The 288,358-nt window shown below is 40.2% G+C and overlaps 1 protein-coding gene across 1 annotated transcript; it reads right to left on the bottom strand.

Moving 5' to 3' along the window:
* Window positions 1-144,844: 144,844 nt before the first annotated feature.
* Window positions 144,845-283,678, bottom strand: Il1rap (interleukin 1 receptor accessory protein). Its single transcript, XM_051150798.1, has 12 exons — window positions 283,398-283,678; window positions 238,806-238,870; window positions 193,974-194,259; window positions 190,714-190,900; window positions 178,920-179,085; window positions 176,499-176,570; window positions 172,848-172,974; window positions 170,522-170,670; window positions 163,114-163,263; window positions 160,755-160,898; window positions 150,973-151,920; window positions 144,845-145,290 (listed from the first exon to the last, which is right to left on the bottom strand). The coding sequence occupies exons 2-11, from the start codon at window positions 238,867-238,869 to the stop codon at window positions 151,205-151,207; spliced, it is 2,061 nt and encodes a 686-aa protein (XP_051006755.1). The 5' UTR covers window position 238,870; window positions 283,398-283,678; the 3' UTR covers window positions 144,845-145,290; window positions 150,973-151,204.
* Window positions 283,679-288,358: the final 4,680 nt, after the last annotated feature.

Here is a 288,358-nt window from a genome sequence, read left to right as displayed (position 1 = left end):
CTTGTGTGAAGCTTTCCTTGTTGGCAAATCAGTAAATGTAGGAGGCACCGAGGCCCTTGTGCTAACAGATAAGTAGTGAAAACAGGAATCTTATACACTTACACACACATACACACACACACACACACACACACACACACACACACACACACACGGTGTCTTTTCAAAGAGAGAGATATATATACCTTGTTTTCTACCCAAAAAGCTAAGAGTTGAGGTGCTTAAAAGCCTGGTGACTTTTGTGTTATTTGAATAACTGAGACTATGCAAGATATTCCCCCCATACCCTTAAAATATCACATGTAGTTTATATATAGAACCCATCTTCATGGAAGATATTACATGTACTTTACAATGAGATTTGATGTAGTCAAGCTTAAGCTTTATTGTGCATGTAGGAATGAGTGATATATATATAATTTTGTTTTACAAGTTGTGCTGTGCCTAAAGCAAACTGCCCAGTGTCAGACTCTTGAAATTTGAACAAACACCAGCTAGTGATCCATGTGAAATCAGACTTCCTTTTTACCTCACATGTATTGAAACTATGCTGCCTTTTGTACTCATAAAGAGCCCACAAGGAAGCCCCAGAGACCATCCTGTATCTAATTCTCCAGGGATGGCATTACAACTTCCAAGCCAGGAAGTTTTCTTACACTGGCTTGGGACCTCAAATGCAGGCCTTAACCCATAGAAGATGAGAACTTCACTGACTGAACAATCACTCCAGGCCTGTACCTCCGCTTTACAAATAAAAAATAACTCCTCTTTTCCTTTCTACTGATATCTTTCCGAATTTACCCTTTCTTTTCTTTTTTTCATGGAGAGTAACGTAATGCGGTGTCCTTGGTGGAGACTGTAGAGTGGACATTACTCTAATTTGTTCTTTTTTCTCAGTTATTCCTACTGCCCAAACAATTACAAAGATGCATTGTTTTCCCCTGTACTATGATTTCAACTACCCGATAAGTTAATCTTTTGGCCATAAAGAGATCCCTCTGAGAAGGATAATTTGTTGGTATACTACTGAACACATGTTCTTCCTATGTTTGCTCAATAATTACTTTGAGAAGAGGAAGAATGAAAGGCACCTGGAAAGTGATGCTCTCTTCACCTTTGCGTGCTTAAACTCTTCACCTCTGCCTTCAAAATTACAAACATCAAACTTTTAATCATCAAGTGGCCTGCTGCTTTCAAATGGCCTGCTAGGGTAACTTGAGGATTCTCCAGTGTCACCCCAAGATGTCAATCAAATAGTCCCATTCAAAGCATACTTGTGAAGAAACTTTCCAAGCTGTGATTTCTCCATTTGCTTATATTCCTGGTAATTATTTCCCACAGTGGTGATATTTCCTTTAATCTCAGAGTCTGACATCTCCCACAAGCTGTTTGCTGGCCATCCTCAAGGCTTACGTCTCCACACTGCCCTAGTGGTGGCAGACACATCATTTCACACTTGAAATTGTTCAGCGGTTCCCTGGCTGGCTTCAGCTTTCAGTACTGCAGCGTGTTATCCACCGCTTGACCCCAAGATGAATGCAGTTTGCTTTTTACACATCTGCCAGAACAATCTTTGTTTTGATACGGGTGATTGAGTGTATAGAGAACTCGTACAATGTGATTCACTAATGAACTAGTCAATAAACCTGTATTGAGCACCAAGCCAAGTATGAGCAGTAATGACATAGAATAAGTGAATTCTTGGTCTGGAAAAGTCTTTCACTGTGTAGCCTGGGATGGCCTGGATCTCCATATACAAACCGAGATTCTCAGAGTTCTTTCTGTCTCTGACTCCTGGATGCTGGGATTAAAGACATGGCCCACCATGTCCGTTCCAAAAACTGGAGTCTTTTTTATTGTCCCATAGCTGTAAAAGAACAACAACAAAAAAAAAAACCCTTAAAACCTAAGGTAGATCGTCAGAATATATAAATTTCATCGATGTGTGGTTTTACAGAAGAACTTCCGAAGCCGAAAGAGCTGCGTGTGAGACTGGTGCTAAATTGGGACAGAGAAAGCAGTGCACAGGTCGGAAATAACTGGCTACTCGTGCAACATTTACCAAGCTAGATAGATGTAAGGAGAACGCAAACATTTTCCTGTGTGAACTCACTGTTCATCTAGCTGCATAGAATTTCGGTTAGATTTGTCTCACCGGAATTATTCTAATAGACATAAGTAAAAAATTTTTTTCCATATGAATGACACAGGTGCGCCGTTTTACTGCATCAACTATTCAATATTTCTCCTCTTGGATAAAGCCAGTTCATTTCTATTTCCCCAGGGATAGGCTCCCCAGAGACCTGCTACTATGAAGATGGGACATTTGCTAATGCATAGCGCCATCTACTGGTAGTAATTTGCAAGCAATAGTGAAAGTGCTCAAATATAATTATCAAAACAATTCTGGGAAAAGATACCCAAAAAAGTCAAGGGCTCCTTCTCTTCCTTTTTTTGACAGTTCCAAACCTTCACCAAGGTACGTGCTTTTACATCCACCTTGGTTTCTCGCTCAGAAATTACTAGAAGTTGGAAGAGTCCACAGGGTGATTAAGGAGCACCTGAGCTTCATAACGAACTTCTCTGCTCACCCCTCCTCAGGTGAAATCTTTATTCAGTATCATAACTGTGGAGCAAGAAAGGGATCTTTAGAGATAGATTTTTTTTGCTGACACAATAGTATTAAGAAACTCTGGGAAAGTCAATAAGAAATCATATCCCTCATAAGACATGTACTCGGGTGTTTTCTACTGGATGGATGAACCTTGTGACGTCATTATAGTCATGCTAAAATTTACACTAGGTGACCAATAAGCACTGGGCACTGGTAGCACTCTGACATCAAGACTAGAATAAATGTCCATATTTGAGATAAAGCATGCATCAAGAATAGGAGAAATTTGGGTCTGAGAGGTATGAACTTCATCTTTGTGAGTCTCCTGTACCTCATCAGTTTAAAAAAAAGACATATGTATATATGTAACCTCCCTCTTCTGACTTGGTGTGATATTCTGAGGGGAAAAAGTGAAGCATAGCATATGTCAATACCCATAGGCATGAGTAGATATTGAATTAGATACTATTTGCCAACATGTGCTTAAATTTGAGCTCTGATACTATCTCAGACAGGCCTTACAAAGATATGAGCTGTTGAGTCAAACAGCACACAAGAACTACACACAAATCTTATGATCTTGGGGGCAAAGCAGACAGCCTCACTGCAAGGACAGCTGTTATCATTAGCAAGAGAGGGCAGTGGCTCATGGGGACTTGTGCCTAGACATGGAGGGTCTGACACAAGGCGGTTAGAATTCTATATGAAGAGCCACAGGCGGTGTAACTTTGTCACCTGTCCTTATCTGATGTTCAGACAAACAGCACTAAAAAGACAGGCATGGAACACCTTCTCATCCCTGTGTCCAGGCTATGACTATTCAAGTTGCTTGCATGTCCATCTTAATAAAGGCAATGTGTTAATGCAGTGGATTCTTTAAAAGACTGGCATTAAGAGAAATTATGCTCACAAAAACAATGGAGAACAGTGAGTCAACAGACCCTTATGACACAGGAGAAAAATGATAATGCATAAGAATTCACACTTATAGTCATATTGAGCCAAGCCAGGTGCCAAAATATTGCAAAGGGCAACATGTCTTTGTTGGCTCTGTTTTGTTTTTTATTTGTTGGTTTTTGGATTTTTTTGTTCTGTTTTTCAAGGCAGGGTTTCTCTGTGTAGCCTTGGCTGTCCTGGACATGCATTGTAGACCAGGCTGGCCTCAAACTCAGAGTGATGCACCTGCCTCTGCCTCCCAAGTGCTGGGATTAAAGGTGTGTGCCACCACACCTGGTGCTCTGGCTCTGTTTTGTTTTCATCTTACCACATACTGTCATGGTTTTGCATTTTCTCCTAAATCCTGATCCTGCGTACTTAAAATCAACATCATCAAACAACTGCATCTAGCAAGAAAGGGGCAATTAGGCTGAAAATAAAGACTAGAGTCTGTGGACTGTCAGACCGAAGAAAGAGAAGATGTTCTAAGTGAGGGTCAGCATCGAGCTGAGGCAGAGGATGGGACTCTCCTTAGTGCCGTTCTACACAGGTAGAAACACCTTTCCAGAGCTGCACGGATTTCTCGTCCCTTGGAGGAGGGTGGGTATTTTGTTGAGTTTTGAAAGTAGATCCACCAGAGTTAAAGGATAGACTTTTTTCTCTGAATAGCTTCACTGTTGATTTTCCAACTAGAGAGTCATATCTGTTTCTAGGTCCAGGGGCTGTGCGAGGGCCATGAGGGACAAGTACAGTTGAGAAACAAGTTGTTGACTTATGTGCACACTCAGAATAAGGCATCCTGAGGCTCAGGGCAGGCAAACTCTGGAAGAGCTTCAGAAAAGCCTTCAGAGGGGTACCTGGATTTTAACTTTGGGGAAACAAGACACATCCATGGCTGTCACTAAAGTCCCTGCTGCAGAACATGTGCCTGAGAAGGATTTCATAGCCAGAGTCGCATCACTTCCTGTCATGCAAAACCCTGCACAGGTTGCTTGTGAGAGGCAGTCACTCTGCAGGGTTAGTTATTAACGCTGGCTGCTTGCTGGGGGCCCAATAAGCACATAGGATTTCTATTACTCTTAAACTGTAATTTGGGCCATGTGTCTGACAGGCAGCCCAAGAAGGTAAGTACATCTTACCGAATGCAAGAAAGTCTGAGATGTACAACATTCTTCTGCTTGGAATTTTTTGATGGAACCTTTAGTAGGAACAGGTGTAGTTAATTAGTCTCAGACCGCTCATTCGGGTAGGTTTTTAAATTAGCCACCGCACTTCCTCTTTGTGAACCCTGTGGGGTAAACGTTCCTGATCAGTGACCTGGAAGCAGTCTAGACTGTCTCAGAGGATGAACCTTCTACTTTAGAGGGTCACCAGGTGTCTTAGAGACTTTCATTCCTATCTAGAATTACATTAAAATGATGTTACCCTAACCCCCAGCAGATTTCTTAGGAACAAATCTCGAAGATAAATGAAGCTTTTAGACTGAGCCCTGCATCTGTTGACTCCGAATTATACACACTGTTTGTATGTACTGTTTGTATATACTGCTTGTTGCATACATTTATACAAACTGGCTCCTGAGATTGGCTATGATAATGCCTGACATGGCTCATTTGTGTGATAAGCCCAGCACAGTGCTGCCAACGTGGTGCCTAGTGTGTGCGCTAACGTGCAAGTCATCGAGAGGTTAGCAAATGTTTAAATGGAAAAATTCAAATAGCAAAGATGATAAAAATCGCCATCAATATCTGGCCTTGATGATGGTCCTAATTAACATGTCTAATGATTTTCCACCACTTACATGATTAGTAATATGATAGTGTCTGTGTGGATTGTATTCTGTAGTACTTTGTGTTAGGAATAAGACAACTGTTTCTGACAGATTCAGTGTATGCTACCAAAACATTACGAGATTAAATTCTTTATTTAGCCACAAATCAACTTTCTGGGTTTGAGTGATTTTTTTCCTTATTCCATGCTCTTCAATGTTCCCCTTTTTATGTGTAGAAATACTAAAGTAAAAATTAGAAAGCAAACCCTATTATCTCTCTCAATCTTTTTATGTTTTTACATTGTAGATACTGATAGGCTTAAATTTACCAGCACTGCTAAAATCAAGATTTCTCAATCAATCAAGTAGAATTCTTATATATATTTTAAGTGACTAGTCATTTACAGGTAACTCTGAGTACAGGCACACATGTGAGCACGCACACACACACACACACACACAGACACACACACACACACACACACACACACACACACACACACACACACACATTCTCAGAGGTTCTAGTGACCAGTAAGCTGACAATGATGCTCACATATAAGACCTGGCAGAGTCAAGGACTAGGAAAGCCAAATCCCTTTGATCTTTTAAGTTGTCAGTAAAAAATTGATGAGCTGCCTGCCCAAGCTCTGTGCTAGGGTCAGCGTACCCTTGAAGAGACAAAAAAAAAAAAGCAGAAGTGATTTACAACAGATAAGGCTGGCAGCCTTGGCACCAAGAGCTTTTGTTTTCTTAGCGGTAGGCCCTGGGAGAGAAGTGTGCCTCAGCAGGCACAAAGTGTTCCCCAGACAATGTCAGACACACGCCAAATGGGAGCCAAGCCAGGATCTAACTTCCACGAGAATTCTTGCCTGCTGCCCACAGGCACACACAAAAGGCAGACCCAGGTTGCTGCAGCCTCCCAGGTAAGTACCAAAACAGCTATTTATCATCATTAAGCGAATGGGCTAGTCTTCTTCCTCCTGGTCGCCAGTTCATAGCAGAGAAACTGGCCCAGAAAAGAAAAAACAAGGCAACAGACAACTTAAAGTTCTCAGCAAAATGAACATAAGTGCCTCAACTTCTCCTGTGTTCAGCAGCATCGTCCAGTCCTGCTATCGGTTCCCTGTGCCATCCTGAGTCTGTGTTCTCTGTGTATGAAAGTAACATTTATCGGCCAGATGATTTAGGAAGTCAGGTGAATCTAAGAAAAACATTAAGGGACCATCAAGATCCAAAGTCAAAAACTGCTTCCTTTTCAAATAATGATCTTTACCAATCATTGTTCTTTTTAAATATGTATTTTATTAATTATTCATATTACATCTTAATTGTTATCCTATCCCTTGTATCCTCCCATTCCTTCCTCCCTCCCGCTTTCCCCTTACTTCCCTCCCCTACGACTGTGACTGAGGGGGGACCTCCTCCCCTGTATATGCTCATAGGGTATCAAGTCTCTTCTTGGTAGCCTGCTATCCTTCCTCTGAGTGCCACCAGGCCTCCCCATCCAGGGGACGTGGTCAAATATGGGGCACCAGAGTTCGTGTGAAAGTCAGTCCCCACTCTCCACTCAACTGTGGAGAATGTCTTGTGTCTAAGTATATAAATGCAACCTGTTCAGTCTGTTTGGTGTTATTATTTTATGCTGTAATTGCAGGGTTGACTACTCTGTACTGGATAACCAATTAGGGGGCTCATCCAAACGGAAGACTATTCCTGTACTTTGTCATTGCTTTTACTTTTTGTCCCTGTTTGGAAATCCCATGATATTCACCCTTCCATGTCAGCAGGCCTATTGGTATTGTACCTGTTCAGGTCCTAGTTAGGCAGCCATTTTGGGGGTATTATGGTTGAAGCTGCCCTGTCATTTTTAGGAGATGCTATCTCACAGCAGATGTCTTGGCCCTCTGGTTTTTATAGTCTTTCTGGCTCCTCTGGATCGCCAATGTTTCCAAACCTTGTAAGAATCCCCACGCTATTTGTTGTCTGCATTTTGACAAGTTATGGTTTCTGTAGTGGTCTCTGTCTGTTGCAGTGAAGTTTCTTTGATGAGAGGTGAAGAGCTACACATATTTGTAGGAATAAGGACAAACATTTAGAAATCATGTGAGGAATTATACTGTCTCGATAAGGTGGCAGTTGTAGGTTTTCCTCTAAGATCTATGGCTTTACCCAACCCCTGGTATTTGAATGGGTTTCTTAGCATCAGACATGATTTTTCTCCTGTTGGGTGAGCCTTAATCACAGTTAAAGAGCTGTTGGTTACTCTGGAAGTGCCTTCTGTCCAAAGCCTGCAGGTTGTGGGAGAAATAAGAAAGTACTATGCCTGTATTAGATGTGGAACCTGGAATCGATCTGGGAATTGGGGCTGGTGTGTGTAGAGGGCTTTTGGAAAGATTCATCTGGCTAGGCCAGATGTCAAGATGTCAAAGTTGCATTTTTAAAGTGAGGATACACCTATGAACCATATTTTGCAAAACGTAGGTCACAGAATTTATCTTATGGTGCTGAAAGAGTGAAGAGACTATTTGAAAGCCCATGATTATAATGATATAGAAGATGACTAGAAGTAAGATTATCAGTCCCTACTCTTACCCACCAAAGGTCTGTGTGGAAAGTAAGGTTGCCCCTTTCCAGTCTCTTATTCTGTTATTATCATTGGCTTATAATTATTGAATGAGTCAACACTTTAGGCTAGAGATAGCCTTTCTTTCTTCCTTCGTCATTGCTTCTTCTTGTAATCTTTTTTCCTTCTAGCCTTCCCTTCTTTATTTTCTCTCTATGGCTCTGTCTTTCTCTGTTTCTCTCACACCCTCTCACTCTTGCCCATCCACACACTTTTCCTTATCTCTGCAAGAGAATTTCACAGTGTCATGCAAGATGACCTCACATTTACTACGTAGCCCAGGCTGGCCTCAAACTTGCAATCCTCCTACCCATTCTCCTGGGTGTTAGCATTATAAAGCATTTGACACCATCCTATGCTAGACTTTTAATGCACGCACACCAAAATTGACTTAAAGATTAATCTCATTAGCCCCCGTAGTAAGCACGCATTTCAGAGTGGATTAGGAAATATGAGAAAGTTGATTTCTCTTAGAATCTTTAAAAAAGAACTTTCTGTGTGCTGTGTTGTTCTTCTTGTTTTTATGACAACACATAAGAGAAGGACTTGCCTCGGGTGGGTGGTAACTAGGATGTATTGCTAAATGTAATGATCAGTATGTGTTTAGGGAATGTGTCTATGGTATTAATGCAAGGTATCATAACCAAAAGCTTTAAGAGCAACAGTTCCGAGTGAACAGAGATGAGGTTCATCCACATGTACAGGTTTTGTAGACATTTTCTTGCTTGGATGAGAAGCTACTGATTTTTCCAAAACCTTCTTAAAAGTCAGGAAACGCATACTGGAGTATCAAATGGGATTGCTTGTACTCTACCGGCCACATAAATCTATCCCTGCTATGTTATCAGTTGTAGCTGATAATCTTCTGAGGGTCTCCCAAATCCTAGGTATAACTTACCAGCTTAATTTAGTTCAGTTAACAATGCTAACCGAATGTCACAAATTGTGCCCTAAATCAGGATGGAAATGGTTTATAATGCCATTGAAAGATTCTCCAAGAGTCAGTGCTGGGTAAATACTTTAGTAGTCTGGCTTAGAACCCCAACACTCAAACCAGAAGAGATTGCCCAATAAGAAGCAAGGAAAAAGAAAAAGAAAAGAAAATAGCGAGAACACTGCGTAGCCATTGTTTGAGGTGAGACTTGCTTTGTGCCATTCTATGGTAATACAGGATAACATATAAACACACACAAAAACCAAGACGGGATATAAAAAGACAGCTCTCTATGAGAAGAAGGCTACTTGAGGAACTTTCAAGAGTTTGCTCTGTAGTCAATCTGAAAGGGGTTCTGGATGGCAGGTCTGATGAGGAAAATGGAAACCGTGGTGCTTCCTTAGTGATCTGTCTTTGTTTTCAGATGTGTTGTCTATAAAGGGAAGTGGAGAGCTTACAAGAGGACTGTTTATCTTTTTTTTTTTTTCCTTGTTTCAACGAGCCAAAGTAGGACTAAGCTGATGTCAGATATGAAGAGACAATAAGGCGACATTAAAATAGAAATTGAAAAAATATGGAAATGATGTGGTCAAAGCCATGTGTAGATACTTTTACACATGTAAGGTCTGACACATTTCAAGTTCCCTTTAGTAGTGTGTGCGTGCATGTATGTGTGTGCGTGTGTGCGTGCATGTATGTGTGTGTGTGCGTGCATGTATGTGTGTGTGCGTGTGCATGCATGTATGTGTGTGTGCGTGCATGTATGTGTGTGTGTGCATGCATGTGCATGCATGTATGTGTGTGTGTGCGTGCATGTGCGTGCATGTATGTGTGTGTGTATGTGCGTGCATGTATGTGTGTGTGTGTGCGTGCATGTATGTGTGTGTGATAGATATCTTCAACTATACAACATGTTAATTATCTGCTCTAAGTAAATATTTTCAAGTGATGATACACTATTCAGATACAGTGAGTAAATACACTGTCTCCAATTTTGGTTTTGGAATCATTAGATAATTTTTCCAATAAAATTTTTATTTTATTTTGAGGTATGTCTCTTAATATTTAATCTTTTAAAAATACTTTCTAAATGGCCCTTTAAAATGCTCTGTGGTTTATTTCGATCATCTTTGTCCCTGCCCCATACGCCCCATATCCAACCTCTCCTCCCAGACAACTTTGAGTACTTTTAAAAATTATTATTATTATTATTATTATTATTATTATTATTATTATTATTATTATTAATTATATTTAAATGTTGTGCTGCCCAACAAACTCCTCTTGAGTGTAGGGCCCTCCCTGGAGTATGGCCAATCTACTAAGATTATACCATCAAAGAAAACTGGCAGTCCCTCTCACAACAGCTATCACATGCCAATAGCTTCTCATCTAGACCACTTCCCACCCCGTACTGGAAGCCTGTCCAGCTTGAGCTTGTTCAGGTCCTGTGCGCACTGTCAGAGTCTCTGTGTACTCATACATGCAACTACTCTGTTGTCTTCGTAAAATACTATTTCCTTGAAGTCAACTACCAGCTTTGCCTCTTAGAATCTTTCAACCAATCTGTTGAAGGCATTTCTCCTCCCAAATAACTTTCTTGTGTCAAGTTGACAAAAAATAAAAAAATAAAAAATAAACACAGCTACAAAAAAACAACAGATACCTGGTAAGTGAAGGCTTTCGTGGGACATGAAACTGGGACAGAGGGGAGGACATCCTATTGGGACTCTAGATGAGAGAAGCATGAGAGAATAGCAAAGTAGAAGGATCCAGAGGGTCCTAGAAACCTACAAGTAGAACATTATGATAGGCAGATATGGGCCCAGGGGTCCCGCTCAAACTAAGGCACCAGCCAAGGACAATACAGACGGTAAACTTTAAACCCCTACCCAGATATAGCCAATGGACAGAACATTCTCCACAGTTGAGTGGAGAGTGGGATATGACTTTCTCACATACTCTGGTGCCTCACATTTGACCACGTCCCCTGGAGGGGGAGACCTGGTGGCACTCAGAGGAAGGACAGCAGGTTACCAAGAAGAGACTTGATACTCTATGAGCATATACAGGGGGAGGTAATCCCCCTCAGGAACAGTCATAGGGGAGAGGAATAAGGGGAAAGGGGGAGGGAGGGAAGAATGGGAGGATACAAGGGATGGGATAACCATTGAGATGTAACAAGAATAAATTAATAAAAAAAAATTTAAAAACAACAACAACAACAGATAAACAGTCTCTCTCTCTCCCTCCCTCTCTCTCCCCCCCCCCGTCTCTCTCTCTCTCTCTCGTGTGTGTGTGTGTGTGTGTGTGTGTGTGTGTGTGTGTGTGTGTGTGTTCAAGAGTCTTTTAAAAAATAGCTTTATCTCTGCCAGGTGGCTTACTCTCTAATCTCTGCTTTAATAACTTAATCTTAAGGCAGCGTATGCCTATGGCAGAAACAAATTTCATAAGCAGTTGAAGTAGGATTGAGTTTAGACCACATTTGTTTGTGCCAGATAGCTATGCATAGGAAGCATGTTTTCATAGTCTCTAAGTTTTAGCTACTTTTGGAAGGAATAAAACAAGCAGCTCTCTCTTGGTTTCCATTTGAAGCCTCAGTTGGCTACTTATGCAGCCTGCGTCCCAGAAAGAGATCTCATGCAATGCTACAACTTCTTAAACCACCTTACTGGAGAGACTTGAGTCCAGACAATATGAGCCTATGGTGAGTGGGTCCACACCTTGACCAGGACTGTATAGATGTGCATAATCCTGCATAGACACAGGCCAGTGGTCACTGGGTCTCTTTTTGCCCTTCCTAGTGTGGCCACACTAAATACGTTTCCTTTTTATTGCTTTTTAATATTACTTTTATAGTTTTGATTGATTTGTCAGTGACTGTGGCCGACCTGGGTTTTTGAAAATATAGAGTATGACCTCAAGTTTAGCAATAATGTGGTAACTATAATGTGACTGAAAAAACACATTTTGAGGTGTCTGCCACCTGAAGGAAGCTGGCTTTGATGGAGAGAAAAGAAAGATGTTTGTAGCAGCAACAAGAGTCATTTATTTCCAGGGTGTTTCTCTTCTTTACACTTTAGCTGCCATCAGCTGCTTCTTTCTTCTATTTGATGAAGAGTGAAAATGAATATTTGGACTTTGATTTGGATTCTCAAGAATGTCCAGTCATTGATAAGTATATCACCTATTTGTGTGGTTTTTTTTTGTTTTTGTTTTTTTGTTTTTTGTTTTTTTTTTTTTTGCTTCACTTTCCTGTTGTTTGAACTCTTTTGAACCATTTGGTGATGGAGCCTGTCTTCCTTGAACTACATGTAGGTCAGGCTTTGTCAATTTGAAAGCTCTTTTGAAATTTTGTAGAATCCACTGTATGACAGGAAAGGCTGGGGCTCTATTGAACCATTCGTTCTGTAGAGCAAGTCAGAGAAACGGGGGTGTCGCAATCTCTGCTGTGATTTGTGTTACCATGAAAGCATGTCACTGTAGGGAATTATAGCTGGCTAGTCTCTGAGGAGCTTAAGGCAGTAAGGGATAAAACCAACCTCTGCCCCTGGAATCTTAGAGATCTGGAGAAGAAGTGTCTAACCATTTTATTTTTGCATTTCTATCTTTGGAATTGTTCATTGAAAATTAAGATCATTAGCACGATTGTTTTTGAAGTATGTAGAAATCAATGTGTCGATGAACATGTGTGCTTTGTAAGTGGTGTTATTTTGTGTTTGTTCTTGTTTTCCTTTAAAACTAATGCTAACTAAAACACATGGAGTGCATGTGGAGAGAGAGAGAGAGAGAGAGAGAGAGAGAGAGCGCATCCATAGGCATCTCAAGGAGTCCAGAGATGAAAGAAAAAGGAAACAGACTGAACATGGGCAGGACTAAGGAAACCTAGAATAATAGATATATCAAGTGAGAATAATGGGGATAGTAAAAGAAGGAACAGCAGGGAATAGCAGGGTGGGGCGAGGTGAGGTGAGGTGAAGGTGGCATGGAGTGCAGCAGGGGTGGAGAAGAACCACCAACCTTTGCCTTTATATGTGATGAGGGGCACTGGATGGGAGAAGGACCAAGATGCTAGTAAGGGGGCTTTGAAATGTATAGTGGGTACTTGTGAATGGGAGCTGCAATAATCTGGAGGCCAGCATGGGCTTGTATATGAACCCACAGGTATTAGTCAATGGAGGCCGTATGTCCCCTCTGTCAGAGGTAAGGGAAATGATCCCTTCTGTGCTGTATGAACCCATTTCACAAGTTTCTGAGAAAGGCTGGCTTCTATCTATGACACAAAAGTCCTTCTATAGTCCAGCTTGAAGTGGGCCAAGACTGTCATGTCTGGACATATGCACTTCCTAACATGGAGAATCTGAGACTGAAAGAAAAACTAGAGTTTAGACAAGTTGGTTACTATAGTTGATTAAAAACAAACTCTCCTTCTAATTAGGAAATGAGAGAATTCTTCTTTCCCTTCTTAAAAGTATTCTAAGTCAAGTTGCATTATTGTACAGAAACACGTAGACAAACACAGAGAAAAACTCATGTGAAGGTGAGGACAGAGACTGAATAAACACCAAGGATTGTCGAAGCTCCCACAAGTTAGGCGGGAAACATATAGTAGACTCTCATTCTAAAGCTTTACAAAGAAGTAGCCCTGCAAACTTCTTAACCATGCACTTCTGGACTCCAAATCTACAGTCAGTGTTTATTAACAGTAGCTAAGCCATCAATTTTGTGATAACTTATATATAACATAGCTGTCCATACCCAATGTGCACTGTCTGAACATGGTCCAAGAATGGAATCAAGAATTCTGAGTGCTTGTGAGAAAAGTGCAAGAAAACAAGGCAAGAGTTTTGTGACCTCAGTGTCTTCAAAACATGGAATTGTTCTTGGAATATATTTTTGCTCTCCTCCCAGGTGTAGAGGATAGGGGTGAATTTACTTGATATTATTCATTACAACTGACTAGTGTTATTTGTTTATATGCCTCTATGAAAATCATGGGTTTGCCACATGTAGCTTGCCCTTGTGATTGTATACTGCTTGAAGTCATGAGACTTCACTCAGGTGGCCTTTCTTAACTCTCAGAGTATAAATTACTCAATACTCTGAGTAAAGTTGGCTGTTGCATGAAACTGTAGTCGGCCTGACTTATTGGCTCCATTCATCCAGGTCCCACTGCATCTAGGCAGGTTACAGTGCACCAGTTAAGGGCATTCATTTCATTGACCTAAAGAATATTTAAGGACAGTTGTCATGGTGTTATCAGCAAGGAAAAAAAAAAAAACAGGGCAAACTGTTGACTTCTAAAGTAGGATCATGAGAAACATTGAAAGTCAACTCTCGCATGCTTGCCTAGATATCAATGTTCATGATTCTCTCAGCGAACATCACTGAGTTCATCTTTGGGCTCCAGTAACATGATTTGTTCTGTAAATGTATGGAAAAAATGACAACACATTTTCATTAAGCTACCTCTACATTATATTGATACATACAGTAAGTAATGTGTGTTCTACAAAGTAGAAAAGTCATAAGGGAGATATTCTACAGATACCAAAGTTAAGCCTAAATATTGACTCTTGTCTTAAATGTTACTTAGCCTTTCAAAATCATAGCCATACTATTAACATGCATATGAGAATCAGTGTAGATAGGTGGCTTCATAATAACTGAGTGGCTAATATTTCATAAGGCTAGGAGTTAAGCTTGTGTTATTCCATTAAAGCTGTTACTTACAGGGCTACAGGAAATGGGTCTGGGTAAGAGTACTTCAATTGCAGGCATTAGACTCAGAGTTCAAATTTCTAGTGCCTGTGGAAGAACATGGCCTGGATGTAAGTGCTTATAACCCCAGCACTAGGGATAAGAGTCAGGGGGGGGGGTCCTACGGTGTCTCTGGCCAGGCAGCCCAGCAGAATGTGAGTTTTGGGTTCAGTGAGAGACCATGTCTCAAGAAGATTGGGGGTGTGAGAGGAGAGCATGTGCTACCCTGACCTATCTTCTGCGTGAGTACTGATGAGGGTATATGTACACACATCCTCACACGCATACAGCGCTCCCCATCCCACCCCGCCCCCGCCATTTACTTGACAATACCAGAGTGCCAGGAAATTCCATAAAATAAGTAATTTGTGTTTCTCATTTCTTCTCCATTTCACTGAAAGATTGTGTTTCTGCTCTGCATGCATGCATTAATCACGCAATGTAATGTCGATTTTTTTTTTTTTCCTGTGGTGGGATTACTCAAGATTACCTTACCTTTATTTACTGTTTCTGCTTCCCCAAATCTATTCTTCCTTGAATGACCTTAGCAGTTTTGAAGAATGTGAGGTATTTATTTTGTGAAATGGCTCTAAGCCCTCGACTTGAGCAATGCTTACTCAGATTATAGTCATGTCACGAGCTCAATAGACACACCGTAGGCATCTTTCTAAAAATGCCTGACAACGTCGCAGTTGTCATTACACAGAATTTGGATCCTAAGCCATGCTGTCCCATAAAAGGGACAGTAACTTGCAGAGAAGGCCTAGGCCTATGGCTGAGATGGTAAGTTTTCAGAATAAGTTTGGAAAAACTTACTATGCCTCAATTAAACAAATCCTTAAACAGAATGATTACATCAAAGACGACACACAACCAAAAGCTAATGAGTTCCCCTGAACACATCTGTCAATATTTGTTCATTAACAGAAGTGATAATGACAATGTTTAAATGAGGAATTGGTAAATCAATTAAACATACATAAATTAATGAGAGTATTATATTTGGATAATATGTTGAAGAAGCATTTTTTAAAGATAAACCTGGGACTGAGGACATGGCTCAGTGCTTAAGCACTAGTATAAGGGCTGAGTTGGGATCCTTAAAAACACAAATAAGTGCTGGGTCATCGGAGGAACTCATCAGTAATTCTGTTCTCAGAAGTGAATCTAACTTAGATCAGGGTAGCTAGCAAGACTAATAATATGAGCAAACTATGGGTTCAATTGGAACTCTGCCTCAATAAATCAAGGAGAATTCTTGACATCCACCTCAGGTTTCTGCATGCACATATACACACGTGCACATGTGCCCACACATGTGCACACCTACACACAAATAAACATTTATGTATACATGAGTACCATACACACCTGAAAACATGAAAAAGGAAATTAAATAAAAGTTATGAAGCTCAGCATTTTGTATTGCCTAGCAGCCACTTTATCCATACAAAATGGCACAGTCAATTGTTAATATTCATGATAAAATTTTCAAGCAAATAATAGAATATATGGATAGAAGAGTCTGTGATTTCATTTGTGAAAATAGTGAAGCTTGAAACAAAGCCTTTTACCTTTTCAGGTAACAATTGCTTATATGCAAAAACCTATCATCATGTACCATATGATGACGGCTACCTAAAATCAGAAGTCTAAGCCAAATATTTTCAATATATTCCTTGTGGTTTTCTGGGGCTAAATAATTCAGCTTTGGGTCCTTCTTGAATGTAGTTTGTGGTATGAAAGCCTGCTCCCTGGGCCTTTCTACCGTTCAGTGAGCTACTCAAAGCATAAATTAACGTTGAGCAATTTGTCACACAATGTTTATTTTGGTGTCAATGAAGTGCACCTGGTTCCATGGTTCCTTGTTACAATTTTCTGTTACACTGGAAATCTGCTGAGTATTTTATTTGCATATGTCACACTAGTTAACCTCTGAATTCATATAAGTCAGCCAACAGGATTCACATTTCATTATGTTCACTTTAAAAGGTAGGCTATAATTAAGGTCATTTGCAATTAAAGACAGGATTACAAGAGGCCGAGCAAAGGGTAACATTGAAAAGTTGCTGACACATCACTGCAAACCTTTAAAAACCTGTTTATTTTAAAGAAAAATCTTATCGTAAACAAGACAGTAGAAAATGAGTCGTTTAGGTTGCCACAAGAGGGAAGTACATGAATTAAAGTTTCCAAGGTAACAATGGAAATTGAAGCTGGAGAAGAGATCAAGATTAATAATGAGTAATTATGGCTATGAAGAGGCCCCGAAATACTCAATGTGATATAAAATGGAATCATTTTTTTGCAAAAATACATATTTTATGGAAATGAGAGAATAGAATATAAATGGTTATGTGATCTTAGGAGTTGAATTCAAGGAATCTGAGATTATAAGAAAAATGGTTTTCCAAACATGACTCCCACAGCCTTTAATCTCAACACTACGGAGACAGAGAGAGACCTCTGTGAGTTGAAGGCCAGTCTGGGCTACACAGAGAGTTTCAGGCCAGCCAGGCCTACATATAGTGATCTTGTCTCTAAGGAGACAATATACCTTGTGAACTCTCTTTCCTTTGTTTCTGGTAGTGAGAAGACATGGCTAAACCCAAGTTTAAAGTCCCATCATGGTCCCTAACTTAGCTCTGGTTCGAAGAACATAGAATTTGTATATATAATAGTTTATGGCCTGATTTTTATTAGCATGGAGAAGAGGAAGAGAACTTTCCAGAAAACTGTGCTCAGAACACTAGTAATTTCTGAGTGTTCATACTATCCCAGGCATTTATGTTCATCACGTCTGTGATCTTGCACCCACAGTGGCCAAATGAAGAGACAAGAGCTTAGAGGACATGAGTTACATTTAGTTCAGTATTGAAGACAGTTATTTTAGCTCACAACTTTATTTTATTCTAATATTTATTGATTTTTTAAAGCTAAATGGAAATAATCTTTACTTCCATATGTAGATAAATTAATAAAATGGCTCACCAATATTTAGAAAATCATAAAAGTTACAAAGGATACAAAAATTACACAGATGGCTCAGCTGTTAAAGGCTAGGCTCACAACCAAAAACAAATGATATTTTGGTGTGTGTGAGAGAGAGAGAGAATGTGAGGAAGAGGTACCACGGCAGTATGTGGTATTCTTCTGGAGACATATTTGAAGCCACAGAATTTGGATAGTGACTTGTGGGAATTTTTCAGATAATAAAAAAAAAGTAGTGTGTGTGTCTGTGTGTCTGTGTGTCTGTGTCTGGGTATGTGTGTGCACTTGTACAGAAAGAAGTTTATCTCAAGGACAGAACTTAACTACTACAAAGATCTTTGAGTCCAAAATCTGCAAGGTCACTCAGAAGCACGGTAACTCAGAACAGCCAAGGCTTCAGTGTAAGCTCAAAGGCAGTCAATATGAGCACCACACCAAAAGCTGGTGCTGAAGCTTTGGTGTCTGGGTCACCTCATCAGAGATCTCCCTTGCTATGGCGGCAAGTGGTGGTGGTGTAGGGAAGGGCAGTGATGTCACTCTGTTATTCAGTTCAGATATTTAACTGAATACATGAGACTTGCAAGTATTAGAGTGGAAAATCTGCCCTACTCAGAGTCCACTGATTTCAAATCTAATCTTGTTTGAAAATATGCCAAGTGCCATTTGGTCACTTACAGAGTACTATATCTCATCCAAATTACCATATAAAATTAGTCATAAGATACATGAATCCCCCTCCCCCAAAGAGCCAAGTTATTGACTTGAGAAGATAGGCAGATTCGACTCTGGAGGAATTACAAAAACGGTGTTGCCCTCTCTTTACCTCCTCCTAAAATATAGATGTATAGAGCTGATTTCTATGGATTTTAAATAAGACAAAAAGGAACACTGTGTTGATTTGAAGGAGAAAGGCCCTCCCTCATAGGCTCACATATTTGTTCTCCATTGGTGAACTGTTTGCCTTGGTCATGGTCTATCCTCATAACAATAGAAAAGGTAACTAAAACACGTATCTGAAAAAAAAAATCCAAAACATTTTTATACACCAGAGATGATTTAAAAATGCCTCACATTTCCACTATATAGAGTGAAGCATATAAATTGCTCACTTGGTGCTTTCAAAAAGTATTTACAAAGGAGAGGCTCTCACTATTATATTGGGTTAGTTTTCCATTACTGTGACAAAGTGCATGAGACAGTCCACTTAAAGAAGGAAGGATTTATTCTAGCAGTAATTTCAGAGGGTTCATTCTATGGTTGGGTGGACTGTTGTTTTGAGTCTGTGGCCACACAGTACATTAGAACAAGAGTACATGATATCAGAGAGGGTCTGTTCACCTAATTCAGGACAGGAAACAAAGAGATGCACCAAGAAGGACCGGGAGTCCCAAGATAGTTTTTTAAGCACAGCATCTTTAATATGAATTCCTCCCATGAGTTCTTACATCTAAAAGGAGATAGAAAAAGTGAAAGGTGAAATTATGTAAATATATTTTAATTGATATTTTACATTTAAAATACATAAAAACAAAAATTTAAAGGTGATAGCACCTACCAATAGGCCACATAGCAAGAAGCCTTTAACATACAATTCTCTCTGCGGAGACGTTTCAAAAGCAAAAAGCACTAGATACCAATTTACTAAAATATAACAAAGGCTTCTCAGGAAATGCCAATGACCAAATTTAAGAAAAAAGCCTAACAAGTATGAAATCTTGCCACATGCATTTTAGCTCACAAGCAGATCAAGCATAATCCATTTTAACAACAAAACATAGACAATCAAGAATATGAAAAAGGCAGTGCCTTTGATCTATTAAATATAAGTAAAAACTGAAAAAAAGCCAATGAGAAATGTGGTTTGTGATCAAGAAAGCTCAGTCAATTTAAACATTGAAAAGTATTTAAAATGATAGAAGCATCAGAGTAAAAAATTAACCTGTGGCCAAAATCACATTTAGATAATTTTTAAAAATTATGAGGACAGTAAATAAAAACATATTATGAGGAACAAGGAGAATTCTAGAAACAAATAACAAAAAGAGCAATAAAATCAAATCTCACTAGGTGACATTATCAGTATAGTAGACAGTATGCAATAAACTTCGCCAGCTTGAGGGGGATGAATGGAAACAACAGAAATAATAAAACGTGAAAAATGAACGGTTTCATGAAACAATAAAAGACATAAACTTGATTTCAAAGTCATTAAGTGCTGAGCTAGGATGTGAAAAATCAAGACCCAACTATCTCCTGCCTATTCAAACTTTAAATCTCAACTGTGGTGTTAAAAATGGACAAAATATGTTATTAACAAAACAAGAAGATAGGCTTTTATGGTGGTTTGAATTAGAATGGCTCCTACGGTTTACAAATTTGATATGCTCAATCCCAGTTAGTAGAACTCTTGGACAGGATTAAGATGTGCAGCCTTGTTGAAGGAGGTATATCAAAGGGGCAGGCTTTTATGATTCAAAAGCCAATGTGATTACCAGAGAGCTATCTCTTCCTTGTGCTTGGGTCTCAAAATATTAGCTTTCAGCTATCACTCTAGTGCCTTGCCTATCTGCTGGTTTCCATGTTTCCTGTTACGTTGGTCATGGACTCTAACTCTCAAAATTGAAAGCCTCAAATAATCTCTCTCTCTTTTTTTTAAAAAAATAAATTGCCTTTGTTTATAGTTTATTTTAAAAAAGAGATTTAGTTATTTATTAGTATGTGTACAGAGCTCTACCTGCATGTACACCTGCAGGCCAGAGGAGGGCATCAGATCACATTATAGATGGTTATGAGCCACCATGTGGTTTCTGGGAATTGAACCCATGACCTCTGGAAGAACAGTCAGTGCTCTTAACCCCTGACCCATGTCTCCAGTCCCTGTTTATAGTTTCTTATCACAATAGAAAATGAATTAAGACACCCACTAATGCAGTTTATCTGTTCTTGTATCTAAGATTCTGAATAGGATTATCATATGATCCAACAATTGTTGTCCTAGCTACATACACAAAATAAATAGACAGAGGCATTCACAGATACACTCATTCAATGGTGTTGATAACAGTACCAACAATTGTCCCAAACTGAAAAGATGCAAATGCCCATCAGTCAATGAGTAGATAACAACGCTGAGCATAAAGTTTGGGGCACTGGCCGATCACTAGACACAGTCCTTCACGTGCAGCTGTTGAACTCAGAGCTGGAAACCCAATGACTGGGATAATACATTTGCTAGATTACATAAAATGATTGAAGGAGTAACTAGAGACAGAGAGATTACCAGAAAACAGAAAGCCCTGAGTTTCTCCCACTGGAAAAAATTGTAAAGAGGAGGCCTATGCAATTGCAAGGCAGACAGGTGCCTGTGTGGGAAGAGGAATGCTGGGATATTTGAATAAAAGCAGCTCTAGAAAATGTACAGTTCATCTGCTCTTCAACAGCCATCTCATAGTTTTTCATTGTTGTTTTACCATTTTGTTAAGATTTTTGTCATTAGCAAAGGCTCTATGTTTTTTTTTTCTCAAGGAAGTAAATTAACTATGGGGGGGCAAGGATGTGGATAGTAATTTAAAATTATGGTCAGGTGAGGGCACAGGACCTTCTGGAACTGGAGTCATGGATGGGTGTGAGCCATCATGTGAGTGATGGAAATTAAATTGATCTTCAAAGTGCTCTGAACTGAGCCACAGCACAAGGTCTGTGTCGACATGCCTGCACCTTCCATTTCCATCTGCAAAACTGGAAAAATATTTTTAAAGTTGTCGAAGAGTACGCTCATTTTTATTTTTCACATGAAATATACACCTCTTCTCATTGTACTAGCAGCCATAAAAATTTCTAATAACTTCCTCATAGTTCAGTTTGTTTACCCTGTTAGAAAAAAAAAAAGTTGTATGGTATGTTCGATAGCTCTCAATACGTGTTTAACTTCCAATAGAATTTGTGCATTGTCATTTTTTTATCAAAAGGAAATACTTTAAGTTTGTAACTTAAATGCTTTCCTTTTACCTCCTACCTGTCTGTCCAATTGTAGCTTGTATAATTGGTAGTAAGCTGCTTCTTTTATTTCAAATGAAAGTCAACCTCTCAGAGTTCTAAATGCCCCAATGCCTAAACCTGTATTTTCAGTATATAATCAGTAACTTTGGATATCCTTTGTTCAGTGTTCTACCTGAAGGAAAAATGGATGTGCCAATGTATGCTACCTCCCTTTCCTGTCAATACTGTTCGATTTTTCCTTATTAACAAAATTAATCAACTCACAGTCCGGCTGTTGAAGCAGCACAGATTTCTTCCTCTCACTTTGGAGGTTGTGGAGATTGTGAATCCCAATAACAGGATATCATGTGATGATATCTGTTTTACAGAGAGCTGGCTGCTTGGAGTATCATCACCTGGTAGAAAGGGAGGGAGGGGAGAGAGAGGAAATGAGGGAGACAGGGAGAGAAGGAAGGAGGAAAGGAGTGAGTGAGGGAGGGAGTATCTTTTACTCCCTGTAAGGACAGCAAACCTATCAAGAATTGCCACTCTCCACCCTCATGGCCTCCTTTTTTTTTTTTTTTTTTTTTCTTGCAAACGCCTTTCCTCTTACAACCATTACATTGGAAATAGAATTTCAAACCATGAGTTAGCAGTAAAAGGAGCAAACAGGTAGTCCATAGACATATGCATTAGTGAAAACATAGTTCCTAAAAACTAGATGGTAAAAATCCAACTCCTATCCTCTAAGAAAAATCAGGATGTATCTATCTTTCAAATCTTATCAGTTTTCTTTTTGCCCATGCTTTAATGCACAATGGACTGTTAGGCTCTCTATATCAAGTTGCTCAACCTAATCAATTAGAAGTCTTATCTAATAAACAAATTTATTACCTACTTCATAGTAGAGAATATGTCCTAATCACACACCGACCACATGTCATTCAAGCTTAGTAGTTATTCAAGCAATGATGCCAAGATATAAAAGTGTTTTTAGGTTCCCATGGGACATTCACCAAGAAAGACGAAGCCATGTCATAAAACAGATTAAAAAATTTCAGAGTCAGAAACATCAACCAAGGACCATGCATGATGTGGACCTAGACCCACTGCTTGGATGTAGTAGCACAGTCTCCTTGTGGATCCCACGTCTTGAGAGTAGGGACTACTTCAGCCATGCACTCTGGCCACTGAACTTAGATTACTTCCTGCTGGCAAGATGCCCATGCCAGGCTACAGAGAAAGAGGTTACAACTAATACAGATGAGACTTGATAGGCTGAGGACAGATTTAGAGGAAGAGGGCTCCCCTGTCTGAGTACTAAGGGAGGAAGGAAGAGGGGGTAGGGGAGGGGGGAGACCGGGAGGGAATGAGGGAGAGGGCTACAATCAGGATGTGAAGAATTTAAACTGCAGAACAAGCAGGTAACATATTGCTAATCCCACCATATGAGACTAGCTCTGAGTCTGGCTGAAACGTGAATGTCTAGGCACAGACAATGATTCATGTTGACTAAAGAACCCCTATGAATTACTATTAGATGCCATTCTTCATATGGCATGAATGAAGATTTACAGATGTCTTTTTTTTACTGCTCATACAAAGAGCAGAAATCCAGCCCTAATTGTTCCATGTATCACACATACCTCTTATACACTTATAATTTCAGGACTGTATAATGCTTGTGAGAAATTATACACTTTCAGAACAAAAGAACCAGACACTGACATTGGACCAGACCTGACAGGATGCATTCCTTGCATCATACTGGACATTGACATCCTGTTTGGAGAAAGTGGTTGAAAAGAAAGAAAGGGGAACATAGAAATGTACAGGGAAGATAGAACAAAGAGTAGATTAGTGAATCTACTCCTCAACTTAATGCCTCAATTGTCACTCACAAGATAGTTTTAATTCACTGACATAGAATTTTGTATATAGATACAAAACAAGTCCTAGATACAATGGTATAGAATTCAAATGTAAGATTATTCTTCACATATATTATATATTATATATATATATATATATATATATATATATATATATATATATATATATTTCTACTCTAATATGAGTTATTGTACCCATATAACTCAATTATAATACAAGGTTTACTTCCAATGCTTTGAAAGAACTATCAAACTGATTAGAAGAAATAAGTTATACAAATTAAATATTAGTCGATTAAATCGTGGGCATGTCAATTGCTAGTCTACTTTTATAACAAGAATGTACATCTTAGGTACAGCAGGTAGATAGGACTAAATAGAAAGAATAGGTCTTCAAAAACCCCAGAGACATACGGAATATGGCATTTAAAAATGTTTTTATAACTTTAAAGATTCATTGACAAGGAGACAGGTTTGCTCCTGGCAACACCCCGCCTACCTCAAAGAAGATGAGGAGCATCAAAGAATCTCCTTTTGGAGATGGCTTTAAATGTGACAGATGAGCCACTGTGCAAAAGATCCTCATTTCTACCACAGATAGAATTCTGCCTAAAAAATTGGCAAGCTTGGATGCAGGCAGAGTCAATGGCCAAACTCTGCCAAGACAGGGTAAGAAAGTCCTCAATCGTTCCTGCCTCACAAATATGTCTGTCAGATATATTGGGCCAGAAGGTTGAAGAAGATGTTCCAATGTTATAAAGAGTTTTGGGTGACTACTCAGGTACAAAACTGTCTCTGTCATCTTTTTATTTCGAATGCTACTAACCTGCACTCCCAGCACACTCAAATAATCAAGTTTACTCCTTCTCAGGTCTCTGAGGAAGTTGAAGACCAGGTAGCTTAGTTTTACAATGAAGCTTAATTGTTTAGGGGTTAAGGTGTTTTTAGGTCTAGATATGTGTTCTAAGTCGATAACGGCAATATGTGATGGAGACTGATTTACATTCAGAAATTTAGATGCACCAAGATAGGAAAGATGTCTTCTTCAAGGCTGTCAAATACAAATAGCCAAAACACTAAGAACGTAACATGTATATAATACCTGGTTATGTCACGATTCTTCTTGCCATAGGTAATCTTTGTGTATATGTGTAATAATATAAATGTATATGTACAAAATAAAATAATTTTTTAAAATTTTAATAAGTTTCAAAATGTGTAAATGAATATTATTTGATAAACATACAGAATCAAACTAGAAGTTACTAAATCAAAAGATAATAGAAAATATGCATACTTGGGATTTTTAAAAATGTAATGTTTTTGCAAATTCTTTTTTTTTTTAATTTTTTTATTATTATTTTAAATTTTTTATTAATTTATTCTTGTTACATCTCAATGTTTATCCCATCCCTTGTATCCTCCCATTATTCCCTCCCTCCCATTTTCCCATTATTCCCCTCCCCTATGACTGTTCCTGAGGGGGATTACCTCCCCCTGTACATGCTCATAGGGTATCAAGTATCTTCTTGGTAACCTGCTGTCCTTCCTCTGAGTGCCACCAGGTCTCCCCCTCCAGGGGACATGGTCAAATGTGAGGCACCAGAGCATACTTGGGAGTTAATACTTGAAAATTACATGGCTCATAGAAGATCCTGAAAAGATAATAACAAATAAAACTGAATAAAATTTAAAATATAATATGTCTTTTACATTGATTGTAGTCAAAGCTTCAAATTTCATTTGTTATCAGAAGACAAGAAAGAAGAGAGCAAAGATGATGAAAGTATTAAGTGATATTTAATAGCCAGAACACAATACAGAAAATGAACTAAGGAAAATGATTATTCACTGGAAAAAATAAAATATATTTTGCAAAGGACCAGCTAGATGGACAAACAAAAAAATCAGTGAAGGCATAAATTGCTAATATTTAGAATGAAATAAGAGACTCCACTAGAAACACTGCAGCAGTCAAAATAAAAATAAAGAATATTATAATTTTTTTTAAATTGTGGTAGTTTCAATGACAGTGGTCCTCATAGAATCATGTGTTTAAATACTTTGTCACCAATTGATGGAACTGTTTGGGAAGGATTAGGATGTTAGTGGAAGTATGTCACTGGGATTGGGCTTTAGGTTTCAAAAGACTTGTCCCATCCCCATTATGTGTCTCTCTCTGCCTCCTATTTGTGAATGAAAATGTGAGCTTTCAGATACTTCTGCCACCATGGCTTTATTCTGCCATCACAGACTCTAACCCTCTGAAACCATAAACCAAATTAAATTCTTTATTCTGTAAGTTGTCTTGCTTATGGTGTTTTGTCACTGCATTAGAAAACCAAATAAGACAGTAACATAAATTCATTTTAGAATCATTGAAAATTTCCTTAAAAACACAAATTACCAAGAGTCCATAAAGATGAATTAATTAGCTTGAGTTCTGTAACTTAAAAAATTGGAACTGTCATTTCAAAGCTTCCCTAGGATAGAGGTGTATCTCAGTATTATGGATATTTACATAAAATATACAAGGTCCTAGTATCAATTCAATAGAGGTATACTTTTAAAAAACCTATTATGAAGTTCGGTATTCCCCAGAAAAACAAGCCCTAAAGGTTTCACTGAAGCATCCTACCTAATGCTTAGACAAATTATGCAAATTCCAGACAATCTGTTTGAGAACATAAAAGAGAGATGAGCATTTACCAACATGCCTTGTAAGGGTTTGTAAGTGATACCAAACCTAAAAACACAGTACAAAGTAAAAATAAAAGCAAAAAAGACTAATGCTTCTCACTTGTATATAAGAATCCTCAATATTTTTTTTCTAAGTTTGGAAGACCGTTTTGACATTTAAAGATCACTTTAATCTACCTTAAAAACAAGTTAAAATTAATGAGCATATGATTATATCAGTTAGCATGAAGTATAAATTGACACAATATAGCATTTATTCATCATACAAAAATAAAAGACTCTTATGACACAACTTTTATAACAAATGGAGTTTCCTCCATTTAACACAGAGGATCTAACAAAGCTTCCAACCATAGCATCTCTAATAAAAGGACGAATATTCTACCTTTAAAATTAGGGCAAGATAAAAGTGCCTTCTGATACCACACGGTTCATGTGGAAGTTCTAGTCAAGGCAGTAAGTTTAAAAGTTACAAATATTAAAACAAAGAAATAAAATTATCTCTACTTTCATCAGATGTTTACAACTAAAACTCCTAAGGAAAACGATCTAGGTGTTTCACAGCTGTCATTCCCTAACTCAAGGAGGCACAGGCATGTGAAAACAAAGGCAGCTTGTTCTATATAGTGAGAGTCAGGCTAGGTAGGATTACACAGTGAGACGCTTTCTGTCGAAAAGCCACAAACCAATGAAACAACAAACTAATAAACAAAAACTCAACTGACAAAAATCTTCTAAGAATTTTTTCTGTGTTTTCTGCTTTTTCAAAAGCAGTGGAGGAATCAGCTGGGCATATCACGTTTTCTTATTTTTTATATAAGCATTAATCATATTTATTGTTGAATTTTTTGTGATATTATAATACATGCATTGTACACACCAATAAAAATCTATCCTCCCTTTATACAGATTTATCCCTACCCTTCCCAATTTCTGTTCTGTTTTTAGAAATTTTAACAATGTTAAGTAAGTTGAACAAGGCTGAACGATTTGTGAGAAACATCAGAAAAATCAATGAATTAATTATATATATTTAAAAAACCTCAAAATCGAAATGTATACTGTAAAGCAGTTGGCAATTGTTTAAAATAAAGAGAAATGTTTAGCCATCAGATATAATAAAACAGAATTTTTATTTAAACCCTAAAAAATGTGAGAAATATATCTAAGACTGTCTGACAGATGAAGAGGTGCACCATGTTTATGAATTATAGACTTCAGCAGAATGAAGTTGTGACTTCTCTCAAAATTGTTCCAAAGGTACAATGGAATTCTTTAAACATTTAATGACTTCTATGCTGAGCTTGTGTTATAGAATTTAGAGGCATAAACTTCTGTGAGTTTGCCTTATTAGTGTCAAATCACTAAATTTCATTTTCAATTTCACACAAATAAATGGCATAACCATGTATCTTTCTTCTAGGTTAATGGGACCGAAGTGCAAATAAAATCAGTGTTAATTATTTCAGTTTAACTACTCTGTCAGTTTTGATTGATTTCTCAACTTATTTCTTTTGTAAAAATGTTACTTGTTAATAACTTTAGAGTATTAGAGATTATGTTAATCATTTCTTTTCTTTTTACTTAATAGTAGCATATTTAACATACTCCAGGAAACAGTTAACAATGAGGAGGTCTGTGGCTGGGAAATATGTCAGCAGCCTTGGTTTTGCTGCCAGCTTCTGATGTAGATCTTCTTCCTGTTCATGTGTTTATTTCACCCTCAGACGGAAAACATTTTATTTTAAATGTTTGCAAGTACATAGGTCATGTATGATCCTCAAAATGTGCAATATGTAAGGATCTGTATTTTTAAAAATAATTTATGTGTTCTAAAATGACAAAAGCATTAAGTAGATCCAGACTGGGTCTTTTTAGGACTGTATTTGTCTACTTATATGATGCTTTCTATTGCTAACATACCTTCCCAGGAGGAGACAGACTCTATGTCTACACCTTCTCCCGTGGCTCCAACCACAAACTAAACTTCTACCTAAGGAAACAATGAGTTCACTGAGCCTCCTTATAGAGCAGAGGCGAGCAGTTGCTTACATGGGTGTGTGTGCCCCTTCCCCCACAGTCTGTACCTGGACATAATTCTTTTCCCAGTAAAGATGAAGACATCTCCATAGCCTCCCCCAACACCAGCTTTCCCCAGCCTATATAGTGTAGCTCCTCCCCATGGCCACTTGCAATTGGGGCAGAGTTTATGCATCAGGTAGTAGAGAGTCACTGGAGAGTCAAGTGAGGATCTCACGGTCCTCTACACCCAACCGTGGCAGGAGTAAACAGAAACAAGGCCAAGTCTGGCTTCAAAAAAGTGCAGAGTATTATAAGAAAATACTTTAAAATCTTGAAACTCCATTAAGTCAGAAAATCTAAAAGAAATAGATGAACTTCTAAATTCACCGAAACCGATAAAATTGAACCAAGAGACAAAACCCTAAGCAGACCCACAACAAATTAGGATACTGAGTCAGTAGTAAAGCTCTCCAGCTGAAAATGCCCAGACACAAAAGGATTTGTAGCATAGTTCTACAAGGTTTTAAAAAGTTCTATATCATCATTCCTGAGGTAGTGGAATCTGGGAGAATAGAGCCAACAAAGTAGACAGACTAGTTCATGCAATGGCCAACTTTACTTAGAGCTTCAGACAATTTATTGTGTGAGGGTTAAGAAATTACTGATGGGTAAAATTCTCATGATTCCAAACTTAATACAATCACAAGGCTACGCCACGCGGGCAAAAACATGTTTCTACATCGAGGCATATAAACGATACCTTAAACGTGTAAATGAGTAACTGAATAATCACAGCAAGCAGGTAAAGTCATATTAAGAGAGGCAGGCAGCCTTTCACAGATTTAAAAATCCTTGGTGAAAAATTTACAAGCAGAATACAAACATACATTACCATCTTGGCTTTATCCCAAGGATGAGATATAGGCAAAACTCAACATACGCAAGTCAGTAAGTATACTAAATCATATAAATGGGCATAAAAACATGATAATCTCATGAAAAATTCTTCTGACAAAACACAACATGCCTTTGATATAAAATGTCCTAATGAGAGTAGTGGTAACGGGAATACACCTCAATGGAATAAAAACTATGTTTGAGAAATCCACAGTCTATATTAGCCTACCTGGAGAAAACTAAGTAATTACACTGAAATCAGGAGCCTGAACTCTCTACTATTTTCACTGGCTCCACTACTGTTCCGTATAGTGCTTGAAACACTAGCTGAGCAATAAGACACAAGAAGAAAATTAAAGGGATACAGACAAGAAAAGTAATTAAAATTATCATTACTTGCAGATTCTATGAGAAAACTTTAGGAAGAGATCAATAGTTTCAGCAGTGTGGCAGGATACAAAATCAAAATCAGTAACTTTTCTAAGTGCAAAAATCATAAGGAGGAAAAGTTTATCGGCACACTCCCATTCACAACAGCCTCAAAGAAAATATGTGTATCTACTAATAAACCTAACCATGAGTGAAAACAGAGAAAGACACTAGAAAATTGGGAGACATCTCATGCTTGTAGATTGGCAGAAATAATACTGTAAAAGACACCATCAGACAAAATCCACTTACAGACTAATATTCAATGCAATAACAAAGTGCCCATCTCACACTTCACAAAAATGGAAATAGTACTCCTAATGTACATATGGAAACACAGGTGACTCCAGATAGTCAAAGCAACCCTGAGCAAAATGAACAATTGTGAAGAGATCATGATTCCAGATTTCAAAATATAGTACAGAGGCATAGTAAGAAAAATAGCGTGGTACTGGCACAAAACCACAGATACAGACAAAGGCAACAAACTGAAGAACCAAACCTGAGTACAAGTAGTATCAATCATCTAATATTTTACAAGGTGCAAAACATATATAAAAGACAGTATCTTCAACAAATATTGCTAGCAAAACTGGTTGTCCAAATGTAGAAGAAAGGAATTAGACCCATATCTATCACCTTTCACAAGAACTCTATCCACATAGGTCAAAGACACTGAAACTGTCAGAAGAAAACATAGGGAGTACCCTACAAGAAAGGGCTTTCTGACTGCGATTCCACTTTCCCAGGAATTAAGGCCAACAGTTCCCAAATGGAACCCACAACACAAAGTATCTGCATAGCCAGAGGAACCAAGTGAAGAGAAAGCTCATAGACTGGGAAAGAATCTTGCTGGCTATTATTTCTTATAAAGTATTAATGTCCAGAATGCAAGCAAGCAAACAAATAAACAAACAAAACCTCAAAAGATAAATACACATTTTAAAAAATGGGCTACGGATTTGATCAGTAAGTTTCAATAAAACAACAACAACAACAACAACAACAACAACAATAATAATAATAATAATAATAATGTCTAACAAATTCCCCCAATAAATGTACAGTGTTCCTAGCATTTAGGGAAATAGAATTAAAAACAAATTTGAGATTTCATCTTATGCTAGCCAGAATGTCAAAATAAGACAAAACAAACAAACAAACAAAAACCCATAATAAATGCTGAAGAAATTGTGGGGAAAGGGGATTTCCATTCAGTGTTGGTGAAATTACAAACCAATGCTACTACTTTTGAAAGCAATATGGAAAGCCAATGACTACCTAAAATTCAACCTACCATATTACCCAGCTACATTACCTGGTTATTGCTAAGGTGTGCATGCCACTGTTGTACACCGAGGGATGTTGTGTCATTGTGCTCCTTCTCCTAGTTCATAGACATCATAACTGGGTAGCAGTATTGGTTGCTTCTCTCCTTTGGAAGCTTGTATATACCTTCTGGTACCATGAAAGCTAGTTCTCAGGAAGGAGGCTTTTAGCTCAGAACCAGAGGGATTGTGAGAGTCTTTAATTCAAAGCACATGGTGTCTTCAGCAGTAGAGACTCGCCTTCAACTTCTGAGAGGTAACTAAGGAAAATACTAATAGCTTGTGGTGCTTGGGAATTTGTTGGACAACCTTGAATAATAAGCCTTGTTTCTCTCGCTGGGGATTTGGTTGTACATATTTGTCTATGGAGCACTATCAGTCCAGATGGTACAATTTCATTTAATTATATGTGTATACACAGACTTATGTGTAATTATGTAGTTTTTCGTAAATACCCTATAATATGATTTCTTATGACCTCTCAGGCCTCCTTATTGTTATTTCACCTTCTTTTCTCTTTCCTATGCATTTATCTCCTTCCCCCATTCCTAATTTTAAACTCTGTTATCCAATTCCCCCTTTTAAATCACTAGTCCCTTGCTATTTTTCCTTCTATTGCTCCTCTGCCTCATGGTCCCTTTTCACTTCTGTTTTCTCTGCAGTTACTCCATGTCTTATCAGATTATTTGAAACTAAAACTGTAGATGAGAGAGGGCGTGTGATATGTCTCCTTTCTGGGTCTAGGTTATCTCATTTAGTTTGACCCATCCATTTGCCTGCAAATTTTATTATTTTGTTTTTCTGTGCAGCTGAATTTTATTCTATTATGGATATATATAACAGTTTTTATTGTTCTGTCATCATTTTTAAGACAATTCCATTGTTTTGAGCCCCTTGTGAGCTAATCTCTAATACTGGCTTTCTTGAGTGCTCTTAATGTTTCTTAAGTGTGTTTCCAAACTTTCAAAGCAAGGTTTATTGCAACAAAGGATGGCCAGAACACCTGTGCAAAGTCTAAAGCCCCAACCTCATCCTCGGTTTCGCTTTTGTCATACCCCGCTGACTAGGCCAAGTGTTACTAAGATTCCTTCCCAGGGAGAGGTGTGAGCAATATCAACCCCTTCTCCTAAGGTCACAATGACAAGATGAAGTACAAATGTCCAAGTTCACTATGGTGAACCAATTGTCTCATTGGAATTCTTCGTAGAGCAAAGATGAGGAGTTACTTCCAGCGGTGTGAGTGCTTCTTTCCTCCCACTCAACAGGCCACACCTGGAAAGTGTTTACTCAGAAAGGAGGAGGAAAGCTTCCTCATAGCCACACAGATGGGAGTTCTATCCTCTAATCTCTGCAAAACTATATAGTCTAGCCCATCTCTGAGGCCAAGTTCAATTAATGCAGCATTGCATCCAACAGGAGGTAGGAAGCTGCTGGAAACTCAGGTGGCAGTTTTGTGACCCTCCTCACTCCCTCTATGAGGTAAGTGTAAATACTCAACAAACCTATTTTTTAATTTCTTTTTTACTTAATTAATTTATTCAGATTACATCTCAATTGTTATCCCATCCCTTGTATCCTCCCGTTCTTCCCTCCCTCCTGCTTTTGCCCTATTGCCCTCCCCTACCTATGTCTATGACTGAAGGGGACCTCCTCCCCCATTATATGGTCAGAGGTTATCAAGTCTCATCTTGGTAGCCTGCTTATCCTTTCTCTGAGTACCACCAGGCCTCTCCACCAAGGGAACAAGCCTATTTTTAATAATGGCTTTGCAAGAAGCACAGCTGATTTCCCTAAGATGCTGGCTGTTTGCCCCAAGTGAGAATCACAATACTCTCCTTTAGTAAAATGATATTAACTTCTTGGCTTGCATGCAGATGTGGCTCACTGTTATTTAACCCTCCACTTCTATTAATGTTCTCAATCATGAGGTAATCGGTTAAGTGAAGCATTTATTTAAAGAAATATAATAAAGTTATTGTCATAAAATATACATATATGACTTTCCTAATCTGCGATATGGAGGATAGGACTTGTAATGTGAGCACCTTTCTATTTGCTGACCACAGTTCCCTTTTGTGTCTCAGCAAACCAGGGATGTTCTTATACTCAAACTGGTTTCAACGAAAAAGTAATCCATTGTTGCATATAACTGATAATTCTAGTGATTTATATGACTTCGGGAAAATTAAAGATACCACCAGCATTCCATCTCTATTCAGTCATTTGCTCTGATTCTGGTTTTATCCTCAAGGATAAAGAGAGCTACATTCTCATTTGCAGGTCAAAGGAGAGCTGACATGGGCTTCTGAAGCCTCAAAGCCACCCTGAGTGACAAATTTTCTCCAACAATGCCACACCTCCAAATTCTTCTATTCTTTTAAAAAATTTCTACTCCATGGTGATTAAGCATTCAAATATATAAGCCTATAAGGTCATTCTTATGCAAAACACTACAGACATTGTATCAAAAAAAGATGTTGAAATACAATAAGATATTCTACTTTGTTAGGACCAAGATAAGCTAATAAATGCAAATTCTTTGCAAAGTCATTAATCATTTATTTCATGTGTGCTCGCATTTGAGTGTTTTTGGTAATGCATGTAACCCACTTCCAATGAACTGTGGATTAATAGGTTAACGCATTCTTAAAATGTTTTAAATCCTTTTCTATTTGACAAGATGCAGTTGGCAGTTACTTGGTGAATGACAGACCATTCACCAAATCCTAAGTGCCAGGAAAATATGATAATAACAAAGTGAAAGAGGCAGATGGAAGAGGGAGGAGAATGTTCAGACAAGCATACCTTTCCAATGTTCCACACCAGGCTGAGCACACTGTCAACCTTCAATAAAAGTTAAACAACAGTAATAATGATGGGTGCCATCTGCATGCCAAATTTAGAGCGGTAGAAACCTACAGGACAGACTTCCTTGTCTGACTATGCCCAGCATTTTCATGGATTTTTTTTAAATCTCAATTAATAGTACAAATAGTTTTTAGTTACTCAGCATGTTCCTGTTATCTTGCACTCTCTCTATTATTACTCAAACACCTTTTTAGAAACCTGTTTCTCTCCATTCTTTTCCAAATGGTTTTTTTTTCCCCATTGGTGCAACATAGTTATAGCAGACAAACTATTTCCCCTGCTCCGAAGTGTTCTGATTATTGTCTAAGGATTTTTTTTTAATTTTTATTTTGTTTGGTATCTAACACTTTCTAAATGTTGCCAACATATCACATCATATCACAATATGAGAATCTTATCTTTTATTTATTCTTATTTGTCACATGTCTAAACAACAACAAAAAAAATAACAACATCTCTCATATCTTTGATTTTTTTTCCATCTAGAAACAGAGACTAAATAGGGCTTGGATTTTAAAATTTTCTCCAATGAGAAATAATCAGTAGCTATTTTACAGTTCATGGCTTTAAATTGAAGTTAGACCATTCACTCTGAAGGCATTGTTGATATGTACAGTGCTTTAGAAAACCTACAAGTCAAATTATCTGAAAGGAAGGCCTGCAAACTATACAAGAGGTTGTCCTGGGAACTGACAAGGCTTATTGTTCCTGGAAATTGTACAAACTATAGCCACATAGAAAGGTAGTAGTCAAAAGATGATTTTCCATAGATGCCTAATGCACACTCCACCACAAAAATACAGGACCTAAATAAAACAAAACAGCTACTCAACTAGAATATTTGAGGATAAGTGGTGTGTGGCAGAGAATTGTGGATCATAGACAACTCAATAATAATTTAAATAAGAAACTGAAACATATGGCATCTACTGTTTAATTTACCCATTTGAGATCACCTAAAGAATAAAGAATTTCATATGGTATTCATTAGGCCTGCCAACATAATGGACAACTGACGTGGTTGCTGGTAAAGAGGCCTGAAACTCTCATGAGTCCAGTTCAGGAGGCAGGTGGGAAATCTATGGCACTGGTTTTACTCAGACAAAGAACGCAGGACATGTTGTGTTGTCACCTTTTCCAAGCTCTTATTGCATGAAAACATGAGCACCCAATGACCTGAGGTTCTAAGAAGCAATCAAGCAGACCTGCCCATCAGTCCATGAACAGAGAAAGCACATTTTTAGTATCTCGGCCCACGGAGAAACAAGAAGTTGCCACACAGCTCAGCTCATGTTCCCATAGTTTTAGTAACAGCTTTTAGTGACCCAACCCAACAGAACTGAGCAAACTCAAAGGACCCTCTGCAAATTAATCAAACCAAAGTGATCTTTTGAAGCATAGTCTACTCACCCAAACTGTCTAAGCCCAAAATAATTCTTAAAAGAGCCAGTGGAAAGTATGAAGACATATATAAGGGAATCGTTATGAGACTAATAGCATATTTCTCAGCAGAAACCCTATAGAAAGGGAAAAAAGTTTGAAGTCATAAGTAAAAAATAATTTAGGTCCTAACTAGCATTTAAAAAAATTCTTAAGAGAGCACTACTTGTAGATCTGAAATATTTCTGAAAGTAAAACTAACGACCACAGCAACAACAAACCTGGAGTAGATCAGACTCACAAAAAATTAAAATAAAATATAATAAAAAGAATTGGGGTGGGAGAGATAGCTAAGTGGTTAGGAAAATTTGTTGCTCTTTCAGAGCAACCGGATTCCGTTCTCAGTATTCACAGGGCATCTCACAGGCATCCATAACTTCAGTATTGGAATATGACACCATCTTCTGTTCACTGCAGACACTAGGCACATATATGGTGCAGATATAAAAGCAGGAAGAACACCTATACATATGAAATAAAATGATCATTCATAAAAAAATAATAAAAAAGTTTCAAAAAAGATTCAGAAAGCTGCAAACCACAAAAATGAATGAGAAAGAAAAAGATACAAAAACAATAAGATTAAAAGTTAAACTGAAAGTAATATATGATTATCTATAAAAAACCATCGAACATGAATTTATTAAAGTTTCTAATTAAAACATTTTGTTTGGTTGTGAGCCAAGCCTTTAATGGTTGAGCCATCTCTCCAGCCCACATGGGAGAATAGCAAAATAAAAGGATACAGAGGGTCCTAGAAACCTACAAGCAGAACTATATGATAGGCAGATTTGGGCCCAGGGGTCCCGCTCAAACTAAGGCACCAGCCAAGGACAACTTTAAACCCCTTCCCAGATCTAGCCAATGGTCAGAATATTCTCCACAGTTGAGTGGAAAGTGTAATATGACTTTCTCACGTACTCTGGTGCCTCACATTTGACCATGTCCCCTGGAGGGGGAGACCTGGTGGCACTCAGAGGAAGGACAGCAAGTAGCCAAGAAGAGACTTGATACCCTATGAGCATATACAGGGGGAGGTAATCCCCCTCAGGAACAGTCATAGGGGAGGGGAATAAGGGGAAAATGGGGGGGGGGAGGAATGGGAGGATACAAGGGATGGGATAAACATTGAGATGTAACAAGAATAAATTAATAAAAAAAAAACATTTTCTTTGGTTTTTCCAGACAGAGTTTCTCTGTGTAGCCTTGACTATCCTGGACTCGCTTTGTAGACTAGGCTAGCCTCGAACCCGCAGTGATCCGCCTGCCTCTGCCTCCGAAGTGCTGGGATTATATATATATAAAACACATATTATTATATAATGTTTATAGACATATATGCATTATATATAATATTAATGTGTTATCTCTTTTAATATAATATGTAAAATCTTAATGTATGCATTAATATATGTATATATTATATTTCATGTACATATTTATATAGTAAAGAAATTTAACCATAGAAGTGAAATGTTATCTTAAATTTAAATTATAAGTTACTGAACAAAAGACATTTATAAGCTAGATGAATTAATGTTATTAAATATTTTATTGGCCAAATACATTTACAAAGTCAATGCAAACTATTAGCCTACATCATAAAATAGAAATAGTCCTAACATACAAAAGGCTACAAAGAGCCAAGACAATATTCAGAAAGAAAAAAGCTGGAGGCGTCAAAACATCTGACCTGCAAATACGATACAAACCTATACTAACCCTAGCAGCATGATTTGGGCATTAAAACAGATACACAGGCCAGCGTACAACTAACCAATTATTGGCAAGAAAGACCCAAGGTACACAATGAAGCCAAGTTGGTTATTTTAATAAATAATGCTTTAAAACCTAGATAGACTCCTGCAAAACTATGAAAGAGTACTGTCTTAGTCACCAGTCTATTGCTGTGAAGAGACACCATGGCCACAATAAGTCTTCAAAAAGAAAATATTTAATTGGCACTTGCTTACAGTCTTTAGAGCATTAGTCCATTCTCACCACAGCTAGGAGCATGGCACCATGAAGGCACCATGATGCTGGGGAAGGAACTGAGAGCTCTACACCCAGACCTGTAGATAGCACGAAAAGAGAGACATTGGGATTTGATTGGCCAACTCCCACCCCTTGTGACTCACTTCCTCCAGCACACCTCCTAATCCCTCTAAAGTAGCATCACACCCTGACGACCAAGCATTCAACTATATGAGCCTATGGTAGGAGGACATTTTTATTCAAACCACTACATGGACCTTTGTTTTTGCATTCACAATGCCACTTCAGAAGGTATCAAAACCCATATGTAAGACCCCAACACTATGGACCTAAGAAGGAAAACTAGAGATAGCATTTTACCACACTGACTCCAACACTGGCTGTTTGATAAGACCCTAAAAGTGTGGGCAAGAGAAAAGGGGAAGTAAGGTCACATCAAGCTAAGAAGACTGAAGCATAGAAATAAAAACATATAGCATGCAAAATGAGAAAAAGATGTTCAAGCTAATCATTGCAAAGCAAAGTCCCCAAGGTTCTGGTTGTTTGGATCAACAGAATTTTATTAAGGCCTGACAACATACATATTTACTAAATGATATTAGTTAATAAAGATTTGTGTATTATTAACTTTTCATAGTAAGGTTTATAGGTGATATAATCACATTCAGTGTCTCAATTTACAAAAATCTACCTTAGGTAAAATTATGTATATGTGCACTCTCTATATGTGCTTATGTTTTTAGGTAATTTATTTGGCAGCATATTGGCTCATGAGAAAGTGTTCATACAAACTATAGTTGTTAAACTGGCCCAGGTTCCTTTTGAATCATAGTTAAATTAAAATTTTAAGAGAACCTGCGATCCTTTCTCTGAGTGCCACCAGGTCTCCCCCTCCAGGGGACATGGTCAAATATGAGGCACCAGAGTTTGTGTGAAAGTCATACCCCACTCTCCACTCAACTGTGGAGAATGTTCTGTCCATTGGCTAGATCTGGGTAGGGGTTTAAAGTTGACCGCCTGTATTGTCCTTGGCTGTTGCCTTAGTTTGAGCGGGACCCCTGGGCCCAGATGTGCCTATCATAATGTTCTACTTGTAGGTTTCTAGGACAGCAGGTTACCAAGAAGAGACTTGATACCCTATGAGCATATACAGGGGGAGGAAATCCCCCCCCCAGGAACTGTCATAGGGGAAGGGAATAAGGGGAAATGGGAGGGAGGGAAGAATGGGAGGATACAAGAGATGGGATAACCATTGAGATGTAACAAGAATAAATTAATAAAAAAATTTTTTAAGAGAAAAATTCTCAACTCCAACTATTTCAGCAGGGTGAGGTTGGCCATGTGTGTAATATGTCAGTTAAAGCAACAGTCAATAGCAAAGGCCAAAGAAGGTATACTTAATCAATGTGACCACCCAGCTGACACAAATAGAGAAGACTTGTGATCCTAGATCATTATTGGGACAAATAACATGAGTTCTTAAATTTAAAATTTTAAATCATTTTTAAATGATTTAAAACAAACAACAAACAAACAGAGTTTTCAAGGTTTGTGTCTTGGCCATAAGATATAACTCTAAATGATTTTAAAAAAATAGCCATTATACAAACTGCATCAAGGCTTATTACAAAATATTATGTATTTTACAGATAATATGCTGCATCATAGTATTGCATTTGGTACAATAATTAACTCTTGTGTTTTCAGCTTTTATTTTTTTTAAAGATAAAATAGTCTTGGCAAAATATGAAAGTCCTTACTAAAAAGGTGAACAATTGTCTCAAAACAGGAAATGTCAAATGTGTCGAATTTATTCAGCGCTTGGCACCTCATAAAATATAATGAAAGGTGAAGGCTGTTCTAACAACTATAACCTCAAAGTACCCATTATGACGACATAAATCCTTACCAAATAATTTAAATGGTTAAAATAAAAACTATTAATGCCTTTTACCTGTGTTTGTAGCTGTTAGGTATTCAATATCAAACTTGTGTTTTCTGTGTTAGATTTTGCATATCAAACGGATTCATTAGAGTTTATGAGGCATCCAGGGCAAGTTAAAGTTTGAAAGCCTCAAAGCGGGTTTCTAAAATGACTACAACTCATTTTTATTTGTTTCACCTAGGTGGTCACATTGATTAAATAGACTCTCTTTGTCCTTTGCCATTATCTGTCCCTTTAATTAGCATATTGCACATGTGGTCAGTCTTACTCTGTGGAAGCAGTTGGAGTTGAGACTCTTTCTTTTAAAATTTTAGCTTAGCCAAAAGAAGATGAGCCACTTTAGTAACATGAGTTTATGTGATCACCTATAAGCTGATATTTTACCATATAAATTACGTAAGAACATCAGCACATGTAGAGAATGCACACACACACACACACACACACACAGCTACACACATCATACATGAGATAGACTTTTACAAACCAAGACATTGAATGTTACTGTTTGTTTTGATTATATATGCTATACAGTCCTCATTACAAAAGAAAACACAAAGATCTTTAGTAAATATGTGTGTGTTTCAGCTTTTGAAACAAATCCTTACATTTAACAGTATTAAGAATATTTTGAGAAAGAACACATGGCTTTTTTATGTTACTCCTAAATATTATGTAAACAACAGTGGTCTGGGAATATGGATCTCAGGGGTAACCTAAAGTGTCAATGATCACTCAAATTTTGTTCTAGAATAAATTATCTCTTTGAGGTGAGAACTGTGCTTTGTGTAGAAAACTGTCCTTGTCTTTAAATGAGCTGACATTGTATTTGTGTGATTCTGATTAAAAAGGAGAGAGAGACACACACACAAAAAATTATGAGTTTCTGATGTCTTTGGTGATGTTTGGAGTAAACATTATTTTGTTTATTACCTATTACTTTCACAATGTTGATTAGACAAGATATCTTTAAATGTATAAACAATGGCTAACCTTATTACTCAGTCTCTCCACGGTGAGGGGATGAGACCCAGCTCCATCCTGCCACCCCCAGCACCCTGAGGGATCCTAGAGTGTCTCAACAACCTTGGCTCAGGACAAATCAGAACCCCTGACCTCCACACCAAAAAGAATTTCAAGCTTCGTTAAGATAATGAGGAAGCAGAGATGGAGATTGCATTTATGGTCTCTTAATATAGGCTTAGGCATGTGGATTAGGAGAAGGAAAGTGCTCAGAAGTAAGATACACTAGGGAGCCTGCGTATGGGCTTCTCTAGAGCACGTAGAAGAAAGTAAAAGACCCAAGTGCAGTTAGGGGTAACTCAGAAGAGAGTCACAATTAATTATCTTACCATGAGCCACATATATCATTATAGTGGTTCTCAAGTTACACCTCAAAAGGTGGTTCTGAAGCCTTACACACACACATACACACACACACACACACACACACACACACACACACACACACACACACCTTCACACACCCCTTTTCTGTCCTTGGATAGGCAGGACAAGGGAGGAGGCTCTGGAGCTGCCATGGGTTGCATTATAATCTGGCAGGAGGCTTAGCACACAACTTTCCCTGTAAATTGGGCTCTAGAAAACTGCAGGAAAGGAAGAAAAGCAGTTGGTAACTGTAATGGAATTCTTCTTTCTCTACTGGCAGGAAACCATAACCAGATTCCAGGTGAGAGATTTTTTTTCTTATAGTCCAAAAATCCCCCTATTTTCCTGTTGCCCCAATGTCATTGACATTAAAAATTAGATATATTTGTAAAGATGCTATTTATTGGGCCCTTATTAATCATTATTATCCAACAGTTTTATATTCACTCTTTGTAGCCCTACAACACATCCACATACTGAGCATAAATGTTGGAGGATTAAAATGTATCAAAGGCCAAGTACGTAAAGGATGACTGGACCTAATCAACACTCTATTCCAAAGGCCGCACGCACACTTAGTAACCACTGCTCATCTGCTAAAGTGTCTTATGTAACTTCATGTTGTGTTCTTGATAACATTACATATTGAAAACAACCCTAAGTCTGGCTGTGTCCCAACACAGGGTCTCCCAGGAGACTGCTGGCCCGCTCTCAGAGGTGCAGATGGGAACCCGATACAGCCCGCCTTCATGTGCCTTCATTGGCACCTCCTATTCCCAGATGGAAACTGCAAGTGAACAAAGTCAAGCTGAGCAGCTTAAACTTGGTTACATTCAAGTTCCGTTATCTTCGGTTAAAAAATTTTTTAAATTAAAATGCCAAGTAGAGAGAATGCATTATCTTGTATTTGAATTTCTTTTGTGCGCACGTGTGTGTGTGTTCTTGTAATTTAAAAGTATGTGCCTCTATATTCTAATGCCTAATTCAAAAAAATAGTATCTCTGTATCTCTGTCCAAACTCCTTCTTAAGTTTCTTTTATGGTTTTACCCTTAGGCGATTGACTTTCTTCTAATGAGTTTTGGCCTAGTTTTATCTAATACATATTTGATAGCACAGATACCACCATCTGTTAAAAATGTATAATAGGTCTTCTCTGTCTTGGTGATGGAGTAACCCCCAGATGCCAATAGAAATAAGCTCAGGCATTTGTAGTTAAACCTTATCTGTAAACATTTGGTTCCCTTCAAACCCTTAGTGGAGACTATAACCATCTAGCAACCTTGCATTTCAATGGACACAAAAATAAAACAAAATAAAAGTCACCCTACTTCATATCTCCCAAAAACAGAGGCATCCTGCTTGCTGTGAATATATCCTAAGGTAAATCCTTCTTTTATTAATCACTAAGTATAAAAACTAGCAACGAATGCAGTCCCTCTTTCAGTATCAGGCAATTTTGACAGTAAAGGTGAGATGGACGTGACCTAATAAACCAGCATCTCAGATTTTATTCTGCAAAACAAAGCTTCAGTGGGAACCTTTACTTTTTCTCCATTGTTGGCTGTATGACTGCTCAAGTCTTTGCTTTACTACTATGAATGGTCTGGTCCAGGTCTTTGGTAATGGTTTACTTCTTTTGCAGATTTTGGAATGTCTCATTTTATATTTTAAATTTTATTAATAGCAACGGGTACCCCACCTGGTCCAAATTTTACAATATATTTATATCTGTTTGCTGTTCTTTCAATCAAAAATAGATCCATATAGATGTGTATGCACATGGGTGTGAATACACACAGACATATGCATACATGCATGTGCATGTTAAGAGATAACTCATGAATATACCCTGAGCAAGAAACAGAAGCCTTACCAAAGAGAAAATATAGGATATGGTCATTTATATTTCAAGGGAATCCATCAGTTTCTTTTAAGGAAATTTCTCAAAATAAATCATATAGTTGTTTGTCAAGTAACCCATCCTTTGTTGTACCTCATAGCGTAAAATAAAAGTAATGATCTTTTTTTTTAAGTTTTTTTTGAAATTTTATTAATATTACATCTCAATTCTTATCCCATCCCTTGTATCCTCCCATTCCTCCCTCCCTCCCATTTTCCCCTTACTCCCCTCCCCTATGACTGTGACTGAGGTGGACCTCCTCCCCCTTTATATGCTCATAGGGTATCAAGTCTCTTCTTGACAGCCTGCTATCCTTCCTCTGCGTGCCACCAGGCCTCCCCATCCAGGGGGCGTGGTCAAATAAATTAAAACAGCATGGTACTAGCACAACAGTTGATCAATGGAATCAAATCAAAGACCCAGATATGAATCCACACACATATGGTCACTTGATTTTTGACAAATAATCTTTATTGAATGATATATTACATAGTAAAACAAAGGAAAGTGACTGAGCAAGGGGACTGAGACAAGGGAAAGAAATAAAACAGAAATCCAAATTACTAAGACTGAGCATTGAATGTACCTTGAAGAATCTCTATGGGGAAGATACAGAATTGCTCTGCATCAGACTTCTAATTCATTTATGATGCCTGATTCTGGAGTAAATCACCAACCTTTTACAGTCTACATGAAGGGGTATCCTATTTAGCTTTTGGAAGAATAAATTAAGAAGTGTTGCTAAATAAGTAAGGAAGAAGGAGCAAGAAAGAACAGGTCACAAGAGATGCCCAGGACTCTCTTCTAGTATTTTCAGAGGTCTGACATCCTATGATAACAGGAACTTGAACACAACTTTCACAGAGAAAACTGACTAAGTAACTGGAGAGAGACAAGCATAGGCATATGGAGGCTGTCTCTAGCACCTTATATGTCTCAGTAATGCTAACTAATGCCTGGTCTTCAAGAACTAAGGGACAGAAGATTAGCATCCAACAGTGGCATCTTATAGGAGCAAAGATAACCATGGGACCATGACAGCAAGAGGACCACATATCTCTGTGTTACCCTAATTAACACCAAGGGAGCTGGGACACTGCATAATGAGCAATTATGGATACCCTGCTATTTTGGGTAATAAAGTCTCAGACCCCTCTTTAATCTATAGCTAGGAAAAGAAAATTACATACTGCTTCTCACACCTAGCTTGTACAGAATAAATTAACACAAATTTCATGAAGAATGAATTATATCATTGTATGGTTTTCCCATGGAAATGCCCACATGTGCAGTCTACCATGTAAATCTCGGCCATCTGCAGATCTGTATATGTATATTTGAAAACAAGCTGCTTTAAAAGATGTAGGAAGTAAAAGTTTAAGCAGAAATCTTGGTTCCAAAGATGAGGTTTTATCATTGTAGAATATTCAGCAGAAATATGCAATGGCTCACAGGGAGAAAATTGAACAAGGAGAATATAGACACTAATTTAACAGTCTCTCTCTCTCTCTCTCTCTCTCTCTCTCTCTCTCTCTCTCTCTCTCTCTCTCTCTCTCTCTCTCTCTTTCTCTCTCTCTCTGTCTCTCTCTCTCTCTGTCTCTCTCTCTCCCTCCCTCCCTCCCTCCTTCCCTACCCTCCCTCTCTCTCTCTCTCTGTCTCCCTCCCTCTCTCTCTCTCTCTCTCTCTCTCTCTCTCTCTCTCTCTCTCTCTCTCTCTCTCTCTCTCTCTCCCTCTCTCCCAGATAACAGTTGGAGCAGATAAATTGAAAATATGACCAAACTGGGCACTCAAAACATCCAACAGAAATCACCAAAATGATGCAATTGAGAGCAAACAAAAGAACATCATCGAATCAGAGGCTTACAAATGCCCACAAGAAATGAACTGTGGACCTACAAGAAGAACATTATCATGGGCGGATCTCAGCCCAGGGCTCCTGCTCAAACTATGGCACCAGCCAAGGACAATCCGTGCAATAAACTTCGAACCCCTACCCAGATCTAGCCAATGGACAGGACATTCTCCATATTGAGTGGAGAGTGGGGACTGACTTTCACAGGAACTCTGGTGCCCCATATTTAACCACATCCCCTGGATGGGGAGGCCTGGTGGCACTCAGAGGAAGGATAGCAAGCTACCAAGAAGAGACTTGATACCCTATGAGCATATACAGGGGGAGAAGGTCCCCCTCAGTCATAGTCATAGGGGAGGGGAGTAGGGGGAAAATGGGAGGGAGGGAAGAATGGGAGAATACAAGGGATGGGATAACAATTGAGATGTAATATGAATAAATTAATAATATATATTATATAAATATATTAATAAAATACTATATATATATGTGTGTGTGTATATATATATATATATATATGACACAAATAGTAGCAGATAGATGGCATCACTGAGTCAGGCAAAGAAGTTATACAGCAGAAACCAGCTACGAAAGGTGAGCTCTGAGTTCTCAAATGATCTTTCTATGGCTGAGCGTCCCATGGCTGAACATCTGGCCTCTCATTCTCATAGCAGGGATTTTTATATCATGAGATAAACATAGCAACCGCTATTGAAAATTATTTTTCTTCTAGCTGACATCAAGAACATGTTGCCTTTTTACACCCTTGGTGGCTTGCTGTGTTCCTTCTCCCTGGCACAAAAGTTGGGATCAGCCTGTTCCAGGCAAAGGCACTTTGGTGAATACTTGAGTTGAGTGTTCTGGAGCCTGGAGCAGAAAGACCCACTTTACTCCCAAGGTCCACTTTCAAAAAAATGAAATGGCATTTAACAATTTACCAGTGTAATTTTTCCATTGCACCCAGATTCTGTAGACTCTTGCCTTGTGCCAAGCACAACTTTTGTTCCCAAATCTGGGGCCTCCCTTGTTGGTTGAAAGGTTTGATAAACAATTGTGAAACAAAAGTCCAATGCACCAATTGGACTTTTGGTGAATATTGTTTACCCACTGCATTAGTTGGGATTCTTTAGAGAAAGAGAGCAAATATAGTGAATATATATGCATATATTTGCACATACATGGTATATGACAGCAATTAACAATATTGGTGAGTCTCAGTAGCATTTAATATAACTGTAATAATGTGATAATTTTCCATTGCTTAATATTTTATCCACTTTGATTTTACTTTTATATAACTAACATAATTATCTAAAGTCCAAGTGGATTAAAGACCTTAACACAAAGTGCTGTATTATAAAGTAAAAACTAGCCAATGTCCTTTAATGTATTCCCTACCAGCAAGTAGTTGTTATTGAAAGCATTGCTTTGCTCTGAAAGAGGATGATAACTTTGGTGGCTTCTTTGCAAAACTTTCTAAAGTTGCTTTACTTATAATGTAGTGTGAATATTAATTTCTTTTTTTTTTTGTTTTTTGTTTTTTGTTTTTTGAGACAGGGTTTCTCTGTGTAACCTTGGCCATCCTGGACTCACTTTGTAGACCAGGCTGGCCTTGAACTCACAGAGATCCACCTGCCTCTGCCTCCCGAGTGCTGGGATTAAAGGCGTGCACCACCACGCCTGGCTCGGATATTAATTTCTACCATTAGTGTCCCATATATGAAACTTCATGGATTGCACCACTGTTATCTTCTTTATAAGTCTATAAACCATTTCCATCCACTGGCTTGATACCTGGAATATATATATATATATATATATATATATATATATATATATATATATATATATATATACATATATATATATATATCCCAATTCTTCTAGGCATTTTATTTGTCATGTTTACATTTGTAAATATGTGTTAATCCACACACTCTGAAGTGTGTGAATAAGAAGTTTACCTCAAAGGTATAATTATATATAAGCTCTGTGCTAATAAAAATAAAAGTTTTTTCCCTTTTTTAACTTTATATACCTAATAAATAGACATTGGATAGATTGTTAAGTTAGAAGTTGAAAGGTAAGTCGAAAGACAGACTTTCTAGGCCATTATAAGCACCATGAAAAGGAGTTATATGTTTATGTACTGAAGGAACATTTCTTCACGGACTCTGAGAAACTCTAAAGTTGAAGAAATCCCACTTAGGTCCAGTGAAAAGTGAAGCAAAAATGTCCTCACTATATGAAGAAACAAGACAAAGCTCTGACAGTGTGAGGGATAACACACAACTTGACTGGTACACAGTGCAGAAGGCAATGTTCTTTCTTCTTAACCCTTCACAGTTGAAACAGTTATAAAGAGAACTAGAAGACCACTCCCTGTCTTGGAAATCAATGTTTGTGTGGATGGCTCCTTCTCTAGCATCAGCAGCAGTGAATGCTGTCTTTGTGATGCAAGTGTGCAAGGAATTCCCTATCCAGAGTGTGAGCCCAGTCTGCATGGCTCCCTACAGGCATGACTACCAACATTGCATTTCACGTGTGTGTTGATAGCCCTGGGTATATCTCACCACACCTTTTTATGAGTTACTTATGTCCTCTTCTTATATTTGTACCTGAGGGATCAAATAAAATTATCTCAGGAATCTAGATAAAATAAAATAAAAATCTAGAGAAAATAGAAAGAGCACTCTTTGGCGTTGAACTTGGTAATGATCCAAAGATGAGAGAACAAAGCACAAAACAAAACAAGACAAAAACAAACAAAAAAAGCAGGAAAATATCTGAAGAACAGAACAGGACCACACAACATAGACTACCGTTCTGAGAAAGACTTAAGAGGGAGAATCCAGGATCTCACAAGTCAATAGGAGAAAGACGATTAACCCAACTTTAAAATAAGAATAAATGATGTAATGAGACAACAGTTCTCCAGAGATATAAATCATCAGCAGAAAAGTTCTCCACACCAGAGAAGCATGAATCAAAGCGATGAGATACCACCTTACCTCCAACACAGGGTTACTTTGAAAAAGAAAATAAATAAAAATGTTGACATGGTTTTGGGGAAAATGGACCACTCGTACAGTGTTGATAGAACATGGATTGGAGCCAATACAAAAAAAAAAAAAAAAAAAAAACTTTCTAAAGAGATTAAAACTAGAACATTCACCAATTATTCCTTCTGAGTACATATCCAAATGATATGAAGACCCTCTCATGAATATATTTTCAAAACAATCATCACTGTAACATTGATCCCATATTCTCAGGTACAGAAGCAATAGAAATGCTTTCCAGAATAGACAAATAGATAAAGAAACAAAGAAGTGCACATATCAAAACATTGGTCTGATGTCCCCTGGAGGGGGAGACCTGGTGGCACTCAGAGGAAGGACAGCAGGTTACCAGAAGAGACTTGATACCCTATGAGCATATACAGGGGGAGGTAATCCCCCTCAGGAACAGTCACAGGGGAGGGGAATAAGGGGAAAATGGGGGGAGGGAAGAATGGGAGGATACAAGGGATGGTATAACCATTGAGATGTGACAAGAATAAATTAATAAAAAAAATTTTAAAAAAACATTGATCTGTCATAAAGAAGTTATCTTCTTATCTCGCCACAGTATGAATGGACCTAAACGACGTGACGCTAAGTGGGTTATCCAGGTGCCAACAAAAAATGTTACATGATTTCACCTGTGGTCTGTAAAAGGAGATCATGTATTTGTATGCGTGCGCACGCACGTGTGACTGATAAACAATCAAACAGAGGTTACTAGGAGGCTGAAGGGAAGGGAGAAATGAATAAGGAACTGAAATTCCAAAGATAAACCATGCTAGGTGTGCTGTAGGGATAAGTCTACAGAGACCTCATGTGCTGTCCGAGAGCCAGAGTTAGTAAAACTCAGTGTATCACGGGGTTGGTTAAATAAGCAGAGTTTAGCTGCATTTGGCACAAAAAGTGACTATCTGGGCTACTGGACAAGCTAATATGATTTTCTAGGTGTATATCCCACAGCATGAAATAGGCCTGGAAGACACAATGCTAAGTAGGCAAAATATTACATTGTAGTAAACCTTGAAGATGTATCATGAAATCGACTGAACAACAGTCTAAATTAGCCATTCTCAACCCATGGGTCATGACCCCTTTGGGGGCACCAAGCAACCCTTTCCGCTGGGGTCACCTATCAGATATCTTGCATGTCAGATATTTGTATTGTAATTCACAACAGTATTTCAGTTATGCATAAGGAACAAACATAATTTTATGGCTGGGGATCACCACAAAATGAGGAAGTGTGTTGAAGGGTCACAGTATTAGGAAGGTTGAGAAGCTCTGGTCTAAATGAATGTTTCTTTTCAACCTAGCTGAAGAATAGTGGCTGATCCCAGATGACACTTTAAAGAGTCCTTGCAGCTTCAGCACCTGTGGTAGATCAAAAGTTCTCGTCCACTCACCAAGATACTCCCGTTCTGATCTCTGGCTTCCATAACTGTTTCCTTATAAGGGAGGGAGACATTGCATATGTCATAACATCAAAGGGCCTGAGACAAGGAGATTGTCCTTATGTTACACTGATAACATGATTCCTTAAATGAGGCAGGCAGAGGGCGAGAGGGAGGGGGAGGAAGACTTGAAGGAACAACTGATGGAGAGAAGGTTGTATGCAGATATGAACAGATTACACAGTGTCCTTTGGTGGTAGAGGAAGAAGCTACAAGTCAAAGTCCAGAGGCTCTATAGGAATTAAGAAGCTAAAGGACTCAGATCCTCTTCTAGCGACCAGCGGGGACAGCTCCTACTAGTACCTTGATTTTGCATGTAATATGCTGATCTAGGACTTCAGGCTTAGAAATCTTAACAACAGCAACAACAACAACAACAACAACAAAGCTTTGTATTGCCTCAAGCCATCAAGTCCCTTGTGCAGTGGGGACGATGAGGAATATTGACAGTTGGTGTAGGAAGCGGCCACCACAAGTTGCTGAATATAACAGTAGGTAATGTGTAGTATGTTGAAGAATCATGAAATCACAGAGCAAGTCTGTACTCCCAGAGACAATCTGATCATCATAAAATGTTGATAGAAATATATTTCTATATACCTAAGAGTACTGCTCGAGAACACTTGGAAGGAAATGTGGGATGTGTTAACATAAACTGTAAGAAAAATGAGATTTTTCAGTGTAGAAAACACCCATTTCTCTGGCAGACACTGCTTGATCACATTCTATGTGGAAAGCTAACAGTACGAGCAAAGAAATTCAAGAGCACAGGTGACTCTTCCCTTGCGGATATTGTAAGTGAAACAGGAAGAGGGAATGTGAAGGAAACTCCGACTAACCAAGTGGAACCAGAAATTGGTGACAAAAGACTTCCCAATCTATCTCAAAAAGAAAACCAAGCCGTGCGTGGTGGCGCACGCCTTTAATCCCAGCACTTAGGAGGCAGAGGCAGGCGGATCGCTGTGAGTTCGAGGCCAGCCTGGTCTACAAAGTGAGTCCAGGACAGCCAAGGCTACACAGAGAAACCTTGTCTCGAAAAACCAAAAAAAAAAAGAAAACCAAGAGATAAGATTCTCCATGAGGAAAAGTGTCCCTCAGAGGGAAAGCCACAACTGTAAGACATGTAAACAGCTGATAAAGTGAAAGCTCAGTCATTGCCTGTGGAACTGAAAAGAGAAACAGGCAACGTAAACTACAATCTATAACTTCTTAATAAACTAAACCTATTCTTCACCTGATATCTCGCAATCCCACTGCATGCTGTTCATTTACATGAAACGAGCACATCCACACAGAAACTGGCGTACAGCTTCTGTAGCAGCTTCACTTGGGAGTGTCACTGTTTGGAAAAGCAACAGGATGGAAGGACAATAAATTGTACCATATTTTAAAATATCACACAGTGTTGAAGTAAGGGAAAGAAGCAATGCTCCCTCCTGCGCAACGTCCAGCCGTGACGCATGCCCAACGAGTCCTACCTGCATGCAAATGTGCATATGATGTCTTCAGACTCAGAGTTGCAGAGATTCAACTTGGACTCAAGTGTTCCAATGGTAAAAAGGAAGGAAGAAATGATTAGGGGATTAGAGGATCTTTATGTCAGTGAAGCCATATAACACTGTAACCATGTCATCTTATATTTGTCAAGGGCCAGAGCATTTACTACACCAGTGGTGAACTCTAATGTCGATTATAGATGCTGAGTGATGATGATGAGGTCCTAATATATGCTCAAGAACTGTCACTAATTCTTTACCTAATAAGGAAATTTGGTTGTACCTAGGCTTGGTATTTGTGGAGAAATGGCACAGAGAGCAAGTCTCTATGTACCACTGTATTTTGTTGTGAACTTAAGATTGCTCTTAAAACAAAGCTTATGTTAAGTAGAGTAATAACAAAAATGCATTGTTTCCTTGATATGTAAAGTCCTGGCATATTGAAATTGAAGTAGACAGTAAACAAAACGAACAATAGAGTTGTGAAGGGTGGGAAGTAGAGAAATTGAGAGAAGTTGGATCAAGAACATAGAAATACGGTTACCTACTTAATTCCAAGCCTTCAGAGCCCAACACAGTGGCTATTAATCTATAAGAATTTGTTATTTATTTTAGAACTCAAAGAGAGGGATTTTCAATATGTCCCAAAAGTTATGTTTTTTTAAAAAACTGAAATACTAATTCCTGTATTCGATCTTAAAAACATATATTGAATAATTACATTCTGTCCCATAAAAATGTGCAATTAAAGTTTTTTAATCAGCACTAGAAAACATCCTCTGGGGAAAAAATGCAATGGGATAACTTTAAAAGAAAAGATTGGGGGTGGGGGTCAGTCACAGTTTTAGAGGATGACCAAAGATCAAGAGTATCTAGAGCCTTCCCTGGCCTTTCCCATATTATGAGAACAGTTAAATGATTTTCTAGCTCTACAAGTCTATGGTACGAATTATGCCCAGAATCATCTTTTGGTTGAACATCTTTTGTATTTGGGGGATATTTGGTGAATCGTTGAGGACCATTATGATAGGGGCCTAAATAATGTGGATTGTGTTCACACCCTAATCCTCCAGTGCCTATGAATGTTAAGTGACACGGCAGCAGTGTTAAAGATATGCTGAGGTCAAGGAGTCTGACTTGAAGGAATCACCCAGTTTATCTAGGAAAACTGAAACAATAACAAAAATCATTGTAAGTAGAATGCCATGGGAGGGAGGGCCAGACAGGAAACCACGTGATGATGGAAGATGAAGGGTAGAGGCTGTGATGGTTTGTTTGCTATGTCACTAGCTAAGTTGTGGTCCTCAGATATTTGGCCAAACACAAGCATATGTATTATGACGACCTTTTTAGATATGGTTAACATTGAGTAGTTGGACTTTGTTAGACAGCTGCCTAGTAGTATGGAATCATCTAGGTCATTGCACAGCCTGAAAAAAATGATGAAACCCATTTTATATAATATGCAGTAACTTAGTAGAAAAGGCCGATTTCAACAGTACAGTGTTCCAGGTCTACACAATGATGGGAATTCCAATCCATCAGTCCTGTAGTATATTTAACATGTGTGTGTCCTTTTCCTGGAAACTTCAGTTCACAGATGGAATTAATCTCTCAAAAGCTGTCTTGAATTTCTTTATTTTTTAATACTTTTATCCAAGTACTTGAGTTTTCATTTTTAAACATTGTGATGGAATTGTATAATACCTTGCTATACGACTACTTGAACTTATCTGCATTTTCACTGACATTTTATAGGAAGTGACATTTGGTAAAATTATACCATAATATACAGTTGTATATAAGAGTCATATTATAACTCAATGTTAATCTGTTTGCAAGCAGTTATACTTACATCAACAAAGTCGCTTGTCATAGAACTGGTTCAATTTTTACTATGTTTTAAAAGATATAAAAATCTCATTGTTTTACTGATATACAACTCAACTAATGGACTAGCATTAAAGATAAATATATGTAAATTATATAGTATATCATACTCCTGGCAGTTCACAGCTTATTGTATATGACAGCTGATAACACTGTAACACGATAAATGCCACAATCCAACCTATAGAATTAGTTTTGAAGAAAATGAAGCTGAGCAACTCAGTCCTGCCAGGCATGAAGAGTCATCCACATGCATATGATCATTTTGCCAAAGCTTAAAAAAAAAATTAAGTAATGAGGGATTTCTAGGACATTTTGCAAGGCAACACCAGGGTGTTGAAGCAAGAAACGCATCAGGTGGAGAGCTTGGCTGCAATGTCAAGAAGTTTTAAGTTTAATCTGTGCGGAAAAATGTGTCAAAATTTAACATATGTCGGGCAGGGAAGACAACATATGTGATGTCAGGAAGTTGTGAAAGAACAGACACTTGTGGACATGAAGTTTCATAAGAATAGATGGTGAGTTATTTAAGGAATGGATTTTCTTGTATGTGAGGCTTGACAAGGGAGTAGAAGACAATTTAAAATGGTTTATGTATGATTTGCTGAGGAATGTGCTATGTGATTTGCATACATTGGGACCCAAACACTAGTTTTACAAAGTAAGATTGATCCAATCAACATTTTCACCTGATGCTTATGCCACATCAAGATGAGAAGTGTCTTCTCCATATGATTTCAGTGTGACTGTGATGGACTCCTTATGTGCCTAGTTCAGGTGTTTCAAAGGCTTCTTATTTGCTCTGGAAAATCAGAGAAAGATATTCTGGCATGTTCCCATGCAGCCTTTATGTATGAAGATTACTAGTGATGAAGGAAAGAACTCCCTTCTCAAAAAAAACAAAAAAAACAAAAAAAAACCAACAACAACAAAAAAACATAAGCAGGGTTTTCGTTGGCTTTATGCATAATTTTAAGATGTATTCAGTTGCTCCCTGGTGTATCCTAGGGAATAAAATCTCCATGGGAATATGGAGCTCATTCATTCCTTCTTCGCTTTGTTCCTTCCGCCTTGCTTTCCTTGCCTCTTCACTTTTACTTGGGATTGCAAGGTGCTTGCCTTAGGACTCACTTTAGAAAACAAATCAAACTGTGGAAGTTCACAGAGAAAATGGCTCAAGATTGGAAGCATAAGGTAGAATGTGTGATTAGGTCTACTGCTCTTCAATTAGATGGTCACCAGGACTGTGGACAGAGGTAAAGATATCGCTATTGCTATTGAAATGCTATATTCTTGTTTATTAGAATTACTAAACATGAATGAACTGCGCCACAAGCTATTAGATGCAAAGCAATGAGAGAAGTGGTGGTGTTCATGGAGTTGGATAACCTATTCATTTGCATGAAAACCTTTTAAGGAAGAGAAAGACATAGTTTAGTCAGGTTACAGTTGATGCAGGGAAAACTATGAAACCTGAAGGGCCTGGAATAGTATTTGAAGTTACTCTCATTCATAAAGTCAAAGGATGCAGTGATACTACAATCTTGCAGAGAATTCAGTTATAAAGATGGCAAAATTATGAAAGAAATAAAAATGAGTATCTTGTGTTAACTTTCAGGCTGAGGTAGAAAAGGAGTAATGTATAAAGACTTTGGGATGCAAATACTTTGGTATATGTGTTTAATAGCCAACAAACTCTAGATTGCTCCCACCCCCAGCAGGCATCCCTCTGTTCTTGCTAGGAAAGAAGTACCCTTTTCTTACCTAGAGACTATATGGATGTCATGTCTGGAGTGAAGAGCTTGCAATATAAAGCTTTTCTTCTCTTAAGTCTATTCCTGTCTCTAACTGTGTGTTACTCAATTACTTTCTGTTTAAAATAGGCTGAAAGAAAATGTATTTCTTGATCAGAGAGTTCTGAAATGCTTCAAGTTCAAAGTAATGTGTGAGAAAGCAATCATGAAAAAGCATCTGGCTAGGCTGAAGGACATAAACACAAGTTAGAAAATAGGGAAATAATTTATTCAATGGGAGAATGTGCCCTTGACTCTAGAGTTCACATAATGGTAGTGAGAATGCTCACAGATGGTCTTTCAGCATTATTAGAATGCTTTTTAGAACTTAAGTACAATGAACATTACAGAAAGTCAATGAGGTGTAAATATAAGAATTGGTTTGTAAGAATTGGAGAGAAGAGTCAGAAAGCATGTGGAGGTAGGTGACTTACAACTGGTTTACCTTGTGAGACAGTGGACCAGTCATTTGTCTTGTATCTCCCAAGCTGGTTTGGAGGGTACACTGTCCACTTAGGCAGTAGATATGCATGTGTGAAGAGATCATTGGATTTATTGAGAACATCAATAAACATTTGCCCACTCTCTTCTCTCAGCCACAGTTGATTGTTAAAGGTCCATAGAAATGGAAAAGCTCATGTCAAAAGGAGATCAAATATTAGTATAAGAAAATGCGGGAGTTAACGTTGAATCTTTGTAGCAAGCCTGAATTGAACAATAGATTTGGTGTGGCAGTAACAGCCTTTAGAATATTCAGAATTGGTGTCAATCACCAGTGGACCACAGTGGTCATAACTGTAAGGTAGATGAACTTATCAAGATTGTGACCAGAAAAATAAAACCCTGGAAAGTAGAAAGCACATGACAGTGGTTACCAAAAAGAAGTGATACTCCAGCCACTTCCCTCATGAAAGACAATTCTGATCGTAATCTCTAAGAACAATGATCAGCAATGCTATACATAGCAGATGACACAGACATTGTTATTGTATTGTTATGACTGTGGAATAAATAATTTTATGGTACCAAGGGCCAAGTGGAGCTCCTGAAACTCTCCCAAATTGCCAAGAGGTAAACCATCATCATTGCAATGCCCTCGCAGGACCTACAATGGTTTGAGCAATCACTGCAGATACACAGTAATCAGGGTTAGTGATGTCCCCATTCACTTCATGTTATATGTCTACCAAGTTGGATGCACCATTGCAGGATGAGGGTGATACAGTCAGCCTCACAAGGTGATGAAAATAACTGTGGCTGTAGCAGCTGTGGATCCATATTGCGACAAATCATGACAGTCTGATTCTTCATGTTCCATGACAGATGGCGAGAATTTGTTGTTCTCAATCTCCACAAATAAAGGAGGAAAATGTTGTGCACACTCATTTGACCTGCCACATGCTCATTTCCCTGTTATCACTCACATTAGAGACTTTATCAAAGATCCTCATCCTCTTACACGCTACATAACATTACGTTTATAGAGTAGTCCACTGTATTCACCCATTATGGCAATTGAGCATGAACAGGAGAAAGATGAAAATGCTTTGGGAACCTTTCCTTCATTTTCAAATCACACAATTTTATGACTTCACAAAATTAATGACACTTCTATTTGTGTATCTAGCCCATCATACATATTTAGTATGGATTGAAAAGTTGGGATTTCCCCCCTAATCTTTTAAACATTCATTTTTAGATTTACTGTTAAATAATCTCGAAGCTCCCTATTGAATTTACAAATGCCTTCTACATATGTTTATTCTACATTGTCTATATTCCATTTTGTATGTCTAGTTATCAGGTACTACAAGCATTAATTTGTAAAAGTATTTAACTATATTTCCATGTTTTCATTTTAATTCTCCTTTGATATCTTTATAGTCTATATGTCCAGATAACATATTTTCATTAAATAATTTCAAGAAAATTCATGGGAGTTTTGAAAATATATATAATATTGAAATTATAACTATAAGTAACTTTGAAAATTTAAAAACACTGCAATAATTAGTATTTCATCCACAAAAATATTAGTATTTATTTTACAAACTCACTTCTATTCAATATGAACTATGACTATTTTTATGAGGGAAATAATTAGAAATCCTATATTATTACCTCTACAAACACAAGCTGCATTAATGATAATATATTTATAAGGCAACATTAGCCATTATGGCACAGTAGATATAAATCATAGGAAAAAAATGTGTGGTACTTTTATACATGATCTGTCTAAACATGGGAAGGAAAATAAATAATAACATAAAGAAACAAATGTAATGGTTAGCTCAAAATGATGAGAAATGTATATATGTTCCTTGTGCATGGGGGAGGGGCACATTGTTTCTGCACACCAAGATCAGAACTCTAATACACTCTGCTTTATTCTCTTATTCTCTTCAAGTAAGATTGTTTTCTGAACCTGCAGGTAGGCCAGCAACTGACAACGACCAGAGATACTCCTGTATAACAACCCATCCTAACACATAAACACACACACACACACACACACACACACACACACACACACACACACACACACATACACACAGTGCTAAGGTTACAGGAATGCACAACCACATGTGGTTTTTCATGTGGGTTGTGGGGACTTGAACTCAGGTCTTGATAATTGTCCAGCAATCATTTTTAACCACTGAGCCATCTCTCCCGCCTATGAGCAATTTGCTTTGATACTGTAAAGTTTTGTGTGGACCGAACAGTATTTGAGGTCAAAGGAAATACATTTGCACCTCATCAGCTTGGCCCATCTGGGGACACAGACAGCAAACCAACAGAGGGCCACAAGCCACATTGTCCACCATAAAGATGGGGCCATTGCGGGGACCTGAGCAGTTTTCAGCTTGGATGTCTCTCATCATTCCCCACACCTGCCTGGCCAAACTAGGACACAGATAGTGAACCCAGCAGAGATGAGCTGGATGTGGGCTCTCACCCCCATTGTCTGCCATTCTGAAGAGGCCTCTGGGGAGCCCTATCAAGGAGCCTTTGGCTTAGAGCTCTCTTCACCTTTTTCTGAACTGCCTCACCCACTTGGAACACAGACAGTGGCCCCATTAGAGGGACCCCCTGGCCTGCTAATACCAGAGACAATCAGATACCTAGAGTCTAACACAAGAATACAACTAACAAAACTCAGAGCTATATGATACCACCGGAAACCAGCAGTCCTACCACAGCAATCTCTGGCGATATTAACACCCACAAAGGTCAGGAAGAAGATTTTAAATCTGAGGTGATGAAAATGATAGAAGCCTCGAGGGAGGAAAATGGATCTGTCAACGAAATACAGAAATATACATTCAAACAGATGAAGGAATTGAACGAATCCTACAACGAATTACAGGAATATACAATCAAATGGAATAAAGAAATGAATAAAACTGTTCAAGACCTAAAAATGGAATTAGAAGCAACAAAGAAAACACAACCTGAGGTAGTCCTGGAATTGTAAAACCTAGGAATGACAACAGGAACCGCAGACACAAGCAACATCAAGAGAATCCAAGAGATGGAAGAGAAAACCTTAAGTGTAGAAGATACACTTAAAGTAATCAATACATCAGTCAAAGAAAATGTTAAAACAAAAAAGTTTCTGACACAAAACATCCAAGAAATCTGGAACACTATAAAAAGACCAAACCTAAGAATAATAGGAATAGAAGGAGAAGACTCAAAGCTCAATGTCCCAGAAAATATTTTCAGCAAAATCATAGAAGAACACTTTCCCGACCTAAGAAAGGATGCCTATAAACATGCCGAAAGCCTAAAGAACTCCAAATAGATTGGACAAGAAAAAGAAAATCCTCCAACCACATAATAATAAAAACACTAAATGTACAGAGCAAATGAAAAATATTAAAAGCTGCAAGAGAAAAAGGCCAAGTCACATATAAAGGCAACCCTATCAGAATTACACATGACTTCTCAACAGAAGCTATGAAAGTCAGAAAAGCCTAGATGGATGTCATACAGATACTACAAGACCAGAGATGCCAACCCAGACTACTTTACTCAGGAAAGCTTTCAATCACCAAAGATGGAGAAAAAAAAGATATTCCATGACAAAACCAAGTTTAACCAGTACCTAGCAACAAATCCAGCTCTACAGAAGAGCTGATCTCAAGCCGTACTATAGAACAACAGTAATAAAAACTGCATGGTACTTACATAACAACACACAGGTAGATCAATGGAATCAAATCAAAGACCCAGAAATAAACCCATACATCTACGGAAATGATTTTTTACAAAGAAGCCAAAACCATATGTGTAAAAAAAGACAGCATCTTCAACAAATGGTGCAAGTTTAACTGAATGTCTACATGTAGAAAATACAAATAGAATCATATATCACCTTGCACAAGACTAATGTCCAAGTGGACTAAAGACCTCGATATTAAACCAGACACACTAAATCTATTAGAGGAAAAAGTAAATAAATGCCTTGAAATCATTGGCACAGGAGACAGCTTTCTGAAGAGAACACTAATAGCTCAGGCTCTAAGATCAACAATTAACAAGTGGGTCCTCAAGAAACTAAAAAGCTTCTGAGGGCAAAGGACACTGTTAACAGAACAATGTGGCAGTCTGCAAACTGGGAAAAAATCTTCACTAATCCTACATTCGATGAAGGGCTAATATCCAAAATATATAAAGAACTCCAGGAATTAAACACCACCAAACCACATAATCCAATTTTAAAAATGGGGTACAGAACTAAACAGAGAATTCTCAACAGAGGAATATTGAATGGCCAAGAAACACTTAAAGAAATGTTCAACATCCCTATTTATCAGAGAAATGCAACTCGAAATGACTATGAGATACCATCTTACATCTATCTGAATGCCTAAAATCGAAAACTCATGTGACAGCACATAATGGTGAGGATGTGGAGAAAGGAGAACACTCCTCCATTGCTGGTGGGAGTGCAAACTTGTACAACCACTTTGGAAATTAATCTGACTCTTTCTCAGAAAATTGGAAATAGTGGTACCTCAAGACCCAGCTATACCACATCTGGGCATATACCCAAAAGATGTTCCATCATACAAAAAGGGCATTTGCTTAATTATGTTCAAAGCAGCTCTGTTCATAATAGCTAGAATCTAGAAACAATCTAGATGTCCCTCAACTGAAGACTAGATAAAGAAACTGTGGCACATTTACACAATAGAATACTACTGAGCTATTAAAACAACGAAATCTTGAAATTTGCAGGCAAATGGATGAAACTAGAAAGGATCATCCTGAGTGAGATAAACCAGACCCAGGAAGACATATATGTTATATAATCACTTATGAGTAGACATTAGCCACATAATATAGGATAACCGCACAATAATACAGAGACCTCAGGAAGCTAAATAACAAGGAGGACCCTAGAGAGGATGCTAATTTTCCATTCGGAAGGACAAATAGAATAGACATTGGAAGCAGTTGAAGAAAACGAACAGGATGGGAGCTTGCCATAGAGGTCCTCTGAAAGACTCCACACAGAATGGAATGGAAGCAGATGCTCAGACTCACAGCCCGACTTTGGGGTAGAGAGCACAGGGAGTCTTATGCAAGAGTTGGGAGATAGAAGGACCTGGAGTGGACAGGAGATACACAAGGAGACCAATGGACCCAACAAACTTGGGCCTGTAATGGGGGTGGTGCTTAGAGACTGATGCACCAAGCCAGGACCATGCATGGTGAGGACCTAGACCCCTTGTTCAGATGTAGTCGATAGGTACCACAGTATTCTTGTGGGTCCCATACTATGGGGTGTAGGGCCTACCTCTGACATGGGCTCTGGTGCCCACTTGTGGATCACTTTCCCTTGGTGGGGCGGCCTTGCCAGGCCACAGAGGAAGGGAATACAGACGATCCAGATGAGACTTGATAGGCTAGGCTCAGATGGTAGGACAGGAGGGCTCCCATTTCTGAGGATTTGGGGAAGGGGAATGAGAGAGGGAAGGGGCCTGAGAGGAGACAAGGGAGGGGCTACAATCGGGATATAAAGTGAATAAATTAGAAAGTATTTTTAACTAAAATTAAATACATTTGAAATAAAAATTTCAAAAAAAATCATTTTAAAATATCAGAAGTAACTCTGAGTGATAATATTTTATATACAGCTATGCAGGGAAGACTGTGGTCAATAGAAGGAAATTTGTGAGTCAAAGGAGATGTTGCCAATATTGTTTTAGACATTGCCATGCAGTAGTTTTTAGTAGTATAGAACTTACCTCAAGGCTCATTTATTCCTCACTTTAATGTTCTCCTAATCTACCACACAAGCTTTATAATCTTAACAGTTCTGAAGGACACGCATTCCCGTGCCGCATGTTTCATCCCGCAGTGCAGAGACATTTTGCTGGTAAGTGTGAAACTGCACCTGTTACTCAGGAGAAACTTTGAGGACACAGCCTTTATTTGAATTTCCATCAGAGTTTAATCTTAAAGCGAATGGTTGCAGCAGATGTTTTAGGGACTTGATTCACATTATTAGCTGCATTAATACAAATTGGAAAAGCCAACTTCACGTTCCTCTGCACGTGAGCAAAATAAATCCCCGAAGACAAAACCTAAGAAGGATGGCTGACCTAACAACTTTTGTTCTTCTATTTGTTGAGGAAGTGGAAAGGGCCACAAGATTGATTAAACCAAATAAATAGGTTGGGGTTGACACTTTGGCCAATGTGTTCATCTATCTTTGTTTACCACCCTTCTAAGTACTGCCAAGGCTGTTGCCATGCAAGCAAACATGGTTTCTGGTAAATTATCGCTTTTTGGAAAGGGAGTTAGTGCTGGTTCCTCATTTAAGGAGATGAGTGCTAAGACGATTGTAAACAGCCAGCAACCCACTGCTGTTTGTGTTTCGGTTGAGTGGCTTAAATGGTTTATGATTTTCTTTCCTCTAGGGAGTCACCTGAGTCTCGGTTTTGATCTCCTGCTGGAAAGGAATCCTTTCCATTCCTTTGAGTGCAGCTAGTGCAAGCTGAAGCTCTTAGCCCAGATTTTTAAGAAAACATTCATTTTATAATTACTATCATTCTATTTTCATTTCTATGCCTTTCTGCAGGCAGCATGGTGAATACAACAAAATTCACAATTGCCTTTTCTCAGGTAAGCCTGGATATCTGTTGAAGCTCATTTTAATGATAGGTCTTATACTGGCTTCTAGGGCTAAAGTTTCAACTTAGTTTCCTTTTTCTTTTATTAAAGAGTTTATTTTTATATCCACAACATTATTCAAACAAATATGAAAAAACAAATACAAAAAAAGGCCAAGCACAAACATTCTTTATGAATTGAAATACAAAAATCCTGAATAAAACTCTAGCAACTGAAATAGCATGAAGATCATCCACCGTGCTCAAGTCGGCTTTATTCATAAACTGCAGGTTTGAACCCAACACATGTAAGACAGAAAGTATAGTGAACCATAGAAGTAAACTTAAAGACAAAAATCATATCGTCATCACAATCAATACAGAAAGGGCCTTAAACAAAATCCAGTGTGGTCTCACGGTAAAAGTTCTAGAGAAAGTAGTATTAGAGGAAAATATACCTCAATATGCTATAACATCAATATGATGTTGGCCCACAGCCAACATCACTCTTAAGCAACCCCATTAAAGTCAGATATAGGGTGGGACGCCCATTATCTCCATTTCTTTTAAATATGGGCTGAAGCACAAGCTGGAACAATAAAGAAGGAGGTGAAAACTACACAGATACCACTTGGAAAGAAGAGGTCAGATCACCCTTATTTGCAGATGATGAGGTTATTGTACATGAGATCCTCCCCCCCCCCCCGCCAAAAAAAAATTACACAGAAAGATTCTAGAAAAAAAAAATCAACAACTGCAGAAAAGTACCAAGGTACAAAACCAACCTACAGGCATCAGTAGGCTTTCTATACACCACGAACAAATACATTGAGGAAGAGATCATGGTCACTCCCATTTACAGTAGCATTAAAAACAATAAAACATTGTGGGATAAAGTAACAAAGGAAGTGATAGACCTGCACAAAGAAAGCCTCAAATCTGAAGAAAAAGACTGAGAAAAACATTAGAAAATGGAAAGGCATCCTATGCTCATTGAGTAGAATTAGTATCTTGAAAATGAACACCATACCAAAAGCAATTTACAAACTTAATACAATCGCAGTCAAATTGCCCATGAGTTTTTCACAGAAGTAGAAAAATCATCCTGAAATGCATATGGAACCAGAAAAGATCCCAGATATCTAAAGCAATCCTAAGTAATAATGATGATGATGATGATGATGATGATGATGATGATGATGATGGAGGGATTTCAATCCAGACTTTAGGATATAGTATAGACCTAAAATAATAAAATAAATATAACACATCCCCAAAAATAGACATGGAAACCAATGGAATAAAGTAGACTCAAACATGACTGTTCATAATTAAAGCCATCTGAAATTTGACAAAGAAGCATAAAATAGATGGTTAAAAAAGAAGGAAGGAAGCAAGCAAGCAAGCAAGCAAGGAAGCAAGCAAATAACCATCTTTAACAAATAAATAATGCTGTGGAATGTCCACATACAAGAGAATGAAATTAAACCCATATCTATCAGCCTGTACAAAAGGTATATCTGAGTGAATTAAAGACTTCAATTTGAAACCTGAAACATTAAAACCGATAGAAGAACATATGGGAATTTCTTTACAAAATATAGGTGTAGAAAAGAACTTTCTGAACCTGACTCCATTATTTGCACAAGAATTAAGGCTGAATACTGGGACCTTCTAAAACCAAAAATCTGTACAACTAAGAAAACAATCTACACAGCAAAGAATAAATAGAATGGGAGAAATTATTTGCCCGATAGACATCTGGACAGAAGATTAACATCCAGAATATTCAAGGAACTAAAAAATCTGGGTCATGAAAACAATGAGCCAATTTTTAAAAATGTGACAGGAATCTAAGTAGAAAGTTCTCAACACAAGAAAAAAAAAAGACCAAGAAATACCTCAAAGGGTGTTCAGCATCCTTAGCAACTTTGTGATTTTTATCCCACCATAGTCAGAATGGATTAGAAGCTCTGGGGAAAGGGAAAGCCTCATTTACTGTTGGTGGGAGTGCATATTGGTACAGTTACTCTGGACATCAGTGTAGAGAATCCTAAAAACAAAACAAAAGACAAAAGCACAACCACCACAACAACAAAACCAAAAAATAAATGCACCATGTGACCCAGCTCTACTACTCCTTGGTAGATGTCCAGAGGACTCAATCTCCTACTTTGCAGATAATTGATCAACAATGCTCATAGCCACTCTGTTTACAATAGGCAGGAAATGTGAGCCACCTAAATGCCCAGCTATTTTAGAGTTTTTTTGAAACTACATCTCACAGAGAAATATAAGCTACTCTGCAGTTCACTATGTGACCCAGGCTCTCCTCTAACTTACAGTAATACTCCTGCCTTGGCCTCAAGGAGGAGAATCCTAGGCAGGAACCATTCCTAGTAGACCAGAGCTTGTGACCTTAGAGACTGTTGAAGCAAGAAAACTAGAAAGAGAAAATAAGGCGGCCCCAATAACAGGGAATTCAGCCACTTTCTAAGTGGATCAACTAAACTCATGAATCGAAAGAGCTTCTGCTTTAGTCTAAGGCAAGGTGAATACTGCCCTTTACAGCAATTATTTTTATAACTAAATTAGGTCATCTGTAAAGGTTTGATTTTCAGGGACACTGAAATCATACATCACTATAAAATCTCCAGAGAGCTCTGACCTGATACTGCATATAATTGAGACATCCCCACTTACTTCAGGGACTAAATCAGTTGATTTTCAACTCTTTTATTCACCTCTAATTTATACGTCCTCTTTCTAAATGATAATTTGACCCAGACCATCTTTGAAATGTCTGAGACATTTAGCAATTCCTCAAGGGGCTTTTAAGCCTATGAGTCCATGATGAATTCAAAGGCTCTACAAGTTAATGACTTTTAGGGGGGGAAAATGTATTTGCTATGGTAGGACTCCCATCCAGGAAATCACTCAGCATGAAATCTAAAGGTCAGGAGGGCGGGAAGGGGAAACAGGATTGCTTAACGCTAGTCTTTATGGTTCAAGCCAGGCTCACTCTGAGTACTCGTCAGAAAAGAGCCTTTTATAAATCGGAGTCATTGAAGCTGTATGACACTGATGAAAAGAGGACTGAGTCGGGGACCTGGAAGCCACTTCTGGCTTTTCCACAAATTTTCTCATTACTCTAATCAAATTACTTCCACTGTGGCCAGAGTTTCCGCGGGCTCTCATCCAGTCAAGGGATTGAGCGGAAATGGCTGAAAGCTATAGTTATGTGTGGGACACTTCCCGTCTGCTGCCAGACACTTGTTTCACCTATTTAGGAATTGATGAAGGCTGGAGGCTGAATTGTAGTTCACGTGGATGAGAAGTCTGGAAATTACTCTAGTGAGAATTAGGAAAAAAAAAACAAATCACACTAGAAATGAGGTTAAGAATATAGGAAATAGATCATTAGCTCACAAACCTGGTTCTAAAATACCAGTGTTCAAAGAAACTGAATTTATCAATAAATACCAGAGCTTGAGAGCTTTAAAGGCATCCTTTTAAAAAACTTTGCACAGCTGTTTTATTATATGCTGCATGTATTCCTCCATTGGCCTACCACTTGGTTAGCCAAAATCTCTAGCTCTCTTTCACAGGAGTCACAATATTCAAAATATCAATATTTACAATATGATTCATAATTAGAGCAAAATTATAGTCATGAAGTAGCAACAAACATAATTTTATTGTCGTCGGTCTGCACAACATGCGGAGCTATATCACAGGGTAACAGCATTTGGATGGCTGAGAACCATTGCCGTAGAGACAGTCTGGCTATCTGCACACATGAGTGCTAAATGTGCCCACCACCACCACCACCACCATGAATAAACATGGCTGCATCTAAGACCAGACCACGCCTCTCTTGCCACCTTCTGTTCTCTACAACTGCTTTCAGGTAATCTAACAAGGTGCTGAAGACCCAGGCTGGGAAACGGCTCAAACTACTACTCGAAACTCAAGCCAACCCACGCAGAGACAAACCTCCCTGGCTCTGAGGTCCCAGCAGCACTGTTTGTTCAGGCAACCTTTTCTTTTGCTCTGTCTTCTCCCTTTTTCTCTCACCTTACTATCTCACCCTGACATCTCACCTTCTAGGTGTGAGGCCAGAGGGGATCTGTTGGACCTAACTCAGAGGAGCTCTGGTTAGGTCTGGCAGCACATTTGGAGCTTTCTTCTGTTTTAAAATCTGCTGGGACAAAGGCACTGGAGAATTTCCACTGGCTATGATGAGAAAGGGTGCCTGAGGATTCCAAATCTGGGAATTCCCTGCTAGCATAGCACTCGAGTAGCTGTAAGCTCTGAGAACCTTCCACTGGGTCTGCAGTTTCTTAACCCTTGAATTATAACGGTTCGAGATGATCTCGTTCTTTCCAGGCCTGTTTGGTCATTTGAGACTTAGAGCGTACTCTAAGTGACTTTGTATTGACCTCTGCTTTTACCTTGATGCTAGGCCCCATCAAGGGTTCTAAATTTCTCCATGCCAAAGTACACACCTTGAGCCTGCCACAAGCTAATCTAAAGAGCTCCATTTGGGAGACCTCATAGCGAGTTCACTTGTTCACATCTTGGTCCAACTCTGGCTTCAACATCCAATGGACAAATGGCCACTGCTGGCCCAAATTTTAAATATTTACTTACTTACTTACAAGTTTATTACTTATTTATTCTCACGTATATTACATCCTAACCTCAGCTGCCCCTCCCTCCACTTCTCCCAGTCCCTTTCTTCGACCTCCCCTCTTCTCCAGACTTCTAACACTGAAACTAATTTAGAAAAGTCTCTACGACCTCATGAGGCTGAGAAGCTTCTGTAAGGCAGGAGACACTGTCAAGAGAACAAAGCGACAGCATACAGAATGGGAAAAGATCTTCACCAAGCCTTCATCTGACAAAAGTTTAATATCCAAAATATATAAAGAACTCAAGAAATTAAACACCACAAAACCAAACAACCCAATTGCGAAATGGGGCTTGGAACTTAACAGAGAATTCTCAACAGAGGAATATCAAATGGCCGAGAAACACTTAAAGAAATGCTCGTCCTCGTTAGTCATCAGAGAAATGCAAATCAAAACGACACTGAGATTCCATCTTACACCCATCAGAATGGCTAAGATCAAAAACTCAAATGACACCACATGTTGGCGAGGATGTGGAGAGGAACACTCCTTCATTGCTGGTGGGAATGCAAACTAGTACAACCACTTTGGAAAGCTATCTGGCGCTTTCTCAGAAAAATGGGAATAGGGCTTCCTCAAGACCCAGCCATCCCACTCCTTGGAATATACCCAGAAAATGCCCTACCACATAACAGGGACATATGCTCAACCATGTTCATAGCTGCTCTATACATAATAGCCAGAACATGGAAACAACCTAAGTGTCCCTCAGTAGAAGAATGGACTAAGAAACTGTGGTATATTTACACGATGGAATACTACTCAGCTATTAAAAACGAGGAATTCCCGAAATTTGTGGACAAACGGATTGATCTAGAAATTATCATAATGAGTGAGTTCACCCAGAAGCAAAAAGAGACAAACAGTATATACTCACTTATATCAAAACACTAGCCCAAGGGATATGTACCATGAAAATCTTTACTTATCAAGAAAGTGGGTCAGAGGAGAGGATATCCGATTGAGACTTTAGGCAAGAGTAGCATGGAAGAAAGAGGAAATAATAGGACCCACAGGGTCCTGGAAACCTACAAGAAGAACTTTATGCAGGCAGATCTGGATCCTGGGGTCCTCCTCAAACTAAGGCACCAGCCAAGGAGAATATAGGCAGTAAGCTTCGAACCCCTACCAAGACCTAGCCGATGAACATGACACTCTCCACCGTTGAGTGGAGAGTGAGATCTGACTCTCACATGAACTCTGGTGCCCCTTTTCTGACCATGTCCCCCGGATGGGGAGACCTGGTGGCACTCAGAGGAAGGATAGCTAGTTACCAAGAAGAGACTTGATAGTCTGAGAGCATATATAGGGGGAGGAGGTCTCCCTCAGTCACAGACATAGGGGAGGGGAGAAGGGGAGAAATGGGAGGGAGGGAACAATGGGAGGAAACAGGGGAAGGGCTAACAATCGAGATGTAATATGAATAAATTAATTTTAAAAAAAGAAAAAAAAATAAGAAAAGTCCCTACGAGGGAATAATATAATGGTCCAAGGCCCCTCCCCCATATCACTCACATTTCCTTTTAATCCTTCTCTTGGCTCAGGCTTGTCACCCTACTCAGAGTCAGAATACCCACCGTTGTTTCTTCTGGGCTTCCAGACTTGTATCTGTTCCTACATGAGATAGCATAGAAAGCTTTTACCTTGCACCTTTGGTCTACTTGTGTGCCTGCCTTTCCAAGACTAGGAAATCTGCCTTGTGTCTTTAACAGCCAAGAGGCAAAAGCATTTCATATGATCTGGTCCATTAACAGACACACACAAACAGGTTACAGATTTGCAGATCACTGAGTGCAGTCTTAGAAGATTCAGATGTCTTTTGGGTATGCATGATATTGAAAACTTGTTTCATGATGAAAAAGAAAAAGTTTCCACTCCGTTGAAAAACACAGGCTCTGGAGTTGGAATTTGGCTGGCGTGCCCCAGACCCAAGCATGTTTGTTTAAAAGTTTCCTCCAAAGTCTCTATCATGGGTCAAAGTAGCCGCTTGTCCCTCTTACAGAGAAAGGAGGGAAAAAAGAGGACAGCACAGGGAGAAAAACTACTTCAAAGCATCTAAAAAGTAAACTATTCCCAGTGGAAATTACTGCTGCATATCTCAGCCTCATTTTCTCGGCTTTGTTTTCCCCCTTTTCCCTGGTTTTGTTCACTATCTTCAAAAATGACAAAGTGAAATCATGGGTGTTTTACTCTCTAAATACTTCCCCATTTATGTCTCCAAGACGTTTGCTAAAACATAAACTTTGTCTCAGAATCTGTGTGGTTAAAAAGGGCTGTATTGGGGCGTGAGTCTGCACAGCGGGCGCGGGTCTGCCATGGATCTGCCGCGGGTCCGCCGGGTTCGAAAGATGAGGTCCTCAATGCGTTTTGAGGAGGATGGTTGTATTCTAGACCTGCAGAGAAATAATCACCCCTGAGAGCAGCCTGGTTAGGAGGAAACACTTAGCGCAACGTATTAGAAATACGCAAGCCGAGATCATCCAAGATGGCGTCGATCACGCACTGTGTCTGATCCACAGAACAGCAGTGACTGCACAGCCACCAGAGGGCCATACTGAGAGCTCCAAAACACAGTGCTTCAAGCACAATGTAAATTGACTGAAGCCTGATGACCTCCAAACACATTTCAAGTGTCAGAAACTCTGTCCCAAACTACAAATACTTAAAACCTGATACTCCTCAAATATCTCTGTACATACCCATCATCCTATATATTGTCACTTGTCTCTTTTCAGGATTTAATAAATAATGCTATCTATAAACAAAACAAAACAAAACAAACACCAAAAACCAAAACAAACAAACAAACAAACAAAACACAGTGCTGGTGTTTCCCAGAAAGAAGGAAATCCTGTCATGTGGATCATCCATGCCCTCCCACCTCAGGACCATGCAACCACGCTTTGGTGAGCTCCCAGGGACCCTTGCCCCAGCTTCTACAGCAGTAGCTGCTTTTTGGGTTGCGGCTGGCATAGTGTGGGGCAAGGAGATGGCGTTCGAGTCGAGCCTGGGTGAGGACTGCATTGCCCACACCACAGGCCTCACGGACCTCCTCTCACAAGCCAGGGCCATGCTCAGTACTGAGAGCTGGATCATGCAGAAGTGGATACTAGGGGCAGCACTGAGGCAGGGGCCCATGGCGGAGGAAGTGTGTAATGGAACCAGAGACTCAGGAGGCACAAAACGACATAGCCACAAGTTCCCTGGGACAAGAAGCTGAGCTAGGCCAAAATCAATGGTTTCTGTGAGCTGCTCAACGAAGACTTTGAGGGGCCTCCACTTGCCACCTGCTTGATGGCCCACAAGATCCAGTACCCAGAAGAGTAGGAGGCCATCCAGGCCTTGATGGCCAGCAACAATCTGGCGCATTGAACAGGAGCAGTAGAGCTGACCCTGAGGACATGGAAACAGGTGAGGCAGCCCAGGGGACATGGGAGACTGAGAGCTGGCCCTGCCATGAGGACACAGGAGCTGGAGAGCCAGCCCTGCCCTGAGGACAAGGGAGCAAGCCCTGATCCAGGACTCTGAGTTTACCTCACCTCAACATCTACCCCATGACCTGCTGGAACGCATGTAGAGGCCAGACCTGCAGATTCAAAGATTAAGACTCTCCTTGACACATGGCAACAACAGGATATCTGACAGCAGTCCCATTGAGGATCCAGTAACAATAGTGTAGACCTCAAACCAGACCCATGACTCGCAGCAATGAACATTTGAAAGTAAGCATACGTGGACAAAAGGCTATATTGCTTTATACACTACAACTTCTTTGACAAGATTTTTTGTTTGTCTGTTTGTTTTATTTTACTGGGGTGAGGAGAGGGATTTTGGTGCATGATATGTACATATAGACATTCAACAAAAGTTATTATTTCCATATATATGGAAAAATGGCTGTACCAACATGAATGAGTTTTTAAAAGGTCACAAAATTCCAAACAGTTTGTTTAAAATCTATATCAAAAAGTTTTAATAGTTAAAAATCTATATGTAGGTGATCTTAATTTTCTAAAGCATACCATGTATACAACATAGATTGAACTTTGGTTAGAGACAGAGTGTGTGTCAGATGGGCTCACCTTGGAGTAAATAACAACCATGTGGCTGCCATATGAATCCTCGGCCACCATCTTTACTAAGTTAAGGCATGCCATGCTGAGGTGATCATGTGATATAAGATGGTTTGTTTTGTTTTGTTTTCCCTACATTAAGGCAACAGTAGGTGTCCAAGATATTTTGAATTATAATGATTTTTAAAAATTTTTTATTAATGTATTCTTATTACATCTCAATGGTTATCCCATCCCTTGTATCCTCCCATTCCTCCCTCCCTCCCATTTTCCCCTTACTCCCCTCCCCTATGACTGTGACTGAGGGGGATTACCTCCCCCTGTATATGCTTATAAGGTATCAAGTCTCTTCTTGGCTACCTGCTGTCCTTCCTCTGAGTGCCACCAGGTCTCCCCCTCCAGAGAACATGGTCAAATATGAGGCACCATAATGAATTTTTGTGTGAATACTTTTATCCTGAGAATGAAAGATAACAGATGAAGACACAACCATGAATAAGGTTTATGAAAAATATGACTTAGAAACAACATATGTTTGACTAAGGTTTATAAATACCTAAAGTTATAATGACCTATTCAGGCTGTTTTGAAAACTTCATTAACCTTCAGCTATTTGGAACACTGAGTCATATCAAAACTTTGATATTGTTTCTATCTTTGTTAAACTTTAGGTAGTTGAGGAAGCTCAGTCATTGAAGAGCTGCTGCTGTGAACAGAACATCCTGGTTCCCAAGCCTGCCACCCTACTGATAGAGAAACTGCATGCTAGTTCAATTGACCATACCCCATAACTTGGCAATCAATTATCCCTCTTAGTAAAAGCTAATGTCTGTGTCTATACCCTAACCACATGCATTCTCTCATTAAAGCAGGATGCCAGATATGCTGTGATCAAACTCACAGCTTTAGAAGGTTATTTAGAATTTTCAGCAGAGTCTTTGACAGTTGTCCTTAACATCTGTAGAGCCAACATATGATTCTATTAAGTGGTATCTCAGGCCTTTAGATTCTTCAGGAGGAAATGACTTAAGTGGAAGAGATGCCTTCCAACATAGACTCACCTGGGGTACTTTGAGACTATAATCTAGTCTCTACCCAGAGAGAGCTTGAGGGCCAGTGTCTGCGCTCTTACCTTAAAGCTTATAAGGACTATATAGGCTTTGGCAGTGTGGTGGATTTTATGAGAATTGCCCCAATAGGCTTATATATTTGAATGCTTAGTCACTAAAGAGTGGTATTATTTGGACACCCTTTGCTTACTCAGGTGTAGGCTTTGACATCCAGAACAGGTAAGAGTCCTATCTGCCATTTAAATCTTCCCACTGCCTTCATTCTGAGCCCAAAGACCCAAGCCACTAATGCCCTGGACCTACCCATAACAGTCATAAAAGTTAAGAGCCCCAATTGCACTCAGAACCTTCCCATTCTCTTGATTCAGATTCCAAAGATTTACCCTGAAGACACCCATTTCTATACCCCAGCCTGCCATGCCCCTACACCCACCTAAGGCAGATATCTGCTACTCAAGTAAAGACCACACCAGCTAGAACAGGTAAGAGCTCACATGCCTTGTGAACCCTCCCCTCCCTCAGTTTGGAGGCAAAAGACTCAAGCTGCTGACATCCCCACCGCCATCTGCCCTCACTGTCATGAACCCCTAGCTACCACATGGGCAGGTACCTAGTGTTCAATTACAGGCCACTCCACTCAAAAGAACAGAGATTCCCCTGCTGGACCGAAAGCTAATTTACAAAATAAAGTACTCAAGAAACTAGAGTTCAACAAACTAAATATTCCAATTTAAAAATGGGGTTCATATCTAAACAGATAATTCTCAACAGGGAATCTCAAATGGCTGAGAAGCACTTAATGATATGTTCAACATCCTTGGCTATTATGGGCATGCAAATCAAAATGACTCTGACTCTGCAATTCCACCTTACACCTGTCAGAATAGCTAAGATTAAAACCACAAGTGACAGCTCATGCTGGCGAGGATGAGAAGCAAGGGAAACACTCCTCTATTGCTAGTGGAAGTGAAAACTTGTACAGACGCTATGGAAATCAATATGGTGGACTCTTGAGAAATCGGTAATAGGTCCACATCAAACCCAGTTATACCAATCCTGGGCATACAACCCAAAGATGTTCTACCCTATCACAAGAACATGTGCTCATATCATCTTTACTCTTAATAGCCAGAAACTAGAAGCAACCTAAATGTCCCTCAACTGAAGAGTGGTTAAAGAAAATGTTGACATTTACACAATGGAATATTACTCCTCTGTTTAAAAAAAAAATCATGAAATTTGAAGATAAATGGATGGAACATAAAAAATCAACCTGACAGGGGTAATCCAGACTCAGAAAGAGAAACATGATATATATTTCCTTATACATGGATATTAGCTATAAAGAAAAAGAAGATAATGCTTTAATCCATAGACTTAGAGAGGCTAAATAACAGGGAAGACCCAAGGAGGGGATGTGTGAATCTCCCTAGAAAGAGGAAACAGAATAGATATCCTAGGTGGGTATCCTAGGGGGTAGGTAGGGAGAAGAACAAGAGGTTTTGGGGTTGGGAGAAGATGGAGGAAGAGATTTCTGGGGGAGACAACTGGAATTGGGGGCACATTTTGAGAACATAGTGCAATGGATGATGACTCTAGCTAAGACTCCTAGCAATAGGGGAAAAGGAACTTGAACTAGCCATCTCCCATAACCAGGCAAGACTCCTAGTGGAAGAATTGGGACACCAACCCAGACTCAAAACCTACAACATACAATCTGTCCTGCCTACAAGATGTACTGTTGTAAAGGCAGCAGCACAGAGATTGGGAGAGTGGCCAACCAGTCCAGCTTGAGACCCACGTCATGAGAGGAAGCCCACCCCTCACACTGCTTAAAAGGTCAGGAAGCAGAGCCTGGATAGCACAGACACCCAGAATAGAGCCAAACACAACTGGGGAAGAAAGATCTCAATAAAATGATTCCTAATGATATTTTGCTATAGTGGTAGATGGGGGCCTAGCTTAATCATCATTGGAGAGACTTCATTCTGCAACTGATGGAAACAGATGCAGAGACCCACAACCAAAAATTAAGGAATCTTGCAAAAGATGGAGAGAAAGATTTGTAGTAGCCTGAGGAGACAAGGATACCAAAAGAAAATCTACTGAGCCAAGTAACCTGTGTTCATAGGGGCTCACAGAGCCTGAACTGACATGCAGGGAGCCAGCATGGGTCTAACCTAGGCCATCTGCCAGCATGGGTCTAACCTAGGCCATCTGCATATATGTTAAAGGTGTGTAGCTTGGTCTTCTTGTGGAAGCAGGGACTGTCTGACTAGTTTGTCTGTTTTGAAGCCCCTTTTCCACCCACTGGGTTGCCTCACCCAGATTTACTATCAAAGAGGTGCCTAGTCTTACTGCAACATGCCATGCCATGTTTGGTTGATATCTCTGTTAGGTCTGCCCTTTTCTGAAGGAAAATGGAGGAGGAGTAGACGTGGGGGTTGGGAGTGGGAGAGGAGTAGCTGATGAGGAAACTCTGGTCAGGATGTAATATATGAGAGAGAAAAAGACTGGCACTGTTTGAGTAGGATTAAGAGGTGTGGCCTTGTTGAAATAAGTGTGACATTGAAATAGGCATGGCCTTGTTGGTGGAAGTGTGTTACAAGGGGTGGGCTTTAAGGTTTCAAAAACCAGGCCCAGTGACTCTTTCTTCCTGCTGCCTGCAAATCTAAATGTAGAACGCTCACCTTCTTCTTCAGCACCATGCCTATCTGCATGCCACCATGTTCCTCACCATGAGGAGAATGAACTGAGCCCCAGAACTATAAGCCACCCCTAATTTAATGCTTTCTTTTTATAAGAGTTGACATGGTCATGGTTTCTCTTCACAGCAATACAACACTGTCTGAGATAGTGGTGTTTTCTAAGAAATTCCAAAAGCCAATTATTTGTTAAAGCTCATTTAACTGCGTTATCTGGCTTTACAAATTATGCCTCTAACCCGCCAATCTATTTTAAGGACTTTCTTCCTTCCCCTCAGTGTGTGATGACCTAGAGATTTGTCTGTTAACGAAAGAAATAGAGTTGGCTTTATCCTTCTCTGTTAGTTCAGTCTATAAGTTATTTATTACAAATTTGACATGACTGACAACTATCAGTCACGTTAGTTTGTTTCTTGAGTGTATGGAACAAAAATACTGTAGAGAATTTTTGTGTGTTAAACTAAAAAACAAACATTCTGTTTGTTCAGTGTGTAGGTGTTTGTTTCTTATCCAGGTGTCTGATGTAGACAAACAGCTAATTATAGTTAACATGGTCCAGCCTGTTGTACAATTGCATTTAACTTTCTGCTAACTTTATGTGAAACTTTTCCTCATGTAACTTTGTCTCTCGGTGTTCCCCACAAAGTTGTACAGTTATTACCTCCTAATTTATGTTCTGGGTCCTTGCCAGTTGTTAAGATTTATTATGGGCCCTTGGATGGACCCTCTCCTGAGGCACTCTAAACTACTGCTCTCCTCTCTGCCCTTCTGACAGCATTGAAGCAATTACTGAGACTGATGCCCCCAAACCTCTAAAAGCAGTTGAGGTGACCTCTAAAAGGAGACCAATGGGCCATGGGTCATCCAACTCATCCCTCTTCTTGCCACTCTGAACATTTCTGGGGAGACTCAGAATTAAGCAGCTGGCCTGAAGCCTTCTTTGTATCAATTAACCTCTCCGTCTCACCAGCTCAGATCAGCTAACATCCTCCAGGACCAAACTTGGCTCCGTGACTTGCTGCAGTACTCCAAAAGTAAAAAAGACTAGATCTGACTACCGGGATGGGTTCTGTGCTCTCATCTTCAAGTATTCTGATTCCAGGCCTACAAACCATAATGGGCTTGAAATGGGGACTAGAGTCAGGGGCCAGACAAAAATTCAAGCACAGGCCTCTTCCTGTGTATGAGCTTCTGGCTTCCTCCTGCTCTTGCTCTGCCCATTGATCGCTCCTTTTCTCCTTGCGATCCTCATACTTACAGCTGAGCCTGTCTTTTAAGTGTTTTACTTTTCCCCATTATATCCGAACAAAATGTTCCATGCAAGCTTCCCCCATAGCTCTCACCTACCACAGCTCCATTTGTCTCTGATACATTGGCAAACACCTTTTAGAATTGCTGTGGAGAAACTCTTGCTGGAAAGGGGCCCTCATGCCCTTCACCCCAGGCCAGGTACAATTCTTGGCATTTGTCTTCTTCTTTTTCTTCTTCTTCTTCTTCTTCTTCTTCTTCTTCTTCTTCTTCTTCTTCTTCTTCTTCTTCTTCTTCTTCTTCTTCTTCTTCTTCTTCTTCTTCTTCTTCTTCTTCTTCTTCTTCTTCTTCTTCTTCTTCTTCTTCCTCTTCTTCTTCTTTCTCTCCCTTCCCTTGGTGATTTCTAGCTCCCTGGTATTTCTGCTAACTCTGTGGTGTAACAGTCTTGACAATGAGACCAGTCACTGTTCCCCTGAGTCAGATCTGTGCCCACTTCTTCTTCCTCTTACTGATCCACTCAGTCTCTCACACTTCTGCTCCTCTTTCTCACCAACCCCTCCCAGAAAAATCTCTCTGTTCTACTCTGTAACCGAAGCATTGGCCCTCTAATAATTATTTTCCAAGTCTCTCAGGAAAATAGGACGACAATCGCTTACTTGGTCTATCATAGCTGATCAAGTTAAGACTCTCCCTGCTACATTATCAGAGGACCCCTCTCTTCAATGCACCCACAACTTTCTCTTCTGATACAGAGCCTCCTCCATAAAACTGCTATAACTTCCTGCCCTAAATTTTTTATATCAATTTAGAGATCCAAATGATAGTTTCCTGCTGAAAGTCTATACTTCGCAGCTTCCCTTGCAGACTAAGGGAGTCATTTTGACCCAACCCCATCAGTGAATGACAAAAGTGTCCCTTTGCCACGAATAAGCATGGCCAGACCAAGCCTCTCTTTCTTTCTGTCTACAGGTACATTTAAATAATCTCACAAACAGGAGGTAGGCTTCACAGTTTGAGTCACCAGACACTACTATGGTATTCTTCCTTTCCTTACTCCCACCCTCTGCCACTAGTCTGCTTTATCTCCTAGACGAGTGGTTCTCAGCCTGTGGGTTATGATAGGTCCTCTGGGGGAGGGAGGTCAAATGACCTTTACATAGGGGCCACATATCAGATATTCCACATAACAGATATTTGTGTTACCATTCATAATAGTAGCAACATTACACATCTGAAGTAGGAACAAAATAATTTTATTGTTTGGGGTCACCACAACATGAGGATTTGTATTAAAGGACCGTATTAGGAAGGTTGAGAACCACTGATCTAGACAGTTCTACTTCTACTTTAATATCATAGACACATATAGGACTTTATGATCCATACATGTTCTGGAACCATAAATAAGAGAGGTATCCACTATTTGTATTCCTAAGCTTGGGTTAGTTCACTTAACATGAGTAGGCATCTCATTGCATCCATTTTTTTTTTCTGCAATAAACATAACTTTGTTCTTTAGGGCTTACAAATTTCAACAGTGTATATATACCTACTGGATTTTCATTACCTATTCCTCTGGTGGACAACTAGTATGGTTTCAGAACTTAGTTACTGTGAATAGCTCTGTAATAAACATGGATATGCAAATGACTCTGTGACACACTTACCTGGAGTTCTTACATGGCTGTTTACATGATAGACATGTTTTAATTTCTTTTTATTACCCCCCCCTCTCTCTCTCTGTGTGTGTGTGTGTGTGTGTGTGTGTGTGTGTGTGTGTGTGTGTGTGTGCACTACTTTTCTTTTACTGTGATAAACCGCTATGACCAAGGCAACTTACATGGGCTTGTGGTTTCACAGGCTTGTGGTTCTGATGGCAGAGCAGAAGTAGCAGGCAGCTGGAGCAGCAGCTTAGAGCTCACAGCTCCAACCATGAACAGAAAGCAGGGCGTTCTAACATAAAATGCCATTGGTCTTCTTAAAAATTTCCTCACTTTACAGCCTGATTCCTGCCTCCTCCCTCCTCTAACCCCAGTACCACCCTCCTGCTATTTCTTCTTCTCAGAGAAGGGGAGGCCTCCAAGGGGTATCAACCTACCCTGGTACCTTAAGACACAAGACTAAGGTCACCCTCACCCTGGCCTGACAGCCCAGGTAGGGGAAAGGGATTCAGTGGCAGGCAACAGAGATGAGGATAGTCATTGGCCGTTTGAAACCTAAAGCCTACCTCCAGGTACATACTTCCTCAAGCAAGGAAACAAACACTCAAATACTTCCTAGAACTCACTGAAGACCCACCAACTGGGATCAAGTATTCAAATGCTGGAGACTTAGAAAACTATTTCTCCTATTTCTCCTCTCTCTCTCTTCTCTCCTCCTCTCTCTGACACAAGAACACTGAGAGAGAGAGAGAGAGAGAGAGAGAGAGAGAGAGAGAGAGAGAGAGAGAGAGAGAGAGAGAGAGAGAGAGAGAGAGACTCTGTTTTAAACGTCCTGGTGAGAAATGTATGGCATTACTGAACTATCTACTTTTGTGCTCTCTGCTACAAGTCTCTTGGGTTTACCAGCCCATAAGATGACCTTAGATTTTCTATTTTGGAGAAGACATGGGTCTTATACCATTATTCAACAAGAAGATGAGATGACCTTATCTATATTGGAGAAGACATGGGTCTTATACCATTATTCAACAAGAAGATGAGATGACCTTATCTATAATCCAGTTTGTATGTTTTATCGCCAGTTTTCTTTGATCAGTTTTGTGTACTTATTGCTTCTTATATAGTTCAAAACACACATATAGAGGTATGGCTCTCTCCACTCTTGGGAAAGCTCTAGTCTACAGTGGAGATGTGTGGCATAAAGTGAGAGGAGATTTATAAAATCAGTTTCAAATGCCATGTGAGCACAAAGAAAACTGACTGATTCTGATTACAAGTATGGATAATATAAAATTTGAATGTAGACAAATAGAGTCCAGAAGAAATGTGCTTTTTCCAAGATAAATGTACTATAAAAAGAATGCCTTGGATTTAGCTGAAGTGTTGCCAGGATCTTATCTACAAAGTTTTGAGTGAGCATTTTCGAATGCAAGGCTTTTTCCTCAAACTCTTTATCATTTGATTGCATAGGTAATTTAATCAGAAATATGTTATCTAGTTGAAAGTCAGAGGAAAATGTAATAATTTGCTAGGTAAGTCAGAACCACTTTCTCCCTTAAAAATGAAACACAGATTGAGTGTCTCTACCTGCCTGACCAGTTAGCATCTACCAATCAGATAAGTGTTCTTTTTTTTTTTTTTTTTTCAACCCTGAATGAAAGCATGGACAGCCATGGACAGTTACAGTGGTCATTGGCTCACAGAGTAGTAGCTGACAGAACTGGGTTCCAGCCATGCTCCACTAGTATTGTTATAGCTTTCGATTTTGAGCACCGGTGACCCTCAGATAGTAGAATCTCGGCAAGCTAACACCAAGTGTCTCTCGGCAACACTTCCTGCAGTTAATGCTACAGCTGGTTTGCGGTCATAGCTCTGCACTGCCCTTTGCCATCAACAGTCCCGTGGCTCAGCATCCTGCGGCTCTCCATATTATTGCACTCACATACTCTCTGGACTAAGAGACCCACAAGTTTCCTGTCCTTTGTATGGCCACTTGAGTTTATGCAGCCTATGAAAAGAGCTACCAGCACACAATGAGATCAACAAGATCCCGAGGATGAGCGTGATCAAGACATAGGTGCTGTCCCATATTCAAGGGGAGGAGGTCCCCCTCAGTCACAGTCATAGGGAAGGCGGATTGGGGTGAAAGTGGGAGGGAGGGAGGAATGGGAGGATGCATGGGCTGGGATAGAAAATGAGATGTAATATGAATTATTTTATTTTTCAATAAAAATGTAAAAAAAAAAAAAAAAAGACATAGGTGCTGTCACAGTGAGACATGGCGTAGAGGTCTGAACTAACAAAACAGAGTGTAAAGGTTTCTCAAATAGCTAGCCCACTTTGAGGTGCAAAATGGCCTGGCCTTCTGGGTTGAGTAGTCTGGGGGTCATCTCAAGCTGTTGCCTACAAAGAGGTTTGTCTAGAGTAACTGAAATTTTGTGAAGTGAAAAAGAGCCACTACAACTGTTGAAGTCCAAGCATTCTATGGCTCAACCTTAACTGATTAAAGTGATAGGATTTCAGAAGACGTGTCGAAAATGTAGTCAAAAGTCTTTAGACAGTTTATTGAAGTTCCTCTTTGGAACCAGGTTCATGCGGGGATTGATTCTCTTTTAATGTTAAGTAAAATTTCAGTCTAGACAAGAATAAGAACACTAACAATACTCCGTGTATTTACATAGATGCGTATCTTCCATTTTCCCTATCTCAATAGATACTTATGTATCCTGCGTTACTTTTAATGTCTTTTATTCTTTTTTTTTCTAAATTAATTTTATTAATTTATTCATATTACATCTCGATTGTTAGCCCTTCCCCTGTTTCCTCCTATTCCTCCCTCCCTCCCACTTCCCCCCTTCTCCCCTCCCCTATGTCTGTGATTGAGGGAGACCTCCTCCCCCTATATATGCTCTTAGAATATCGAGTCTCTTCTTGGTAACTTGCTATCCTTCCTCTGAAAAGGGGCACCAGAGTTCGTGTGAGAGTCAGGTCTCACTCTCCACTCAATGGTGGAGAATATCTTGTTCGTCGGCTAGGTCTTGGTAGGGGTTCGAAGCTTACTGCCTATATTCTCCTTGGCTGGTGCCTTAGTTTGAGGAGGACCCCAGGATCCAGATCTGCCTGTCATAAAGTTCTTCTTGTAGGTTTCCAGGCAAGAAAGTGGGTCAGAGGAGAGGACATCCTATTGAGACTTTAGTCTTTTATTCTTGTAGGAAAGAATAAGTGTCTTACCCATTTCAAAGCATCTCTAAGATACAACTAAAGAACATGTTCTTACTTTGTAATAGAAATTATCTTAGAAAAGGAAAACTCAAAATGTCTAATGAAGTTTGGGAGTGGGTTTACTCTTAAGAACTGATGTTCTCTTAGCAAAATACTGCTATCTGGCCCATAGTAATAGTGCTGAAATTTGAATTAAAAAACCAAATAAATAATGTTAAGGTGAATAATCATGTCCTGAAAATGCAACTCTCAGAGATATTCATGTCTAATAATAAGTCTATAAACTGGGACTGGTGGTCCAAACCTGTGACCTCACCTATTTGAGCAGTTGAGACAGAAGGATCTGGAGCTCAAGGCTTACCTGAAGTACAAAGTGATAACAAAGCCACTCGGGGCAATTTAGCAAGACTCTGTCTCAAGACAAAAAGTGAATGGATGAGACCTGTGATAGGCTGCAGTCATATGGTGGGGGAGGAGGCCCCTTTCTGTCAGAGGTCTTGGGGAGGGGATTAGGGTGGAAGGGAGAGGGAGGGTGGGAAGGGAAAGACACAAGTGAGGGGATAACATTATGTGTGCAATCTGAGTAAATTATAATAAATTAAAATTTAAAAATTAAAAAAAAATAGTGGCAGGGAATGACTTGGGTATCAGAGCACAGTGTAGAATATTGGCATATACGCACAAGACCAAAGATTCAACCCCCAGAATAAGAAATCTATAACACTTTGAAGCTGTCTCCCTTGATTTAGAAACTGTTAGTACATATTTTACTTGGAACAGTGAATCTGAAAATATTCCATAGTATACAAATGATCTTACATTAAGTGCTTGTTAAATGTTCATGAAATTTTTGTGAGTTAAATATTATTATCCCTGTTTTAGCATTGATAACATATACTTACCTAATATAATAATATAATGGGAGTATTACGAATGAGAGGCAGGACTGTGGCATTTAAATTCTGGCACCGAGTTTATTAAGAACTTGTCTAAAGCTAATACAGTTGCGGGAAAAGAAAATAGGCGAGTAGAATCAAATACAAGCATCCACAAAGAGCTGCTTAACCATCCAACACCTAGCCTGCCGAGAACATTCATTTCACATCACTCTATGTCTCTTGGGGCTCTGTAGCTGTTTACAGCACCGCAGGCTATTTCAACTGTAGATTGTTTTCTTTACAAACTTGAAAATTTCATTCCAGAGTGAGAAACTCTTAGATGGCAATGTAATGTTCTCAGATAGAAGACAAATGAAAACTTGGAGACCTAAGCAAAAGAAATACAAAACTCATATCTTGAAGCAGAACAGTGTTGTTTTTGGAAGATCTTAAGCAGATATTATGTACCAATGTCACAGTGAGCCAGGACCACAAATCGGATCTCCAGACTCAATATAGTGGTGTTCCCACTCTCTAGGTATATAAGTAAAATTTCATATTATATTGATTTGTTGTCTCTCAAACTGCAGGAATTAGGTTACAAATATTGTAGCTTAGTTCAAACTGCCAACAATAAAGTGACCCCTATCAGAAGAAATTGGTTTAGAATTCCGTTCTTTCTGGCCATACCAAGGCAGATCTGGTTTCTAGCTTCCATTTGTATGAGAAGTCACCTAAAGATATTAGTTATTTTCCATATGACTAACAATGTGAATCCATCAGTTAATGAAAATGTCACTGCTCTAAGCTTATGGAAATGGGTTCCTGTGATTATGCAGACTACAAGCTGTGTTGACTGGGTGTCATTTCAGTAATTATATCCATAATTATATTTACTTTCTGTAATATGGCACAGCTGATTGAGTGACGTGAGCTTTCTTATTTAACATAGTTACTGTTTATCACTAGATAAATAATAAGCTTGAATTCCACTGATATGTTTGAACAGTATTAGCTTTATAGGAATGCCTTTTCAATAAACGCCTAATTGCAACCCATCAATAATGACTGCGCAACCACTTATGCATAGACTAGGGGCAACAAAGAGTGAGAATTAAAGTGCCCAACCTTGAAATAGCTCACCGTGAAGTTACATAAAGTATAACAATGATACAAAGCCAAGTAAATAATACTATATAACAGTTTGGGTGAATGGTATAAAATATCAGAGCTTAGAAAAGGAACATTGTACTGTGAACTAAGAGAAGGGAGATTGTGCAAGGAGGGAGTTTTATAGACAGTGTTTATAGACGGTGTAATATACTAAATACAATAGTATCATATCAGCTAGAATGAATCTTGGAATTCCAAAGAAGACTTGACCTTAGTCATACGACTCTTCAATCTCATTGTATTTTACAACACCTACCACACCTACCATGTTATTAGTCACAAATATACCAAAATCTACATTCTAAAGTTTGTTATTTTTTGAGATTTCCCACACTCACCTAACCAACTCACCTAACCACAAAAACAAACAATTTGTGCCGCCCAAACATTCCTGAACAGGTAGCCTCCTACTGGAATATGGTCAGCTTAGCAGAGACTACGCTTTTTAGGAAAAGCCATCTTTTCTTCTTCCAGAAGCTAGCGGTTCTACAGCTGTGAGTGGGAACTCCTGCCCAACTTCCTGCAAGATGAATTAGGTATATGCTGAGTTTGCACAGGTCCTATGCGTACTGTCATAGCTGACGTGAGTTCATGTGTGCACCTCCCCTGCTGCGTCCTGAAGAGACTGTTTCCATGTAGCATCCAGCATCTCTAGCTCTTACACTCCTGACATGTCCTCTTCTGCAATAATTCCTGAGCCTTGAGAAGAGGAGATGCAGTGCATATATTTCATCTAAGTGTCCCTCAGTAGAAGAATGGATAAAGAAACTGTGGTACATTTACACTATGGAATACTACTCAGCTATTAAAAACAAGGAATTCCTGAAATTTGGGGACAAATGGATTGAACTAGAAATGATCATAATGAGTGAGTTCACCCAGAAGCAGAAAGAGTCAAATGGTGTATACTCACTTATATCTGGAGACTAGCCCAAAGGATATGTCCCATGAAAGTCTTCACTTACTGCGGAAGTGGGACAGAGGGGAGGATATCCTATTGGGACTCTAGGCGAGAGAAGCATGGGAGAATGGGGAAATAGAAGGATCTAGAGAGTCCTAGAAACCTACAAGAAGAACATTATGATGGGCAGATCTGGGCCCATGGGTCCAGCCAAGGACAATACATGTAGTAAACTTTGAACCCCTACCCAGATCTAGCCAATGGACAGGACATTCTCCACAGTTGAGTGGAGAGTGGGGACTGACTTTCACACGAACTCTGGTGCCCCATATTTGACCATGTCCCCTGGATGGGGAGGCCTGGTGGCACTCAGAGGAAGGATAGCAGGCTACCAAGAAGAGACTTGATACCCTATGATCTTATACAGGGGGAGGAAGTCCCCCTCAGTTACAGACATAGGGGAGGGGAATATGGTGAAAGTGGGAGGGACGGAGGAATGGGAGGATACAAGGGATGTGATAACAATTGAGATGTAATATGAATAAATTAATAAAATATATTTTTTAAAAAGTATTTATCGTTCTGCAGTCTATTATTTTCTGCACCTCAGCCAGTTACGGATCTCCGTGATAATCACCAGCTACTACAAATAGAGCTTCTCATATGAAGTCTGAGACAGATACACTAATCTATGGCTATAATGATGACATTAGGAGCTGGTTTATGTCCGTTTATCAGCATAATAGGAGCAGGCTCTCTCGTAGGCCCTATGACCTGTCAAGCCATAGGTTCTTTGCCTGATAATGTTGCCAGGTATGGGATTCATCTTGTAGTGTGTGCCTTAGATCTAATCAGAAAGTGGTTGGTTTCTCCTGTGCTGATTGCGTCACTATTGCACCTGTTGCTGTGTCACGTTAGGGCAGCAATTATTGTGGCACGCAGGACACATAGCTGGGTAGGACTGATTATTATTCCTCTCACCTGATAGAGTGAATACCATTTTCCACCAGTATGAAAGCTAGAAAGTAGGAATGAAGAAGCTTCCATATGAGAATCTTCTTGATTTACCCATGTTCTGTGTCTTAGGTATGTTCTATATTCGGCAGCAGGATCTAACTACTAAGTTCATGAAAGGTAACTCTGTTGGGAAGTTTTATGTCAACTTGACATAAGCTATAGTCAATGGAGAGGTGGAAACCTCAACGGAAAAAAATACCTCAAGATTAGGCAGTAAGCAGGCAAGCATTAAGGACATTTTCTTACTTAGTGAATGACGAGGGAGGATCCATCCCGTTGTGAGCCAGGCCATCCCTGGGCAAGTGGTCCTGGACTGAGCAATCCATGTGGAGCAAGCCAGCAAGAAGCACCCTTTCATGGCCTCTGCATCAGCTCCTCCCCCCAGATTACGGCCCAATTCAAGTTCCTGCTTTGGTTTCCCTCAGTGAACTGTGATATGTAAGTTAAATAAACCCTTTCCTCCCTGGGTTGCTTTGGTCATGGTGTTCTATCACAGTAAAACAAACAAACAAACAAACAAACAAACAAACAAAACGCTGATTAAGACAGTAGAAATAAGGAACAATGGCAATAGCTTGTATTGTTTGGGGCGTGGTGGCCTATAGGACCTCAGTGGCAAACAAAAATTTTAAAATATATAACGCATTCCGAGCACTGGGCCTTTCTTTTGTAAGTTCTCTAGTAGGGGTCCTTCAGTAATCTCATTTGAATGCACACACACACACATGCACACACATGCACAGATGCACACACACATGCACACACACACACACACACACACACACACACACACATGCTCGCGCATGCACCTCCTACCTCCCTACCCACACATACCCAAAACACATGCATGCACGCATGCACGCACACACACGCGCATTTCAGCTTATAGAATTTCACGGGAGCACAAAAACTTGAATGAAAGGAATGAAAGGAAACTTGTTTCCTTGGTGCCACACCATCATCCTCTCCCCTAGAAAAGGATGGATCTAAGCACATTAGTAGCTTACTCCCTCCCTACGGCAAGTTTCTAGTCTCCATCCCCAGTTGGTAGTCAAGCACCTGTTTCTTCTTGGGGAAGGGAGAAAACTTTTGACAATTACTTGGTTCTTATTAATTACAACTGTTCTTACAGGAAAAGAGCCCCGCAGAGGTGTTAGATAGGAAACACCTGGACTCATTTAATACACATTTAGGAGAGTCACACCAGTCCAGGAGTTCTAAGGGGTCTAGGAGTCAAAGCTAATGGAGAGACCTCTAATGCTTGCAGAACCTTCCTTCAGAGCATTCTCCTATGAACTGGATCGATATAACACCTGAAACTAACGAGGAAGTAGCATGTTCATCAGACAGTAAAACTGCTGTGTGCATGGGTAATCTTTGTACAAGTGTCCTCTGCTCCCATTCTCTGTGTGTACCCAAAATTCACAGAGTTAACACAGTTGAGTAAAACATGGCAAGTGACAGCATAGACTTGGAGACTGGGAGAGAAGACTCTGCAGTTAAAAACACTTGCTGCTCGTTACTGCAGCATGCACAGGAGAGCTAGCAACTGTCTCCAACTCCAGTTACGGAGGTCCTGACACCCTCTGCTACCTCTGTGGGCACTGTGCACATATGGCGCACAGTCTTGTATGCAGGAAAAACAATCACATATAAAATAAAGATAAATAAAGAAATCTAGTTGGATGTGGTGGTGCGTGCCTTTAATCCTAGCACTTGGGAAGCAGGCAGATTCCTGTATGCATAAGTTCCAGTTAGGGCCACAAAGAGAGACCTTGTTTTGAAAAGAAAAAGAAAGAAAGAAATTATAAATTAATCTTTAGTTTTTATAATTTTTTATTTTTTACATGTACCTTTATATTATTACACATATAAAGTAAAACACATACAGCAAGAAGAACCATGAAACAATCAGGAATTATATTGACGTTACAGTCATAGTGTTTTGGCTATATGTATTTGGCAACATTGAAGAAAACATCTTTCTTGGTGAGTCTAAAGGTTTTTTTAAAGGAGCAATTTAACAAAAGTTCTTTTTAAAATTAGATATAAAAGAAATCCAGGCTCATCAGTGCCACTGGCCAGCAGTAACTCACTGCAAAACTGCATGTGTGGAGAGGCAGAGGCGAGAGGACAGGCTGAGGAAACCAAAACTCCACCTCCTATCAGCTGAGGCTCTAGAGACCACTTAACTTCTTCCCTTCATCTTTAAACTGAGATAGGAGTTATACCTCCTAGAGGGCTTTGGTGTAAATGAAATGAGTTATTGTAATTGTGCTCTTGAAGCAGGATCTGGTAAATGGTAAGCATTGTTAGATTCTTGCTAGTATTTTTTTTTCTACTAATTCATTTCATATCCATGTTGTGGAAGTATTTGTTTACATGTAAACATGTTTTTGTTTTAATCCCATGTGTGTGATATGTGGCAGGCTCCAGTTTGTCCACAGCTGATAACCTGAGAAGGCATGTGATGTCTATCAGCTGTGAGCTACCTTGAGTGGTGGTGTGGTCTTTGTCAGTGGGGATAAAAGCCATACCAAGAGAGGAGCCAGGAAGGGAGAGAGACAGAGACAGAGACAGAGACAGAGACAGAGACAGAGACAGAGACAGAGACAGAGAGAGGCAGAGAGAGATAGGGATAGAAAGTGGCAGAGAGAAATAGAGAGAAGATGACAGAGAGAGACTGGGGGAGGGGAGCGGTCCTTCAAACAAGAAGGCTGCTGGTGCTTCCCCCCTGCTGCTCCTGGTTGCTGTTGATGCAGTTTGACAAGAAAAAGTTGGAGACGTCCTGAAAGAGGGTTGGACTTTCCCCCAAGTAACCCAACGACCCTAACAAGCAGGAAATAGCTAAGGAAAACTATGCCCCCTTCTCCCCCTTAATATTCCTTCTCACCTACCTGGCATTGGAAAGAATTGGGGTGGAATAAGGAGAAAAAGATTTCAGGAACCCAAAATATAAATAGGATTTTAAAATATTTCAACAGCATGTTTGTCATTTTATAATTGGAATGGATGCTCAGATATACTTATTTCATCGATTTGATATAATTAGTAATCTGCTCTAGGTAGACTCACAGTTGCTCACTATTTATTGGCATCACTGCTGTCACACGGGATATTGCTCTCATTAAAATATATTTGAGAACACAACTGTTTGCCAGATGTGATGTGGTATCTTAGCAATGCACATATCAATGAGCTCGTGGGTTTCTGAAGCTTCTTAGCCCCTCCTCCTAGATCTAGGCTGTGGCCTTCAGTGATTTCTCTGATCATTCTCTCTGCTAGACCACAGTGCTAACCAGAAGATTAAACATTCTTTTTAATATGCAGTTGGGGCATGTCCTACGAAAGCCTTCACTTACCAGGAAACTGGGACAGAGGGGAGGACATCCTATTGGGACTCTAGATGAGAGAAGCATGGGAGAATGGCAAAGTAGAAGGATCCAGAGGGTCCTAGAAACCTACAAGTAGAACATTATGATAGGCAGATTTGGGCCCAGGGGTCCCGCTCAAACTAAGGCACCAGCCAAGGATACAGGCGGTAACTTTAAACCCCTACCCAGATCTAGCCAATGGTCAGAACAGTCTCCACACTTGAGTGGAGAGTGGGATATGACTTTCTCACGTACTCTGGTGCCTCATATTTGACCATGTCCCCTGGAGGGGGAGACCTGGAGGCACTCAGAGGAAGGATAGCAGGTTGCCAAGAAGAGACTTGATACCCTATGAGCATATACAGGGGGAGGTAATCCCCCTCAGGAACAGTCATAGGGGAGGGGAATAAGGGGAAAAGGGGAGGGAGGGAAGAATGGGAGGACACAAGGGATGGGATAGCCATTGAGATGTAACAAGAATCAATTAATAATAAAAAAAAAACAAAAAAACATTCTTTTTAATAGTACACTTGTGCAAATCTTAGAAAGCATGCGTTACTTTCAAAATATTGTATTCACATATTTCAACCTTCACCCATTTATTGTTGTTGTTGTTTTGTTGTTGCTTTGTTGTTGTAACAATGGCTCTCATGGGTGTCAAATTCATCACAACTGCAGTTGTTCTTTCTACGAAAAGAAAATTTGGTGTGGAAACAAGCCAGACAGGAGGAGAAATTTACGACTTGGTTCATTAATATCGTTTAAATAAGTCTGTAAGAGAACCATGGCTTTTGATTCACTGGGTTTCCTTGTTGGGTTGTTCATTTTTCACCATCAAAAGACAATTCTGAGAGTAAGTTTTGAGGACTTTGCTTCTATTTTCCAACATGCCTTCAGCAGTATAACTGGCAACACAGAAACAAAAGACAGGAGGCATAGATGGAATTTCCTGGGCTGCTTCTTGACATGAAGCTGGGGGCCTTTGCAGATACTGACCCTGTCAGTCTGTCCTAAACATAAAACTTTCAAATGCAACTTCATCAAAAGGAAGAATAAGACATCACACACATGACCATGTCACCTAGAGCCGACTCCCATGTGTACAATGTGTAGCTCAGGAGAATGGAAGCTGTCTGATGCTGTGTGGGAGCTTTAATGGATTAGACACACGTGAAACCAGATAGTCATCATGGCTTTTGACAGCTGAGATCAGCCAAGAAATATAAATCAAATCTACAGGTACAGTATTCTGACATATTTTGCTTCTATTACATGGTTAAATAAATACATAATTATCTAGACATTTTTTATTCCATAAAATACTCCCTGATCTTCTTTTAAGTATACACAACTAATTATTTGTTGTACTTGATTTGCCATCCCAGTAAGTTAATAGAAAATTCTACAAAGAATAATATAAATGTATATGTAAAAATAAATAAATAAAAACATAATACTAAAAAATAAATGTATATGTAAAAAAGAAAAATAATTAAAAAATAAAACTAAAAAAAAGAATATATTTTAGACCCTGCAATGTTAATGGGAAATATTTCATACACAGTCCAAACATGCATACCAGTGATCCTTGAACCAGAAAATGCCTGGTTTTTTATAATTTTAGCAGAGCATCCTGATGTTTCTAGTCAGGCGATGATCAGGGTGAACAAGAATCTTATATTGTGTAAATACCAAATGAGGCTTTTATGAGTCATAACGTCAGATCAGCACACTGCGTCACAGTCCCGTCAGTGGTTCAATGCTTGTCTGTGTGGTGCTGATACTAGATTGACTGTGGCCAAAATATTGGGCTTGGTTTAACACACTGACGGGCTTAACAAAAACTTCTTTTAATTGGCCCTATGAGTATATCTACTGGCTAATCATGCCTACATGTAATATCTGAATGAATCAGGCTCTTAAACGAAGGCACAGCATGACAACAGCTCTACAGTAATCCTCCTTTAAGAAGCTGAGAACATTCTAGTGTCAAATCCTCAGGTAGGAGCGTCAGATGGATTCAACTCTAGAATGTAAATACGTCACAAACAGAATAGAATGCTACCTTCTTTTCCCCTCTAAAGAGATCGAGAAATCACATCGCAGAAATACTGATGCTAAACAGTCTTTACCCTTCAAAGACACAGTGGTCTCTCATGAATCCCCAAAATTATGAGGATTTTCCCCTTTATATTGCCTTCTCTTGGTAACCTGGCTAACAAATTCAGATGATAATTTCAGCATGATATTTATATAGAATGTATCTCTGTCTCTTCCCTTTCTTTCCTAGACTATAAGTCTTCAAGCCCCTGATGAAATTTGACATGAATAGCACAGGAATGTTTACTTTATTATTTAACAAAGGAGCTCAGATGATCAAATTGTATTAAAAGGAATGCATTTGCTTTTCCAAACAACATTCCTCTAGCCACAAAGATATATGCAAACACTGGCAAAGTTGAATCTCATGTCAGGAAGATAAATAAAACTAAGATCAAAGAAATTATTTCTGTAATTACTCGGTTATTGCGTTTCACCAGGTCTTTTCCTTAAGAAGCCTTTTGATCTGCAGCTTGGAGGGAAAGAGGAACTGCATGGCCAAGTGTAAGTTACTCTATGTTGTAACAGATCTTGCATAGGGCTGATATTCAGTGATTGTTTGGTAAATATATGGACTAAGCAATATTCTTTATTAGTTTATTAGCATATATTAGTTATACATAATGAACTTAATTATGATGCCTTAGCTCTCTAGACTCACTTTGTAGACCAGGCTGGCCTGGAACTCACAGTGATTGTATCTTGAGCGTATTCACCCTGTTATGCTTTCTTGTGCTTCTCCGACTTTTGCTCATTCTCTTCCTCTTCCCAACTATAATTCTTTGCTTGCCAGCCCGCCCACCCACCTGCCTGCCCACCCACCTGCCTGCCCGCCCACCTGCCTGCCTCTCTGCCTGCCTGCGGTTCTCTCATTTTCGTTAGTGTTGCTCACAGAAGCATAGAGGAGAGTTGATTTTCAGGAGCATGGGCACTTCACCAGTGGCTACACCACCAAAGAACACGCCTTTCCTCACCATTAGCTACCTTAGATACTCAAGGTGATATAGATCCTCATGGGCCCTTTCCTGTATCATGACAGAGTGTGAGAAGCCAAGTCTTACTAAGATTCTCTGCAGGTAGCCACAGCCCAAGAGAGCTAAAAATGCCATGCCATTTCATATTTGTCAGGTGGTGCTCCCATAATTCTACTCCTTCTCCTGACTTCCATTCTGTGTATGCTTTCTTTTCTTCCATGATCCCAAGCCTTGTAGTATCTCATTTATGGCAGAGCATTGAGTAGTCACTTGATCCTAGCACTTTGGTTAGTTATGAGTCTCCACAGTTACTGGTACTCACTGCAAAATGGAGGTTCTCAGACCAAAGCTAATGACCTCTGATGTGTAGGTATAGGTGTGATTATTGAGAGGGGGTTTGGTGGTCGTACTATGCCCATTAGCAGGATAATAGCTACAGCTTCCCCGCTAGGACCTATTGAAAATACTATCACAGTATTGTTCCAACCTTTAAAAGAGAAAGTGACTATTCTGAGTGCAACAGGTGGTAGAGTGCACACACGCGTGTGTTTGTATATGTTTCTGTGTGTATGTCTATGTATGTCAGCATGTCCTTATGGGTGTATGTCTGTCAGTGTGTATCTCTGTGTGTGCATCTGATAACACCAACAGAAGTAACCATTATATTTCAATATCATTACACAGCATACTCTGTATCAAGCATTCTAGTCATTTTTGGTAGAAATAAGAGGAAATAAAACAAAAGTAGAATAGAATTCCATGTTCATCAAATCTGCCATACATCTGTTTCTAACACATCGGTTATCCACTCTTAGCTTACATAGAAATGAAATATGATTGAGTTCTTATTTTGCTTATGGGAAATGTCCTCTTCGTTTAGGGGAAGTACAGTAAGTCATGGGTAACCTTCCTATGATTCCATGCTATACACGAATTGGGTCAAATAAGTGCAAGAAAGAAAGAAAGAAAGAAAGAAAGAAAGAAAGAAAGAAAGAAAGAAAAGAAAGAAAGAAAGAAAGAAAGAAAGAAAGAAAGAAAGAAAGAAAGAAAGAAAGAAAGAGAAAAGGAAAGTCAAATAGGTAGCAAACACACCAACATGCATCAAACAACATGATTACCTCCATGAGAAAAGGGCAAGCGCATAAGTGATTACTTGGATTCCTAAGCATGGCCAATGCTCTGCACACATATGTTGGCCTTCTTGTTATATAGTACAGAGTAATGGAAGCTCCAAGTAATAAGGGGGCTTTGTTATAGGCCATTTCAGAAAACAATCTTAGCTGGCAGAGCAAAGTCTTGGGAAGGGCATTGTCCCAGATATGAAAGAAAGTTTCACTGAGAAAAGATAAATATTTTACAGAGACATTAATGGAGGGAACAAGTTCTAGGTCACTCATATGCACATAGTGTCTATAGTTAGTAATAAAAATTGGATTATGTTGCTTTTAACAGTAGATATTAGATAATCCCACTACAAAAAGTGTCATCTGTGAAGTGAAGGATATGTTAGCTTGACTTAAGTTCACGCCTCTAAATATATAGAGTGATGTGATACTTGTCTATGCCTTAAAGTTTGATGTGTGAACTAGTTCAGAAATTAATTACATATATATGTATATATACATTGTATATGTGAAGTAATATACTGTGAATACAAAAACAATGTAGGCCTGTTGCCTGTTATTCAGAGACCTCCTGAAATAGTAAAGAGATGTTGTGACAGCCTTTGAGAGTTCTAAGATATTCACATATGCAAGGCATTGTCACTGTGTAAGGTGTACTTTTAGTCCATCACTAACACTGAGTCAATATTGCACCAGCTTCCATATGTTACCCACCAGGTTGTCCTTCAGAAAACTGCAATAATGTTCTATGGAACAACATACAATCTTCATTCATTTTCTTTGATAGTTTTAATTGATACATTCATTTGTTTGTTTACATTCTTATTAGTTCTCTTGGTTTCAATAGTGAAATTTCTCCGAAAGGCAAAACGCAGTGGTCAAAGTTTAGGTCCTTTGGATTTGTAGCACTCTCATATCCTTGTTCATCTCTGATTAGGGTCATAGTTAAAGTGTGATGGATCCTGATGCTTTCGTGATATTCCCTAAGGATAGCAATCTTATTGTTTTTTAAGAAAAGAAAGAAGTCTCTGGAAGATCAATACAGGCAGGCATTGATATCTGAAATTCCATAGATTTGTTGGTTACCACACATTCAAGGACACTGACCAAAATCGTTCAGATGTTGGTGTTGCATTCCAAATAACAAGGCAAGCAGCTAACCAAAACTGTCTGCTTCTTCTCATTTATTCATTTCTGGTATTGTCACTTTTGAGTTTGGCTCACAGCACAGTGGCCAGTATAGAGCTAGATAATACTTTTCTCAACTGTGGGGATGTTTCACTTCGAAGTCTTCTCATGGTACACAGCTTGTACCTTACCTGGTGGCCATGTAAGCATTTTCTCACAGCGGTTCCATGAACTTTGGAAATACATTCTAATTCCAGTGTTGAAACTATATGCAAACAAAATATTTTTTTTATTATGACCAATGTCAAACTGCTCAAGGAAGCTCACTACCTGTAGATAAATATGCATAATTCTAAAATGAAATCATCTGAAAACTTCATCATAATATAAACTGGCACAAAAACTCCAGAGCTAGATACTGTGTGTAGAGAAATTAAACCCTGAAAGAATAATACAGGATTGAAATAGCCTGGAGTTTACGTCATTCCAGACTTCCTTGGTAGGGACTGAAAGTGCATTCTGAAGAATTAATGTGAAGGAGCCATGAATATTTGTGACAGGAGAAAGCATTCAAGGCAGACAGAATAGGCCAGTAAGGTAGAAGAAGAAGAATCCCTTGGCATTATCAAAGGAGTATAAAAAGCCATTATGCGTAGTGGAAGTTTTGGTGTCTTTGACAACTCAGTTATATTATGTAAACATGTTTTTGTTTTAATCCCAACTATAGGATATGGGGCTGCTTTACATTGTCCATGGCAGCTGACTGTTTGCCTAGTGCAGGCTCTGAGAGGAGTGTGATCTTTGCCAACTGCAGATAGTTTAGTTATGGGGACTCTAGAAAAAAAAATAAATGCCAGAGCCAGGAGAGAGCCGGGGAGCTCCAAGAAGGAAGAATTCTGCTCCTGGCTGCTGCATCTTGACAAGAAGACATTGGATATATCCTGACATGAAGACCGGACTTGCCCCACAGAACCCAGTCACCCTGACCAGCAGGAAGTAGCAGAAGAGAGCTGTGCCCCCTCTCCCCACTAACCTTCTTTCTCTCCTACTTGGTGTTGGGGTGTTAGAAGGGATCAGGGTCTAGTAAGAAGAAAGAGGTATAACAAAATAAAAATAGATTTTTTAAAAAGGTACCTACAATTATGGGTGCAGTAGAGTAATTTCAGCAGATGCTAAGGGTGGAAATTTTGGTGGGAATCAGGTCATCAGATCTTGTGGACCATGGTAAAAGATTTATATATTTACCTTTTGTTGTTCTGGATCTGTAAAACATAAGACTAGAAAAAGAGGGCCTATGTTTGTAGCAGGTCCTTCTTGGCTTTACATATTTTATGTAACAAGATTAGGAGTGAGGTACTCGGGGAGGAGGCATGGGTGATGTCCTGAAAAACTAGAATGTAAACCATTGGTTTGGGGAGAAATGCAGAAATACGAAATTTATTTTGCATGTGAAACAAGAGAGCCAAAATCAGCATCTCTGGTTAAAAGTATTTGGAAGTTTTACTCAAAAATTATATGACCAACATTGGTTCTGATTTTTAGTGCCTCTTATATTGATTTCTAGTTTTCTATATATGTATATATACATATATACACGCACTTTACATATATTCCATATATGTGTATATATGTATGTATGTATATATCATACTATCTACAGAGACTCCATTTCCTTGACAGGTAAAATGGTGGTGGTCCCTAAGATTTCAGATGTTATATTCTAGCACTATATGATACCACTCAGTATGACAATGCACAACCCACCCACATCTCCAGAGCTAGCAAGGAAGGAGAGAATTCAAGTCCACTTCTCAGCTTCAGTCAGACAATGGGGAAATTGAAACTGCTATATAGTTTCATGTAACTTCCCAGAATGCCAGCACAGCTGAGCTCTCAGATTTCAAATTTGTAATCAATGAAAGGATTTACAGTGACTGCATTTGGATTAAGTTGACCTACACAATAGTATATATTTATAGAACATGTGCTTTAAAAAGAAATCAAATAAGAAATCACAAACCCTCCTATTCAGGTTTCTTAAGTACACAAAGATAAAATAGAAACCAAAGGTTTGTTCAAGGGCCAAGGGCAGAGCTGAGAGCCCACCCGGACTCCTTCCCAGTACTCCTCAATTGTTGCAAAAGTGTTTGTACCTAAGAGAAAACAATATCTCAGAAATGGTTCCAAGACAATAAATCACGAAATCTGGTTTGCTCACATTTTTTCCTTTTCTTTCCTTTCTTAGGGTTAGCCTCCCATGGAGAAAGTTACAGCATGCAAAGCATTCAGCTAAACACCTGAAATATGTGCATGCCACCTAAGAATTCTTAGTCATGGCTCAACTCCAACCAACAGCCCTGGAGGAAAAACGGTGTGTGTGTGTGTGTGTGTGTGTGTGTGTGTGTGTGTGTGTGTGTGTGCATGCATGTGTGTGATGTGTTTCCCTTCCTGATTTTTACAACAGTAGCTGTCCAAATATCTATCACTTCACTTTACAAATAAGGAAATCACAAAGAAGCAGCATATTCTGCCTTCCATTTTACATTTGTTGAAGGATCAAAAGGAAAGGAGTTAAGAACGCATGTGGCTTTGACCTAAGCTAGTTTGGATCCTTAAAATTAGAACTGTCCTTTCTTTTCTGCCTCCTTTGCTGAAAGCACCATCAAACCACCACTGAGTGCCACATTAGTTACTGAAGTTAATATTGACAGCAGTGCACTTCAGTTCTTTTGTGAACATAAAGTTGGGCATCAGGATGTACTAGGAAAAGACACTGACTTAGAATCTTTTGATTCTAACCAATGGCATGAGAGCGTGGTGAGGGCAGTAGGCAGTTACTGCCTTCGACTTTCTTATAGAATTTCAAGACAGAGTAGAAGAGATCATGTTTGTGAGAGTGATTTTTAAATGTCTAGAGTGAGACACAGGAAGGGAATTCATTTAATGACATAAAATCAATTTATATTTTACAGAGGAAAAGCAGCCACTAAATGGTTCACCCAAAATTAAATTAAACTGAAGTAAGTCTGAATCAGAAATCCAAAGGCACATATTTCTACTCCATCCTTTGACTCTTATTATATTTTCTTTCCTTGAGTGTGAATTCTATCATCTTATATAGAAATACAAGAGTAACAATATATCTCAAAGATCAGAAAGAAGTGATTGACATCTCATACTTTTTGACTTTAAGCCTGAGCTTTTTCCCTCACTAATTTTGAAATTCACTTTTTTTTATACCTTTATAGAATCATTCTTAAAACCAGAATGAACTACCACCATGATCATAGGGATACTCTTAAAATTGTATGGGCCAGCAGATATAAAACCCTTGGAATACTTCCTGGAATCTGCGAAATGCTTAGTCCACATCAGCAGTTCTTATGCCAACAATGCTATGTTGCTCTCTTAAGGAGGTCTCCTGTATTGAACTTGGCATCAGTGTTCTTAGTACAACGTTGTATTTAGGCATATTAACCACACTGACAGTGTGCAAGACAGTGCTACAGAAACTCCTGGGGGAAAACCCAGCTTCAAAATGAGCCATGCAACTCATTGCCGGAACACTTGGAAGAGTCATATTCATACTCTTTTGATCTTTAAAGGTATTAAACTGAGTAGTAGAAAGTGCACACGATTAATTATTTTCTATACTTGGACAATATTTTGGAAGCCTCATAAATCGAAGAATCCTTTGACACAATAGATTTACAGTGAACAGCGCATACCAGACTCACGCATCCAATTATTTTAAGGTCTGGAGGAAATTTAAATTGCCCTTATCCCTAGCCATATCTTATCAAGCATGTGCCTTTCTTCTTAGTATTCCTCTAAGCAATCCACCTTTCAGCCACTATTTATTGATTTGAAAGAAATCCTTATCCCATGAGGAAATCAATTTATTATTTGAAAGTTTAGATATTTGCATTTTTTCATGATTTTGAATCTGATTTTATTTCATCATAAATATTGAATATATAAATCAATTCCTAGTCCAAAGAGAATAATAATATTCTGTAAATAAAAGGCTACATAAAATACTATGAGTGGTATTAGCCATATAAAATATGTGCAGTTGAGGACTATACAATAGATAGTCCCTACCACAATATTCCTGAAATTAGATATTTCAGGCTACTGGCTTTCAAGTTAAACATGACACTTCCTGCTTCTCATTTGGCAAGCACCACACGATTACTTCACCATTTATCTCTGAATCTACAGTGCATTGTTAGTCGACAACCATTGCCTCCTGCTCAACTACATGTGTAGATGAAATATCTATTTCCCTTTTTCCTTCTTCCGACCTAACTTCCATTACTATTTTCAGTATTTCTGAGTTGCTAGCTGTGGCTTTCAAAAACAATATGCTTATATTAGAGAGCATTTTCCCAGGAATAAGACAGTTTTCTAAAATGAAGGCATCATTGCCTGGGAAATGTTTAATAGTGTGAACAGTACTGCTCGTCTGTCAGCAAAATAAAATGTATTTTATACTTCTCAAATGTTATGGTCTCAATTACTAGCGAGGGAAAAGGCATTATACATAGCAGGCAAGCACAAACGAGGTACTTTCAGCCCTTCTCCTTAGCACCCGGGCTTTCTTTCAAATTCTCTTAGTTTTAAAGCCAAGCATGGTATCTAGAAGACAAACAACCAGGGGGCAGCCTAGTTCCCAAGTTCTTTTATCTACTGCATAAGAGTTCATCTAAGGAACCCCCAAATGTTTTGTGTTGTAGACCACAGTATTTTCCAAACTAAGATACCTAAATTTTGGCGCAATTAAGACATTTGAGACAATCATCCCTCTAGGGGGCATTTTAGCATCAAACTTTGCAGAGAATTTCATCTCAGCATAGGGGCTATTACTTCATATGGAGTGCTTTAGACATTGGGAACATTTAGTGCATCGTTCGCGTTTTTCTCAGTTGCCAATGGAAATCTCACCAGTGCTCATAGTGTGGACACCTTATGCCAGCAAAAGCTTCCTGCATCTTAAATATAATATATGAAGTTGTGACTTTCTGGATAAACTCCTTTATCTAAACATGCTCATTTATTTCTCTGCCTACACAGACAGAGAAGGCTGATCGAGGACCAATGCAAATAATATTTGGAAATTCTTTGTCTAAGTATCTTCATAAATGCATGCAGCACAGTCCCTATGTCACACTGCTTTTGCCAATTGTAAGTAAAGAACCACTGCCACTGGTTTGCCAGGAACTGAGGTCAAAATCTACAGTTGTTTAGAAAGACAGTGTACATAGTCACTTTAAAACACATTAAAAAGCTGAAATGCCTTCCCTGTTCCAGGGCATAGAAGGAGAGGTCATAGTTGAGATTGTACCGTGGGAGGCTTTCAAAGAGAACCAACCTCAAGGTGTTCAGAATTAGTGGTCAGTGGGTAAGCTTAATAGCTGCCTTGCCACTGGTGTAATTGGCTCACTTGTCAGTTCAGCAAATCGGGTTTCATGGAACTCTGATATATTTGAGCTGTAAATCAACTTAAAAAGTGATTTACATATACAAAAAAATGGTAGTTTGCATTTTAAAAAAAGTTTCCAGTTTTTCATGACATGCTTATGCTGTCTTTGACCAGTTAGAACACATGTCCTCACAAGTAAATTCCAGATTGAGTTTTCAGTAGCTCAGTATATAGCAAATTGCTAGGGGATACTCATCATTTTAATGATATGAGGCCCATACTCCCAGGAAGCAAGCACTTCATTAAAAGAAGTGAGCCAAGCAGAGAAGTAAAGCTATGGCAACCCTACCATATTACATATATATATACAGTCTTCGCTGCAGAAAAGACCTTGAAATACTGAGTTACCGCCGAGTGCTGTTTTATGTTTGCTACCATGTTGCCTGACCCCATGGCCCCTGGCATCTTCTGTGGTTTAACTTTGCTCCTGCTTGCGGTATAGTAGAAATCTCCATCTCTGCTGACTGGCAATGCCCTCCAGTGGTCACTGTGGAAAAAGAGCCTCAAACAAGGTCTCAGTTCTCTTCTGCCACAAGCCGGGCAGGATCACAGAAATGCCTGCTAATTCTAGAACTCATCAATCCTCTTCTGTTGTTAAAAATATGGCTGTTCTGACCACCATTTATTTTCATGTTCTTTCCAAGTGCTCTCCCATCTTAACCCCCATTACTTCTAATCATGTAAATCTGCAGCCAGTATCAAAGCCATCTTGATGTAGACTTACGTGCTTAAACAGAGCTTGTGTAAGATGGCAAATGCAGTCAGAAAGGATGTGTACTATTTTGGGCTTGCATGAATCCTAGAACAAAGCAGAAGATTATTTGCAGAATGTTTTATTCCTGAAAAAGAAGCCCAAAAACAGCATTCACAGCATGCTTTTCCCAAAATATGTTGCCTAGTGACCAAACTGAATCAATTGTCAATTGATCTCCTGGGAGCCTCAATGGACGGTCTGTTTGGCTACCCATTATGAGGACTAATGAGCTTGTGGATCCCAGTCCGCTGCAGGAGGAAAGTGGGAGCGAGGACAGGAAAAGGCTGTGTTAGCAAGAATAAGAGAGGGATATGGGAAGATGGTCCTTTTCATGTAAAATGTGGGAGAGAAGAGAATTGGTGACAAAAGAATACATGTATACATTTGAGGCTATACAGTGATAGACATGTCAAATCTACATGCAAGCAAACGGGCATTGGAGTCATCCTCTCACGCCTTATCAAATGCAATTTGATAATTAATGAACATTCTGCATCCAGAATACCTTCCTTTAAAATGAGCATTATTAATATATATACATACATATACATATGTATATGTTAGACACAAGTAGTAAGGATACATAGAAACGTGTGTGTGTGTGTGTGTGTGTGTGTGTGTTTGTATTTAAATTTTATAAGTGTGTGTGCCACATTGCTCAGTTTGGCCAAGCATAACAGAGCATATTGTGTCACTGTGTAGCTCACACAGGCAGGCACTCTCTTACTCTTCTACAAGCTGCAAGTCTCAGATGCAGCTAACAGCCAATTCTGTTTCTGGTGCACACAATTCTGAGCTTCTTCCTGATGTTCATCACACAGGCTCTCAAGACCCCACCCACAGATGGTGTACTCTGGAGAGGCTCTCTTATCATATGATCTTCACCTCTATGGGATCAAGGCTCTAATCTCATGACATTGTCCAACAGTTATTACCTCCCTAGAGGCCCAATTTTAAATATGGCACAGCATGTTGAGATGCAAGGCTTTAGCTTATAAAACTCAGGAAGACACAAATCCATCGGTAGCACATATTTTACTTTACATAAGTGAAAAACTCTAAGGGAAACATCAAAATATTATTTAATATGCTTAAATCTTACCCTTCAAGGTTGACATAATCCATAACTAATGCAGCACTCAAATGGAAAGAAGATTAGATGCCTAAAATGAGCTATTAGCAGAAAAAAATGACCAATCTTGGATCAAAGCTTTGGAAACCGGCCTTCTGCAAGCAGGCTTATGAAATAACACCAGTAAGAGTGTAAAAACCAGATGAAACTTGAACTCATCTTTGCCAGATTTGACTTCTTTCTTCCAGGGCATAAAACATGCTCCCCTGAAAATTTTCACAATTTGATTTTTAAAAACAAATTCAGATGGGCACTTAGTTGCACAAGAAACGCTAGTAGGAAGTCAAGATGTGACATCACAAATAAAGGAAGGCCTAGTAGGGGCATAGTACAAAGTCCGTTAGGCCTGTGTTTGGAACTAAATCCTGCCGGGGAGCTTGTTTTAAAAAGCTGTAACAAGCTAGAATATATGGCTCTATTGCTAATGAAATGAAGCGGGGGGCACTTATCTATCCACTCTCTCGGGTCACTGTTTGAGGGTCATTTTGAAGCAAAATCTTCCCGGGTTCCCTGAGTGTGAATCCACAGTGCTACCTGTTCATAACAGCTTTTGAACCAATATGGTGTGTTTTCATTGTTGTTGTTGTTGTTTTGTTGTCGTCTAGCACCACAGAGATGAAACACTGTTTGCAAGACCTGTTGATACTGTAACATTGATCCCAGTCTCATCTCAGTATCAATAGTCAATCAAGTCAGGTGATGCTCCACTTCTTCATCTATTGCAAACTCTTCTACTGGTCCTCCCTTCATAGTACTGCAGTCTAGATTATTGCACATTTGAAAACTTGACTTACATTTATAAATACACATGTTATCACCCAAGTTCTCTGCTTAAAACCCTATTATGTTTCCTCAGTGACATTTAGAACAACTCTGTATTTGTCGGCACACTTTGAATTTATTTTATGGCTGACCTGATGCCCAGTTTCTCTCCCTATACAAATACATGCGGAGCCTCATCATCTGACCTTCCCTGTACCACCCTTAAGTGGTCATCATGAATGGAAACCTGCTGTAGCTTATCAAAACACAGCAGAGTCCTTTTGTAAACAAAAGTCTTCTGTCTGTAAGGGAACGTATGGAGACCAGAGCTTTTGGCTTGTCTATACCTCAAAAGGATAAGCATTACTCATACTTACAAAATAAGAACTTTTTAAAAAACATGCTAAGATAAGAATTGTAAAAAATCATAAATGCCTTGATTTGTCCAAGAACAATAGAAATGTTATGATGGTTTTAAATGGCTAATGACATAGGGGTGCAGAAAGGAATGTTTTCGGAGTCAGTGACTAGTCTACACGTTGAAAGTTTAAGTCCTGGGCTCTTCCTCTCCTCCCAGTTCAGTCTAGCTCAATAACCAAAGTCTGACTATCCCATCTATGAAATGCCAAAGTGGACATCTTCTATCCATCTATTTTTCTGGTGTCTTAAATTACTTTCTCCTCCCCCTCCCTCTCTCATATTCTCTCTCTCTCTCTCTCTCTCTCTCTCTCTGTATCCCCCTCCCCCGCTCTCTCCTTTCTTCTCCCGCCTCCATTCCCCCCTCTCTCTTCCAAGACAGGGTCTCACTATGTAGCTCTGGCAGTCCTGGAACTTACTTTGTAGACCAGGCTGTCCTGGAACTCACAGAAATCTACCTGTCTCTGCATCCCAAGTGCAACACTATAGCCCCCTCTCAAATCACTTTCACAGGCCATCTGTAAATTTATTTGCATTATCTAGTTCATGTTCCTCCCTACTCCCTGCCCAACTTCAGTTCTGAAACTATCAAGAGCAATTAATTAAAAACAATATCATGTCATTAACTTTTAAAAATATGTGTTACAACACTCTTGTTTGTTGGGTAAAATGACACATAACATTTTTATAAAGTTATATAATTACTTATTAAAACTTATTTAGTTTAAATTATTTATTATGTGACAACAGAAACCCTTGCATAAAAAAATATTTATATTCATTTCAAGTGTGTCTTTGTAGTTATTTTTGAAACTACAAGTTTTATAATGCCTTTTGCTACTGTAATAAACACAGGATATATCTTTCTTATATTAAAGGCATCTCATTACTAAAGAATTGTAATCACATTTTTGCTTAGGGCATACAAGAAAACCCAAAGCAACATTCTTTTAAAAGAAAAAGAAAGAAAACAAAAAGTGATAAGGGACCTCCCTAAGAGGACCAGAGAAGCAAGGACCAACAGGTCGTGGGGACAGGTGACAGGAGGGGTGATAGAATGTGGTCAAATAACTAAGTACATGTATTAAAACATCAGGATGAAGTCTATTGTTTAGAACAATTGATTTATGCAACAAAAATAATTAGACCTAATTTTAAACTGCTTAGAACTTTTGTATATCAGGAACCCACCATTAGATGGCGCTAGATCAGATTTTTTTATCAAGTTTTCCACATGCTGCAGAAATAGCCTAACAAATCTGCTTTCTTTAGTCCTGAATCCTTTTCCCTATCCCCTGTACATGAGTGATTCCTGAAGACCCAACTCAGTATAGCTAGTATCCTACGAGATTTCATATATTCCCTAATTTTCTCAGTTCCTCCATGGTTTCCTACAACCTTGGAAGATGATAATTTGAAACTTCACCGGCCCCAAACTAAGATGTCTCTCTTCTTTGATACGATTTTTTTTAACGCTCCTAAAAATCAGTTTTGCCAGATATTATGATGTATGAAGACACAAAACTAGAGTGCACAACTACAAAAAGGCAGCACGCTTATAAGTTCATCCTGCTAGCTGACCAAATCCCTTTCTTCAGAAATACACTGGTTTTCCATAAACACAGCTCAGTTTGCAATTAAGAAAGAAAACAGGAAAAGAAAGAAATAATGACCCAAAGTCAAGTGCTGACCCATATATTGCCCGAGGACAATCTGCTGATGTTTCAAAAGCCGGAGCATACTAAGGGTTTTAGGTCCACTATTTTATCCAAAGCCCATATTTCTCTATTGATAATTTATCCTAATTACCTGACCCTGTCTTAGCTTGCCGAGTTTCTTTTGGCTTGTCCTGTCACTCTTGCTAATTTATACATATCTTTTGCATGTTTTTATTTTCTGCCTACTACCAGCAAAATTTGTACCATAAACACCAACAGAATATGAAACATCCCAGGTATGACATGTAGCAATTACTAAAGAAATATTGGCATATAGTTGGTTCAGATGCAGCATTTTAATGTATAGCAAAGTATGTTTAGCCTTTAGCCACAAGGCCCATTTATTTTAATCTTCTAAAGGTGGCTCAGCTAATACACCTGCTCCCAATGCTCACTTGCGTATAGGAGTTGAGTCTATTCTTGGAACAAACTAAATTCATCAGCTTTGTGAGGGCAACAGCTTTGCCTGGGGGACCTCGCTGACATTTACTCACAGAAGGAAGGCACCCTAGAATCAGAATAAGCTGAGCAAGCTGTAGGTATTGCAAATCGGGACTCCACTTAGAAAACCCACACGGCACATACCTACAAAAACCCTGCCGTTTGTCTTAAGAAAGATGCACAGATGTGCGTGTGGGGGAATTCCTTAAATAACAAGGATGGAATGTAATTTTAGATGGTGATCTTGCAAAAGACAGCTATGGGAATGTGGCTAGGGAAAAATTAAACCAGAAGAGCAGGGCATTCTAGACAGGATGTGTAAGGATTGAATATAAGATGCTGTCAGATTCTCTTTCGCATAGCATTTGGATGCATGAATGGGTAGATGGATGCACAAATAGGTTATTGATGTGTACACACACATGCACACAAACATAAATGCACACACGTACATACACACATACACATGTGCACACATACACATACACACACATACACACATACACACATATGCATGTTCACACACACACACACACACACACACACACAATCCTCCTATTACACTTTTTCTTTTCTCACAATTTACTATAACAAACAACATCTGGATTTACTTGGGCCAAAATAAAAGCAAACGTAAGTGCTCACAAAGAGCATGTTTCTATACACTAATTCACGAGGCTCCTATCTCCTCCTACCCACACCTCTCATTTTTCTTTAAAGAGAAAAGGCTCATATGTGATTTTCTAGGAGTCAACATCACAATCTATAAGCATCGGGGAAACTAAGGTAGGAAGGATGAGCCTCCCCTCCTCATCACGAGGCAGTCCCAGTTGTACAACATGGGAAGTTTGAGAATGAGTTTTTACACAATGTCAATTAGAGTGTCTGGCTCTGAGGAGGTTAAATATTTCTTCTAGGGTTCACAGTAAGGTTTCTTATGAATCTGAAACTTCACCTATCCCATGCTTTCTTTTAGGTCGTCAAGCCTGTGGGCCAGTGGGCAAAGAAAGAAATTGAGGTTAAAAAGCTATAATTGGCAGAGATTATTATGTGATGTTTCTGCTGCTAAGCGTTGACAACTGAAGGAAAGACTGATCTCTCACTAGGCAAGCAGTGTATATTAGCTACTGTGCTGCCTGAGGAAGGAGAGATAGAACGAAAAGTAGGAAGGGAAGATGAGGATGGATATATTGATTAATGTCACCTTGCTGGATGTGGTAGGAGACATTGAAGTAAAATTTAGTAATGCTCTTGGCTGAAGTCATGCGGTCTAATGTCCTTAAGCAGCCAGCATGAAGAGGCGCATGTAGTCGCTGATGATAAAGACAGTACATCTGTTCCAGACAAAATAAGGCACTTGGAGCAAGCAACCAGATACGGCAAAGTAGGTGAGAAAACATAGAAATGACTCTATCAGGTATCCTCCATGGATCCAATCATGATCACCTGCTCTTGCTCCATTTCCAGCTGTTTACATAGTGTTCTCCATCCCCCCCATCATTAAAATGGTTTAAAATCACATACATCTGCAATATACCTTTATTCCACTAAGAACTTTCCACTTTTTTTTTAATTACATGTATATGTGTAGGCCAGAGAAGAGTATGTGCATATATGAGTGCAGATGCCCACAGGGTCTAAAAGACAGTGTCAGACTCCTCTGGAGCTTGCATTGTTGTGAGCTGCAGTTGTGAGCTGCAAAACATGGTTGCTTAGAAGCAAACAGGGACCTCTGAAAGAGCGGTACATAATCTTAACTCCTGAGGCATCTCTCCAGACCCGTTATGGGGCACCTTCTCAGTGATGGGGATAGGAAGCTGTGAGACAAGTGCTGAGTCCAAACAAGTGCACAGAGAAATGCTGAGGACATTAAAAACATACATGGTAAACTTTTGGTCAGGAGAGAGTGTACATAACTGAGGGGTCTCTGTAGCTGTAAAGGCAGGCAGCAAGCCATGAAGAGGTAAAAACGAAAGCTCAGTTCAGAATGACTTCATTCAAATATTGGGGAGTCTGGTGTCAGGGGTCTTATTGTCATCATATTTAAACATAAGAGAATTTGAGAAAAAAAGTTTTCAGGTACCAATCATTCAAATTCCAGGTGCACGATAAAGCTTAAAGTGTGACTACATAGAAACTCCTTTGCAAGGTACATGTGACCTTAAAGATGGGTTCTATAGCTCAAGGATCTGGGTTCTTGTGTGGTCTCTGACTAAGGTAGTGTGGAGATTAGTAGGCTATAAAGCACATGTGGCATGCCCCTTAAGAGTGGATACTATTAATTGGAAGTTAAACATAAAGGTCTACGGAGGGAGATTCTGAGGTAAACATAATGGAAGATTTGGGTGAGGTCTGCCACCACAGATAGCAAAAGGTCACCAAGTTGTTTTCAGTATCCACTCCCAGCTTTCTGGGTGGTAAAAACAAATATTTTATCTTCTCCATTGAGGTCTCTGAAGGCTTAACATTCCTGGTTTACATAGCGATCTGTGGGCAAAAGGACAGGCTTCTAACATATAGTGTCCCTTTTCTCCTAAAGTTACCCTGGCGTATAATTTAAAGAGCTCCTCACCGAATACTCTTTGGCTATCAGTCATACCTCATGGTTAATTCAATAACCCGCCCCCTCTTGTATGACGACACCTGAGATTAGCACACAGCCTTTCCTTCCTTTTTATTCCATGGCATACATCACTCATCACTTGTTATTCCCAAGAAAAGTAATAAAATATGTAAGTGTTACACTTGCCTCGGATACCCGGAGAATTCAAGCTAAGTGGAGAGCTCTTTCAGTCGATTTCCACAGACAAGAGTTGAAAGATTAATCCGCACTACTCAGACACAGAAAGCTTTGGAGCCTTTGAATGGGTGCACTTATTTCTAGACATCTTTTCGACATTGACTCAACCTTTGAAAAACCATGGTCACTTTGACCAGTAAAAGCCTCTTCTTCAAATTACTTTTTTTTAAAAAGAAGCATTTAATTGACACTTGATCTAGAACAGCAAGATGTTTCCTAAGCTGGTCAGTCTCCTTGTTCCATTTTCAAAGCTGGTTTATGTTTCTTCCATTGATGAGAAAATTGAAATAGGAAAAAGTGGGAGACTCTAGGAAAGAATGAAGACCAGAGGGAGTCCCCCTCTTTACAGCCTAGCAGAGAAGGACACTAATTGCAGAGATTTGGGCAGTGACCCTCAAGCTAGATCATCATCACAGTCATCATCATTATCATCACCATCACCATCATCACCATCATCACAACAACACTAAAACCAAAGCAGGCCAATGTAAAAGATCCTACACATCCACTGATAGAAAAGACCTCCTGACTGGTAAATGTCTATATAGGCATAATTAGTGATAGAATTATTCTCAACCCAGAATCCTTGGCCTTGCCTATGGACTCTCAAAGGAGAGACTATGAGATTGAAAAAGGGGCATAGAACTTGGAGATGTGTTCTATCTCTCTGTCCCCCTCCCTCTATCTTTCTCTTTCTCCCCCCTCTCTGTGCAGTGCTACTAGTCTCAGTCTCCATGAACATATTAACAATGGCTCCTTTCCACACTTCCCACAGAGATGTCCTAAATAACAGCAAGGGAATATTTGTGGAAGCATTTTATTAACCACAGATGAGCAAGATCAATATCCCTTTGCTGTTAATATGATCTCCGTCATTTCTAGTCAACACTTTCTTGGTTGAAGAGGTGTTTACTCATCATCATATTTAGCCAAGCAGATTATAAATACATAAGTGTCTCCTTGAGCTAGCAATAATTAGGTTAAAGTAAAAAATTCATTTTCTAAAGCTTTTTAGACTGAAAATATTTTTCCATTACCGTTGTGGGATCCTAAGATCACCATAGCCTTGGGGAATAGCTCTAACCCAAGAGAACAGACCTACTTAATTATGGGATATTTCTTCATTTATTATCATCTTTATTAAAATAACAGACTCTTTTTAACTGGGATGAACCACAGCTGACTTGAGATGAGACTACTGTAAAAATAGCCATTAAGTAAGTATTTTTAGCCTTTACACATTTCAGTCTCGACTAGCATAAAAATATAAGATGCATACTGGTAGCAACTGAAAGGAAAGAAGAGACATTGTGCTTGTGGGGTGGGGTTGAGTAGGAAATTCGCTTCCTCTTATAAACATCAAGGCAGTAAATATTGTTGTAATTCCGAAGTATATTACTGGGCAACTTAAAGTGTTGATGTATCTAAATACTGTTCTTTTCTAAAGGGAGATAAAAAGCTAGTGATTCCAGAGGGGAGGAAAGAAAGGGAGAATGGGAGGAACAGAGAGAGGGGAAACTGTAATCAGCCTATATTATGAGAAAATAATCTATTTTCAATAAAAGAAAAAAGTACAAAATACATTGAATAACTTTTCAAAATGTTATTCAAATATATATATAATATAATAATATATAATAATAAACCTATATATATTCATGTTGAGCATGACTCCCCTCCCTCCACCCTCCTAAGTTCTTTGGCTGGCCTACAAATTAAACTAGGGTAGACAAGTTAAAAGGAGAAAACTATGCTCAGCCACACACATGCATACAGGTGTCTTACAAAAATTTGTGACTCAAAGAGCAGTTAGATCAGGGCTCTGGGCTTCCTAAAAGGACTTTGCGACAAGGCAGTGGAGGGGAAACAGAAAAATGTACTGAGAATTAAGCACTTCCTTATTGTACAGGCAAAAACATTGTCTCTGCTCTGCCTCTTCTGTGTACAAATACAAACAGTGATACAGATTCCCTTCTTTGTGGAAAGGCAGCTACTCAAACTACACCTGTATTTATAGTTTCCTAAAATAATCTGTTAGAACAAAGAAACATATTCTTGTAGGAATATTTTGAAATAGTGTGTCCCAAGGTTTAACACTATTTTAAAAATTAAAATACCATGAGATGTAGATGGATTTTGGCAAAGGATAGAAATATGTATTACCTACACCATCATAACCAACATAGAACAAACCATGTACATGGCTGTCTTCAGGTCCTTTCTTGAAGTAGCATCTCTCTCTGGCTCTGGGACAGGCACACACTGCTCATTTTACTCCTACCCTGGAACAAGCCTTCTGTTTGGTTGGCTTGGCTTGCCTCCTCTTAGCAACACGCAAAGTTAAGACACCTTTGTTTGAAGCACACATCCTCATATTTCATAAACACACATTTTCGGTGATCTAGTTTGTAATCCACAGGCTCCGTTTCCATTGAATGAAGATAACTCATAGTACATTAGCCCAGAGCTTTCCTCTGAACTTCAGAATTCTTTTTAATACTTTCATTTATGGATTGATTTAATGTGTATGGTTGTTTTGTCTGCATGTGTAGCTATGCACCATTTGTGTGTAATACCTGCAGAGGCCGGAAGAGGGCATCTGATCTCCTGGAACGAAAGTTATAATTGGTTGTGAGTCACAATGTGAGTGCTAGGAATTAAAGCAGGAACCTCTGAAAGAGTATCAAGTGCTGTTCCTTAAGAGTTCTGAGCCACGTCTCCTGTCCCACGAACTGTAGAATGATAAAGCCAGCTGTCAAAGAAATAGTCAGCTTGGATCTTCTCATGCTTCTCAAGCTCCACAACTTTAAAAGCCCTAGTTATGTCAGTGTGTATCAATGCTCCTATCTTTTGTCAGTGTGTTTCAATGCTCCCTATCTTATATCAGTGTGTATCAATGCTCCCTATCTTTTGTCAGTGTGTATCAATGCTCCCTATCTTATATCAGTGTGTATCAATGCTCCCTATCTTTTGTCAGTGTGTATCAATGCTCCCTATCTTTTGTCAGTGTGTATCAATGCTCCTATCTTTTGTCAGTGTGTATCAATGCTCCCTATCTTATATCAGTGTGTATCAATGCTCCCTATCTTTTGTCAGTGTGTATCAATGCTCCCTAACTTAGAAGAGTTTAGGATCATTCTCTCACCCTTGGCACATAAATAGTTTCTATCCTTTTATACCCTAACAAACTCTGATTCCTGCCACTGCCTTATATGTTTAGAATAACAACAAATAAAGCAAGAAAATTTCTATCCACATGAAAAGAAATGATTTTCTTTTCTCACAGGCATTTACATAACCTATATTGATCAACCCCTAACATCTTTACTTCCTAATGGTCCTTAAATCTTTGCATTTTGTTACACCATAAACCCCAGCTAGTCTAAATTACTGTTAACATTCACTTGCACCATTACCAAAATAGCCTCCCAGCTGCTCTCCCTTTCTCACTCATGTCTCTCTCTATAACCGTTCTTCCTGCGTCCAGAATGATCTTTAAAAACAGAAGTCATACTACACATCTTTTCTTGTCCAAAAATTCCCTCCACTGTCCTTAGATTTAAAGCTCCAAATAATTACAATTTATAAGACTCTGCATGGCCTGGCCATGCATTAATATACACAACCTAATTTTTTATAATAAGTCACAAGGAACTATATTTTAAAATGATTTTTCTTTTTGTTCACATTTTGTCCCTCTCAACTGCATAAACCTTTTAAATTTTTCTGGAGAACACAGTTCACCCACCATAGCATATAGTTGTAGGTCCTACAACTCCTATGGTGGAGGCAGGTCAGCTTCATCTGCATGACTCTGTAACAAATCAAACTACTGCACATCACAACTGAATTGTCTCCTTCATGGTGTTTCTTGAGGTCCTATGCTGGTAATAAAGGTGCATTTTGGCATTCAGTGGGATTAACCCCAATAAACCAATTGTAATTAATGTAAATCTAAAATTCAATTAAAGTTCTTAATCTGTATTACAACCTAAGACTTATTATAAGCTACCTTCTACTATCTTTAAAATAATCAGAAACAAGGTTTCATTAAGAAGCTTAGCTGTCCTGGAATTTGCTATATAGTCTAAGCTGGCATCACTCGAATAGCTCCATCTTGCTTCCCAAGCGCTCAGATTAAAAGTATTTGCCACTATGCCCCTCAATATCTGTACCACAGTAAAGTAACGAATTCAACCACTCTAAGTTAAAAACCCTTCTACTCAACATAGGAAGATAATGTTTGCACCTTTATGAAGTACTTGAAAATTATAATAGATAAAAATGATACAATAAAAAGACATAGCTCTTCTTCCCTCACAAAATGAATGCAAAAATACAGTAAACACAGCAAATGCTTCTGTAAGAAACCCAGAGACAAATATAAAAAGAAAAAAGTCACTGCATCCCAGACAAGGATAAGCCAATGAAATCAGCACACTGAGAAAATGTGTGATGCTCTCCTGCTTTATCATCAGAGCTCTTTCCTTGTGGTCAGAACCCCAAACTTCTCCTTCCTAAGGAAAGGGAGCTGCTTAAACTATTTTCAGCCTTGACTGTACCCAAGTACTGACTAGAATTGTGGCAATAGGCTGGGCATGTCTTGGAATGGTTAATTAAATGTGCACACGAGTAGGCAGTGCCACTGACAGGCAGCAAGATGCAGTGCCAGAACATTGTTCAATGTATTACCCACATTGTCACAAGAGTCTGGAGAGGCACGGGGGAATACCTCCTGGGAAGTAATGGGCAAACCTTTTCCAATGAGCTTAAACGTACAAGACCAAAGAAAACGCATTCAGAAACAACTTGCTAAGCCTACAGAATACCCAGCTAGGCTGAGCAGAGAACGTCTTCCATGTAAGAAAACTGACTGCAGAATGTGGGAGACTTGAAAATTTCTGTAAATGCCCTCATTTCAAATAATCAGGCAGTTGAGCAAACAGTCATAGCATAATTAAAGAAATGAATTCAAAGCCCAGAAACCAAAGACAGAAAGATAACCTGACAAAGAGTCAAGGTACAGTTATAAAGATGCTCAGTAAATTAAATGAGTAAACAGAACAAAAGCAGGAAAAATGCACAAGGATGCTAAGCTAGAGGGAGGTGGACATGTGAAGAAGAATCGATCAGAAACCCCAAGTGTGAGACTCCAGTTTTGAGTTGAGTGATATAAACCATAGAGGTCAAGCACTAAAGCTTTGCACTCACCATGGCAGAAGAAAAAGAAGAAAGAAAACTTCAGACAGATAGAACATTGATAGGGACACCATCGTGTAGAGCATCATAGCCACTGTGGAAGTGCCAGAAAGAGATAAAACGGGACTGACAAACATAATCTATTTGGGTAAATAAAGGTCAAATTTTCCCCACATCTTAGAAGAAGTGAATTTATAAGTTCAGGAAGCTCAGAAAATATTCACTATGATAAATAAAAGAGGGAAACCCTTAAGTCACATAAAGGTCTGCTTGTATGTTGAGGAAAGAGAAAGGTAAAACCAGCATGAGATGACTTATCATGTACTTCCCTGTAGAGGGTTCATAGAGCCACCACAGGCTAACAGGAGTAATGTATTAAAAGTACAAAAAGAAAAGGAAATACAGGCCGTAAACTTCAAACCCCTACCCAGATCTAGCCAATGGACAGGATATTCTCCACAGTTGAGTGGAGAGTGGGGTCTGATTCACACGTACTCTGGTGCCCCATATTTGACCATGTCCCCTGGATGGGGAGACCTGGTGGCACTCAGAGGAAGGACAGCAGGCTACCAAGAAGAGACTTGATACCCTATGAGCATATACAGGGGGAGGAGGTCCCCCTCAATCACAGTCATAGGGGAGAGGAGTAAGGGGAAAATGGGAGGGAGGGAGGAATGGGAGGACACAAGGGAGGGGATAACCATTGAGATGTAATATAAATAGTTTAATAAAATAAAATTTAAAAAAAAAAAAAAAAAAAAAAAAAAAAGAAAGAAAAGGAAGCATCTACTCAATAGGACTTCTAAATATGCAGAAGCTGGAACACCTTAGTTGCTTTATAAAAATTATGGAAAATTCTTAATTGAGTGAAAGAATGATAAATAGCAAGGAAAATCATGCAGGATATATAATTTCCTGATAAATATAGCATAATACATATGATTATAATATAAAGATAAGTATAGAGACAAATAAAGAGATGTGTAGCAAGAATCTATAGGCAAATATTTTTCAAAGGGAATGTAAAATATGAAGTAAGTTTTATCATCAATGATAATGTGGATGGGAGTAGAATTTTTTAAGTAGAATTTCATGGGCAATTCATGTTAACTGTCAGAGAAGAGTTTGGTTATCTTACTATGAAATATTTAATAAAATTTCAATAGCGTATAGAAATATTATATCTGTAGAATATGTACACAGAGAAATGAGAAATCAATCAAAATATGACTGTACAAAAAGTAATGAGATGGAGCTGGAGTGATGATGGCTCAGTGATTAAGAGCACTGGCTGCTCTTCCAGAGGAACCTTGGTTCAATTCCCAGTACCCACATGGTGGATCTCATTCATTTCCAGCACTTGTGGATCTGATGCCCTGTTCTGGTTGCCATGGGCACAGTGTGCATGTGTGGTTTACAGATACATGTTCAAACAAAACAGCCCACACATAAAAATGAATATAAAATAAAGTTTAAAATTAATGAGACACAAAAAGTGGCAAGAAGAAGAAAGGGAAATATTTAAAAAGACAGAAAAAAAAAAAAAAAGAAAAATGTCATTACTGGTAATCCTATGCCAATAGCTACTTTAAATATACACACACAAACTACATCAGTTAATGTAAAAAAAACAATAATGACAAGAAACAAGAATACTACATAATGATCAAAGGAAGACTTTATCAGGAAGATACAATGGTAAAATATACATACAACTTTCCAACACCCATTATATCAAATTTATAGAAATAATGGGGAAAACGATAACAATGAAATGTAGTATATTTCAAGATCTCATTATAAATTATATGTAGACTAACCAGAGAGAGGCTACACAAGATGAGAGCTGAATGACACCATTAGGTGAAAAGGACCTAGTAAAAACAAACAGAACAAGACCGAACACTCGATACAGCAGAATACACACATCTGCTGGCTTCATACTTGACACCTGGAACGATTGCTAAGATCATGCACAGATGATGTCACAGAAGAAACGCTACAAGCTTAAGAGATTGAAATCTTATTGAATTTTTCTTGTTGTTTTGTTCTGTTTTATAGAAAGCAGAAATCAGTTACAGAAGGAAAACAGGGTAATTCTTAAAGAAATGAAAAATCAAACATCCTATTTCATAATCAAGTTCAAATCAGAAATCATTAAAGAACCTAAAGCACCTGGACATAAATGTAAATGAAGAAAATTTTGTCAAGTTGTAGGATACAGAGTAAAGCCTCTCATCTCAAGGAACTGGAATAGAAGAAAAAGCCCAAATTTATGAAAAGCTCAAAGATAAATGATATTGTAAAAGGCCAAAAGATCTTTCTTCTCATGTCCACAAGAACAGCTCAAGTCATTGTCAACACAAACTGGAAGTAACACACAGAGCAATGGATGAGAAAAAGAAATGGAGATGTGCAGCTGGAAGAGAAGAAATAGAATTATCTCTGTTTACTGATGACTCAATCAACTGTGTAGAATGGTCTAGAAAGTAAACCTCCACACACGTACACCACATATGCACACATACACAAAACTTTTGGAGACAATAACATAATTCAGCAAAGCTGTAGTGTATAAAATAAGTGATCAAAATTTAGCTGTGTTTTCATTTACCAGACTAGGTAACCAATAAGGAAAACACTTAATATATTTGCATTTTCCTGTGTTATCAAAAATAATAAAATACTTCATTACAAACTTATCCAAAGAAGGAAATATTATACACTGGAAACTGTCAACGTTGATCAAAGAAATCAAGAGGCAAAAATGAACATTTCTGGCTTTGATTGTGAAAATAGATCTCTTAAATGATAAATAGATTCAATCATAAAGAAATATTTTCAGAAGCAAAACAACAACAACAACAAAGCAAATCCTAAAATCCTCCTGGGATCTCAAGGGATTCAAAGACCAAAAACAACCTTGAGAAAAAGAAAATAATGACAGAAGCCTCACAAGCCTGGAGTTTAAATCTGTTTACATGACAGCTACCAAACAGCAGTAATTAAGACTTCATAATGCTATCAAAAAGACAGGGAAAACAGATAAATGCCACAGAGTAGAGAGCTCAGAGATAAGCCCCTGTTTACATGGCCACAAGAATGCCAGCTCTACACATTAGACAAGGAGTGAGCTTCCACAAAGAGGCTGAGAAGAGTGCCCATTATAGGAATGAGTTGTTTCCTGACTTTACTCCACATACATAAATTGGCTTAAAATATACTGAAGACACAAATGTGAACACAGTTGTATTACAGCACTAGGAATAAAGAACAGGAGACAATGTCAGGACGTTGGTGTTGGAAACACTATTCCGAGGAACCAAAAGTCAAGCAGCAAAATAAAACAAAAAGAACAAAGAGGAGGACAGGAGAGGTGGCTCAGTGATGAAGAGAACTGCCTGCTCCTTCAGAGGACCCAGGTTCGATTCCCAGAACCCATATGGCCACTCACAAATTTCTCCAATGCCATTTCCAGGGAATCAGACACCCTCATATAGATAGATATACATGGGGACAAAACACAAATATACGTAAAATAAAAATAAACAAATTAAGAGAAAACAAAAAATAGGCTGTGATAAACTAAAAAACTTCCATATGTTAGTAAAAAGAAAAAAGAAGAAAAGAAAAGAAAAAGAAAAAAATCAGAATGAAAACCAGGTGGCAGAATGGAGACAAAAAATGCAGTGACCTACACACATGAAATGTGAAAGACATCTACAACTCACAAATAATAACATATACTTTATTTTAAGATGTGTAAAGTACTTACTTTAGTACATTCTGCCTAATGTAACAGAATAGCACACACTGGGAAACCAATAAAAAGAAAACATTTTTTCTCATATTCTGGAGGCTGTGACATTCAGGACCAAGACACCAGCAGATTTTTTTTCAGAAACAGAACAACCATTCTTCATTATAGGTGGAGCCTTCTCTGTGCCCTCAAATAACAGACAGGACTAAGGCGCTCACTGACGTCTCTTTTATGAGAGTGCCAATCTCACCATGAGTGCTCCTTCTTCATGAGCTAATTATCTTTCCATATAATACTGTCACCTTCGATGCCAGATTTCAACATTTGATTATCAAGATATATAGGACTTGAATAAATGTTTCTCAAAAGAACAGGTTCCAATAGCCACTAAGCACCTGGAAAATTGCTCACTGTCCCTAATTATTAGAGAAATGGACATAAAGAGCCGCCATAAGACGTCATCTCGCTCTCCTCAGAATGACCAATATTAAAAGACCAGAAAATGTCAAGTGTTGACAAATTTAGGAATCTAAACCTTTGTGTCGTATTGAAGAAATGTGAAATGGTATTGTATCTTCACAAATCAATGTCTAAGGTTTTTCTTTACATACATAATAAAATACACAATAAATAAGTAGTAAGTAGCCATCTTAAAGAAGACAGAGTAGGAATATGAACAACAGTATAGGAAGGCATGGAAAAACTTTGAGATAATAGTTGATTATTACAAAGAATAGTATAGTAGAGCCCTAGAAGGAATAAATAATTAAAATTCAGCAATGCATAAATTATGCATTATGAGAAGGAAAAGGAAGCATTTCACATAGATAGCTGTAACTAACTAAGACAGATAGAATATTCCTATTAGTAAAACCAAAGTAAAATGAGCTGACCATATCTAAAGTAACTTGCTGATGAGACAGAGCAAAAAAATGCATTCATGCACTGATGGAGGGGACACCAATAATACAACCATTTTGGAAAATTATTTTTCAGGGTGTTTTTTCATAGATAGACTTTATTTTTTAAAAGAATTTTAGGTGGTCAGAGAAATGGCTCAGTGGGTAATGGGTTAGCCATACAAGTGTAATACTCTGAGTTTTCATCCCCATAAACCCTGGACTGGCCAGATACATTAGTCCAAGCGCCTGCAATTCCAGCCCTCTATAGAAAGGTGAAGCTATGAGAGTCCCTGGAAGGTTGTGGGCTGACTGGCATGGTGTACCCAGCAGTAAACAGTGACAAGCAGTGTCTCAAACAAGGAGAAGATAAGAACCTATACCTGAAGTTAACCTCTGACCTCCACAATCACACTGTAGTGCACACACACCCTACTCACACACATGGACACACACACACACACAAATACTTTTGAAAATTTTTACAAAGAAATTAAGTAAATAGCATAGAGTAGCACCTATTCCTGTAGATAATTCATCCAGTTATTAGTAACAAAAATAATAAAGCTATATCTATTTTACAACTAATAAACCATTATTGATAGTTTCTTAGCAACCAAAGTTCCCTTTTTTTCATATTTTCTTATTGTCAGATCACTGTCAAAGGAATGACACATGGCGAACAGTGATTTGGGGAGTTGTGAGAGAGGCTCCAGGAAAAAAGACAGAGGGCCTTTATCCCAGGTGCGTTTTATTTTATTCCCTGGATTGTCCTTGGATGTGGTTTCATGCCTCCAGTGACAAATGTTTGCATTTAACTTATAAAACATGTTTATTCTTTGTTGGATATCAGAGACGTATCTATAGAACTGAGTCTGGGCAGTGTACCCTGAATCTGGATATGGCCTTCTGCTTGCTTTCCCAGATCTAATCTACAGTGCATGCCGGGCAACTGCGCTTAAACCAGTCTGTCCTAAGAACGTTCTGGGGAAGGGTGGCTCGGTTAACATTTAGTATGTGCTTACTGACATCTGCTTCGTGATTTTCTGATCATGTTGTCTCTGAACTCAAGCAACCTTCCTTGGATCCATTGTTTTCTTTGCTACATTCATTATAAAAGTACAGTCAAACTGAAGTGAGGTTGTCTTCAGCATCAGACTGCAGTCGTCTGTCTCATTGTTTCAAGTCCTCAGAACCCAGGTCTCGTAGACACGGGTCTGCATAGGTCAGTGAAAGTCAATCTCTCACCAACTTTTAGTGCAAGACATCACATAATATAAGTCTACGTCTCCTTTGGTCCCTTTTGGCCATGTTGTTTCTCAGCTGCCTCTTGTTTTTTAAGACCTTGACACCTCCAAGGAGCACATTTTAAGTATTTTTTTAACTTCTCTTTGAGTTTGTCTCTTTCGTGCAGACATGAGATTAAAGAGAGAAACTACAGAGATAAAGTGACTTTATTTTTATCATCTGTTCTCAAGAGTGCCTGGATGTGGCAGCATTTATCAGGCTGTTCAACTTCAATTTCATTTAAACATTTTTTTTTTTTTTTTTACTCTTCCTACCTCTTTCCTCATCATATACTTTGGCAAGAAATCCAGCCAACAGCACATGTTTAAGGAATGTAGCCCCCTGATGCGGGGTACTTTACCTACCTGGCTCTCTTATTTATGGAGATACTTGATTACTTATTTTTATCAGTGGGGTTATAGGAATATCTGTCTTACAGATTGGATTATAATATAATGCTATTTTCTTTATTTTGTTGTTCACATCAAGCAAACTTTGACTACTGAGAGGTCTTTCCACGCATGTCCCATGCCTTTGTGTATATGCATGCATATGTGTTTATAAATGTGTATGCATTTCTGTGTGCATGTGCACATGTGCGTGAGAGTGTACACATGTTCATGCATATGAAGGCCAGAGATCAGTGTCAGTTGTCTTTCTCCTTTACTTTCCACCTTACATTTTGAGACAGGACCTCTCACTGAAAGTGGAGTTCACGGACTCCGCTAGATTAACGGATCAGGAAACCCCAGGGATTCATTCATCTTGGCCTCTCTAGTGATGGAATTACAAGTACGTGGCATTGAAGCCCAGCTTTGTGTGTGTGCGTGTTGAAGATTGAACTCCAGTTCTTATGCCTGCACAGGAAGAAACCGACCAACTGAGTCGTCTTTCCTACCATGGTGATTAATGTAATCATTTGAGTTTTGTTTGTTCTGTGTTTTCGTTGTGATGGTGATAGCATAGCTGTAGAAAATTGTCAGACTCACAGACCACACAGTACTAAGGTGTTGCAGGATATTTGATCACACTGTGAATCCTCAGACTGTGTTTTGGGGGAAAAAAAAAACATTTCTAGTTGTGGTGTGGCTCAGCCCTAGCACACCCTTTTATCTAAGAGCTTTCTGTAAACAGGATTAAATAAAGTTAAGCCTAGGTGAAGAGGCAGAGCAAGTAACCAGTTGACAGGAATTATACATAGTTAAAACAGAGGGAGTAACTGGAAATTTGGAGGACATATAGAAAGACATGCAGGAAATAAAAAGCAGAGACATTGCATTGAAGAATAATTAAGACAGTGTGGAAAAGGAGAAGGGAATTTTTTTTCCTTCTGGGATGTCAGCTAAGTAGGAAGTTCAGCTGGGTTTTTTCTCTGCCTCTCTGAGCTTTCAACCTAGTATCTGGCTCCTGAGTCTTTATTCATAAAATTAAACAATTGAGATTTTATTTGTTTATAACAACACTAAGGAATCTAAGGATCGGTTTTAATGTATGTTAACTATATTTCAATGTAAAACTGAAATAAGAATTGCAATGAGCCTGTGGCTTATCCCCCAAATAGTGCTCTGATACTTGGGCAAGTAGAAGAGGAGGTGATACGACATGTTCTCAACTACGTGAAATAATTTTGGCCCAGATAAAGAAAAAGAAAAATTGAAAAAAATCAATTCAAAGAACTCCGTTTATAATAGCACCAAGTCACAAAGATATCAAAGGTATTTACAGACAAAGTTGATGTAACACAGGAAAAGCTAGAAACCATTTTAAATGACTTCCATAACAGGAAAGATGTACCACAGTTGTGGATGGAAAGACTCAACCATTCAAAATAATATTTGTTTTCAAGTTGATTTATAATCACAATGTCAGTGGTCATTGAAGGTTTAATGACCCAGAAAAACAAAGCAATTCAGGAGAGTTGAGAAAAATCCTACAAGGACGCTAGATCCTGATAGGAACCTCTGTAGACACTTATGAGCCAGGACACTCCGGAGAAGGAGATCACCCAGAAGGACATGAAGAGCCACTGGCACTTACACTCCAGAAACCACAGCAAACAGATAGAACTTTGCACCCCAAGATGAAATGTTCATTTCCTGCCCTTTAAGATCCTCCAGCCCACTGTGCCTGGGAACAGTCTCTGCCCCCACAGAGAGATTGCGGCTCTCCACTGCTCAAATTCAGGACAATGTGTTTCTCTAGATGTCTGACTCCTCTTCCCTTCATCTCACACTTTCTCTATTTATTTGGATCCAACAATCATAATAACAGGCTTCAAAAACTGACCCTGTTAAGGAAATATATATATATATTACAATAGATACTGCAAGGCAGAGGCAAGCAGAACTCTATGATTTCAAAGCTAGCCTAGTTTGCATAGGAAACTGTCTCAAAAAGTGAATAGTAGTAAAATTAATAGCTATAACATATGATAATAAACATATATGGAAGCACAAAGTGCTTATAATAGCAGAACTAACTAGAAAAGATGACTAAAGGAAAATTATACATGATACTAAGATTCACTACAAAACTGCAGTAATCGATAGTATATTAGCATATACCTGGACGGATAGATCAATGAATCAGAAAAGTAACCACAGAAATGAATCCGCACTGAATAACATAAATTTATCTGCAATGACAACACAAAGCCCAATACAGATGCTTGAATGAGCAGCCTATGCCAATAGTCAAGCACAGAGCTGCCTGAGGCAGGAGAAGTGCTACGAGTTAGAAGCAAACCTAGAATACACAGTGAGTTCTAGTATGGCCTGGGCTACCATACAAGATTCTACCTCAAAAACATAAAAAGTAAATAAATAAATAAGAGAATAAATCAAGTTTATAAGGAAGAAATTTTATAAGTGGCATACAATTATTAAACATAAAAAGAAAAAATAGGCCATGGCCTTTAGTTAGCAGCACACCCAATCACTGCTTCAAAGTAATGGATACTGAATGAAAATTTTCAAAAACGACTAGTAAACAAAAAAGTAAAAACTCAAGCAAAGCAAAAGTTGCCTTAAATAATACAGCATAGATTATTTTCTTAGGTGAGATAGGTAATATAGCATATGAAACTCAGAAATTGTGTTTGTGTTGAATGGCATGTTTCTGTGAATTGCAACATCCTTTCCAAATTCCAAATTTTCCTCCAGGAAGGAAATCAGAGGCTCACTAGCCCAGTGTGGTAATCAGGAGGTGAGCAAATGACTATTATGTCCTGGAGAAGAAAAATTTCGATTCTTTTTTAAATTTTAATTTTATTAATTTATTCAGATTACAACTCAATTGTTATCCCATCACTTGTATTCTCCCATTCCTTCCTCCCTCCTGCTTTCACCCTATTCCCCTCCCCTAGATCTAAGACTGAGGGGAACCTCCTCCCCCACTATATGGTCATAGGCTATCAAGTCTCATCTTGGTATCCTGCTTATTCTTACTTTTAGTGCCATCAGGCCTCCCCACCAAGAAGAGGTGGTCAAATTTGGAGCACCAGTGTTCATGTCAGAGTCAGTCCCCACTACCCACATAACTGTCTAGAATGTCCTGTACATTGAGTACAGCAGAGTAGGGGTTCAATACTTACTACTTGTATTGTCCTTGGTTAGTGCAATAGTTTGAGCAGACCCCCCGGGGCCCCAATCCACCCATCTTGATGTTCTTCTTGTAGGTTTCTAGGACCCTCTGTGTCCTTCTATTTCTCCATCTCCTATATTTCTCTTACATAGAGTCTCAGCAGGATGTCCTCACATCTATCCCACTCTCCTGGTAAGTGAAGACTTTCGTGGGAAATGCCTCATGGGCTAGTGCTCAATTATAAGTGAGTATACACCATGTGAGTCTTTCTGCTTCTGGGTTAGCTCACTCATTATGATCATTACGAGTCCCATTCATTTGTCCACAAATTTTGGAGTTTCCTTGTTTTTAATAGCTGAATAGTATTCCATAGTGTAAATGTACCACAGTTACTTTATCCATTCTTCAACTGAGGAACATTTAGGCTATTTCCAGGTTGTGGCTATGATGAATAAGGCTGCTATGAACATGGTTGAGCATATGTCCTTGTTGTGTGGTGAAGCATTTTCTGGGTATATTCCTAGGAGTGGAATAGCTGAGTCTTGAGGTAGCCCTATTCCCAGTTTTCTGAGAAAGCTCCAGATAGATTTGCAAAGTGGTTGTATAAGTTTGCATTCCCCCAGCAATGAAACATGGGCTGGTTGATCAATGGAATTGAATTGAAGACCCAGAAATAAATTCACACACATATGGTCACTTGATTTTTGACAAAGAAGCCAAATCTATTCAATGGAAAAAGGATAGCATCTTCAACAAATGGTGCTGGTCTAACTGGATGTCTACATTGGATTCATATTTGTCACCATGCACAAAACTCAAGTCCAAGTGGATTAAAGATCTCAACATAAAACCAGAGACACTAAACTAGTTAGAAGAAAAAGTGGGGAAGAGCCTGGAATACATTGGCACAGGAGACAACTTCCTGAACAGAACATCAAAAGCCAAAGCCTTAAGGTCTATAATTAATAAATAGGATCTCATGAGGTTGAGAAGCTTCTGTAAGGCAGGAGACATTGTCAAGAGAACAAAGTGATAGCCTACAGACTGGGAAAAGATCTGACAAAGGTCTAATATCCAAAATATATAAAGAATTCAAGAAATTACATTGGTAATAAATAGCTGATGGTCATGGGGACTCTGATGAGCCAAAGGAGAGAATGAAACTGACACTTGGCCCGCGGAGTTGCCTGCAAGCCGCATAGGGACCCTCAGGTTTGTTTTTGTTTTTTGTGTTTTGTTTGTTTGTTTGTTTTTGGAGTAATCACCAGTGTAAACTATTGCCGGGTGTGGCCATGGACTCTGACCAGACAAAGGAGAGAAAGAAAGATGTGTGGACTCTGAAACTCTGCCTGCAGGCTGTGTAGAAAGCTTCGTGAGTTTTGGGGAACCATCAATCACGTTGGGTAGACTTTCTGGTTATACAGCTGCCTTTGAGTTACCCCTGCCACTTTTAACTAACTCCTCATGGTTAGGTCTCTTTGTAACCCCAATTAAAAACAACAGACTCACTGCTACCATGGGAGAAGAAAGTGTGTCACTTGGGGTGGGATTTGAGGTTTCAAGAGAAGCACGCGATTCCCACTGTTTGCTCTCTACTTCCTATTTGTAGAACAAGATGTGATGTGTCTAGATCTGGGTAGGGGTTTAAAGTTTACCGCCTATATTGTCCTTGGCTGGTGCCTTAGTTTGAGCGGGACCCCTGGGCCCAAATCTGCCTATGTTCTACTTGTAGGTTTCTAGGACCCTCTGGATCCTTCTACTTTGCTATTCTCCCATGCTTCTCTCATCTAGAGTCCCAGTAGAATATCCTCCCCTCTGTCCCAGTTTCCTGGTAAGTGAAGGCTTTCGTGGGAGAGCCAATAGTCAGAACATTCTCCACAGTTGAGTGGAGAGTGGGATATGACTTTCTCACGTATTCTGGGGCCTCACATTTGACCATGTCCCCTGGAGGGGGGAGACCTGGTGGCACTCAGAGGAAGGACAGCAGGTTACCAAGAAGAGACTTGATACCTTATGAGCATATACAGGGGGAGGTAATCCCCCTCAGGAACAGTCATAGGGGAGGGGAATAAGGGGAAAATGGGAGGGAGGGAAGAATGGGAGGATACAAGGGATGGGATAACCATTGAGATGTAACAGGAATAAATTAATAAAAAAGAATTTAAAAAAAGAAAACATGTTCCTATCTGGAATAAGATGCTCATAACAGACCACAAAAAAAAAAATCATCTTCCCATTAAAGTTTGCACTTTTTATATTTGGAAAAAAAAAATGTGACGTGTCAGATGTTCCAGCCATGAGTCCTTTGTTAAACATCATGGCCACCAATCCTCTAAAACCATCAGCCCTTTCAAACTCTTTTTCTCTGTCTCTGTCTCTGTCTCTGTCTCTGTCTGTCTGTCTGTCTGTCTGTCTGTCTGTCTGTCTCTCTCTCTCTCTCTCACACACACACACACACACACACACACACACACACACACACACACACACACACGTTGATTTGGTCATTGCTTTTTTGTCACAGCAATATAGAAGTAACAAACACATGGGAAAAAACTAACCAGCAGAATAGACCCCATGATCACTCCTCTTCTTCCTCCTAAAATAGTTTCACCAACTGGGGAAACAACTATTCAAGCACATGAGCCAATAAGGACCATTCTCATCCAAACCAACCCCATGGTCTCTGCTTAAGTTCCTCCCTCTAGGTTCCTGCTGTGATCTTCACTTGGTTTCCTTCTGTGGTGGAATATAGCTTGTAATGTGAAATAACTCCTTTCTTCCTCAAGTTTCTTTGGCTTATGATATCTATCACAGCAGCTGAGAAGCAAATTAGGAAATAGACATGTAGACTGACTGGGACTACATCAGGGGCAACATTTGACGATAATAGCAATATCCTATACCTTGATTAGATGGTGCATACACAGTTGTAAATATATAGATGTACAGGTAGATAAACATCACTAATACACATTATATATGTGTAGGCATATGTGTAAAGGTTTTATAAATTATGATATCTAAAATGATTCTTATTGCATTTAATAAAAGAGATGGATTTTATTAAGGATAATAGTAAATCAAATATTTAGTGGCTACTCAATGGTTTAGCTCCAGATCAATAAAAAATTTTTCCTTGAGAAAAACTTTTTACACAGAATAAAATCCAAAACAATTTGTTTGCAGACTATGTACACTATCAAGACACTACTGGCTATTTCAGATAATATTATAACAGTGTATTGTGGTGTATATTTGAGTGTAGAGAAGTAAAATACACTGTAATAGGTGAAGGCCATAAAAACAATTACATAATGTAAAACATCCTAAGATAATTCAGCATACTCATTTAATGTATAGCACCATAGTTTAAAACAGATTTATTTTCATTTGTAATACAATAATGAATAAATAATCATCATATAGCTGGAAGCTAATTCAGAGAGTGAAAAGGAATACTAACAATTATGCCTGAACTTCATTATGCCTGAAGTTCAGAAATCAACTCAAAAAACAGAGTAATTGAGTAATTGAGAAATTCCTACAATCCACAGGAAAATTTAGACCACATAATGATTACATTATATAAATTTAACCAAACACTTCAGTTAAGTAACAGAACATTGTGAAACTGGGCTAAGAAAAGATCCAACCATATACTCTTTATGAAAGACACACCTTAAACACAGATGGATTTAAGTGTTAGAGTAAAATAAAAATAATATATAAAACATGAGAAGGCTAACATGTTTATCATTACACATCAAAGTATGATTTAAAATACAAAGTATGCTAGAGATGAAGAGAATCATACTGAAATGAGAGGGGGAAAATGCCAGCACATTAAGATGCAAAAGGCATTGTCCCTACTCCATGGGATGTCTAAAGTTGGAGCCCGAAGCCTCCTGTGGTGAGGTATCTGCCTGTGGTGAGAGTGGGTGCCTGAGTTTGTGGTACATGTACACAATGGAGTACTACTCAGCTAGTAAAACTAGGAAATCATGAGATGTGCAGGCAAATAGATGGAACTAGAAAAGATCACCCTGAGTGAGGTAACCCAGATCCAGAAAGTTACCCATGGTATCTACTCACTTATAAGCAGATATTAGCGATATAACACTGGATAACTATACTGCAATCCACAGACCTAGAGAAACTAAATAATGAGGAGGACCTTAGGTAGGATGCTTGTCTTGCATTCAGAAGGGCAAACAGAAGAGACACCAGATGTAGTTGAAGAAAGGGAACAGGATGGAAACCTACCATAGAGGTCCTCCACCCAGCAGAGGATCAAAGCAGATGCTGGGACTCACAGCCAAACTTTGGTCGGAGTGCAAGGAGTCTTATGGAAGAGTTGGGGGACAAATGGACATGGAGGGGACAGGAGCTCCACAAGGAGCCCAACAGAGCCAACTAACCTGAGCCCATGGGGACCTGCAGAGATGGATACAACAACCAAAGTCCATGCATAGAGAAAACCTATAAACCCCTGTTCAGAAGTATTCGATAGGCAGCTCAATTTCAGTGTGAGTCCCTTAATATGGGGAGCAAGGGCTGTCTCTGACACAGACACATTGATTACTTCCCTCTGATGGGGCTACCTTGTCAGGCCACAGAGGAAGAGGGTGCAGGCAGTCCTGATGAGACTTGATAGGCTGGGATCAGATGGTAGGGTAGGAGGGCTCCCCATTCTGAGAACTGGGATGGGGGTGTGGAGAAGGACAGTCGGACTAGGAGGAGATGAGGGAGGGAGCCACATACATGCATACACACACACACACATACATCATGGATTTGAGAAAGAACGTGAGAGATACATGGGAGGCGTTAGAGAACAGATAAAGGGACTAATGATGTCACTGTCACCTCTGTGGTGATTTGAATGAGAACGGCCCCCATGGGCTCATAGATTTGAATGCTGGTAACCAGGGAGTGGTGGTATTTGAAAGGATTAGGAGGCATGGCCTTGTTGGAGTAGGTATGTTACTGAAGGTGGACTTTGAGGTTTTCCCTTTTTTTTTTCTTTAAATTGTTTTTCTTTTTTTACATATACATTTATATTATTACACACATGTACAATAGGCTACCTACAGCAAGAAGAACCACAAAACAATCAGGAATTAAATAAATGTCAAATTCGTAGTGTTTTGTCTATTTGTATTTGGCAACATTGAAGAAAACATCTTTCTGCGTTGGTGAGTCTAACATTCTGAATGTAAATCAATATCTATCATATCTCATCTTTATCAACTTAAAATATCTATCCAGACCTAACTAATTTGTGTGAGGTATGCTGTGTTTTTCCACTGGCAACAGGCTTATGAGAGAGCAAGTGATGTTTGTCCACTGGAAGAGGAACCGCCTCTTGCAGGGCATGGTCTTTGCCAACTGATAAAAATCCTAGTATGGCCTCTGAGAGTCCCCAGATAAGAGGCTTGGCTTCTTCGGATTTTTAGTTTCTGGCATTACTTCTTATTGTTTGGCTATTCATCACTCTGCTTTGAGACACTCCTAAAGACAAATACTCCAGAGAATGCTTCCAGGTTCTGGCTGCTGCTCTAGGTTTCAGTTACTGCTCTGGGTTCCAGTTGTTGCTTTGGGTTCCAGCTGTTGCTCTGGGTTCCAGCTTCTGTGGTTGCAGTCACTTTTGCTGCATTGCTGGTTTGTGTTTAATGGATCTGCTGAAATGGTGACTATGAATTACTCCAAGGAACTGAGTCGAAAAAGGTCTACTTCTGTTCCCATTAACCTCTTTATTATTTTTTTTTTAATAGATCTTGCCTCTGGCTTATTTGTTAAAACAACATAGGGCATTTGTCATCTGTAAATAGTGTGTAAGTAGGTGTGTCACACCAATCCATCTGTCCTCATATTGGCAGAAACCTTTTCTCTGGGGCCTTCACAGGGGCCTGGGCACCTATGGGAGCCTGAGCTGGGGCTGAAGCCTGGGCCTTAGCTGGAGCTGTGGCCTCTGCCTAGGTTTGAACCTTGGGCTTTGGTTGGCAGAACCTACGACCCTTGGCTATGTAGCTTTGAATCTGCTTCCCAAGCTTGGGATGAGCGATGAAATCCAGCCGGCTGAGTTTGCAGCTGGGGCCCTTTGGCATGTTGGGCTTAATGGCCTTAGGCTTCCCAAGGGCCTTAATGGCCTCTGCACGGCACTCATTGAATTTGCATTGTTTGCCTGCATCTTCTCAGGCCTTTCTTGCTGTGCTTCTTGGCAAAGCACACATTCCTCAGGAACTTGGGGTCAACCCCCTTAAGAGATTCGTATCTTTATGACTGTTGTTTCTTTGCCACTTGTGGAACTGGTATTGTGTGGTATGGTTCTTAGTTTTGGCCGTGTCTACATGGTAACCTGTGGCTCTTGCAATACCCTTCCATTAATCTCTTTTCTCTCCTACCTAGAGTACATAGGTTGCAAGGGAGATTTAAGTATTAAAGAACCCCAAATAAAGTAGCTTTGAAAAAAGTTTAAAGCCTACAATATGATTACATTGTTTAAATGAGAAGTGGGCCATTTTCTAATCTGTTTTAAGTAAAATAGATCTTAGAGACATATATGTTAGTAGACAGAGATGCCATCTCAGAAGAACCCAAGAATGCCTGCTGCTTCCCTCCGCCGCCCCCCCCCCCCCGCCCAAACACCCTAGGCTAGAAGTGCCTGTGCACACCCAGTAGAAGGAAGAGTCCTCAACCTTATTTCAATGATGTAGAAACATAAAATCACTAATTCTAATTTTAAATGGACACATTTAAAAATTAAAACAAGAGCATGGAGTTCACCACCATACAATGACAGTTCTCAGTTGTAAATTTGACCACAATTGGAATGAACTAAAATCTAAGTGCTGAGTCCAACTGTGGTGAGTTTTATCTTAATTAAATCATCTGAAGTGGGAAAGAACTGCTTTTAATCCATCCAGACCTTCTGCGGTGGGAGGATCCACCTTTAATCTGGGCCACACCTTCTGTTGGCATCATATATAAAGGACAAGAGTGAAGGAGGCTTCTTTTCCTTGTCTCCTTGCTCTTACTGGCAAGTCCCTTCCTTCACTGGTGTCAAAGCCTATGCCTTCAGTATTCCAGCAGAAAACAAAGACCTGCTGAGCATCCTACTGGACTGAACAACAACTGTATTCATGAGTATTGGTAGTCATTTTTCCATAGCTGGATGAAAACTTGTAAGCCACTCTAATAAACCAACATTAAAGCAACAAATTAAAGCAATAAATAAATAAATAAAGCAACAACACAGAATATACCCTTCTGTGATGGCTATTCTAGGTTGTCACCTTGATTCAACTGGAATTAACTAAAACCTACATGCTGGGTACACTTGTAAGGGGTTTTATCCTAATTAAATCATTTGAAGTAGAAAAGACTATTTTAATCCAGATCTTTGCTTTCTGTTGAGCTATGGTGTATAGTTATGGTCTTCATTTTCTGTAAAGAGAATCTTTATTTGATGAGGAGTGAGAGCTACACTCATCTTTGGACATAAGTGTTAGAAGGGGATTTGCAATTGTGCTGGTCTTGTAAAGTGGTGGTATTAGGCTCTCTCCCAAGACTCATGTCCTCACTGGCCCTGGGCGAATGGGTAGGTTTCTAGTACCAGGTATGATTTCCCTGTTGTTGGGCATGGATTAAGTCCAATTAGAGAGCTGTGGTCACTGTGAAGATATGACTGGCACTATTGTACCTCTGGGAATGTCTTGCCATGTTGGTTAATTATTGTTGCGTTAATGAAAGAATTGTGATTGCTTTCCTCCCTTTGCTGCTTGGATAGTACTGTTGGTACTATGTAAGCCAGACCACAGAAAGAAGGCCTTTAGGATAGATCCAGATTGAATCACCTAAGTCCTTTGTGCTAGGTGTGTGTTGTCCTCAGCAACAGGGACTTACCTTCAACCTCTGAGAGGTCTCCAAGGGCAATGCCAATAGCCTATTGTTTTTATTGTTTTTGTAGTCTCTTGTACTACCCTAGCCAAGAACTCAAAAGGAGGTTTCTCATGCTGGGTACTGGAATTTATATTAGTCTGTGACTCTTGTTTAATATATGTATATACTTATACACACACACACACACACACACGGACGTATGTGTTCACTCACATGTATGTATTTTATAGTAAAATAGATAATAGCATGATTCCTTGAAGTTTTATTAAACAACCTTGATATTATTTGTCCCTCTTCCCTTTGTCCTTCTGTATTTACCTTTCTCCCAACACCCCAACTAAAGTACTCTTCTACATTTTTTCCATTTCCCCCTTTGAACTACCTGGATCCTGCCTTTCCCCTGTCATTGTGTGTGTGTGTGTGTGTGTGTGTGTGTGTGTGTGTGTGTGTGTGTTTGTGTTGAGTGTGTTGTGGGTGTGGTGTGTGGTGTGTGTGTGGTGTGTGTATATTGTATGTGTGTGTTTGTGTTGTGTGTGTTGTATGTATGTTGTGTGTTGTGTGTGTGTGTGTGTGTGTGTGTGTGTGTGTGTGTGTGTGTGTGTGCATGCGCGCATGCGCTGCTGGTGGCTTGCACACACTGTGTGACCACTCCATCACTGAATCACTAAGCTAGACTGTACGTTTTGTCAGGCTTAGTTTCCTCCCTCCTTGTCCTGTCTTGGGTGAACAGGTGAACTTGTCCTTCTCTCCCTATTATTTGTGTTTTTCATCTTTGTCTATGTATGTTCTATTAATAGTTTCTATAATATACCGACTGACAGTCTCTGAAAACCCATTTTTTTTTTTTTTTTTTTTTTTTTTTTGTCCTGAGGAACATCAAAAAGGCTGAGTGCCCTTTAATGGCCATCTTTATTATACCTTAGGTGGCTTTCCTGTCAACTTAATAGTTTAATTACACTTTAGTTTTTATAAGGAAAATATAATTATTTTAAATTTGCCTTCTTTACTTATGTTTAGTTAATTTTTTGGCTCATGTTTGTTTCTTCCACACTGTTCCTCCCTGCTGAGTTTGCCTTTTCTTTTTGATATATTGTCTGTTTATTAATTCCACTGGTAGGACTTTTTTACTTACCATTTTTTAAAATTTATTATTGTGAACTGTCATTACTTCCCCATGGTTATGAATTATGGCTTAGCTGGATATAAATTTTAGGCTGACAGTCTTACTTTATTTTTCTCAGTATTCTCATAATATTATTCTAAAAGTTGGCTAGCATCAAATTTTGCTGTTACAAAGTTCACTGGCAGTCAAATGTACTTATTTTTGTATTGTAATCTTTTATTCTTTCTTTTCTATAGATTTCCCCCTTTCATCCCTTTGAGCATTTGAAATGCAGCAACATACTTATTTTAAATTCTCTTTCTTATCTCTTCCTTTCCTGTAGTCATAATCAAATGAATTTTTCTGCTTGATAAGTCTGTTGTCTACTTATGTATTACATCTCTAAGCACAAAATCCATAGCCAAATTTTAGAAAGTCTTGCAGATTTTAAATATCGGGAATTTATCTCTGAAAGTAATTATGTAGATTCTTTGCTTGGTATATATGAGATAGGCCAATCCAATTTATCTAACAAATTTTCTAATCATTGTCCTGTTAAATATTTCTATTAGTGCAATTATGGGCTCCATGGGTGCAGGCATTTTCAGGTCTTGTAGGGATACCATTTTCTTGCTTGTGACTTTCTGCATGCCTATGACCTTGAGCGCCATCAGTGAGTAGACAGAGATGTTAGAAAATCAATACCCTCACATACCTAAAGCAGCATTAATTTTGGCTTTTGATTTATGCTGAACATGAGTCTATCACATGGGTGAAATGAAGTTCTGCATAATTTATGCAAATTTCATGTTTACAAAAGCAAACTCTAGTAATGGACAATGCTATACGTGGCTTCAACTCATTACCTTAAGGCTATTTTTCTTTCTTTCATGAGGATAGTTCTCCTTTTTGCTTCATGTCTTCTTAGACACTTTTCATCCATCTTAAATACATGATGCATAAGTGGTGTTCAGAAAAATAGCCAAGATTTTTCTTTGTTAGCTTTTCCATTTTGTCCAAAAGTCTATTTCCTCTTTCCTCAGTCTCTTCCTTTTCTTTAATGTCTTGTTCTTCCCTTTTATCCTATGCTTTCTTTAGTATTTCCCTATTTGAATTCCAGAGAAAAAGTATCTGACTGATCTACCCAACACCATTGCTCTGTGAGCCCACACTTCATGTTAGACCACATCACACATGAACAGCTTATGGATTTACTGTTCTTGGCACTGAACACTGATCGTTATATTCAAAGTTCTCTTCCCTTAAAAGAAGGATAGATTGGGGTTAAAAAACATGTTATCATTATATTTACTATTAGTAACATATTCAATATGACTTCTAATGTAATGCTTGAATTTATGAAGTAAGGACTTAGCTTGGTTTTTTTTTTTTTTTTTCAGTCAGAGTCACCAGAGAAAAGGTCATCTCAACTGAGAAAACGCCTCTATCATACTGGTCTGTGGTCAAGCCTGTGAGGTATCTTGTTGATTAAAGATTGATGTCAGAAGACCAAACTCATTGTGGGAGATATCATCTAGGGCAATTGGTTTTATATTGTATAAGAAAACAGGCTGAGCAAGCCATGGGAGCAAGCCAGTAAGCAGTCCTCCTCTGTGTTCCCTGCCTCTCCTCACACTTGAGTTCCTGCCCAACTTCTCTCAAGGACTGACTGGGATTGGGACATGTAGGCCAAATAAACCCTTTGCTCCCCAATGTGCTTTTGGTCACGCTGTTTCCCACAGCAGTAGAAAGCAAGCTAGAGAAGTATTGGACAGGATGGAGCCTAAAAAATAAGATTATGTTTTACACAATGGATATGCAAAAATCTTTGTTGAAAGACTGAATACACAAATGAATAAATAACTTGTGTTTTATATAGCGTCTTCACTTTATTGGAACAAACTTCTTAGCTATCTCTCAACTTATAAAGAACTATAAAACGGTGAGAATAGTATTGACTCTTCTTACTTCACAGGTTGTTATAAAAATGGAAACAAAAGGAGACATAACATGTGGAAATATTTTGAAACTCTAAAATGGTATGTGAATGTGATTTATTGCTACTGCCATAACAGCAAGCAAAAACTATATTTTATTTCACAAGACAATTTAGATAGTCTTATTATAGTCTGTAATGGCAAAATAGTAAGGCTTAGTAATTGTGACGCCATTTCTGATAACATCACAATATGTCATCACAGCTGAAATGGAGGTAACCACATGAGAACCAATTTGGTTTGCAATGTTATGAGACAAGAGTGATTTGTGGGGAGGATTTAGACATTGAATGGAGATTTATTTAGATTCTGGTGATTGTTTGATCTTTGAAAAAGTTAGCTGTTCTTCTCACTTTACTTTTCCTCACATATGAAGTGAGGACAGCTCTCTGGCCTCTTGCTGTCATGAGATGATTAATGGCTTGTAGTACAGGATAGTTGACCTTGCCACTTTTCATCTTCCTCTCTTCAGCCAGTTCCTACAGCCACCCCCATGCAATTCTTCAAGGGGAAATTTCAAGGTCAGAGAGAGAGAGAGAGAAAATAACTAAGTAGTAGGAAAAGAACATTCCTTTTTAAAGGAAGACTGTAAATATACCTAATTAAGGAAATGGAATAATGTCTCAGTGGTTAAGAGGACCTTGCTGCTCTTGCAGTGGACCCAAGTTCGGTTTCAAGTACCAACATGGCAGCTCATAACTATCTGTAACAGCAGTTCCAGGGGCTTTGACTCCTTTGACATCTGTAAGCACCAACTATCCAGATAGTGAGCATATATACATGCAGTCCAAATATTTATATGTGATTGAGAGCCATGTTTGATAGTAAGTGTAGTTATTACACCTCACCAAAGAAACTTCTCTTTACAGCAAACAGAGACCATCACAGAAATGCACAACTGGATACAATGCGGACAGTAGACTATGGAGAGCCCAGCCCCAATGGATACAACTTACATCACATCTTCTGCATCTATGGTTTGAGAAACATGGCCAAAGAAGGAATGGAAAGATACAAAGATCCAGATTAGCAGGACTTCTCCTCTAAAGCAGTCTCCTCTGGAAATAGCTGCATAAAGAAGACTGGAACTAAGACAGTATGAATAGATATGCTAACGTGAAGAGGGGAAGTCTCACAGAAAGGTCCCATCCCTAAACAAAGAACTGCAGGAAACTGATGACTTCCTAGAGAGGGAGGATTAGCCTCTCCAAGGAATGAGGCCCCTCATTGTTGAAGCCTATACACCCCACCAACAAAAATGGACTCGGCAAGTTCTATTTATATTTGTGCATAATTATACACACATACATACACACATAACACACACATATGTATATATGTAAAAGGAAAAAGAAAAAGAGGCTATAATTTAAGACCCGAGGCAACATGAAAGCGGTTGGAGGGAGAGGATTTAGGAAGGACTGGAAGGAGGAAAGACAAGGGCAAAATTATGTGATTATATATTAGTTAAAATGTATAAAAACACATAAAAAATGTAAATTTGAAAGAGCATAACTAGTTAGTGCAGTGCAGGTGGCTTTTTATGGCCTGTTTATCTATGGAAAGAATTACAAATGCTCTTGGGGGCAGGTCACTATCTGCCTTGAACTGAGCTTGTCTAATCACTATGACCTGCTTCCTGCAGTCATGTAGTTCTCTGAACAAACTATCTAGTCTAGTTTTGCCAGATCAAGGGATGTGAGAGGAAATGGTGTCACCTATTATAGATGTGCTATAGGTGTCACTCTCCACAAGTGAAAGGTGTTTGCCTCTCTTTCTTCTCTGAATTATTCAAAACACAGTATGTCTCTGCAAATCAACTAGTAGGATATGTCTTTGATCTGTTTTTCCAAGTTTCTATGTCTACTCAAGTTACACTGAGAGAACTGCTCTCTGGGTCCCTTTGTAACCTTTCACTCATCTATCTATTCTGGGTTTGTTTCTGAATTAATGATTGTTAATTAATTAATCTGCTCATGGTTTTGAATAAAAGCTTGACATTCCTGAACGAAACACGCTCGAATGCTCTTCCTCAGGGCATGTAGTTTGATGAAATGCAACAGGAAGCAGAAGTCCTTTGACATGTTTTGATTTTCAACTTTGCTCTCTTTCTTTCAAGGGCAGGTTTTGTTTTTAGGACTGTGTGACTTGTTTGAATATGGGTGCCCGTCATAATTGAATGAGTCTTTCATTGTAGAACTTTGCGTGGCTTTCAAAAGAAAGAATCGTTTCCCTTTAATTATCTTTGGTTAATTATCTCTACATTAATGGCCTGACTGCTGTTATCCATCACATGAGAAGCATAAAGAGAGCACTAGAGCAGAGGAGCACAGCCTAGACAAGGTCTTTTCTCCTCACTATCAAAGACACTTAGTGTTCCTATAAAAGGGTCCTACAAGGTCAAAAACTATGCAGACCTGAGGTTTTGATTAATTGACTCAGGACTTGTGATTCAAAATAGATCAAAATTATTATGTTAATTATGGCCAATTATTTATAAATACAAGTTACTCATTCTGATTGCTTTCAGGAAAAATACAAAATTTACTTGTGTGTGTGATCAAAAGGGCAAAGACAGAAATTGCTTTAGATAGTGCTTAATAAAGGGGTTCAACAACAGGTTTCAAGTCATCCTCTTTATATTTTGCTTTTTTTCCAGCGCTGGCTTGGTTTAGATGGTGGCTTGCTAGATAGTGAAGAATGAGTTAGCAGTGCCTGTTCCTAAGAAACCTCATGAAAATACAATTTTATTTCCATACAAGAGTAGATCTAGCAGAATTTCTTGGGAGTAGTTGGGATGACTTGCCTTCTGTGAACTAATTACTGTGGCTAGGAACATGCTACTTACAGGATAATTTCAAAGCTTTTGTCTTCTGGGTCTCATCTACCCACTAAACAAGGATTAAGTACAGACTACCTGGATTCCCTGAAACTTTAGACAGTTATTATTGTGAAACTGGGCAATGGGCCTTGGATTATAAAATTCTGTTGTCATGTTTTGTTAACAAGGTGAGGAGTTTGTTTCACATCAATTGTTGAGCAGAAGTTTATATGAAAAACAAGCAGTAAGCAGTGAATGCAAAGGACACTTCAATACTCAGCGATGACTAGACCTATCATAACTTGAAGAAGTAAAGTCGAGTTTCTTCTGCTTTTGTGGTCAAGTTTCATGGCTCTCTGTGCAGTACCACTCCTTCCTGTAGGAGTGCTCCAAGACCTCAAGATAAGCATTTAAACATGCATGCGTAGTGGAATAGAATTGCTAAGAATCGGTAGTAAGTTAGAAGTGCTTGAGTTTTATATAAAAAAATGGTTTATGAGGTGTCTTCTGTGTGTGACATAGGACAGCATGCAGGCCTTAACAAGGCAGCAACAGTTACAATTTGAGGAACTACTAATAGGGACTACAGAACATAAAAATCAGTCATTCAGTGCAAGCGAGAAGCAAAGAACCTCATTCTTCTCGTGAACACTAGCTTTACAATGGCTCATGAGATAGTCCTGGAACTGGACGTGGTATTCGCAAGGCTTCAACTTTTTCTACCTCAGATACACAGTCTTACCACGCTTTTTTACACCGAGAATATTGTAACTAATCCCATAATTACATCATGCTGTGTCCTTATTTCATTAACTGTGACAAAAATTAAGACTAAATGGTCTGTAGTCAGCCCTAAGATATTAAAACCTGCCTCTTATAGGACTTTTTACCCTACCCAACATGACCCAGTCTCCCACCATATTCCTACTGAGATAAATCAAACTGATTTTATTAGTAGTTACACATGGCCAAGTCTAGAATAATCAGCACTATAATTTGCACACGTTCTGGACTTCACTTTTTTTTCTGACCTTACTCCCAATCTATACAACCCCAACATTCAATTTTCCTTAATATAATCATTATGAACTTGCTGTTCCTACAACTTTTCTTCATATTCTTAAACATATCCACAAGCTTCAGGACCGGTGTGACTTAAATCCCGTAGCCAATGAATCCAATCATAATTTGGCAGGCATTCTCAATCTCCACTTAGCAACGCATTCTTCACCTTCTCATCTTCTGTACATGCATAACCCATATGGCAGAGACAAAAGAATAACTATGTTGACTATTCTTATAAATTCCATGACCAAAATTCTCATGCAGGTTCTTACTGAGATTTCTATACTTTGTCATGTTGCTATGTTCTTTTGACTCACCCACTTTTTAAAGTGACTGTCTCTTAAGTGGTTCAAACATCATTTTCTCTCTTGCTCCCACTCAAGACTGACTACTCTGTTTTAAAACTTAGAGATCATCAGAAAAAGCTAGAAGACTTTGAGCTTGAATTCAGGGCATACAAGTCTACTCACCTGCAACCATACTCCCATTCTTTCCACTGCATGGAATTTAATGGCACTCCCCCAACTTGTACATGGGATTCTGCTCACTCTGGATTATTTTCTCATCAATTTTCTCTTCTTGATCTGGTACCTTTAATTTTCCCCTTTTCATCTGTCTGTCTATCTGCATGCAGTATTAAAGGGAGGCACATGAGGTAAACGTTTTCACAACTTCAAATTGCAATTCAGGAATGTAGTCTCCTTGTTCTAGGGATATAAAGAAATGACAAAATACTTCTTGATGTCCCTTTGTTCCTCTAATGACTTAATTTTCCTGTTCCCTTTTCGCTCAGAGTGCTTCTGATTTCTTAATAGCTAATTCTCTGTCTCTACTCTCTTTAACACACTCCCCTTGGGAATTTGTTCCCTTCACTCCACAAGCCTTTCGTCAATTTTGCCAATAGAGTCTCTAGTGATCAAGCCAGTGGTCAAATCTCAGCAGAGAACTTTTCTTGATCTAGACCCTGCATCTGGCGCATTGGCCATTCCCTTCGCATTGTTTACTTCCAGGGATCTACAGTCCTAAGGCTCTTCTCCTAGACTCTTGTTAGAATTTCCTCACTATCCTCATTTCACATAACTTTAACACTTTAGTCTTAGCCCCTGGGCATTTTAATTAATGGGTTTCTGGTCATTTCTAATGAATTAAATATGAATATATCACTCTACAACCTTTCTATTAAATGGCATGTTTGCATAACTATCTCTTGAGCATCCTTAGTTTAACATCTGAGAATATCTTAAGCTAAAAGCAAACAAAATCAAGAAGAGCAAGAAAGCCCTGAATTCCTAATCTCCCTCACCCATCAAAACTGTAAATCAGGCCAGGCAAGGTGGTGCACCCCTTTAATCCCAGCACTTGGGAGGCAGAGGCAGGCGATCTCTGGGGGTTGGAGGCCTGCCTGGTCTACAAAGTGAGTCCAAGACAGCCAGGGCTGTTACAAAGAGAAACCCTGTCTCAAAAGCAAGCAAACAAACAAACAATACATAAGTCTCTCTTCTTGCTCAAACCAGGAAGAAGTATGGCGTCATCCTAACTCCTATTCTGCTTTCACTCTTTCAGAAGATCATGTCAGTTCTCCATTCACAACTGTGGTTTTCAGGCCCATTTCACCACAGGCCCATCTCACTCCTCCCCTGGTTGCACGTGGCCCAAATCTCCGCCATCTCACATCTTATTTACCAAAGCAGCCTCTGAACTCTATTATTCTTTCCTTAGCTTTCTTATCCACAAAACAGACAGAGCTATCTTGCTAATATATAAAGAACAAGATAGTCTTCTGCTTCGATCCATTCAGGAGATCCTAAACCTAACCTCTCTCCTATATCCTTTCTGCTCTTCTGTATTTATTCCCTAGGAGGTTATATAGAACTCCTTGGTCTCTGGATTCTGTTTGGTTTCATTCAGGACAGACCTTATCTGAGCAAAAAGAGAGTGAGGTCCAGATATTCTTCTTGTTTCTGTGCTGTCATCAAGTGCAGGTGATGCCCTTATACTGCAAACTGCACCTGCTTCCTCCCAGCTATGCCAGATTTTCCTTGAGTTCCTGTAACTACTGCTGCCCCTTGACACTCTAGGTCTGGGTATGTGGTCCTTCAGCTGTCACAAGTACTAGTTATTATAATATCACATATCAGCTTTCCGAAGTTTTCCCACATATCTCTAAAGAGAAAATTTAATGAACTGTCCTTCCTCTCCCTTCTTCCCTCCCTCCCTCCCTCCCTCCCTTCCCATTTTCTTTCTTTTTCTTTGTCTTAAAACAAGATGTTTGAATAAAAATGGCTTTAATGGGCCAGGGAATGGCACTAATAGGAGGCATGGCTTTGTTGGTGAACTTTGAGGTTTCCTAAGCTCAAGGCAGGCCCAGTGTCACTTGTTCTTCTGGAGTCTGCAAGTCCAGATGAAGAATTCTCAACTATTTCTCCAGCATCGCATCTTCCTGCTTGCTGCCATGCTTTCCCACTATGACAATAATGGATTAAACTTCTGGACTGTGAGCCAGCATCAATTAAATGTTTTCCTTTATAAGAATTGCTATGGTCATAGTGTCTCTTCACAGTAATAGAACCCAACTAAAACACAAGGTCTCACTCTGTCACTATATATAACAGGCTAACCTCAAATTCACAGAGATCTTCCCACATCCCAGGACTAAAGGTGCGCACGACCAAGCCTGCTGTAAACTAGCCTTAAAATGTGCAATTTCAGTACATTTTGTATTTCCTGCTGCTGGGACTATGGGAATTTTCTATTAGGAACAAAGAAAGCCCTGTTAGAGTGTCCTATAAAGAATTTATTAAGGGTGTCTTTTCCCAGTATCTGAGCTTCATGGCATATTAGTTTTCACTTGTCTATTGTATTCAAAACACAAGGTCCTTTGCTTTTGCTCTTGATATCTAGGGTTTTACACTGTCTATTAAATCTGTCCAGTCTCCCACTCATTGTCTTCATTCAAAAGCTGTCTTTTTAGAGCAGCCATCCACGGGCAGACACTATTTAAAAGGATGAGCTCTGTCCTAATGACCACACCTCATGTGATTGATTCATTTACCTCTACTGTGTGACATATCCTGTCACATGTAAAAGTCATGGGTATGTTTGTATGTGTAGGAGGTATGTGTTTGTATATTCACGTGTGTGAGTGTTGATGCTCATGTGAACCAGCAGGCATGTGGAGGTCAGAGGGAACCTCAGGTGTTCATCTCCATCTTTACTTTATTTGAGACAGGCTCACTTCCCCAGCCTATACTAGCTGGCCTCTGAGTCTCCTATCCCATCCTCCTATCTTACTCTAGGAATACTGGGAGCACAGACATAGGCCTGTCACATCCAGCTTTATGTGGGTTCTGGGGATTTGAAACTCAGTGCCTGTGTGACAAGCACTTTGACCACTGAATCATTTCCCCAGCCCCCACTATTATCTCCCTGTCTTTTGATTTAAAAAAAAAAAAGAAAAAAAAAAAAAAACTCTTGCCACTAGAATATAAGTTTAAATAAGAAAAGAAACTTGACCTATTTTGTTCATTCATTCTCCTGGTTTTTATAAGAGCCCTGAGCACAAAGGAGATATCCAATTAATGTTGTTGAATGAATGAATGAGTTAGTATAAATCCAACAGAATACCTTGTAAGATTAAGTGGAAGAAAGCAGTTTCTGCTGGTAATGTCAAAATGGCATTTGAGAATCACTTTGTATATGGACATACAAAATGAAAGAATGAAAGAGACGAATATAGGGTTTTTCCAGACTATAATAACAGCTTGAATATATTTACACTGCTGCAAAAAGAATTTACTATATCCTGTATTTTTTAGTTGCACTGAGTGTTGGGTGCATGTATGAACACACAAAAAAACCTCTGTTTCTGACTCTGGGCTGAGGCTACAGAATGCAAAGCTTCCAATGCAAAATAAAACAAAATAAAATGTATTAACTATTAGTCTGGAAGTGCCATGCCTGGACTCTCGATTCATGTTGTGGCAGAGTTGCAGAAGAGCTACAGAGTCATTGGAGAAATGACAAAGCTCCAGCACTGCCTGTGAGTGTTGCACAGGGCTGTAATATGGCCTATCTTGAAAGAAGCTTTCTGCCCATAGATACAGGGTGTGTAGAACTCACTCTTCCTTTTCTCTTGACCTACACCAACACAGCACTCTGTTTCACTTTGCCAACACAATCTGCAAGTTGAAATAACAGACAGGTTTAACTATTGTGGCTTCGAGTCATTAGCCAGAAAAGCTCTGCGGTACACTGTGGGTAGAAAATGCTCACCACAGCTCAGTGCCCTGTCATTTGAGCTATTTCATCGCAAGATCACAAGCAAAACATCTGGTGATGAGCCTGATGCTGGGTCCTGCATCAGTTGTTACTGCAGATGAAAAGGAGCCGGATGGACATCCTAATGTGAGAAGGAACCCAGGCCAGGCAGGATGCAGCTGGATGTCCCTTCCATTCTTGCTTGCCTGTGGATCATCTGTTCTCAAGTTACACCAACAACTGGACTTACTGGTGCAAATATAGTACTGGAAGCCCTGGGATTCCAATATCGGAATTCATTTCACACCGTGATGAACAAAAGCCTGAAGCAATGCCTTTGATAGAACACTGAATCTATAATGAAAGGGAAGTGGAAGAAAGAAATAGGTGAGGCTCTTTTATTTTGCTCTCGGTGATAACTGTCATGGTATTTAATTCACAGGAATATTAGTGGGAAAATTTTTATATGCTAGTCACCATGCTAAGTGCTCAAATTAGAGATCCGATATAATATCTTCTCAATGGAACCGGGAGACAGTGAAGGCAGGCAAAGTGGACATTGGGAAGCTTTATGTTTCACTATCAAAAGTATTGTGAATTATACATGTGTTAGGAGGAACACTCTACTTGCCTGGGGGGAAACGCATAGGCTTGGTAGCCTTTGAACTGAACCTGGAGCATTCTAAGAGCCCTTGTAAGAGGAAGCATGGAGTAGACATTCCAAGCCATTTGTTAGACATGCAGACAGGTATAAGCATAAAAGTGTATCACATGTTACAGACATGTAATCAACAGTGTTACATACCTTAAGTTCTTGACATTTTTGGAAAGCATAGGAAAGAAGATTTTTTTAAGTGACTTTTAGGGCATGTGATGGCTTTGTAGTGATAGCCTCTGCGAGCACTTCAGCTATCTGGACTGGGATCACCCGAATGAGTCTTGACACCTACACGAATGTCCTGTTTTGATGCTTTTTTGCTCCACCTCACAGAGCATCATGCTTGAATGACCCTGATTACACAGTTTGTTTCTCCACAAAGCCTCCCAGCAAAGCACTTAGAGATAGGATCTGGACCTGAAGTTCCTAACCCTGGGGATGCTGCTGCTGATACAGTGTGCGTGATTTCAAAGCCAGACTCCGGCAGTTCTGTGTCATGACATACATGGTGCATGTATCACAACAGAGAGGATGCTAGGAATTTATATGCACAAGACACAGGGAGGCGACAGTGTTAGGAATAGAAAGACATTGCCCCTTTAAACAAGTTTATAAACCAGGGACCTCAAGCCCGGAGATGTAAAATGACGCAGAAAAATCACAGTCTCGGAGCTGATCTATGAATAGGCCTCACATAATGCAAAGCATTTACTTAGAGCTAGTGGTTTCAGGAGGTGACGGGAAAACAGCTGCTCAGCTCTGCAAGTGAGAAGTGCACGTTATAAAGAGCGAGGATCAAGGAAGGCTTAGCCGTGACTCAGCACAAAAGACTCCTTGCTGCCTTTTAAATGTTTTCCTATATCACTGAGTGTGAGTTGCTAGTGACAGTGTGTATGTAGAAAGAGGGAGGAGATTGCTTTACTATTACTCAATGAATCAGAACTATGATGTTCCGCTGACTTCTGCTCCAAACCCTCTCATTTTGAAGACTCCTGTTCCCAAGTATGATGAAGTCCTAAGTGACATGAAAGAAAGCAATTACATGTTCTTTTTTTTTCTTAGTGACTGATTTTTTTTAAAAAAATTAATATTCATTTTAAATACCTCTAAAAGTGAGTCTAGAATAAAAGTTATATTTTAGTCCTTGAATTCCAGACCAAGAATTTGGCTTAACAGCCCCATTCATATAATTCATGCCTAGTTTCATGTTTCTTAATTAGGAGATAAAGAAGTAAGAGTTGGGACACACACACACACACACACACACACACACACACATGAGAGAGAGAGAGAGGGGGGGGGGGTGGGGGAGGGAAGGAGAAAGGGAAAGATGGAGAGACAGAAAACTCTTTCCCATTTTAAGCTGTCTCATGTTTAGGTTCTTTTCCAACATAGAAAACAGTCACCAGCTGTAATACAGTCTCTTGGCTGACCAAGTCATGGACAGCATACTGGCCTTCTCCTGTTCGGGCCCACATATTCTAGGAGAAACCTGTTGATGTGTCATGATGACATGTGAGCATCCTTATTGTGGAAGGTCCTATGGGGCATGCAGATGGCATGGGGCTCCCCACTAAGTTCTGTGTGACTATATTTGGAAGTGGGTCCTTGACCTCCTCTCTGGCCTCACATAACTACAGATTTGGCAGATAGTTTTTTTTTTTTTTTTTTTCTGTCCATCTGTGATGCTGAGAGAAAATCAGACAACTAAGCTTCTCCCACATTTCTGACCCACAGAAGTGTAATGTAATGAGTAGGTCCTTGTTTTAAGTTCCTATAAACACAAAACACAATTATTGTCCTATGTCTTACTTTTTAGATATTATGTTTGTGGTCATAGTGCTTACAGTAATAAGAATCTAGATTTTCTACTCCCTTCCTCTGTTGTATAAGTTATCATAGCTAGACCTCGTGTCCTGGAAAGTACTCCGAGTGCTCCTCATTTCCTCCAGCCTCCGATTATAATGAACCACAAATGATGAAAGATAATGGTGATGATGATGATGATGATGATGAGTGAAGGTAGTGATGGTGACGATGACAATGCCGACGAGAAAACAATACCACCGCCACATGTGTCATCATAGGTTTCAGAAGTTCACATTTATTGTATAATTTTACCCTTACAACAATTCAATGAGGTAGATATTATTTCCACATAACATGAAGAAACTGAGAATTTGAGAGCAAATGTGTGCAATTCAAATGCACATTCACTTTAATAAATGATGTCCGAAAGCATATATCCTGACTCCAAAGTAGTATTTTACACACTATGAAGCTTACAGGGGAAAGGACTGTCTCACCTTGTTCCTCAGCCCTGAATCCAACCCTGCCTCTTACTCTAGTGGATACCAAAGATATTTGATACATTTCCTCTTTTATCCTGGTGCTTAAAAGTGGGAAAATAGGGCTTGATTGTCCTCACCAATTTCTTCAGTGTCTTCTTACACGTCATTTAATGAAACTTGCCCATAACTGGCTTTTATGCACTCTTTCCTGCTTTAGGGGACTGATCATATGAAACCAGTAAACGCCAAAGCCATGGTCTTCTTCGGCTATGCCAGTTCGCAACTCTGCTTTTGTAATTTTATGTTCTTTATTGGTATTTTCTCATTATCTCATCATAGTCAGAATGCTAACAGCATGAAAGTAAAGAGCCAGGAGGACTAAATGATTGCTTTATCCTTTGAACAAATAACTCAACCCCAGCGTTGGCAAGGAGTTTCAAGTTTTCCTCTTTAAGGAAGAAGAATATTATTTGTTTTGCCCTTTCATTCCATATAGGCAAGGGATCAATCCTGAATTTTCATCAACTCCTGTTCAGAACTTTTGAAGGTCCTTAAAAGCAGTCAGTCATCCTTAACAAGATCAAAGGTATGAATCATCCGAAGGAGGCTTGGATTGTCTGGGGCCTGCCACAGTATGTACAGTTGTCCTCAAAGACTGCATTCACTTCTGGCTCACCCCCACTTTCCCTGAATCTAAAACAGGATAAGCCTGTGACACAACTATCACAATTTAAAACAAATGAAAATCAGGTGTTATTTTATTCTGCTGTTTTGGATGGGGTGGTCTCACTATATATATCCCAGGCTGGCCTAGAATTTCCTTAGCCACACCGAGTGGTCTACAGCTCATACACCTTTTTGCTTTTGCCTCCAGAGTGTTGGGACTGGGGGCATGATCCACTACACAGATCTTAAAGTTGTTTTAACATATAGTAATGGGAGTGTTAAAATAACTGTCATCCAGCCAGGCACAGTGGTACATGCTTGTCATCCCAGCACTCAGGAGGCAGAGGGAGGCAGATCTCTGTGATCTTGAGGCCAGCCTGGTCTACAAAGTGAGTCCAGAAACTCTGTCTCAAAAAAAAAAAAAAAAAAAAGAAAAAGAAAAAGAAAAAGTCACCCAGGGAGAGAGAAGTACAGCCCGTGATCTGCTAGCAGATATTGTTGTCTTCAAACTTTCAACTTTCTATCCATGCAAACCTCTCAGGAAGTCATTCTCTATACTTAATTTTAAGTGTTTGAAATCTTCAAGGCAAAGCTATGTGAACTATTGTTTTAAGAACGTTGAATGGTAATTTCCTTATGACACCAAGAAACAAAATCTTTCTTTGTTCAACACTACAGCTTGTTCCTAAGTATCAAGACTCTGAAATATTAACTTTTTACAAACTGAGGAAAGCTTTTAATTATTACCAAATAATACTATATACATTAGAAAAGTCATATAAAAATTCAAATCCTTAATTGCAAAAGAATCCAATCAGAAAGAGAGAGAAGGCAAGGAGAGTCGTCACAGACGCCATGACGCTCACATGGGGACTGAGCTGATCCTGTGTGGGATCTTTACCATAGTCAGTCTGAATTCCCTGTTCAACTCCTCAGATAAATGGATCAGTGATGCTTCCTAATAACCGTGTTACATGCTTGGCTGTGTTCTAAATGCCTTCAATTCTTCTGAGACTCCTTGAATTTCCAAAATGAAATGGCTCATTTGCAGACAGTTTGAGCATCGCGTTCTTAGAGCACTAACTAACCCAATATGGCAACTTCCAACTTTTAAAACATGCTTCCTCTTAGTCGGAAACTGCAATTATTATAATGCTGTCTGTCAACAACCTTCAGTTAGGGAGCACTTATGTGTGAGCTTTATTCTTTTCATGTGGGGTTTCATCTTGATATCTTGACATACACTGAGGTTGGATGTGAACATCATAGTCTTTTGTGTATTTTATTGTATGAAGTAACAAGAGAAGATTGGCGCTCCCTCCTTGCTTTATCCTCTTACCCAAATATCTCATCCTCATCTCATTTGTAGAAGACAGTGCCACATTTTCATAAAGCTCAATGTAATTTTCCCTCTCTATGACTGCATCAGAACCCCAGAGATAACTCTAGCTAACAAAATATAAGGAAAAGAAAATAAGGAGTGTCGATTTAAGCTCAAGTATAGGACAACTGCAAGCTACACATTTCACATGGCAAGGACACACAACCGCAAGCCCCTATGCTGGACCTTTAGCATCAGCAAAAATGAGATGGGTGATAGGAAGTTATTGAAATATTATCTCAGCATAGTTTATCTTACTCTAATAGAGACAATGGCTGGAACACTCCCACCGCGCTCCAAAGAACAGTGTTAGATAGTTCACAGGTTACAAACACACTCTACCAACCACTCTATTCGATTCTTTGCTTGTGCTGAGACAATTCCAAGGGCTAACCAGGCCCTTCATTTTCAGCTATTGCCTGCAAACACTTTGTTAAATGGATGATTTGTAGTCCTCCTTGACTGGAGAAAATCAGAGCCTACAAGGGTAAAAGAGAGGTAAAAATTAATGGTTCTTAAACAATTTGTGCATCGGAATCACGCGAGAAGTTAAAGTGGAGCTCTGCCCCGTCTTAGCCTCATTTACTTCATCGTGGTAGCAACAAGGAATGTGCCTTTCCATGTGAGTACAAATGGCTCTGATATGAGTGATGCAAGAAATACAGCTTGTCAAAGTCAGGGCAAGTTAAATCGTTTTTACTTACAATCTGAACAACGCTATAGAAAACATGAAAAGCCTTAAGGAGTATTGTTGTAATTGTCTTCCAACGGTGACTCATGGGACACCTAGCGTATTCAAATTACCAAGGGTACACTCTAATAAGGCAGATTCCTAAACTGTGACCCCCTGCCCCAACTTATAAAAGGGCAACTGTAGTGAAGGAGCTGCTTTCATGTCTTCAGTGTAGTGTCCCCAAAGGGACTCTCAGATACATCAAATTTTACAACCATTATTACAGGGTTATTTATTCTGTGTATGCTTGAATAGTTAACCCAGGTTATTTCTGTATTGGAATTTCAGTTTATCCAACCACTTCAAATCACCTATCTAGAAGCAAATATATTATTACCGGAGGTTTTAATAGTTGTCAGAGGAGGCCACTCTCACTCTGGAACTCATAGTGTGTACCACAGCTTCAAAAAGTTACATTTTCATTTTAATGTACACAGGTAATCCATTTCTATATTTACTTTGGAGAAATTTAAAGTATTAGTTAGTCTAGAGAACAATAATTTCGGTGTCAAAGTTATAATATGTAAAAGCGTTGTACAAAATCATGATATAACAAGGTTAGATGATCCCCTGGACGTTCATATAACATGCCTCTGTGTGTGGAGCTTTCTTATGACGGCAAATCTTAGCTGTTAACTTGAGTACATCCAGCATCAACTGAGGCCCAAGCAGCTGGGCAGGCCCGTGAGCGATTTCCCTAATTAAAGTGATTGAAGTAGAAAGACCCACACTAAACCTGGGCCACGCCTTCTAGTTTCAGTCTACATGAAAGTACATTGAAGAAGGAAGTGTTTGCTTTTTGCCTGCTTGCCCTCACTCTTAATGGCAAATTCATCTATATTATATATTGCCGAGGCACATTTCCCTATTTGTGTTAGAACACATTTCTTTAAGATGCCAATCTGGACTAAAGACCGTCAATGCTTTAAGAACCTTCTAGGATTCCAGTAACAGATAGGAACTGCTGAGACATCCAGTACTGTGGACTGAACAGTTTCCAAATTTTTGGCCTTTCCTTTGGGAGACAGTCATTACTGGACTACCTGAACCTATAAGACACTCTAATAAATCCCCCCCCCACACACACTTCACTCTATTTGTTCTTTTCCTATAGAGAACTCTAATACCCTTGCTTTTTATATTGTGATATACATGGTTGTGATAAAATAGTTCCACTTATGAGGCTTAGAATAAAAACTCATTTGCATGCATCCACCAGGGTTAGTTTCAGAGTTGGTACTGGAAAATATATTAGAAGTCTAAGTTTGGGGCCCAAATCTATCACTCAGTGGTTGAGCACCATTGGGAAAGCCACTTACTCTGAATAATAGTTTCTTGTTCTGTGTTGAATGAGGATATTTTATGAAGATAAAAAAAGTAAGTGTTGCATATGCATTAACCTTATGACATGCCACTTAATGCTCAAAACTTCCAATGGCATTAATAATGTTACTTCCATTTCAGATAGGAGAACATCAAGGGTCAGAGAGATCATAGTCCAAGAGAAAAGAAAAAGGAAGACTGTATTTGATTTAAATTCATGCTCCTAAATAGATGATATTTCTTAAATAATGGTATATTTACTTAACCAATAATTATATCATTTCAATGACATATAATCATAGACCACAAGAAAATTTTATTATTTGCATCACTGAAATATGACACTGGATATTACTTTATTGTGGCATGATGGTTCAAGGAATAATATTGTTAATTTCTGAGTCTTCCTTCATATGTTGAAGGTGTGTCCTTATTTTAGAGACTCTTATGTAAACAAATGCCGCTCAAATATGGCTTTATATTGCTAACCCTGTACTTACCATCTTCAAAGAAAATCAATAACAAAATTTATCTTTGAGAGTACCAAAATTACACAGCTGTTTAGAAGAACTTATGTTTTACAACCATACCTCTGCCTTTAGCTCGTTATTCTATTTTTATCTTCTAAGATGGTAAGTCCAAATACTTCATCTATAGTACCTAGAAAACTCAATCCCATATGTACCAGCAAACCTCTACCTTCTGGCTAGAGGAAGGTAGAGGAGGGGAAGAAGTTGCTATTCCAGGCTGCTAGAGAGAAAAGACATCAATTGCCTTACTCAGCACTGAGCCCTGGATGATACACTACCAACCTCCCAGGCAAGATATACCCAGCGGTGCAATAGTGGCATGGTACTTACAGGGCAACCAACTACTTTCTGTTTGGATTTGAGGCCTGCTGCATGCCTGATATCAAATACATTTCTGGTATTTAAAATATGACCAAATCCCATGGCTGGGGAGATGCCTAGGTCCTAGATGGAAATTACTACTGTTATGTTGTTAAATGGTCATGACGTCAAACAAACTAAATATTTATATATTTACATTAATGGAGCTGGGCTGCTTTCATCTTTGGTCAGAAAAGCCCCCTTTTACAGTGGGATGGAGTCAGTGCAGATGCTCATAACTAGCCAAAGTAATGAGAATATGTGATTGTAGGCATTCAATTCTAAACAAGGGGTCTTTATCCATCCCGTGCCAAGACTTAGGGAACACAGGGGAAGAGGAGGCAGGAAAAAAAAATATATAAGAGCTGTAGAATGAGAAGGATGGGTGTGAAACGTTTTGTTTTAGACATGGCACTGCTTCGCACTCACAAACTCCTAGCAATTGTGGTTACCTGTAAAATCCAACTGAATTCTAGCACGAATGGCAGAGGAGCTGTTGAGTCCCCAGGGTTTAGAGAAAAGCATCCTTCTTTGTGGCAATGGTACTGGTACTAGGTTCTGCTCCAGTGGGTGTGCCTACACCTATACATGTATTGGTAGCCAGACTTGGTGTATAATGTCTGGAGTTCGGAGGGGGACTTGTCCAGGATCAAGGGAGAGTTGGTGAAAGGCGATGGAGGCTAGTGGTGGATAGGATCATCTTTCATTGTATAATCCATGAACTTTAATTATTTACTCATACCTTTTAAATATTTTTACTTTTATTCTGTGTGTATCTGTGTACTAAGTGTATGTATTTGCATCCTACGTGGGTTGGAGTCCTCAGAAATAATGAGTCATTGGACTCTTTAGAATTTGAGTGACAGACAGCTGTGCATCACAATGTAAGTGCTGAGGGAGACTCCAGCCTCGGTCCTCTGTAAGAGCCGTCAGTGCTCCTAACCACCAATCCACCTCTCCAGATTTGTATATGAACATTTCAAAGAGTATTTTTAAAAATATTTAAGTGATTATGCATAAGTGACAAAAGTCATTTCTAAGATTTTCCAAAGATATGTTACAGTTTGTCTATTAATAAGAAACAAGACTAATTTGGATTGGAGCCTTCTCTCTCCTCGTAGGACTTGAAGCCATGTATAGTACCCATTTTTTAAAGGCTAAGTTGAGGCCTTTGAACACTTTTTCAAAAAGTGATACAACAATGAATGAGAACTTTGCATTGGTCTGAGTTGTTTCTGCTGAGTATGGTATGTAGATACATATTCTATCATAAGTGGCATTTTAGACAGGGTGCTTTCTTGACAGATACAATGAAGAATGTTCACTGCTGGTTTTCTCTTTCTACCACTCCCTCTGTGTTTGATTGAGAGGTTGGCTCTGGACCAAGCTCACTAGCAGCAGGGGGCTGCTGTCGTGAAGGTGACCCCTCCCATCTCATGTCACCCGGTTCTGTTCCAAAACAGCAGCTTTGTGCTCGTAACTCTTACAGTGAGCAGGAGATGTGGGGTGCTGAAAGAGGATAGATACACATGTTCTCAGCTGTCTCCTGGGCTGGAGGATTCGGCCCTATTATGAAGGCCAGATGTTTTCAGCTTGGAGAGGGAGTACACATTTCCCAAATGTTTTAACAGCCAACTTGCGTTATCTGAGGTCAGAGCTGCCCATAGCACTTGAGCCCACCCCTATCTCAGCATATAGTTTTTGGCTGAATTACTTTTGTCCTGAGATAACATACATTTGACCCCGAGGATGAATATATCTCACACATGAAGGGTTCTTTCTTTCTTTCTTTCTTTCTTTCTTTCTTTCTTTCTTTCTTTCTTTTTTTTCCTTTCTTTCTTTCTTTTCTTTCTTTTCTTTCTTTTTTTTTCTTTTTTCTTTCTTTTCTTTTTCTTTCTTCTTTTCTTCTTTCTTTTTTCTTTTTTCTTTCTTTCTTTCTTTCTTTCTTTCTTTCTTTCTTTCTTTCTTTCTTCTCTCTTTCTCTCTTCTTTCTTTCTTTCTTTTAACTCTTTGACATTATTTTTTACATATTTAAGCCAGGATATAATTGAAAGCATACCCTCAAATAGTAACGTTTTATACCTCATTAAAAAAAAACTAGATAATCTGTCATGCAGAGGCTAGTTCAGTGGCAACAACCAAACAGAGCTGAGTAAGCTCTCATGTGTAAGCTCAAAGGTACCTGATAGGTCCCTGACTTAAAAACAACGTGCCATGTACCTTTTAATGTCATGTGACTGTTTGCAGAAAGACCCTTCTTGTCTGAACCTGCACAGTATCCCTGTTGGTGTTGGCTAAAGTCTACGGGCATTAAACTTATACTGGCTTCTTTTTTTTTCCTTTTTTCTTTTTTTTTTTTTTTTTTTTTTTTTTTTTTTTTTTTTTCCTTCTTTTTCTCTAGCCTCTGACCCCTGGAGGAATTTAAACTCAGTAACCAATTTCAGAATTGCTAACAAAGGCTGTGGGCACCACACTCTACCTATAGTTCCTTGCTAATACTGAATGTCACTGCTTTCATTTGAATGAGACAAGATCCTTACATAAGCCCAGGCTTCTCCTAGAATGCCAACTCACTGCCTTTGGTGCTTTCTTAGATTTCTAGTATGCATCACAAAATAAAACAAACAAAACAAAACAAAACAAAAAAACCCAAAAATGACCCCTGACCTTTCCTATCCAATCTAAATCTCAATTTCCTGAAATGGAGTGTTCTTTAGGTTTGAATATAAACACCAAAAAACGTAAAATGAGAAGAGGACATTAAAAATCTGTTAGTACAAAAGACGTGGCATAAAAATATACCTTTATTGAGACTGACAACGTTAAGAAGCTTCAAGCACAGTATTTACAGGGAGGCAATGAGAAGCACGAATTCCTAGGGGGAAAATTTGGTTCCTGGGGGCGAAATGTGCGGTAGGTTTGCTGCGGAGCTCTGTTCTACAGTGTCCACCAGAACCCACGCCTCTTCAAGCCACTCCCTGTGAGGGTCAAATCCCTGGTGCCTTAGGCACACATACTCTGTGACAAAGCCCTGGTCCCTTGCATAAAAATGGTCGTGAGTGTTAAAGCCCTGGTCCCTTGGGTTCTCATACCCTGTGAGTGTCAAAGCACAAGTTCACTTCACTGACCCACATCACAAGGAAATACCGGTTCTTAGCTACTTTTGAACCACTGGGCAGGATCACAGTCTAGGCAACTTTTACTTACATACTGACCTTCTAGGGCCCGAGAAGAGTGTGCCCTTCCAAGGCCGTTAGAGGCAATAACTGGATGCAGGTGCTTCAGGTCTTTTGTCTCCTAGAAATAAATAGTTTTTAAAAAATCAATAAAGGGGACACAAATCTGATAGTCTATCAGATGACAAAAAAAAATGTCAGTTATTCCCAAAGATTTGTGACCCAAAGAGAGTTGGTAGGGATAGCAGCCACCACCCTCCACGTAAAGTGATTATAGGATATAAAAGTCATTGTTATTGGATAAATCTGTAAAATGGCGCAGCGCAAGAGCTGAGATCTGGGGCGTGGGTTCAGGTCTGGGGCCGTTTTGTATCCACTGACTTTCGGACTCTTGGAGAGCAGGCTTACAGAGGTGTGTTTCCCACTGGGGTTGGGCGTGCATCTCTGCCCGGCTCTTGCTCCTGAGGTGACTTTCTCCTTCACAGTAGGTGACACAGCAGCGGCAGGCTGCCGAGGAGGGCTTTCCTCGGTGCTTGGACATGGTGCCTGGGGTTGGCACTCCTCCAGACACTCTCTCTGAGCTCCGGAGTTCTGGGGGCTCTTTCAAACGACTTCTCCTCTGAACGTGATCCAGACTGATGTCAGACTGAGAAGAACAGCTCTCATTCCAGCCGGAGCTGGCGCTCAGACTTCTCAGGGGAAGAGCCAAGCGCAAGGCCTTCCAGAACTTGGAGCCAGAATGTTTGGACTTCTCTCCCTTCCAGCTCACAAAGGACACAGACTCCTTCAGCTGCAGGATGCCTGGGTGGGGATGCTCGAGGGGACGGTACTCTACTACAATGAGCTTGGTGGCAATGGAGTTCTGGCACATGACACCCAGCTTAAACTCCAGCATGCTGATGCTCTTCTCTGTCACATAGTCTGGGCTCAGGACGACGATCATCCTTCGGCTCCGCTGAATGAAATCAAACACTGCTTCCACCGTATCTACAGGGAAACGAAAAGATAGCATAACGTCTAGTAATGATGTCTCCGTACCCGGTTGGTCACTGTCTGGTCCACAAAAGATGGGCATGAACAAGCTTTTGAGAAAATAGGGTATCAGTGCTACCAAGTAAAAAATCAAACTTATTGACAGGAAGAATCTGACAGGAGCCTCTTGAATTTAGTGCACCACCCCTTTCATTCCAGATGCTCTCTTGGGGAGAGGGGCATTATCACCTATCATAAAAATAAAGGGGATGTAAGTTAAATGGATTTTAGAATTTTCATTTCTGTACGTTTTACCTGGTGGCCTTAGGTCAGGCATCTTCCAATGTCCCAAGTATCTAAGCACTACTGTGATACTTCAGCATTTTCCTCTTACATCTGGATTAAGCAGCTTCAGGTATTTCCTCTTATTCTATACAAGACATCATTTCAAGAACTCCCATCCCTTACTATATTCCTGTGAACAATAATTCAACTAATATTTTCAACAGCAATGAACATACTTACTTCTCCAGAAGGCCTGGTTGGCAAAGTACCAAAGGAATTACCACCTCCCTGCATCTTGAGGTACAGGTAGCCCCAGGTACTTAAGTTACATTGTAGACACAGTGTTGTTCTTTATTAGCTAATATTTCCTTCTTTCCTTGCTCCTTCCTCCATAGCCTCTCTCCTTTGTTGTTTCACTTTTCTTGTGTGTGTGTGTGTGTGTGTGTGTGTGTGTGTGTGTGTGTGTGTGTACACAAGCCCGCAAAGAAGTGGCCTGAAAGTCAATTAAATACCACCATACTGGTTAAGAATCAATCAATTAAGACTTCTGGCAGAGTGTTCGATCCTAATATTTGCTGAGGGGATGTGGACAGGTCCCAAAGGAAAATTCTTCAAACCAATGCAGTATTTAACTGACTGTGAAATAAATGCACGAGCTTAGACAACATGGTCACATGGGAAAGAAATTCCACCCATGTGACTCTTAGTGCCAACAACATTGCAGACATATGCCAGCCAGTCCTGAGGCTGTATTGACCTTTCTTCAGCGTATGGAGACTCTGAGATTTTGGTCATCATAAATTTTATAGGAACAAGGGTTCCCGGATTCTTATCCCTGATTCACTCTTTATACGGAGTGAATTTAACATGTTTAGGTGAAACTTCAAAGATTTTTTTTTTTGTTCTGATGGTGAAAGATGTATTTACATTTTCAGTTATCAAAACTTCATGTGTGTGTGCATATGTGCAAGTGTGCATGTTTGTGTCTTTTGGTAACTGCCTTGTTCCATCTCCCCCCACTCAGATTTTATGAAATTGCCTTTCATACATTAGAGCATGCATGTTTGAGCATTCTGCTGTTTTATCTGCATCATGAAAAATCAAGGGGGAAAAAAAACTTAGGAAAACAGAGCTAGATTTCAACACAGGAAAATCATGCAGTCAAATTGTAGCAGTGTATATGTAAGGAAAGAACTGTGTTCTTTTCAGTGGGATAGCCATGAATGAAAGCAAAGCAATACCTTAAACATTGTCTTGGGTTTGTGGGTTTTTTAAATGTACCTTTCAAAATAGGAGATTTCCATTTGAAGGAAGGCATTGTGAATGCATATCTGAGTGGTGGAAATACATAGTGAAATAGGATGCTCCCCGAGTGGGGCTGCTCTGGTGCTCAGCACTTTGTCGTATTTTAGATGCTAGCAGCTTCCTTTTATGATATAAAACACGTCCTCATATTTTTGAGACATCCTATTTGAAGACGAGGGTATTCATTTTTAATGCTAGAGTCTGTATAAAGTCATAATGAATTTCATAATTTACCATTTGACTCAGAAGAACGAGGTCTAGTTATGTGGTGGAAATGGGATCCCCTGGGCTCATCTTTATGTCACGGTTCTGATCCAGAACTCTACAGCAGTTAAGGAGATTCACACCTTTAAAAGTTACACTAGCCCTGGACTCATACTCATCTATACATAAACTGGAACTCTGATGTTTCTTGCCTTTGGGTAGAGGAGCTTCCCTCTCCACACTATGTTGCTCTTTCACATTTTCTTTTAAAAAGGAACAACATCACGTTAATAGTGATTTTCCTTATCGTCAGCTATTATAAACTAAATGCGTGGACGTTTTCAATCCTACTACTGTGATTAATTTATTAAGTTCATATTCTAAAGCTAGTATCAAAAACTGATAAAAGTTCAATAAGTACACTGGTTTATTTTCTAATTTGGGTAGAAACACAGAAGTCAGGGCCAGTAAATTGGGTCAGCAGGTAAAGATGCCTGTCAATCTAAGTAGGAAGCCTAGGCAGACTATGAGAACTGACTGCTGTGAATTGTCCCCAGCCTCCACCTCAAACTAAACCCTCCCGCCCCCGACACACACATAGGGATAGAAAAAACACATAACAACTTCATTTTTAAAAAAATCCTTAATAAGAAACACTGAAATAAAAAAAAGACTAGACTTTGAACACATCTTTCCTACGGAGCTCCAAGTTTTGCTTGCATAACTGATCTGGGTAGTGACATACACAACTGTGTGGGAAAGTGTCTTGAGGGATTTAATTACGCAAGTGATAGCCAGATGGATGACACTAATGCAATGCTATCACCAACTCTTCTACGGGGCCACCATTGACCGGTGAAGCAACTTAAGACTGGTTACCATATAGATGTAAAACATCTATATACAAAATATAATACAATGTATATTTCCTGTAATGGGAGATTGTATATGTGCACAGTAGAGAATTCTGTTATCATCACTCCACTGGAAAGCTGTTTGCTAACTGAGTAGAAGCCTGAATCCTCCTGATGTTGTTCCATGTATCATCCTGGTTCCATCCTTTTGTGGTTGGTAAGAGCTATTTGTACAGTAGCAGAGTTGGAAACCGCAACCAGAGACCTAAGTGTGCTTTTGTTTTAAAATGATCATTAACTGTGGCTTCTGCCTCCTCCAAGCTATACCCATGTACCTCTATCCGATGCACTGAATTATCCAATCTATTTAAATGATTCTCTTACTTATATGGACAGGAAATGCTCTTGATTTGACATTCACATTTTTCTTAGACTTTCCTCAATAACTACTTAACTATGATATCTTCTTTAATTTCTTTTTCTAAATATAGTCCCTCTTTTCACTCTTATTTCTCAAGCCCAAACATGAAGATAAGGACACAAAAACACATGCACAAAATAAAATTCAAAGGTGAAAATAAATGGTTTATTGTAAAAAATATGTAAATATACAAATCAAATGAAAATGGAAAATACAAATGTTTATGAATAAAATTAAAAACGTGGTCTTAAAGAACTAAAACCTATGGAAACAAACAGGCAATTAACATGTGGAGTGATGTTTTTGTTTCCCAATACAAGACAGTACTTTTTTTTTTATTAGATCTCAGGGACTCATCTTAGGTACAAAAGAAAATTAAATAAATCACATGTAGACACTCTATATAGCATGGTTCTTTGTTAACCTGGGTGCAGAAGTTCCCTTTATCATAGATTTAAAACCATGGAGGATTGTTTTTTTTTTTTTTTCATAAGAGACAAGATGAATTTATTGTCCTCTAAAGTACAAGTTTGTGCTTTCCCCCACCCACCACTACCACCCATGGCTGTTCCATGTGGAGCAACTTCTGAAACATGGACAAGAGTCTTGAAATTAAGTGTGCTTAGGATGAGATGTGTTATGTAGATTTAATATGCTTTACACTATAGCACTGGAGTGGGCTCAGTATAAAAAGGGAATATAAATAGGAGACCACAGAGGCGAAACAGTAGCAGCTGGGACGAATGCAATACCCAGCAGTACAGAAACTACACACGACAGCGAGAATCGGCTATGGCCAGGAGCTTGGGCTTTGCTTTCCTCTAGCCCATGCCATAAGTAACAGTCAAAATTTATGTGGCACCAGCACTCACCTAGTACAGTATGAAAGGGTTACTAATGGAAATGGTAATTATTTGAAATAAGAAAAGAGCATTGGCACCTCAAAAAAGTTAGATGCAAGAAAGACTATATATCATAGTTTTAAGTAAAGGATTCAGAAGAGAACTCTTTGCGATGGAAAGTAATCAATAATTCTGCACAGAGCAATGATTTACTGGAGGCTTCAGTGCTGATGAACACTTGAAAGTAAGAGATGATTTTAGAACTGCTTATTAGCATTATTAATACAAGTTGGATAAAGTCTTCCTTAAATTGTGTTATAATTCATAGGATGCTCAGACTCATTTATAGCTAGAGCTTGTTTTCTTCATCACTCAGCAGTCTATGTAACTGAGGGCTGAGATAAACACAACTTAGATTGTAAATGTGTCTTCAGGGAAGAAAGAAGCAAGTCAGCCGGAATCAGATGGCTGCCTGATGTCGAACAGTGACAAGGGAGGTCCACAGACAAGAGATTCCCCTACAGCCCAGATCAACATAGGAGTCGTAAGTCATCCTAATCTAGGGGAGGCAAGGACCTTGATAACAAAACACAGAGACCCAGGATTTCACAAATAGAACAGCAGTGAGATGAAAACAACAACGCACAACCATTACACTACAAACATAACGTTAAAACTGAACAATGCTTCTACTGTCTATTAACACTGTACTAATGGCTGTTTAAAGATGTATGTGTGTGATTATGTATAGCCCAAAAATAATACACATAGATAAGTTATAGGCAGGTGGATATACACACATACATCTTATTTGTGGGTACTTCTATATACATAGACACATAAAACTCATGTGTACAGATTTCATATGTGTGTATATATACATGTGTGTGTATACACACATATATAAACACACACATGTTAGCCATGATATAAAAACTGGCCTCTCTAAATATAAATGTTGCACTTAGTTTTCACTTTTATGCATCTGAGGAATAGTAAGATTCTGCTTAAAAATGACAAAACAATTTGATTATTAGTGACTTTGAGGGTGATTCACTTGGAACAAGGTACTACATATACAGGAGAATAAATTATTGCAAGGGGTCATTTTTTTTTAGAATAGTGATGCCACAAGGGAAATCAGTACCCTCCACTCCACTTCATAGTGACGAGGTGTGAATGAGTGAGGTTTACCCACTTTCCTGCTTTTCACATTAGTAAGGATGGAATTAAAAGACAAATTGCAAAAGCATCCTGCTCTGTGCCCTCTTCCCGTGTGAAAAATGACGTGAGAGCATGCTACTGTTCTCTCACTCTCCATTAGCACCATTAAAATGCTTCCTTTCAGACTGCACCAAGTGTGCGGCCACCCATGAGAGATGAATGATTGGATGCAATAGGTAGGAAGATGTAGTGACAAGTACAGACATATCTAACTGTAGACAGCTGAGAAATTACTATGATAAAAACAAAAGCCACGACTTTTTTCAAGTTTATAAATATGCTATCCATTACCTGAGATGAGGGCAAATGTGGTTTAGTAGCAGGAAAGTGACATGCCACTTAATCAGTCATGAGGGACAGCTGTGGCTTGACTGTTAGTCTTTTTGAGCTGGTGGGTTCGACAGACACATAAGCAAAGGAGTGAATTATCCTCAGCTCAGATAGATTTAGTCCCTGATTACATGTTTAATGGATGACAGAAAGTAAAAGAAAATGAAAGGATAATCCTACTGAGGAGCAGGTAATACTCCTGTCAGCAGGCACTATATCTTTAAGAGGGAGTTTCTAGTCACTGGGCAGAGCGGGCATAACGGTGAGATTTTTTTTTTTTTAACAAAAAGGTTAAAAAAACAAAGGAAGAACTGAGCTGGGGACGCATCAGACACATCTTCACTTGCAAAGATCATAATGGCTTTGTAACTGGTGACGGACTGTTGAGAACATCACTCTACCCCGTCGTATTGCCGGAGAAGCAGAACTGCCAGGCATACAGTCCCTAGGATGTTTTCCTACCAGGGGGCTTAGACAGGATTCTTCTCCTGTCTGTGAAACCACAGCCTAGGAGGGAAGAAGGAGGCTCTTCCTTCCCATGAGCCCCTTTGTTCTTTTCACTCCTCCACTTCCTCTTTCATACATTTTTCAGGGATGAGTAGGAGAGGCCCTGCTTGTCGCTGCTAGACCACCTGGGACTCTTCTTCACTGGCATGGCCACCTGCAGCTGCTTCCAGAACCTGCCCTGTGGATATTTGGATTTCTCCCCTTTCCACTTAATGACCGTGAGCACCGTCTTAGCCCGCTTCAGCTCTTTCACCTTCATGTCCTTCACAGCTTTGTACTGCACTAAAATGACGTTGATGTTGCCCCGGGAGGCCATATTTTCTAGGCCAGCCTTGAGCTCCAGGAGAGCTTGTGTTCCCTGGAGCACGTAGTTGGGGCTTAGGACAACCAGAAGTCGTCTGCTTTTCTGAATGAAGCTCAAGGTCTCGTCTGTGACAACTGGGAAAGAAAACACCATGGGGATTAGTGTCGGCCAGGGACTACCTGATGCACAGGGCTCAGGGGTCGAAGGTAGGGATTACGGAATAACAGTCTGGGAATCAATCATGGCTGCAACATGTTTATCAGCAACACTTCTAGAAACTTCCTCTTGAATCCAACCACACTGCCCAGAAAACATCCACTCTGCTCAGGGAAATGGAATCACATATAAATGCCCCACTCAGAAAACATTCCCAAACAAACTGAAGCCAAAATATGGTGGACTGCTGTTTTTCAATCCTCAAATGCACTCTGAATTAGATGGAATAAGAACCTTGTAGGGACGTCAGTTTCTTTAGTGTTGCGGCCCAGACAAACTGGCTCCCAAAGGGTACCCAAGGATAAACTACCTTGTATGAAAAGTGTTCCAACAAATACATACTACAGAGCCAACCCCGGGCCCCCGGTTTCATTCGCAGCTAACCTAGGACAGGAGCAGGGAGTGTGGCATTTGAGTCTCTCTCTGATGTGTACTTTCGTGATGGCAGCTGATGGCACCATGTTGTTGGTGGATTACTAACTCAAGCAAATGGCATCTTTCCCAGCAGTGTATTCCCACATCAGCTCCCTCCTTTTCTCTGCTGTGGAGATGAAAGTCAAGCATAGGTATTTCTCCTCCACCTCCAGTCTTCACCAAGCCCCTTCCTCAGAAAATGCTCGCTGATGTGTTTGTACTCACTAACTTTCAAAAGCTTTCTCCAGGTGGGGGAAAAATAGGGCGGAAAATGGAAATGCAGCCTCATTTTATTCAAGGACTCTGATTAATTCCTGCCACTAAATTCTTGGGACTAATCTATCTCCTCCCAGATGCTGAGGGAGACCCACATAATCCTTCACCCGGAGGAGAGAGGCTCACTTGCTCCAGGCAGCACACGGATGTTGTGGAAACCTGTATCACATTCTCCTCAGCAGTCATTTTTCCATTCTTAATCTTCACACGTGCAGAAGTAACAGGGAAAGACTTGCCAATTAAAATCTAACATGTGCAGCCTGGGCGAGAGTCCAGGAATGGCTCTGTGTTTACTCTAAGCATTTCCACTGGAGGCTGACCATCTCTAAGCACAGAAAGAGGTCTGGGGGCAAAGTGGCCTCAGGAAGAGCATCAGGGGAAGTCTAAAGGGAACAGGGCCTGCAAGGTGCAAGAATAATTATGCACACTTCAAAAGACTGTCACACACACACACACACACACACACACACATACACGTGAATGGTCTTCTCTAAATGTATGCTGTGTACCTGTAAATCATTTTTTTCCACATAGTAGATAAGATATATTGATCAGCTTTGTGAACGAATAAATAGATGCATGAGTTAGGCAAATTAAGTGTTAATGTGAGTGGAAATTTGCCTTTAACCATGTAAGATATCATTTCCTGACACAACGACACTGAAGGAAAATCTCCTGTGGGCAAAGGCTGAGTGATGGTTGGGAAGATGGGTTAACTGGTACACTAGCTCAACATGAGAAGACAACTATGTCTGTCTTGGGTATCAATTACCCACATATTTAAAAAACATATAAAATAGTTAACGTGAACATATTTCCAAGGGGGTAAAAAAAAAAAAAAAAAAAAGAAAAAGAAAATAAAGCTTGCTGTGCTCCAGATGGGAGGCAGACCACTCATTTCCAGTAGGAGAGGATTATAGGAGGTGGACATTGTTGGAGATGTGCTGGCTACAAAACTCCCAAAGGAACCATGATCTTGTTTGTTACTGTTTGGAATTAAAAAGATGAGCCTTTGTTTTGTTTTTGTTTTTTGTTCTTTGTTTTTTTAACCAATATTCAATAGGTGAAGCTTTTCCTTATAAAACTTGCTAGAATGCAATGGCCTTACACAGCTTGAGGTAAAACTCAAACACACACTGACAGAAAAGGAGATGCAAACCACGAAAAGGCAGGATTGAACGGCACTGTTTCACTGGCACAGAAGTGAGAAAACAATGAGAAAGGGGCAAAGGGCATGCTGGAAAATCTCTATGCTATCTGTCCTGCCACTTAGTTCCACTTAAACTGAGGAAACTTCAGTCTCTGCAAAGTAGCATTTTTTCTATACTTACTTTTTGTAAAAGAAAAGGCAAGAAATCTAATGCACGCCAGCCTAATGCTGCTGAATGATCTAACCTCGAGGGAGACAGACTTCCTAAAGCCTCGCTCTTTTCTGACCTGGAGTTCTTAAAGACAGCAAGGGAGTTTGTAGTTTAAGCCATAAAGTGGGCTGAACAGTGTGTACCTTACAACGAAGCTAATTCTCTGGAGAAGTCTCTATCACTTGAAGGAATTGTATATTCAATACCTGAATGCCAATACTGAGCTACAACCCACGCATGCACCAACGCTCAAGCTCTGCTTTTCCCTTCAGGGTAGTACCGTTGGTGTTCATCTGCAATACCTACTTCCCCCAGGCAGGCTGTCTCTGTCGAAGATGCACAGCTTATATCCAAATTCATTCTCCAAAACTCCACGGAGGGTAAGTAGCACAAATTCCTCTTCCTCAGCATTTCTTGCATAAGAAACGTAAATATCATACTCCTTTCCATCTAGCAAAAGGAACACATAGCCAATGTAAATTAGAAAATTTTCTCAAATTCCTCTTTTTTTTCCCCTCAAATCTAAGTTCTGGGTGTTGGACACTTTTGTTTCTTCCTTCTTTCTCCATTTTCTTTCTTTCTTTCTTTCTTTTTTTTTTTTATATTTGTTTGTTGTTCTTGCTTGTATTTATGAACAATGTAAGAGATTCCAGTGTAGTTTTCTGGTTGTGACAGTATTCAGGCCAAATGACCAGGAGAATTTCGAGTTGCGTCTGATGTATCTTCCAATCTCATGTCAGGGAGTTGCCCTCGTAGCAGACAACGACTGCCCTGCGAACAGAGATGCACGCCACCGGTGCTAGTAGCTAATGTCAGGAAAGAAATTTCTCCTCAGTGTTCTAGAAAAATACCCGTTAATACATTAGAACTCTAAATTGAGAAAGACTTTGAAACTGACTAAATTATACCTAAAAAGAACTAGAATTAAGTTATGTTTAGGCTCAATATATTGATCTTTTATAAATCTGCTTAATAAAATTCATGAATCATTCAAAGTATAGATAATGTGCCTCTTTCCCAAAGCTGGCTTAATTAGATAGAATTTTATGGTATGGTCTATTTCTTTTTCTTTTCTATCAGTATAGATTCAAATGTCTCATTCATCCTGCCAAGAGAATTTCTGTCAGGAATACACATTGGAAAGACTTTTTGGATAATGGGAGCCAAAGTAGAAGATTATTTTAAACTTTAATGTATACTTTGGTCACCTGCAAAAATTGTTAAAGTGTACATTCTGGCTCAAGTTATGTCAGGGTGAAGGTTCTCCACTTAAAAAGCTTTGGATGACTAGTCTCCAATTATAAGTGAGTATATACCATGTGTAACTGAGAGTCTTCACTCAGCGGGGAATTGGGACAGATGCTGGGACTTCAAATGAGAGGGGTATGGAAGAATGGGGAGATAGAAGGACCCAGAGCATCCTGGAACCCTACAAGAAGATCATCAAGGCTGGTGGATCTGGACCCAAGGGGCATGCACAAACTACTGTACCAACCAAGGACAATGCATACAGTAAACTTAGACCCCCTATTCAGATCTAGCCAATGGACCCCACATTCTCCATGGTTGTGTGGAGAGTGGGTATTGACTCTGACTTGAACTCTGTTGCCCCATACTTGACCACTTCCCCTTGGTGGAGAGTCCTGGTGGCACTCAGAGGAAGGGTAAGCAGGCTACCAGGATGAGGCATAATAGGCTGTGATCATATGGTAGGGGAGGAGGTCCCCTTTTGTCACAGGCCTATAGGAGGGGAATAGGGTGAAAGAGGGAGGGAGGGGGAGAATGAGAAGATACAAGTGAGGGGATAACAAATGAGATGAAATCTGAATAAATTGTTTAAATTTTTGAAAAAAGCTTTGGATGATCATGATGCTGTGTGTCCTGGGTGTCCCCTTGAGTACAGCATGTGAACCTGCAGCTGGATGGGGTAGCACATGCCTGCTACCCCAGCGCTTGGGATTGAGGTCAGCCTGGGCTATACAATGAGACACTGTGTCAAAACACAAAGGACAAAACAAAGCAAAACAAAAGACTGAACCTGCACTGTCCTACCCTGTAACCAAGAATCTCACGTGTCTGTTGACCATCTGAATGCAGCTGCCTGAACTGAGATGTGCCAGGACTGCAAAGTAACATTCTGAACTGTCAGTATGCTCAATGCTGAAAGGGCTGCAAAAACACCTCATTAACTTTTAAAAATAATTTTAATGCTGAAATAATAATGTCAGAATATTGAATCAAATCCTTATTTTCACTTGCACCCTTTGAACCAGTAGAGAAATTGTAAATTTCATATGCGATACACATCACAACTTTTTTTTTTTTTTTGAGGCAAAGTTTCTTTGTGTAGCCCTGGCTATCTTGGATTTGCTCTGTAGACCAGGCTAGCCTCAAACACTCAGAGATCCACCTGCCTCTGCCTCCCTGAGACTGTTGGGATTACAGATGTATGCACACATCACAATTTGTATATGTGATCATTTGTATATCTAGATCCAATCACATATCTATCAGGGAAGGTGAACAGTGCACACTGGAAAGATTTTTTTATCAGGAAGATCTGAAATAAAAGATAATCTTATTAAGTGCAGTGGTTCATCATTAAGGAAACACACTTTCTAATGATGGTGATACAAGAGATTTGCATTGCATTTTCATTACCTACCAAGAATGGTTTCATCTGTTCCAAAATGAGCCCGGTAAAAGAGGACCATCTCTAGCCAGTAAACATGGTAGACCACGATGAGAACAACCACTAGAAAGACCGTGGCTCCAAAACCGCAGGCGAGTTCCACTGTGTACTTTGGTGGGATGACTAAAGCAAATGACAAAATAATAATGATGATGATAATTAACTTCTACTCATGACCACAGTTACCCACCAAACTCCTAATGGCTGCATCAGCCATGCAGCTAAGTCGGCACTTGGCCCACACATGTTAACAAATAGAAACAATGTGATAACAGATTAGGCATCCTACCTATTTACTCTTTTTTTTGTTGTTGTTTATAGCCCCTGACCAAGTGATTTGAATAGATCCTAAATGTATAAAAATAAAAAAGGATCTTAACGTTGGGGAAGATTTCCAGGAAGGTTATCAAATTCAACTCAACACAAAGCCTTGTACGTGCTAGGCATATGCTTCCCCCTGAGCTATATCACCAGTCATATATAAATTGAGATGGTCTTGCTGTCTGGCTCAAACTCAACCATCCTCCTGCCTCAGCCTCCTGCATACTGAGACTGCAGCGATGTGCCACAATTACACATCAGTGGTGACTTTGAACCTACTACATCCTGTGACTGGTCATTTCTTGCAGTGTTCTCCCATGAGCTCTCCCATTATCAAAGAAGGTAACTTGAGCAAAAATCTTAATGTGTCTATTAATTTTGATTCCATCCCTCCAGTGTTATAATCAGTTGCACAAACATCATTCACTGGCTGTATTGGCTGTGGTGCTACAGCTGAAGACTTTGAGAAAGAGACAGTGCTGGCTAGATCTGAAGCAGTAGGTAGTATTGGTTGGTTGGGCAATGGCTTTCTTGGCGTGGATTTGCCAGGAGCTTGGAGAATGGAATGTGAGAAGAGAGGAAGGGCTAAAACTCTAATGCCAGGAAATAAAGAAACAATTCATTTAGTTAATATACAAATTGTAACTGGTGCCTCTTAAAAGCAGGTGATATGATGGGGGTGACTAAGGAGTAAGACTGGGGCAGGGAGCTGTAATAGTAGCAAGGCAATGGAAAGAATGTGGACCCTGTAGGTACCGCGCATCTGCCGGGATGAGCGTGGGTGAATCACATCCGGAGCAGGACTGCTGTCCAGGTTCTCTCCAAGGTGCACATATCTTTCTGTGACCCTGCCACGTTGTTAGTTTACTGATTACATGCAGGGGCGGGGAGGACTTTGAGAGCGGTATTTTGTCCCAGCGAAAACATGGTGAGAAGCCCGGAGCCAGAGTCCAAAGTTCTCAAATTTAGGGATAAATCCTGGATTTTCAAGTTCATTCACCTGAATCCGGTGTGTTTTATATGTAGTACGGGGGCATTCTGGAACTGGCCAGTGCAATATTGCTGTCAGGTATGCTCCTGTGCTAGCCCCGGGATAATGGTCCTTTAGATGGGTGGGTGTTTCCCCAAATATCAATAGAGGTCTTGCTTAATGACCAAAAGATCAATCACTTCATTGATTTCCCTCTGCCATGATCATAGTTCCATTGCCTCTTTTACTATTAGTGAGAGTTTTCAAATTTGTTTTGTATCACCAATGATGTGGCTCATATTTACAGATTGTGTTTCCTGGGGTCATCTTGTTATTGAAGATTCCCTAACACTACTTAAGTAATTGGTCTCTAAAGTAAATAATCCACCAGGCTTCTTCTCTAAATGGCAGTAGTTATGTGAAAGCTGTGTCTACAGGTCTATCTTGTCCAGCAGTGACCTTACAGGGAAACAGCGACCCTTGGCCTATACTTTGTGTCCTTCCCACCACTAGTCTCTGCATTTGGCACAATGAGTTCCCACTGATGCAATTTCAGATGAAATGGTTTCCGGACAAAAAGGAGTGATGCAATCTGACCACACTGGACTCCTGCACTCATTGATTCCACTAGAGTCTCAACAAGAATGTAGCCAAGTGCCACCATTTACTGACTGTTATTCCCCAAATCAGAACTCACTTTGCAGTTCTGTATGAGAGATTGGCCCTGAAACCCTTTTGCCCAGCCAGGCATCATTGTTAAAAGAATGCAGAACCCCAGTGCCACGGCTGTTCCCTGCTTTAGGTTCTGGCCCTACATTTATCTTTGTCCTTGGCAACCCAAGTTATTCATCTTCATTGTTGTAGCTGGGCTTGCAATCTACAGAGTTCTTCCTCCAAATGCCAGCTGCCTGGACTTTCAAATGTCCCCTGACAAAAAGCCCAGGGCTAATCACTACTAAATTCTGCATAATTTTTGAAATTGTGGTGATGACCATTTGTCTGAAATGTTGACAAAAGAGTGGTTTTTTTTTTTAATGATGTCAAAACAGAGAACTGTGAATTGGCCTGCGAATCAGATGGGTTCGGGGCTGAGGACACGACCTCTGTCCCCTGGACCTCACCGCTGGTACTTGACAGGTAACTAATACCTAACTGACCTGCCATCCAGAATATCTAAAAAAAAATGGAGTTTTACTTTTCACAGTTGGAGAACTGATATGAGTAAAATAAACTCCATGGTCATTATGTCTTTTTCTTTCTAAAAAACAACAAATATTTTTTTCTTTAGATTTGGGTACATAAATTCCTTTCTGTACCATAAGAAAGTGGTGGTTGCCCTGAGCTAGTAAAAGATATGAGAGTGGAGATTATTGGGTGAGGTTGAATTTCAAGGACAAAGTCATGGAAAGAAGAGAACCGAGTAGAAAATGAACTCTAGAAATCTTCCTGAGGTTACCTCCAGTCTGTGGCCAGAGGCAAAGCTGTGGGTACTTGGGTTTATACTTAGAATGTCCTATAAAGAACATCCCGGGAAAGAACAACCCTAGGGGCTAGCATCAGAGAGATGGAAGAGGGAGAGTCTGTGATGCCAAAGAGGCTGAGACTGAGATGTGTCTCCTCTCAGCCCTACAATGTAGGCATTTCTGTCTACTCTAATACATGCCTTGAAGATCAACTGCAGAAGGAAGGAAGGAGGAGAGAGAAGGAGAGGAGACCTATAATGTAAACGAGTTAACTACCTGCTATAATAAAACTCAACATCTAGCAACAAAGCATCTATTACACCCAGAATAATGATAGAAAGAAAAAATAAAAAGATCAATATTCAAAAGAGATAACAACAACAACAAAATAACAACAACAACAACAACAGAGCCCAGAATTGGCAGAGACAATTTAGCGCTTAGGCGAGCACCTTAAAACTCATAAATTAAAGTGTGTCTGTTGAGGTTTTTTGAAGAGTAAATCAGAATTATCAATGGAGATAGATATTCCAGGGAAGTAAAAATTCGAAATCTGAAAAATGTGTTCTTGAGAAATGATAGGAATCATTTCTTGGGAAATAAATCACCAAAGTCTCCAAGGCTCTGAAAAGATCGTAAGGAAATGATACACAAAGTGCATGACTGTTCATGGCAACTCGGGAGAAGTAGAAAATATGCTAGAGGGAAGCTAGGAAACTGACAAAAGAAAAAGCACTAAGGAAAAAGAGGAAGAAGAAGAAAAAGAAGAAGAAGAAAGAAGAAGAGAAAAAGAAGAAAGAAGAAGAAGAAGAAGAAGAAGAAGAAGAAGAAGAAGAAGAAGAAGAAGAAGAAGAAGAAGAAGAGGAAAAGAGAGATAAATAATGTGGGAATTAATGGATTTGGGAAGGTCAGATCAACATTAGTACATAAAAAATCAATTAATTGCATTTCTATGCCTTGTTAATAAATGATTGGAAAAATTAAAATTCTGACAAAAATAAAAACATTTAGAGACCAATTTGATAATATATGTAATAAAAACCTGTACACTCAAATATTTTAAATTGATGCAATAAACAACTAAGACCCTTTATAAATGGAGAGATCCGTCATCTTTGTGGATTGGTAGACCCAATATTGTCTTCAATGCTCCTCCCAAATGTAATACAGACTCAGTCAAAACCCTAGGTGAATTCCATGTGCAAATTGACAAGCTGGTACTAAAATATATAAGGAAATTATGTAGCGTATTATCCTGAAAAAGAGAAGAAGGTGGACAGTATCTCTGATCTTCTAATTTAAAGCTGTATGAATAAAAATGGTGTTAGGCTAAACACGGGGTAGTTGACAAAAGTGGTCAATTAATGAATGCAGAACACTGTAGGGGCAATTAGGGTTTTGTTGTTGCTGTTTTGTCTTGTTACCAAATTTCAAGAAAAAAATGTGAAACACATTAAACATATTGTCAGAATAAACATTTCTGTGGAGAAAGAATAAAAATCAACATCCAATGATAATCTGCAGCTCACATTCTCAAAATTACAATCTGTGGTGGAACACAGGCCTAAATAGAAAAGAGAAATCTTTGAGCAAAGCATAATATCTTTTGACCTAACACAGCAAAGAATAGTAAACATATAATTCAGAAAGTACTAACTCACAAAAAAGAGACTGATAAAATGAGCTTTCTCAAATGATTAAGAATTTTATTTATCAAAACATCAGCTTAGGAGTCCCACTGGGTAAGAGCATTGTTGGTTTTGCTGAGGATTCAGAGTCAGTTCTCAGAAACTACACAGTGATTCCCAGCTATCTTTAACTCCAGTTCCAGGGGGATCAGATGTCTTTTTCTGGCCTCTGTAGGCACTAAGGACACACATGATATACGTACATACATACGTACATACATACATACATACATACATACATACATGCAGGCAGACACACCACTCACACACTGAAGTAAAAGCAAATCTTTCAAAAAATTAAATTCACAAACTGGATACAAATCTTTAAAAATGTTCTAGTTAACAAAGGATGTGCATTCAGTGCCTGTATGTGTGACTATGCATGTGCTTGTGCACACGTGTGTGTGTGTGTGTGTGTGTGTGTGTGTGTGTGTCTGTGTGCATTGTATGTGTATTGTATAAGTTGTACATCACATTAAATTTGAAACAAATGATCCAGCTGAAAATGACTGAAGACTTTGAATTGCCTCACGGAAAGAATTATTACTGATCAATGAGATTGAAAGAAAGCCTTCAGCATCACCAGTGTCTCAAAGAGCAACTGCAATGAGACACAAATGCTCATTTTACTGCGATGGCTAAAAGCTTAACAGCTGACAACTCCAAACTTGGTGAGAAAGGAGACTATGTGTGAAGGTTACATGTACTGCTGTTGACAGTGGGCGACAGCAAACCTCTTTGGCAACTTCTCATCTGATTACACGCACACATTTCCTTACCCCTTGCCAGTCTCTGACCACAAAACACCTGCGCATTAGACTTGTTTACTGTAGCTCTGTCATACGTAGTCCTTTAACTGAATAGCTGAAATATGCTATGCTGTCAATAAAACATATTCTATGGAATTATTCTCTTTCCATGTGTTAGCCTCTTCCAGTCATTTTGGTTTTGTTGTTGTTTACTTGTTTGTCTCCTGTAGTCCAGGCTATTCACGAATGTTCTGTGTAGAGGAGGCTGACCTAAATTCACAAATTTCCTGCCCTAATCTCCCACATGGTAGGATTACATGTCTGGACAACCAGTTTGTGCGTCCTGTCATCTTTCGGGTGAACTACAGCCGTAAAATATGTGTCATCACTCATTGGTCAAGTAGGTTATGTGCCGCCTCCATACTGTCCCCACTACTGTTGACGCCACACTCAGAGCCAGAGTTTCTGTGCTCTAGCAATTACCCCAGTGGTAATTTTTGGTAAGTTTTTTACTTATGTCATCTTCCATTGCTGATCTGCAGAAAAGAAAAGCCATTAGAAGAACCCCCCAAACCCTCTGGACTTAAGCAATCTGGATCCAAATACAACTGAAAAAACCCAGCCTGCAGCAATCTGATTACTTGGAATGCTAAATATTAAAAGCTCTAAGAGGTCTTGAACTATCAAGTCATTTGATTTAGTTTTCCACCTCAACTATAATGCTATTTATTTGATTACATATATCTGTGTCAGTTAAAGCCTCTGGAGCCCTTGGAGACCTAAGAGCTCGCATAGTGTGAATTAATAGCAGTGCATGTTCTGAGGATTTTTAAAACCAACCTTAGAGGCTCTGGCATTGTTTTGTCCTTTTTTATGGTCAAACTAACGAGGCTCAGTTGAGCGCTTGACTTTTCCAAGGTCAGAGAGTTAGGCTGCACGGGAACTAGGATTTCATGAGGCTACATGACCCTAGAGCACAAATAATCCACTGTGATGTGAGTGTGATCTGCAGCATCTACAGGACCCAACATGGAAGCTGTGGGCATCCACTGCGTCCATCCCTACAGTGACTTCTGAGGAGTGGAAGCAACAAGGAACATCCTGAACAAATTCCTTAAGACTTCTTAAGAGCCATATACAATTTCTTCCTAATATGCAACAAAATGTTCAAGTGTGCCCTGTTTGTTCTTCAGGTTACAAAAGAAAAAATAAAAAGGATTCAAGCCTAAATGCAGATGCTACAATTATGTCAGCTTTCTCATTTTTTTTTTTTTATAAACGTTATAAACTCTGTCACATGCCAGGGGCTAGGGTATTTCAGAATCGCATGACTACCATACAATGCCACTGTTAACTTTATTCCATACCACTGGAAAATATTCTGGAAGGGATCAAATGGCTGGGATATGTGTTAAGGGAAAGGTCCAAAGAGAAACTTAGGCAAAATGTTTTAGGAGCAACAGCTCACACAAGAAGGGTTTGTAATTTTTATTTATCGTAGAAAATTTAGATGCCAACATAGATATTATTTTAACATCCAATAAAATCATATTTTAATAAGTCTTATTTTATCAATTATAGCATTATAAAACTAGCTAAATATTGATACATAATGTTTAAAATGAAAATTTAAAATTACATTTTTTTCTGAAAATTAATATCCTATGCCTTCCTTAACTACTTGTGCAAAAATAGACGGCTGCCTTTTATGTTTCCTTCTCTCTTACACTTCTAAGAATAGTGGTATATTTATAATTCAGGAAAAATTCCCAAAGGATTAAGTCATGTGGCATAATCACTCTTGTGATCCTTGACCTCTGCTTTCAGTTACTTCCAAGGGCATCTTTGAATTTCACCACCAGTATGGGACTCTAGGAATTTGATTACATCTTCGCTAGCTTGGAATACTTTGTATTTTCTATGATTATCTAAGATCTAAAATTGTGTCTCATTATTGTATTCATGGATTATTTTTTTTCAAGCAACCTTTGGGAACTAAGGTGTTGAAACTATCAGAACCAACATGGTATGTTCACCAAGATGGAAGCGTTTTCTTAGGAGTTCTCCTTGAACAGACTCATTGTTTTGTGTCCGATCCGCTAGGTGCTGCAGCTCTCTCCTTTTTTTTTCCTATTCACCACAGTGTCATTTGGAGAGTTCACAGAGACATCGGCTGGATGCATCCATTACCTTTCTGTTTCACCTTGGCGGCTCGCTCAGCTTCCCCTTTGGTATTTCGAGCATGACAGACATAGTTGCGCCTGAGATCCTCAGGGGTGACTTTCTTGATACTCAAAGTCTGAGTCCTTGTTTCATCTTCTGTTGTAGAATAACTTATACTGTGTACAAAGAGAAGGAAATCAAAATATTTTGTGAGACATGAGGGCTCTGCCCTCTGTGCAAATCGCAAGTAAGCATTTCTAGAATCCCGGAAGAGGGTGGATGGAGCATTGGCAAGGATCTCATCACACTATCGCCATGCTGGACCAGCCCCAATGCTAGAGTCTCATTATAGATATTTCTTTGGGACTAGATGTAACCTTTGCTCTGGATGTTGAGGCACAATACCTGCATCAGTTTGCAAGGATTCTCTGGGATCAGACTTACTTAGGTTTTGACACACGTTTTGTCCCTTAAGGCTATGTACTTCGGGCAACGTCACTAAACTTTCCACATCTTGGCTGTTATGAATAATTTACTGGAAGACTCAGGAGACTGAACATGCATCTGTGCTGCAGCAATGCTTGATGGATGCTCTGGTGAGTTATTTTAACCCCACAGTAACTTTGGTACCTCAGAGGCACTGGAAGCTTGATTTCCAAACACAGGCAGAATGTTTTTGGAAAATGTTGAAACTGCATAGTTAAATCCTAACGTACAACTAGAAGAAATAGCTCAGAACGAAAAAAAAAAAAAAAAACTGAAGTGTGAAATATATCCAAACTCCAGTAAGTTCCACACCAAGTAGTTTGTGTTTTTAAAAACCCCTTTGAACTACTTGTCTCACAGGGGTTTAAAGTTATCTCTCCCTTTGCCAACCAACATCCAGGCTCTCCTTTAGATCAGGCTTACTGTCACTCATAAAAATTTGTTTAAGGACCCAGCTGTTGTCCTCCAAGCTTAATTTCCTGCTCTCCTGGACATGGAAAATATATATTAATCACAGCAAGGTAGACTAACTTGGCTTTGTTGTTCATTATGAAGATGAGAATTGAAATTCTCAGAATTTCCGAAATGATCAATAACTCTGTCCCTCAGGGCCTCAAGCCAAACCTTTCATCAGCTCCTGCTACGAAGCATTCAATTTTTGGAGGCTTTTAAATTTTTTTTTTCAGTTATTCTGTGTTTCTCTAATATCCAGGTCTTTACACACAATATTCCCTCTACCACTTTTCCTTTCGTTTCTTAACTTAACAACGTTGATTTGAATACTGTTTCATGTGTGGAGAGCCGCTTAATCTAGATGACCTGACAGAACCCCCATAAAAAGCCCCCAGTTATACCCACTCCTTCTCCATCATTTATTTATCACAGTTAAATGCCTGCTCTGCCAATGTCCCATGACATGTAGCTAAGTAAGGTAAGAAGCTGTTCAATGTAGATGCTTTATAATTTCTATATGCTCTTAACTTACCATTAGGAAAGTAACAGGTTTAAATTGTGGAAATTCAATTGGCCTAAGGTCTGTATGCATAATATGAGCAAACTTCGGGGCTTACAACTACTCTGTAACATACCTGGCCACTGTGGTTTATTAGTTTCTGCAACAAACCAATTCTCTCTAGCAATTTATACTTCACTAATAGAGAAATCCTCGGTATTCAGAGACTTATACCATTTCTCTTTATTAAATTCCTACAGATATCATGTTTACTTAAGTATGAAATGACCCAAGTTGTTACATTAAGAGAAGCCTCTGTTATTACCCTTAGGCTACAAAAATTAGCTCTTTGAGGATTTGTACATTTGCCTTTAAAAGTTTAATTTAAAGAAGAAAACATTTTATTAGTTAATACTTAACAAGTGATTCTTATATCAGGGGGAAGATAGGAAAGGTATGGTTACTTTGATAGAAGAAATAAACATCATTATTTAAAATGCAAATATCTAGACCCATACTTCAGAACTGAGAAAGGTGACACAGTACTCTCATGCAGCCACGCCCCATACTTCTCCTTCATATTCATCTGTTCCCGTAGGAGATACATGCCACATATTTCTAACTGAGAATCATAGAGATGTGAAGGTTGTTGAGCTTAGGACAATATGATACATGCCCTGTGGGCTGGAAGTACTCAACTTCAAGACAATGCAATTACAAACTTTGGCATGCAGTCTGGCAAGCGTGTGCAATTGGGTTTCAAATTCAGTAACCCCGTTTTAGGATGCAGGCACTTAAGATTCGGAAATCCTGCTAAATTGTACTGAAAGAAAAGCAGTAATCGTGTACTCTGACTGGCATTCGTGGAGACCTTAGATCTACAAAGACTAGAGGCCCTGCATGCAGCCAGGATACCTTTCATTAATAGTTATGTCAACAGTGACGTCATCAGGCTTCTTTCCATCAACGGTCCACCAAACCTCATTGTGGGAGTCCATAATAAAACTGAAATAGACTTTACAGGGAATGACAAGCTCCTCTCCTAAAAAAAAAAAAAAAAAAAAAAAAAAAAAAAAAACCAAGCACATTAATAGATAAAGTTAACCTATAGTAATCCATCAGTGTGTATCTTTCACACAACCACATGTGCCTGATTCTCTAGTGGCCACTGTACAGTAACCCACCGTACTTCATTCTAAGACCAAATGCACCAAAGGATGAAACCAAGAAGAAATGTCCAGCAACTGTACATAAAATATACAGAATGGCCATTTTTAACACTATACAAATATACCATAAAATGCTAGAGGAACTCTGACTACATTCTTTCCAGGCCCAAACCTCCCCTTTTGGTATTTCCTTCATAAAAGAACTTGCCATGGCCAAGGCAAGTTATAAAAAGAGAGGGTTTAATTTGGGGGTCCATGGTTCCAGATGGTAAGAGTTTATAACCATCATAACAGGGAGGAGCATGGTAGCAGGCCTGCAGACATGGTGCTGAAGCAGTAGTGAGAGATCATTCTCATGAAAAAACATTAGGGAGGGAAAGAGGAAGGGAGGAAAAGAGGGAGGGAGGAAAGGAGGCAGGGAGGGAGAGAGAGAAGAGCATTAGGAATAACATGAGATTTTTGAAGCCTCAAAAGACACTGTTAGCCATGACTCATAATCCTTCTCAAACCATTCTGCAAACAGGGCACTAAGAATTCAAACATATGAGCCTGTGGAGTGGGGAGTGGCTATTTTCCTTCAAACTACATCAGTGACACAAAAGAGTCTCTAGATGATAAGTTCTTGTCAAAGAAAGATAGAGTGATGTCATCACTAAGAGAAGTGGCCATGGATTGTCATCTTCAAACTGTCAGAACTTAGTTTAAAACAGCAGTTTTAAGCTATGTGGCTGAGACAGTTTGTGAAACTAGGAAGGTTCATAAATAGGAATAACAGTGCTAACAATCATTTCAGGGACCAGTATAATTGCTGTGAAGTTGGTAGAACTAAGTGCCTAACATCTGTTAATGTATTCCTTTATTCTTTCAAAAATCACATACATTTATGTAATTAAGTTTGGTTATTTTTATCCTGCCATTATTTTCACTCCTCTAGTCCCCTGAACACCTTCTTTTTCCAAACAAGCCTGCTCCTATTTTGATGTCTTTGTCATGAAACTCTGAATTTAATCATGATTGTTTACATGAGCATGGGTGTTGTTTACTGAAACATGGGCAATTTATCAATGGAGATAGCCCTGAAGAAAATAAGGTGACTGTTGAGTGGCTATCCCTAAATGGGGGATCTGTATCAACCATTTCAAAGCCCAGAAAACATTGATGAAAGTAAAAACAGAAAGGTTCTAGGAGCTAGGGGATGTAAAGAAGTATATAGAACAGTTATATAAAGTTAGAGACATATAATTATATGTGTATATGTTCCCTGAGCTTTAGGTGAAGGGACTGTCCTATAGATGTATCAACTGGGGATGGGTAGTTCTTCTCTTCATTTTTGATCGGCATGTTTTTGTATTGCAAAAGAAACTTCTCTGATGATAGGTGAGGTCTACCTCTAGCTGTGGGTATTTAGGCAGAAGACAGAAATTACACTAATTTAGGCACATGGCAGAGTTGACGGCCTCATCAGTTGGCTATGTTGACAGAGTCAGGCCTGAATTCCTACCTATTGAGCAGACTTCAAGTCTAGTTAGATGACTATTGGTGAGCCCTTGTACAGTTGTGCCATTATTGCACTTTTTTTGGAAGATCTTGCTGTTCTGGTTATGTGGTTTGTAGGTTTTACAGATGGGCGGACCTATTGGTCACTTCTCTCCATTGGGAGCTTGCCTATCTCGCTCCCATCCTATGAGAGCTAGTTCTCACAGAAGAAACATCTAGGTTAGATTTAGATTGGTTCTTCCAAGTTTTGTGTTCAAGGTGCGCTGTATCATCAGTGAAAGGGTTTTGCTTTCAATTTCTGAAAGGCAATCAAGGACAACAGCAACAGCCTCAATTGTTAGGGAGGTTTCTTTTTTTTTTTTTTTTTTTTTTTTTTTCAAACCTTTTGTCCAACAACTTGAAAGAATATTTCTCATGCCTGACATTGAGGTTTTTGTTAAATGGTCTATGTCTTTTGGTGAGGAGAATTTTTGTCCCAAGTGATGTAACTTCAATATACATGCATATATATGTGTGTATATATATATTGACAATGACTTAAAGTAAACATAAGATAGCATAGTTCTCAACAGCCTTTAAAATATCCCTAATGTTATATATTCTTCCACCTCCCATCTCCTTCGGTGTTGCCCTCCTTCCCAAGCAAGTTTTCCTTACCTTAGGTATTTATTCTTGATCAAGTAGCAAGAAATCTTTTAAAAATTAATGTTCTATGGAAGCAAAAGCTGACATTTCTACTTATTAAAGAGTATTTGTAATTTTTAGTAAGAACGGGGTAAGGATTTGACTCCGGTTGGACCTGTCATGCCAGCCTGCTGAGAATAATCCTGCTTTGCACTTGTATTCTTGGTTCACTATGGCCGGGACTCTGAAGACCCCTCTAATTATCTTGGGTTTAGCAGACTGACATTACTCCAGACCTCCCGTTCTGACACATAGCTTCTCTAACGTCTCCCTACAGACTTTGAAATCAGTGTTTCATTAAAGAAGATAAAATCAACAAGAGATCAGGAAAGCATCTGAAGTGCGTCATAATAAGTAGAAGAAACAGACTTGGGTGGCTGACTGATCTTTACTTCAGCAATGGTAAGAGTGTTCAAATTACTACATAAAGCCCATATTAACTCTAGGAATGCAGTCCATTGGAGGTTGGCCAACCCTCTTAGGACATCCTGTACACTTCACAAGACAAATCATACCAGAAAACTCCTGAGAACATTTCCATTTCGGCAACCCACCCGCACAATCTCTTCAGTCCACACAAATAATTGTTCTTCTATATTTCTCATTGGGCTTAGGAAGGTTTTACTATATAGAAGATGATATAAAAGTGTTAATTTTTCTGTGGCTTTTGTCTCTGCTGTAGGATGCTTTCAGTTCAAAGAATAAAAAAAAATCTATTTGGTAACTTATGGATGATTTCTTTCCAGAATAAAAAGTTATGAAAACTCATAGGCGACTCGTGGAGGCATGGCAACAATTTGACAGTGTTCTAAGCGCAGCGTTCATGGATCTGTTTTTCCCATGATACTCTGGGTTTGGATTCCATGCTCTACGCTCCGAAGAGGAAGCAGATGTGTAGAAACTGTCCTGTGCTATTATTACAGCCTCGGCAAACCAAAGACCTGGGTAATGTCGAATTTTCCTCAAACAATAACCACGGGTGGAGGCAGGGAGCAGAGGATAAAGGACTTGGCTCTGGGAAAGAAACCAGAACTCCCGAGCTGCCTTGGGATTGATGGAGTGTAGCTGATCCTCACATGCTGTGGCCTCTGATCATATTTCACTTTAAATCTGAGCATTTCCTTACACTTAACCTTTACTGTAGGATACTAACCTATGCTTTACTTCTTGTAATTCAGAGGATCTAACCAGAACTCAGAGTCACACCCATAGTTACCTGGTTCTTTCTCGTAGACAATGCGGTCATTCGGAGAATAGATCCGGGGTGGTAATGCATCTTTTGGCGAGCCTATGACAGGAGATGCAGAAGGTGAGAGGACGGGCTGTTAAATCATTCAGACTTATGCAAAGCTCTGCGGCTAACCTGTTCAACTTCCTGGCACAGTTTGTCAATTCTTGAGAAGGCCCACAGTCTAATATATACTCAATTCCTGGACTTCCCTCACCGAGAATAAACAAAACGTGATGTAATAGGAAGTGATGTAATAGGAAGTGATGTAATAGGAAGTATGTGCTCATCACTATTACTTACTCCTAACACAGAACTCATGAGAGCCCTTTAATTTCCCGAGCACTGTGGGGGATCTGAGCATCTTCCATCGCAGTCCCCCGTTATTTACTCTTAGTCCCCAGTCCTGAGCCAAGAGCGTTTAAGTCCCTCAGACTCTGCAGGCAGGGTTGTCCATCTGTGGGGTCTGTGCTAACTTCAGCTAGTTAGTATCAAAATGGACTAAGCTGCAGGAAACAGATGGCGTCTCATAGAACTGAAGAGTTGCTGCTAGGTGTGGAAAATTTGCACATTTCATGGCAGAAGTGTTGTGAGTACAGAAAACCAGCTTTTCCTTTGTAAAAATCCAAACAGAATATATTGAGCCCACTGTGTTGTTCAGGTGGGTAGATTGCTTTATCGGTGTTGCTGCCTCCCAGTGCTCGTGTGACGTAGTCTTCTCCTGCCGTACTAAAAACAATTGTTTCCATGCCTTATTCCTTTTTATTCCTCTTGTACTTCCCAGGCGACTTTCCCCACACGACTTGAACACGTGGAACTACCTTTTTCCAGGTTGTAAACCATGCTTACTATTTACTTTCTAAGCATTTCTCCCCTAAACGTTCAGAATGTCTACTGTGGGACCTGGATAATATTAAGTTAATGTTTAGCTACATGGAAAATTTGAGGACATGACTACATATGTCTGATGGATTGATACTGGAATACTAGCCAAATATCCATGCATGAAAAATGCTACTGTTTGTATGGTTTATACATGTATGTTAAAGCACCTTGAAAGACCTTTGCACTGAGTGTTTTTAATTTTCTTTTTGTTTTGTTTTATGGATCTGAATGATTTGTCTGCGTGTCTGCCTCTGTGTCACATGCCTGTCTGGTGCCTGTGAAGGCCAGAAAAGGGTGTCAGATGGCTTGGATCCTCTGGAACAGAAGACAGTGGTCTTTAAGCACTGAGCCATCTCGCCAGACCCCAGTATTTACGAGTGTGAGTTGAAAGACTGACCAGGCTATCTCTCTGCTTTCTCCATATATTGACCATATGTACATAAGTATATTTTCAAATGTAAAGGTAATTTTTCTATAACTCTAAATATGGTAAATAAAATTCAACTCCTGGTTTCATTATTAGGAATAAATTACATAAAACAAATTAGTCAAACTATGCTAAAGTATCCTTTAGTGAAGTTTAATAAATACCCAGTGTGTTGCAGCTTTAAAAGTGAATTTGTGTCTTTTGAAAGTTGGTTAAGAATGACTTCTACACTCTGTTTGTGTGTGTCAACTTTTATATCTATAAATTGGTGACCAAGGACACCTGTTTTTTACCTTTGCAAATGCAGATACACACATACAGACAAAGAAATCATAAACAAATGGTGATATAAATATAATATTATATAATTCATCTGGTTTCTAAAACACACTCAGATCCTACATTTATTCTTTTTTTTTTTTTTTTTTTTTTTTTTTTTTTTTTTTTTTTTTTTGCCTGTGAATTAATTCTCAATGCAGTCCATAAATTTGAGAAAAGTGATTACAGAATTGGTTGGTTTAGGTTTTATTTGTTTTGTGTTAAAAGCTTATACCCTTTCCCTCTTTTTTTGGTGGTAATTTATATAGAATGATTACAGATTCACTAGAGGAAATGTCTTGAACAGTGCCTGGAATTTAAAATTCTCCCACGAACTCTCATAGTGCCTCTAAGTGGTGTTCCCGCTTAGGGAAGATGAGGTATAGAGAATACACTCCAATACACTAACTGTACCGGAACCTGTTAAACACAGCCCACCACCCCTATGCAGCTAAGACTGAGACCTTGATCAAAGTAATGTGAACACAGACTGGTAGATCGTGGGTACCAGTTTACCCAGTGCTCTCATTCCCTGGCGTGATCATCACCCGTTCCCATACGCAGTGAGTTTAACCAACAGGGACCGAGTCCTTACTGTGCACATGGACCCACTTACAGTCTCCAGGGATGGTGCTATGACTAAATCCTGTATCTCTTTAAGTAGCATTTTCATACTTGTGTGTCATAAGCCGTTGAGGCCCCGAACAAACTCAGCATCCTGAACAAACTCAGCATCCTGAACAAACTCAGCATCCTGGCAGACGGCGAGCCGGGCTTACCTACCACCTTCACAATCACAGTCCTGGTGAGGTGAAAGACGCGTCCATTTTCGGGGTATGTCACAACGCACGTGTACTGTCCATTATTTGAAACCAAGGGGATAAAAAAGCTCAGGTCCATTCCTTCAGGTACCACATTATGAAAATCCACTACTTTAGTACATTCCTAGGGGGAGAAAAAGCGGTTCACTGATTATGGACAAGTGTACACATAATACGCATAAGAAGAGGTTTTTACGTCTCATTTTGCATGGAACATGCAAAAATCTATGCTCTACTTTTTATAAAAATATGTAATGAATAACGAAGCATCTGGGTAATGGGCTTTTTTAAAAAATGTGGCTTAAGTATAATTGACCTCTGTGCATAAGATAAATTAAAATTCTAATTCAAGATATGACCTGAAAATCAAAGCTTCCTGTCTCAGGTTCAGTTTTCAGATTCTTGGAATCCCTTCTTGACAATGAAGCAAGGTTAATGTTTTGCAACCATGACTTAGAAAATATGTACAACTGCAAGCCTGGCTTTAATTTAATTTAATTTAATTATGTGCCGTTTTCTGCAGCTTCTCACTGATTTCTGTTAATTTAGAAATCTGGCTACTTTGGTACACCTGAAAACACATCTAATTTTTGTATTCTTGGTCTTTTCTAATGAATTTCTCCATGAGTCACTTCAAACAACATTTTCAGGTCTTCTTTTACTTTATTGCATTTTTCTCAAAAGCAGATTTATTACAAGCCACTTTTAATCTGTCGCCCGAAATGTATGAGCCTTATAAAGACTCAAGAAGTTATTTCTGCTTCTAACTCCCATTTCCATATAAATCATTTGAAGTTTAAAATATAAAACTGGACTGTCTCATACAAAATAATAACTATAGTCCTGTTTCATATCTTAGTCTCTGGCTATGTGGTTTTATGTTAGCTATAAGCTAATGCATCATATGTGACAAAATCTACTTTAATATTTACTTTTCAAATTTGTTTGGTTTTTCTTTTAAAAATTAATAATTTGTAAATGACAAAAATATTACATTATTTTTAAGGACTTGAGGTCTTTAAGTTTCTGGGCATAAATTACTGACTTGTATTTTTTATTTCTTTTTTAAAAATATATTTTATTAATTTATTCATATTACATCTCAATTGTTATCCCATCCCTTGTATCCTCCCATTACTCGCGCCCTCCCATTTTCCCCTTAATTCCCTCCCCTATGGCTGTGACTGAGGGGGACCTCGTCCCCCTGTATATCATAGGGTATCAAGTCTCTTCTTGGTAGCCTGCTATCCTTCCTCTGAGTGCCACCAAGCCACCCCATCCAGGGGACGTGGTCAAATATGGGGTACCAGAGTTTCACATATTTAACATTTAAGTCCTGGATGGGGAGGCCTGGTGGCACTAGAGGAAGGGTAGCAGGCTATCAAGAGGAGACTTGATATCCTATGAGCATATACAGGGGGAGGAGGTCCCCCTCAGTCACAGTCATAGGGGAGGGGCGTAAGGGGAAAATGGGAGCGAGGGAGGAATGGGAGGATAAAAGGGATGGGATAAAAATTGAGATGTAATATGAATAAATTAATAAAATATATTTTTAAAAAGAGGGTTTTTTTTTTTGTTTTGTTTTGTTACTTCAATTCCTGGCAGGTATATTTTGAAAGATGACATTTACCCTAAGAAACATATTTTGTAAGACTTTGTCGCAGGAAATACAGCTTTGCTTCATGGAGAGCAAGAGGAAGTGATACTGGACCAAATACATTTTCTCAAGTGATTTCTTCTAGATACTTGTCACATCAGCACCACAAGGTTACCACAAAGTAGGAAGTCATAAAGGCTGACACCTCATAACCAATTCATGTCAGGTGTCGCTTTGGCTGAATTTAATATGTCTCTATTTGACTGGACGACACATTTCATTCAAACAGCGTCAAGATGGCGCTCCTTCGTTTGTTGACTTAGCTGTTCTTAAATCCCCATGAGTAGACAGATAGAAAAAGAAACGAGGTAGATAAAGATACGTCCTAGACACCACACGACAGAGCTAAAACTCTTTTTCAGATGCTACAATTAAGGTTTCTCGCTGGACTTGGAACCAAAGACGACAAATTCACCCAAGAGCTAGGCTTATAAATATTACAGCAGGGCATGTGTTTAAGCGCGCACTGTATTACCTCAATCAACTCTTGTCCCAAACTTACAAAACTTGCAATGTTCAGACCCCATTTTATGAAAGAGAAAACAAAGACCCGTGAAACTCAAGCACCTCGATGACATCTTGCAATTAAGTAATGCTAGAAATGGAATTTGAACCTAGATTCATTGGTTTCGATGGTGGATTGAAATCTATTGGTCCCAAAGCATTTGTTTTTAATCGCACAGGACACCATGTCCTCATCCTATGTTGTGGCCCGACATCCAGACCAAACCCTTGCATCGGTGCCATACCCCGAATCTGTGCCATACCCTACATCTGTGCTGTCCCCTGCATCTATGTCATATCTGGCATCCAGGCCATGACATTACATCTGTGCCACATCCTTGTATCTGCCTCATAACCTGCACCTGTGCCATATTCTGGCTTCTGTGTCATACACCTGCACCCGTGCCATATCCCTGCTTGTTTGCCATACCTACGCAGCTGTTCCATACACCTGCACCCGTGCCATATCCCTGCTTGTTTGCCATACCTACGCAGCTGTTCCATACACCTGCACCCGTGCCATATCCCTGCTTGTTTGCCATACCTACGCAGCTGTTCCATACACCTGCACCTGTGCCATATCCCTGCTTGTTTGCCATACCTACGCAGCTGTTCCATACACCTGCACCCGTGCCATATCCCTGCTTGTTTGCCATACCTACGCAGCTGTTCCATACTCCTGCACCTGTGCCATACCCTGTATCTGTGCAATATCCTCCATCAATGCTATACCCCGCATATGTGCCAAAGCCTGCATTTATGCCATACTCGAAGACAAACCCAGGGTTAGTAGTTTGATGTGCTCAGTCCCTACAGTTAGAGGAAACCTGGAAAAAAACTTTACAGCACAGAGGGACAGGTGTTGTTACTTAATTTGTCAAAAGCATCTTTGAGGCTATAATGAAATGTGGCTCAACACTGTTAGGCCTATAGAATTTTATAAATGGAAAGGAAGGAAATGATTTACATTCTAAATATGTGCATGTGGAGTATGGTACATTATCACACTGTTGTATTACAAATACACACTAGTTTTAGTCCGCAATGTCGAGTTAGATGTTTTTATACAATTAACTCCATCTCTCTAGTCTTCAATCAGTGTCCCAAAGATATTCTTTTTCATAGAAATATTCTTGACATAATCTTAATGATGGTTTCTGAGATACTTGCTTGGAATTCAAAACAAAACGAAGACTTTGGTACTCAAGGAACAGAAAACAGGTTTTCAAAAACAAGAAACTAGTTACCACTAAAAGAACTTCTTCAATGGCGCAGACACGCGAGTGACCAGCAAACAGCCCTTCTAACTGGCCCATCAGTTCCTCATTCCAAATTCAAAAGAACTGTCAACCTCATAGCCGTTGCTATGACAACCAACCACAACACGTACGTAAGGAACAGAACATGAAATGACTTTGGGATCTTGGAGAAGAAATAGGTATCCGAGGAAGTGAAGGCTGTGGGTAGGGTAATGTCACAATGAAGTAAGAAGTGGTTTCCGTTAGAGAAGTCTATTGCACAAAAGGGAGCTGTGTGAAGATATTACTGAAAAAGACACGTTTTTGTTTTTGTTTGTTCGTTTGTTTGTTTTTTGTCTTGCTTTTCTCAGATATTCAACCTAATAAAAGATTGCCATGAATACAGAGGAAGGAAGCACACTGGGGCCAAGACACATATAATCAGGATTAAATAGTAAGTCTCTAGAAAAACAGAAGTCTAATTTGCCAGAGAAAAGCAATTCCACCATTTTGGGCCAAATTTGAAGCAAGCTTTATTATACATATTGAATACTGGCTAAGAGATGGACTTTGGTCTGGACTACTCCCTGGGCTTTCCCAGCAGAGTGGTCCTGAAAGTCCTTGTTGCAAGGGCTCTCTCTCTCTCTCTCTCTCTCTCTCTCTCTCTATATATATATATATATATATATATATATATATATATATATATATATATATATATATATATATACACACACACACACACACACACACACACACACACACACACACACACATACATACACACACATTTATATTATTACACATATATAAAATAAACTATATATAGCAAAAGAGCCATGAAACAATCAGGACTTATATTAATGTTACATTCATAGTGTTTTGGCTATTTGTATTTGGCAACCTTGAGGAAAACACCTATCCTACCTTGGTGAGTCTAAATTCTGAATGTAAACCAATATCTATCATATCTCATTTCTGTCTATTTAAACACATCTATCTAGGCCTAAGGACAAAAATACATAGGCCACTGTGTAGGACAACATACTTTCCCATGAGGCTTTGTTATTTTCCAAGAACCACAACTCCCAGCATTCCAGGAAGTTACCTGGTCCTTGGGCAGGTGTGGCTTACAGGTTAATTTTTTAATCTCTAAAATGATATGGAAAATCTTCACAGAAATTAGGGGTTAAATGAAGACACCTGAAGCATACTCTGAGCCCAGAGGAAACTGAAGAACTCAACTAAATTCATGGAGTATTTTTTCTACTTTTTACTATTTACATTACTTTATCATGATGCCAGTTTTCCTACAGTTTTCCACTTTTTCTGGGTAATTAATTCCTGTTGGGGGTGGTGAGGGGTGGATTAGCAATTGGGCCAATATTTGGCGTATTGACTTCAATATATTTATGTTACGTGATCAAAAATATGTACCAAAGCAACACAGATACATGGCACAGAGTTGAGAGCTTACAGGGTATGTGTGGCAGTAAATGTAAGGACACATGGGGAAGGTATTACAAGATACATGGGGAAACTGGAATGAAAATATGAAGAGTTTAAGTTGCAATGTCTGATGCACTGGGGATAGTTATGGAAGCTATGAATCTATAAAAATCTTGGCATAAAATACACCATACTTTGTTGAATTCTGTAAAGAGTTTTATAAGCCAGTCACTTCCAATAAAGAGAATTCAGTCTTTCAATGTTTATAAGCATTTACAATGTCCCTTCTATGTTGTGCTGGGGCAATGTTAAGAGCTAGACACATAATAATAATAAATGAGATGCCATACATTTTTCATGTAGTTTTACAACCCAGTCTAAATCCATTATTCAATCAATTCTTAAGTGCAATGCAGATCGGCTCAGTCTTGTGCTCTATGACTGACGTTCAAGAGAAGGAAAAAGAGGAAGAGAGAGAGAGCTGATACTTAGCACAGAACAAAGAAATATAACCACTACAGAGACAAAGATGAACTATGAATTAGGTTTCCTCAAAGTACACAGTGGATCATTTCATTTGACCTGATTTAGTGTCAAGGTTTCAAAGATATCAATTTAATTTGCTTTTCAGCTTAAACAATGAATCTTGGGTCTCCAGCAGCCCTCAAACCATATGGAAAATTCTGTGTATGTATACTTGCACAGAATTCTAAGTGTGCAGCTCTCAAAGAGAATACAAATATGCTAACTTCATGCCAAAGGTTAAAAATCCCTCTATACAGATTATTGAGAAAAGGAAGAGACGAAGAGCCATTCTAATTGATGCAGTTGTTCCGTAAAACAGTCTATCACTCAGAGATTGGATTGACTTCCTAAAAGGATGTGCCATGCCCAAAGAAGTCTGGACATGGCCTGTTTTGACAAACGCTCTTTCCTGAAGATATGTCTTAGGTAGGATTTTTATTGCTGTTATAAAACACCATGACCGTAAACAACTTGCGGAGGAAAGGGTGTAGTTCATGTTATAATGCTCCAGTCACTCTCCATTGCTGAGTGAAGTCAGGGCAGGAATTCAAAAAGGGCAGGACCCTGGAGAGAGCAGTTGATGTGGAGGCCATGGAGGGCCTGCTTCCGGGATCCTTCAAGAGCACCTGCTCACAGTGAGGTGGGCTATCCCATATCAGTCACCAATCTTACAGGGTTGCCTAGAAGCCAGTCTTTCTTAATGGAGGGTCTCTCTTCTCAAATACTCTAGCCTGGGTCAGGTTGACATAAAAACTTACCAGCATGGGGTATTTTAACAGAAATAAAAGACAGGAATTTAAATATTTTCTGAGAAACAGACACAAACAGTATCTTACCACTTGTGACTTACTTTATGTTGGATTTGGGAGGAGTTTGGGGAAAGGAATATACTGCATGGAAATTTTATTTTAAATTAAAAGAACTAAAACAGAGGCACTGTGCAAAACTTAAGTACAGTGGGCATGAAGATGTTCTGTTTAAACTGCTGTCTGGACTTACATCCATCCTGCTCCATGGCAAGGGAGGCTCTTTGCACTTACCCTAACTCTAACATACAATACACCCCACATGTCAGGGGAAAGAGGACATTGACCTCACTTTCCTAAATCTCTATAAAATGAAATTTGAAAAGCCAACCACAACAATAAAAAGGGAGATTAATAGAGCCACACAAAAGACATGGTGGCATGAAAGCGTGGCTCTATAATTAGATCTAACAACATTAGTAATAAAACAGCAGTAAGAAAACCACACTTCCCTCAGAATTTACTATATGCTTTGGTGGTATCTATTCCTAAACCAACACTCTCTCACATATACATACTGCATTCTAGAGGTTCTTTGACTAGCCAGCTATTTGGAATTCAGTAAATCATTCACACAGTATAGTATGCTCACCAGGTGAGGAGTTACAAAATCTATCTCATTTGACAAACATTTACTGAACAATTCAGAACAGCACTGTCGAAGTCCTGAATTAAGGAGGCCCTATATTGAAGAAGACAGGATGACAGAGGAAGAAATGAAGTGGTGAGGAGAGCTCACTCTTGTTTCCGTTTCTCCACACTTCTGAAATGCAAACACTTGGTGGTCTACGGCTCCCCTCCATATGCCCTACCCACAGTTTGCTAAGCCCCACCATCCAGTTCACAAACCAATATATGTTCAAATATTGTTTTTTCCTTTGTAATTCTCTGCGATCTAAAAGTAGGGTTTGTGTGTGTGTGTGTGTGTGTGTGTGTGTGTGTGTGTGTGTGTGTGTTTGTATGTTTTATGTATGTATATAAAAAGACTTGTACATATGGGGAGGTATACTTGCCTGTGTGCCAGCCACTCTCTTGTTATTTGTTGAAAGAGGTTTACACTGAATGTATAACCCACCATTTACCTACACCCTGTGAGACTAAAGAATCTGCCCATCCCCATGGGTTTACACATGTGCAAAACACAAATGGCACTTTAGATGAGTGTTAGGAATGCAAACTCTAGCCCCCATGTTTGTACACCAAATGCTTTCCTCACTGAGCCATTTCTCTTGACCTATGTTTATATTTCTAGCCATCTATATACTGTGAGACGTCTGACTCAAGAATCGTTATATAGAAGTGAAATTTTCCTCAGTCTCTTATCTAGACTTTATGCCTTCATTCACTGCATGCATAGATGCTCTGGAGACTGATGCAGACCCCTCTACACTCTATTTCATTTCTCGGTGTTTCAACGATCACACAGATGCATCCATTTTTCTACATATAGTGTGACTGTTAAGTTTTAAACCCTCACTTGTACAGCGACTGTCTGCTTGTCTATACGCCCCTCTGAGGTCTTAGCCATCTCTAACTGCAGTGGTATTTACAAAGTTCACCATTGCATGACTAGTTTCCTCTTCTACTCATACCTTGGTTAATAGCACCACCATTCATGGAGACAAAAAATTCAAATATTGGAATAATTCCATACATTGTATTCAAGTGTCCATTGGCCTCCCAGGTTACAAGCTCTCCCCATTAAAACCAGAAACAGTATTCTCTCAGCTACTTTGTAGGATTCAACATTACACTTAAAAAGTTTTTTCATCTTATTTTTCACGTGTGTGTGTGTGTGTGTGTGTGTGTGTGTGTGTGTGTGTGTGTGTGTTTCCCTGCATTTGGCACATGCACTACATGCCCACATGGTGTCTACATTGAATTGCATGTTCCTTCTGAGACTTCACTGAGCTAAGGATATATCTCATTTGTATAATTAAACCCCACCCTGTGCACACTACAATGACCCCGATTATCTTTAGCTAGAGTATACACCTGTGAATAGAAGATTGCATGGATGAATGCAGTAAAAAGTGACATTAAAACGGGCATGGACAAAGAGGTGAGGGTCTACAGGGACGAAGGAAGGAACAATCCACAACAGAGGCAGGCTCTGATCTGTTCTGAGAAAGAATCCTGGGCAGAGGCCACGTATGGGAATAGGAGAAGAAGAAATGATAGAGATGTGGATACAACAGGCCTAGAGAAGCCGACAGGTGAGAAGACAGCTGACCTTTTTACTTATCAATGCTGAACATTTTACTTATCAATGCTGAATCAATACTTATCAAAGCTGAACATCTTACTTATCAATGCCAACTTCTTAAAGTTACCTCATTAATACTCTTATATGCAAAGATTTCTGTATGTATCTATAAACTAACCCCACTCTGTAATGTAACCAAGGCCTCATTGCCCCACTTGAAAGTAATAATTTGTTGACATCCTCTGTGTCCCACACTCAGAATATTCTGGGTTTCTATGGTTGTGTTTTGTAAAGTATGTGAAACAGTATTCAACTAAGGTGTGCATGCTACAGTTGGTTACCATTTCGTAAGTCTCTTGTCTCTCTCCCACTTACTAACTTTCTATTCCCACCCCCTCCCCTCCCCTGTTCTTTCTTGACTCCCTGACTCAATCCTTCCATTTTTCCTTGTTTTCATAGCTATCTTAGCACACAACAAAACCCAATGTAATCGCATGGATTAGGCACCGAGTTATTTCAAAGTACACATTATGGTAAGCACCAGCAAGGCCAGGAATATAATGTTGTGAATCACCCTTGCAAGCCTTCCACACAGGCCTTGTCAATTTCACCTCCTTCACTATTCTCCATGCAAGTAGACACTACTTAAACTCTCCAAAACGATGTTTTGGATTCCAATATTAATTTTATCATATATGTATAGGTCCACATGTAGATATATGGATTAATTCTCTTTTTAAACAGCCTTACATGTTTCCTTTAATTCTGTAATTTTCCCTTTGATATCATGAGAACCCTGCACATCAGGACTATAGGTTCATATGGTTTTCATTTTCCCCGACTTAAAACCCATGATGTAGTTCCAGGGCTTCCTGTGCTCTCTGTGTCTCTGGCACACAACTGCGATCTGCCTCAGGTTTACAAAACTACAGCTAGCATTGTTCTCTCATCAGAAGAAACACTTCTGTGTATCACTCTGTGATGCTGGTGGTAATTGATGCTTAATGCTCAGACTTATCAATTGAGTCTTGCAAAGTGATAATACATAGCCATCAGGATTATTTCATTTATTGGTAGAAATACTTCTATAAACATATACTTATCTGATCTATTTTGTTAAGTTGTGGCATATTATTGCCGTCAGAAAGAGTTAAAATTTAAAACTATCATTATATACTTTGTTGGATTGGAACCACTAAAATTTTTACCACTATTAAGTTTCAGATTGTCTATCTCTGGCCAACAGAAGGCTTTTTAACACTGATTACTAAGTCATTTTATTCACAGTTGACAAAGAAAGAAAATTTACATAGGTGAACTGTAGTTGTGAATTTGTCTATTTCTCCCTCAAACTCTGGCAATTTCTAAGAACTTCATGTATTTTGGAACATTGTTATAATACAGAGATACTTCTGCTGCTATGTAGCTTCCTGGTGACATGATTTTTTTCACTATTATGAAAGGCCCATTATCTCTCTGGCATTACACACTGTTTTAAAATCTCTTTTCTCATGTATTCCTGTGGCCACTCTAGCCTTCCTGTTGCATTTCTCTCTTTATTTTTAAATTTCTTCCTTTTACTCCCTACCAATCTTCAGTGCTGTGCATTGGTGTAAGCATGGGTACAAGTGTACATGTGTGTTTGTGAGTGTGTGTATGTGTTGTGTACACGTCTATGTGTACTTTGGTGTTTATGTGTGTGGGGGTGCATGTACTTGCGAATGTGTGTGTGTGTGCAGATGTGTATGTGTGTGTACATATGTATTCATGTGTTTCTGTACTTGTTTGTATACACGTGGAGTGTTTGCCTGTGTGTATGTATGCATATACTAACGTGTATATTATGTGTGCATATGTGTACATGTGGTGTGTGTATGGGTGCATGTGCTTGTGTGTGTATGTGGGTGTGCTTGTGTATGCATCCACATGTGTATGTGTGATCATATATGTGCATGCATATGTGTGCTTGAGGATGTATATGTGGTGTGTGCATGCCTTTATCTGCTGCAATTTTACATCTTACTTTGGCTTCATTTGTAAAATAGTTTTCTTCTCTTTAAATTTTCATTAAGTAATGTCAGGACATTTAAATTCTATTTGTGCATCCTGTTTATTCACATATCTTATCTTTTTCCTGATGTAGGCCTGTAGTTAAAGAGTTGTTAATAGCATAGCCTCTGACATACTTTTCTGTTGCAGCAATATTATTGTTTTATGAACTTTTTTTCTTGAAACTTAAATGGAACTTGAATTTTTATTGCTCATTTTTATGTAAAAATGGCCTCTTCTATACTTTAAAACATGGCTGCATGTTCAGATTAACAGAGATTCTTCAAAATGCCTCAGCCCTGAGATATCCCCACTCTTCCCTTCCTCCATGTCCAGCAAGTCCATTTCTTTCTTTCCTTACACCGCTCTAATCTAACTGGCCTTTTCCTTTCCCTGTAAGCTGGACCTGCAAGGCACCAAGCACTGCAAGCAGGTGTCTTTCCGGTCCTGCAGCTTCTCCTTGCTCTGGTTAGCATTCCTGAGGAGCACAGCAGTGGAACTGCTCCAGCCCAGCAGAACTTCTTGCTAAAGAACTTCTGTGACATCGCAGGGAGTGAAATTTCTCCCACCTTCAGCTGCTGATTCTCCGCTGACCTATTCTATACCCAACTCGTTGTCTGTCCCACGTCTAAGGAGATCATGTTCTCAAGTGTGACAGATAATCATTTCCATCTGCTCGTCCCTGTAACACCAACTCTATGGCTGCCTAAAGGCTTTTGTCTATCCCGCTTAGTTTGCTGAAAATCCTTTGTGTGGAGTTCACTGTGTACTCTGCTCTATGTGTGAGTTTTGCATTTGGTGCCTGTGAACACTCCATGAGATTCAAAGTCTGTGCTGTCACATGTGTCACCTTCCAATATTCACTTAAAAAAAAAACACTTTCCAGATCCTCAGATGTAAGGGAGAGACCACAGATGTATGGTGCCCACAAATGAGGGCAATCAACAAAGTACACAAGAAGAAAAAAATTACAGTACTGACTCATCAAGGGGCTGACGGTCACATTGTGAATCAAGCACCTTCTGATGTCCCAAAGGCAGTGAATGGAAGTGGGCAGCATTTCTCAAAATGTGTCCCTCAGGGGTGAACAGAAATCAGGTAGTTAGTGCTGGGATTTGAGAAAGAGCAGTCTGAGGCAAAGCAACCCACACTTCCCTTTCCAAAACAGAACAAAATAAGGAAGTGGCAAAAATGTGTAAGAAGAGATGAATGAAGACCTCAAAAGGTCCAAGGAGAGACGTATCAGTGTGACCACTGAACTCAGCAGCTACTTACTCATTACTCTTTAAAAAAAAAAAAAAAATTCCAGCTTTCTTACCTTATACCAAGTGACGGTTGGCTTGACACTGGAAGGAAAGTACCCATCTACATTAGGGCATGATATCTTATGAATACCCTGTTCAATATACAGTCTATGCACGGCGAGTCTCATAGTGGAATTGAAGCAGGCGCCCTTCTGCACGACTTCCAGGGGAAAGGCGACTTTGCTGCAGTACGTTGTGTTCCTGAGAAGACAAGGACACAGTGAGCAGGGAGGCTTCTCTGCATTTGATTTCATATAGCTGGCACGTCTTCATGCGTGTGAATCCGTGGGAACGTGAAGGGACTTGCTGAAGTATTTCTTACGCCAATGAGCTCCCACACGCCAAGAAGCAAACCGACATATCTGCTGTTAATGTACCTAAATATTTATGTTCTGCACATGGCCTTAAATGTGTACTGAAAGTGTTCAAGGAGAACACTCCCAGCAGTAGTGTTTTTTTTTATTAAGGCAAAGGTAAGGATGGCATGCTTAGGGGTGCAAACCAACCTCTGAGAAGGAAGTTTCTAGAATTTTAGCTTCAGACCAGTAACTTTTGGAATTTTTATTGTTTACAAAGGAGTAATAGAGCCAGGGCATAATCCAATATGTCTATCCAGGGTTATCTCAGTCAGGGAAACAGGGAAATTAATAGAAAAGCAAACAAAACAGGTCATAAAGAAAACAATGATACAGTTTTCAAAACTGGTGTATGTACCTACAGGCAAGCATGAAAAGCAAAATGAGGCACAGGAAACATCTTACAGTGAGTGGGAAAGTGTGCACTAGTGTTTGTCCAGACTGAGCCACATCTCTGTCACTTCTCTTCTACCCTATCCTGCACTTCCACAATAGGTCTCCTGTAGTGAGCTTAGATATTCCTTAATTAAATATGTAACAATTCAAAAACTATATGAGTACATTATAACCATTATCAGTAATCTTGGTAAGATGTAGCATTGCCATTTGAATATGAGAATATGAGCAATAAATTATAGGAATATAAATCTAACTCCAGAGCCTTAAGCATACCCAAACCTACCTAGGAGTTTGAATGAGAATGCTTGCATAGCCTCATATGTTTAAATACTTGGTTTCCAGTTGGTGGAACTATTTAGGTGGGATTAAAGGGTGACCTTGTTGGAGGAGGTGTTTCACCGGGGGTGAACTTTGAGCTTTCAAAAGCCCATGCCACTTTCAGTTAGCTTTCTCTGCCTCGGGATTATTGTCTTTAGATAGAGTCCTCAACTCCTGAGGCACTATCATGCCTTATGCCTGCTGCCATGCTCTCTACCTTGATGGGCATGGACCCTCTGTAAGCATAAGCCCCAAATTAAATGGTTTTTTTTGTAAGTTGCCTTGGTCATTTGTCTTATCACAGCAATAGGAGCATAATTAGACAGATGTTAGTATGAGAGAGCGGCAGGCCTGACCATGCCGTTCTGTGGAAGAATGTGGAATCCTTTGGGACTCTGGGCTAGGAAAGCTGTTGAAGGCTGTATACAGGCAGAGCTTAGTGGGTCATTCTTGGCAGAGCAGCAAACACAGTTAGCAGAAGAGTAATGCAGGTTCCGCATCAGCGGGTGCTGAACACAGACAGCAGCAGCACAAGGTGCAAAACAAAGGCAAAGCCAAGCAGGCACAGCTAACAGCTCCTACCCAGGGATTCACTGATGGCCACCTGGGAAATGTTATAAAATTAGCAACCGCCAAAGATGAAAAGGCGCTCAAAGAACAATATCCTGTTCTTCCATAGTACAGTTATAGATGCCGAAGCTCCAGATTTTTACACAACCTGCCTTAGTTCACCAGCTAAGCAGAAGCAAAGGTTTTTTTTTCTCTTCTGTCTCTCACCTGATGCTCCTTCCAGTACAATCTGTTTTATGCCACCACTTATAGCATCTTTTGGAAATAGATAATAAGAACATGAGCATTCCATGTTTATTGAAAGCCCATGTGTGAGTCTAAAGCTTATTCCAAGAAAATTATTATTGGATGACAACTTCAAAGGAGGCTTCTCAGGCCACGAGGACTCTGCAAAGGGGCAGTGGTCCAAAGACTTTCTACTGACGGAGCGGAGAACCCTTTCACCTGATAAAATGGCAGATGCTTATAAAAACTTTGTCTTAACTCTCTGCCAGATAAAGAGTTAACGTCCAAGAGAGGGAAAGGAAACAGGCTCACTCATTATTAGAGGATGAACTGTGTTGATAGTCTCCGTTAATTTAAATGTTGAGGGTTAGTTAGCTCACAGAACTTCAGGGCTGGATTATACTTGGAATTAGGGCCTATAAAGATATAATCAAGGCAAATGAGGTCATATGCATGGATCTTCAGCCAGGAGAACTACTTCATTTTAAGTACGGGATAGGACAGAGATGCTAGAAGGAGACGAGATGGAAAAGATGAATATATGTAAGCCAAGCACTGGGAATGAAACCCACTCTGCCAACTGTGATCTCAGACCTGTAGCCTCCAACTGGTACCAATATTCCTATTAAATAGTAGCAACTTGCATTAAATGAAGAAATAACATATCCTATATGCGACTTTAGAAAACAAATCGTGGCTTGGTAGCAAAAAGGGACTGTGAGAGCTAAGTCCAATTGTGATTTTTTGGGCGGGGGGGGGGGCAAGAGATTTAGATATTCTAAAGCTTTTTTGAACAAACACCTACATTGATGTGTAGAACAAAATGGGCATTCTGTGGCATTAACTCTAAAAGGAATATAGATGCATCGAAAACAAAAATGGGTTTGGTAAACCTTGGCTACTTCAAGTTGTACTTTTGGATTCCCAGGGGCATCACTTTGTTTTTCGGAGGAGAATTTTGGTTGAAAACTTAAAAGCACTGTGCTAAGTATATTGATGCATCCCAAGTAGTCTTTCTTCTATAAACGCACCCTGAGTGCAATGTCTCTGCTGGGCTTTAATGAAAAGTCAAGCATAACAGATATGAATAGGTTCTTCGTTGTTCATTTTCCAGTGAAACGATGCCTCCAGGCAAGGCAAATATCTAGGCAGGATCCGGGGCCACGGAAAGAAGCCAATAGACTCAACTTCAAACAACATTGCTATATATCACTTCTTAATAATACTCTCAAAGACAGAACCTCTCCACGTACCTCCTTCCTCTGGTGTCAGCTAGGCCCGCCAGGTAAGGCTTAAGCCATCTACACGTGCCCTTCCCCTGAGAGATGTCATGGCATATTCATTGCTTGAATAACATCCTAGGCACTACAAGGAGAAGGGAAAGTCAAAGTGGGGATGCAGCCTACCTCAACATGCAGGTGTAATTGCCCGTGTCATTGAGGAGGGTGGGCCGGAACCAGAGCGCATCTTTCTCCTTACTGATGCGATTCTCTGGGAGGCGGAAGTTGATGGGCTCCTCCAGGTCGCGGTCTTGCCTGGTCCAGTACCAGATGAGGGTCAGGCCTGAGGAATGGGCTGTGCTGTAGTTGTACTTCAGGAAGTGCTCAAAGAGGGGGCACTTGATACGTGCTGGCTCATCTTCAAACACTTGGATTTGTCGCATGGTATCTAGTCCCCAGTCATCACAGCGTTCTGGAAGAAGCAAAAGGGAAAGGCAGATGAGCCATTTCAAGGAACGCTGTCTTCCTGACACTGGCCTGGCCGTTTCTAGGGGCCTCTTTCTCTAGTCATCTTTAACAATCTCCCTCAGATACATTATAAGCATCCCCAGTGAGAAGGAATTACGCCTTTCCAGTTTTTTTTTTTTTTTTTTTTTTTTTTTTTTTTTTTTTATCATTTTGTGTTGTATCCTTTGGTGACAGCTATCTGTGTCTTGGTACTGCTGGATCCTTCAAGGACTAGAGGCTGATTCTCTTTAAAAAAAAAAAAAAAAAACACATGGCTTCATGAAATTATAGAGATAGAAAGGTCTTGAAGTGTCTCGATGGAGAGACGACTGCTGGTTTTTGCCAGGTCTCCTGTTTGTGGGGCCAGACCTGTATTTTTCGGAAGAAATATAAAGCAAGCCACAAACTCAATGTAAGATACCCACCTGCCACATTAAGAAGGCAAAGATGAATTAATGGAAATACTATATTTTGTTAACTGATAAATTCATTAAAGACAAAAACATTATTGATCTTTTATATATTTACATGCTGTATGGCAAATCTTTACAATTCCGTGTATTGTATAGGTATATCTGAGGTGCACTGTGATACACCTCAACCTGGGCTGCCCATGCATGTCAAGGGATGACCACACTGTGCAAACAGAGTGACAGAACTTAGAGGGAAAATATCTGCTAGTGTTTCAATGATAGGAAATCCAAAGAAGTGATACTGGTTTTTACAAGTTATTTTATAATGAAAAGTAATCACTGATGTATTCAGGGAGAAAAGACAAAACGATTACTTTTATTTCCCTAAGAGTTACATCAGAATGGAACAATACAGAAAGGATTCCAGGGGTGATAAGGGTCCTGTGAGAACCAGCCACACTACTAGACAACAGTCTTATTTATTTTTTTTTTGTACTCCTAATAGTCATGTATAAATATATACATAATATATAGGTACATAAGTATATAACATACACATATATGATATAATATGTACAAATATAAAAGGCATTCAAATTTTAAACATAGTATAAGCTTCCTTACATCCCAACTTACATCTATCATATTATAACTAGTCATATTTTAAAATAAAATGGTAACCAAGAATAGAAAAGACCTTGTGGTAGTTTGAATAATAATGGCCCTCACAGGCTCCTAGGTTGGAATATTTGGTCCCCAGTTGGTATAACTATCTGAGAAGGATCGGCAGGAGGAGATGTGTCACCGGCAGCACGCTTTGAGGTGTCAAAAGCCTCCTAACACTCCCAGCTTACTCTCTGCTTCCTGAGGGTCTATTCAGTGTCTATCAAAATCCCAGTGATGTTCTTCACAGAAATAGAAACAAATCATTTGCAAAGGTGATGTGGATGCATAAGAAACCCTAGATGTCCACAGAAATTCTAAGTAAAAGAATAACACTGGAGGTATCACCACACTTGGTTCAAGTGATACTGCAGAGTTATGGTGGGGGGAGGGGGACTGGCACAAAAACAGACACACTCACTACAGATCCATGTTGGAAAAAATTGGCACAAAAACAAGATATATGCATCAATAAAGGAGATACAAGGCTACACAATCGGTACTACCTGGGCTTTGACAAAGATTCTAAAAATACACACCAGAAAAAAGATGTCATGTTCCACAAATGGTGGTGGGATAACTGAATATCAATGTGTAGAAGAATGAAACTAATTGCTCCTCCTTTATCCTTCATAATCAATTCCAGAGAAGCTCACTGTAAACCCTGACACAGGTCTGTATAACAAAGGAAACTGCTGATTGGGTGGAGAGGCATCTCTTGGAATGGGAGGAGACTACTGCCATCAACACACCCCCACAGAAGGGCAGTGTCTACAGTATACAAAGAACCCCAAAAAGGGAAGTGCCAAGAAAAGAACCAACTCAATCAAAAGCGCACTATGGGACTGATAAAAGATGTTCTTCAACAAAGAAATACAAATAGCTAATAAATGCTTTCAGAAGATGACCGACACCATCAAGCACATATACATTACTTTCAGATTCTGTCTCACCAAGTTAGGATGACTGTCATCATCAAAACAAATGACACCAAATGCTGGTGAGGATGTGAGGAAAGGGAGAGCCTTATGTACTATTGGTGTGAGCATAAATTGACCACTGAAATCAGTGTGAATGTTTCTCAAGAAGCTACACAGAGGACCACTACATGCCCCAGCTATACTCATCTTGGCATTACATCCAAAGGATTCTATATCTTATTATAGAGATAACTGCTTATCCATCTTCACTGATTCTCTATTCATAATATCTAGGAAATGGAATCAGCCTAGGTGTCTATCAACTGATGAAGGGATACGTAAAATGGAAATGATAAAGAAGTTATGCCCCCAGTGTATGCATATGAATGTATGTACATTATGCATATATACACACATATATATGCATACACACAGATATATGTATATTCCTGATTAGATTGTAGGCATGTTCCAAAGCAAAGAATTCATGACATGTTCTGTAAGCCTACTTGGCCAAAATCCCATGGCTGGTCATGTCATAGGCCTTGGTGGAGGATGACTTACAAAATTGTCTTCTAAGTATTTGTGTTTATATCAAATATATATGCATATATATACATACAAATGTATATATGTATACACATGTATATACACATATACATTTATATGTGTATATATGTATATTTGTGTATATATATATATATATATATATATATTCAGTGGAATATATAAAGAAAAGTTAAATTATGCAGAAAAATGGATGGAACCAGAAAACATTATACTACGTGAGTAATCCAGGCTTAGAAAGACAAATTCCACACGTACTCTCTCATAAGTGAATCCGAGCTTAAAATTTGTGCATTCTGTGTTTAATTTGGAGTATTTGTAGAGGTCTGTAAGCTGTAAGTGGCCCATGAGAGGCAGGGAGTGAAGAGGCCGTGGGGAAGGAGAGGACAGTAGCATACATGTGACGACAAAGTGGGGGAAGAATCCTGAGAGTTTAAGGAGTGGGATCAGAGCAATGGCGAGAAAAGTAGGTCAGGTGTAGATTACTCAAAACTAACAAGGTTAGAAAAGATTTTATGGAAATCCAGTACTTTGTGAGATAATTAAAAGCATGACTTAATAAAAACAACAAAAATAAAAGGAGTTTCAGCAGAAGCCCTCTACATGAGTGAATAAGTTTTCTCCCAGGAGGAATGTTATTAATATCCCACTCAGTGCCTGGTGTGGGATAGCTTCCTACAAGGTATTGATCAAGGAAACCCCAGAGGCCTTCTAATTAACATAGGCTATTGATACTGGCCTTGGCTGCCCACTATAACTACATAATATGAAACTATTGCTGAAAATATCATAGTTTGTTTCCAAAACACACAGATCCAGCTACCCTCACCAGGAAACTTCTCTATGCTGGCCAGCTCTTACAGTGTTGGGATGGGCTATATAGGCCACTGGAGGAGAAAATTCAATGACCAGTGTTCTTATTCAGTGGTAGACTCTGCCTGATACATTACTCATCTGCCCAACAAGATGTATCCATTCATAAAATAGTGGCATGCATGTGATGAGGGCACCCAACTGCTTCCTGATTAGATTGTAAGCATGCTCCACAGCAAAGAATTCATGCCATGTTCTGAAAGCCAGCTTGGCCAAAATCTCATGGCTGGGGATCTCATAGGCCTTGGTGCAGGATGACTTACTGTTGTTGCTCTACAAAATTGTCTTCTAAGTATTTGGGTTTATATCAATAAACTAGTGCTGCTTTCAACTTGGTCAGAGAAGCGTGTTTTTGATTTTCGCATTGGGCAGTAGTCTTACTGGTCAAAGTGCTGAGAAGAGCAACTATTGGGTGTTCAGATTTATCAGAAATCTTCCTACATTCAGTACTCAGAGAACAGTAGAGTAAAGGGGGCTGAGAATGTCAGAGAGCGCCTCCAAATGCTGTCATCTGGACTTGACTTGGTTGCTGCTCTCAGGAACTCAGGAACATTAGCTGTGGTGACCCACACAAGTCATACACAAGATCAAGCTAGTCAGTGTTCCAACGTGAACTGGAGTAGGGCTGATGAAGGCCCACCTGTAGGTGAGGAGCTATAGGCAGTTGTTGGTTGCTAGGGGAGGGACAGTCTTCTTCAAGGGTGTGCTCACTTGTAGGTCGTCCACACACCAGAGATTGCTGATACCCATATACATTTGATCATCACTCATTAGACTCAGGGGGTTAGAAAAAAAGATGACATGGGGACATTAGAAAAAAAGTGGAATGGGGACATGTTGAAGGGCTTCCAGAGTGCTAGGAGGCAGGAGAAAGGGGTGGAAATGATCAAGATATATTGTATACATGAAAAAAAGTCACCAAAATGTTAATTAAATAAAAATACTATCACTTTCTTTTTAGTGTTTTTACACATCTCACTTTTAACCACAAGTAATGGGATGACTCAACATGTAAAGATACTAAAGCTGGAATTACACAAGTAAGTGTTTTTATTCTTAGATTATGTTTTATTATTTCCTTGAGAATTTCATATAATGCCTTTTGATGATATTCATCCTCCTCCAAAATATTCCCAGATCCTCCCCTACCTCACTATCCACCCAACCTCGAAGTTTCTCTATCCCTCCCTCTCTCTAACCGTATTTGTTTTTCTTCTTGCAGTTGTATTAATTATAATTTCCTCACATTAATTGAATGTTACTATTTCATAGCAATTAAAATATGTTTTCATTATGACATCTGCCTGTACAATTTGTTCAAAGTGTGAAAGATATTTTTCTTCTGGAATGATAAGTAAAGATTATGATATATATACATATATACACCATTTGAATAATACATACCAATTTTATAAATGATCGTTAAATATAAATTTTTATTGACCTCATGTGATTTTTTTAAAAAGATTTTATTTATGTTTAGTGTATATGTGAGAGTATTTTGCCTGTGTGTATAAATGTGCAACATATATGAGTGTGCTGTCCTCAGAGGACAGAAGAGGACACTGGATTTGTTGGCTCTGCAGTTATAGAAAGCTGTGAGTGTGGGTGCTGGGATCTGAACCTGGGTCCCCTGGAAGAGCTGGACCATCTCAGCAGCCTTCTTTGAGATGCCTTTATGTTTATCTATCTTAGCATAAAAACTATTTTTAATCACCATTTAACAACTCTTGAAGTCGTCCTCAAAACCACTCTGTATTCCTTTTCTACTCTGCATTGTCACCCTCAGCAATGGGAAGCTAAGATTCTTTCGGTTGAGAACAAGGTTTTCATTCCCTTGAATCTGGCCTAACACCGAGATTTACATGGCAGATCTAATGCAGCCAAAGACCTTACAAGTCGCGAGCTCTGTGTTTTCTTGGGATCATCTAGTTACTATAAGAATCAGTCTGGTTCAACTCAGAGTTGAAATGAGCAACAATTTGTATGCACACAGGCCACATCCAAAAGGACAGCATCTTGGCCAAACCCAAACCTAGGACTGCCCAGAGCCAGCCTAGAGTAACTGTCCTAGGCAATCTTCAGACTCGTGAGCACAGAATAGCCACATGTGTCACAGTTAAAGTGAAGCCTTGTCATTAAAGTTCAGGGTTATTCTATAACCTGTCCACAGTAGTAACTGACATAACTGTGTCGGCAACTATTGTGCCTTTCACAGAACCCAAAAATTGCATCTTTCTATCACAAAAAAAAAAAAAATGAAAATATGTGACTTCTAAATAATTCTTGAGGAAATTATATAGAGTACTTTCCAAGACTCAATAATCAGTGATTTTTTGATGCTCTTTTATTAACTTTGCTTTTTGTATGCAACGTCAAAGAGAACTGAGCAGTTCAAAGGCGACTTACATCAATATGCATTTGTGATAACTGTACAATACTTTTTATAAAATATGTAATCACACTCATTAACTAAATTCCCATTACTGCTGTGGAATTTCAGAATAAGCCCATTTATTTACAGAAAGCTACAGCAGCTTTTCTGATAAACGTGCCAGTTTTAGCGTGTGATCCCAATTCCATTGCTTTCTCAAGCTTCACTTAAAAGAAGAATAGTTTCCAAGACATGATCCAAAGTAACAACAAGAATAAGAGAAATGACTATGTCAATATTGAAATGACACAGGCTAAGACATTTAGCAGATGTCAAGATACAAACCTTAACCCAGCAAGGAAACGTGGGAGAACAAATTGAGCTGCAATCCTGAATCTGTTAGTACCAACACAAAGCATCATCAGTGCGGCTCACCCTACATACCCGAGCCTCCTCCTCACATACTACAGACATTTCTAGTTAAGAAAAGGCATGTGACTTACTTAGGCCAATATTCAAAGGCCACTTGTGGGGGGGGGGGTGATTTTAATGGTTAGGGTGCATTTCATCAAGCTCTCCTCTGTCTTGTGAAATCAGAAACATAGGCTGGCTCCCTTGTTTAGGTCCCTCCATGTAATAGGGCAGAATGCAGCATGCCATCTAACTCACAGAGATTGACACATGCCTATGGCCAACGCTATCAATATATTCTAACCTGGACGATGGATCAGATATTCCAAACACTAAACAGATGGAAGAGTGTTAAAATAAAAAGGATTAGAAGAAAACTATCAATAAAGTTTATAGCCTGTGTTCCATTCCCATTTTTCTCCCTGAGCAGGAGTCAATACACAACCCCAAGGTAAGGGCATCCAGGCCCTGTTGTTTTTTAAAAACAACAAAAACAGGGTAGGTGCTATGTAGCTCTGGCTGGCCTGGAACTTGCTATATAGACCAGAGAGCTCCTAGCCTCTGCTCCCTAGGACTGAAATTAAAGGCAAATCCATCATCACAGCCTTCTGACACTCAGACGTTTGCAGCCCGCTCACAAGCAGGAGAAGGAAAGAATCTTCAGTGAATGAGCAAATATTTGAACTCAGGGCTCCTGAGTTCACTGTACAGCCGCATCACCCTAAGGAGAGCTCCAAAGCTAAGCCTTAGGTTCACATTCAGAATTTCTAAGCAGCTTCTTAAGCACAACTATACAAGCCAGTAAGACTCCGAGAAAATTTTGCTACAGAAATATACTTCTCAGTGACCCAAAGTAAAGGGATTTGGGGAAAAACTAAGATTATTCAAGAAAAAAAATTTGTAAAAGTATTGCTGATTCTTATCTTCTGAGAGGCGAGGAGCCAGCTACATTCTTGCAGAACAAGATCTCGTAACAAAGATGTTCAGAAGGACTAACTAGAGTCCAAGTGTGACTGCAAATGTAAAGCTGTAATAGATGGTTTGCTTGGAAGTTAGAATTGAAGCTTTCCCAAAAGGTAAAGTAAAAAGAAGAGCGTATAGGAAGTAGACATGGAAATCAGAAAGCCAGTCCAGGAAGTACAGCATCTCATTCCACAAAAGGAAAGAAATTAAAGTGGGAAAAAAAAAAACCCTTTCAATTAAATAACTCAAAGGCAAAAGCCCCAGAGTAGGAATACAGAGTGTTCTGGTGAGAAAAGGCCCCATGATTATGCCCATTATGCCCACTACAGGTAGTGAAAATAGATACATTCCAGTAAGGTGTTTTGAAAACATTGAAAGAGCTGAATCTACAGGCTACAAAGGAGTACGAATGACAAAAATTGCACACTAAAATAATGTCAGAAACAAAAATGCGGGAGAAGCCTCAAAAGCAAACCTAAAGACTGGAAGACAAATAATAGGCATATGGAAAGAAAAAAAAATGATTTCCAGGCTTGACTTTAAACCTAATGGAAAAAATGTAACATTAAGATCATATTTGAAGACACATAACACTCACTCATGTTGTTTCCTTGGTTCTCTTTTAGAAAGCCTCAGGGGTACACATGTCATGACAATGAAAAAATAATAATAAAAAGGAAAGCACAGGATCAGGAACAGGGGATTCAATTTAAGTGAACAAAGAAACAATCCACAGTGTGACTGCAAAGACCTCGGCTTGGGATAGAGCCCTGGGGCTGAGTTCAGCGACAAGTTCAGCGAGGCACAGCTTAGGGAGTGGAAGTCAACAATCAGGGGAAATCTGATAGATCACTGTAAGAGAATATGCAGAAAAGCAATGAAAAAAGTAAGAAAATGGTTGTGAAAAGACAATCTACAGAATGTGGAAAATACAAGTAATAAAGTCAAGAACTAAGAGTAGCCTAAGAGCAGTTTATTGAAATGTGAGATCATATTACTTAAATGGTTGTGGATTCAATGAAATGTGCAGCAGTACTGGGTAGTGAGGAGGAGGCAGGAAAACCTGGGAAGACAGGAAGTGATAAAAGATGATTTTCATTTATTATTGTAGAGGATTTAAGCATGTTTTTATTTTGATTCCAATCGTAGGATGGGGAACAGACTTGTGAGAGATCGGGTGATGTTTAGCTACTAGAAGATGAATCACCTTGTGCGCGAGCTTGGTTGTTGCCAGCTGAAACACATCTTAGTACAGATTCTGAGAGGATATATATATCCCAAAACACACACATATATATATGTATGTATGTATGTATGTATGTATGTATGTATGTATGTATATGTATATATATATATCCCAAAACATGTATATATACACAAATATATATCCCAAAACATATATATTATACATAAATATATTATATATAAATATATATATCCCAAAACAGAAGGCAGGGTTTTTTGGGGTCTTGGTATTGTCTGGCTGTTCATCGCTCCACTTCAAGATGCTCCTGAAGGGAGAATGCTTCAGGGCTCTGGGTTCCAGCTGCTGTTCCAGGTTTCAGCATCAACTTTGGTTGAATTGCTGGTCTGCTGAAACCCTGCCGACTATGTCAGGTGAATCGCTCCCAGGAACTGAGTCCAAAAGGGTCTGCTTCTCCTGTTCCCATTAACCTCTTTTCTCTCCTATCTAGGGCAGGTGGGTTGGAAGGGAGGTATAAGCATTAAAGAACCTAAAATAAAGTAGGTTTGGAAAAGGTCAAAGCCTAAATATTACCATAAATATAAAAACATAATGCATGGGGTTGAATAAAAAGATAGCAATATACACAAACTGATTAGCAAACTACAGATGGGACAATGCTGAAAAGAGAAATATTTAAAAGCATCTTTGAGGACAAAAGCTGGAGGGGTATGGAGTGTCATAAAATGTCTTATAATAATTGACTTAAAATACCTGTAAAATTTTCTACATGATGATTGAGAATGGTAGAAAAGGGGGGAAAAGGAGGAAGGATAGAAGGAAGGGAGGGAAAGAGGGAGGGAGGCATGGGGGAAAGAATATGTCATCCAATACAACAAACTGACAACGCTGTTCCCTATGTTAAGTCATCTTAAAGGCACATAGTTTCTTTTAGAAGATTTCTTCACTTTATGTTTTAATACTAAAAATTGTGTTACTATGAATTCATGCGACCATCAGTTCACTCTTTAATTATAAAGTACATATTTGAAAAAAAAGGGGGGGACAGAAGGTTTGAACATCTGATGGAGGCCCCAGCTTCACCACTGTTAAGACTGTTGTCTGGATGAATTTAGGTACCACAGCCTTATGCTTCCTAAAGTCTCTAATGCTGTTCTCGGAGGAAGCTCCACCAAAGCCCTGTTCTCATCACAAGTAGACGGTGGTAAAGGCAAGCCTCACAGATTAAACTATCATTCCTATTTAGGAGATATCTGACAGGCTGGTCAGACCAGTTTCTATCCAGGTTGTATGCTTCAAAATTAAAAGAATTTATTGACAGACATAGCAATTAAAAGTTTTATTTAGAAGAATAGGTGAAAATACACAAGGTGAGAGACTCTAATGAGTGAAAACTGCTGCGCTGGGAAAGGTTAAGGTGTTTCTTTAATTGTGTGGCCTCTTTCATAATAATGAGTGGTGGTAATCATCTTAAAGTCATTCATGCATGCATGTTGTATTAGGAATTTTGTAATTGTATTGCCAGTAGTGAGGTGACTATAGAGACATACACTGTTTAGATCTTTGGGGCCATAGACAATTTTAGTTTTAAGTATTTGTTATAAATGCCACATCCCTGAGAGAAAGGCTAGACAGTGGTCACCTGCTGGGGGCTTGGGGAAGACTACACATGTTCAGGAGTGTCGTGCATGGCTTTGAAGGTCTCAGAGAGTATTCCTGAGGGTAGAATACTTCCACTAAGGGGTTGGCTACTGTCCCCCGATCCCTTTCGATCCCTTCCTCAGAGACCTGTTCTCATCTCACGCAGCCACATTCTACAATCTGTCTCATTCACAGAGCCCCGACCTGGGCCAGGGATCATAGGACTATCATTGGGACACTGGAGGAAACAGAACGCCCTGCTGAGAGTTAATTATGGATGACTTCCAGGAGAGTTCCCTCTTCCACATTAGCCTGTCTATTGGCGTTGTGCCTCTTGGGGATTGGTTTTAGGGTGCCATGTTGCTGAGACTTCATGGGTATAGCTTCTCTGACATTTCTAGAAGACACTCTCACGGGAGATTTCCTGGTCCTTTGGATCTTACAGTCTTTCTGCTGGCCCCCGCACCTACCCCTTTATGATGCTCCCTGGACCTTACATGCTGGAGTTGTATGGTAGATGTATACATGGGGCTAGGCACCTGGTGCTCGATATTTCTTTGTAATAATCGAATGAAGTAGCATCACAATATGGTATTATCCTGCATCCCTACCACCTGTAGCAGATCTCCCCAGAAACGTGATCTCACATCCAAGGAACTTTGACACGAGATGAGTAAAGAAAATTTTAAGGCCTTGACATTTATCATAGAAACTAACATTGCCTATCATGACTAATATGGAGAGTTTTGTTTCCTAAAATAAATAGACCAAGAACAGACACTTTTTACAAAGAACATTTGCTGCCAATAGCTTCTCAAGGAAGAATATGACTTCGTGCCCTGCTCCCCTGACCCTCACAATGGAAATTTGTCTGGCTTGAGCTTACACAGATCTTATTCACATAACCATATATACTGTGAGTTCATATGCGCAAATGCCCTGCACATATGAAAATACTGGGTTTGGTAGGCACCCTCTACTTCTGGCTCTTAGACGCTTTCTGCTCCCTCTTCCTTGCTTCCATGATAACCACTTGGTCTTGATAGTGTGTATATATATATCCCCCATTAGAAGCTGAGAACCATACAGAGGAGTTATTGTTAATTGATAGCTACTAGGAGAGGGAGAGCTAGTTTTCATTGAAGGTATGATTAATCATGCTCCTGTGGATGGCCACAAACTTGAGACTATATGGTCAGCACAAATTGGACTCAATGAATTTTTATAATAGAAAAAAAAAAAAAAGAGAACACAAAGTTGATAGGTAGATTTGGGATTAGTTGGGGGGAGGGGAGTTAATATGATCAAAATAAAATGCATGAAATTCTCAAAGAATTGGCTTACTACAATTTTGACTGAAGCATATGTGATTTATTTTTACAAAGGACAAGACATAACTATACCTGGCTAGGTGTCTCCTTTGTATTATGTTCCATATGAGTAAGGCTGTAAAGTGAACCAGACTCCTTGCCTACGGGGACTGAGAATATTACATATCATATCAGTATTCATGCACATTAGCCAAAAATGCTATTATTATTGAGATTTTCCTTTGGGATATGTACCCATTTGAAATTTACTCTGTGAATTTGTAAGTTTCTCTAGCTGTTACCTGAGGCTATGTTTTCAGGGCACTTTTAAAATCATTCAGTGAACAAATAAAAGTAAAGTCTATGGCAACAGGCTGCAATATTGTGTAATTCCAAAATTAATTATGTGATTCTCTCTAGGCATTGGCTGTACAAAAGACAGGGAAAGGCTGTTATGTAAATAGAGTCGTTTCTGATACTAGCAAGGGAAACAGATCAAATTGCTGGTACGGTGAGCTACTTTTTTTTTTTTTTTTTTTTTTTTTTCTGTCTAAAATGCCTTTTCTTACACAGTTAACTCCACAGTAGAAGTCCTGTTTAAATTGGCCCTTCAAATTGAGGGGGACACAAAGTCATCATTGCTCTCAGCCAAAGGGTTTCTTAAGGCTGAGCCTGGGTGACATGCAGGAGTAATGGAAAAGCTGTGCAAAGCCAAGTCACTGGAAAATCCAGCCCACGCTCCTGACAGCAATTAGCATTTATATAGCAGGGTATACATTTTAACTAATTAATCTCACAACACCCTCTCGGGCCTCATGCCCATTCCCACATTACATGCCAGGAAGTGGAGACAGAGAGATTCACAGGCTTCCCTTTGCCTGAGTGGTCGCACAAATAAAAAACTGCCTGAACGTAGATCTGGGACGCTTGCTCCAAATCTATGCACATGCAGTCAAAGCAGGATATTTCCCACAGGAACGCTGTTCATATATTTGTATTTATTAAATATTTATTGAGAACCTGCTGTGGCACTGAGCTGACTGTTGAGGCACATAAGAATGTAGGAAGTTCAGATACAGAAAAGCAAGAACAAAGATCTGCATTGTGGAAGGCCTACAGGAGAATTACTCTCCACGGTGAGTTATTTTCCATGTAAAATCCACTTCTGCTGTGACATATAAAATGCTTCCTTTCATCTCAGTTTCTGTACACATAACTTACCTATAGGGCAACACACTTAAGGAGCAGCATATAATGTGTGTATACACACACACACACACACACACACACACACACACACACACATATATATATATATAGTCTTTTTGATGTAATGAACTTAAAGAGACATTTCTTTTTAACAGATCTTTCCTTTTAATAGACCTTTCTTTTAATAGACCTTTCAGCCCATGTGGGCTTCTGTGGTGGAGGAGGAATCTTCAACTCTTAGAAACCAGAAAAAAAAAAAAAAAAAAAAAAACAGAAAGGACCGCACCAGAGTTCCAATATCCTCTCCATTCCCCCCAGGAATCTAAATTCCTATCACTAGGCTCCACTCCTTAAAAGCTCTAGAGTGCCCTAGCATCACGGGCTGGGAGCTAAGCCTTCAAGGCAGGAGACTTTGGAGAATATGCAAGATGCAAACTATAGCAATCTATGAGCTTACTGTACGTGACAAATCTGAATTGGTGGTAGCTTATAATGAAATTACTGCTCTTGGGGTGTTTTGGTTTACGCTTGGTTTTGTTTTTGAGACAGGGTTTCTCTGTGTAGCCTTGGCTATCCTAGACTCACTTTGGAGACCAGGCTGGCCTCGAACTCATAGAGCTCTGCCGGCCTGTGCTTCCCCCACGCTGGGATTACTTCTCTTAATAAAGCCAAGACTGATACAAAATTATCAAAATGAACTAATGTAACAAGCAAAGCTGCTTCTGCTAAAACATACTGCCTCTTCCTTTCAGCTTTCTACTTAAGGAGCATCTCCAAGCATCCATGGCTTTATGATAAATCTGACTTGGAATCCATTTTAGAAAAGATTTTTGCTCAACTCTATATATAGACATATTAATTATATAATGAATGCCCATCTAAATATTAGTACTATAAAGTTCATTGCTCCTAAATTTATTTAACCTCTTTTCTCTGCGTTTTATGCTGAAGTCACGTAGAAAAGAGGAAGCAGGATTCCAGGAATGGTGAGCCTTGGAAGTAGATCACGGCAGGAAGAGACTGTCCCCACACAGAACAACTGTCTCATGACAGGAACTGAGGCCTAACCCTTCAGCATGAACCATCAGCTGACGGTGGGAAGGAACTGCATTGCTCCATCCCTAAGGCAATGTGACGTGAGGACCTTGCAGAACTAGACGTGAGGTAATAACCAACCAGACTAATGTGTGGCCAAGGCTACTTGATTATGCTTAGTTTTCATGCCACCGCAATGCTTCTTTCACTTCTACTTCTGAAGACAGTGCTAAGGACACCGATCCACGTATCCTCTCAGTGCGCTTGTACAGAATACTAAATTACTATTCTATTTGGGTTTTTGAGAGAAAGGTCAGACATCATTTGTTGAGACACCCTCATATCGGGGTCCTTTCTATCTTAGGACTCTTGCAACACTAACTAAAAAACAGCATCAAAAAATAAACATGGTACTATATTGTTCTAGAATTTTATGTTATAATAAAGAGTACCGTTTGTGGCGGAAGTGCTGAGACTACATCGGGATTATTATCAATCCGTTTTACATTCCAAACTGGAATTTAATGTTGGTTAAATCACCTTCAAATTCTTGCCACGAGGATCTTGTAGTTGCCATTATGTGAACTGAACTCAGGGAGAAACTGAAACACACGGGCTGGTTTTACATTCATTCCAGGGGCTTGCTTCGCTTTGTGTTTTCAAGTGCTATGTGTGGCTCACGGTATGAGCTGATGTTGACGCAGCCACATCCACTGAGCATCATGAACACCAAGAATAAAACAGTGCTAGATACTATCTCAAGGAAATAAGGGAAAGGGTGGTAGAGGAAGGCATCAGATATCATGCCCTGGCTTCCACATGCGTGCATACACCCAGACCCTCATGTGATGTGCCACATATAAGCCACACACACTTGTACATGTAAACAAAGAAAAGCAGAAATGGGGACTAACTATGGGGAGGAAGAAAACCAGCAGAGAAAGGACATGGGAGTGTGTGAGTGTGTGTGTGTGTGTGTGTGTGTGTGTGTGTGTGTGTGTGTGTGTGTACACAATAAGACCAAAGCATAATGGTACATGTGTAACGATGCTCGAATAAACTCTATTACTTTGTATGTCCTGATATAAAAACTCATTTATAAAAAGATGTGCTTGTGATGGTAGCAACTTGATAGTATCTACCTTGGGGGGCGTGCTTCTAGGCACGTCTGTGAGGGGTAACCGAGATCCAGCTAGTCTCTAGCCATGCCTGTGAGAGGACCATACTTCTGAGACTCACTGCAGGGGGAGCACCCACTCTAAAAGGAGACGCTCCATTCCCAGGGCTTGAGTCTCGCATTGTGTAAAAAACGGGAGGAAGATAGCTGAGCCCAAGCAGTCATCTCCCCCTGTCCCTTGCTTCTTAAATGCCGAGGCAATGTGACCAACTCCCTCAAGTTCCTGGCACCATGCCTTCTCCACAATGATGAATGTACAAAAGACTGTGAAATCAAATAAACCTCGGCTTCCTTAAGGAAAAAAAAAAAAAAAAAAAAGAAGAAGAAGAAGAAGAAGAAGAGCAAATCAGTAAGTACAAGTAAGTTTATGTGACAAATACAGGAACTTCAGAATGAAAACAATAGGTGTCACAACAAAGTAAGCTGTGGCAGAGAGTGACGCATCAAGGCTGAGGCATTAAAGACCTGATTCAAAGGCAGGGTCTGACGCCTATTGGCTTTACTTATTAACTGCTAAACCATGTGCTAAGCATCCCCCCCCCGCCCCGCCTCTGCCCGTGTGTTGGGTATTACAGGAAGTTCTCACCAGCACTACAAAGAGCTCCTAAAATGCACCTGCTAATACCAGGCAACTGGCAAGAAACAACATGCTAAAAAAAAGATATATAGATAGCATGTTGGAGACTGACAAGCCAATTTGACATAACTACAGAACGTGGTAAGATGGGGGGTGGGGGGGTCACGGATGGTAGAGGAAAGAAGAAGAGTGAAGCAGAAGTGCCCAGCGCTAGCAGTGAGAGCTAGGGTAGACACAGAGACCAATGATGTCTCTCAGTCATTTTCAGTGCCGGTTTTTACATATAACAACCAAGGCTACTAGTAATACAGCCAGACTCCTTTAGATGCTAGGAAGTTTCATATATGTATTAGTTAACAATTAATCTGTAAGTTGTTAGGGCTGGAGAAATGGCTCAGTGGTTAAGGGCACCGCCTGCTCTTCCAGAGGTCCTGAGTTCAATTCCCAGCAACCACATGGTGGCTCACAACTATCTATAATGTTAACTGATGCCCTCTTCTGCAGATAAAGCACTCATATACAATTAATACAATAAATAAATCTTTAATCTGTAAGTTGTCATTCTTAGATATAGCAGAGCTCCATGTCTGTAGCAGATCCTGTTCAGTCACGTTCCATATGCCAACCTCTCCCCCTTTTTTACAGTTTGGGCATTTTTGAGCTCAGCTCATAGCTGCTCAGAATAAAGGTGACGTTTCCCAGCTTGCCTTTCACTTACGTGAGATGAGGAAACTATGTTACAGCCAATTCAGTGCTTGAAATGATCCTAGGGTGGAGTTTAGAGACTTTCTCTGAGCTCCTGCTGTATCAGTGCCTCTATCTAGCTGCCTGGAACATGGACATGGGAGCTGCAGTTCTGTCACAGGTCACAAGAATGGAGGCCACACTCTAAGGTTCCTGAAACGGGGAAGGATGTTGAAAAGCTCTTACACCTGCTTTGCTGGTCTTGACTGATCCACCTCTAAATTTTATATGAAAGATAAACACTTTTATATCATGTTCTTTTTACACCCCTATTTAACATGTTGTCCTTGACTCACCAGAGTCAGAGGAGCCTGAAGGGACTGAAGATTTCAGGCCCTACTGGAATCTAATTGCACCAGAGTTTCAATTTAAAGAGGCTGTGCTGATCCTTAGGCTCATTAAAATTGGAGGGTCACCTGCTTGGACACACTCTCAGTGTGAGTCTCCTTATTCATAGCTGATTTATCATCACGAATATTGAGGTCTCATTTCACCTGCTATAGGGACTCCCATGGATCTATAACTCTTTAGTTAATATTTAAATCTAAAAATTTTCCCTTTAGTAAAAATAAAGTATCTAGGTGCTTCACTGCCAATGCCTTATAATAATGAGCAGTTTTCAAAATGTTACAAATAACCGGTGCAGAGAATATGATATGCGGTAAGATAGTAAAACTTAGATATCATTTATTTGAGAGGAAGTAAAAGAAAAGTCTGAAGCAAAGGTAGAGAATGTGACTCTGAAAAATTCCTATTTGTCAACTGAGCCATCAAAAGGAAAGAGCCGGAAGTGAGGGGCAGGAAGAGGGCTGAGGGGCTGAGAGCATCCATCACCCATCCTCATGTCACTCGTGCTGTTCAATAGTCCTGGGCTATTAACTTGGCAGATGGCTTTCCTGGACCAGATAATTAGAAATACCTTACTCCCACCAAAAAAGGGGGAATTTTCTTGATTGAGTAATTTGAAGAAAATAGAAAATAGCCCTGGCCAGATGATAGCAGAGGATAAGATTTGCCGGATAAGGGAAGGATGCCAAATTCAGAAAAAGCCTCAGGCTGGGGAGGGAGTCGCACAAGGCACCCTTTAGATGTGTAGTTAGAGATTGCTCCGGAACAGGCTCGCTGCAAAGCTACAGCAATCTTCCTTGTAACGCCACCCATTTCTCTTTGCAGCTGCCATTTTATATCAATTCGAAGTGGCAGCCTTGTCTGATTCAAAGAAGAAGAAAAGACAGATGTGATTAGCAGTCAAACATGAAAACAGAGAGAGGGAAGGAGGGAACAAGGCGGAGAAAGAAAGAAAGAAAGAAAGAAAGAAAGAAAGAAAGAAAGAAAGAAAGAGAGAGAGAAGAAAGGGAATATAAACATGCTGATCCTGTGAGAAAAACCAGTTATGGTGTTCAAACTCAAAACGACAGCACCGAGTACCCAAAGTCTTGAATTGAAAGTATCTACAGGGTTGCTTAGAACCAGGGTCTTTCATTCTTCCTGTTTCTATTGCATCAACACACAAGGATATCTAAAAACAGCTGCTTGGGTTTTTGTTTTGTTTTCTGAGACAGGGTATCTTTGTGCAGCCTGGGCTGTCCTGGGCTCACACTGTAGACCAAGGCTGGCCTTGAACTCACAGTGATATGCCTGCCATTGCCTCCCTGAGTGCTGGCATTAAAGGTGCAGGACTGCCGCTGAACCTCTGCCATGCACTCTAAGTGCCCACTATTTGATCAGTGCCCCTTCGCAGGATGGCCCTGTGGGCATACAGAGGAAGGGGATGCAGGCTATCCTGGTGAGACTTGATAGGCTGAGGTCAAACGGTGGGGGAGGAGCCCACCAATCTCCTCTCCCCTCTCAGAGTCCTAGAGAGAGCGAATAGGGCACAAGAGGGAGGGAGGTTGGGAACGGTGAGATAACAGTGAAGGGATAACAATTGGGATGAAATGTGAATAAATTATAATTTAAAATGGGGGCATGCACCAGCAGACCCAGAAGCTGTTTTCTTGTTTTTCATTCCTCGAGGGTCTGCCCTAACTTTATGAATGCAAGAGACACTTTCTTCAATTTTCTTTCTGGCAGAGGACTCTTAACAACTATGGGCATCCTACAGAGTTTTAGTGCTCATAGGTCTAGACTAGATGAGCTGTTCGTGGTCTCCAGGCTGTTTTTTTAAGTTGCTACAAAACTCACATCACAGCTGGTTTTGAAAGAGACCCTGAATCACCAGGTCTTAATGCCTCTAAAGGGTCCAGAGCACTGCCCCGCTCCCAACGCCTGCCATTGTACATAATAAGGAAGGGGGGACTGATCACAAGATGGTACCCAGGAAGGCTCTGTCCTCCTCACAGAGGCAGCAGAGGTCAGCAGGGATAAGGGTGTGATGCTTCTGTACCACGGTCCCATTTAGCCTCTTTTGGCTAAAGAAGATGCTTGTTTTTGCAAAGCTGTTGTGACAATAAATAAACTGGCTTATGTTGTGTGTGGCACAGTACACTAGGGGACAGTATAGCAGTTTGTTAGCGGGGCTTTGCATTTCTTCTGTTTTCTCCTTAGCAGTCTTTTCTAAGTCACAATTAAGATGTAAAGACCCAACTACTGTTTTGGTGTAACAATCAATTTGGCATCCAGTCCATTCTGTGTACATTCATTATGATATGATGTTTATTTGGAACCTTATGCGTATAAAGGGGCTCCAAAAAAAAAAATCCAGGAAACAAAATGGAATTTGCCTTCAGATTTCCTTTCAAGAATTGTGTACATTGAAAGTGTAGTATTTTACACATTATCACTGATTCCCTGAATAGTGGGTTGTCAATACAGAGATAGTCTCTCATCCCAACAGGGTACCTGTACTACCTCATTCCACAGATGAAATCAGTACAGCCAGAGGAGATTCTTGGACACAGCAACAATATGTAATACAGGTGAGGAAGGACAATCCAAGCCCCTGATATTCCCAAACTGCTGTCTCTTCGAAGGATACAGTACCGAGTCTCAGATGACCTCTAGTCTCACTTTCGTTTTTCGCCTCCTAACCCACATGGCCCGTGTGAATGACTTAATGCTCTCGAGCGTAAATGCACACCCTTCTGAAGACAAAACACTGCAGCATGTTTAGCAGAGAGCAAGTCACATGGCCCTGGCCATGAACGCTGTTACCTTCTTCTCTTTCAATTCCAAATTCAGGATGGCCAACTTCAAACCAACCAGTGTCCCATAAATGCTACTGATGGTTAGTTTATGATGACTGAGCAGTGACAGCTCAATGTAAGCTTAAGTGTAAGCTTAAGAGTGTAGGCTTGGAAAACATTTCAAGCAATCTTGTTGTTTTACAAGTAGGTTCCAAGCTTCTGAGTTAGCCCAGAGTTGTGAGTTAGCTAATTTGATGTCAACACATAACTCACTAGAGCCAAACTCTGAATCTTAGTTTTTAGCCTCAAGTTTTACGTCCTTTACGCTTTATTACCTAGTAAAATAAATATTTTAGATATAGAGCAACACAAACACACTAGGTTGATGTTGGGAAAGCATATAGTGGTACTATCTCCTTCAAAAATAGTGGATAAAAGCCAGGCATATGTAATCCCCTTGCTTGAATGTGGAAGCAAGAAGCACAATAGTTCAATGTAATCCTCAGCTAGATAGTGCACACACAAAGCTAAAACTAAAATGAATGCCAGCCACGACTGTGCATGTCTTTAATCCCAGACCTCAGAGGGGAGAGGAAAGGAGGATTTCTTGACAATTTGAGCCAGACTGGTATACACAGAGAGTTCTAGGCCAGCCAGGAACAGACAGTGAGATATACTGTAGGAAACAAAGCAAAGCTCAACCAAAGTACACGCTTTCAAACCACACAGGAAAAGCGGGTATACATGAATGTTATTAGGAGGATAAAGACCACAGCTCGCGTGTGTACTCGATCAAGTCACCCAAGTGCGTGTTTTTAATCCGTAGTTCCCAAGTAAAAATGCTGATGGCTAGGTCTTTTACTATGAGCACTGCTTCCCGTTAAGTGTGGTGCCCATAAAGAAGAATCCAGAAATTCTGTCTCCTCACATTTAAAACTACATGAACAAAATAGGAAGCTAATAAGAGCACCTGCCGTGTAGAGCTGTCGGTAGAGCTGAGTGAGACCAGAAATGAAGAGATCGTCTGGGGCCTGGAGTGCAGTAAGAACTTAGTGAGAACTTACAGAGTACCGCTGAAGCCTTGCAATGGTAGTCTTACAAATTCAGATCATGAAGCCAGGCAGTGGTGGCACACGCCTTTAATCCCAGCACTAGGGAGGCCGAGGCAGGTGGATAGCTGTGAGTTTGAGGCCATCCTGGTTTACAAAGTGAGTCTAGGACAGTCAAGGCTACAGAGAGAAACTCTGTCTCAAAAAAATCAATAATAATAATAATAATAATAATAGTACAAAAATTCAGATCCTGAGAGCTACAAACAGGGACAGAAGGGAACGGGAATTATCTTGTAAGTGTGCTTTTGAGTGTTTTAAGATTTAGGGACTCATGGCCAAAACACAGAAAATGAAGACTTGAGCCCTAAGATACGGCAAGCAGGCTGACTATCACCTCACTTAGGAAGGTCTCTCACTTAACCACTCAACAGCAGAACAGAAACTGAACATCTTCCAGCTACCTAAGTGTCTCTGGAGCCTTCAGCCTATGTTTGTCTCATTTCCCAGTGGGAAGTTCATTCCATGCAAGCAAGTAGGCCCCTTCAGGCTGTATCTGGAGAGCATGGGATTCCCCTACTGAAGAATATGCAGCCATGTCCCACTCACAAGGAGAAAAACCTGAGGAAACACGGCTTGGGCCCCCTGCCAGCAACCTCCTCTCCAATTCTGGGGAAATTTCCAGAAGCAAAAGAAGCCTACAGTTGTAATCACCTGGCAAAGCAAGAGATGCAGGCTCCTACTCTGCCACTGCACATCACAGGCATCACCCGTGCACATCACTGTGGCCGCATCCAATTTTAATAATGTGTCAAACGTGCAGATTTTTCTTGAAGTCTGGTAGTGACGGGCAGAAAACAGACGGTTCTAAGAGATGTTCAGATAAAGGGAGCGTCAAAAGCAGAGTGAATGAGAAATGGAGCTCGGGGAAATGCCTGGAGATGAGAGCGTGGTGACAGGAAGAATTCAAAAGGCAGGGAGGGCTCAGCATGGCTAGTTTTTCAATGGCCAGTCACCTAGAGAACAAGAGCCAGGCAGTGGAGCAGGGAAGAAAGGACACGCCATTGTGGAACTGCCATCTACGTTTCTAAATATTCAAGTTACCTGTAACTCTATGTACATCTTAGAAAAGACAGAACTGTGCTGCAAATCAGATCTGGGAAGCTGGGAAGGATCTCAGAAATCATATGGCCTCAGAGTCATGGCACTGGTTTGTCTCTGAGTTCAATGTGGGGAGAGAATGTGTGGGGTCAAAGACTGGGTTAGCAACAGCAGCAGGGTGAAGTTCCCCTGGATTTCCAGCTGTCTGCTCCATATACTGCCCCAGGTGAAATCAGATACAAAGGAGTGTTCACCCTACATTCCTTATCAGTCTGGTTTCCTTTTTTTGTCCTTGCAGGTCATAGCAGATTTGCTAACCCATGTTTATATTTAGCCTCTTGACTCACTATATCGTCTGCAGGTTGAGAATATGTGTCGCCTATGTGTCATTGCTGAAGAGGACTCAGAAACGGTGACTTATCTGAAATCCATAGTTCTTAAGACAGAAAGACAAAGCAAGAGGTACCTCTACACTTGCTTTGCTTCAGAAATCGGAAGACAAGACTCCAAAGCACCCACCCTTAAGAAGAGTCGCTGGTGTTGCCAGATGCTTTCCCTATCCACTCATGCCCCGCTCTCACCTTTTTACTCAACAACCCACTGCCACTGAAGCAAAGCAAATCAACTACCAGGAAATGGCAAGACTGAAATGAGAAAAATAGGTTCTGAGCCAGAACAAAAGACCTGAAGTCATACAAACAAAAAAGGCTTTTAGTAGCTATGAGGTGTAGATATAGTGGCCAGAATATTTATGTAAGTGTGCATACACATAGTTTGTGTTGAGTGTGTGTGTGTGTGTGTGTGTGTGTTTTGCACATATCCTAAAGCAACACTAACAAATTCAGGACATTCATCTCTGGGGTTTCTCAGTTTCCCAGAGCTATAACTCCCTGCCTTATGGAGACATTAACAGTGAAGCCAGCTGCTTTAGAAGGATGTGACACAGGTTTTTATTTCTACAGCCTTTGAGGGAGAAAACTTCCCCAAACTCATCATTGAGAAATTATTCTCTTCTTTCTTACACTGCTCTTCATCAAAGACTATAGAGTCGTCATTGCTAAAGGGCCCGTGCAATCTACAGTTTGATGCCAGTTGCTAGTGTGGTGGTCCTTATTCCACCTTGGGGTTTGGAAAGAGGTTACCGAGGCAACGTGAGGAGTTCAGAGAGCCAGTCAGCAGTGGAGTCTCCTGACACCAGAGCAAACACTCTCCCCATATACCTTCTCAGTTTTCAGGGCCTGCTCAGCCTCTTCGTTTCTAATTGTCAGAGCTCATGTAACAATGTCTTCCCTCAAATCCTCCATACTCTTTGGATTCTTTATCTTTTTGTTAACTGTTGTTCTTTCATATATGACATCTGGACCACAGCCTCCCCTCCCACCTCTCCTCCTAGTCCCCTTCCAATTCCCTTATCCCCGCCCCCCAAATCCACTCCTCCATTTCCCTTCAGATAAAGGGGGGCCTCCCAGGGATATTAGCCAAACATGGCATAGCAGGTTGAAATAAGACTAGGCACCCCCTCTCATATTAAGGCTAGAAGAAGCAACCCAGTAAGGAGGAAAAGGGTCGCAAAAGCAGGCGAAAGAGACAGAGACAGCCCCTGCTTGCACTGTTAGAAGTGCCATAAGAAGACCAAGCTACACAACTAACATATATGCTGAGGGCCCAGGCCAGTCCCTTGCAGGCTCACTAATTGCCCTTTCCACGTGAGCCCCTATGAGCCTAGGTTAGTTGGTTCTGTGGGTTTTCTTGTGGGGTCCTTGACCCCTCTGGCTCCTACAATGCTTCCCCCATCTCTTCCGCCGGATTCCCAGCGCTCTGCCTAATGTTTGGCTGTGGGTCTCTGTATCTGTGACCATCAGTTGCTGGATGAAGCCTCCCTGATGACAACTTGGCTAGACAACAACAATCTATGAGTATAGCAGAATATCATTAGGAATCATTTCATTACTCACCTATAAGAAAGTATCAGCTGCTAAGTAAAGATAATCATGCTATAATCCACAGACCCAGAGATGCTAAGTAACAAGGAGGGCTCAAGGGATTGGGGGGTAGGGGTGGGGCATGAATCTATGGAAAGGGGAAAACAAAATAGATATTGTGGGTGCCTGGGGTGAGTGGGGATGGGAACAGGAGAGATGGAGGACAGGAGTTCTGGGAAAGACAACTGGGATTCGGGGACATTCTGGAGTGAGGTAGAAACCTTGTGTAATGGAAACTCCCAGGATTCTACTACGGTGTTCCTAGCTAAGACTTCCAGTGGAGGAGTTGGGTTGTCAACCCAGCCACAAAAGCTTTGACCTACAACTTGTCCTGCCTGAAAGATATGCTGGGGTAAAGGTGGTGTAAAAATTGTGAGAGTAGCCAATCAATGACTGGTCCAGTTTGATACACCCCTGATAGTGCCTGGAGGGCCAGGATGCAGAGGCAGGATAGCCCCGAGACCTAGACTAGAACCAAACACAATAGGTAAAAAAAAAAAAAAAAAAAAAAAAAGAAAAGAAAAGAAAAGAAAAGAAAAGGGATTTTTTATCTTAAGAAACATCTCGCTGGGCATGGTGGTGCCCACTTTTATGACCAGTACTCGGCAGGTAGAGGCAAGCAGATCTCTGTGAGTTTGAGTCTACTCTGGTCTACAAATGAGTTCAAGACAGAGCAAAACCCTGTCTTGAAAAAAAAAAAAAAGAAAGAAAGAAAAGAAAAAGAAACATCTTGACCATATTTTATTCCTTTCGTCCTATACCAAACAACCTACCGATTCATGTTTTTCATTTCTTTGTCTTTTTCTCTTTTAGACAGAACCTGATTATGAACCCTAAGCTGACCTTGACCTCTCCTCAGTCCTCCTGTTTCAGCATCTCACGCACATTCCTGGCAGGTACCATCACCTCTGCTTTGACTTTTTCTTTGACTATTGTAATGAATCGATTGCACTCCATCACCCCTCAGTACTGCTCCTGAAATATACTGTGTGGTGTTCTCTATAGAGAACAGTGTCATCAGGTCACAAAATGTGTTGCACTTCATTACTGAACATTTTCCATATGGCAATTATTAAATATTTAACTTGATGTGTATGTGTAGTACATGCAATGTGTGTACAGTGGTGGTCAGAGGTGGATGTTTACTAAAAGGGGGTGAGATCAAATGCCCTCCCCACCCCATTCTCTATAATAGGGTAACCCTGACATTAAGAATCCATCTCAGCCTGAATCTTGAAAGGGAAAAGTCAAGTTTTTCAAAGAGAGGAAAAGACTGAGTGTGTGTTACAGAGGGGAGGGGCGGATCACAAGTTCATAAAAAATGAGACAAAAAAAGCATAGGACTTTTGACTACCAGTTCTCAGCACCAGGTGGCACAAGTCACAGCAAGAGGTGGCAGGGACAGCCACATCCCTCTGAATCAGAATGTCAGTGCAGCCTCCAATGGAAGCTCCAGTATCCTCCACCATATTCTTGGGTATCCTCCACAAAGCCCACTTTTAAAAAGCAGTGGAGTTGGAAATGTCAGCAAATCCTCAGAGGCAGCTCCCTTGATGGGGTTGCCCCCATCTCTTTAAGGACAGCCAGACATGACTCAGCACCTCCATCAAGTGTCTGGAGAGACTATTTTATGTTCATAGAAAATCACCCAAAGCAGAACAATGGAAGGCAGCAAAGGTGGGTTGCTTATTCATCAAAATCAAATCACCCTTTTCTCCATTCTAGACAGGATATAAAAATTACAACCAATAGGAAACCAGGAATGCCTCTGCTTGGAACACATCAAATCATCCTGTCACCTTCAGTTATGACTATCAGCCACTCAGACACTTCATCTGTCTGGGTCACAAAGCAGGGTGACATGCAGGTTATGTCATGTCTTTCAATCAGGTAAACCCTCCATGAGAACCTACAGCACATGACAGTTTATAAGCAGAGACAAAGATAGAAGGAAGACATGGCGTTCCTTTCAAAGATCTCGCTATCTGGGATTAAAAGGTAGGTTTAAAAAAAATCACTCTTAGAAAAATGGAAAATAAAGCAAATGCTCAAAAGAGAAGTGACACAGCATGTCATAAGAGGACAGATGGAACTCTTCACTCTGACGGTGGGTGGGGAGGGTTCAGCTGTGCCTTCACAAAAAAACAGCGGCAACTTAAGTCATCTCTTATCGTCTCTTGACTTGAGCCCAGGCAGTACACAGACATACACTGACAGATAGCAACGGAAGGAAGCCAGACTCTGGAAGCCACGAATGAATGCTCACACCTTGAGGCACTGTATGGATTCTAGGCTGTGGGACAGTTCATAGAGCTTTTGGGAGCATTGTGGAATAGTGTCACTCAACTGAAAGTCAAGGATGAAGCAACCAGACTAACCATGGGCACAGGTAGAACAGGGTCTAAGAAACACGTTTGTATCCAGAGGTTCCCTGACCAGCCCCATGTACAAAACCATGCACACGAGGCACCTCTATCCATGGGCTGCCTAATGTCTTACTTACAGAAACCACAAATGAAGTCAAGAGATAAACTATAGCAACTGGGACTGAGGAATAATGCTGCAAGGCTAACTTTTTATGAAGTCCTTTCGCTCCATAGCCAGTGTGGGGAACTGGGATGTACCAAGAGAAACACTGGGTTCCCTGGCCTCCTCTCTTACCACCCCCGAGTCTCCACCAATATCAGTGACAGTGGATGGGGTCATCATTTTATCATAGCTTTCAAAATCTAGCGAGCTGGATTCCCTTCTAGTGAAGCCTAACTTAAAATTGTTATAAAAACAAAAACAGATGCCTCAACGCACAGCAGCGCACTAACAGCGGCTTAGCAACCTATCTGTATGTCCATATGGCCTTCTCTCTGCTCTTGCCTGTGCATTAAGAAAAGAGAAATACTTGAAGTTGCTTAAACACAGTGAGTAGAAAAATGAATAGTGCATCCAGTAATAAACACAGGGTGACTAACAATGACTAGCAAAACATGAAAGGGGACGTTAGCAAGTCACCAATGAGGTAAACGTTGGATATCCAGAATCGGCTGTAAAGGGATCCCAAAATTCAATGAGAAAGTAAGTCATCAGAAAGGGGGAAACAATTTCCTTGGACATGTCACCAAATGCTGAGATACTGCTCAGCGAACAATGACCTTCAAATAGACACAACACTGGGATCTACTTTCAGTATATCCTGCCAGGTCCAACACGACCACTATGAGCTCCTCTAGCTGACCCTAAAAATGTCAGACTCATAGGGACAGAAAACAGATCAGTGGCTGCCACAGATGGGGGGATACAGATGGGTGACCAAATCATGGCCAAAGGAAAACACTCTGGGAAAGTAATGAAAATTATCAAGATCATGACTGTAGTAGCTGTTAGACTGTTAAATTAATTTGTCAGATTCCTTAGACTCCATACACTAAAATTCTTACCCACATGTAAATATGAGTGAATTTTTTTAAAAAAAAGCACACACACAAAATTTCAAAAGTGCACTTCGAGACTTGCCTTTAATTGTAAAAACGAACGGGGCACAGCTTTGCTCATGGGCATTTTTTAATGCCTTTTCTCCCCAATCTCCAAAGAGTAAAATCGTACCCATCACTTAAAGCCCCAATTGGACACTACACCTCCAGACGCAGCTGTCTGCTCTCAGCTGGAAGTAATTTCTCTCACTTCAGAATCTCTACAGCATTTCTTCAGGACCTCCTCTAACCCTGACCGCTTTCTACCTTGGGTAATTGCTCTTTGAGGATGTGGCTGATCCCCAGCTAGACCGTGAACTCAATGTCAGGGCTCAGGTGCTGTTCAATCTACATGGTGCCCAGCACAAAGCCTAGTAGATAATACTCTTCTTCTATGTAGGGTGGGCTGAGGGAGCCCACAGTGCAAGCAGAGATCAGAGGCAGTGCAGAAATGGAAGTCCATGTCCTGACAGAACAGCCTGCCATGTCTGCCATGAATTCCCACACAAAATAATCTTGGAGCTGGCGCCAAGAAGGAAATCTGTGCCGTCTATTATGTCAATGCATTCACTCGTGGAGTATTTATCAAGCATTTACAAAGTCAAGCCTCTGCTCGTCACTAAAGGTGGATCAACTGAGCCAGCCTATCCCCAGTGGGCTTTCATTCTATAGATGACTGGCTTTACGGAATAGATTAACTAAATACGTAAAAGCTAGGCAATCAATAACTCATTGCTGTTTGAATGGGTACTGTTGTGGAAATAGCTGGCAGTATGAAGGGCTCCATGCAGGGGAAGCTTGTTAACTTTGAGCTTTTGGCATGTTACCTAGGGCAGCTAAGTGTGTGAAGCAAAGTTTAAAGAAATGTCTGTGCAGAACGGCTCACAGTGAGGAGAAGGTGTGCAGGGATATCTTAATGAAGCCCAGGGGAGCAGAATTCGCAGAATAAAGCTGGAAAGGCTGGTAGACGAATGAGTAAAGGCACTTGATGCCATGCCTGGCACTCTGAGTTGTCCTCTGTCATGTGTGTCCTCCACATGTACACCGCGGCATGGACGCACACTCATGCACAGGTACATACCCACACAATGTGATTTTAAAAGATACACACAGTGAGGTGACATAGAGACACTGGCATGCCAGACAAGGATCTGAGCACATATCGTAGGGCCAGAGGCAATGGAAATGAATTCTGATAATAGCAAGAACACTGCCAGGATTTTTATCAGTAGAAGCGCTTGATCTGAAATATTTTAAGTAGATGATTAGCTGGTTTGTTGTGTATAAGATGAACTGTAAGGAAGAAGAGTGAAAACATCATGAGAGTGTTGCAGAAACCCGGGTGGCCCCGATTTGACCACTTCCCCTTGGTGGGGAGGCCTGGCGGCACTCAGAGGAAGGGGAAGCAGGCTATCCTGATGAGAAAGCTGTGGTCATATGGTGGAGGAAGAGGTCCCCTTCTGTCAGAGGTCTAGGGGAGAGGAGCAGAGGGATGAAGTACGGACAGATGGGAAGATACAAGTGAGGGGATAACAGTTGGGATGTAATCTGAATCAAGTATTAATAAGTAAATAAATAAATAAATAAGAAAAAAACCAATGTAATATGGCTTGTATAGGATGAGTTAAGATGGAAAGAAATGGACAGAGTTACATGAAAGAAGTGACGGTCTGATGAAAAGAGACAGGGAAGATAGAGTGACTTTGTTTAGTGGTTCTTCCTTTTTTCTTTCACATCTTATGTGGTGGTTGGGAGGAAGCATGTCATGGTGCCTAAATGCGGATGTCAGAGAGCAACTCTTCCAAGTCGGCCCCTCCTCGCGCCATGCACCATCTGGGTCCTAGGAGTTGAGCTCTGGCGGGAGAGCATGTGCCCTTCCTGAGCCATCTCAGCATCATGGTTCAGAGGCTCTGAAGCCTCAAACAGATCTCAGCTTTAGGACCCTAGAGTGGTGGCAGCAGAAGAGGCTGAATGGCTTAACAGACAGAGACACCCAGATTTCGAGAGGTTACGAAGCTTACCCAAGGACACCTGGCAAGTCACCGACAGGCTTGAATCTGTGCATCAGGGATGTTATGTTCCTCGTGGTAGTCCACGTTTTCATTCTTGCTCTCCTTTTTTTTAAAGTGAATACAGTAACAGTAATATTGTTATCCGTGAAACGTGGATAAGTTTAAAAAAAAAAAGACATTTAGATACAGAGAAGAAGACAGCAGAGTGCTAGTAGGTGTAGAATCAGGGAGCACCCTCCACTTTGCTTGTTCTGTTTCCTGTGTAAATGCCTCGGTCTTTTGCAGTTCTACTAAAGTCACAACTGAAAATTATATCAGAACTGCCTTAGAGTCCTCCAGAGCAGAATGAATTGCAGAGAACAAAGGGGCCAGGGCTGCATCCAGCAACTGAGTGGGAAAGGGCTGCTACCTGCCCTTGAACTCGCAGGCCATCATAACTAAAGACATACTTAGAAAGAGCCCAGCTTCCTTCTGGTCCAAGGTTTTTATTACACGTGGAACTTTGGGTGCCTGTCATCAAATATCCACCATCCAATACACAAGTCTCGATCAGAATGTCAGCCCAAGGAGCAGTTGGTACGTAGCTACCATCTATTGAGTGTGTGTATAATTCCTGACTCACTGAACAGAGCATCTGCTGCCTTTTGCTGGTGACAGAAAACTTTCAAACATATCATCTCTTGAGATCTTCATAACAAGCCTGCCAGGAAGGCATAACCAGCATCTCCTTCATCTTTCTGATAAGTACACATCCATATCTGGGTTCACATCCATGAGAACTGAAACCACGATTGTGCTCACGGCGACACTGATCACCACAGCAAACACTAAAGTAAGTTGCATATCCATCAGTTGTTTGGTTTTTCATGCGATGTAGTTTGCACTAAGGATCCCATTCTATGACCTGATGTTAGCTATCTCGGTATTTTCAAATTATTACTTACAGCAGTAGCAACAGCAAAAACAAAATATAAAAATAAAAAGCTGGCCATGGTGGTTCATGTTCATAATCCTGACGCTTGGGAAGCTAAGACAGGAGGATTGCTGTGTGTACGCCTATCCTGAGGTTCCCAGTAAGTTGCAGACCATCCTGCAACACTGAGAGAGACTGTCCCTGAAGGGATGCCGGGGACCTGCATGCGAAATAGCACAGTGACCCTAGTGAAAATTTGAGAGTTATTTCAAATGTTAAATATGAAGTTGTCATGGCCCAGCATATCTCCCTCCCTCCTTCTCTCTCTCTCTCTCTCTCTCTCTCTCTCTCTCTCTCTCTCTCTCTCTCTGTGAATAACCAAGATAAATGAGTGCACATCTCCATGGAAGATTATACAAATGCTCATGGCAGCATTGTTCATTACAGCCACAAAGCAGAGACAACCCTCTGGCCTATCAATGACGAAGCGATAAACAGGAGAATAATATTACGTGTTAATAAAACATTATGAAGCATTGATTTATCTTGGAGACTGTTCATAAATTGAAAACATTATACTATATGAACCTACCAGAAAAGCCACATAAAGTATGATTCCATTTATAAAAAGATTCAGAATAGACAAATCTATAGAGATAGAAATTGGATAAAATTAGATTAGTTATTGATAAGGGTAGTGCGGAAATGAGTAAGAAAGAACCGGCGGTTGACAAGTAGAATTTTTTTTGTAGTAACTGGATGTTCTACAATTAGATTGTGTTTGGAACACAAAGACCAACATGTCTGACTTTATTGTTCATAACACATGGAAACATGGGGGTGGGGAGGATAGACGATGTCCATAGCAGACAAATGGCATGGAATCCCAAAGGCCTGTCAGGAGAATGAGCAGCGCACCTTTCAAGAGCATGGTATACTCTTTTCTTGACTGTCTGTGTGTCCATGGCTGAGGCACTGAACCTCAATAAGCTTGTGCTTCCTCAACAGGGTAATGCTATATTTCACAATATTGTCTTAAGGATCAAGGAGTTTTTGTACTGAAAGGCACTAAACTATGTCAGTTACCACTTTGATAGCTAGTGGATATAAGAGAATGTCAATATCTCTGGCACATGGTAAAAAAAAAAACAATATTACATATGTTTGTTGCAATGGAGAAAGAAATTCAGGAAGGCTGGCAGATGAAGAAAAAGTATCATTTGTTTAACTCATACATAATAAATGCCTATAGAAATTGAAATGTTGACAGTTGGCTAAGCATACTCCGCAGTCTGATTTTGTCTACACTGTATAAAAACAACAACCAATCAAACAGACAAACAAACAGACAAGAAAACTGCCTGTGCTCAAAAGGAATGTTTACAAGTTTATAGAAAATTAGGAAAGAACCTAAGTATTTTAGAGACCAAGCACCCCAAATTAACAAAAGTGGGGCTCACTGGTTGTAACTTTAAGTGCTTGTGTAATTAATATTCAATTTCATGATCTTACATGCCTAACAGATACACAACAGGTATAGTACAGAAAAATCAATAGAAACAGCTCTTGGTCTTCACAGACCATCTAATTTAGTAGTCTACCACTATAATCTGAGGAAGACTGGACTGAAGCCATCCTGACTCAACCACTCAGAACACCACCCTATTCTATTTCTGAACATTAAATTTGTCTTTATTTTTAATGGTAACTAAAATAGAAGGATTATTTGAATTAGGACAACAAGTGAAGTTATTTAAGTGAGAAAATCAACACCACTCTAACCCTGTGTCCGAAAGGGAGCGCTATCAGGCTCTGCAGCCATGTACAGACCAGCAGCACTAAGTGGACCCCATGAGTTTTAAAAGAAGCACCTCCATGGGGAAAAACTAAAAAGAAGTGGTTGGTCTCAAAGTTGTGTAAGAAGAAATAGGAGGGTAGAGAGTATAGTACAGGGAGGACTTGAGATGGGTCGTTACCTTCAAAGTACATCACATGAAATTCTCCAAGGACTATCTGGAATGTTAAACGAAAGAGATTATGAAGTTGGGAGAGAAAGTAGTGTGGAATCTGGATGCTCTAGAGGGATGAAGTAAGGACTGAAATTGATCAAGGCACATTGTATGCATGTATAAAAGTCTCAAACAATGAATTAAAAATTAAAAGAAGTAGAGGGTGGGAAGAATCCTGCCAAAGTTTTTCTGTAATTTTACGCTAATGCATGCATGCTCTGAGGTGGGCTGGTAGCCCATTTGAGAAGAGAGGACGGGGTAATTTGTAGCATGGATTTGCCTATTTCCGTGGGATTAATACTTTCAAAGAATGCAATTTCAAAATAACGACAACTTGATAACTGGGTCAAAAAAAATTGAAAAAAAAAAAAAATAAGAACAAAGCAGTATTTTCCATAAACACCAGAAAACAGATGATAAAGATTTTAGAATCAGGTTGGAGAGATGGCTCAGAAATTGAGAGCACTAGCTGCTCTCCCAGAGGTCCTGAGTTCTATTCCCAGCACAAACATGGTGGCTCACATCATCTATAACATGATATGATGCCCCCTTCTGGCCTGCAGGTGTACATGCAGATAGAGCACTCATACACATTAAATAAACAAATAAATCTTTTTAAAAAGATTTCAAAGCCTGTTTTACAGTAGCCATTTTAAAGCAGAATGTTCATTAAAACAACAACAACAACAACAACAAAAATCCTGACTACCACATCAGCAAATATAAATATGGACTATTTCCTGAATGGCTCTATACTATTGTACTTTATTAATGAATATTTTCATTCTTTACATGATATCAGTTTTAATCATCCTAGGAAAACCTTAGGTATGAAAACCTTCTTGTGTCCTTTTCTTATTGAAAGAGTCAAAGTTAAAGGGATTCTGGTGACATCTTTGAAACAAAGCACAAGGTGCCGTCCACACAGCCATCTCAGTCATCAGTTGTGTTATTCCCTATGTATGACTCATCAGGACCAGAAGGCATAGCTAGGACTGTGCTTACAAATGGTTGACAACCTAAGGAGTTTTAAAAAAGACAGAAAGTTATCTTATTGGTTTCATTTCACTTTTACGTTAAAATTTATTCTAGGTGGTCAACTTGCTATGTTCTTCCTTAAATACGTTCAAACCCTTTTTTAAAAAAATCCATGCTGTACTTTATATTTGACAAATTTCTTTTCAGTAAAAACGAACAAACAAGCGAAATCTTATATTGTGATGCCATCAGTTTTTGCCGCATACCTGTATTACCTTAATTTCGATTTGTCATATAGAGCATAGTACTTTTAATTTGTTATAGTTTTATGAGTATGGGTGTTTTGTCTGCATGTATGTCTGCACCACATGCATCTGGCACACAGAAGCCAGAAGAAGGGAACACTGGATTTCCTAGGACAGAGTTACAGATCGTTGTGACCTGCCATGTGTGTGCTCAAAGCGAGGCCCTCTCAAAGAGCACCAAGTGTTCTTAACTGTTGAGGCACCTCTCCAGCTTCAGGTCATATTTTGATGGCCCACTAATGATTTCCAAATCTTCACATTTTTAAGTGTATCAAGTTGTTATTTAGTTTTGATCATATACTTAAAAATTCCCTCCCTAACTGAATCATAATGTCATAAAGTGCTTTCTTTTGGTACACTTAGGAATTTATATTTTCACATTTGAATTTTGGGGAGGGGGTTTCGAGACACAGTTTCTCTGTGTAGCCCTGGCTGTCCTGGACTCACTTTGTAAGCCAGGCTGGCCTCTAGAACTCACAGCGATCTGCCTGCGTCTGCCTCCCAAGTGCTGGGATTAAAGGCACGTGCCACCACACCTGGCCAGATTTGAATTTTTAATGCAACTGAGTTTAGCTTTGGTATAAACTTTAAGGCAGGAATTTTATTTTGAAGAAAATTATCTAAATGTTCAAAAACACCTTTTTCCACTGACTGTTAACCAACCATATAGCTAGCTTCCTTTCTTTTTAGATTCCTGTTTTGACTTCACTTTGGGCCTCTGACATGTTCTTACCTACTCGGAAATTCATTGGGAGACACATTTATTTTTAAACGCAGCATTTCTATGCAATTTGTACCAAAAGAGTTACTTAAATGATCTCTGTCCACCATGTTGGAGAAAACCCAAAATGTTCTCCAATCCATCTTCTGCATAATGCTAGCACAAATATTTAAAATCTTAGGCGGGTGATACCAGGTCTCCATTTATTGAAAGAAATTGTAAAAAACAAAACAAAACAAAACAAAACACTTGTATACTTTCTGGATACTTCCTTTTCAACCCACACTCTTTACTCCCCAATTCCTGGTGCTCCAGAAGCACTGGCAGTGAGCCTATGGCTCGGGGCAGCCATCCCTTCACACTTGCTAGTCTTTGTGCGTTGCACACAGTGTATCTTTGTCATCCTTCAACTCCTAACAGAAGAATGGTTTCTTCTTAAGTAAATCCTTCTTTATTTAAGACCAGGCAAATAAAGCATAGTTATAGCTGACTTTGCATCAAGATGATGATCCATGGATGATTACTGTGAGACTTTTATAAACTTTTTATTTACTTCATTCCTTCACCCTCAACCTGCCCCCAGGACGGTAAGCACGATGAGACTGTAGAAAATTCCCTGTCCTACTAATCAGTACAAGCAAGCATAATTTCTAGCACATAAGCACATAGTATGAATGGATGGGTGAGTGGATGGATGGATGGATGGACGGGTAGATGGATAGATGGATGCATTATTGGATAGGTGGGTGGGTGGGTGGATGGATAGATAGATGGATAGATGGATGAGTTGATGGATGCATGGATGGATAGATGGATGGATGATTGGGTAGATGGGTGAGTGGATGGGTGGATCAATGCAAAATGCCTTGTTTTCCCACTTCCACTATACAAAGCTATGCACATAGTGGGTGGCCTGAAAACGCCTGCTGAATAGGAGGGTTCCATGTTTCATCATAAAGTTTCAGCCTCCCGAAAAGTGGGGCAGTAGGAGTACAGGGGGAGATGCACAGATTAGGACACACAGATATTTAGTTTATTTGTATTAATAATAAGACACAGTTGCAAAATAGAAGAGATACTTATTATATTGTGGGAAAAAAGTATTACATGCCTTGGGAAGCATAGATGAGCCGATCTACTGAGAAACTGAATTCTCTGAGACACAAGCATGTTTGTACAATCATGTCCTACAATTTCAATTTGGGAGGCTTTACACTAAGTGAGGTTGCCAACCTGTGTGTGGTTGGATAATAATCTTTCCAGGCCAATTTTTTGTGCCCTTGGCCAGTTCAGGTGACCATCATTCTAGCTGTTTGTTGCCATATAAAAAATTGACAATTTCTGAGAAACGTAAACTATTCCAGTTACATCAGAAATAACCTAGAACTTGGAGTGAGACCACAATCAAATTTCAAAATTCACACCCGATCACTGCCAACGTCTGCAGAAAGAACTGTCATTTTTAGAATGAAAAGAATTCTCTAGGACTTACTGGGAACAAAAAAAAAAAAAAAAAAAGTTTCAGTGCTGTATATTACACTCCATTTATTAAATCCCTTAACATCTTGGAGGAGAGGCAGAGCCTACAGTAGTTGGCTATAAGGAAAATCCAGGCACTGTAATTAGCATCTTTGTGTTGGTCCTGAAGGATAACAAATGGCTAGGCCAGGGCACATGTGCAGCATCCTCAGGCTAACATCTCCTGCTCCAGATAAACCTACAGGTTCTATACTGAGATACTATCCGTGCATTCAATTGCAAATGTGTTCTTGTGGAGAACTTCTGTCCTTTAGGAAATAAATGTGGACTTGCAACCACTAACTCCAGTCTGAATAAATACAGTGAAATATGCTACACATGTCTTAAAAAGGGCTAGGCAAATCAATTTGAAAGATAATTTGCCTTATGAAAACTGCCTATGTTCTTGCCTTTGTTCACTGGTGGGTAATTTTTTTTTTCAAATGTGTTTCCAATGTCTTCAATTAGTGACAGGTACCTTTGGTTGGCATATTTTGAAATTAAAACATCTCCATTCAAAGATTTCAGTGCTACAATGGTATATTTAAATGCCATGCTTCTTAAACAAAAATACTGTTAATTCTTTAGCTGTGACCTTAGAATAGTTAATTTGCTTTTCAGAACCTGGAGTTCCATATGGGTAAAGACAGAAGAAAACTTTATCCCAACAGTCTTGACTTACGTAACACTATATAAACTGTGGTCCAGTTGATAGTATTTCTTTCATCTTCCTTTCTTTAAATCATACACACACATGCACCATAGAGTTGATACCCATTTTATAAATGATTGAACGAGACTTAAAGTCGTCTTTATCTTTTCCTTTTCCTTCACTGATTAAACATCTCAACATGACATAATGTTTTGTGGCTCTTGCTGCCATGTCAGTTATCATTTCATTCTGGATGAGAGGAAGAACCTTTTTAATAACATGATGTGTAAACCTAGAAAGGTGTGATAACAATGAAGCAGCTAAGAAGAGTAGCTTTGCCTTCTCGTCTGCCCTGAAAGCCCCTTAGCATCTCTCCACCATTACATACAATGAGAGGGAGGGATTCCTCCAACATTCCCAATTACTAATGATTCCATTGCTATTTCCAGGATTTCAACTATTCCCCAGACAGAGCTCCATTCTCCGTCTAGACCTCAACAGAGACTGAGCTCATACCGAGCCTTCATCAGTACATTGCCAGTAGGAAAGACTGACCAGCGTCAACAACCAGCAGTAACATATTACTTCCGTTTCTAAACCACGGAACTGGAAAAGATGATGCAGGGTCCAGCACTGTCTCCTGCTGTCACCTCTTCCGTCATGATCACGAAGGCCACTCAAAGCTCTAGGGACTCTCAATGTCTACCCTCCATTTCCTTCAGCAGGAATGCGTGTGTGACTGACAAAGCCTTTTCACTAAATATAAGGACGACAGCTCTCATAACTGGGGTGGGGGCACCCAGTGTCAGGATGCTTCTATAACATCTGTGAAATAAAAATATCCTCCCATCATCTTAACATGAGAAGAAATAAGAAATGTTTAAAGGCACAAAAAAAAAAAAAAAAAAAAAAAAGGCTTAACTGTTTGAAAAGGCAAACGGTCAGTGCAAAGCTTAGGATAAATCTGAATATTTGAGTGTAGTTAAAAGGATTTCTGTAACCTGAAAAAGCACGAAAGAAGATTTGTATCAAATCTCCAAATATTTTAGTGGAAGACTATCATTTCTCTGTTTGTTAATTTCTCCCTCTTTCTCACTTTTCTGCTTTCTTTTGTTTCGCTTTCTTCTTTCTTCTCTCCCCCTCTCTTGTTTCATCCTCCTTCATCTTGAGGGCACAGTGAGAAATTCTGAAGAGCCACTTAAAAATCAAACCAGGGATGTCAAAATACCCTGCACAAGAGAAATTCAATTTTCTCTAGGAGGCCAAATAAATCAAGAGTCCAAAGAAACTTAGAAATTAGAAGGACAGAATTAATGTTTTCTCTCAAATAAAAGCAAAACTCAGTTCACTAATCAGCATTTGAACAGTCTGAAATCCCAGAGAATCCAGAGAAAAGTCATGCACGAGTTTAAAACTAATTTGTTGATGTGTCCAAGCCATAAGCAAACACATGGTGAACAATTAAAGATTGCTTCTCCAAATAAAATAAGACAAACAAAACTACAGTAGCAGAGGTCACTAACAAATGGGATCCACGGGGAGTAATAATCTGTGTGTCAACATTGCTTTAAAACACAGTCGTTTTGTTGGCTGTGAGTTAACGCATATGCAACTTAGAATAAAAACATCACTATAATACATTAATACATGGTCGTATCGATATAGAAACGTTATAAATGACTAATGGGTGCTTGGGTTTTCTGCATCCTCTGTACTGCCTACAAGAAGGAGTGGATAGCGGAGGTATTACTGAGGGAGCAGCTGGAAGATCCTGTCACCTGTTGTCGCTGTGGCAAGACCAAGCTTCAGAAGGACCACTAGACATCTCATCAGCAAGCTACATGGAAAGCACCCAAGGCAGTAACCTGGTGTACATGCCGGAAAGACCCTTCCCCGACTACCTCGGAGGGTATGTCAAGGACTGCAAGAAAGACCCAGAGGAGGAAAATAGGCTCCCAAGTAACAACCTCGAACTCCCGTCTCCACAACCACTATGCGAGTCACTTTCCAGACTGCACTGCTACAGCTCACCTCTTCCCAAGAGAGAAAGAGAAAGCGAAGCCCCCGGAAACGACAAGGTTCCGTCAGACTGGACTGCTAAGGGCACGAGGCTTTTCTCTAGTCTCACTTTCTCAGCCATCTTATAACCGCCATCTTCCTGCTGCCTCTCAAGCAGGAAAAGGCAAGGCACGGCCATTCTGGTTTTTTGTTTGTTTGTTTGTTTTTCGAAACAGGGTTTCTCTGTGTAGCCTTGACTGTCCTGGACTCGCTTTTGTAGACCAGGCTGGCCTCGAACTCACAGCGATCCGCCTGCCTCTGCTTCCCAAGTGTTGGGATTAAAGGCGTGCGCCACCACCGCCCAGCCGTTCTGACCATTCTGAACATGAGTTTTTAGGGAATGTACAGCAGATACTTGAAGGTATTGGTTGTGATTCCTTAATTTTTTTTAAATGTGACTTTTTTTTATCTCTCAAAACCAACAAAGGAAAGCTGGAAATACCTGGTAGATTTTTAAAGCGCACAAATTGAGTTGTTACTTTGGGTTTAAACATATCATTCCCTGACGAATTGAGTCAGTTAACTGAAAAGTTTTAAACTGTAGAATAATAGGCCAGAACAGGCTTAGCAGCGAGTTGCCACTAAAGCTAACAAAGCCTGGAAGCTTCCAAGCTCATTGCAGTGGGACAGAAAGATCGACTGCAGGAAGGGGAGAGGAGACCGACGCCATGACGCTTCGCTCTTATGAACCCGCCCTCCCCATCTACAACCACAGGCACTTGTGAACTCTCTCCAAAAAGTCGAGTTTTTCCTTTAACGAATATGCCCATAGGAGGAACAAATCAGGTCATTTTTCCAAACATAAAATTATCACTGTGACACAGGCGCTCCTTATTTGCAAACTCAGCAGCAGTAAATGGTGCTCAGTTCTCTTCCGAGTCTGCATAACGCTCACCCAGAGAAAGTAAAAGTAACTTAGAAGGAAGCAGCCCAAATATTCAAAATACAAACGCAGCCTGGATATAAAGGAGTGCTCAGATTCACTCCCAGAAGCAGAATTTAAAGAACGGGGTGAAATTCTGTAACTCCAATGACCTTTAGGACTAAGAATAAAATGGAATGGTATTCTTCATACATTCTCCAAATGTTTGGACAAAATTGCATAGAAATGCAGTATACAGTCTGAGCAGCCATGGGCAACGGACGGAGCGAGGACGGAATGTCACAAGTATATCTGAATGTAGAAGGACTTCAAAACGCATATTCAAATAAAATGAAGCTGTTGAGGCTACCAGCAAACGCAATTCTTATAAAAAGCTGAACGAATCATTACATAGCATTAAGAATATTACATGTCTGGTTAATTTTGGTATTGGTTTGTTATATTTATTTGCAACTTCCAAATAATAATTTTATCACAGTAGTAACTTTACAGTGTAAAAATATATGCCCTTCCAGAAAAAAAATAGAATTTTAAAACCTTTAATAATTCTTTGAGATTTTCAGACAATATAACCTCATCATATTCCTCTCCAACTCCTTTCCCTAAGTTCTCTCAGACCTGTCCCATCTCACTAGCAAACCCCAATTTCATGGAGTTTGTTGTTGTTGTTGTTTTAAATAACTCACTGGCTCCAATTTGCTCTGCCCATCCGTTTCTAGGTGGAGGAGCCATGCATGGTGTCTTGGTTCCTACCAGGAGCTGTAAAGAACTGACTGACCTAGAGATGTCAATTTGAGTCAATCCACAGTTAGAGGTCCGGCCTCCTAAAGCCATTCTCTCTCCAGTTGGATGTTGACTGGCTAGATTTGCTGCAGGTGGGCACGGCTGCTATGGGTTCATGTGTACAGTGGTCCTATCATGCCCCAAAGACACACACACACACACACACACACACACACACACACACACGGGGGTTCATCATCACCATCATCATCATAACAAATTGAAAACAAGCAGACAAGTCGGTTGGGTTTGCTTTGGCTGCTTTACTTGGCTGATTGGTCTGGGGTTTTGTTTGTTTGTTTTAAATGTTACTTATGTATTTTATTCATATGTGTGGGTCTTTTGTCCGCATGTATGCCAATGTGCTCAGTGCCCACAGAGACCAGAAGACGGGGTCAGAGTCCCTGGCACTGGAGTTACAGATTGTTGGGAGCTGTCATGTGGGTGCTGAAAAGCAGGTCCTCTGGAAGTGAAATCAGTGGTGGCAGTCACTGAGCCATCTCTCCAGTCCTGGTGCGTTGGTTTTCAAGATAAGAAAGGGCACAGGAGCGACAAGAACTGATGCCATTAAAGGTGGTAAACAGCTCACAGCATGAAATGCTCTGAACTTGAGCCAATGTCTCAATTGCTAGTAAACCTCGGGGTTTTCATTTATCTATTTCATCTTGAATAAAGCATGCCCTGGCAATCAGCAGACTACTTCTACCCTCCAGAAAGTTCAACAAAGATCAGTAAAGGGAATGTGACTTCCATTCACAGAACAAGGTCCTAGAATGGCAATGCTATATAAAGAAAAAAGTAGAAGGCTAGGGAGATGGCTTGGACGTGGGGGAGTCACAGCACTTGCTAAAAAACGAGCAAACCTGAGTTCAAATCTCTAGCACTGACAGGAAAAATGAGGGATGCGCATGCCTCTGTAAACCTGGCAGTCAAGGGTAGAGACAGGCAGATCCCTGGGCACCTCATCAGGAGCTACAGGCTGCAGCTTGGCCGACTTCTGGCCCTTTATTTCCTAAATCGCAAGGCTTCCTCCTCCTAGCACATGCGTGTGAAATCTAGCCCTGTGTGTGGTCCATAGTCATCTGCATCAACTTGGAAACAAAAGAGCATATCTGAGCATCTTTTGTGCACATGCACGATTTGGGGAGATAATACATTGTCTATTTTTAAAAAATATATTTTATTAATTTATTCATATTACATCTCAATTGTTATCTCATCCCTTGTATCCTCCCATTCCTCCCTCTCTCCCATTTTCCCCTTACTCCCCTCCCCTATGAGTGTGACTGACGGGGACCTCCTCCCCCTGTATATGCTCATAGGATATCAAGTCTCTTGAGGATCTACCGAGAAAATATTTTTTGAGATGGTGAATTTTCAAGTTCACCATCCTGGACACTATTTTCACTGTCTCTCCAACTTGGAGTCAGGGGTCAATCAAATATGTATGCCTATTCCCAGGTAGCTTTTGCAGTTTTGGTTTCTAGCATGTAGCCAATGGGAAACAAATCAAGGTGGGGGGGTGTTAAAATGAAGTGACTCTTTCCCTTTTAATTCCTGTAAGCAGGAACCCCTTCCAGCTAATAGTGGAAATGCTGAAAAGTATAGCAAGGAAAAAGAGCGATGCTGAGGTTTGAAATGAGAGTTGCAGTGATTTTCCATCTGAAGAAAATGGTCTTGAGGGAATGGTAAAGACGTAACTGCTTAAGTAGACAGCATAGAAGCCTGACCAGGCAGATCTTCAGCAGTGAGTGAGCGGCTCCCTCACACTGGTGTCCCATGACTCTCGGCATCACAGCCTTCTCTCTAAATCATGTACATCCTGGTAGAGCCCAGGGGAGCCATGGTTAATAAAAACAACAGGAGTCTTGGGAACTGAAGAACGAGGAGACACTTCAGTTATGCCGAACTCTAGCTGTGTGGGTTTAATTCCTTTCACTATGTGGCATGTAGGTGTCTAGTGAAAAAGAGGGAGCTACAACAGTCAAGATCTGGGTGTAAGAAAGAAATAACACTGAGTGTGCAAAGTACAAATTACTTTTAAGAACGAGGAGTTACAAGACTTCTAAAATACCTACTTTTAATTATGTTGCCACTAACATAACTATCCAAGCTTTAATTCCTTAATAGTAAATAGAAATGGTATAATAATAATAATAATAATAATAATAATAATAATAATAATAATAATAATAATTTTTATTATTATTTTATTTTAATTATTATTTGAGATAAAGATGTTTCTTTCCCACGTTTTCAAGGTATGAGGAAAGCAGAGTTCTCCAACCCAAAGGCCACACTCTGAAGTCAGAATGTTGTGCCCTGAAGGGCAGTTCTCTGCACAGGCAGTAAACACATTGACAGTAAACTTTGGGTCCAGAGAGCCAAATCCCTGACTTGTGTCCTACGAATATAGAGTACGCTAGAGTGCTCACAATATTTCTGCTTTGCTCCTTTTGTCAGTGTGTGCTTCCAATAAGAGGGGAAACTGAGGCACAGAGAGCCCCCCGCCCACAGGAGACCAAGTGTGCCCGCATCTGCATCCCTAGCAAAGGTGTCACTTCACGTGGAGAGGTTGACTGATCCCTCAGGGTCGCAATGATCCCTTTTATCCCCAGAGCCAGTTGCCCCCCCCCCTTTTTTTTTTTTTTTTTTTTTTTTTTGTCAACAACGCTTCCTTTTTGTTCCTGTCCCTCCAATGAGGAAGTGCGGCACAGACACAGACACAATACACCTCTTCATAAGGAAGGCATGAGTGTGTGCCAGATGGGCAGAGGGGATTACAACATGTTTCCTCTCCCATGCTGACTCAATGGGGCTGGTATGAGAACTCATCTTATTCAAGAAGGCAGCTTCCCCTGACAGAATTATGAGTCACAGTTCCTGGGAAGAAAGTACACTTACCACCAACATTTGGGGGAAGGGGATCCTTGGGCGAATACAGTGAGGGTCATTCAGAAAGGCAGCACTGCCAGGGCCCACTGGGCAGGCAAAGGACCTTGCAAACTTTGGGAAGCCTTGATCTCTCCACAGCCATAGCATGGATGCCTCTCGCTTTAACATCCAGGTGTTGTACTTGACACGCTAATGAGAATGAGTCCTATGGCTTTAAGCCCAGTCAACAGGAAACTGTCCAGTTTGAGAAAACGTGCTTCTGAAGGGTTACTCATCCATCTCTTTACCATGCATGTACCGAGCACCTACTGTGTCCCTGTGTATTAGCCATCGTTCCGAGTGTTTGGGAAAACAAACACGAAAAATAATTAAATCTATGCCCCCAGATTCAGAGAGAGGGCAATAACAAAAGGATAGAGCAAAAAGACAAGAAAGAAGAGACAGAGGAAGGTTAGAAAAAGAAGAAGAGGGTAAGGAGGACAGGGCTGAAGGGCAAATTACAGAGACGGGGTACAAAGAAGAGTGGACTGAATATTAGCAGGAGATGGGAGATACTAAAGCAACACTCAGCAGGCAGAAGGAAGTGAGTGGCTGGGCTATTTTTTATTGTAATGGTCATGGAAAGCCTCTGTGAGAAGATAACATTCAATCAGTACTAAGTCAAGTGAAATAAATTACGGTCCAGGGTTATCATCAGCATATTTAAGAATCAGTACATCAAGTCCCTTCCAATCAAAGGAGACAGATACCCAATAGATGCTGGTGTATTAGTGTGGCCCAGCTGTATGCTAGCACATCCCCGATGAATACGAGGCCTGGTTAAAATACAGCCTTTCCTCTGTGAAGTCCCAAAGGGCCAACAAGTTTAGATATTATCTGTACTTTCAGCTGTACTCTGTCCTAGTTACACCCTGTCTTTAGAGTTATTTTTGGTTCCTGATACAATGCACTAAGTGGCATAGAAAAACTGAAGTGCACCCAGAAAAGATGATCAGGATGGCAGGAGGGCTGCGATTCATGCTGCATGAAGAAGAGTTGAAGGTACATATTGCAGAGCACTGGGGTCATGGTTACATAAGGCTGATTTAACACTTCCAAAGGGTTCTGACAGAGAATAGGCATTAAAGCGATGATAGTCAAAGTACGGCCTATGGTGTTCAGAGGAATTATACATATGGATGCTTATCCTTATTAAAATTAGGATCCCTGGAGTCCCTGTGTTAAAATTAAAGAATCAGTGCTTCAGACTTTTTTCAGTCATGAGGCTAAATCAAAGAAATATATGAAAATGGCAGAGATTAATTTCAATCCTATGTGCAAGAATTTTTGCAAAAACTTGATGAGTCAAAAAAAAATCACAGCATACAATCATATGCTCACTAAATAGAGCAAACATGGGTGACACTGAGAAGCAATTTAGAGATGAGAGGAGACCTCAGAAGATGGGATTATATCCAAATTCTTCTATCTCTGCTTAGATGTGGTCCAGGACCATGGTGACTAATACTGCTTATTCACACTCAATTAAGATCTTGATTGGCTCCTCATACAAAGCCAGGCCCAAAGAAAGAAGGCACCTACCAACAAATTCTTTGTTGCTTATAGAGATGCAGTTTGATCAAAACTATCAGTTTTGTTTGCTTGTTTTTTCAACATTGCAGTGAACTGCTAACAAATGAGTCTTTTCCAGTGCTGGTACACTTTTGGGTAAGAGGTTGTGCTATGCCCCTGCCATTTCCTCTATAGGACTTAAGACAAGAATAAGGAGAAGTACTCTTGGGAGTATATACATCAAACGTGTTCCTAAGTGTTCTAGTCCCTCTTACCCCCCAAATGCTATTATTCTTTCAGCTATGTGATTGTATGCAACTACAGAAGACCATGTAACAAAACCAACATTATGTTCTTTTGCATTCACTATCAGAAAGATTGAGCACATAATTCCATAGGTTATTTTAATTTATCAAGTGCCGCATACTCACCTGAGGCATGACTCTGCAGGATCCCAAAGAAGGACAGACTCATCAAACACCACAGAAGTCCCATCCTGTGAACATAAATAAAGAGGTAAGGGAGGGTACTTCTTCCCTGGAGAGTTTTAATAATGACCACTGGGGATTCTGCGTGCTAACTAGAGGTTAAGAACTGTTCCAAGGGTTTAGGAATATCAACCATCTGTACAGTCAGACCCAACAACAAAGGTGATGGCTCCTATTTAGCATTGTCACTTTTCTTTGAGCCCCATTATTCCATGCAGATGAACTCAAACCGATCTAAATAACGTGACTGAGGTCCCTTGGCCAGAAAGTGGTGCAGCCATCATTAAATTCCAGGTGCGAGGCTACAGAACTCTCTGCTGGTCACAGAACTATAACTGCTACATTAAAAAAAAATGTTTCCCTGGATTTTTTGACCTGGAGTCACACTGCTGGTAGATGAGTCTGACCTTCTTGTCATTTTTTGGTGTTCACTTATCTAGTCTCAGTGGGAAATAGGTCATAATCCAGGTACTTTTCCATCTTACTGATGAGTTGAAAGTTTAGAGATTCTGGATCCAGACATGGTCTGTAGTCAACCACACAGAACTTATATCACTGAGAAACATGGAGCCCTCCTGCCATGGTGCTCTTGCCTTGCACTGAAAAGACAAATGGCAAGGCAGGAATCTCAGTGATCTTTAGCTTTCTAATGAAACCAGTGGGAACTGCCAACTAGCAAGGAGCGTGCTCCTCTATTTGGTTGTGTGGTCTTTAATGCAGGAGATTTATCAACTCTATAAAGTACATCTTTCCTACTCCGCTGAACCTCCCCAGTCAGTGAGAAAGTGTCTACAGTGCTATAAATACAGAAATATAGAATGACTCAGAAATTCCAGGCTCATGACTTCTGCCTTCTCATTGATAAAAGCATCCATACAAACATGCTGAGAGACATCTGCTAATTTGTCCACATCCATACTTCTAGAAAGCAACAGAGATGGTATTTTTTTAAACCCTCATCAAGCACAGAGACTCACATACCAAAAGTGGCCAAAATGAATACTTGATAGTATGATGTAAGACAACAACTTTTAAGAGTACTACATGGAAATAAATGGTATAAGTTAATATTACCCAAACCACTTAGGCTGTATTGTACAGCCTAATACAAAATACAGGCTTAATAACTTAATTAAATTTTTTTAAATGCAGGCTTCTACCTCTATCATTTATCTTAATAACAGACAACCAAAAATCTCTACTTCCTTCCTTAGCCTACCTGTATAAAAATCACAGGTGAGTTTATCACAAGTGGTATTATATGAAAACATTTTATTTCAAATATCAAATGTTCTTTTCTACCAAAAAGCTGCCTACCAAGCCTCAAATCACCATCTAGAGAAATTTATTAGCACACATCTATCACTCATTCATTCAGTAGAATGCTTTGAGGGCTGGAGAGGTAACCTGGAGGTACAACACTTCCATAACATGCGCAGTACTCAGGCCTTGAGCCCCAGTACCATCCTGATCCCCTCAGTATTACATGTTTTTAAAGTTCTATTCATCTAACTGCAGTGCATTCTAGCAAGCATAATGCAAGGCCTCTGATGAGTACATCTCTGCGGCCAGTAAACCCGTGTTTTCAACTATGTATAAAATGTACACATCCAGACACAAACTAGAACTATGACATATCAGAGAAAAGGCAGAGTAGTAAGCACCGCCTTATGGTAACCTAAAATAGGTACCAAAAGAAGAAATTGAACTACAAAGTAAAAGAAAAAAAGGACAAAAGAAAGCAACAGATCAGTGCAATTGAGGATCCTCAAACGAAAGACTCGTCTCCATCAAAGACTTTGGGAAGACTAGACACAAGGTGCTCTCACGCTGGACAAGAACTGGTTGATTATTGGGACTTGAAGCATAAGGAAAGTATGGGGAAATGAGGATGTGGGAGAACAACATTCAAAGATAAAGAGACATAAATATAAAAGAGTCTAATAATAGTCTAATGCTAATTCTGTTTGGCCCAAGTACAAGGTATAAGAAAAAGAGCTATAGATGATTTTGCTGGAAAGCAGAAAGAGCCTGGATGAGAATATGCCAACGTTGAGAAAAACAAGCTAAAGGCTTGTGTTTTAACTTAGAAAGCAAGCAAGATAACTGATGCTTTCTGAGTATAGGGGTGGCACAGCGATACAGGAATGATCAGCTTAGGCCTTAGGGAAGTCATTCTGCCAGGCATATCATGGAAGAATGGTCACTAAATTCTGTCTTGGAGTCATTTTGGATCCTGAGTTTGTCATCACAATAATTGCTCTCCTGCTAGTTTTTGTCATTGGCACACTTGTTCAGCATGCCACCTATGTCCTCACCCAAGTCATTAATAAAAGTAATTAATAATTCTGCATCAATCCTTGTCAGCAAGAGCAATAAGATTTTGCACTGCAGATTCAGAGCGCAGCAGTTTAAGCCCCACTACTTGGCTCTATTAGACTGTTCTGACCTTCCGTATTGCTTTTGGTTATTCACACACACACACTCACACACACATACATGAGAGAGAGACAGAGAGACAGAGAGAGAGAGAGAGACAGAGACAGACAGAGATAGAGACAGAGAGACAAGAGACACACATACACACACACAGAGGAGAGAGAAACAGAAACAGATAGAGACAGAGAAAGACAGAAAGACACACAGAGATAGAGAAGCAGAGAGAGACCCACACACACGTGCGCGCACACACACGAGAGAGAGAGAGAGACAGACAGACAGACAGACAGAGATAGAGAAGCAGAGAGAGACCCACACACACGTGCGCGCACACACACGAGAGAGAGAGAGACAGACAGACAGACAGACAGACAGACAGAAATAGATACAGAGACAGGAGACAGATGCACACACACACATACACACACACAGGAGAGAGAGAAACACAGAGAGACAGAAAGAAGGAGACAGATAGAGATAGACTCATGCACACACGTTTGCGCACGCACACACACACAAGAGAGAGACAGACAGACAGACACACACACACACACTCCTCTTTGAATTTTTACTAATTTCCTATTTATAAGTTGCTGAACTATTAGAGCAACACAAAGACGACATTCTAATTAGGGTGATTGAGGACCTTAATTGATATTCCCAAGAGTTGCTGGATTATGCAGGATGGAGCAGAGGCAGGTCACCAACAGAGAGCTAGTCCAAAGATAACCTTTGTGCAAACACAAATCCAGGGTCAACCTCGCCCTGTGATGAATAAAACATCAGGACGACAAAACAGAAAATAGATTGTGCAGCGTGCTATGACAGACTGTAGGTACCAAGGTTAGTGGGAGATGGCTGGCTGGCCAGAACCCTTTTAGAAGTTGATGGTTCATTTAATACCAGCTTGCACTTAGCCTTGGGATTTTGTCACTGAAAAAGGAATACACCTTCTGTTCTTGTTTCTTGGAGTAAGAGGGTATTGAGTCAGAGATGGAGTATCTGGCAGAAGGCAGGAGACTTGTCTACGGATGCAAGAGCTTACTGTAGATGAATTACAGTGAGCTTCACACGACTGTGATGGTGTCTAGTGTGTCCTGTTCTAGCTTTAGAAAATAGAGACCTACATGGGTTCCCAGCCATCCTTTTCCGTTACCCATTTTACTTCCTATCATAGTTCCCCCCTTTTTGTATCAGGACTTCTCTAATATGCGATGCCATTTTTTTTTTAATTTTTTTGCCATTGTTTCTTAATATACCAACTTGTACGCATATAGCATTTATCAAGAAGTTTTAAGTGCATGTTTAATTCTACATAAGCATAGAAATGTTAACAAGGGTTTACTTTCTCCTCACCACTTCCATGTGTACCTCTACATGGGAAACTGTCTCTCTAGGCTTAATAAGCATCTTGTTTTCGTACTCTCTGAGTTAGCTATCATGGGTTCTCTCCCTGGACCAGAATCCTGGGTCTGCAGCCACAAGGCTGCTGGTCACACATTTGCTTAGTTTTCCCTTTGCACAATGGTGCTTCCCTGAGCCACGGAGTAGTGGTTTTCTGAATGCCAGCTCTGTGTTGCTCTATGCTATCAGAATAGTCACTCCTAAAAACTCTCCACCACAATGGCTGGACACAGACCTTCAGCCTAGCCTTTGTCAGTTTTTCTTCCCGGGAATCTTACTGTGTCCCCTCTAAGGTCATCTTGCAGGCTGGCTAAGCCTCCTGTGGCCTTGAATCAGATTTTACTTGCTTCACTTCTGCCCTTTGTTATGATCTAACCATGGAAAACTTGGCCACTAGCACCGAAGCACAAATTCTAGAAGGCCAGACCTACTGTTACCAGGCTGCTTCGCTGGGTCATTAGCTATCATCAGCCCACCTGTGTTTCCGTTCTGTTGTCTAGGTCACAGATAAATCTTGAGTAGAGTTTCCACTCACACACACCTAAGAGATGACAAGGAAACCTCTGTCTCATTTTAGAAAAAAGGAAAACGATGTCTATTAAGAATTGGCAAGTGTTTTCATTCCTCTTGTATTGCTTCATAATGTTTTCACCCATAGAGGATCTCTGGGAGACAATTTCATGAACCAATATTGAGCAATAAGCCAACGTTTAAACAAACTGACATGAAAGGCACTAATTGTAGGCAGTACGAAAGACGTCAGCTCAACCCAGTTCTTCTGAGCAATGAAGGCATGGAACATGAGCATAATAAAGAGCAGCCTTCTCAGGACAACAACCAAGTGTCCTATTTAAGCACCCAGATAGGCCATATCACGTGCCACGAATCAAAACCACAGCAACTTTAAAGGAAATGAAAGGACAATCCTTAACCATAGGATTGAATCACACATAAAAACAGGGAATTAAAAAGGGAAGTCTTCAAAAGTGAGGAATATAGTTCTAAATCAAACCATGGGCCAAAAGAAAATTCTCCAAAGGAGAGAAGAAATGAGTTTGAAATATCCTACCAACTATGTGCTTGGCAGACAATTTGTTATGCTACAGCCATGATGCTGGAAAGAATGTGATAAAGCGAGCAGTTTAATATTCTACTTTAGATCCTAGGTATGAAAATACAAATAAGCCAAGTAAGCAAAATAAAAAATAAAATAACAAGTAGAGATCAAAGAGTTTTAAAGTGGGAAAAAATTCAAATTGATTCCCTAAAAATAATAGTGAGGGTGATATATCTCTAGCCAGGTAAAGTAAGAAGAGAATGAAATTACATAAAGCAGGAACGAAAGAAGAAATATAGCTACTGATCATAGAGACATTAAATGTATAAGCTGAAGCTATAAACTCTAGGCATATAAATTCCATAACATAGATGTAATAAAACAATATTTTAAAAGGTACAAACATACAACATTCAGCTAAAATGAAAGACAGTCTCTTTTTGTTTGTTCTGTTTAAGTTTTTGGTTTTCCAAGACAGGGTTTCTCTGTGTAACCTTGGCTGTCCTAGACTAGCTTTGTAGACCACACTGGCCTTGAACTCATAGAGATCCACCTGCCTCTGCCTCCCTGAGTGCTGAGATTACAGGTGTGCGCTACTATGCCCAGCTGAAACAAAGTCTTTTTAGTCCTTCAAATACTGAGGATATGAAAATGTATTCATCTCTAGAGTTTTGAGAAAAGAGCAGAGCCTTGGTTAACAACTAGATGTCAATCTTGCAAGAGGAAAACCAAAGAAACAAGCACATTGCTCTGTCTCTGTCCTTCTGGATCACAGAAAACTGTGCACTAACAGATTGGTGTCTTGTAATTGTTTTGTTTGTCTGTCCAAGGTCTTTCCCTCCATTTTACCAAATTTTTAAGAATCTATTTTCATCATATTCAATCCTAGGTCTTCCCCGAACTCCTCCCAGGCGATCCACCCTCCAAATTTGAGTCCTTTTTTGTTTATTTGTTTTAATAAAATAGCTCCACTAATTTCTGCTGCCCATAAGCTCCTGCATGTAGGACCATCCACTAGAACCTAGATTATGGTCAATCTTCAATGATCTAGGATTAAGGACAATTGCCTCTCCCTCCCCAGAACACAACAACTGCCCATAACTTCTGAGTTAGGGGTTAGGGCTCATGAATTCCTTCTGTCTCCATCCCAGAAGACTGGATGCCTTGCTCCTGGGCAGACATCCACACCTGCCATGAGTTCATGAGTAAAGTAATCCTGTCACGTCCGTAAGATGCTGATTTAGTCTGGACTTCTCAACCTCCTCAACCTCTGCCTCTTACAACCTTTCTGCTCCTCTTCCAAGGCAGTTTCTGAGACTTGGGGAAGAGGATGTCCCATGTGTGCTTGAATACTCCACTGAAACTCTCTCCACTGTCGACGGATGTGAGTTTCTGTGTTAACCACATGCACTGCACAAAGAAACTTCTCTAATGAAAGACCAAGGTCCTTTTAGTAGCCCACGCTTGACTCAAATTCTCCATCCTCCTGAGTCTGCTTTCGGGATGTTGGAATTGCGAATGTATATCAGGCCTTATGGGTGTCCTATAAAGGGATTTTCTGCTCATTTGTTCCATTCCTGAGAGTAAATAACATAATAGACATAATACCCATGAACGGAAAGACTCAGCATTGAGAAGAGATTGTTTTTCCCCAAGCTAACTAATGGGTATGGTTAATTTCAACCAAAATGTCAGAGAAATAGCTTTAGATACAGTATATAGGAGGAGGGAGTAGGGTCCAATGAGGGGAAACAATTTTTAAAACAACAATAAGTTGGAGGCATTACCCAGTAAACAACCCAGTCTTCAAATCCTAAAGCTTTGAATTAAAAAGCATAATAACTTTACCAAAAACAATATGCTTAAGGCAAAGAACAGATCAAAGGATGTTTAAGATCATTCTTCATTTGGGAAATGTAAATTAAAACCACGAGAAATTAAAGTCACTACTACACCTTGCCAAAACAGCTAATATAAAAATAAACTTGAACATACCTAAGGCTAAAAATGACAGAAACTATCTGGTAGTGTCACACGGGTGGAATCCAGATTGCAAAACAGAGTAGAAGATTTCTGCAAAATTAAACAACACTCCTACCACATGGATCCATAGTCTCGCCCAGATCTTTCCCCATAAGAAATAAAAACTGTCTCACAAAAGAATGATGTACATGAAAATTTGTATCTCACTATCGGGTGCTTAAAATTGGAAGCAACTCAAATGCTGTGCAGTGTATGAAACAATCAACAAGCTCTGGAGCACATAGGAAAAAGAACAATAATACTCAGCAATCCGGAACAGTGGGCATCATCCACTGCATGTTGACACGTTACTATGGTAAACATCAAAGGAATTCTGTTAGATGAAAGAAGCCGCACAGTGAGTGCTTCCATTTACATGAGATGCTTAGTAATGGAGAAGTGGTGTGACAAGGGACAGACACTGAGGGTTGGAGTGGTGGAATAGAATAGTAGAGCTGTGAAGGAGCTGTTTAGTGGCATGGACCACTTGACTATCCTGACTGTGGCAGTGGCTCTGGGATCCAGGATACGAGCTAAAACTCCACTGTCTTGGTTTCATTCCTGTCATTGTGATAAAATAACATAACACTGGAATCGACTATAAGCAGGTCTTCAGGTAAAGGGAGAAGGGGTCTGTTTTGGCTCAGGGTTCCAGCTTACCATCCAGTTTGAAGTGGGAACTTCAAACAGCTAGTACATCTGCAATCACGACCAGAAAATGTTGACCATGTGCTCAGCTTGCCTTCTCCTCTCTATACAGTCCAGAAACCCCCGCCCAGAAAAATGGCCCCACCTACATGGAAGATGAGTCTTCACACAGTGATTACATAGGGCGTGGTGGCACACACCTTCAACCCCAGCACTCGAGACGCAGAGGCAAGCTGGCCATTGTGAGTTTGAAGCCAGACTGGTCTACAGAGCAAGTCGAGGACAGCCAAGATAACACAGAGAAATCCTGTCTTGAAAAACTAATATATATGTATATTATATGTGTATGTATGTATATATGTGTGTGTGTGTATATATATATATATATATACACACACACACATTGAGACAGCTCAGAGGTTAAAGGCACTTGCCACTTGATGATAGGAACCTAACTATCTGGTCAGTCTTCAACACCCACATAAGTGCAGAAGGGGAAAAGTGACTCTACATAGTTGTCCTCTGACATACACTCATATATAAGCCCACACATTCATCATGCACACATGCACACACACGTATGCACACACACACACACACACACACACACACACACACACACACACACACACACATACACACACGTAACAAACAAAATACATTTTTAAAAATACAAGCTCTTACAGACATTCTCAGAGGCTAACCTTTACAGTCATGGCCAGAGGCCTATCCCCAAGTTTGAAGTGGCAGATTAGTGGTAAGCATCACATCCATAGAACTGTGCCTCAAAACAGGTCAATTTTATTAAATGTCTATTAAATAATCTTAAATAACATGATTCCTTAAAAAAAAAAAAAAACTGATGCATGACTTGTGAAGTCTTTTAGGCAGTCTTGATAAAAGCTGTTTTAACCTAAATACTGGGTTCTATTTTCAACATTCACTTTCAAAATAACAGTCTTGTCATTAAGCACTGAGTGTTCCGGAAAGTTCCAGCAATAGATGGAAAGTGAGAGAGATCAATGAACTGTCCTCAGCTTTAAGCTCACCAAGTTAGTGCTGTTAACCTTCACTGATGAAACATCAGGGCCAAAGTTCACCCCAGAAACCACTAGCACACTCCTGGACATTGCTTTCCCCCCCCATGGCTTCAAAAGACTGGGAACTTTGAGAGGACAGATATAATACACTGCCTGCCATCTTCTGAGGCTTGGTCTCAAATGTGAGCAGGAAGTCATCCCGTTGGGCTTTAATGTTTCGAATACCAACAAGTTCTGAGAGGTGAGAGAGGACGACATAGTGCCATAAAGGTCCATTTCTGCCATGCAGAGAGTAGAAATAGGTTTGAGGCGAGAGAAGGTGAAAAAAAAAAAGGAGTTTAACAGAATGCCAGACCTGAGCTTGTGTGTTTGACTGCGTGACCCTGGATACCCTCAGAAAAGAGGTGAGGCAAACATCTGATGGGAGGTGTCCACTGCAGAAGAACAAAGGCCTACTCAGTCTCCAGAACCGATTTCAGGCCTTGTGCTCCAAGTTCACAGACACCTTCAAGCAAAGTTGGGAGTGCCTTCCATGCCTTCACTCCAGTGTGCAGACTCTCCGACGACTAAAACTTCATTTTACGGACACTGAGGCTGGCAGATCATACACTTTGACGTTTTAACCTCATTTGTTTAGGGCTATCCATGAACGGAAAAACGTACCGTTGTCCAAGAAGCCAAACAGTTGTCAGCAAATACTGGCCAACATTAGCCTTGTCCACTGAAATAACAGAGGTAAAAGACTTGGAGTTCTGGAGTCATCGACATTAGTCTATAGCACGAGATATCTTGAGCATTGTTTGTATGGAAGAATTCAAATAACTAGGGCCTTGCCTACAACCAACCGTTAGGTGTAATGCCCCAAGTCTTATTCTTGGGTATAACAGGCCCAGGTTTGGTGTAGTATTCCTAAAATGCTTCCAAAGAGATGGCTAAGGATCAAACAACATTTCTACATAGAGAAAAGCCAAGGCTGTTATGGCATTCTCTACAATGGAGTTCAAAATTGGAATAAATGATGCTGCTAAAACATAGGAGGGGGAAAGCCCTTCATAGTTAACAAGTATTATGTAAACTCCAAACACTACAAGTATCTTTTAGTATAAAATAAGTTTGTTTTATTTATGCTTGAAAGGAGAATATGGTATAGCCTCTCTTCTAATGCACTCAGCCAATGTTTAGGAAGAACAAGGAAAAACAGACCTTGTCCTGTCCTTATGAAAGGTGATATCCTCAAGCCTCCTGCATCCGGCGTTTCTAAGCATGTGAGCACAAAAGGGGAAGGAATCAACTCACCTGGGTGCCTTGATGCCACCTGAAGTTCAAGAAGGGAATTGGGTGAAATTATTCCCACCACAGACACAGAACAGTCATGTCACCTTAGAACTAGCATCCAATCACTTCCTGGTTAGGAAATTAATTACTTTTCCCAGCATAGAAAGCTTCTCGGCCATCCGAGGGTTTCTGCTACTTAAATTTCGTGTCAAGACATGACTACCAGTAACCTCTCTAATTCAAAAGAATGGTGCACAGCACACGATCCTGTCTGTGGAACTCTCCAGAGAGAGGTGCCTCTACAACCGTCACAAAAGGCTGAAGCAGTGAAGCTGTCGCCACATCTTCATAGATTTGTGCTTAAAGACCACACGGTCTACCTACTCGGTCTATGGCATCGTTTTCTGTTCAAGTCAAGGAGATATTTATGGCACCCCGACATCATAAACCTCACAGAGATAAACACAGCTACGGTTAATTTGCTTATCCACTTGACAAGGGCAGGCTTCACCCAAGAGACAAACTTCTTGGCGAGTTGTGAGAGCGGATTTATGTGAGAAGAACTCCCCTAGGTGTGAGCAGTGCTCTTCCACTGGCCCATGGGCCAGGGCCCTGAACCCAAGAATAAAGGGAGAAGTATGCAGAACACCTACGCTCAGAAGTATGCAGAACTGCCTCAGGCTCCAAATCTGTGAGTCAAAACAAGCCTTCCCTTCCTTAAGTTGCATTTGTCTGGTATTTTATCACAGCAGCAAAATACTATTGCAATAATCAGGAGCCTCATAGCTGGACAACAAAGAGACAAAGCCAATGGAAAGGAAAGAAAAATATAAGCAAAGTAACAAGAAAGCAAATGTCTAACTTCATTCCAAATGCCACCAAAGTCACTTTGAAATCTATGAGGCATCGTTCACTGAGTTCTCTGAAAAACTGTCAAGCAAAACTTCTTTAAAATGTGTTTCAAGAGTAATAGACCACAGCTCTCAGGAAAAGTTCAGGATTCCTAATGGCATTTTAATGCCTTGAGACAATCTGTTAAGTAAATTTCATCATTAGCTTTGTTTAGCGAAATATTAACTGAACTACTTTGCCCACGAACTCCTTCATATGCAAATTGCCTATCTGGGTCTCAGTAGAGATACAGACACAGACAATAGAACTTCTAAGTGGGGAAGGAAGGAAGATACTAAGGCATGATTTACAGATCAATGCTGGGTCCCTAAGACGCAGGTGCCATGCCACTTGATGCTGGAGATGAAACGAATCTGACTGTTCTCAGCCTCATGCGTGCCTCTCCGCTCCTTTGCAGCCTTTCCCTGCTCCTGTTTCTAGAAATAAACTGTCCTCTTTCGAAAAGCTCAGAGTAGGTGTTTACACTCCCTGTAGTGCTTCAAGATGCTTTTGCCCTGGCCAAATTTGTTCAGGTTTTTGTCCTTCAAAGTGGGAACCCACATTTATGTTCATAGCATACAATCCAATGCTGTGTGTGTGTGTGTGTGTGTGTGTGTGTGTGTGTGTGTGTGTGTGTGTGTATGGGCAAATGTGAGCGTATGACTGTGTGAATGACTGTGAGCATGTGTGATGGTGTGTGAATGTGAGCTTGTATGAGTATGGGCGTGGGGCAGGGTGGGGGGGGGGGGGGGCGTGTGGAGGGTATCTCCTAAATAGAAAAGGAACATTTTCCAGAACAATCTACTTCTGCTTTAATTTCTCATTGATCACTCTTTTACCTGTGTGGTTTTTGATATGTTGTGCAAGTACCACAGCCCCTGGAATCCTTATCCATAACATGGGATGGCAATCTTTACTTTGAAGATGACTATTGGATTATGTTAATCTTCATGAAAAGGCCTCACAAATGGTGAGATGTAATATAATGTGAGATTTTGTGTTTTGTACACTTATCCATCTACAGGTTCTGAGGCATCAAGCTCCTAAAGAGTTCTGTACGTCTTGTCAAGATCTTCTACCTACGGAGGAAGTCTGTCCGTAGAACCTGCCCTTGAATGGATCTTGGAAGTCAATACACATCATCCTTTAAGATAGCACTTCTGTACAGTGTTCCCCAAATTTTCTCAAAACAATTACTAACTTCCTAGAGACAATTCTTCAGCCTCCAGCCTCACCTGCCCTCTTGTCTATTGCCCAGAGCTTTAAGTGGGCTTCTTTTATTCTGTCAAATGCGACAACACCAACAAACTCCCCACTCTCATTACAAGAGAAAGAAAGGGGGGAGAACCTTGGTCCCAGTCCTGACTGCCGTGACTCACTCCTCGACCTTGGCCGTGAATTTTATTGTCTCTCATCTTCTGCTACTGGCTTTATTAGGAAGAGTTAGAGTCAAGAGTTAAGGCAGAACCTTCAGAAAGGACTTAGCACATTCCAGGCTGACAGGGTGCCAAGCCGGGAAGCACTGCTTCTATGCTCACATTGTCTGGACACTGGCTAAAACAGCCTGCTCAGCACCCTCCTCATCCGTATCCCCAGTCTTGTCCCTGAAATGCAAAAGTAATATTCCTTGTCTCGATGGAAACTTACATCAGGCAATTTTAAAGGGGGCGGAATAGCAAGGCTTAAAGATGATACCCTATCTCTGTGTCTAAAGTGTTAAAGAAAATCTGCGTATGAACTAACACTGAGGAGGTCTGTGTCTCCGCTGAGAAAATTCTATGGCTCCATTCACTAGGTTTTGGACACTAGGACCATCCTGACAGATGGCAATGTACACCCACTAGTCCCGGAGTCTGGGCTGTGACCTCAGTCCACCAGATCACACTGGAAGTTGGGGGAGGGACTTCTCACTGCATTTCATCTTTTATTCGTTGAAAATCTGGTGAGTGTACTGCAAGTAAAGTAGTGTCATCCAGTCTACCTCATAGGATAATGAAAATAAGCTGGAAGTGTGCAGTGCTGTCATTTAAGTATCCATAAACCACTAAAGACTCAAATGACCCTAATTACAAAAGTTATGCTATACTTCACCATACAGCTATTTATAAAGCTTCACTGGCCTCCCACGCAGAGAGGTAGCCAACTAGTGTTAACTTGAGGTTTTAAATAACGTGGATAAGCAAACTGAGCAGAAGGACGAAACATGCACAAGACCAGCATTCTGTGGCTATACCACAATATTGTTGGGGCCTTTTTTTTTTCCAGTATAAAACTAATTACTAGTCTGAGTGGGTACCCACAGTGTGGAGTTCCTATGTCAAATGCTAAGGCTGGCAGAGATTTTACTGCATCTCAAGCACCCAAGAGCTAACAAGCCTGCAGTGAATCTCCACCTTAAATATGGCTGATTATAATTGATTAAAATTGACTGTAATTAGTTATAATCAACTGCAAAATTGGAAGATTAAAGTCCATACTTTAGTGTTCAATAATGGGATCATACCAGTTAATTTATATTATATATAAATATATACAATGCTTAAAAGAATATTTGTTATCAGTGCTTGGGTGGTATTTAGCCACGTTTCCTTGTGCTATTAGCAAGTGTGCATTCAGGGCAGTGGTGTGCTAGGAGAAAGGCATTGCCTGCATTTTAATAGGCTCCGGGAGGCTGGGGCTTGTTTCTTAGATGATGGAAAGGTGTTTCAGCCTGGAGGTGAAGTGGCTGAAGCTCTCTTGGAGAAGCAATTCAACTGGACCCTGGAAGCAGGCATCACTCTGAAAGTTGAGCCCAGCGTGCATACAGAACAAAGGAGCTGTGGGCAAAAGGAATTGAAGTGCTAATTAAATGCACACACTCCTTCAGGTGCATGGGAGGGGGCTTTTGTTTCCTATGCTCCAAGGATGGGCACTCCTAGGAGCTGCTGATCCTATCAAGGCTTGGTAACTACACTGGGGATGGGGAGGGAGCTAAATAGCAGCAGCACTGCTGATAGGAGTTGTTGGGACATTTTCTCAAGCCATGGGGCCATAGAAATCAGTTGTGGGGTTTTTCTTTTTCTTTTCTTTTCTTTTTTTTTCTTTTTTTTTTTTTTTTGGTTTTTGGTTTTGGTTGTTATTGTTTTCAGGACAAGCTGACCACTTAAGAGAGGGATCCATTCCCATTAATACAAAAAGTAGTCTTAGGACACTCTGTCTTGCACAGTCTTCTCCATACAGTAGCACATTTAAGTCTCCCCAGGCTTCCAAGAGACTGTCCTCTAACATTGAACCTCTCCTACAGAACTAGTGATTTCGCCCCACGTCCGCAGGCAATGCACGATGATGCGTGGGGAGAGGCCTGCTCTCCATCCCAAACACCTGGCCACCAATGCCCTTGATCCTTCATTCTGCAGCAACACTCTCGCAACTACTTCTAAAGCTGCTGTTCCAGACAGGAAGTCACAAAGACAACGTCTTCTGCCGGAATTTGAATGTCTACCTTCGGCTTAGCAAACCATTCATCATGTCCCAAGGAAAATCCCATGTTGCTTCACGCCATTGATTTGCTTTGCTACTGTCTCCAACAAAGGGACCTGCATGCCTGCCATGGCCCTGGGAATTTTAAATAAGAAGTCAATGAGAGATGCTGGTAAGTGGTCTGTAATCGTCTAGGGGCAGAGGAAACCTTGCTGGAATAACAATCTTATCAATATGCTGGCTACACGCATGATCCTGCGGAGAATTACAACCGGGTACTTAGGCTCCAAAGCCTGGGGTGGCAGATCTGCATAATTAATCCCACTCTGCAATAACCCCGCAGGGTCAGCAGCCTTGGCATCCCACCTTCGAAATTAATATCCTATTGTTTCTCTCCTCTTCGGTGTTTCTGCAGATGCATGCAAACAAAACCAGACGCAGGAAACTAGAATCGGGTGTAGCTGCTCTATGAAGCCAGACAGGGTGTTAAAGGTTCATTGAACTACATACATGAAAAATGCTGGCATGGAGAATCCAAGCAGAAAGACACAGGACCAATTGAACATCTGTATTCCTAATGAGTACAGCAACTAAACTCTGGATACCCCACATTTGTACTCTTAAATTACTATAGAGCCTGCGGAGGTCACATACTGTCCAGCCTAGGCTCCTACAGAATGACTTTTGAAAAAAAATATTATTATTATATATATATATATATACATATATATATATATGATATGCGATATTTGGTTTATGATATGTTATATAGTCAGTGTTTTGCCTACACTTTAGGTATGTACTCCTCCTAGACTATAAATCCTAGGTGAAGGATTATGAGAAGAAGCTATCTTTTCTGCAGGACTCCTTGGAGCCTCTTAAAAGGCTAATGTGTATTATAAAACTAAATTGCTTAGGGATGAATCACAGTATTCCTCAATCTTAACCCACTATAAGGATTCCTCCTTTATAATATCTCCAAACATTTAGGTCCCTGGCAGAATTTAGAAATGCTGACTGGCTTTTCTCTAAAACAAACAAACAAACAAACAAAAAAAATCTGAGGATTTGACTGTTTTAAACAACCCCTGAGTAGACCAAGCTTAGGAGTTGCCTACAAAGTCTCCCATGAGGTGCAGTACTAGCTGGGTGGGGAGGAGTAACGTTGGGGTCATTAATCCTTAATTGGTGAAAAGATAATTGAGAACTTCAATTGTATCATTTGCTAAATCATTTTCACCACAAGCTTGGGCAGGAATGGGGGCATAATCACCAGAAAGCACTACACACAACCCATGCTGGTGGGAGTATGTCAGTGACGCTGTGCCAGAGAGCACGAGATGCAATCCATGCTGGTGGGAGTACGTGCTGTGATGATGTGCTGTCAAGATAGCTGGGCGGAGGGGACTCGATTTTACTTCTAGCACAAGGATACTGAAAAACCACTGCCACACCCAAACATGAGACAACAGAATTGGAAAAAAAGAGGGAGCCATTATTCTCCCAATTTTCCCAGTGCATGCTGGGAAGCCCAAGTAGCCCTAATATGTACTGGGAAACCAAGTTACTATGCTTTTTAATTGCTATGCTGATTCTGAAAAAAGAGAGAGAAAAATGTGTTAGTAATTAGGCTGGCCTAAAATTCAATAGTTTTCACATGCGCATATTCTCTCCACCCAGGAAGGCATGGAAACAAACTAAACCCTTGTTCTCCAAATCCAAAGAAAGAGATGTTTATAGCACTACAAGAGGGAAGTTTGTAAAAGCCTTAAGTAAGGAATGGAGTGCATTGGGGACAGACACCTGTAAAGGCTGACTGATGACTCTGTCCAAAGCAATTTTTTCCCCCACACAGCACATCCTAATGCTGTTTCCCTGGCATCCTTCATGTGACATTCCAAATCCTCCAAGTCCTCGGGAAAATATTAAAACCCTTTCGAATTCTTCCCCGAAATCCTCTTCAGCCCCAATTTCCAGCACAAGTACACCCACAGATGGTTCCATATATCATTTTTGTACCTTCATTCCCCTCTGATGGGCTCTTCTGTCAAGAATGGTCTTTCTTTTCCTCTTCACATGAACAAATGCTATCAGTCCTTCAGATTACAGGGTGCCCCGTTTCTATCTAGGGAAGGTAACATCTTCCTGATTCTTACAGCTGTTACTATGCTTCCCCTATAGCTCCAGAAAAGTAATGTTTTGTTGCATTGCGACTAAATATGCATGCTTTATCTGCCCAGATTCTTGGAGACAAGGCTACCTCTATTCCATGGTTGTCCCCTAAAGTCTAACCTGATGCCTGCTACATACAGAGCACTTGTGCTGTTGACTGGATGACTAGTCATCTGGATTCTGCACGTTGGTTCTCAGTAGAGGTAAATGTTGTGATCTCTTCATTTGCTTTCTATATCTTTAGCCTGTACACACTCATTTATTCTCCCCCTCCCCTCCCACCAAGCTATGCAGGAGCTATTCCTCACTAAAACTGGTTAAACTGCACTCAACAAACTACTGTTGAGTTGTGAGTTGTCTTTGTCAGAGTGGGTCTCGGTTATACTTAAAAATTCACACCTTGACATTTACTGTGTGCATGGTGACACTGGGCAAGAGTCACTCTGGGAGCTCTTGCCTGAGTGTCCACACAGGGAGCTCCTGGAATTAGGCCCTGAACGCTGCTTAACATGGATTCACATTGTCTGACTCGACATTACGGCAGGTCATTTCCCTTGGGCCAGGACGGAATCCCCCGGGACATGCTGACACTGGACAGAGAGGAGCCATTTCCCTCCCTCCTGTGTGTCTCAGTGGATGCCTGCTTCTACCTGTAGTGCAACCTGCCAGAGGGGTTAAGAAAGAAGCTAGATTTCAGAAAGGAGGAGACTCTCTCAGAAACCCCCATGCACTCCTTCAGACTGCCCCTCCCATTCCCCAAATTCTGAAGAGGTCAGGAAGAAATGGAGGGTGCACCTGGAGAAGACAGGACCCCGGGTCACAGCGTTGGGAATGCATCCTTTGCCGTGGCCACTCTGTCTCACTGCCTCAATGAGCAAGAATAGCTCGTGCTATGACAGCGACTCTTTTCATGTCTCCTACTTGATATTCACACAGCTCATTCAGAAGAGAATAGTATCATCCCCCTGGTTCACAGATGATGAAATTAGGTGCAGAAAGGTGACGTGTCTAATTCAACATATCACAGCCATCAAACAGCAGAGCTTGGCTCCGAGGATGAGGCCAGCAGGTTGTCTGCCTTGGATCTTCCCCTTGTCCTTCCCCGTGCCCACGGCAGGCTACAGAAACTTAACATGTGACAGGAGGACCTGATATTGCTTTCCTACATTTCACAAACTAATTCAACAGATCAATTAAGAAGGGCAAAGATTCACCAGAGCGAAAGTCACAGAAACTGCCAACTCTATGTTAGTAAAATGACCAAGTTATGAGAAAAAATACATTTCAAGAGGAAGTTTTTCAATTCCTTTAAAGTAGTGGAGTAGCAGTGATGAGAGGCATCTGAGTGGGTGCACAGGCTTAGACTACTGGTAATTAGGGTGATGTCACCATGTAAGTGGGGGCAAGACCGGCGCTGGCTTCAGAGTTCTTTTTCTAGCTCTCCAAGAGAACACCTTTGCCTTCCAAATCCACAGAAACAAAGCTCTCTACTTACTGCCCTGCAAACAGAATATGAAAACATGGAGGGTAGTTTTCAACATAAAGTTTAAAATGCTAATAACAATGGTAGCCAGGGGCAGGAAGTGGAGAACAGGAAATCAGTGTTAAAGGGGTACAGTTTCAATTGCAAAGATGACACACATCTGGAGATGGATTGAGCTAGACAGAGCTTCAGAACAGCACCAATGTCCACACTAGTACAGACCAGCAGACTTTTAAAAGAATGGCCAAATAGAAATTAGCATATCACTTATCAAAAATGGTAATCTTAAAATGCTTATGAATTTAAAAAGTCAGATTACATCACAGTGATACGAACCAAAAAGGAGGGGCAGAGAGATAAATGGTAAAACTGCTTGTCCTATTGAAGTCTGTATTGCTGCGATAAAACACCAGGCCGAAATCCACTTGGGGAGGAGAGGGTTCCTTTCAGCGGACAGAAGACAGCCATCAGTTAACGATGTCATGGCAGGAACCAGGAGGCAGGAACTGAAGCAGAAGCCTCAGAGAAATACTGCTTACTGTCTTGCTCTCTGTTGCTTACTCAACCTGCCCAGGGCTAGCACAATCATTTCTCAAGAAAATGCCCTACAGACTTGCCAACAGGCCAATCTGACAGAGAAAATCTCTCAGCTGAGAGCCCATCTTCCCAGGTGACTCCAGCTTGTATCAGGTTGAGGAAAAAAAAAAAAACCTAACAAGCATAACATCCAACCTTGAAGCTCTGAACTCAGACTCCTAGCAACCACGGGAAAACAAAACAAAACTAGGCTGACATGTGTTGTAATCCCAGCACTTGGGAGGTAGCACATGGGGGATGGCTGGAATTCCCTAGTCATCTGCCTCTCCTACTGACTCATCCTATGAGCTGAATGGCTACCATTCTCAAGAACTCAGCTGAGCCCACTTGCAAAAGATCATTGAAGCTGGACTTTTGGACTCAACATTCCCTTGCAGATGGAAGGAATAGGGAGGGTCACTGGACCAGCTAGTCCTCTCAGTCACTTTAATGCAGTTGGCGAGGGAGGCTAGCCACAGGGAAGACCAGAGAAAAGGCTACGTCTACCTGAGCATGGAGACGTATCACTGCTGGGTAGAAATTCTCTGTTGGGGCTACTTTAAGGCCATCTATCCTAATAGAATCACACAGTGGCTCCCAAAAGTGAGCTTTGGTAGAATCGCATGTTGGTTTCTTACTGAACCCCAGAAGGAGAATCAAACATTGCTTTTGTCTCCCCTAGGGAAAGGATTTTAACCATCCTAATCGAATTGACAAGATCCAAGACCCAGCAAAAGATGTTCTCTGAAAAACTAAGGGAGGGGGGCACATTTGAAGAAAATGCTTGATGTTGACCTCTAGCCCTCACTTGGAGGTGCATGCATCTGCATTCATACATATATATATATATATATATATATATATATATATATATATATATATATATATACACACACACACACACACACACACATACACCACACACACACACACACACACACACACACGTGCATATACTCTCAAAAAAGTCAAAGATTAATTTCAAGCAAATCTTTAGCTGATATAACGTAAAGGGGAAAATATCAAGACCTGAGTTTGGAACTGTATTGGATAAACATACAGAAAAATAGCCTACTCGTTATAGAGACATACAAGCTAATAGGAAGGGGCTGTTCCTATTGAAAGTCAGTAAAGACCTTCTGTTTTTGCTATATTAACTTTAGCCTACTTTGCAATCTTGGCATGTAAAGACATATAAGCAAACACACACACACACACACACACACACACACACACACACACAAAAAAAAAAAAAAAAAAACAGAGCCTAGAGCCCGTTTCTCACATAGACATCCCGAATCCCATTTTCTATTGGAATAACAGGACTCTAACTTGGGTTGATATCCACTATAATTTCCAAAACCATCCCCTACCATAAATCCTTGAAAAGCTTGGTTTTTCTTTGAATAGCCATGTAGCTAAGAAGAGTATTATTGTGACTGCCAGGTGTATACATGATATATGGTATTGATATAACTTCTTACTTGAGGACTATTGTTTACCTTTAAAACGTGCATATGATATAGCACTTGTGCATGTGGGGGGGGGGCTTGTGGTGGGAAGTGGTGTAAAAAGCAGAGAGGAAGGAGATATGCAGCAATTAGCTTTAAGTGTCAATATGATGGAATGAAGAATCACCTGTGAAGGGACTCTCAATGAGAAATTGTCATTGAGGTAGCCCTGTGGGCATGTCAATGCAGAATAATCTTGATTAGTCCAAAGCACTGCCCACTGTGGGTGCCACCATCCCCTTGGCAGAACATCTTGAACTGTACAGGAATGAGGAAATGAAGTGAGCTGAGCACAGGCTTTATGTGCATTGATTAACTTCTCTCGGCTCGTGACTGCAGGCGTGATGTGACCGTATGCTTCAGCGTCTCTTTCTCCTGGCGTCCTATGATGATGGACATGACCCAAATAAAGACTTTCCCCCCTAGGTTTCTTCTGCCAGGGTATTTTATCACAGCATCAGGAAACAAAACGAATGGGTGGGGAGGGTAACAAGAGAAGATGACGGAATACATGTGGCATGAACACAGGTGAGGAGACAGAGTAGACGATGAGAAAAATAAGAGCGCATGATAGTGAAACGTATATACAAAATACGCCGCAAGGAAACTCGTTACTTAGTATAATTGCTATCACAGTTAATTTTAAAGCTGTAAAAATGGTGTTTATATGAGTGATATTTTCTTCTGGCTTTGCAATCACTTAGTGAATTACTTACCACTTGGTTCACATTCCACAGAAATGCTTAGGGGGAAATGGTTTCTTTTCACCTACTTTTGTGAAGAAAATGTCTTGCCTGGGAATGATTTTCGTGTGAAACTTCACTTACGTAACACCTTCTAAACCCACAACCTTTAGTTTTTATTTACATTAAAACAAAGATTATGGGAGCAAAAAAAAAAAACAAAAAACAAAAAACAAAACAAACAAACAAAAAAACCCACCTTAAATGATAGGTACACATGAGAAAGGTGGTTTACTGCTTGTCTAGCCAGGCAGGGAGCTCAGAAAGGACAATACAGTTTTGGTGGGAAAAAAAAAAAAAAAAAAGCAAAAGCACACGAGTTTTAAACATAATGAGTGTTGGCATCTAGAAAAACAAACGCATGCTTAACTGTGCTTGCTGGATGGGGCTAAAATACCAGTCCATACAGGTTCCTGACTTCCCACAAGAGAATTTAGTGCCTTCAAACTTTCAGCTTCAAGGCAGCATCATGCAAGCATTCACCCACTGAAGACAAAAACAGAAAGCCAAAGCAGCAATAAAAAGACTGTGGGAAGAAGTAAGAACAGCCTGGAGAGAGACCGGGGGATGGAGGTGTGAGAGACTGAAGGAAAGAGAGCAAGAACTCCACAGTAGGAGGGAAGAGGAATACAGAGGAGGGCTCATCTGCGCATGCTCTCTGCTCTAACAGGCCTCATGGCCTCTAGCCCTTTTTGCATCGCCAGCATCCTGGGACCAAATCTCTCAATTCCTTTGCTCATTTGTAGGTATTTATTTACTCCTCCCTTCTTCTTTCTTGATTATATGTTTATGTCTTTGAATGACCGTGCCAAGCTCACCTAGGATGACAGACATGCCAAGCACCTGTGAGCGGCAATCATCGGCAATGGCCACAGCTGAGTTGAATATTTCACACTGACTGACTGATTAAAGTTCTCAAATTCTGAGAAGCAATACTGTGGCCAAGAGCCAGAATCATCCTGGCCTATCCCAGCTCCTTAACAGTAATTTCCTACCAGTCTCTTAAGCGACCTCCCATCTTTATGACTGTCAGATTCAACATTCAGAATGCCCAACTTCTTGAACCACTTGGTTCCATCAAAATCCAAAAGCTAAGGTTGCTACCATCAGATAATATCTGAAAACTATAAAAGAGTTTTAGCCATGTCAGCTGTAATCCACTAACCTGACTTTCCCACCAAAAATATTTGGTAACTCTATTTATCTATGACATTAATTTTATTTTATTTTTTAACTACCATAGTGCAGGTTGTTCTTCAAGATGACCTACTTCTGTGCCTCCAAGCCACGGCCACGTATCTTAGGCCTCAGCATAAACTATCTCATACTCTTTGAGTGAGCCCCATGCTTGCACTAAATAAAGCATCTAGTCAGCTTATTAGTACACATCTCAGCTCTTTCATATAAACTTTAAAGGTTTCAAGACCAAAAATAGTTGTGTGGGCTTCTTAATAATTCATTTTTACCCTCTGAAATAGCACATGCAGAGCACAACTCAAAAAGTATTTTCTAAAAGAAAAATAAATATACTGAATACTTCTGGGATAAAACTGTAGATTCTCTCACTCTGTGAGTGAAAAATCAGGAGAACAAATGGGCCTGAACCAGAGAAAGATTGAACACAGATCAGAATTCAGAAAGGAAGTGACAGTATGAGCAAAAAGTGTGGAGGAACACCCACGCAAACATGAAGAAACCAGGCAACGTACACAGCTTCAGCCACCCCTGGCAGGAGAGTGGAGACTTACAGTCTGAACCATAGGCTGTGTCTATAGTTCTCTCAAACTTGCAACCCAGCTGGGGTTTGGTTGAAGCAGGGCCATCTCAGGCATGACCAGTGAGCAGCTGGGAAGTCGGTTTTGTCACTTTCCATGTCTCTGAGGGCTATGCCCAGTCATCATCTTAAAAAGACCCTATACTTAAGACTAGAATTCCCTAAGGGCCTCATAACAAGAAGCAGCCATGAGTCAGGGTCCCTAGGAAGAGCCTGTCACAACAGTAAAGCAAGAGATATCCACAGGTGGCAGCTGTGAAGAGAGGATGTACCAGACATCAATAAGATGGAAAGTTCCAGGAGAGGACATCTAGGAGGACGTTTATGGTAGGCTCCTGTACTGTTCTCTCATTTCAAGTGCTTCCGGGGTCTATTCTATTTGCCCTTCTGAATGAGAATCAAGCATCCTTCCTAGGGTCCTCCTTTTTAACAGCTTCTTTAGGTCTGTGGATCGTAGTGTAGTTATCCTGTGTTATGTGGCTAATATCCACTTATAAATGAGTATATACCATGTGTGTCCTTCTCTACCCAGCAGAGCACTGAAGCAGAGGCTGGGACTCACAGTCAAACTTTGTGGCAGAGAACAGGGACTCTTATGGAAGAGTGGGGGGATAGAAAACATGGAGATGACAGAACCTCCACAAGAAGACCAACAGAGCAACTGATGCACCAACCAAGGCCCATGCATGGAGAGAGCCTGGGCCCCCCACTCAGATGTAGCTGATAGGCAGCTCAGTCTCCATATGGGTCCCTTAGTAAGGGGAGGGGGGCTGTCTCTGATATGGACTTTGTTGCCAGCTCCTTTATCGCTTCCCCCTGGTGGGCAGCCTTGCCCAGGACACAGAGGAAGAGGATGCAGACAGTCCTGATGAGACTTGATAGGCTGGGGTCAGTTGGTAGGGGAGGAGGGCTCCCCCTTTCTGAGGACTAGGGGAGGGAGATGGGGTAAGAGGGACGGAGGGTGGGACCAAGAGGAGATGAGGGAGAAGGCTATGATTGGGATGTAAAGTGAATAGATTTTAAAAAATAAATTTAATTCTTAAAAAAGTTCAGGCAATGGAAAGTGGGCTAAGGCAGTGAAAGAGAAAGTGAGTACCAACCAGGCTTGCCCTTTGTGGCTAAGAGCCAAGGCTCATATCTGAAAGTCTGCTGTTAGCCCGGCCTGTAGATCTGTCTACCTTCTAAAAGAGTCAGTGCTATAGGGTTGGAGAACTCTGATGCTCCAATACCATTCTTGACTTCTAGATCGTTATCCGTCCACCACCAAGGGCTTCATTCAGTCCCCACCTAGTTTAAAAGCAACAAGATTCGTCCATCTGCACAGATCATGCTGTGTTTGCTTTCCCCACGACCAATGCAGCCTTCAAACAGTCCCGACTAAAAGATTAGCCACCACAGGTGTGCAGACTGGGGAATGGTGAAAACAGTCATGTGAAAGACCCTGTCTGACCTCCAGTCTGACAAAGTTAAGTGTGGTCAGCAGGATGTCCTGCTACACTAAGGAACGTTCAGAAAGAACTTGCAGCTGGTGTCTGACACTTCAGTGGGTCCCCACTCAGCAGCAACAAAGCTGGTCTGCTTTTGATAATATTTCTGTTTATTTGTAATTGGTGGTTTTTAATTTTTATTCTCTGGCTTATTTATTTTTGTTTTGAGCCATTTTCTCTACAGTGTACATATAGGCCCTCTGATTTTGTGTGGAATAATTATAAAAATTGCAAGACACATAGGCAGAAAGTTCAAGAGAAGATGGTAGTGATCAGATAGTACACAGTGTGAGAAAGCAGCAGTGCCAGGAGACATACAGAGGAGGGACAGAGTAGAGCTGTATGTCTGACGATGCTCCGGATGAGGAAATAAAAGAGGTTATGCTGAGACCATGAAGCTCTCCCTTTTCTGTTGTGTTGTGTGTTTTGGTAAATGTAACCAATGAGGAAATACTCTTTCCCTGAGGCCATATACTCTCAACTCTTATTTTTGTGATGTTTATGATTGGGTGTCTGATTTCTAAAAATAAAACCACAATAATATCAGCATACAAACAGCTCTCCTGATAGAAAGCTTGACATGGCCAACTCCTCTGTGCTGCATTCTCCTACGTGTAGCATTAGTTTTCAAAGAACAGAGGAAGAGACAGACAAGGTAGGAGAGTGAGCCCTTCGCACCCTCTCATTGAAAGCATGGGCTGTTTCCCGAGCATGCACTTTCAGCCCCTTCTGCACACATAGCGTTTCATCTTGCCTTACAGAAGGCAGGGTAAGAGCACCATGGGTGGGCTCTGAGCACATGTCACAGCTTCAGAGTCGACTGACTCAAAAGCAACTGAAGGAAAGGGAATTTGGAGACCTGCCATTTGGCAGTGCTGCCCACCGATGAGGTTCATGCAGGCCAGCTATAGATGCAGGCCAGGGTGGACACTTGCACTCATGAAATCTGGAGCAAAACGGGCTTCTGTGGCTCCAGTCAAGCCACAGAGGCTGCTGTAGGTTGCTGTGCCACAAGGCCACACATTGAGAAAGAGCAGTGAGACCATGTGCAGGCAGGGGATGCCACCAAAACTGGCTCCTTCTGGGTTTAGAAACATTTTTTTAATAGAAGAACTGTGTCTAAGCAGGGAGAGAAGTGGATGGAACTGATCTCTCTCTCTCTCTCTCTCTCTCTCTCTCTCTCTCTCTCTCTCTCTCTCTCTCTCTCTCTCTCTCCTCCTCTCTCTCTCTCCTCGCCTCTCTCTCTCTCTCTCTCTCTCTCTCTCTCTCTCTCTCTCTCTCTCTCTCTCTCTCTCTCTCTCTCTCCAATGAAGTGGAAAAGAGGGCAGGGAAAAAAAAGGAGAAGACAAAAAAGAGAAAACAATTTGATCAAAACTTACAAAGCAGGAAAGTGAAGGAAATATTAGGGGAAACCAAGGAATCTGACAAGAGGCTTGGAATCTGTAGAGGAATAGAGCTAAAGGGAACAAGACTAGGTAGTGTGCAGGAGGAAAACCTCCCCATGTGCACGTCACTTTGTGAGTGGGAGGTAAAGAAAGTCTGGTCGGCAGCAAGATTGGCACATTCCAGTGGTTAAAATAAATTATGCAAAATTACATTTCTTCAGCTAGAGATTTTGGTAACCCCTTTTCTGTTCATCCCAACCTAGTCTTGAATAAACAGTGTTTCTTCAGTTTAGCTATTTGAGATTAAACTATTCCTACTTTACACTGCCGCAGGTTCTTTGCAATGCCCTCTAGGGGTGGCCAAATATCAAGCAGCAACTCAGTGGAAGCCCACATCTGTCATTTATATTTATTCTCAGATACGGATCATGCGTGGAAATGTTTCATCATTCAGTATCAAGGAAAGAAACCAAATGAGGCTCTAAGAATGCACAGTGTTTTACACTGCTGCCTGTATGTCGAGGCATGGACAAGGGTCAATACTGAGTCCCAGGGGACAAAGATGACACAAGGGATGCCCAGGAAGCTCAAGGTAATGCAGAAGCCTAAAGGACAAGCTCACTGCAGGCTGTCTAGCAATACTGTTAGTGATGAAAGACAAAAGGGACCCCAAGTAAAGGCATCCAGGAAAGTCCCCGTCAGCATTTCTTTCTGGGTCTGTCCAAATCAGGCAAGTCTTTAAATACAGCCCTGGTTCTGAGATAGGAGACACAGTTCACTTAGAAATGAGTTACGTGTCAACTTCTTCAGCAAATGACTACGTCTGCAGGGCAGCAGAACATACAGACATGATCACCCACGAATACACCAAGGTCTAGTTAGATGACAAAGCAACCATTGCGTAAAGTGAATGGGAGAATCGGCGTAAATACGTAGGTAGTCACTGGAACATGTTTCCAACTTTGTTGTACGTTTTTGAACTTTCATAAGAACGTTCGAGGGGTTCGTGCCCATTTTCTAATTTATTTAGATTGGCTGTGACTATTTCATATCCCATTCTCTCCTTTTAGCATTTATCAGTTCTCCCTCCCAGAGTAAGTACATGTAACCAACAGAATCAAAGTCTTCCATTTTTACATTTTACATTTCCCTTTTGTAGAAAATGGATAGTGCGTGGATCTAAATTTGCTTCTTTAACTTAACAATATATCAATCATGCTTTCCCAGATCAGTTTGTGTGACAGCACTTTATTCATTTTAATAACTAAATGGGATTGTGTCACCCAACTGCACAGTACTGTATTTCAATCATTTCCCCATTAACAGCATTTTGATTATTTAAACAAACAAACAAACAAACAAAGAACCGAGGTCCTCCTTTATACCTTCCACACTAAGGCTCATGTTCATTTTCCTTTAAAACAAAAACACTTAATAGCATTCCACGACGTCACAGTGAACAGCTGACATGAGTCTGTTGGCCACGGATAGTAATGTCTGAATGAAAAGAAAAGAGAGGCCCACACAATGAAAGGAAGTCTTACGTCTTCAGGCAGTTGCAATGACTGCCTAGTATCAGTTATCAACAACTACTCAATAGCCAACAACTAGCCAAACCAACCATTAACCAACAACTAGAATGCAATAATGTAAAAAAAGAAAATATCAGTTTCCTGCCCAGTGTGGCTCCTCTACTCCTCATTCTCACCTAGTTACCAGGGTCCTCTTGCCAAATCAGAGAGGGATTAAAAATCTAATAAAAAGACATTTACAAGTAGACGTGTTTGTATTAAAAATAAAAAACCAACCAATTGGGGCTCTCTATATAAAAAGTGAGCATGTGCAGAGGCAGGAGGACCTGAAATTAGATGGCAGGCACCCATGCAAAGCCTAGACTGGGTGTGGCTTGTTTGTCCAGAACCCCAGGGCTAGGGGGTGGGAGTGGCTTCATATCAGCCTAGCTAAAAAGGCACGAGTTCCAGGTTCAGCAAGAAGTCTAGCCTCAAGGAATATCCTCCTTTGGACTCTGCAGCTGTGTGCACCCAGGCACATACCCACTCACATATGTGTGCATACATATACTACGCATACATAAAAATAATAGTTTTAGCAGAAAACGATAAAATGAAAAACAAAGAAAGCCAAAGACGTAAGTGTTTATAGTCATTTACTGTGAGAGTTTTATTTGTTTCAATAGGCCCTGGGGATACGAGATGCAAAGTGAGAAATAGCGATCGTTTGAAATTATGAATCTGAAGTGTCAACGAATGCATGGTTTCCTGGGATACTTGCTGCAAGGCTGCAGTATAGCACAGAACACACATTAGAAAGATGCCCTATCAAGATAGATGCAAAATCCTTCACCACAGGAGACCTGAGGAAGATTTGCTCAACCACTTCACCAAATGACAGAAAGACAAAAGCATGAATTCAGCTACGTGGACACTAAGTGGCAGGGAACAATCAGAGCTATAACGAAAGGCATGTGGGTTTTATGCCGCCATTTGATGCTACTCCAGGACTTCAAAATTAGCAGGTCGGAACTGAAGCATCAGCTTTCCTTAACGCCCTATGGCCTACAATGCACCCAGCCTTGATTTGCAGAAAGCTTGATTTTTTTCCCCCACCTCACTGTGATCAGACATATGACCGTGAGTAGCTCTGGGGAGGAGCTGAGCATGAGTCAAAGTTCCCTGGGGAAAGAAAAAACCTGAAGAACAGAAAGTCATTTGTTGACTTCTGTGCTCACAGTGCAGAATGGAGGAAAATATGCCCAATACATTTAGGATGGGGAAGCAAAGCTCTGCACGTATGCAATTGTCTTGCTATTGGTCTTCTGACCACCAAATCTCATTATTCAGAGCCAATCAGCTTTTGAATAAAGAGTCTCACTCGTTTCTCAAGGTTATGGCTGCCCCACTAAGCAAAAGGCCTTGCGTGTGGGTGCACACTGCTGAGGAGGCAGCACACTTAAGATTGTAGTTCTGTGTAACACTTGACAAGGACCTTTCTCAAATGAGCAAGTTGAACATAATGGTCTTTTATAAGCTTCGCAGAGGCTCTCAGTCCCGTTTCTAACCAGCTCTCTGCAAATACCGAGAAGCAAGTACGGTTATCCATGTGGCAAGCAATGCTGACTGGATGGCCTTTACAGGTCCCTTGGTTATAACAAAGGCTTTCTGAGAATTAGTTAGAATGGTGAGCTCGTGTCCCCAAGCTTGCATCTTGTAATTTGCTGTGGTTTTGCTTAAATTCTTTCACCCTTCTTATCTATTGAGATAGCGCCCGGAAAAATCAGTAAGGACAGCAGACGTCAATAATGTCAATGGGGAACATTGTTGGGTCACAACGGAAGCATGGAGACAGGGAGGTGCCTTTCAGGGTGCTGGTAACTTGCGAGAAGAAATGTGAGGGTGTCTTTTGATGCTCAGTTCAGGTCCCTTCTTGTATGATAGAACCATGCTTCCTCCGATCTCTGTGAAACGTCTCCTAAAAATAACATGCCATTTAGAAGCCAAGAAAGATTCATTTCTAAACAAGCAAGGAAGGGTCCTGTATTAAAAAAAAAAAAAAAAAAAAAAAAAAAAGACAGCTTCTGGGGTCCAGGAGCAATGAGCAAGCAGTGAAGAAGCCAAGGTCGTCGAACCATCATAGTTAAGATTTATGAGGCACGTGGGAAATCTTGGCCAACCTTCATACAGGCAGCTCGGGACAGATCCCCAAGGAGCTCCCGCAGCTAGCAAGTTTGTAACATTTGTATTTCCTGGCAACAGTTGGCTTGACCTAACAGAAGATATCTAAGCAGGCTGGGCCTTCCTGATAAGAGGGACAGAAAACCATACTCTGATATCCCAGTGTCATCGACTTGAACAAAACATCTTGAGATGGCCTATCTCATCTGATGAAGTCTCAAAGTGGGTAGTGAAAGCGTCTGTAAGGATGGCGGAGGCCAGATCACCTTACATAACTGAGAAGCACAGGCGGCGCCGACTACCAAGGAAATAATATTCCTTCCGTCAAGAGCGAATAAACTGCCTGAATCCAGGCAGTAAGGGATTATCATTTCTGAACAGCAGAGCTCTGGGACTGGTAAGAAGGCAACTGAAAAGGACAAAAAGAAAACAGGACGATGGTGACGGCTACATTCCTGACACCCTGTTTGCCTTTGAAATGGCAAGAAGAAGAACCCTCTCTGAAAGACACGTTTTCATCTCTTGCCAGCTGCAAAGGGGGATGTGTTTCAGGGGGTGCTTGTCTGGTCTGACTGGAACTTGTTTCTGGGTGTGTCGCCATTCCTTCGAGAGTTTTTGCCCTGGACAAGGCTGCATTCAATGGCACACAGTTAAAAAAGAAGGAAAGTCCAGAGCTGGCAGCCAGTGGGTGCCTTTTCTACACGGATGTGCACTTCCCGCCTGCACCCATCACAGACAGGACTAGGCTGGGCTGGTCAGGGAGCCTGACGGAACGGTGCCAGGCCCAGATACAAGTCCTCCATTCTGACAAGCTACGCTGCCAAGCGGGACAGAGCCGCATCCTTCCTCATCCGAAGTCCCCTTCTTAAATTGAGTAGTTGTTCCAAAGGGGGAAGCACAGCGAGGAGGGAGGGAGGAGGCATCTCTTGTTGGTATTAATTATAACAAGGGGAAACCTTTATTCCCAATATAAAGTTTCTAAGTGAATTCAAGACAGAATCTCCAGGCCGGAAAGACTCTTAAATGTCATTTTGATTCAAACTCTTTCGTTCCCCCTCCCCAATATTCAAATTTTCCTGTAAAACCCTTGCCAAGTAGCTAGTTAGGCCCTCTTTCAACATCTGTTGTGACAGAGAAGAGAACCCATTACCAACCTCATTTTCACATGGCCTTCGCTATAATGAAGTGCTAATATATGGAGCTGGATCCTAGTCCTCTATAACTGTGTAAATGCGTTGCTGTCCTGACTGAGATCTCCGCAACAATGTCGTACAAGTGACCCTCTTCAACAGAAACATCTGGACCCATCTGTGAAGGCACCATTTCCTTATCTCCATAAAGCTCACTTCCCTAACTGGAGGTACCAGGAAAGCATCCCTCCTCCCCTCGCCAACCCCCAAGATGAGAAAACCGTACCCTGGACATGAAAATGTCATTAAAATGTCAACAGTCGATTAAGATATCTCTCGTGGGGTTTGAGTCTAAAAGAAAACAGATAAAGGAGAGAAGAAAGCAGTAAGAGTTCAGAAATACAAAGGGCCAGTGGGGCTGGCTCAGCTCTGAGCGAAATTTCTCCAAAACTTTTAGACACACCAGCTTGTTAACTATGTCTCTGTTACAAAAAGCTCAGCTGTTCATAGAAGGAGACTACGGAGGAGCCTGGAGACAGAAGGCAAGGCTTAGTACCCTGCAGCAAGGTGGAGGGTTTCAAGACTGGCTTTAGTGATGCACAGAGCCAGCATCTCGTCCATATCCACGCCAGCTACATAAACAAGTCTCAAAGTCAGCAAATTAAGTAATCAGGGAAGTGCCTCATGGTGGTAGGGGGCAGCAGGGGTGTGTGCCTAGCTCATTCCGCACCTGACACAGAGTCAGCATTCAGTCATTAGCTACTGTTGTCATTCTTTCTTCTTATTATTAGAAAGCTAACTTTTGATTCTCCTAATTGTTTCCCCAAACACTGTAACAAATATAAGGAGTTGGAAACCTATGTCTATGGTGGGACGTTGAGGCCAGTGTGAGATCGGAACCAAGAGAAAGATGACTGCATAAGAGTAACTATACTAGATGTTGGAAAACTAGTAGATAGGTTTGGCATTTTGCCTTTTGACCACCGCAATCTACTGAGATACACTCCACACAATGTCATTTCTGCAAGCTTGTTTCCTATACACGTCCTCCAGTTCCCTTAAGTCTGTACTTCTGTCACCAGCTACAAAAAGAGAGGACTGGGGAAGCAGTCCTACATACTGCTGCCCTAGAGTTCTCTGCTCTGAGTAGTGACCATAGGTTATGTAATCATGGGTTTCTCTGCTGCTGACCTCTCAAGCTATGTTGTATTGGATGTTAAGTATCTCTTTTAAATGGGTCAAGACCAGTCAATAAGTTCAGCTGCATCTTGACGTGTAAGAAGCCAGAAAATACTAATTTTATATATGCAAGAGTGTGTCCTAGAAGAGCTGACAGAAAAGACTTAGGAAATGCCTCAATGGAGAATGTGCATGCCAAGGTCTCCCGGTGCTTACACAGTTATATTTTTGTAAAAGATATTTTCCTCTTTGCCTTGTGTTTGATGGAAAGTTTCAAAATGCTACAGGGGATGCAAAGAAGCAGTTATCCCTCAGGCTGCTGGAAGCCTGCTGTTTCAGTGGAAAGGGACCTTAAAAGTGGCAATGTCTAAAAATTATAGACACTCTTAGAACAGGGGCACCGCACAAGCAAAGATGAGTCCCAGCAATACTGTTGGGCAGTGACGCTGTGCAATGGAAGAATTAGCAATGGAACGTGCAGAACTCCAACAAATACGATCCAGTTATCAAGAACTGAGTGGCCACTTGATAGTCATTTCAACCTCTAAGGTACAATTTCCTCACGTCCAAATCAGAACAAACTGACCTGACAGAGCTTTGATCTAGTCAAGTGCCATAATGGATGCACAAGCATCTTGTAAATTGGTAGGCACTTGGATGTGTACCAGGAAATACTCCTTTTGCCACTTAGGAAAGCCAAAAGTCCATTGGTTTACTGTTGAAATTAGTGCCTTCCTTTACAGGATCTGTCCCCTCAAGCTGATAATATTGTGGTCATATTTAAGCCAAGGCTCCGCTATGTAGACTTGGGCTCTTCGCGTGTCAGAAAAAGATGTCCTCATGGACTTGAGAAGAAGGAATGTAGCTATGTCATTATGTCATTATAGTAGACCAGGCAGGCAGATATCACCGTGTCTTGCAATGTACAGTAGCAACTTTAATCCTACGACAGCATGGACCAATGTCTGTGATGTCTTTGGACCAGCACTGCTGAGGACATTACTGGTCACTGCTGGCTCACTTAGTGGAAACCCCCTTGTCTACTGCTTGTCTATGCCTGCAAGATCTAACACTTCAAGTCTGAAGCCAGGCAGATATGAGCCTACAGGGCTGTGCACACTGACTGGCCTTTCCTGTATGCAACCAATTATTATGGTGATGCATAGAGACTAAAGGGCTGTAATTTGTCCTCATGGCTTCCGGACCACCTCCTCCTTCACTAGCTTTCTCTTATGAGTGCTGCCTTGCCACAGCCCTTTGTACCAGCTCTTTCTGGAAGTTCTTGCTTAGAAACTTTTCTTGGGCCTCAGCTCTCCCATTTTGGATCTCCACATAATTTATTCACGCACCCCCCTCAAAGAAAATCATCAAACTAGACTTACTAAAACACCCCGGTTTTCCTTGTTACATGTGAGAAGACAGAAAGGAACCCTTTCAGTCATCTTGTAAGAGGAACGCCAAAGAGACTGCAAATGCTATGGCTTGAATGAGTTTCCTAAATTTGGCAGGCGGGGGTTCAGATTTTAACTCCCAATGAAAACATGTTGAGAGTGTGTCATTTATGTAGTGAACCACAGTGGGCCCTTTCTACCCTCCTGAACACAATAATGCCAGACTCCTGGGAGCAATTGGCTATCGGGGAGTGGGATGACAAAAGGATGGGTTCAGATGGACTTCCTAGCCGCTAGAACCACCAGAGCTAAATCTCTGTTTTTCATCCATTACTCAGTTTGAGGTATTCTCTCATAGCAGCTCAAAATGAGCTACATGTAAGCAAACACATCAGCTTCTAACAAAGACGTAAACAAATGCGTCTACCGAACAGTACTGGGCTCGCTACATTAGCTGTTTCTCAAGCACACACATTGCCAAGCAGAGAAAAGTGTCTCCATTTTGCTTTGTCTCAGCAAACATCTCTTCTTTACAGGGTAGCCACCCGCCACCTCCACCTGGCACAGTTTGTCTTTAAGAAAAATCAAGCAAAACAAATGTTTTATTTATCATAACAGCCCATAATACACACATGGAGGTAACAGTGGCAATGATTTGTTGTTGGTGTTTTGGTCTGGCTTTGTGATTATTATTTAGTTAGCTAGTTAGTTTGTTTGTATGTTTGTTTCTAACTTAGGTTTACAACTGAAATTGAAAACCTTTGCAGTCATGGTTAAATAGCGTCATGAATCCAAAGCCTTAGGCACAGATCCCAGCACATGGACCTTGGACCAACCTTAGGCTCTGCCTTTGCAACTCCCTAAACTGACCTCCATAAGTGTTATTTGGAAGAAAAGTGTTGGACATTTTTCGCCTTTTTTTTTTTTTTTTTTTTGCTTATGACTCTGGATGCTCTGCAGCCATTGCTAGAATACAAAAGAACTTTCCAGCTAGGCAGAATAAGTCTGGAGAAGGATAGGTGGGGTTGGAAGCAATGCCTACAGGTCTCAAAGCACCTTTTCCTCCCATGCAACCCCCAGAAGTTTTCAGAATTTACAAGGCATGTTTACTCTGAACAAGATGCCAGAATGGGCCCTGCAACAAAATTAACGTCAATTATTATGATCGCACATTGGCTCTAGTTTTTCAAGGGGAGTTATTAAACACAACTGAATTCCCTATGCACATAAGCATATGCATATTATTTTAGTTCAAAAGCATAATAAAACAGAAAAAATAGACTGAGAACTAATTATTTCAGGTGCTGGGCTAAGTACTATTTAATTATTTGTTTATATAAAATTTAATATCCAAAGCATCCAGGAACACAGATGAGGAAACATACTTAGAGATGTGAAATAATTCTACCAATCCCAGGGTGCTGATATGATTTGCCTGCCCAGGTTATCTCAGCCTAAAGGCCACGTTTGTTTTTTTTTTTAAATCACCAAATGCTAATGAAGAGATGTAATCTCGAAGAACAGACCACATATTGATTCCTAGATTAAATACACTTATTGAACTACTTCTCTTATATAAAGCAGCATGAAGTAGGTGGGACAAACAGAAAGGAATAAATAACAAGGTCATCCCTTACAAAGTGGTGTCACTGTACAGGCTCTACCAGTGACCAGTTCTGTGACTTTGGACCTTCGTTTCTTCTCCCGCAGAATGTTGGTTATAACTATACCTGCCTCAGAGGTTATTCCTAAGCTTTTAAAAAAATGAATATTCACAGAGCATATGAAACAGTACCTGGCATGTATCGCCATGCTATTGGAAACTCATATTATGATGCCTTGATGATATATCTACAGGCCCATAAGGCTCCACAAGAAAATTGCCTGCAAGCCATTCCTAGGCTGGGTAGGGACCGTTTAAACCCCAGGAATCAATGTGAAGAGTCTTACCTTATGTGGAATTAAATATTTCCCCACTTTGGTACAGCAGGGTTCAGAACCTGGTAGTTGAAGAATTATAGGGATCTCCTAGCCACGATGTTTTGGGGGATCTGATTACATAATCCCCGCCCCCGCCCCACACACACACACACACACACACACACACACACACACACACACACACACACGGACTGTAAAATTCCCTGCTGAATGGAACTGAGCAATGCATACATTTCCTTCCATTACTTAATGCATCTGGCAATGACATAGATTCACTGGAGGAAAACCAAAAGCATCCAGTCTTGCCTACTTTACCCAATCTCTTGTTTTAAAAAAGACGTTCTACTAAGAACTAGAGGTTTGAATGAGATGTGAATGAAACTAAATTGCCTTTCGCATCTGCTCACAGCAGCTCTTACAAGGTCAGGTTGGTTTATCTACTCATCGGGTAAATAAGTCACTTGGCTTCACTCACTGTTCACTGCCCTAACATTTTGTTAACATTCCTCAGTATTTCATGCGCTATCCAGGCTCCTTATTATGGCAGCAGAACTGGTCTAGTCTTACACCCAGCTGTCTTCCTAAGCCAGCGCTCACCTGAAGAGTCTTCTCATGTTAATCTCAGACTCCCTTCCAATAAACGCAAACCTCTTGTGTTGCTCTACTTGCCAGTCTCCCGGAAGATCTTAGACAGACAGACAGAGATAATATTTTTCACTTTTTGGTCTTCCTCCCAAACTGACAGTACTGTATCCAAACAGTATCTCAGCTTGCAAAGACAGATTTATACAACTCAAAAAGGTAATGCTGCACAGATTTATATTTACACACACATCATCATCATCATCATCATTAAGGATTCTAAATAAAAGTCTTCAACAAATATACCTATATTCATGTTTGTGTTCACACACCTACATACATATATATATACATATGTATGTTTGTATATACATCTATCAAATTGTTTCAGTATTACATACACACATATACAATTTGTTTCCTTATTCAGTTCTAGATATTTCTTTCCACCTCTTAGGGACATATAATCATATTGGCATCTATCCATACATTTGTTTATTCATCACTGAGTCATTATTGAGAAACACCTTCTAGACATTTTTCTAGCCTCTTACAATGTACTAGTAAACAAACGTTCCTGATCATGTGTATTTTACTTTCAAGTTGGGCCGGAACAAAAATAAACAGTAGGCTAAATAAATACAACGAGTAAATAGTGTGTGGAAATGTGATACACCCACTTAGGAGATAAACGGAGCATGCTTAGTATAAGCTTACAGATAAGAAAACTAAGTCTAAATAGGACAAGTATACACTATCTAAGACTTCTTAAATCTCCTCCTGAATGCAGTGCCTCCAACTTTCCAGCAACTGTTTCAAGTTCTGTCTCTGTCAGCTGCACTCTGCAATTAGAAAGCTAAATTCAAACTTTCCAGAGAAGCACGGCTTTGTGTGTTCTGTCATTCTTGCGTGTCACTCGTTCCCCAAAATTGAATGAGCTCCTTCATTTTAATAAGAACTAAGATTCCTCCACGAACAATTGGAAAATCCCAAGAAAGGTACACTCATAATTCCAGAATCAAAAAAGAAGCCAAAGACTGCAGAAATATACATATAATTATATATTACATTTATATATACACATATGTATAAATATTTAAATATAAAAATTAAATATAAATAGTATAAAATATATAATATATTGTAAAATATTATGGTGATATAGTTCGCATTATATTTTTAAGGCTCTATGTTCATTTCCAAAATAGCAAATGTAGGTGTGGCTAATCTAGCTGGCTACTTTCTCTTCCCATCTACAAACCTGGACTTCAGAGCATGGCAGCTTCTGCAGTCAAAAAAACAGTGTGGAACCATATTCCCCAGGACACAGAGGTACCTTTCTGGGTGTGCTATGCCATGATGCTTACTGCTGCTGATAGGCCAGCCAGCTCTCTGTGACTGTGACACCTCACAGACCATGAAGTGCAGGGGCTTTTGTGGAAAGAGAGAAGTTCTATTCTTGGCCTTGCATGCTGTCACCCATACCTACCTATCCGCTGCCCATATCTGCAGCCATAGGCTTACAGCAGCTTCCTAGAAGACTGCTCTGTCCATATCCTCATTCTTCATTTGCAAATAGCAGGCCTACAAAAGACATCCATGCCAGGCTGGCGGGCTGAATGGCCAGGGGTTGGGGGCAGGGGATCCTCTTCACTGCATGCAAAGAAAGGTCTTTGGAAATGTTTAAACTCTTTGAGACTTGGGATAACAATGCGTTGGCAACATCTGACCCAATCACCTCAGAGCTTTCAGTTTTACAAAATAATACTTTTATATGTCAGTTAGAGACATTTTTATATTTTGAAACTAAATATATAAACAAAAGCAGTGGTAGTATTTGAACACAGGGCGTTTTCTATTGTCTGCCCCAGCATCCACATGGGCACGTTTGAGAATCATCATCACTGCTGCTAATCATGACAAAGGCCACTGTGCCCATGTACCAGGCTTTTTAACAAACCTCACGGCATATGACTGACACCTTCCAAACACATGGTGATGTGGGTTGTATTATCCCATTGTAGATGCGATGATGAAAACATGGCAGAGACAGAACTAGTAACGTCTCTAAAGTCAATCCAGGAAAGGTCACCCGCTGTCTAAGCCACCTATGACACACAGTCAGAATCTGTCACAATAGCTTCCACAGGAACGGGCTCTAAAGGATTGTGCTCTCAGTGAAAAGAGCATTTTCAGATACCTGAATTTACAAAATGCTTCCTTCTCCTCTCTCGTCACTTTAGAATTGATTGGGAGACTAGGAAAGGAGTGAAATCGTAAAGGCGCACGTGCCACTCAGGAAGCAAAGACGCGCACCTGTGGGATAGAAACTAGAACAAAATGATTACCTGTCCTTAGGTTCAGCTGAGACCAATTACATCAAATAATAGTGAGAGAGACTGATTGCTCCTTCAGAAAGCAGAAGACCCAAGCTCACTGCCGTTGCCCACTTCTGTGGAAGCTTCTTTCTTTCAGAGTCATGTTATCTGTGACACTTGACACTATCCACGGTGTCAGGACAAGCAAGACTGCTCTTCAGTGTTTGTTGAAAAGTATCCTTTATTAGGGTAGAAATGTAATATGCTTTCCCACCACTGAGCTAGCAATGTCCAGTCTTTTTAGAGTCTGGGACTCTTTATCACCTGTCTGATCTTATAACCACACCATTTTTAAAAATTAAAATAATTTGTCTTATAGAAGCAACTTGCAAAAGAAGTAATTCAAGCTGTGCATGCACAGTGACACTGTCCTGTAACTGCAACACTCTGGGAGGCAGAGGCAAGAGGATCTTGGTGAGTTCAAGTCCAGCCTGGTCTACAAAGTGAGTTCACTGTCTCGAAACCCTGTGAGAAGCTCTGTCTCGAAAAACCAAAAAGAAGAGGAGGGGGAGGAGGAAGAGGGGGAGGAGGAGGAAAAGGAGGAGAAAGAGAAAGAGGAAGAAGAAGAAATTCTATATATGCTGGAATAGAAGGAAGTTAATCATGTGCCTATTGAATCTACTATTAATCTATCAATCCGTTCATCTCTTGTATGCACAGGATACTGCCAGGCACAGGGTAGGAGAAACCATATCTAAATGATTTAAGTATTGATCAAGGACACAGACAAAGTCACAAGTAATGGGCCCAAAGCTTTCAATATGAAAATACATATTATAAGAACTTGAAGGGGGTTTCATGAACCAGGTTGAACTAGGAAAGGATTTGGAAAGAACGAGGACAATAAAAGCAGCAAGATTACAGCCGAGGACACAATAGGAGACATTTATGAAAGCAGCTATACAGGCCTGAACACTCTGTAGTGCAATAAATAAATAAAGTAAAGTAGACCAAAGGCCTTACACTGCAGCATCTTTGCAGTAGTCTTTACAGGCTACACAAGCTTAGGCCAATCCAGATGAGGATAGGTAAATATAGGTGATAGATGACAGATAGATAGATAGATAGATAGATAGATAGGTGACAAATGATTGATAGGTTGACACAGCTATATAACAGTTATAAATTTAATATTTATTTTTTTAATTATTTATTTATTATGTACAAAGTGCTCTGTCTCCATGGTCACCTGCACGCCAGAAGAGGGCATCAGATCACAATATAGATGGCTGTGAGCCACCATGTGGTTCCTGGGAATTGAACTCAGGACCTCTGGAAGAACAGCCAGTGCTCTTAACCTCTGAGCCATCTCTCCAGCTCCCAATAGTTATTATGTCCCTAAATGAAAGGCAGCACTACATCTGCATACTCAATCTCACACTTTTCTGTCTTTGGTAGGAAAATACATTTGGATGACAAACAATAAGGGTATTTTCTCTTTACTTCCTTTCCTCCCCCACCCCACCCCCGTCATTACTTGATATTTGTAGAAAAAAAATAATAATAATTTTCAAATACAAACAAAACAAAAAAGCACGTGACTATAGAATTTGAGAGCTGAACTGGTTCTAAAGAAGGCATCAGGTGTGACATGGCAGAACACCCTTGAAGATTGTTCACTCACCTCGCTCACATCTTAGGCCCCAAACGAGCAGAGTAACATCAGGATTATTGCATTGGTGTGTGACTGGCATGGACATAGGCCTAAGTTCTATTATTCAGCTCTTGTCCAGAGTCAGGAAAATGTAAGTCTTTCCTAGCTCTAAGAGGAAGCAAAACGGTGGGTCTCAGCAGCTTCACTCGCCTTGTGCTCCATGGCATGGGCCGTGCACCTCAGTGTCCTCAAAAACAGAGGGTGCAGCATCATCAGCAGGATTAGATGAGACAGTATGGGGGAGAGCAGTCCACGCCAACCTCAGCACAGGTCAAGAAAACACAGCTGCTAAATATTGACGACTATGATTTATCAGACTGATAAATAGAAGAAATTGTGAACAGAAAAAATTAGTTCTTATAGAATACTTCCTATTAAAAAAATGTGCTGGGGGTGGGGGTGGGGTGGGTAGGGAGAGAAGGATCCAAAATTCAAGGTCATTTTTTTCCTACACAGCAAATTAGCATGGACTAATCGAGTCTTCTATCTCATAAAGCCAGCAAGCAAACAAGCAAATAGAAGAAAGGAAGGATGTAGGAAGTAGAATGAGAGAGAGAGAGAGAGAGAGAGAGAGAGAGAGAGAGAGAGAGAGAGAGAGAGTGCCCTAAGGCACTTTTTCTAAGTAGCTAGAGAGCCTGAGGCTCATCTCTTTGGAATCACTTCTTCAGGAACTGCCAGAATCTAGGACTCACGGATGATAAACTCTGCTAACCACCCCCATCACAATAACCTACACATTTACACTACAAATAAATGAGCAGATGAGCAGCCGACTTGTATGTATCCCCCAGAATATTCAAGTGCTCTGTAACCTTCTTGTTCTTTGGCATTTTTTTTTTTCAATTTTCTTTCCCCCTACAGAACAATTTCCAAAATGGGCAAAGAGCACAGTAGGTGGCTCTCTTTAATATTTCACAGGCGAGGCAACAGTGACTCACTAGATCCTACATCTGTGCCACCAGCAAAGGCCTGATGGAGTTGAGCAAATGAAGCCGTGTGTGTGCTGAAAATAATCTTTCCGTTTGCCCTCAGCCCCATCCTCTGATTTCCTCTGGCCGCACTCTCCTTTTCTAGCGGTATCAGGTAAGATAAGGCTAAGTGTCTACTTTGGGGCAAGAGCAGATGCGGGCTCCCAGATGGCCAAACCTTTCTCCTAGAAGCTCACTAATAAAGCCTGCCTGTTAGCTACAAAGGAGAGCAGACTGACTCGTGAAGAATCTCCATGGACAAATGGCCTCGCTGACTTGGTTCTTCTTTCTGTCTGCCTAAAGCTATCAGCTGCTGCACGGAGAACTGAAACTCTGATTCCCTCCAAATGCTGCACTTATATACTCTAGTGGTTAGCCTTTGTCCTTGCACTCACTATACCCAGCACAGGCTCCTCAATGGAGGTGGGTTTTGTTTTTTTGGTTGAGAAGGTGCAGCCCATGGTTGCTTGCCCTGTGTGCTCAGCCAAAACATCACTAGGGTGAGAGGTAGTGGTAGAAGATTGCTGATGCTTACATCCTGGCAACCAAGGGGACACAAACACACACACCACACACACACACACACACACACACACACACACACACACGGAAAAGCAGTCGTTCTGCTGATGTTTTCCTTTTACTCTTTTATTCTATCCAAGCCCCCATGCCATGGGACGTTGTCTGTATTCAGGGTCGGTCTCCCCCATCCACTGTTACTCCTGTCTGGATGTGCCCTCCCTGTGCCACACACACTGATGTGTGTCTCACAAATCTAAGTGCTTCTACACCCTGTCAAGTGGACAATAAAAATTAAGCACGAGGCATGCTACTCTCTCTTTTCTACCCTGTCCGGGGAAGTGGTGAGAGAGCTAGCCCACTTGTAGTATTTTATCCTTAATAATCATGCTGGCCACCAACCAATCACAGGAAGGCAGGCAAAGAGGCCATCCAGAACAGGAAGACCAGTCTGACATATCATGATCTCTGTGTCTTTTTTTTTTTTTTTTAATTTTTATTATTAGTATTTACTTATTTATTTGTTTTTGGTTTTTTGAGACAGGGTTTCTCTGTGTAGTCTTGGCTGCTCCGGACTTATTTTGTAGACTAGGCTGGCCTCAAACTCAATGAGATCCGCCTGCCTCTGCCTCCCTTAGTGCTGGGATTACAGGCATGGACCACCATGCCCGGTAATGTGTCTTGATAGTCCCCTTCCTTCTAGAGTCTGAAGGTGTACCCTGTGAAACACACGAGAAAGGAACGCTGCCCCAGAGGGCATCAATGTGAACTCTATGAGGAGTCAACGCCACAGACTCTACAGAGCCATGTTGAAGAATTGTCCTCTTAGCAAAGAAATAACCACTTTGTGACCTGAAATCACTGGCCAAAGAAGGTCAATCTAAGAATGAGAATTAATTGTTCAAGTTCTATTGGCGAGGTGACAGGGTGTGACAGGAGAGGGCCTGAAAGAAACTGGAGGAGAACTCTCAGGTGTGAACTATACCCCTAGGGCAGAAATTCATCAACCATGTGACCCCTCGCATTTCTGCAAGTCTCACTTTAATTTACTTTCCAAGGAACTGAGCTAAGCTAAGAGAAACGCTATTTAATGAGTACAAGCACTGGATGTCACGGAACTTCATTTTCACACGAAAGCCCGGCATATGCATATCTAAGTCATTTAAGAACTTGATAAAACAGAAAGCGCTGAAAGTTAAAACGATTTTCCCAGCATCACCCATCAACTTACATATCAGACCCAGAATTTAAAAATCAAGGAGCTTATACCACACCGTAGGTCCTCCCACTATTAATATGCCTGCCACGAACATCTCCAAGGGCTATTGCAAGCAACAAGGAAAATAATAGGCGTGGAAAACACTTGGAAATTTGAAAGTTCTGCACACACACACATGGTTTGAGGATAACAGTAATATGTGTCAGGAAGGCTAAGACCCAATACGCTTTCTTCAAAAACTCAGAAGCAAAAGGGATTTGTTTTCAATGTTTGTTCCTCCCATCCCCTTGTTTTGGCCTTCTTTCAAATAGTTCCCTTTTCCTCGCAAGTCCCTGGTTTCCTAGGCACATATTCAGACATATCCTGGCCAAGTTATCACAAGGAAAACACAAGGAACAAGCTGACAAACAGATGTGATCCTGTTCTATAGCAACGCCTGGTGTGGGTGGTACCTAAGCAGGCATCACCAAACCCTCACCTCCTCCCCAAGCCATATCCCACTCCTTCCCTGGAGTTCATCAATTTTGCATGCAAATGCTGAGGACAGTGAAGAAGGCAGCCATTTACAAATGCTAACTACTCATTTCAGGGGGGCTCGCAGCATGGCCAGTAGATGGTAGTAAGTAATTGTATGGATGATGGAAGTAAAACCAATTGTCATGCAAGTAGGGTAGGGTGTCCAGGAAAGCTGCTTAATTGTAAAAGACTAGTAACATAGGATGGCTCATGTGAGCATGCATTTGTATTTGGGTTTAAATAAAGCAAATTAGTATTCAGAAGAGACTGAACTTAATAGTTACTGGACAATTTTTTAAAATTCCGTTGCCTCCTGGCTAAGGAATATGAAGTTGTTAGACGTTGTTAGATGGACCTATGAGCAGGAATTGAAGGCTTGGCCCAATCTACGGCCCTGTATACCTTCAAGCTTTCCTCACCAAAAATAAGACCCTCTTTGCCAATGTAGGGTGCCTCCTCTCAAAGCAGTTCACAGGCTGCAGGCTTGACCTGAATACAAGGAAGAAATTCACACTGCTCAAACACCAATTTTACAACCAAGTCTACCAGTGGACAAGATTGGAAAAATACTGTGGAGAACTGTTCAGGCCTGGCAGGTAAGGATGCCTTCCCCTCGACCCCTCAGTCCCAAGCACCAGAGGAGTTCTGTCTTCCTGGTAGCAAGATAGATAGGATTCCTGAGAAGTGTCCTTTGGCCTCCCCACACATGTGCACGCACACACACATACACGTACATGTGCACACACACTCACATACACACGCACACAAATAACTGCAAAAAAAACTTTTTAAGTGCTCAAAATCTAAAGGGAAATTATCATTATATTTCCAGATTTAAAAAAAAAAAAAAAAAGTCACTCCAAGGGAGTAGGAAATCACCTTTCTCAAACCCAGTGAATCCAGAATCATTACTGAGCAATATTTACCAAAGTTGCCAGGCCGGGCACCACTCTGAGCACATAACTTGACCTGTTGTATTTCCTCCTCCCACCTGCCAGCAATGCCTCATAGTGAACACTCTAGTGTCCATTTTGCCGCCTGAAATAGGACCAGAAAGGTGGGCTAAGCTGCCCAAGTTCACACAGACAACACAAGGCTGTGATAAAAAACCAGATCTTTTCAGCCCCCTTGCTAACCAGGGAGTCTGCCCTGCAAAGCTAATGCCTCTCCGTGGCACCTTGGTGCACAATTTCACATCCAGTGGGTTGAGGGAGGGAAGTGGGGGGGGGGGGGACTGTCTCCTAAAGGAAGCAGCAGAAGTTTGCTTTCATGTCTTTAATATTCTCTTTAACTAGGCTTCCTTATTCCCATCCAGGACATAGAGGTAGAAAGACACTCCAGGCTCCGTAAGTCAGCTCTTCCTACAGGACAGGCATCACCCCTTGTCGCACCCCCCCCTCTCCAACCCCCACCAGGGTGAATCATTCCTGGTACCTTCAAGGCTGTTAGAGCGGTGACCACCACTGGGTTGTCTCTTACCTCTCCAGGAATCCACCAGAAGCCTGGTAGAGACCCCAAGCAGGAGCCTCCCTCGAAGGGGGTAAAATAAAAGCAGGTCAGGAAAGGAGCTAGCTAAAGCTGCTGGCAGCCTCTCCCCAGGCTGTCACTGCTGGGGCTGCTAGCGACGTGATGGAGTGGGTGTGCTGGGACACAGCCTCCTGCTCGCTTCACGCTTACAGCGCACTCCTGAGAACCCTAGGCACAAGAAGACTGGTATAGATCCCTCAGAGGGCTGAGATCCCTCACAGCACCGGGCAGCCGTCCCGCGACTGCTTTACCTAAACCCTACCAAGGATAGGACTCCCGGTTGCTCAGTTCAAATCCCGACGGAGCACTAACTAGTAGTGTGATTTAGCGGTGGTCACTGTCTAGCCCTCTGTCTCAGTTTTCTCGTCTGTAAAACAGAATGGTTGTAGAAGCCGATCTACAAGAATTCCTACTACCCGGAGTTACTGCGGCTGGGCATTTCAACGCAGCCTTCTCTGCAGAGCGAGACTCACCTTCCTGGGCCAGCTGAGCAGGCTCGGCGACAACAACGGGATGGGTGCAGGGTGACCCGCCACTGCCTCTTTCTGTGCCCTGGTCCAAGCCAAACCCAGGGAGAGCCAGATCCTGGCAGCCTTCTCCGACTAGCCTCTTACTTTCCGCCGCACTTTCTTTTTCCCCCTCCGGGGCTCCTCCCCCGCCACCGCGCGATTGGCCCTGGGATCCGGTGGCCACAAGCTCCACCCGCAGCGGTGGCTCTTGCTCCGCCCGCGTTTGGGGCTTCCCAAAGCTGAGGGTGAGGGCGGCGCGCAGGGCAGTCCCGCCCGCTACGAGGTGGAGTCGCGTGGGGCCCGCCCGCGGGCGGATGCCAGGCTACGCTAGCTGCCCCCGCGTGGGCCACCGGGTCCCGGGAGGAGCACAAGGGGGAAGGGCTAGTCCTGCAGTCCGCCGGGCGGGCGGCCAAACGCTCGGGGCAGGTACGGCGCCCTCTGCACACCTAAGTGCACAGGCTTGCTCCATGCAAGATCGCCGGTCCTGAAGCCCAGGTTGACATTAACCTAAGGTCTCTTCCGTTTGTGTATTCACCTATCACACGCTAATGGCCATGAGTCGCTTCAGGCCTGGAGAGCCCACCATGTGTTGAGCTCCTTAGAGCAACAGGAACCAGAAACAGCACAGCTGAGTCCTCCGCCAAAAGCTGTCTTTTGCTCTGCTAAAAGTGGTGGCCACTGGAAAGAGGGCACCCATCCTGACAGTAGGATGCAATCAGTATCGTCCACTGTTCCTCACCAGGGGCTAGCACAACGAGAGACACGAAGCTGGCGTTCAGGGCGAGTAAGCTGAAAACGAAAAAGAATACGTGGGAGATTGAGTGAAATAATCGATTACAGAAGGCAATAATTTCCTATTCATTCAATCTCATATCCCCGACTCCTTGGATAAGCTTCAGCGGCCATCTCCACTGTACACAGTTATGTAATCATCCGAGGAGCTTCTGAATGTCCTTTTTAAAAGCCAATTTCCTTGTTTAAAAGCCTCCCCCAAAGCAAGGCCCTTCAAACCCTGTCCCCATTTGAGTATCCCCAACTAATACAATCTGCCAAGGCGACTTGTCACTTCACACAGGCCTTGCTCTTTGCCACCTCCTTTAAGTTTGCCTCACCCCCAAACTACTTAACTGGGTCTTTCTAATTTGTTTGTTCAAGAAACTGAGTCCCAGACGAAGCATTTGAGCGATTAAGAAAGGGATGTAAAAATGAAAGAGCCTGTGAGAGTGGGGACAAAGTAAGAGGCGGGAGATGCCAGCCTTACCACAGCTGCTGGCAGTTCAAGCCTCAGATACTTCCCTGACACGATGGAGGGTCACTCCTGTGTTGGTTTCATTTACTTTGCTGTAACCAAAACACCAGAGAGAACAACATAAGTGATGGAAAGATCTACTTTAACTCACAGTCTAAGGCATTTTAATCCACAGAACTCCCCTTCAGTTCCCCTGTGTTGCATTGTGGGACGAATGCGGAAGAGAAGCTGTTCACTTCCTGGCGTGCAAGAAACAGAGGAAAGGAAGGGACCAAATAGAACTGTGGCATCCGCGTTGCACCAACCTGCCTCCTCCAGCTAGAGCTCACCTCCTAAAATTTCTAGACCACTTGTTTGACTCACAAACCTGTGGAGGAAATTCTCATATTCAGACTGCAGTAAGTCCCTAAAAGAAGTAACAGAGATGGTCAGGTATCACGTTTTGACCTCAAGAAAATGTAACAGTTACATTGTTATTTATGTCTGGATATCTGACACATAGTGCACGCCCACAAGATTGCGGCTGATCCAAAAAGGAAAGAATCCAAAAACATGTTTAAAGATGCTGATCAACAAAAATTAAATTCTTTCATTTCTTTCTTGTTCATTAAGCATATTCCAGGCACCAACTCACTTGTTAAGCACTACATTAATTATTTTGTAGGTTACCTACAAAACAGAAGGCATAAATCAATCATAATGGCTTCAGATATCTTGGTTCACTTAACTTTCACAAAGTTTAAATCATTTTCTCAATGCTATAAGTCTAAAAGTAGAAGGTGCAAAAATCAGGAAGTGGGAAGCCAGCACTGAAGTTCCTAAGCACCCCCCCCCCCCGGACTAAACTGTATTGGGCAAGCTATAAGCCATACAGATTATGACAACTGACAATGGACCCAGATATTGAGGAGTTGCACACAGTGTCACAGAGACTGAGGACATAGCAACAAGCGTAACCTATTATGATTTCAGCCTATATAAATAAGAGAAATAAAACTTAGTTAACCAATGCAATATATTCATATAACAAGGCATTTATTATCAAAAATCACTACATCATGGGCATATATCTGAAAGAAGTCTTGCAATATAGCTAAACAGAATAAAACAAAAGTTAAGAAGACAAATGGACAGCAATGAAAAGAAATGTGAAAAATGATGCAATGTAGATTAAGGGAGGGCGTGTGAGCGTTGTGTTCTGATGGTTGACCTGACATAATGTACCATCATCACCCAGGAAGTGAATCTTAATAAAGAATTGCCTAGATTTGGTTAGCCGATAGGCTTGCCGGTAACTGGGTATATGAGGTAGGAGGATCTGCCCCAAATGTAGGAGGTACCATTTCATTCACTGAGCTGGGGACTTGGTGATAAGGAGAGAGGTATCCTAGAACCACTATGCATCTATTAATTCATTGCTCTTTGCTCTTGATAGTGGATAAAATGCAATCAGTTCTTTCTGGCTTCTCGTACTCTCTCCACTAATATGTGAATTGTGAGCTAAACCAGTCCTTCCTTGCTCTCTTAAATTGTTTATGTCAGGATATTTTTTCATTAGTTTTTTAAATTTAAGTTTTTACATCCCAATTGTAGCTTCCTTCCTCCTTGCCTCCCAGTCCTATCTTCTCTCCCTCTTCCTCCCCTCCATGCCTCCCCTAGTCCTCCTCCCCTACCATCTGACCCAAGCCTATCAAGTCCCATCAGGACTGCCTATATCTTCTTCCTTTGTGGCCTGGCAAGGACACCCTGCCAGGGGGAAGTGAATGAGTAAACAACAGAGTCCATGTCAGAGACAGAGCCTGCTCCCCATATTAGGGCACCCACATGGAGACTGAGCTACCTGTTAGCTACATATGAGCAAGGGATCTAGGTCCTCTCCATGCGCGGTCCTTGGTTGGAGCATCAGTCTCTGCAGCCTTCCCTGGGCCCAGATTTGCTGGTTCTGTTGGTCTCATTGTGGAGTTCCTGTCCTGTCCTCATCCTTCTATCCCCCCACTCTTCCATAGGACTCCCTGCACTCTGCCTGAAGTTTGGCTGTGAATCTGAGCATTTACTTCAATCCCTTGCTGGGCAGAGTCTTTCAGAGGACATCTATGGTTGGTCCTGTACCATCTCTTTAGCCACTTCTGGTGTTTATTCCATTTGCATGAGAATTAAGCATCTTCTCAACGGTCCTTCTTGTTATTTAGCTTCTTTAGGTCTGGATTGTACTGGATTGTAGTATGGTTATCCTGTATTATAAGGTTAATATCTTCTTATAAGTGAATATATACCATGGGTGTCTTTGTGGGTCTGGGTCATTTCACTTAGCATGATCTTCTCTAGTTCCATCCATTTGTCTGCAAATCTCATGATTTCCTTGTGTTTAATAGCTGACTAGTATTCCATTGTATAAATGCACCACTCTTTCTTTATCCATTCTTCAGTTGAGGGCCATCTAGGTTGTTTCCAGATTCTGTCTATTATAAATAAAGCAGCTATGAACATAGTTGAGCAAATGTCCTTGTTGACTGGCAGAGCATCTTTCAGATATATGTCCAGGAGTGGTATAGTTTGGTCTTGAGGTAGAACTATTCCCAATTTTCTGAGAAAGTGCCAGATTTATTTCCAAAGTGGTTGTCCAAGTTTGTATTCCCACCAGCAATGGAGGAGTGTTCCCCTCTCTCCACATTCTCACCTCATGTGCTGTCACTTGAGTTTTTTATCCTTGCCATTCTGATGGGTGTAAGATGGAATCTCAGAGTTGTTTTGATTTGCATTTCCCTCTAGAGATGTTGTGCCTCAGTGTTTCTCAGCCATTCAATTGCCCTTTGTTGGAAATTCTCTGTTTAGTACTGTACCCCACTTTTAACTGGATTATTTGGTTTGGTTGCGTTTAATTTCTTGAGTTCTTTATGTATTTTGGATATTAGGGTTGGTGAAGAACTTCTCTGAGCCTGTAGGCTACTGTTTTGTCCCATTGATGCTGTCCTTTGCCTCACAGAAGGTTTTAAGTTTCATGAGGTTTCATTTATTAATTGCTGATCTTAGAGCCCAAGCTGCTGATGCTCTTTTCAAGAAGTTGTCTCCTGTTGAATTGAGTTTAAGGCTTTTCTGCATTTTTTTCTTCTAACAGATTTAGCGTTAGTTTATCAGGATATTTTATCACAGCAACAGGGGGAAAATCCTAAGACAGTCATCCTTTTTTCCTTTTAATTTGGTTCATTGTCAAAACATTAGTATGAAAATAAAAATGTGTTAAATTATTCACCACATTGTGGATATTCAATAAATAATTATTTCTTGAACAAATGAATGTCTGAAAATTCAATTTCATTGCTGTTCACACATTAGCCTCATTAGCCAAATTTGACCCATTGGTCTTTTACCCTCTGTCACGTTCAACTCTTAGTTTTCATCAGTCCCATCTGTTACATTTTATGGATAGTTCTAGTTAGATCCCTCTCTCTAAAAGCAAGGACACACCCGCTCAGCCTATGGAAAGATTTTATTCCCTCTTTCAGGCATCTTATCTAGACACATAGCTTTCTAAAATATCTATATGATAATGACCTGCAAATTTAAATCTACAGCCCAAACCGAAGACTAAACATACTGCTCGCCTCCTTCATATCCATTCTTGATATTTCATGTACATCTCAAACTTCACATATTCAGAATTGAGCTCATTAAGGGC

Source organism: Acomys russatus, chromosome 8 (genome assembly GCF_903995435.1).
Source record: "Acomys russatus chromosome 8, mAcoRus1.1, whole genome shotgun sequence".
NCBI lineage: Eukaryota > Metazoa > Chordata > Mammalia > Rodentia > Muridae > Acomys > Acomys russatus.
Note: the sequence above shows the minus strand (reverse complement) of the source record. Positions and strands in the feature narration are given on the sequence as shown.

Excerpts from the sequence above, each read along its gene's own strand:
- Il1rap (XM_051150798.1), bottom strand. The coding sequence starts at position 238,869 with ATGGGACTTCTGTGGTGTTTGATGAGTCTGTCCTTCTTTGGGATCCTG. Across the intron at positions 172,975-176,498 it reads TGTCTACGAGAAAGAACCAG|GAGAGGAGCTTGTCATTCCC; the intron begins GTAACTATGGGT and ends TTTTTTTTTTAG. Across the intron at positions 163,264-170,521 it reads CGCCAAGGTGAAACAGAAAG|TCATCCCACCAAAGTACACA; the intron begins GTAATGGATGCA and ends CATTTGCTTTAG.